Here is a 288,358-nt window from a genome sequence, read left to right on the forward strand (position 1 = left end):
GAGGAAAAGTTGACCAGTTGCCCATAGCAACCAATCAGATCGCTTCTTTCATTTTTGAAAAGGCCTCTGAAAAAAGAAAGAAGTGATCTGATTGGTTGCTGTTACGCCGAGCGCTCCGGGTCCCCGCTCCTCCCCGGAGCGCTCGCTACACTTCCCTCACTGCAGCGCCCCGGTCGGTTCCACGGACCCGGGGCGCTGCGTTACTACCTCCGGCCGGGATGCGATTCGCGATGCGGGTAGCGCCCGCTCGCGATGCGCACCCCGGCTCCCGTACCTTACTCGCTCCCCGTCAGTTCTGTCCCGGCGCGCGCGGCCCCGCTCCCTAGGGCGCGCGCGCGCCGGGTCTTTGCGATTTAAAGGGCCACTGCACCGCTGATTGGTGCAGTGGTTCCAATTAGTGTTTACACCTGTGCACTTCCCTATATTACCTCACTTCCCCTTCACTCCCTCGCCGGATCTTGTTGCCCAAGTGCCAGTGAAAGCGTTCCTTGTGTGTTCCTTGCCTGTGATTCCAGACCTTCTGCCGTTGCCCCTGACTACGATCCTTGCTGCCTGCCCCGACCTTCTGCTACGTCCGACCTTGCTTCTGTCTACTCCCTTGTACCGCGCCTATCTTCAGCAGCCAGAGAGGTTGAGCCGTTGCTAGGGGATACGACCTGGTCACTACCGCCGCAGCAAGACCATCCCGCTTTGCGGCGGGCTCTGGTGAAAACCAGTAGTGACTTAGAACCGATCCTCTAGCACGGTCCACGCCAATCCCTCTCTGGCACAGAGGATCCACTACCTGCCAGCCGGCATCGTGACAGTAGATCCGGCCATGGATCCCGCTGAAGTTCCTCTGCCAGTTGTCGCTGACCTCACCACGGTGGTCGCCCAGCAGTCACAACAGATTGCGCAACAAGGCCAACAGCTGTCTCAACTGACTGCTATGCTACAACAGTTACTACCACAGCTCCAGCAATCATCTCCTCCGCCAGCTCCTGTACCTCCTCCGCAGCGAGTGGCCGCTTCTGGAATACGACTATCCTTGCCGGATAAATTTGATGGGGACTCTAAGTTTTGCCGTGGCTTTCTTTCCCAATGTTCATTACACTTGGAGATGATGTCGGACCAGTTCCCCACTGAAAGGTCTAAGGTGGCTTTCGTAGTCAGCCTGCTGTCTGGAAAAGCCCTGGCTTGGGCCACACCGCTCTGGGACCGCAATGACCCCGTCACTGCCTCTGTACACTCCTTCTTCTCGGAAATTCGAAGTGTCTTTGAGGAACCTGCCCGAGCCTCTTCTGCTGAGACTGCCCTGTTGAACCTGGTCCAGGGTAATTCTTCCGTTGGCGAGTATGCCGTACAGTTCCGTACCCTTGCTTCAGAATTATCCTGGAATAATGAGGCACTCTGCGCGACCTTTAAAAAAGGCCTATCCAGCAACATTAAAGATGTTCTGGCCGCACGAGAAATCCCTGCTAACCTACATGAACTCATCCATCTTGCCACTCGCATTGACATGCGTTTTTCCGAACGGCGTCAGGAGCTCCGCCAGGATATGGACTCTGTTCGCACGAGGCGTTTCTTCTCCCCGGCTCCTCTCTCCTCTGGTCCCCTGCAATCTGTTCCTGTGCCTCCCGCCGTGGAGGCTATGCAGGTCGACCGGTCTCGCCTGACACCCCAAGAGAGGACACGACGCCGCATGGAGAATCTCTGCCTGTACTGTGCTAGTACCGAACACTTCCTGAAGGATTGTCCTATCCGTCCTCCCCGCCTGGAAAGACGTCCGCTGACTCCGCACAAAGGTGAGACAGTCCTTGATGTCTACTCTGCTTCTCCACGTCTTACTGTGCCTGTGCGGATGTCTGCCTCTGCCTTCTCCTTCTCTGCTGTGGCCTTCCTGGACTCTGGATCTGCAGGAAATTTCATCTTAGCCTCTCTAGTCAACAGGTTCAACATCCCGGTGACCAGTCTCGCCAGACCCCTCTACATCAATTGTGTAAACAATGAAAGATTGGACTGTACTATACGTTTCCGCACGGAGCCCCTTCTAATGTGCATCGGATCTCATCACGAGAGGATTGAACTGTTGGTCCTCCCCAATTGCACTTCTGAAATCCTTCTTGGACTTCCCTGGCTTCAACTCCATTCCCCAATCCTGGATTGGTCCACTGGGGAGATCAAGAGTTGGGGGCCCTCTTGTTCCAAGGACTGCTTAAAACCGGTTCCCAGTAAACCTTGCCGTGTCCCTGTGCTTCCTCATGTAACCGGTCTCCCTAAGGCCTATATGGACTTTGCGGACGTTTTTTGCAAAAAACAAGCTGAGACTCTACCTCCTCACAGGCCTTATGATTGTCCCATTGACCTCCTCCCGGGCACTACTCCACCCCGGGGCAGAATCTATCCTCTGTCCGTCCCAGAGACTCTTGCCATGTCTGAATACGTCCAAGAAAATTTAAAAAAGGGCTTTATCCGTAAATCCTCCTCTCCTGCCGGAGCCGGATTTTTCTTTGTGTCCAAAAAAGATGGCTCTCTACGTCCTTGCATTGACTACCGCGGTCTTAATAAAATCACGGTTAAGAACCGCTACCCCCTACCCCTCATCTCTGAACTCTTTGATCGTCTCCAAGGTGCCCATATTTTTACCAAACTGGACTTAAGAGGTGCTTATAATCTCATCCGCATCAGAGAGGGGGATGAATGGAAAACGGCATTTAACACCAGAGATGGACACTTTGAGTATCTGGTCATGCCCTTTGGTCTATGCAACGCCCCTGCCGTCTTCCAAGACTTTGTTAATGAAATTTTTCGTGATCTACTATACTCCTGTGTTGTTGTATATCTGGACGATATCCTGATTTTTTCTGCCAATCTTGAAGAACACCGCCAGCATGTCCGTATGGTTCTTCAGAGACTTCGTGATAATCAACTCTATGCCAAAATAGAGAAATGTCTGTTTGAATGCCAATCTCTTCCTTTTCTAGGATACTTGGTCTCTGGCCAGGGACTACAAATGGACCCAGATAAACTCTCTGCCGTCTTAGATTGGCCACGCCCCTCCGGACTCCGTGCCATCCAACGTTTTTTGGGGTTCGCCAATTATTACAGGCAATTTATTCCACATTTTTCTACCATTGTGGCTCCTATTGTGGCTTTAACAAAAAAAAATGCCGATCCCAAGTCTTGGCCTCCTCAAGCGGAAGACGCCTTTAAACGACTCAAGTCTGCCTTTTCTTCGGCTCCCGTGCTCTCCAGACCTGACCCATCTAAACCCTTCCTATTGGAGGTTGATGCCTCCTCAGTGGGAGCTGGAGCTGTCCTTCTACAAAAAAACTCTTCCGGGCATGCTGTTACTTGTGGTTTTTTTTCCAGGACCTTCTCTCCGGCGGAGAGGAACTACTCCATCGGGGATCGAGAGCTTCTAGCCATTAAATTAGCACTTGAGGAATGGAGGCATCTGCTGGAGGGATCAAGATTTCCAGTTATTATTTACACCGATCACAAGAACCTCTCCTACCTCCAGTCTGCCCAACGGCTGAATCCTCGTCAGGCCAGGTGGTCTCTGTTCTTTGCTCGATTTAATTTTGAAATTCACTTTCGGCCTGCTGATAAAAACATTAGGGCCGATGCTCTCTCTCGTTCCTCAGATGCCTCTGAAATTGAACTCTCTCCTCAACACATCATTCCTCCTGACTGCCTGATTTCCACTTCTCCAGCCTCCATCAGGCAAACTCCTCCAGGAAAGACCTTTGTTTCTCCACGCCAACGCCTTGGGATCCTCAAATGGGGTCACTCCTCCCATCTCGCAGGTCATGCGGGCATCAAGAAATCTGTGCAACTCATCTCTCGCTTCTATTGGTGGCCGACTCTAGAGACTGATGTGGTGGACTTTGTGCGAGCCTGCACTATCTGTGCCCGGGATAAGACTCCTCGCCAGAAGCCCGCTGGTTTTCTTCATCCTCTACCTGTCCCCGAACAACCTTGGTCTCTGATTGGTATGGATTTTATTACTGACTTACCTCCATCCCATGGCAACACTGTTATTTGGGTGGTCGTTGATCGATTCTCCAAAATGGCACATTTCATCCCTCTTCCTGGTCTTCCTTCAGCGCCTCAGTTGGCTAAACAATTTTTTGTACACATTTTTCGTCTTCACGGGTTGCCTACACAGATCGTCTCGGATAGAGGCGTCCAATTTGTGTCTAAATTCTGGAGGGCTCTCTGTAAACAACTCAAGATTAAATTAAATTTTTCTTCTGCATACCATCCTCAATCCAATGGACAAGTAGAGAGAATTAACCAGATCTTGGGTGACTATTTACGACATTTTGTTTCCTCCCGCCAGGATGACTGGGCAGATCTTCTACCTTGGGCCGAATTCTCGTATAATTTCAGAATCTCTGAATCTTCCTCCAAATCTCCGTTTTTCGTGGTGTACGGCCGTCACCCTCTTCCCCCCCTCCCTACCCCCTTGCCCTCTGGTCTGCCCGCTGTGGATGAAATTTCTCGTGATCTTTCCACCATATGGAAAGAGACCCAAAATTCTCTCTTACAGGCTTCTTCTCGCATGAAGAGATTCGCAGATAAGAAAAGAAGAGCTCCTCCCATTTTTTCCCCTGGAGACAAGGTATGGCTCTCCGCTAAATATGTCCGTTTCCGTGTCCCGAGCTATAAGTTGGGACCACGCTATCTTGGTCCTTTTAAAGTTTTGTGTCAAATTAATCCTGTCTCTTACAAACTTCTTCTTCCTCCTTCTCTTCGTATCCCTAATGCCTTTCACGTCTCTCTTCTTAAACCTCTCATCCTCAACCGTTTTTCTCCTAAATCTGTTCCTCCCACTCCTGTTTCCGGCTCCTCGGACATCTTCTCTGTCAAAGAGATTTTGGCCTCTAAAAAGGTCAGGGGAAGAACTTTTTTTTTAGTGGATTGGGAGGGTTGTGGTCCAGAAGAGAGGTCCTGGGAACCTGAGGACAATATCCTGGACAAAAGTCTGATCCTCAGGTTCTCAGGCCCCAAGAAGAGGGGGAGACCCAAGGGGGGGGGTACTGTTACGCCGAGCGCTCCGGGTCCCCGCTCCTCCCCGGAGCGCTCGCTACACTTCCCTCACTGCAGCGCCCCGGTCGGTTCCACGGACCCGGGGCGCTGCGTTACTACCTCCGGCCGGGATGCGATTCGCGATGCGGGTAGCGCCCGCTCGCGATGCGCACCCCGGCTCCCGTACCTTACTCGCTCCCCGTCAGTTCTGTCCCGGCGCGCGCGGCCCCGCTCCCTAGGGCGCGCGCGCGCCGGGTCTTTGCGATTTAAAGGGCCACTGCACCGCTGATTGGTGCAGTGGTTCCAATTAGTGTTTACACCTGTGCACTTCCCTATATTACCTCACTTCCCCTTCACTCCCTCGCCGGATCTTGTTGCCCTAGTGCCAGTGAAAGCGTTCCTTGTGTGTTCCTTGCCTGTGATTCCAGACCTTCTGCCGTTGCCCCTGACTACGATCCTTGCTGCCTGCCCCGACCTTCTGCTACGTCCGACCTTGCTTCTGTCTACTCCCTTGTACCGCGCCTATCTTCAGCAGCCAGAGAGGTTGAGCCGTTGCTAGGGGATACGACCTGGTCACTACCGCCGCAGCAAGACCATCCCGCTTTGCGGCGGGCTCTGGTGAAAACCAGTAGTGACTTAGAACCGATCCTCTAGCACGGTCCACGCCAATCCCTCTCTGGCACAGAGGATCCACTACCTGCCAGCCGGCATCGTGACAGTTGCTATGGGCAACTGGTCAACTTTTCCTGTGGACAGGTTTGGATAAATCTCCCCCAATGAGCTTGTGGCGCCCGTGCTTATGATGTGTTGAGCCGCTGTAAGCTCATTTAGAGTTCCCTATGAAATACAGGACAAAATCGTCATTTGCAATGTTGCAGATTCGCCCGAAAATAGTGGGAGCAATTATCCATTAGGGCGAAGGAATGTGACTACTTACCTATACAGTGGCCTATATCAGAGGCGTACAATGGGTTGATGGGTTCTGGTCAAGGCCTATGAAGGTGTCCCATGGTATCTGCACCAAGACATCGGCAGATCCTGTAAGGTGTGAGGTGCGGCCTCCATGGATGGGATTTGTCGCTCCAGCACGTTCCACAGATGATTGATCGGATTGAGATCTGGGAAATTTGGAGGCAGAGTCACCCACTACAGTACTGGGCACCAGTGTACAAGATATAGTGGAGCTGGAGAGGGTTCAAAGATGGGCAACCAGAGTAATACGGGGAATGGGACGACTACAGTACCCAGAAAGATTATCAGAATTAGGGTTATTTAGTTTAGAAAAAAGAAGGGTTAGGGGAGACCTAATAACTATTTATAAATATATCAGGGGACAGTACAGAGATCTCTCCCATCGTTTATTTATACCCAGGACTGTATCTATAACAAGGGGGCATCCTCTACGTCTAGAGGAAAGAAGGTTCCTACACCAGCACAGACGGGGGTTCTTTACTGTAAGAGCAGTGAGACTGTGGAATTCTCTCCCGGAGGAGGTGGTCATGGAGAACTCTGTAATATAATTCAAAAGGGATCTGGATGCATTTTTGGAGAATAATAATATCGCTGGTTATGTATATTAGATTTATAGGGACAGAACGTTGATCCAGGGATTTATTCTGATGCCATATTTGGAGTCGGGAAGGAATTTTTACCTCTAGTATGAGGGTTTTTTGCCTTCCTCTGGATCAACTCAGTAGGGACTCATTAGGGTTATAGGTTAAACTTGATGGACTTTGGTCTTTTTTCAACCTTATGAACTATGTTACTATGTTACCATCTTGATCTCTTTATCATGTTTCACGTTCTTAAAAATTGTCTGTAGTGGCCAGAGGTATTATCCTGCAGAAAGGGGCCACTGCCATTAGGGGATTCCGCTGCCATGAAGGAGAGGACTTGGTCTGTACAATGGTTAGGTAGGTGGTACATGTCACAATAACCTCCACATGAGGCCAGGACCCAAGGTTTCCAGGTAAACATTGCCCATCACACTGCCCCTGCCAGCTTGTTTTCATACCATAGTCCACCCTGGTGCCATCTCTTCTCCAGGTTAGTGACGCACTTGCACTGGGTCATCCATATGATGTAAACCATTATTCACCAGGCCGCCTTCTTCCATGGTTCACTTCTGATGCTCACGTGTCCAATGTAGGTCAATGTCAGGGGACAAGGATTCGCATAGACTCTTTGACCAGCCTTCGGCTACTCAGCCCCATACATACCAAGCTGTGATGTTCTGTGTGATCTGACTCCTTTCTATCATAGACAGCATAGACTTTGTCAGCAGTTTGCTTTACAGCAGCTTTTATGTGAGATTGGACCAGATGGACTAACCTTCCCTTCTAAGGAGCATGAATGAGTCCCCTCGACCCCCGCACAATCTCCAGAATCGTACCATAATTGTACCCTGAAACCTTGGTTTTTAGGGGAGTGGCAGGTTGGCATGAGCGCTGCTGCGCCATTTACTGTCTATGAAGCGGTGAGAAACAACCGAGCAGTGTACTTATCCTTGGAGGCTCAATAGAAAATGAATTGAGCCGGAACATGCATGTCAACCTGCTACTCCGCTCAAAACAAAGGTGTTGGGTTGCCATTCTGGATATCGCCCTGTGGTCAGAACCCCCCTGCGATCTCAGGACCTATTCACACGGCAGAATTTCCGCTTCCGAAATTCCGCCTCATATGAAAGCCCAATACACTTCTATGGGATTCCGCACTCCCATTCACACTTCTGAATTTCCGCTTGCGGAATTCCGCAAGCGGAAATTCAGAAGTGTGAATGGGAGTGCGGAATCCCATAGAAATGTGTTGGGCTTCCATATGAGGCGAAATTCCACAAGCGGAAATTCCACCACGTGAATAGGCCTTCACACTTAACTTGTATCCACAGTTAATTTAAAGGGGTACTCCAGCCGGACAGCCTTATCACCCGGACGCCGAGGGACCAGGTAGGCTCTCCACCACACAGCCTCTCTCATCTTGGCCACCTTTACTTGCTATATACATTCTGTGTGTACATAGGATCAATGAGAGACCTGTTTGCTCCCATACGAGGATCATCTCTTTTATCCAAAATTGCCCACCGGGTACACCTATGCAAAAGTATCTATAGCTACTCGACTTCATCTACGTCTGAGTGGAGATTCCTTTTTCAGCATCATACTAGGAGGAGTCACCAGGCACCCAGACCTAAGACTGATATTCATACGCAGCTGTCCAGATCAGTGTGTCACTTTCACCATATTACCACACAACTATATCTAATGTACGCTTCTTCAATCTACATGTGATGATGCATTGCTACTATATGTACAGTCTCCCATGACCATATTTCTGCAAGTTTTCTCCACTAGAATCCCTGAGGAGCTATCTGTACTCACACGGATGAGCGAAACGCGTTGGATTAATGCAATCTCTGTGTAATGCATACGTATATCTCTATCTATGCAACACATACAATTGTGGGTTTTTAAACGTGAATACTACTACATACCCCTGGCTACCTTCCTCGGGTCCTGATATTGTATTATTTTTACCACATGTATGTTATACCTCTAAACACCTTAAAACGTGATATTTAAGATCAAATACTGTATATTGGATCTGTCGGGCTAATAGCCTCGTTCAACTGTTTCTTGGCGACGCCGCAATATTGTTTCAATATCCCCTTTACAGCCTAGGGCCAATAGGAGGTTCCAGTGTAGGCCCAGGTCACTAGGACAGGGGACCTACAGTATCGCCAGGTAGGGCAATTAGATAGGGACATACCAGTCACGCCTTACTCATGCTTGATCCAATATATACTATCTAATTTTGTGTTTGTAAAACAATACTGGCCCACACCAGTTGCTACACGATTACAGTGTTGTACTTTAATTAATAAATATATTGCATATGAAATATGTTGTTCTTGATTTTTTTAAATCAACTGGTGCCAGAAAGTTAAACAGATTTGTAAATGACTTCTATTAAAAAATCTTTACCCTTCCAGTACTTTTTAGCAGCTGTATGCTACAGAGGAAATTCTATACTTTTTGCATTTCTTTTTTGTCTTGTCCACAGTGCTCTCTGCTGACACCTCTGCCCATGTCAGGAACTGTCCAGAGCAGCATAGGTTTGCAATAGGGATTTTCTCCTGCTCTGGACAGTTCCTGATACGGACAGAGGTGTCAGCAGAGAGCACTGCGGACAAGATAAAAAAGAAATTCAAAAAGTATAGAATTTCCTCTGTAGCATACAGCCGCTAATAAGTACTGGAAGGATTAGGAATTTTTCATAGAAGTCATTTACAAATCTGTTTAACTTTCTAGCACCAGTTGATTTAAAAAAAAAAAAATAGTTTTCCACCGGAGTACCCCTTTAAGTCGGAATACCCCCAATGTTATATCTGATCTGTGTGATGTATGCTGTCATGGCAAGTCAGAACTGATCCAGATTAAGGAGAAATGACAAGTTATTAATGTATAAATGGAAAGAAAACTGCTTAGGCAGGAAAGTAATATAACCAATATAACCACCAGCAGCTATAATGATCCGCCATTTAATTTTCCTTATCTTATGATTGTTTGGTCTGAGATGTGGCTTTAACTGGAATTACGTGAATTTACATTTTTGTTTTGTCAATTGTGGAAATCGTAGTCATTTTCATTTCCACGATGATTAATACCTAGGGGTCCGATGAGAGCGGAGCCAGGATTTGACACGGCATTTTTCTTAGGTGTTTACAGAAGTTTTTGATCTTTCATGAAAACAGGACGTCAGTAATCATTAACGGCGCTGCCCCTCAGAACACTCACCCCGCTAACAATACCGCTCCTGTATGACTCTCATTCCTGGACACCGCATCAATATTGGGAAGTTGCGCGTCTCTGAAAGCCGAGATAATTCTGCCTCCCTCCCGTAACTAATGGGAGAAATATATCTGTATATTCTGGGATCCAGAGCGGACCGGGGGGGGGATGGGTTGGTTCTCAGGGAAGAAAGCACCTGGTTGTACAAAGGTCTCAATTTTTCTTTTAACACCAACACAAATTCCTACCAGGAAAAGAGATATACGAATACGACGATAAGAACAGGTGTTTCGGGCTCTCGTTGGTTATTGTGGGAGAGGACCAGGTGGTTCCGTCACACACAACATAGCGGTAGTAGAAATATGTCAGAACAATTCAAGATTAGGAAACCTCTTCTGTATTACCAGAGTTCTACACATAGAGGGAGATTGATCAAAACCTGTGCAGAGGAAAGGTTGTCTAGTTGCCCATAGCAACCAATCAGATCGCTACTTTCATTTTTCACAGGCCTTACGAAAAATGAAAGAAGCCAGCTGATTGGTTGCTATGGGCAACTGGCCAAGAGTTTCCTCGGCACAGGTCTTGATAAATCTCCCACATAGTGCTTAGTGTCTAGTCTGATCCCACAGAAGAGCTACTGAAGAGCTTATTGCTAAAATAGGTCCTAATGGTTGATGGAAAGGTGTCAGATCACCCAAAAATACATTATAAGTTGTTGTGTTCTGTAGCTGTAGACTATTCATAGTCCCTTGTCCATTGCTTAATGTATACCAGCAAAGGGAGACATTGGGGGGTATGTATGAAGCTTTTTACCCTGTTTTTGTGTCTGTGATTTGCTGCAATTTTTCCTTTATGTCATTTTTTGCGACAAATGTTTGCGCCAAATGGTTTAGAACAAAATCACTGATTTCACTTTGTTAGTCGGGATTTCAGTTACAATCATTCTTTGGTCTGGAATTCATTAATTGCGACTTTTCGATTTGGCGCAAGTTTAGGCGCAAATACCTTCATTTCGGCGCAAATCTGCACCATGAATAAAGTGACAGAGAAAATAGCTACAACAATAGAATGTCCCAAAGTCAGATTTACTGCCTGGAATTCGGGGGTCTGCGCCTTTTGTAAGGCTACATTTGTGCCAAAATTACAAGCTTGCCTACGACAATTGATCATTTTGGCGCAAATATGCTCCATTTGACGCAAAAAAACATACATAAAATCACACATTGCTACACCATTATTGATACATGTCCCCCAATGGCCCTAAGAGTGTTGTGTAGTTTTCTTTGTGGGTTTTAATTCCCTACAATTTATTTTCCACGGTATTTACTAAGGTTTCCCTACATTTTCCACTTTCCCTACATTTTCCTTTTTTTACACATGTTCTGATCTGTCGGGTTTTTCTCAGCTCAAATCCACCACATTTTATGTGGAAACCTTAGTAAATATGTTGGGTTTTTGTGAAAATGTCGGGGAAACGCCCCTTTTTGGAGGCCACTCCCCCTTTACCGGTGGCCACGCCCCCTTTTCGGGTTTTCATAGCAAAATGGAGAGTTAATCTGGGTTTTTTCAATTCTGGCGCAAATTCTGGTGCAAAATCTGGCACAGACAGAATGTCTGGCGCAATGCGACAGAATCTGGCGCACAACCCGACAAAACATGTCGGGTTTGCAATAGCAAATGAGGGCCAATGTGGTCCGGCACGGCCGCCACGCAGGTGCAGACACAGGCCTCAAGGAACCAGATATGTAACTGACCTTGGTGTTCTGCTAGCATAGAAGGTACACAAAAAGAACAAGCACGTAACAACTATACACCCTGGGGGGGGGGGGGGGGGAGAAAACGTAAATAATTATTTGAAAGGTGCCCATATGATGGCTACCCATAAGGTATTCAGTAACGTGCCCAAAGACAAAAGGGCAATTCTAAATGACTGTCCCCAACTATGTGTATGGACAAAGCCTATATAAAGACTCCAGTCAATAGTGTATACCCAAAGAAAAAACGGAGCTATTTACACAAACATATATACAAAAATGGAACAATCTTTCTTGGTACATAATGTATGACATACAGTAAAAACACACTATTAAAGGGTTATTCCAGGATAAAAAATATTTTTATATATCAACTGGCTCCAGAAAGTTAAACAGATTTGTAAATTACTTCTATAAAAAAAAAAATCTTAATCCTTCTAATAATTATCAGCTGCTGAAGTTCAGTTGTTCTTTTCTGTCTGGCAGCAGTGCTCTCTGCTGACATCTCTGCTTGTCTCAGGAACTGCACAGAGTAGAAGAAGTTTGCTATGGGGATTTGCTTCTACACGAGACAGGTGTCATCAGAGAGCACTTAGACAGAAAAGAACAACTCAACTTCAGCAGCTCATAAGTACTGAAAGGATTAAGATTTTTTTTTAATAAAAATAATTTAAAAATCTGTTTAACTTTGTGGAGCCAGTTGATATATATATATATATATATATATATATATTAAAAGTTTTTTCCTGGATAACCCCTTTAAAACCAAGGAGGAATACAACAACAAAAGGCGGCAGCCGGGGACATATATAAATAATAACCACAAGTGTTTGAAATGTAATAAACAGTGTGGACAACCGGAATCTGATAGTGTGAGGCTATATCATGAAGGAATGCTCATGCAACCTGTTAACCTAGATAGTAATAAGGGTATAATGATGTAGATAGCTAAATGCTATGAACATATGCAGAGTTGCATGCTCAAATAAAAGGGCCAAAAAAGTGCAAGTGCAAGATATAATATGATAAAGACTAGCCAAGTAAGAGAAAAATACCATATAACAAATATTTATACCAACCACACTGTTGTCTAAGGGCCGTGCGTCCCAGGATGCCGCCACCCCAACACATGTTTTATTCCGAAGACCTTCGTCCGCGGGCATAGAAGGTAACCCATAAAATCCATGTAAAGAAATTAATAGAGGCACTCACCAATTACAGCAAATGTTTTTCTTTATCTGGGGATGATACTCACACATATACAGGGGGGGAGAGGCAGTACAGTGGGGTGTACCAAAGACATGACAGCCGTTTCTCACTAGTTGGTGCTTCATCGGGCCTCTATAGAGGCCCGATGAAGCACTAACTAGTGCGAAACAGCTGTCGTTTCTTTGGTATGCCTCTATAGTGGCCTGATGAAACACTAACTAGTGGGAAATGTCTGTTGACTCTTTGGTACACTGTTTGGACACTTGGGTCCTGGTTTGCTTAAATGGGCACTGTCAGATCCAAAATCTTCTTATATGTTTTTACTGCTGAAAATTAAAGAGCTTATTGTAATATGGTTGTTTAAATTTTTTTGAATATTTAAGAAAGAATAACGATCCCTGAAAGTCCCACCACTTGGAGTACCCATACCTACTGGAATGCTAACCAGCTCTGCAGCAGCAATCAGCTTGTCCATGAGTTATGGACAAGAGAGGACTCATGGACAAGGCTGCATGAGCAGACACACCAATCACCTCCCACCTCCACAAGGGAGGGGCTCGCCCCCTCCCACCACCTCAAGGGAGGGTAACGCCCCCTCCCATGACGCACCAATCACCTCCCACCACCACAAGGGTTGGACGTGCCCCCTCCCACCACACACCAATCACCTCCCACCACCACAAGGGAGGGTAACGCCCCCTCCCATCACACACTAATCACCTCCCACCACCACAAGGGAGGGACACGCCCCCTCCAACCACACACTAATCACCTCCCACCACCACCACCAATTTTTTTTGAATATTTAAGAAAGAATAACGATCCCTGAAAGTCCCACCACTTGGAGTACCCATACCTACTGGAATGCTAACCAGCTCTGCAGCAGCAATCAGCTTGTCCATGAGTCATGGACAAGAGAGGACTCATGGACAAGGCTGCATGAGCAGACACACCAATCACCTCCCACCTCCACAAGGGAGGGGCTCGCCCCCTCCCACCACCACAAGGGAGGGTAACGCCCCCTTCCATGACGCACCAATCACCTCCCACCACCACAAGGGTTGGACGTGCCCCCTCCCACCACACACCAATCACCTCCCACCACCACAAGGGAGGGTAACGTCCCCTCCCATCACACACCAATCACCTCCCACCACCACAAGGGAGGGTAACGTCCCCTCCCATCACACACCAATCACCTCCCACCACCACAAGCGTTGGACGTGCCCCCTCCCACCACACACCAATCACCTCCCACCACCACAAGGGAGGGTAACGCCCCCTCCCATCACACACTGATCACCTCCCACCACCACAAGGGAGGGACACGCCCCCTCCAACCACACACTAATCACCTCCCACCACCACAAGGGATGGTAACGCCCCCTCCCATTACACACCAATCACCTCCCACCACCACAAGGGATGGTAACGCCCCCTCCCATCACACACCAATCACCTCCCACCACCACAAGGGTTGGATGTGCCCCCTCCCACCACACACCAATCACCTCCCACCACCACAAGGGAGGGTAACGCCCCCTTCCCCTGAGAGGATTTCTAACACTGTGAGCTAATGAAAAGGGGAATTTTGTATAATAAATATAGGTGATAGAGGTATAAAAATTAGATGTACAGGGTAAAGATTAGGTACTGAGTAACATATTCATTTTTTGTGGGCTCTGGTGCGCTTTAAAGTAAAAAATAAATTATTTTGTTTCATTATATTAAATATGGATTCAGTTTCATGATGGAAAATCATTCTCTTTTCTCTTATTGCAGGTAGATGATCAGATGAAGCTTTTGCAGAATTGTTGGAGTGAATTGCTAATTCTGGATCATATATTCCGGCAAGTTCTACACGGGAAAGAAGGCTCCATACTCCTGGTTACAGGCCAACAGGTAACTTCTGCCATTTGTCATATTTCCTTACTGACTCCAAGCTAACATCTGGCCGCAGCATTTTTGGCCACATCCCGTCTTTACTATTGTTTTTTCGCAATTTTTTTTTTCGCACTTGCTTTATCATTTTAGTATTTTTGCACTCAGAAGGGGTGGGACTTAGGCCCCTTTCACACTATACATTCTTCCGTTTTCAAAGATCCATTATATGTTCCGTTACGAAAACCCTGAAAATTGGCCGTTAAACAGCCGTTACAAAATCCCATTATAGTCGATGGGATTTTAACATTATCCGTGCACTTTTTCTTCTGTTACCTACTCCCATCACAAAATAACGTCCATTATTAATAACGGGCTATGACGGGTGGAAACGGATAATGTAAAAATCCCATAGACTATAATGGGATTTTGTAACGGCTGTTTAACGGCCAATTTTCAGGGTTTTCGTAACGGAACATATAATGGATCTTTGAAAACGGAAGAATGTATAGTGTGAAAGCGGCCTTAGTTTGTACACATAAATGCACACGTTGCATTTATCATCTGCGTAAAAATAATTTTTGGGCACATAAGTTGCGGAAGTATCCTCCGAGCACAGAGGGAAGTCTGTTGCTGCATTTCATTTCCCCCATTGCGCAAAATTTTTCAGTTTATTATGTTGCATGCTCAATTTCTTAAATTCGACACAGAAACTCTTCCAGAATAACAGCGCAAATGTTGAAGGGAAAATTGTGCGAATTGTTACACAATTAATAACTCTCCCCCACCTATGGGTGAAGGAAGCACAAGAGGGAGTAGATGGCGTGCGCACTTACTGACAGACCTGGTAGCCAATATAAGTTACGAAGTGACTTACCACGTCTATTTCGGGACACGCTTACACGGCACCACGACAGGTGCACATTGTCACAGCTGTCACCGACACAATGAACTTGTCACCTGTTTTCACGCTCACACTTCACATGCAGAACTTCGAGTGACCTTATTGACTTTGGTGTGTTTTTAGGGTTAAAGGGCGGTGCGACTGAAGAGCAGTTTAATGCCAGAGACATGTACAATGAGGCAAAGGCTAAAGTCCGCATAGGTGCACGGCATACTGAAGGGGTTAAGGGTCAATCCTATATGGAAGCAAACTTTACTAATGTGTTGTTTGTGAAGAAGAAGACACAGCAGCGGCATTTGGTGCGAGCACTCGCCTTGTAGTCTATGTAAGGATCACTATAGATGTCTTCTGCTTTATCCTCCCCGTCCATTGATCAGGCTTCTATATAAGCGGCCATGCAAGGCCGGGTTCATACAATGCAAGGCCGTTTTGGTTTAAAGGAGTTATCCAAGAAAAAACTTTATATATATATATATATATATATATATATATATAAAATCAACTGGCTCCGGAAAGTTAAACAGATTTGTAAATTACTTCTATTAAAAAATCTTAATCCTTTCAGTTCATAAGCTCATGAAGTTGAGTTGTTCTTGTCTGTCTAAGTGCTCTCTGATGACACCTGTCTCGGGAACTGTCCAGAGTAGAAGCAAATCCCCCATAGCAAACCTCTTCTACTCTGTGCAGTTCCCGAGACAAGCAGAGATGTCAGCAGCGAGCACTGCTGCCAGAAAGAAAATAACAACTCAACTTCAGCAGCTCATAATTAATGGAAGGATTAAGATTTTTTTTTTTTATAGAAGTAATTTACAAATCTGTTTAACTTTCTGGAGCCAGTTGATGTATTAAAAAAAAGTTTTTTCCTGGAATACCCCTTTAACATAAAATACTGTGGTTTGTGCTCATTTGCTTTACCTGTACCTGCAGATTTCAGCTGCCCCCCTGAATATGTAGACCCAGCTTAGGCTGTGTTCACACGGCCGTCCAGACCCGTTCCGTTCTCCTCCCGTCAAGAATAAAAATGGACTTTAATTTAAAAAAAAATGGACAATAACGGAAGCAAACAGATGTTATATGTTTGAATCCGTTTAGATCCGTTTAGATCCGTTATTGTTCAGTTAATTAACAAAAAAAAATTATTTCTGTTCTGAGCATGCTCAGAAGTAAAAAAACGGATAAAAAAAACTGATTGAAAAAACGGATGCAAACGGATGACGTTAAAGGCTCATCCGTTTTTCATAGACTTCAATGTTAAATTGACTGTATCCGTTTTTTCTGCCGTCAAAAAAAAAAAAAACACAAATGAGCGCAGACGGGTGCAAACGGATGTAAACGGATTGTAAAAAAAAATTCCATTGACATTCAATAGGATTTTTTTAAAACCGTTTTTAATCCTTTTACAGCCTGCAAGAAAGGACCCGAATCGGGGATAAAAAAAAACGGGGACAGACGGCTGTGTGAACGCACCCTTAGGCTATGTTCACACTACCGTTAGGGGTAGGGTTGCCACTTGGCCGGAATTTCTCCTGCACAGCCGGTATTTTGCCCACCCTGCTGGTATTTTTATATTAAAAATACCGCCAATGCAATGGAACTTCCGGAATGTTGCACTTATACTAACTATACCAGTGTCTCCCAACCAGAGTGCCTTCAGCTGTTGCAAAACTACAACTCCCAGCATGCCCGGACAGCCAACGGCTGTCCGGGCATGCTGGGAGTTGTAGTTTTGCAACAGCTGGAGGCACCACTGGTTGGGGAACACTGACCTATACTATATACTACTATATAATCCAACATGCTGGGAGTTGTAGTTTTGCAACAGCTGGAGGCACCACTGGTTAGGGAACACTGACCTATACTATATACTACTATATAATACAACATGCTGGGAGTTGTAGTTTTGCAACAGCTGGAGGCACCACTGGTTGGGGAACACTGACCTATACTATATACTACTATATAATCCAACATGCTGGGAGTTGTAGTTTTGCAACAGCTGGAGGCACCACTGGTTGGGGAACACTGACCTATACTATATACTACTATATAATCCAACATGCTGGGAGTTGTAGTTTTGCAACAGCTGGAGGCACCACTGGTTGGGGAACACTGACCTATACTATATACTACTATATAATCCAACATGCTGGGAGTTGTAGTTTTGAAACAGCTGGAGGCACCACTGGTTGGGGAACACTGACCTATACTATATACTACTATATAATCCAACATGCTGGGAGTTGTAGTTTTGCAACAGCGGGAGGCACCACTGGTTGGGGAACACTGACCTATACTATATACTACTATATAATCCAACATGCTGGGAGTTGTAGTTTTCGTTTGGGGAAGCTGCTGAGTCACAGGCTGTATCAGGGCATGCTGGGAGTTGTAGTTAGTAACTAACTGCAACTCCGGAATTTAATTTAAAAAAAAAAAAGTGATCAAAAAGTCACATCAAAACAAAAATGGTTGTGTAAAAAACTACAGATCGGGGCGCAAAAAATGGGCCCTACATACAGGTCCCTATAAGGAGAAATAAAAAAGTTATAGGGGTCAGAATAGGACAAAATTTCCCCCGCATATGTCTATCCTGTGATGTTACGCATGTATAATTAGTTATGCAAATTAGCATGGCCGATATTTTTTTAGGAGCCGCCCCGTTGTAGACTTTTTTTTTTTTTTATGCAATAACGGATGATGCAAATACGGATTACAAAAATGTTCATTACGGATCACAACGGATGACAGATGTCCGTTATTTCAGCGGATACTCTGCGAACATGACGGAAATGTTGCCTCTGTAACTGTCAGTTATTTAATTAGTTAATAACCGTTATTGTCCCTTAAATTTAACCCCTTTTTAACCCTCTCATGGGATTTCCTGGTTGTGAGACTTTACTGAGCATGCTCAGTAGCAATAACGGATCATAACGGAATATAAAAAAAATAACGGATCATAACGGGTGATGTTTGCGGTCGTCCGTTACCCATTGGCTACAATTAGAGATGAGCGAACTTACAGTAAATTCGATTCATCAAGAACTTCTCGGCTCGGCAGTTGATGACTTATCCTGCATAAATTAGTTCAGCTTTCAGGTGCTCCCGTGGGCTGGAAAAGGTGGATACAGTCCGAGGAGACTCTTTCCTAGGACTGTATCCACCTTTTCCAGCCGACCGGAGCATCGGAAAGCTGAACTAATTTATGCAGGAAAAGTCAGCAACCGCCGAGCCGAGAAGTTCGTGCATCTCTAGCTACAATGTTAAAAATGATAACGGACGTTATTCGTCGGTTATTTTTGACTGGGGGAAAAAATGGTGCAGGCACCGTCATTTCTCCCGTCACAATAACAGACTAAACCAATAACTGACAGGAAGTTGTGTAGTTCTTTCCAGCCTGACCACAGTGCTCTCTGCTGACACCTCTGTCTGTGTCAGGAACTGTCCAGAGCAGGAGAGGATTGCTATGGGGATTTGCTCCTAGTCTGGACAGTTCCTGATATGGAAAGAGGTGTCAGCAGAGAGCACTGTGGTCAGACTGGAAAGAACTACACAACTTCCTCTGTAGTATACAGCAGCTGATAAGTACTGGAAGGATTAAGATTTTTATATAGAAGTAATTTACAAATCTTTTTACATTTCTAGCACCAGTTGATTTGAATTTTTTTTTTTTACCCCTTTAAGGGTATGTTCACACATGCATATTTTTCTGCGTATTTTGTTGCAGATTTTCTGCTGTGGATTTTTCTACCCATGGGTAGTTGGGGGGGGGGAACACCAATACTGGGGAGATCTATCAAACCTTGTGCAGATCAACAGTGGAGCTGTTTCCCATAGCAACCAATCAGATTCCAGCTTTCATTTTCCAGAGGCCTTATCAAAGAATGAAAGCAGTGATCTGATTGGTTGCTATGGGCAACTGCTCCACTGTCCATCTGTAAATGGGTATTTATACACAAATCACATATGGCATTATTCTATGTGAGAAAAAAATGACAAAAATGGAGATACTGCCCCTGAACCTAAAGATGCCACTAAAGGGTATGAAAAACAAATAAACAAAAAAGTTGGCATGGCATTTGGCTGCATCGCTTTTGGCGCAAAACGCTAATAACTATACATACGATTACGTGGCGCTCTTTTAGCCTTTTTTTAACAAAATTGGTAAGGATTTTGCGGCAGAAAAATGACGCCTGTGCCTGAACTCTTAATGGAAAAATAAGATCCAGAGAAAGTTATGACCCCAGGGTCAGTGTTTTCCCCAAACAGGGTGCCTCCAGCTGTTGCAAAACTACAACTCCCAGCATGTTGGACTATATAGTAGTATATAGTATAGGTCAGTGTTCCCCAACCAGTGTGCCTCCAGCTGTTGCAAAACTACATCTCCCAGCATGTTGGACTATAAAGTAGTATATAGATAGTATAGGTCAGTGTTCCCCAACCAGGGGTGCCTCCAGCTGTTGCAAAACTACAACTCCCAGCTACAACTACAACTCCCAGTATGTTGGACTATATAGTAGTATATAGTATAGGTCAGTGTTCCCCAACCAGTGTGCCTCCAGCTGTTGCAAAACTACATCTCCCAGCATGTTGGACTATATAGTAGTATATAGTATAGGTCAGTGTTCCCCAACCAGTGTGCCTCCAGCTGTTGCAAAACTACAACTCCCAGCATGTTGGATTATATTGTAGTATATAGTATAGGTCAGTGTTCCCCAAGCAGGGGTGCCTCCAGCTGTTGCAAAACTACATCTCCCAGCATGTTGGACTATATAGTAGTATATAGTATAGGTCAGTGTTCCCCAAGCAGGGGTGCCTCCAGCTGTTGCAAAACTACAACTCCCAGCATGTTGGACTATATAGTAGTATATAGTGTAGGTCACTGTTCCCCAACCAGGGGTGCCTCCAGCTGTTGCAAAACTACATCTCCCAGCATGTTGGACTATATAGTAGTATATAGTGTAGGTCACTGTTCCCCAACCAGGGGTGCCTCCAGCTGTTGCAAAACTACATCTCCCAGCATGTTGGACTATATAGTAGTATATAGTATAGGTCAGTGTTCCCCAAGCAGGGGTGCCTCCAGCTGTTGCAAAACTACATCTCCTAGCATGTTGGACTATATAGTAGTATATAGTATAGGTCAGTGTTCCCCAACCAGGGGTGTCTCCAGCTGTTGCAAAACTACAACTCCGGGCATGCTGGGAGTTGTAGTTTTGAAACAGCTGGAGGCACCCTGGTTGGAAAACACTGCCTGCTAGGCGCTCTGATCTCAATAGTTTAACCCTTTGCATGCTGTGATCAAAACAGATCATGGCGTACATGAGGAAAGCGAAGGAGGGACCCCCCCCCTTTGATCATGTTAGGGGGATATCCTGGGTTGTGATTTTCATCCATACACAGATCATCCAGGGGCCATTGAAGGTTCCCAGGGCTGCTTACTTAGGGATACCCAAATAACTGTGTACTACTACAGGCTAATGTACATGCATATATGTATAACTGCTTGTACATTATTGGGAAAAATCATCAATAATTCAGATATTTCCCATTATGGGATTAAAAATGCAAATAAAAATTAATTATATATATATATATATATATATATATATATATATGTATATGAAAAAAAGTAAAAGAAAAACATGCATACACTATATTTTTACATGTAACATGTTTGATTTATGTACGAGGCAGAAAATTATATTCCTTTTTTTTCTATATATACGGCCATAACTGTAACAGTCTGGTCTATAAATCTGTGATATCGTAGAAGTTTATTGCCAGATGGTGTATTAAATTATAAAATAAAAAATAAAAACATTTCATCAATTTCCTTTTAAAATTCAAAAAAAAAAAGCACACACAAAAAATGTATAAATAAATAGAAGAAAAAAAAAAAAAATAAAAAAAAAAAAAAATATATATATATATATATATATATATATATATATATATATATATAAAATCATCAAAATGCTAATGAGTCCATCCCACCATGCTATCCACCCAGCCACTGAAAAGACTTGCACTATGGCAATTCGGTGCGGGTCCTGTGCATGAAAATGGGGCAAAGCGACGCACGGAAGTAATAGAAGCAAATTACACAGTATTATAACCCGGCATCCTGGGCTCAAAGGGTGAAGTCGAAAAAATTCTGGGATACTTCCTTAATGTCTAAGGGAGTTACGCCAGTGGGTTTTTGCCCCAAAACTGGCCAGGTCTTCAGTGTTCTCCAAAGTACGTATCTCCAGCTGTTGCAAAACTACAACTTCCTGCATGCCCTGACAGCCGCAGGCTGTCAGGGCATGCTGGGAGTTGTAGTTTTGCAACAGCTGGAGCACCACAGGTTCGAGATCACTACTTAAGGGAGATTTTGAGAAACATTTAGTGTCGTGTTCATAGGTTAGAGCGCGCCTTTCTTCTCTTATCATTTGGTCTTTTTAGTAAATGACATTATTGTCACATTGTGCCATGCATACGATTAAGTCCAGACCATGAACATAGAAAAAACATGACAGGCGTATAATAGCCGAGCGCGGCCCTCCCTACGTTTTTACGCTTTCTCTGCTCTCTTTTGCTTTGGCAAATTCAGCTCCGCTACATTCAAAATATGGGTCTATGATTAAGGTCGTAAAACCGAAACCCGTCAGGCTTGATACCCTGTGTGTCTGTATATGTGTGTTTCCATATATGTATGTATATATATATATATTTTTTTTTTTTTATCTTTATATTTTTTTTACTTTATTATTATTATTATTTATATGGACTAACTCGGACTGTTTCTCCATATCTACGCATTCTGGGAAAAGATGGGTGATCGACTCGGTTCAATCTGGGCCGGCCGGGAAAGTTTCTCCAGCTCCAAAGCTCATATTTTCCATCATCTAAAAATAAATCTATTAATAAAATCAGTCCCTATTTTTAATTGCAAATCCTTGCAAGAGAATCTCTAGACGACCCCACCGGTGCGGAGGAGGGGGGCGGGGGGGATGGGAAATGGCGCACATAATTATGGAAATTAGCCATCAATACATATAAAAAATTCATCTAACTTGGTTGGGCTGACTGACAGGTGAGAGAGGGAAGGGAGAGACGAAAAGGATATTGCTGCGGCTGCAGATCTGCCGCACACTCGCCGTTTGTGGGTATTTGCCGCGGTTGCGCAGCCTCTCCTGAGTATATTAGGGTTAGAGAAATTAATGAGTAAAGAGGTTGTGGTGTAAGCGATACAGATATTAGAACAATGGAGAAGTCATATGCACAGTCTGCCTTCTGGATTAGTCTAGGTTTACTCAGTGTATTTTTGGGCATATTTAAATTTAAAAAAAAAAAATGCAAAAATGCGTCTGTAAAATTGCAGAAAATCTGCATCCGTTTTTCTTTGTTTACGTAATCAATTTAAATAACAAATTGTCCCGTCAACGGGTTTTAAAGGGGTTATCCAGGAAAAAAACTTTTTTTTTATATATATCAACTGGCTCCAGAGAGTTAAACAGATATGTAAATTACTTCTATAAAGAAAAATCTTAATCCTTTCAGTACTTATGAGCTTCTGAAGTTAAGGTTGTTCTTTTCTGTCTAAGTGCTCTATGATGACAAGTGTCTCGGCAACCGCCCAGTTTAGAAGCAAATCCCCATAGCAAACCTCTTCTAAACTGGGCGGTTCACGAGACTGTCCAGAGCAGCATATGTTTGCTATGGGAATTTTCTCCTGCTCTGGACAGTTGCTAAAATGGACAGCAGAGGTCAGCAGAGAGCACTGTGGTCATGACATCAGAGGAAATGCATTTCTTTTTTGGATTTCTCTTTAGTATACAGCCCCTAAAAAGTACAGGAAGGATTAAGATTTTTTAATAGAAGTGATTTACAAATCTGTTTAACTTTCTGGCACCAGTTGATTTAAAAAAATAAGTTTTCCACGGGAGTACCCCTTTAAAGGGATACTGTGGGAAACTGAAACTTATCCCCTATTCCTAGGATAAGGGATTAGTGTCTGATTGTGGGGGGATCCCCTGAGATCTCCTGTACGTGGCCCTGCTACTTACCCATTATCAGCGCACTTCAGCCCTCACCCTTTGAGACAAGTGTAAGTGACGGCGTGCTTAGCCAATCAGCGGCCGCAGCGATGTCCCGCCTCATTCGAGGATCGGCTGAGATGGCCGTCACTTGCTCTGGTCACAGTAGGTGGGGGCCTGAGTGTGCTGAGGACTGGTATGTAGCGGGACCTCATACAGGAGATCACAGGGGTTTTAGCAATCGGACCCCCGCAATCAGACACTTATCTCCTATCCTGTGGATAGGAGATAACTTTCAGTTTCCCAGAGTACCCCTTTAGGTAATTTCAGAAAATATTTTATTAAAAGAGTATGAGATGCTTGGATAGATGCTCAGGGCTTCCGTAATCTCTGTACGAGGCGGGGCTGTCTCATAGAACCTTAAAGGGGTTATCCAGGAATCGAAAAACAGAGATAATTTCTTTTTAAGACCACTCCTTGTCTGTCTCCAGGTTGGGTGTGGTTCTGCAGCTCTGTTCCATTGAAGTGAATGGAGCCAAGTTGCAATACCACACCCAACCTGGAGACAGACAGGGAGCGGTCTTTGAAAAAAATTAGGCCTGTTTTTTTTATTCCTGGATAACCCCTTTAAGGCCCCTTTCACACTACAGGTATCATCCTGTAAAAAAAAACCCTCCATTATTACTCCCGGCAAAAAGCCCTGGAAACGGCCATCAAAAAATCCCATTCATGTCAATGGTATTTTTTGACCGTCCCTTTGCATCAGGTATGTCCGTTTTTACTAATATCAGTTATTTTTGGCGGCACAAAAGAAGGTGCATGCACTAATTTTTGGTCCACCCAAAAAAATGGTGAAAACCCGGACGTTAAAATTTAGCATTGAAATCTATGGGAACTGGATGTTAAAAAAAACATCCATTATCATCAGTTATTGTCAGGTTTTTTAACATCCGTTTTTTTGTACTGAGCATGCTCAGTACAGTTTTACAAAAGAAGGGTTACAAACCTGATTAAAAAAATCGGATGTTACTGGTAATTACGGATGATAACGGATGATGATGGATGAACAACATCAGGTTTTTTAAAGGGGTATTCCAGGAAAAAACTTTTTTTTTTTTAGATCAACTGACTCCAGAAAGTTAAAAAGATTTGTAAATGACTTCTATTAAAAAAATCTTAATCCTTTCAATAATTATCAGCTGCTGAAGTTGAGTTGTTCTTATCTGTCTGGAAACAGTGCTCTCTGCTGACATCTCTGCTTGTCTCGGGAACTGCACAGAGCACAATCGGTTTGCTACGGGAACTTGCTTCTACTCTGGACAGCTCCCGAGACACGCGTCATCAGAGAGCACTTAGACAGAAAAGAACAACTCAACTTCAGCAGCTCATAAGTACTGAAAGGATTAAGATTTTTTAATAGAAGTAATTTACAAATCTGTTTAAGTTTCTGGAGCCAGTTGATATATATATATATATATATATATATATATATATATATATATATATATAAAGTTTTTTTTACTGGATAACCCCTTTAAGAAAAAAAAACATTAAAAATAACAGACGATGGTCATCAGTTTTCATCCGTTATTACCAGTTTTTGCATCAGTTTTTTTTCATCCATTATTGTAAAATAACGGCAGTAAAAAAGCAGGATGATACCTGTAGTGTGAAAGGGTCCTAAGTGAATGTAAACCTGCCTAAAAAAGGAAACAATATCAGGACTAGTGTTGAGCACGAATATTTATCGCAAATTTTTATCGCGAATATCGGCACATTGCAATTTTGCGAATATTTAGAATATAGTGCTATATATTCGTAATGACGAATATTCTATTTTTTTTTGTGTTTTTTTCAAATGCTTATTTTTATGTGAATTTTTATACGAAAAAAAGTGAACGAACATAACGAATATGCGAATTTCGCGAACGTAGGACGAATATTCGTCATTATATTCCTGAAATATCGCGTATTCGAATATGGCCCCTGCCGCTCATCGCTAACACGTGATATTTTTAATTCTCTTTCAGGTGGATTTCTCTGTTATCGTCACGCAGGCCGGCAGCACGTTAAACAATCTTATGAGCCACGCGCAAGATCTGGTGGCCAAACTTCGGTCGCTGCAGTTTGACCTGAGGGAATTCGTGTGTCTGAAATTCCTGGTGCTCTTCAGCCTCGGTGAGTACGTGGGCGTTCAGCTTTACTTTTCATACACCCGGCCTATGCAGCACTTATGGTCAGAAGACAGACGCCGACTTATGATGGATGTGACCGGGGATGGACCCTATTGACTCAGAATGGGGATTGTCTTACTTGGCAGAATAATGGAGTAGATCAGCATGCTGGGAATTGTAGTTTTGCAACATCTGGAGGGCCACAGTTTGAAGACCACTGGAGTAGATCATGATCTTCTGCCCATCAAGAGAACCCATAATACAACGTAATATTACTTTAGATCCTAGGTGTCCAACCTGCAGCCCTCTAGCAGTCACAAAACTACAACTCCCAGCATGCCCGGACAGCCGTTGGCTGTCCGGGCATGCTGGGAGTTGTAGTTTTGCAACAGCTGGAGGCACACTGGTTGGAAAACACTGCCCTTATAGGGTTATTCCGGTGGAAAACTTTTTTTTTTTTTTTTTGTAATTAACTGGTGACAGAAAGTTAAACAGATTTGTAAATTACTTCTATTAAAAAATCTTAATCCTTCCAGTACATATTAGCTTCTGAATACTACATAGGAAATTCTATTATTTTTGGAACACAGAGCTCTCTGCTGACATCACGACCACAGTGCTCTCAGCTGACATCTCTGTCCAGTTTAAGAACTGTCCAGAGTAGGAGAAAATCCTCATAGAAAACATTATGCTGCTCTGGACAGTTCCTAAAATGGACAGAGATGTCAGCAGAGAGCTCGGTGTTCCAAAAAGTTAAGAATTTCCTCTGTAGTATTCAGCAGCTAATAAGTACTGGAAGATTTTTTTTTATAGAAGTAAGTTACAAATCTGTTTAACTTTCTGGCACTAGTTGATTTAAAAAAAAAAAAAGTTTTCCACCGGAGTACCCCTTTAAGGTTTCCTTCACAGTTTTTTTTTTTCCCTTTTCCTTTTCTGTGTGCTGGATGATGACTCTTTGTGAGTTAAAGGGGTAGCCCAGTGGTGAAAAACTTATCCCCTATCCTAAGGATAGGGGATAAGTTTGAGATCGCGGGGGGTCCGACCGCTGGGGCCCCCTGCGATCTCTCTGTACGGGGCCCAGGCTCTCCGGCCAGATAGCGGGTGTCGACCCCCACATGAGGCGGCGGCCGACACGCCCCCTCAATACATCGCAATGGCAGAGCTGGAGATTGCCGAAGGCAGCGCTTCGGCTCTGCCATAGAGTTGTATTGAGGGGGCGTGTCGGCCGCCGCTTCGTGCGGAGGTCGACACGCCCCCTTCCCGCGGGCTGTCGGGGCTCCGTACAGGAGATCGCGGGGGGCCCCAGGGGTCGGACCCCCCGCGATCTGCAACTTATCCCCTATCCTTAAGATAGGGGATAAGTTGTAAACCACTGAGTCACCACTGGACTACTCCTTTAAGGATTTGCCTTCGGCTGTCCGGGCATGCTGGGAATTGTAGTTTTGCAACAGGTGGAGGCACCCTGGTTGGGAAACACTGCCCTTAAAGGGGTACTCTGGTGGAAAACTTTTTTTTTTTTAATCAACTGGTGCCAGAAAGTTAAACACATTTGTAAATTACTTCTATTCAAAAATATTAATCCTTCCAGTACTTATTAGTTGCTGAATACTACAGAGGAAATTCTTTTCTTTTTGGAACACAGTGCTCTCTGCTGACATCATGACCACAGTGCTCTCTGCTGACATCTCTGTCCAGAGTAGGAGAAAATCCCCATAGCAAACATATGCTGCTCTTGACAGTTCCTAAAACGGACAGAGGTGTCAGCAGAGAGCACTGTGGTCATGATGTCAGCAGAGAGCTCTGTGTTCCAAAAAGAAAATAATTCCTCTGTAGTATTCAGCAGCTAATAAGTACTGGAAGGATTAAGATTTTTCAATGGAAGTAATTTACAAATCTGTTTAACTTTCTGGCACCAGTTGATTAAAAAAAAAAAAAAAAAAAAAGTTTTCCACCGGAGTACCCCTTTAAGGTTTAATTCACAGTTTTTTCCCCCCTTTTTCCTCTCCTGTGTGCTGGAGGATGACTCTTTGTGAGTTAAGGATTTTCCTTTGGCTGTCCAGGCATGCTGGGAGTTGTAGTTTTGCAACAGCTGGAGGCACCCTGGTTTGAAAACACTTCCTTAGAAGGTCGTAGGTGGATGTGCGTTCGGTCTATGGAAAGTTGTCTTCTTGCTGTTTTTACAGTGATCATGATGGTTACGAAACTGAAAATCAGTCCTGTTAATGTGAATGCGGTTGTATCGGTGGCAAGCACATAGGATTCTGCAGGTTCCATTATGATCTGCTGCATGTAAATCCACTCTTCCCCGCTTAGATTATTGTCTAATTTTTTAATTTAGGCCATTGCCAGAACATAGCGCAGGTTCGTACCATAGGGGTTACTAGAAATAGAAAAACAGAGCTATTTTTTTTTCAAAAACAGCGCCACCCCTGTCCACAGGGTGTGTGTAGTATTACTAATTACTAACTATTACTATGTATTATTAATGTGGCTTCATTTACTTTAATGATACAGAGCTGCAATATCACACGCAACCAGGTGTGGTGCTGTTTTTTGAGAAAATCTGTATTTATATTTTATTTATTTATTTATTTTTGAGGAAATCAGCTCTAATCGCAGATAACTGTCACGCCCCCTCCCATAGGCTTACATTGAGGGGGCGGAGCGTGACGTCACACAGGGGCGGAGCCGTGACGTCACAACGTTCCGTCCCCGTGATCGACAGTAATCAGACCCGGAGTGAACACGCTCCGGGGACTGATTCTAATGGGGTGCTGCGTGCAAGATCACAGGGGTCCCCAGCGGCGGGACCCCCGCGATCAGGCATCTTATCCCCTATCCTTTGGATAGGGGATAAGATGTCTTAGCGCCGGAGTACCCCTTTAAAAATCTTAATCCTTCCAGTACTTATCATCTGCTGTATGCTCCAAAGGAAGTTGTGCTCTCTGCTGACACCTCTGTCCATGTCAGGAACTGTCCAGAGCAGGAGAGGTTTGCTATGGGGATTTGCTCCTGCTCTGGACAATTCCTGACATGGACAGAGGTGTCAGCAGAGAGCACTGTGGTCAGACTGGAAAGAATTGCACAACTTCCTTTGGAGCATACAGCAGCTGATAAGTACTGGAAGGATTACGATTTTTTAATAGAAGTAATTTACATATCTGTATAACTTTCTGGCAGTAGTTAATTTAAAATAATAAAATAAATGTTTGCCAGTGGAGAACCCCTTTAAGGCCATGTTCACAAGGCCAAAAATGTGCTGAATGTCACAGTACGCTAGGCAGGCACTAGGACCGCTTGGAAAGGTGTCGTCTCACAGACGGCAATGCATTTCCGAGGGGAATATGCAGAAAGATTAGATATGTCTTTTCTTTCTGAGGACGCCCGAGCGGGATGCCGCGGAAATTTCCACCGTGTGCACAGTGCAGCAGAATCCCATTGAAATCAATGGGACTCTGCTGCAGTGGTAAGTCAGTGCAAAATTTTTTTGCAGATTTTTTGTTTCCGTCAAGCGTTGTTTTTTTTTTTATTTTAATTTTTTTCTGCCAATTTTTTTGCTGAATTTTTTTCTGCCTAAGAGTTGTCAAAGCGTCCGCAGCTCCATAACCCCACAGACCGCCGATATCTACTCCGCTATTTATTAGAAAGAAGAATCTCTCCCGGTATCATATATCACCCTCCTGTATGCATATTAAAGCAAATTAAATCACGGCGGAATCTTCCCTAGCAGTTAATTGAATCGGATTGGATTTTCATTATGTTCTTGTCGGATGTGACAAAAGGGCTAATAAGACCGTACAGCGTCTTGTTATAGAGGCCTTAAGTGTCTGGGCTAATGGATCGGCAAGAGAAGGAACCTGGGAACTTCCTTGTAGGAGAAGAAAGGTTTGTTGTCTAATATGATACGGCAGCCGGAGATGTCCGGGGGAAGGATGTTGCAGCATTCATTACATCAGTGTTTCCCAACCAGGGTGCCTCCAGCTGTTGCAAAACTACAACTCCCAGCATGCCCGGACAGCCGAAGGCTGTCCGGGCATGCTGGGAGTTGTAGTTTTGTGACAGCTGGAGGCACACTGGTTGGGAAGTTCCCAGATTCAAGGAAGTTCCCAGATTCATGCTGGGAGTTGTAGTTTTGCAACAGCTGGAGGCACCCTGGTCAGGAAACACCACATTACATAGATAGGCTGTCTGGGCATGCTGGGAGGTGTAGTTTTGCAACAGCTGGAGGCACCCTGGTTGGGAAGTTCCCAGATTCAAGGAAGTTCCCAGATTCATGCTGGGAGTTGTAGTTTTGCAACAGCTGCAGGCACCCTGGTTGGGAAGTTCCCAGATTCAAGGAAGTTCCCAGATTCATGCTGGGAGTTGTAGTTTTGCAACAGCTGGAGGCACCCCGGCCCTTTTTCCCTGGTTGGGAAACACCACATAACATAGATAGGCTGTCCGGGCATGCTAGGAGTTGTAGTTTTGCAACAGCTGGAGGCATACTGGTTGGGGAGTTTCCAGATTCAAGGAAGTTTCCAGATTCATGATGGGAATTGTAGTTTTGCAACAGCTGGAGGCACCCTGGTTGGGAAACACTGCATTACATAGATAGTCTGTCCGGGCATGCTGGGAGGTGTAGTTTTGCAACAGCTGGAGGCACACTGGTTGGGAAGTTCCCAGATTCAAGGAAGTTCCCAGATTCCTGCTGGGAGTTGTAGTTTTGTAACAGCTGGAGGCACCCTGGTTGGGAAACACCACATTACATAGATAGGCTGTCTGGGCATGCTGGGAGTTGTAGTTTTGCAACAGCTGGAGGCACTCTGGTTGGGAAGTTTCCAGATTCAAGGAAGTTTCCAGATTCATGCTGGGAATTGTAGTTTTGCAACAGCTGGAGGCACCCTGGTTGGGAAACACCACATTACATAGATAGGCTGTCTGGGCATGCTGGGAGTTGTAGTTTTGCAACAGCTGGAGTTACACTGGTTGGGAAGTTCCCAGATTCAAGGAAGTTCCCAGATTCATGCTTTTGCAACAGCTGGAGGCACCCTGGTTGGGAAACACTGCATTACATAGATGAGATGGTAAACGTAGATTGATCACCCAGCCAGTGAATACAAGGGGTTAAACCTCTCCTGCCCAGGCTGCATCTTTAATAAACTCAATGTTATAATTATTTTTTATTTTCATTTTGCGACTAAAGCAAATCATTGATCATGAGCGGCAGCGAGATTTTATGTCCGATCAATAGTTATTTGTTCTGCAAGATGGGAAAATAATGTAAAATATATACGGCGAGCGCCGAGTATTTCTAAATGGCTAAATAACAATGTTTAGATTGCGTCTCATTTGTTTACTCACCGCGGGGGATGGGCGGCGGGTTAGAGGAGACGGGAGAGCGTCTGGCGTACGGCCGGATACACACCGGCGCAGGGCAGTGCGACCGTAATATGGATCCGAAATAAGGAGGACGCCATTGGGATTGCTTCAGTATTGCATCTCTATTCTGTACAGTAAATACTGATGGGAGGAAGTTAAAGGGGTACTCGGGGGGTGAAAAATTTTCTTTTTTTTGTTTTAAAATCAACCGGTGCCAGAAAGTTAAACAGATTTGTAAATTACTTCTATTAAAAAAAATCGTAATCCTTCCAGTACTTATTCGTGGCTGTATACTACAGAGGAATTTTTTTTTTTTTTTTTTTGGGGGGGGGGGGGGGGGGATTTCTGTCTCGACCACAGTGCTCTCTGCAGACATCTCTGTCCATGTCAGGAACTGTCCAGAGCAGGAGAGGTTTGCTATGGGGATTTTCTCCTACTCTCGACAGTTCCTGACATGGACAGAGATGTCAGCAGAGAGCACTGTAATCATGACAGAAAAGAAATCCAAAAAGAAAAGAATTTCCCCTGTAGTATACAGCAGCTAATAAGTACTGAAAGGATTACGATTTTCGAATAGACTCCGGTCGGCTCATTTTTTTCCCATAGTATATCACGATTTTCAGTCCGGCCACAAAACTGGACACGGGGGAGAAATGAGACTCTCTGACTCCAGTCGGCGTTTTGCAACATCTAGAGGGCAACAGTTTGGTGACAACTAAGCTTAGAAAAATTGATATAACCAAGAACCATACAAGACTGGTCTTAGCCCTTATCCTTGACTATAAGCAGATCACAAAATATCCCGTAGCTAAAACCCCCAGTGATCAGCTCAATCTAGAAGAGACCCTTACAGTAATTGTTCAGTTTTACCACAGCACCACCACAGGTGAGACTAAGTATTGCACCATGCTCATTCAAATCAGTGGGTTGTCTGTGTGAGGGTGCATTCACACCATGTTTGTCAGATCGGGCGCTACCGTATCCCAGCTGGATCTGACAAACGTGGTGTGAACGCACCCTCACACAGACAACCCACTGATTTGAATGAGCATGGTGCAATACTTAGTCTCACCTGTGGTGGCGCTGTGGTAAAACTGAACAATTATTGTAAGGGTCTCTTCTAGATTGTGGAAAACTTTTTTTTTTTTCTTTTTAAATCAACTGGTGCCAGAAAGTTAAACAGATTTGTAAATTACTTCTATTAAAAAATCTTATTCCTTCCAGTACTTATTAGCTGCTGAATGCTACAGAGGAAATTATTTTCTTTTTGGAACACAGAGCTCTCTGCTGACATCATGACCACAGTGCTCTCTGCTGACATCTCTGTCCATTTTAGAAACTGTCCAGAACAGGAGAAAATCCCCATAGAAAACATATCCTGTTCTGGACAGTTCCTAAAATGGACAGAGGTGTCAGCAGAGAGCACTGTGGCCATGATGTCAGCAGAGAGCACTGTGTTCCAAAAAGAAAAGAATTTCCTCTGTAGCAATCAGCAGCTAATAAGTACTGGAAGGATTAAGATTTTTTTAATGAAAGTCATTTACAAATCTGTTTAACTTTCTGGAACCAGTTGATTAAAAATAATAATAATAATAATAATTTTTTCCACCGGAGTACCCCTTTAAGACCAGTTTTGTATGGTTCTTGATTATATACATTTTTCTAGCTTAGTGAGTCACCAATCTGTTGCCCTCCAGATGTTGCAAAACTACAACTCCCAGCATGCCCGGACAGCCAATGGCTGTCCGGGCATGCTGGGAGTTGTAGTTTTGCAACATCTGGAGGGTCACAATTTGGAGACCACTATAGATGCACCATAGAGCTCCCGACCATAAAGCTGATATCCCACATATATTCTTTGTACTTTTCCTCCTCCTCGGTATCTCCCCCCCCCTCTCTTCCCGCCATAGTCGCCGTACCCGTCGTCCATCACTGTACCGTAACTTACTGTCGGAAGCGCCAAATAATGCGGCGTCTCTCTCTCCTCCTCGGCGTGAAACATTTTTGCTTTCTTTTTCTATTGATGTAACACTTACAGGCAGCCATGGAAAAATCAATAGAGACTTTTCATTTAGTGTCCACATGCGGCCCGGCCAGGACTCGCGACGGCCACACGATTAATCGCTGTTATTTTACTTTCGCTAAAAAAAATAAAAAAAACACGCCTGCGTGTGTCCCCTTCTTATTTAGACGTAACAGAGGGATATGTCATGTTTATCCAGGGAAAGTTCAGTGTGCACCCATATAATCTTCCCCTTTATTTACAGGGTCATTGACTTTGAGGAGTTGTGGCGAGTCAGGACAGTAAAGTAACACATAGAACAAAAGATATAAATACAACATAAAGATCTTTATCCAGAATAGACTTTCAGTTTCCTTCTGTTCTGTGTCCGTCTCTAGATCATTATAAATGCAGTGACGGGGGATGTCTGTAGGATTCACACCGGAGCCCAGGACATCTGAATTACATGTATAGAGGTGTAATGGAGGCAACAGATAGATATTAGGAAAGATATGAGATGGATCAATAAATAGTGTGAAAGAGAGATAGATAGATATGAGATAGATAGATAGATATGAGATAGATAGATAGAAATGAGATAGATATGACACAGACAGATAGATATGAGATAGATAGATAGATAGATATGAGATAGATAGATAGAAATGAGATAGATATGAGACAGACAGATAGATATGAGATAGATAGATAGATAGATATGAGATAAATAGATAGAAATGAGATAGATAGATAGAAATGAGATAGATAGATAGATAGATATGAGACAGACAGATAGATATGAGATAGATAGATAGATAGATATGAGATAAATAGATAGAAATGAGATAGATAGATATGAGACAGACAGATAGATATGAGATAGATAGATATGAGATAGATAGATAGATGGATAAATATTAGATAGATAGATAGATACCGTAGATAGGAGATAGATATGAGACAGACAGATAGATATGAGATATAGATATAAGATAGGAATGAGATAGATAGAAATGAGATAGATAGATATGAGATAGATAGATAGATAGATAGATCGATAGATATGAGATAGATAGATAGATCGATAGATAGATACATATGAGATAGATAGATGGATAAATATGAGATAGATATGAGTTAGATAGATATGAGATAAATAGATAGATAGATAGATAGATAGATGTGAGATAAATAGATAGATGGATAAATGAGATAGATAGGAGATAGATATAAATGAGATAGATAGATCGATAGATAGATAGATATAAGATGAATAGATATGAGATAGATAGATAGATAGATATGAGATAGATAGATAGATAGATATGAGATAGATAGATAGATAGATAGATAGATATGAGATAGATAGAAATTAGATAGATAGATATGAGATAGATAGATAGATATGAGATAGATGGATAAATATGAGATAGATAGATAGATATGAGATAGATATGAGATAGATAGATATATATATATATATATATATATATATACGAGATAGATATATAGATATGAGATACGGTAGATAGATATGAGATAGATAGATATGAAATAGATAGATATGAGATAGATAGATAGATATGAGATAGATATGAGATAGATAGATATGAGATAGATATGAGATAGCTAGATAGATATACGATAGATAGATAGATAGATAGATAGATAGATAGATATGAGATAGATAGATAGATATGAGATAGATAGATAGATATTAGATAGATGGATAGATAGTTACATATGAGATAGATAGATATGAGATATGAGATAGATATGAGATAGATAGATATGAGATAGATAGATAGATAGATAGATAGATATGAGATAGATAGATAGATAGATATTAAATAGATGGATAGATAGTTACATATGAGATAGATAGATATGAGATAGATATGAGATATGAGATAGATAGATGATAGATAAATAGATATGAGATAAATAGATAGATAGATAGATAGATAGATAGATAGATATGAGATAGATAGATAGATAGATAGATAGATGATAAATAGATATGAGATAAATAGATAGATAGATAGATATGAGATAGATAGATATGAGATAGATAGATATGAGATAGATAGATATGAGATAGATAGATAGATGATAAATAGATGTGAGATAAATAGATAGATAGATATGAGATAGATAGATAGATAATAAATAGATATGAGATAAATAGATAGATAGATATGAGATAGATAGATATGAGATAGATAGATAGATGATAAATAGATGTGAGATAAATAGATAGATAGATATGAGATTCTTTATATACAGGGAGTGATGTGTATTGTGTGATTACTTTCTAGCATTTATCATTGTGAGTGAAATGTAAAATCTAATATTAAGAAGTCGTAATGTTCCGCTCCGTGTGTAGTTCTACCCCAGTAGATATCATTCTAGATATTTCCCTGACATACAGAAACCATTCACTGCTGACAATCACACTTCTGGCATTGAGTATGTGTGACGCCCTTACAGGCCTATTACCATGTGACACTATACCCCCCCCCCCCCATCCTTTACATATGCAGATAGATCCTATACATTGCCGCCATACTATAAAGCTGAGCTCCCGATGCCGCTGAGCTTTATGTCGTTGCCTTGGGACACAGCCATCAAAGTGAGTTAAAAGCAGAGCAGAAAGTCCTCAGTCAGCACTGTGTCTCCGAGCCTCCGCCACGCCAGGCCTCCCCGGCTGCACTATGGATTTGCTGTCTATCAAAGGCAAGAATACAGTACTCCGGTTAATGGATGGATTATTCCGTGTAATGATATTAGGCCATTATTGATACAGACGGCACGGAGGTGACCTTGTTAGACCAAGACAACTATATTAATTGATCATTTGGTTTCTACAAGTTTAATCCCCTGATACCTTTTAACCCTTTATAGGTATTTCCTTTTTTTTTTTGTTTTCCTTCCCAAACACTGTAGGATAGCTGTGAACTGGCTTATACATGAAAGAAAGGTAATTGAGACAAAAGGCTGGATAATCCACATACCTTAGAACAGTGTTTTACAACCAGGGTGCCTCCAGCTGTTGCAAAACTACAACTCCCAGCATGCCCGGACAGCCGTTGGCTGTCCGGGCATGCTGGGAGTTGTAGTTTTGCAACAGCCGGAGGCACCCTGGTTGGAAAACACTCAACTTCAGCAGCTCATAAGTACTGAACGAATTAAGTTTTTTTTTTTTAAATAAAAGTAATTTACAAATCTGTTTAACTTTCTGGAGACCGGGGACTAAGGGTTTTATTATGTAACATCTCCATAAACCAGCAACAGCTGGAGGGGAGGCAGTTTGGTTGGGAAACACTGGACTTTGGTGTTAAAGGGGTACTCCGGTGGAAAACATTATTTTTTTTTTTTAAATCAACTGGTTCCATAAAGTTGAACATATTTGTAAATTACTTCTTAATCCCTCCAGTACTTATTAGCTGCTGAATCCTACAGAGGAAATCGTTTTCTTTTTGGAACACAGAGCTCTCTGCTGACATCACGAGCACAGTGCTCTCTGCTGACATCTCTGTCCATTTTAGGAACTGTCCAGAGCAGCATATGTTTGCTATGGGGATTTTCTCCTACTCTGGACAGTTCTTAAAATGGACAGAGATGTCAGCAGAGAGCACTGTGCTCGTGATGTCAGCAGAGAGCTCTGTGTTCCAAAAAGAAAAAAAACAATTCCCCTGTATTATTAAGCTGCTAATAAGTACTGAAAGGATTAAGATTTTTTAATAGAAGTAATTTACAAATCTGTTTAACTTTCTGGAGACCGGGGACTAAGGTTTTTGTTACGTAACCTCTCCATAAACCTATTATTTGTACCGTCCACTTTAATGTTTTAAACATTAGAATACCCCACATTATGGGGAGGAGGGGAGGATGAGTTATGTGAAACAATTGTGTAGATCAATGCTGTTATATAGAGCAAGAAGAGCGATCTCCGCAAACTGTAGATATCAGTAGTAGGGCAAGAAGCCCTGTAAATGCAGCGGTATTAAAGGGGAACTCCGGCCCTAAGACATCTTATCCCCTATCTAAAGGATAGGGGATAAGATGTCTGACCGCGGGGGTCCGCTGCTGGGAACCCCCGCAATCTTGCATTCGGCACCCACCTCTTTGAGCTGCATGCCGCACTGCCAGCTCACAAACTGCCGGGTGCCGACCACAGGGCCGGAGTATCGTGACGTCACGCCCCCTCCCATAGACATGCATAGCGGGGGCAGGGGTGACATCACACGGGGGAGGAGTCGTGACATCACGATACTCCAGCCCCGTGGTCGGCACCCGGCAGTTTGTGAGCTGGCAGCGCGGCATGCAGCTCAAAGAGGTGGGTGCCGAATGCAAGATTGCGGGGGTCCCCAGCGGTGGGACCCCCACGGTCAGACATCTTATCCCCTATCCTTTGGATAGGGGATAAGATGTCTTAGGGCCGGAGAACCCCTTTAAAGTTTACAAGGAAAGCTTAGATTAGGAGCAGAGAAAAGTGCGACCATACGCCCGGGTGATATCTGCGTAAGTGTATTCATGTTTAGACCAGCTTACATATTATAAACTGAGGGGGTCATAGATTGTAAGCCCTCGTGGGCAGGGCCCCTCTATAAATATATATATATATATATAAATATATATATATATATATATATATTCTGCAATCTAGTCTGTCACGTCCGTTGTACCTGTGTCTGTATTATGTATTTTAATCTTTATTAAATATAAATTGCCCTGGAACCAATTGCACTAAATAATAATAATAATAATTCCACCTTAAAGGGGTACTCCTGTGCTCCAGCCTTTTGAGCATCTGGTTCAGAAGGCTTGGATCAGCGGCCGTGGTCACGACGTCATGGCCACGCCCCCTTGTGATGTAACGTCACGCCCCCTCCATTGATGTCTAGTAGCGACTGCTGCTCCAAGCCTTCTGAACCGGATGTTTAGAAGGCTGGGGCACGGGAGTACCCCTTTATTTGGTCACTCTCATTAAAACAAATTTCTGCTATTGCACTCCTTATGGTAAATAAAAAATATTTCTAATATACTTTGTTTAAAAAAAAAAATGAAGTTTTCTATGTTTTATTTGTGCTTAAAAAAAGCTCAAGAGCACATTTTCCCCCATCTTATACACAAACTTAGGACCGAAGCCCAAACACAGGAAGTGCAGCCTGGAGTGCTGATGGGGGGGGGGGGGGGGGGGGGGGGGGGTGTCCATCCAACAGCATATGGCAGTTAAGTGTGAGAAGAGCTATGATTGGATGAGGCTGGACACCCCCCCCCCCTCAGCACTCCAGGCTGCACTTCCTGTGTTTGGGCTTTGGTCCAAAGTCTGTGTATGAGTTGGGGGAAAATGTGCTCTTGAGCTTTTTTAAGCACAAATAAAACATAGAAAACTTCATTTTTTAAACAAAGTATATTAGAAATATTTTTTATTTACCATAAGGAGTGCAATAGCAAATTTTTTTTTAATGAGAGTGACCCTTTAATTTAAGAGTTCCCACTGAGATCATCTGTGTATGAAGACTGACACGTAATGCACTGTGGGGAAAAAAAGTATGCAAATTAGCACTTGTACAGATGGAAGAAAACCGTCTCTCTAGTGCCACCTATAGGTGTCTGTAAGTTAATGTTCGAACTGTATAAGATACTTGACTAGTGATAGAAATATTGGCCAAACTAAAGTCCCTATCACAAGGAAGAGGCAGCGACTATAGATGGGTGGCTCCCCTTTTTGGAGGAGACTCAGGCTCAGATTACATGTGCAGTTTTAGAGGCATTTTTTGAATGCTGCAAAATTGTGAAGTTCTGCGGAATCTGTTGGTGCTATATAAATTATGGTATCGGGTAAGACAAGTGGCCGGCATTGAAAGGGTATTCCAGGAATTCTTTTTAATTTGACTATGGTACAGGGGCTGTAAAGTTAGGGTAGTTCATAATAAAGTGTCTGTACCTGTGTGTGACGGTTTTCTCGCAATTCTTCTGTGATTTTTGCCCCAATATTTATTTTTAACAGCATACAAAATGACTCAGGTTTGCACTGCGTGGAGACATGACATCACTAGTCAGGTGTTCAAAGGGAGCCTGTCCTGCTTCAATGGGTGGAGCGACCGCTGGGTGGGAGAGAGATCATTTTGCAACAGCTGTAGGCACCCTGGTTAGAAAACACTGGTCTTTTGAATGGAATGCAGCTCATTTGTGTTTCAATGGGCCCCCCCGGCTGATGTGTGGGAGGGAGGAAAGTGACTTACAAACAAGGAACTATGGGATGTGTAGTTTGAGAGAACGAACTTCAACAGGAAATAGCCAGTTCACAAAAAGCTAGCCACAGGGTTAGGGTAATCTCACAACATAGCCATTTAGCCCCAAGACAAGCGCAGATCCTTCCTAAGCATGTCCATTACTGTCTGGCAAGTAAGTGCTAAAATCAACTTATGGTGGCTAACCCCTTTAAGTGATAATATAAAGGCTGTCTGTGCATACTGAGAGTTGTAGTTTCACAACAGCTGGAGGCACCCAGGTTAGGAAACACTGCCCTAAGGGTTTCCTCCACAGGGTATTTTCCTCTTACACAGTCTAAAGGTGGCCATTTAATTTTAAAAGCTGTCAGCTGAGTATTAATTTGGCCCAACAGCTATGTATCCCAATCTCCCTCTACAGATGACCGTTCACTGCAGCCAATCATTTATGTGTTTTACACCTATACCTAAAATTCCGGACAAAGCTTTGACTAAAATAACATAAGGTTTATTCAGTTGCACAGTGCGTTTCGGGGGCGCTGCCCTCTTCATCAGGTCCGTAATAACATAACAGTAACAGGACAGTTTGAAACATTTTGCAACTTGATAGAAAAGTTTTAATAGTAAACAGTAAGCAGTAAATCCTTGTATTCACCTTCTTCCCCCAGTTTTCCACAATACTCCGACTATAGGCTCCTCGGTACGGCTATCTGTGCACGCGATGAAGCCATCTTTATTTACACCGTGCCATCTCTATTAGCCACTAATTGTAAAAGGGGTTAATGATGTATTTGATTAGCGGCCATCAATCCGGCAGCCTTCACGGCTAAATAACACTGTTTGGTTTTACTCCATTAAGAAAGCTAAGCGGCGCCCGGTGCTGATATTCTGTTTAATTAGCAGAGTGAATGTGATTACAGTATAATGTATGCAGGATAGCCCGGGTGTGTGCGCCGAGCAATACGCTGCCGCCTGCCTCCTCTGTAATGTATTCAAAAGGACCTTAGGGTCTACTGTTCAATAAAGATGGAGAAACATACACGGCCCCTCCACGCGCTGATTCGGAGGTTGCTTTATGAAATAAAAAAAATAAAATAAAAAGTAATTAGTCCCCGAGTGAATAAACCGGATTAGATTAGATGGGGCTTGTTCGGGGAGACTGAAAGGATGTTCTGCTTAAGATGTTACTATGTAAACTTTGCATTTACAAGCAAACATTTTAGTGTGGAGGCTTGTTTGACATGGAAGCGCAACATCCGACGTCCTTGTGATCCTTTGCTTTTTGCTCGAAATAACCAGTGCTTAGTCCTCTCTGTGGTAAAACTATAGGGACGGAAAAAATAATATAATAAAAAAAAAAATCACTGGCGCATTACGGATTGTCTTAAAGTCCAAAAATGAAGTCTATGCCAGCAATGAGGAAGCAAAGATTAGGGGAAAGGCATTAAAAAAAAAAAATAAAAATGTGGCATAGAGATTGGTAGCAACATACAGAGCCACATGTAAAAAATGGGTATTCTGGGATTCCAAAAATTGTTTATATGTTGCTTAGGGGTAAAAGTAAAAAATATATGACTCTTACCTGCCCTGGTCCCCTGCAGCTTCTGCTCCATCTCTGGTCTCTGCTTGTTCCTGAGAAATCTCAGCAGGACCTGTGAGCTCAGCCAATCACTGGCCGCATGAGTGTCCTGTCACAGTCATTGGTTGGTGGAGTGTGCGGGTCCTGCTGAGACGTCTCGTCTCGGTAGCAGGAATGAGACCAACAAGGCCCCGGAAGGCATTGGACCAGGAGCTGTGGAGGACTAGGACAGGTAAGTATCAATCATACCCACATTTACCAGCCAACCCTTTCCACCCAGCAACATGTGAAAAATTTTGGATCCTGTAATACCCCTAAGTGGTTTTACCAGGTTTTGAAGTGAAGTGTGCTAAAATTTTTTGCAAATAATACTATGTGCCAAAATTGTGCAGAAGTTTTTTAACCTTTACTTTAGAAAGTGACTGAAAAATTTAAGTGTTTTAAAAAAGTGGGTATAGCTTTCATGTTAGAAAGACATTTACAAAAGATAAAAGCCAAGAAAAATTGTGCTCATGGTAGGCGTACATTTAAAGGAGTTCTCCAGCATAATGTGATTTTAGTACGTACCTGGCAGACAGTAATGGACATGCTTAGTAAGGATCTGCGCTTGTCTTGGGGCTAAATAGCTATGTTGTGAGATTACCATAACACTGTGGCTAGCTTTTTGTGAACTGGTATTTCCTGTTTGAGTTTTCTTTTTTTGACTACAAATCCCATAATTCCATTTTCCTCCCTTCCACACATCAGCCACCCCACCCATTGAAACATAAATGAGCTGCATCCATTCAATCAGGGTGCCTACATCTGTTGCATTAGTTGCAGATTGATCTCTCTCCCACCAAGTGATCGCTCCACCCATTGAAGCAGACAGGCTCCCTGTAATCAGCTGACTAGTGATGTCAGGTCTCGGCCGCATTTCAAGCTGGGAAAACTCTGAGACGACAGTCAGTTTGTATGCTGATAAAAATAAATATTGGGGTGAAAATCACAGAAGAATTGTGAGAAAACCGTCACACACAGGTACAGACGCTATATTATGAACTACACTAACTTTACAGCCCCTGTATTATAGTCAAATAAAAAAAAAATCCTGGAATGTCCCTTTAATTTTCTGACTATAAGGCAGTCCAAAGTGTGTCAGATTTATAAAGAGGCACCTGGTTCTCACCGCTTCTTCCTGATGATGTGTTGTTTTGGCAGGAACTTCCCTGCTCAGTCAATCACTGGCTTCACTTGAGTCCCCCTTTAGCCAGTGATTGACCACTTTTTGCTAAGACAGCACGTCATCAGGAAGAAGCAGTGAGGACCAGGCACTGGAAGCGTAGGGGGCACGGCAGTTTCAGGGGACCAGGAGAGATGAGTATAGGTTGTTTTTTTCTTTTAAACCCTCCTCCAGCCATATATAATTTTTTTTACATTCTCAGAGAGGGATGTGCACAGACATTTGGGGGGTAGGGGCTGAATAAAAAAAAAAAAGGGGGGGGGGGGCATTTCTTATAATTATTTATATAAATGCCCACTCTTCAATCTGCACCGCAGGTCAATTTCCATCTAAAATCTGTATGGAATCTTTCTGTAACGTTTTGATGAACTTTTTAAAACCCTATCTGCTTTGCCGCTGCAGAAATCTTGCCGAAAATCTGCACCATATCCACCAATGTGGACATACCCGAAAAGGATTTCACCTTTGCCTCAAGAAAATGCATTTGTCTATTATACACATCTTGTTAAAGTGGTACTCCGGTGGAAAACTTTCTTTTTTTTTTTTTAAATGAACTGGTGCCAGAAAGTGAAACAGATTTGTAAATGATTTCTAATTAAAAAATCTTTACCCTTCCTGTACTTTTTAGTAGCTGTATGCTACCGAGGAAATTCTGTTCTTTTTGAATTTCTTTTTTGTCTTTTCCACAGTGCTCTCTGCTGACACCTCTGTCCATGTCAGGAACTGTCCAGAGCAGCATAGGTTTGCTATGGGGATTTTCTCCTGCTCTGGACAGTTCCTGATACGGGCATCAGGTGTCAGCAGAGAGCACTGTGGACAAGACAAAAAAAAAAGAAATTCAAAAAGAAAAAGAATTTCTTCTGTAGAATACAGCTGCTAAAAAGTACTGGAAGGGTAAAGATTTTTTTTTAATAGAAGTCATTTACAAATCTGTTTAACTTTCTAGCACCAGTTCATTAAAGACATTTTTTTCCACCGGAGTAAACCAGCCTCACATTAACTTCCTTAAAAAGGTTGGCTATCCAGTATTGTAAAAAAAATTCTGGAGCTGAGAATAAAGAGAGAGAAAAAAAACTATACTTACCTAGCCCTGACCCCCTGCAGCTCCCATTAAAGGGGGTTTAATGGGAGCTGCAGGGGGTCAGGGCTAGGTAAGTATAGTTTTTTTTTCTCTTTATTCTCAGCTCCAGATTATTTTTTACAATACTGGATAGCCAACCCCTTTAAGGAAGTTAATGTGAGGCTGGTTTAATGCACTGTTTTTTTTGGAAGGAAGCAAAGAATAAAATAAATAAATAAATAAATAAAAAATAATAATAATAATAAATAAAAAAAAGACAGGCAGTTTTTTATGCAGTTTTTCCAGCCAAAGCCAGAAGTAAATTCAAAAGAATTGGTAAATAAAATGAAAAAAAACTTCTATTTCTAATTTCTGCTGGAACCACTTCTGACTTTGCCTCAAAAAAAGTGCATAAAAGAAACACAGTGGTGTGAAATTACCTTTAATAGGGTTATCCCAAGATCCAAAGTTATCCCCTATCCACAGTATAGAACAGTGTTTGCCAACCAGGGTGCCTCCAGCTATTGCAAAACTACAACTCCCTGCAGGCCCGGACAGCCGAAGGCAGGGAGTTGTAGTTTTGCAACAGCTGGAGGCACCCTGGTTGGGAAACTCTCTCTCTGTAATAACAGATTACGCCGAAAAAATATTATCCCAGACTGGGAAAAGAAAAAAAATCACTTAAAGCCTGGTAAGATCTGGTAAGTGCCGTGACTATCCAAACGTGTTTACACATGCAAATGTCTTGTTTCGGATCCGGCCGCGCTCGGGCTGTATTTAACCAATGAAACCTGACATTGTCCTTGATTCACGATCGTCCTGTAAGAGGTGACACTTTAACCTTCCGCTCGGCTCACCTCGGATGAGGATATATTGTCTATTCGATAGAAAAATAAAAATTCATGAGAATCTTCCGCAAGGTTAAAGGCCAGCGGTCCATCTATTTTCCACCGATGATCAGTCACTGAGATATATATTTTAGGAGGTGGCGCCTGGCGCAGATCATTCTGCTCTCCAGCTGAGTGTAGCAGATGGTTCATTAGCATAGTCCCGGCCTGTCCCAGGATTTCGCTATCATTTAGAAAAATGTCTCACGGAAACAAGACTTCTTGTCTTATTTTATTAGAATTAACGGCGCGGCGGGTCGGTTTCTAAATTCACCTTGGGTCAGAAAAATTAATCCGGAATGATATGAATTGTGCCGTACTCTGGTTTAAGGATAGGAAGGACTCTGGAGACTCATTAGGAGGGTCGTATATTATATTCTGCCTCGGGAAAATCCACAACCTTTGTGTCACTAAAGGGTTTGACCTTGTTCTATTTAAGTTATCCTTGATTCTGCCTTGATTGAAGTTATATAAAGAGTTTTCTAATGAAAACATACCGAAGCTATTTTAATGTTTCATTACGACCCTCTCCGCATCCCGTAAGACGAGCAATGTCAACAACTAATACGCTGCGCTCCATGAATGTCCATTACCCGGAACGGGAAATTCGCGTTAGTTAAGGTTTTTTTTTTTTTTTTTATTGGTATAGGAGTATTCTCAGGTAGCAGTTGTGGTTATACAAAAAAAAATAAAAAAAGAAAAGAAAAGAAAAAAAGAAAAAGTGTTAGGCTCAGAATGTGTGTTAGGGTCCCATCCGAAATGAGGCCACCTCCGCGTGGTGGATGGGGGGACACGTTTTGATCAAAAAGTGTACCAAGAGTGCTACTGCAACCTTCTTTTTTTGTATACTCAGCAGTTGTTGTTATACCTGCTTTCATCAAATTTATATTTATTTATTGTAAAATAGTAATATGGCTATAGGATCAATTATCTGTGCCGAATTGTTATGTCCTGCGATTGACTATTATAATCATTATAATCTTATGTGAGAATACTGTATATACTATAGGTCTTTTCTAAGCACTTATAGGGATACTCCAGGCAACTTAACTTATCAGAAACGTATCCTTATCTACAGGATTGATGGGTGTCTGATCGCAGGGGTCCGACCACTAGAGCTCCCTATGATCTCCTGTACGGGGCCCATGGCTACTTACCAGTCACTTGCCCTCGTCTTCGAGGCTGGAGCACGCCGAGGCAGAGGCGTAGATTGTAGCTTCTGGACCCCAATGCACCTGAACCAGGGCTCCATATGCCAATTATAATACTAGTCTCTTATGGGGCAGATGTGCTTTGGGGCCCCTTTAGGTGCCAGGGCCCTGGTGCGACTGCATCCTCTATAGCTACGCCTGAGGATAGATAGGTAGCAGGGGCCCTGTACAGGAGACTGCAGAGACGGACCTCCTGTGATCAGACACTTATACCATATCTTGTGCATAGGGAATAAGTGTCTATTAAAGGAGATATCCAATGCTGAAAAAGTTGGCCCCTATGCTAAGAATAGGGGATAAGTTTCAGATCACGGGGGGTCCGACCGCTGGGGCCCTCCGCGATCTCCTGTATGGGGTCCCGGCAACCCGCGGGAAGGGGCGTGTTGACCACCGCACGAATCGGGGGCTGACACGCCCCCTCAGTACAACTCTATGGCAGAGCCGGAGCACTGCCTTCGGCAATCTCCGGCTCTGCCATAGAGATGTATTGAGGGGGCGTGTCAGCCACCGCTTTGTGCGGTGGTCGACACCCGCTATCTGGCCAGTGAGCTGGGGCCCCATACAGGAGATCGCGGGGGACCCCAGCGGTCGGACCCCCCGCAATCTGAAACTTATCCCCTATGCTTAGGATAGGGGATAAGTTTTTCAGCACTGGACTGCCCCTTTAAGTTCAGTTCCCCGGAGTACCTCTTCAAAGAAGACTCACTTCTCGACTTACTTCTGTATGGACTATTGAAGGAGTTATTCGGTTTAGAAAATTTATTAACATAGAGTTAATAAAGGGGGGGGGGGGGAGTCCTCAATTCAGGATTCCTCACCTCTTGGCTAGAACGGAGAGCTGTTACAAAGGGCGTCACATTTCTTTCCCACTGATTTGAATGGCCATGTAATGCTTAGTTTTACCTGTGGTGGTGCTGTGGGGAAACTGAATACTTTCTGTAAGGTTCTCTCCTGGTTTATGCTGATCACTGGGGGTTTCAGCGGAAGGGAGGATATTTTTTTAAAATCTGCTTATAGTAAAGGAATCTTACTAATGTTAAGTCATATTAGACAAAAAATCCTAAAAAGTTGAGCGCAAATTGAAAACTGAATTGAAAGATGGTGGACATCAAAGTATACTATGGGTGAATGAGAATACGTAGTGTGTTGTGTGATTCTTTATGGTGCAGTCTACAGTAGTTTATATCTAGGGAAATAGTAAATATGTAAGGGAACAGGTAGCTCAACAAAATTTCAATTTCGAAATTTCAAAATTAATGTTTGACCCAACAAGTCTTGGTAGTAAGTAAGGTCGTGTACCTCATACAACATGAGGAGACATAATAACAAACTAAAATTTCTACCATCTTTAAATTGGGTTAATTTTGTAAATTGTATGTATAAATGTATACAGGTCATATTAAAAAAAAAAAAAGCATAAAATGAATATATAAAAAAAATAAAAAATAGTTTATAATAATAATTGTTTTATATACTGTACAATATACCTCACTTTATCTTTTTTTTTTACAGTTTTTTAATTATTTTATTTATAAATTTTTATCCAAATGTACAATAAATGTTTTTTTTATATCCTATATACATACTATATACTACATTATACTATATCATATTCATACTAAATGCAATATTTACATATTTATCCATACCATTTACAAATTAACCCAACTTGAGGACAATAGTTATTTTTCTTAGTTTACATCTTGTACTATAATAATAAGGAAATGTGCTAATTTGTGTCTTTCCTATTTGCTCTAGACGTGAAGAACTTGGAGAACTTCCAGTTGGTGGAGGGAGTTCAGGAACAAGTCAATGCTGCTCTTCTGGACTATACCCTGTGCAACTACCCCCAGCAAACAGACAAATTCGGGCAGCTTTTGCTACGGCTACCGGAAATCCGCTCCATCAGTTTGCAGGCGGAAGAATATCTCTATTACAAACATCTCAACGGCGACGTACCGTGCAACAACCTTCTCATCGAAATGCTTCACGCGAAGAGGGCCTGACCCCCTCCCGCCTCCCCGCGGAATCTGAGCACAAACCTTCACAAAGACTATTTAACTTTAAACAAAACAAAAAAAAAGACTTAAAAAGTCCGAAAAAAGGTATAATAATCACATTTCTTAATAGTTAATACGTGATGCATCAGGGTATTTGTATTTCAAACTGTGAATGACATTACATATCCCCCCCCTTCCCAAAAAAAAAAAAAAAAAGGATTCTGCACGGGACACTGCCTGAACTCAACCTAGCCAAAAGGGAGGAATCCAAAAATGGTCGGACCATTGCTCCTGAAACGGGATCAAGGAAAAAATGAGAACAAAACAATGCATAAATAAAAAAAAAAAAGCTACTTTAATCCCTTATTTAGTTACACCGAGTATGTCTATGCATTTCCATTTCAGAGTGTTTTTTCTGGTTGGCCAAGGACTGAATTCAAACCAAAAAAAATGTTCATATATGTCTATATGAATATATATCTGCATGTAAGAGACTCTATATACGTTTATACGGTGGCCTTGTTGGAGACGGGGGGCAAAATGCACAGAGATGCTCAGTATAACTAGTCTAGAAAAAATGGGCTTGTTGTCCGTATCGGCCGCCCGAGGTCGACCTCCGAATCCCAAGACTTAAACGAGACGTCGCACGTTCGGCAGGAGAGATGCTACTGGGTTGCTCATATGTACTTTGCACTGTGTTCGTGGTATTTCTTATTGTTACAGGAGATGGCAACGCTCTCTATCTTTCTCTCGTTCCTTTGCCATCAGCCATTGGAAATCAAATCTTTGTAAAGCAGAGAACAACGTTGTGCGTATATCATGTTGTGCGGACGTCCACTTACCTGTATCGAGCATATTCACTGCTTTATGGTGACAAGACTTTACCCCTATGTTGTGGTCACTTTAGTGACGGCAATATTCACCTTCTTTTATAGAGCTGTTAGCAAGTTTACTTTATTCACAATGGTACTAGCGGAACAGACCAGCGCTATCCGTGTATTCTGGTTCAATCGCTGCTTCTGGTTCAATTCACCTTTAATTTGCCTACATAGGGGAAGATTTATCAAAACCTGTCCAGAGGAAAAGTTGTTGAGTTGCCCATAACAACCAATCAGAGAACTGCTTTCACTTTTGAAAAGGCCTCTGAAAAATGAAAGAAGCGATCTGATTGGTTGCTATGAGCAACTCAGCAACTTTCCCTCTAGACAGGTTTTGATAAATCTCCCCCATCATGTCCACATTTTGTTTATCTGTTTTTTTTTTGTCTATCCAAATTTCTTAAATTTCCATTCAAAACGTAGTCATGCGCAGAAAGAACAAGGTTTATTCTAAGATCCAAAGTTATACCCTATCCACAGGATAGGGCAGTTTTTCGCAACAAGTGTGCCTCCAGCTGTTGCAAAACTACAACTCCCACCATCCCTGACAGCCAATGACAAATCCTCAACTCATAAATGGAGTAAGAAACCACAACACGGGGTGCGCCCGTTATGAAGGTAAAATAGCGTAAGAAACTGTAGGGTCCTTACCCGTAGGTGTTGCGCTCATGGCACAACACCTACAGTAGCGTCTGGAGAGAACGATGCGTGAAGGCTGCCTCGAGGAACGTCAGTCAATCCGGTAGGGAAATGATACGAGCATGTAGAAAGTGGTTCCTCTGAATGAAGGCGCCTCTCCTAGTAGATGTATGGTTTAATATTTTATTGCAACGCGTTTCAATCACGAACTGGGATCTTCATCAGGCATACAGTGCATGAGACATGAACAAGTTATATATACATGACATGATGACCACTTCCGGATCGCCGGAAAGAAGCCGTATGCAAAATGCAGGTAAACGTGCATGTAGCAAAAAAAAAATGGAATTATAAAATCAAAAGAAGAATAAGAAAAAGAAGAGCAAAATATGTTTTTTTTTATTGTTCTTTTGCTTTTATTATTCCATTGCAATCGGCATTTTTTGCTACCTGCACGTTTACCTGCATTTTGCATACGGCTTCTTTCCGGCAATCCGGAAGTGGTCATCATGTCATGTATATAACTTGTTCATGTCTCATGCACTGTATTCCTGATGAAGATCCCAGTTCGGGATTGAAACGCGTTGCAATAAAATATTAAACCATACATCCACTGGGAGAGGCTTCTTGATTCAGAGGAACCACTTTCTACATGCTCGTATCAAATCCTCAACTCAGACAGAGTCATCTTCCAGCACCCAGGAAACCTGTAGGAAATCCCAGCAGTTGGACATCCATTACTCCATTATTTATTCTTCTATACCAGTGTTTCCCAACCAGGGTGCCTCCAGCTGTTGCCAAACTATAACTCCCAGCATGCCCGGACAGCCGAAGGCTGTCCGGGCATGCAGGGAGTTGTAGTTTGGCAACAGCTGGAGGCACCCTGGTTGGCAAACAATGTTGTATACTGTGGATTGGGGATAATTTTGGATCTTGCGATAACACACCACTGTGTTTTTTTTTTTATGCACCTTTTTGACTCAAAGTTAGAAGTGGGTCCAGCAGAAATTAGAAGTAGAAGTCCTTCCATTTTATTTCCCAATTCTTTTGAATTTACTTCTGGCTTTGGCCTGAAAAACTGCATAAAAAACTGCAGTTTTTTATTTTTTTTTATATTTTTGTTTACTTCCAAAAAACACTGCATGAAACCAGCCTCACATTAAACTTCCTTAAAGGGGTTGTCCAGCGTTGTGCAAAAATTCTGGAGCTGAGAATAAAGAGAAAAATAATCTATACTTACCTAGTCCTGGCCCCCTGCAGTTCCCATTACGCTTTGTCCGGTCCCCAACCTTCTGTCTTCTTCATTCTTTTTGTTGCAGGACCTGCCGGCTCAGCCAATCACTGTTCAAGATGGGACACTGTTGTGTCCTGTGATTGGCTGAGCGGACAGGTCCTGCTCCAAGCACTTGTCTCGGAATCAGGAAGGAGACAAAAGACCAGGGGACTAGGCCGAAGGGAATGAGGGTAGTGGGGGCACAGGTCCTGCAACAAAAAGAATGAAGAAGACAGAAGGTTGAGGAGTCGGACAAAGCTTAATGGGAACTGCAGGGGGCCAGGACTAGGTAAGTATAGATTTTTTTCCTCTTTATTCTCAGCTCCAGAATTTTTGCACAACGCTGGATAGCTCCTTTAAGGAAGTTAATGTGAGGCTGGTTTCATGCAGTGTTTTTTGGAAGGAAGCAAAAAATAAATAAATAAATGAAAAAATAAATAAAAAACTGTGTTTTTTTTAATACAGTTTTTCAGGCCAAAGCCAGAAGTAAATTCAAAAGAATTGGGAAATATAATGGAAGGACCTCTACTTCTAATTAATATTTACACAATATCTGATAACCCCTTTAAAGGGGTTATCCAGGAATAGAAAAACAGAGCAAATTTCTTTAAAAAACTGCTCCCCATCTGTCTCCAGGTTGGGTGGGGTTCTGCAGCTCAATTCCATTGAAATGAATGGAGCCAAGTTGTAATAAAACACACAACCTGGGGACAGACGTGGAGATGTTTTTGAAAGAAATTTGCTCTTGTTTTCTATTCCTGGATAACTCCTTTAAGCATCACAAATGAGCAGCTTTACTGCAAACTATAGATAGAAAAAGATATGTAACCATATCAAATGGTTATTATCTGCCTATCTATTTTTCTATGTATCATAGATGGAATGACAAGCTCAATGCTGCAGTACGATGCTCCGGTATCCCTACAACAACACTTCCTGTGCACAACAGTATATATATATATATATATATATATATATATATATATATATATATATATATATATATAACGCTGCAGTTTTTATTGTCTTTTTATTTTTTTTATTTTTTTTTTTAAACAAAGCCATAAGTGGATTTTAAAAGAAAGAAATGTAAAATACAAACATTAAAACTTTGATTTTGGATCCACTTCTGGCTTTTCCCCCCCCCCCCCACAAACCATGTATGTGGCGCCATCCTAACAAAAATGCTTCACATTGGACTAAATCTTTGTTTGCTTTTTTTGGAAATAGGGGTGACCTTGAATTAGTTTAAGCAGAACTCTATTGCATGGAATATACAGAGTCCAAACAAGACATTCTCCGGTGGAAAACTTTTTTATTTTTTATTTTTTTAAATCAACTGGTGCCAGAAAGTTAAACAGATTTGTAAATTACTTCTATAAAAAAAATCTTAATCCTTCCAGTACTTATTAGCTGGCTGCTGAATACTACATTGTATTTTGGAACACAGAGCTCTCCTTACATCACAAGCACAGTGCTCTCTGCTGACATCTCTGTCCATTTTAAGAACTGTCCAGGGTAGGAGAAAATCCCCATAGAAAACATTATGCTGCTCGGGACAGTTCCTAAAATGGACGGAGATGTCAGCAGAGAGCACTGTGCTCGTGATGTCAGCAGAGAGCTCTGTGTTCCAAAAAGAAAATAATTTCTTCTGTAGTATTCAGCAGGTAATAAGTACTGGAAGGATTAAGATTTTTTTAATAGAAGTAATTTACAAATCTGTTTAACTTTCTGATGCCTGTTGATTTAAAATAAAAAAAAATGTTTTCCACCGGAGTACCCCTTTAACACCAAAGTCCAGTGTTTCCCAACCAAACTGCCTCCCCTCCAGCTGTTGCAAAGCTACAACTCCCAGCATGCCCGGACAGCCAAAGGCTGTCCGGGCATGCTGGGAGTTGTAGTTTTGCAACAGCTGGAGGCACCCTGACGAGGAAACACAGCCCTTGAGGTTTCCTCCACACGTTTTTTTTCCTCTTCTGTGGGCTGGAGGATGACTCTTTGTTGAGGATTTCTTGTTGGCTGTCCAGGCATGTTGAGAGTTGTAGTTTGGCAACAGCAGGAGGCGCCCCGGTCTAAAGAAAGGGCCAGTCCCAAAATGCATTACCTGGCAATAAGATTTTTTATTTTAACTCCTTGATGCCACCTACACGCGGTAAATAGTATCTTAGTTTTTTTTTCCTTCTTTAAACAGACACAATGTAACATTCCTATTTTTGCACTATGAGAGTTTTTCGGAGGTTTTGTAACTTATGGAAAAAGATCTTGGAGTCGAATCGAATAAAAATGAACGGGAAAAAAAAAAACGATTTCAGTATTAAAATGATAGGCGGGAGCCCATCTGTTTATTGAACGTAAAGCATTAATCCATAGCATTTGGGTGAATATCTGAATGTATAAAATGTGGCAATATGAAATAAGCCTATGGTCAGTGTTTATATCAATGATGAACCTACAGCGACACCAGGGGCAGACATGCAAAACAACGGGACCCCTGTGCAAGAACAGTATATGGGGCCCTTGTTTCCAAATTGTTCATTTGTTGATAGATGGTTGGACATTCCCTCCAATCCACTTGAAGTTATGAGACTTAAAGGGGTACTCCGGTGGAACACAATTGATTTAAAATCAACTGGTGCCAGAAAGTTAAACAGATTTGTAAATGACTTCTATTTAAAAATCTTAATCCTTCCAGTACTTATCAGCTGCTGTATGCCCCAGGGGAAGTTTTTTTTTCTTTTTGAATTTCTTTTCAGTCTGACCACAGTGACACCTGATGTCCATGTCAGGAACTGTCCAGAGTAGGAGCAAATCCCCATAGAAAACCTCTCCTGCTCTGGACAGTTCCTGACATGGACATCAGGTGTCACTGTGGTCAGACTGAAAAGAAATTCAAAAAGAAAATAACTTCCTGTGGAGCATACAGCAGCTGATAAGTACTGGAAGGATTAAGATTTTTAAATAGAAGTATTTTACAAATCTGTTTAACTTTCTGGCACCAGTTGATTTAAAAAATGTTTTTAAATAAAATCTTTAATAAAGGCCCCCATACACATTAAGAAAAAGTAACCCAAGCCCACCAGTTTCAGTAGGATTGGCCGACTCTCCAATGAATGGGGGCTTCCCAACTCGAAAGAGGGTTCGGGAATGTTAAAGTACAACTTTTTATTCTCCAAAAAGAGAAAGCGCCATTAAACGTGTCTAGTAGAGATGAGCGAACTTACAGTAAATTCGATTCGTCACGAACTTCTCGGCTCGGCAGTTGATGACTTATCCTGCATAAATTAGTTCAGCTTTCAGGTGCTCCGGTGGGCTGGAAAAGGTGGATACAGTCCTAGGAGACTCTTTCCTAGAAATGTATCCACCTTTTCCAGCCCACGGGAGCACCTGAAAGCTGAACTAATTTACGCAGGAAAAGTCATCAACTGCCGAGCCGAGAAGTTCGTGACGAATCGAATTTAATGTAAGTTCGCTCATCTCTAGTGTCTAGCTTCAGCTTCCTGTCCTCTAGCTATTAAAAACCTATGTACTCTCAGCCACACTGAGAAGGAATAGCTGTTGGCTGAACTGGCATTCAGTTGGCAGCTTGATGGAGTAACGTTAAGATGGCCAAACACTAAACTTATTTTTCCCAACCTTCTATACACACGAATGTTTGACCCGGACACCTAGGGATAATGTTTTCCCTATGAGGAGGGGTAAGCCACAGCCAGATAACAACTCTGGTGTTGGCCTCATCTCTCCCAGAACCAAAGGGACAAGCGATAAAAATCCAATATACCCGATTCTCCTTTGGTTGTGGGGAGTCGGGAGGCCGCCATACACTCTGGACAGTCTGTCTAACTCCCCAAAGTCATCCGTTTCGGACGACTTAAGTCTAAGGTGTATGGGCACCTTTACAGGCGATCTAGTAGACTAGTGTTCCCCAACCAGTGTGCCTCCAGCTGTTCCAAAACTACAACTCCCAGCATGTTGAGCCAAACAAATATTCAGCCAACAGCTTTCGAAAATGTATTGCCACCTTTAGACTTCGTAGAGCAGTCCTTCCCAACCTGGGTGCCCCCAGCTGTTGCAAAACTACAACTCCCAGCATGCCCGGACAGCCGAAGGCTGTCCGGGCATGCTGGGAGTTGTAGTTTTGCAACAGCTGGAGGCTGCAAGGTTGGGAAACACTGCCCTGGAGGTTTCATCCATAGGGGTTTTTTCCTCTTCTGTGTGCTAGTGGAAGACTCTTTGTGAGTTTAGGTTTTCTCTATGGTATCCGGGCATGCTGGGAGTTGTAGTTTTGCAACAGCTGGAGGCACCCTGGTTGGGAAACACTATAGTAGACAGTGAAGAGCACTATTATTTCTTTTAGGGTGGCAGGGCCCCGATTGTACATAGGGTATATCAGCCCCCATATATATATAGGGGGGCGATTTATCAAAACCTGTCCAGAAGAAAAGTTGTCCAGTTGCCCATAGCAACCAATCAGATCGCTTCTTTCATTTTTGAAAAGCCCTGTGAAAAATGAAAGTAGCGATCTGATTGGTTGCCATGGGCAACTCAGCAACTCTTCCTCTGGGCAGGTTTTGATAGATCTTCCCCATAGTATCTAGCTGAGATAAATCATTGACTAGCGTATGGTAAATTGCATTTGTCTACAGAACAATATGTGCCGGGGTCAGGCATCACCCGGACGGCCCCCGGTGGTCCATCTCTTGTTTTGCATAAGGCTACGATAGCTTGAAGGGTTTTTTCTTCTAATCTGCCCCTGTTTCCGCCGCTATATATGAACGAGCAGTGTTTAATTGATGTCATGAGACATTAAAATTCCACCATCTTGTCCTTTTATTTGCCTTTATTTTTATTTTTTATTCATCTCTCTACTGCGGGTTACATCCCGAGCAAACCCCCCCAAGTCCCCCCCCCCCCGCAGAGCACTTTGTACGTACGGCTCAGCCCAAATGACCGTCATTGGAAAAAAAAAAAAAAAAGGATTTTTAGCACAGTGCTGCCCGAACGCTTCATGGACGTGCAGAGCGTTATGTGTGTGTTGGGGGACAAGGTTCCTTAAGTATTAAACGTGTATCTGAACTATTTTGTACTTGAAGAGGTGCAGATGAGTAACCGGACCTGCAGATGGCAGCACTCTGGACCTCTCGTACGCAGAGCGCCGAGTCTGGAGCGGGCACCCCCCCCCCCCCCCTTACCGTGTACAGTCATACCAGCCATGGCCTCCTCCGACCAGCTGTACAATCATTCGGACAGAACTGTCAGTCTCTGTGTTACTCGCTTTATAAATAGTTTTATTTTTATGGAACAGCCGTTCCCTCTGTAGACAATTCCGATTCTAATTTATTGTCGTCATGGTTTCATCTTTCTGTAAAATATATCCATAATAAAGGAGCCAAATATGTCATTTAAAAAAAAAAAAAAAAAAACTGGTGTTGTTGGTTATTTGGGCTTACGATGGGCATTGGTTGGCGTCGAACATACACTGACAAAGGGCAACACAAAAGGTTAGTGCGGCCCATAATAAGACTAAGGGCAGTGAAGGAAAAAAATATTCGCCCACTGACAACAAAATGATCAGTCTATCGTATTATAGGGGTATTACAGGAATAATTTTTATTTGACTATGCTCAGGGGGCTGTAAAATTAGTGTGGTTCATAATATAGTGTCTGTACCTGTGTTTGACGATGGTCCTGAAATTCTTCTGTGATTTTTGCCCCGATGTTTATTTTTAATTGTTTACAAAATGACTAAGGTCTCAGGTTGTTCCAGGTTGCAGTGCAGCCGAGACCTGACATCACTAGTGAGGTGTTCAGAGATAGCCTGTCCTGCTTTTATGGGGGGGAGTGACCGCTGGGTGGGAGGGAGGTCATTCTGCACCTAATTGTATTTTTGCAACAGTTAGAGGCACCCTGGTTAGAGAACACTGGTCTACTGCATGGAATGCAGCTCATTTGAGTTTCAATGGGTGGGGTGGCTGATGTGTGGGAGGGAGCAAAGTGACCTCACATTTACAAGCAAGGAACTATGGGATATGTAGTTTTAGAGAACGAACTCCAACAGGAAATAGCCAGTTCACAAAAAGATAGCCTCAGTGTTATGGTAATCTCACAACATGCACAGATCCTTCCTAAGCATGTCCATTACTGTCTGGCAGGTAAGTGCTAAAATCACCTTATGGTGGTAACCCCTTTAATGGTCAGTTTATTTGAACAGTGAGAGACAGAATAACAACAAAAAAAATATTATCCAACATAAGATGAATTTAGTCAATTTAGTGTAATACAGTAATGGACACCTGCCCACAGAAGCAACCATATTTTAAGCTCTCCACCATGGCCAAGACCAAAGAGCTGTCTAAGGATGTCAGCGACAAGATTGTAGACCTACTTACCAAGGATCTGTGCTTGTGTTGGTGGTAAAATGGCCGTGTCCTGTGTCCTCATCACGCTGCTGACGTGATTTTGGGAACCTGTCTCTGTGGCCTCCCTCAGACTAAAATCCCCAGGATCCTTTGATTCAAGGTGGACAGTGACTTAGTTTTCTCCCACACATCGGTTGCCCCACCCATTGCAGCACAGCACAACCTGACACACAAGCTGTGCATCTGTGTGATGATGAATGCATGAACATGTGCAAGGGTAAAGTCATCAGGGGGATGGCTTCCCACACAACAGACATAGCAGCCAAGCCCCCTTTTTAGCACCTGACTTGTGATGTATTGTCTCGGGTCACACAGGAAGCCGGGAAAGGTCCAAGACAATACTCATTCTGTAGGCTGCAGAAAATGATCTTCTAGGGCAGTGGTATTCAACCTGCGGACCTCCAGATGTTGCATAACTACAACCCCCAGCATGCCCGGACAGCCGTTGGCTGTCCGGGCATCCTGGGAGTTGTAGTTTTGCAACATCTGGAGGTCCGCAGGTTGGAGACCACTGTTCTAGGGGAAAGGAAGAAAAGGAAATTCAATACCAGACACTAGAGATGAGCGAACTTACAGTAAATTCGATTCATCACAAACTTCTCGGCTCGGCAGTTGATGGCATATCCTGCGTAAATTAGTTCAGCTTTCATGTGCTCCGGTGGGCTGGAAAAGGTGGATACATTCCTAGGAAAGAGTCTCCTAGGACTGTATCCACCTTTTCCAGCCCTCCGGAGCACCTGAAAGCTGAACTAATTTATGCAGGATAAGTCATCAACTGCCGAGCTGAGAAGTTCGTGATGAATCGAATTTACTTATCATTGTCTTTAAACCACTTTAATGTTCTAAGTGTCCCTGCAAATTTTGCGCAATTGTAATTTTTGCGCAATTTTTTTTGCACAATTTTTGGTAGAACTTCTCTCAAAGTTGTCTACTGTTTGCAGGGGAGCTGTATTTATTATTTGCGCAAAATAAATTTAGAAGTGTTTTTTTTTTTAAGCAGGCTAAAAAAAGCTGATTATTAAACTACGGCTGGGGTGGGGCTAGCTTGGCGGGGTTTTGCTTGATGGGCAAGTGCTCCGGATAGGCGGGTGCTTTGGATGCTGGCTAACTTTATTGCAGCAGGCAGAGCAGCGCCCCCATCAAAAGGGCACTCTAGGTGGCTGCCTATTTTGCCTATAGGTAGAACCAGCCCTGGGTTTGCTATGGGGATATGCTCTTACTCTGGACAGTTCTGGACATGGACAGAGGTGTCAGCAGAGAGCACTGTGGTCAGACTGAAAAGAACAACTCAACTTCCTGTGGAACATACAGCAGCTGATAAGTACTGGAAGGATTAAGATTTTTATATAGAAGTGATTTACAAATCTGTAAAACTTTCTGACACCAGTTGATTTGAAAAAGGTTGTTTTCCACCGGAGTACCCCTTTAATATTATAGACTGATCATTTCTTTGTCAGTAGGAAAACGTACAAAATCAGCAGGTGATCAAATACCTTTTCCCTTAACTGTAAAAGGCCCTTTTGGATTGGCCAATACACCAGTAATTTACAGGGACAATTATATGAGCTGTGATGTGTGCCTATGTATAAAATATTAGAAGCATAGAAAAACTCGTTAAGAATGTCTTACCTAGCATTTCCATGCTCCTGAATGGCATATCTGCTTATAGCTGTATCACTTTATGCACAGATACATTTCATATAATAGTTCCTGTACCAGTGCCAGGGCTAAAAATATTGCCCAACTGGCCCCATGGTTGCTGTACTGAGATGTGCCATTCAGGGGCCTGGAAAAGCTGAGTGTGACAGTCAGACCCCGAAATGACTCATGGCCCCAATGACACACAGCTCTAAGTAGAACCTTCATCCAACATACTCAGAAAAGAGAGAAGCGGCACTCCAATTTAAAGTTGAAAAATGGTGTCTTTTATTCACCCATCAAGTCAAGTGCGACGTTTCAACCTCACCATGAGGTCTTCCTCAAGCAAAGTTTTGCTTGAGAAAGACCCCATGGTGAGGTTGAAACGTCGCACAGGGACCCCGCGTGCTCGCGGGGACACAGTAAATGGATTAGCCGCGCTGGGCTCTACAATTCATCCGGAGGGTGGGGGAGGGGCCCGACCGGTATAGCGGTATGGGCAAAAATCCATACCGTGGGAGAAAAAAAAACAGTATCCGATTCATACCGGTATACCGCCCAGCACTACTTTATACCACCCGCAAGTATTTCCCAGGTAGATCCCAATCCCAATGCACTGTACTTTAGTGTATGCACATAAAAAGCAATAGACATTCTAGATTAGACACACTGTAACAAATTTACTGCCACACTACAACCAGTTAGGGTTGCCACCCTACCGGTATTTTACCGGCACAGCCGGTATTTTCGTTCACTGTCATCACACACTAACCTAAAAAAAGCGGCGCCACTGAGCGGGGGTGCGGGCTGCACGTCCGCACCATGCCGCTCAGCACAGAGCACCCTGTCTGACTCTGAGGCTGTCCCAGTCTAAAACCTTACCTGGCACTGTGTTATGCTGTGCGGCCGGATCTGCGGAGGGACGTCGCGGAGGTGACGTCACGCCGCAGACCCGCGCAGGACGTCACGTCACTCGCCGGCCCGAGACTGAGAGGAGACTGGAGAGGTGCTGCGGTAGTAGGTAAGTGTGTCTGTGTGTGTCCGTTACTATGTGTGTGTCAGTGTTTGTGTGTCTGTCTGTCAGTCAGTGTTTGTGTGTCTGTCTGTCAGTCAGTGTTTGTGTGTCTGTCTGTCAGTCAGTGTTTGTGTGTCTGTCGGCCAGTGTGTGTGTCTCTGAATTACACCCCACCAACCCCAATTCCCCTTTGGCAATCCCCCCCCCACCCCAATTCCAAGGGGAAGAGGGGGGGGTAACTGCCTATACCTATGGGGAAGAGAGAGGGGGTGGGGGTAACTGCCTATACCTATGGGGAAGAGAGAGAGGGGGGGGTAACTGCCTATACCTATGGGGAAGAGAGAGGGGGTGGGGGTAACTGCCTATACCTATGGGGAAGAGAGAGGGGGGGGTAACTGCCTATACCTATGGGGAAGAGAGAGGGGGGGTAACTGCCTATACCTATGGGGAATAGAGAGGGGGAGGGTAACTGCCTATACCTATGGGGAAGAGAGAGGGGGGGGGGGGTAACTGCCTATACCTATGGGGAAGAGAGAGGGGGGGGGGTAACTGCCTATACCTATGGGGAAGAGAGAGGGGGGGGGGGGTAACTGCCTATACCTATGGGGAACAGAGAGGGGGGGGGGTAACTGCCTATACCTATGGGGAAGAGAGAGGGGGGGGTAACTGCCTATACCTATGGGGAAGAGGGGGGGGGGTAACTGCCTATACCTATGGGGAAGAGAGGGGGGGGTAACTGCCTATACCTATGGGGAAGAGAGGGGGGGGGGTAACTGCCTATACCTATGGGGAAGAGAGGGGGGGTAACTGCCTATACCTATGGGGAAAAGAGAGGGGGGCAACTGCCTATACCTATGGGGAAGAGAGAGGGGGGGGGGGTAACTGCCTATACCTATGGGGAAGAGAGAGGGGGGGGGGTAACTGCCTATACCTATGGGGAAGAGGGGGGGAGGTAACTGCCTATACCTACGGGGAAGAGAGGGGGTGACTCTGCCTATACCTATGGGGAAGAGAGGGGGGGACTCTGCCTATAACTATGGGGAAGAGAGGGGGTGACTCTGCCTATACCTATGGGGAAGAGAGCGGGTGACTCTGCCTATACCTATGGGGAAGAGAGCGGGTGACTCTGCCTATACCTATGGGGAAGAGAGCGGGTGACTTTGCCTATAGGGAACGGGGGAGGGGGTGTAACTGCCTATACTTATTGGGGGGGCTACCTAACTTATACCTGGATGCCTAACTACTTACCTACATACCAGGCTATCTAACTATGTACCTGGCCTTCATACATGGCTGCCTAACTACCTAGCTAGCCCCCTACCTACCTGGCTTGTCACCTACCTACATATCCGGCTTCCTGATCTACCTACCTGGTTACCTATTTACCTGGCTGCCTACCTACCTTCCCAAGGAGGGCATTATTACAGTTTGTGGGCCTATAGATGGGAAGATTGTGTAGAGGAGGGCACTGAATATATGCAGAGTCTGACATGTTTTTCCTGCAGATATTAAGAGATCCACATGGCGGTCTTATCCGGACGGAGAAGAAAAGGAAAGAGGGCGCCGCTGATCAGAAAAGACGTCATTGTGAGTCCCAAAATGTAACTGTAATCGCTTATATGGTATACGCATCCTGTGTACAGCTGTTATCTACTGCCATATGGTCCTGTATTATAGTCACTTATATGGTATACAGATCCTGTGTACAGCTGATATCTACCGCCATATGGTCCTGTGTATAATCACTTATATTGTATACACATCCTTTATAGTATACTGGTCTGTGTATAGTGGTTTTATTCAGTACAACATTTTTCGTTTTCCACCTACAGAGCTATATGAGGGCTTTATCGGTATCAATTTGGTTTTGATGATTTTTTCATCCTATTTTTTGTTGTTGGTAGTGTGTATACAGAGGAGCTGTTACAATGTTTGCATTTGCACTATTTGGTGAGGTTGTCAAATGTATTTATATTATATTTGTATTTGCTGGGTATCCCCTTAAATTCATTGCCTGTTAAATAAATGTTATTTACAATTGTAAGTTTTATTCTCTAAATGTTATTTTTTTTGTGCGATATAGGAAAGTTCCCCCCGCATATATATTGTATCCATCCCATCCCCCATGCCATTTCTTTACCCCCCTCCCATCCCCCATCCCCTGATCCCTCGTCCTCTGTGCAATCGGGCCCCTCCCTTTTTTTAGCTCCACCCCCACATAGCCACACCCACGACCGGTATTTTTCTGAGGGAAAGGTGGCAACCCTACAACCAGTTTATTTCAGAAGTGGCAGGACGGCTACCAGTATATTGCAATTTTATTTGGCAAGTACTTTAGGATCTCAGCCAAGCTAAATAATTAAGATTTTCACGCCTACAGCCATTGAACAATACAGTCTCCCTGCAGCCTGTCTGTAACATCTGTAATGTCCCAGTACAGGACATGGTCCTGTACTACCCTTAGGCCCTGTCAGGTTGAGACCCTCAGTGACCTGGGGGCTCCCCTGCATGGTCTCCCCCTGTTGTTTCCAGAATGTTGTGTATATCACTTTAATGCCTAGACAGTATCTTTATAGGTAGTACAAAAGACCTGTGGGAGGTCTCAAGGACCTGTAAGTCTGTCACATGTTATGTTATGCAGTCACATGATTTGTTGTCACCAGGGCCAGATTAAGGCTGCCTGAAAGATGGAGCACTTCATTATGATGGCCCCCCCCCCCCCCCCCGACAGTCCCCCTTCCCTTCCACTAAGTGGAACAGGAGTCAGGCCCCCGTTAAAATAAAATGGTTGCATGGTCTAAAATCACTTCAGTTCAGGTCACTCTTTCCAGCTGTTGCAACGCTACAACCCCCATTATGTCTGGAGAGCTTCAGGCATTATAGGAGTTGTAGTTTTGTAACAGCTGGAGCCTCAAATTGGGGTACAGTGTCATCCATTATTACTGCAAAACTTAGAAGTGACGAGAGATCTAATGGGACAGTCAGGAGAAAACACAAACATAAAATGACTCACAGGAGACGTCTTCTCTATTGTCTTTCCTTTTCTTCTTCATCTGGTCCAGACGCCAGGTCTTCTTCCAGCTCCATCTTCCCCTGTAAAGTTTGACACCTGGACATCATTGGTTCCTCACTCTGCCAGCCGCTCCTCATCCTCTGTATAAAGACAACAATCATTATAACCCTTTAAGAGACTGTGCTTCCGAAATATAACACTGCCAAACCCTGTGTACCCTGTATATTATACTGCCAAACCCTGTGTACCCTGTATATTATACTGCCAAACCCTGTGTACCCTGTATATTATACTGCCAAACCCTGTGTACCCTGTATATTATACTGCCAAACCCTGTGTACCCTGTATATTATACTGCCAAACCCTGTGTACCCTGTATATTATACTGCCAAACCCTGTGTACCCTGTATATTATACTGCCAAACCCTGTGTACCCTGTATATTATACTGCCAAACCCTGTGTACCCTGTATATTATACTGCCAAACCCTGTGTACCCTGTATATTATACTGCCAAACCCTGTGTACCCTGTATATTATACTGCCAAACCCTGTGTACCCTGTATATTATACTGCCAAACCCTGTGTACCCTGTATATTATACTGCCAAACCCTGTGTACCCTGTATATTAAACTGCCAAACCTTGTGTACCCTGTATATTATACTGCCAAACCCTGTGTACCCTGTATATTATACTGCCAAACCCTGTGTACCCTGTATATTATACTGCCAAACCTTGTGTACCCTGTATATAACACTGCCAAACCCTGTGTACCCTGTATATTATACTGCTAAACCCTGTGTACCCTGTATATAATACTGCCAACCCCTGTGTACCCTGTATATTATACTGCCAAACCCTGTGTACCCTGTATATTATACTGCCAAACCATGTGTACCCTGTATATTATACTGCCAAACCCTGTGTACCCTGTATATTATACTGCCAAACCTTGTGTACCCTGTATATTATACTGCCAAACCCTGTGTACCCTGTATATTATACTGCCAAACCCTGTGTACCCTGTATATTATACTGCCAAACCCTGTGTACCCTGTATATTATTCTGCCAAACCTTGTGTACCCTGTATATTATACTGCCAAACCCTGTGTACCCTGTATATTATACTGCCAAACCCTGTGTACCCTGTATATTATACTGCCAAACCCTGTGTACCCTGTATATTATACTGCCAAACCCTGTGTACCCTGTATATTATACTGCCAAACCCTGTGTACCCTGTATATTATTCTGCCAAACCTTGTGTACCCTGTATATTATTCTGCCAAACCTTGTGTACCCTGTATATAACACTTCCAAACCCTGTGTACCCTGTATATTATACTGCTAAACCCTGTGTACCCTGTATATAATACTGCCAACCCCTGTGTACCCTGTATATTATACTGCCAAACCCTGTGTACCCTGTATATTATACTGCCAAACCTTGTGTACCCTGTATATTATACTGCCAAACCCTGTGTACCCTGTATATTATACTGCCAAACCTTGTGTACCCTGTATATTATACTGCCAAACCCTGTGTACCCTGTATATTATACTGCCAAACCCTGTGTACCCTGTATATTATACTGCCAAACCCTGTGTACTCTGTATATTATACTGCCAAACATCATGCCCTCTAAAAATAATACTACCACACACTGTGTCTTCCGTAGTGTGCACAGAGCAGCAGCATCCCATTGAAAACAAGCAAAATTCTGCTGGCAGAAGTTCGTAGTGTGGACGAGCGCTAATTCCCCCAGACCCCTCTGCCCCCCAGACCCCTAAGTTCTCCTCCAGACTCCTGATCCCAGAGACCCCTAAGGCTAGGTTTCCCCCTTTTTTTAACTGCAAAAACACAGAAAAACTGCTACTGCTTTTCCTGTGTTATGGTAATTTTTTGGCATATTTTTCTTGTGCTTTTGCCTTCTCTGGAAACTTAGCCTTAGTCCTCCCCTGGTCCTTAAAGGGGTACTCCACCCATAGATATCTTATCCCCTATCCCCTGTGGACCCCCGCAATATAGCGTGCAGCACCCACCTGTATCTGCTTCCGGCAGCGCTGAAGGTTCTGGCTCCCAACCATGGGAACCGAAGATCGTGAAGTCACGACTCCGCCCTCTCAATGCTAGTCTATGGGAGTGGGCGTGACAGTTCCCCCACAGTAGGTTGCAGTTCCCCCGCTTTAGGTTGTAGTCCCCCCACATTACATTGGCAGTGTTCCCCACAGACATACATCCTCCAGCCATATACAGTGTATGGCTGGAGACTGTATATCTGTGTACTGCCCCACTTCAGTACTCCGACCACCGCTCCTCTGGTCCGGGTCATAATCTACTGCTATGGCCTAGGGGCCATAGCAGTAGGTCCCGGAACCGGAGGAGCGGTGGTTGGAGCAGTGAAGATGATGTGTAGGTAACTTAGCATGCGTGCATCCTCGCTGCTCCGCTCCTACGGGCGCACGCACGGGACGTCAGTGATGTCCCTGCGTGCGCTACCTCCTGGCGCCCCCTGCGTTTTTAAAGTTAACACAGGGCCGCATAAAGGTAACCGGGACATCCTTGTGTCCCGAAATGATCTCTATCTGCGTATAACACGCACTGGCATATAACACGTACTCTCATTTTCACAGGAAAATTTGAGTGGAAAAAAATAAATGTAAAATAAATGACTTGGAAGCTCTGAACTGTATGCCTCATCCTTATGCTTTTTCTATTTTTCATATTTCCTTACCTGGCCTCGCTCGGCTGGCTCAGGTAGCGTCGGGTCTTGTGGGCTGTGACGAGTGACGTCTTCTGCCGCTCCTCTGCGCGGCATCAGGGACGTCACTCCTCATTTCCTGCAGCGCTGGTGTCAGGATCCGGACTGGTATGCAGCGGGGACACTGGAGGTGGATCCTCTGTGTCAGTGAGGAGATGGCGTGGGCCGTACCAGCGGAACGGAATCTAAGGGGTTACTGGTTTTCACCAGAGCCCGCCGAAAAGCGGGATGGACTTGCAGCGGCAGGTAACCCCCAGGTCGTTCCACCCGATAGTGACTCAACCTCACTGACAGCTGAGACAGGCACGGTACACAAGGGCAAGGCAAGAGCAAGGTCGGACGTAGCAGAAGGTCTGGGCAGGCAGCAATGGTTCGTAGTCAGGGGCAACAGCAAGGGTCTGGATACACAGGCTATGGAACACACAGAAACACTTTCTCAGGGCACAAGGCAACAAGATCTGGCAAGGACAGGAAGGGGAAGTGGGTTTAAATAGTAAAGGGAGTGCTTGGGACTAATTGGGCCAGGCACCAATTAATGGTGCACTGGCCCTTTAAACCTTAGAGACCTGTCGCGCGCGCGCCCTAGAGAGCGGGACCGCACGCGCCGGGACAGAACAGAAGGACGGGGCAGGTGAGAGAGACGGGGCGCGATCCGAGAGCGGGCACGTCCGGTACCTCGGATCGCGTCCCCGCCGGAGACATGGAAGCAGCGCTCGCGGTCAGTGTTGCCGACTGGAGCGCTGCATACACGGCACGCTGCAAGCGCTCCGGGGAAGCGGCAGGACCCTGAGCGCTCGCCGTGACAGCTGGGGTGTAATGAAGAAAACTGTGCCCTGTAGCGTCCACGGCTACAGGAAATGATGAGTGATGTCCCTGACGCCGTGCAGAGGAGCCGCAGGAGACGTCACTCGTCACAGCCCACAAGACCAGGCCATTTTACACCTTAGAACCAAAGCGTTTTTTGCACATCTGAGCACTGTCACTTTAAACATTAATAACTCTGGAATGCTTTTAGTTATCATTCTGATTCCGAGACTGTTTTTTCGTGACATATTCTACTTTAACATAGGGGTAAAATTTTGTGGTAACTTGCATCCTTTCTTGGTGAAAAATCCCAAAATTTGATGAAAAATGTGAAAATTATGCATTTTTCTAACTTTGAAGCTCTCTGCTTGTAAGGAAAATGGATATTCCAAATCATTTTTTTTAAATTCACATTTACAATATGTCTACTTTATGTTTGAATCATAAAATTGATGTGTTTTTACTTTTGGAAGACACCAGAGGGCTTCAAAGTTCAGCAGCAATTTTCCAATTTTTCACAAAATTTTCTAACTCAGGGACTATTTTTCAGGGACCAGCTCAGGTTTGAAGTGAATTTGAAGGGTCTTCATATTAGAAATACCCCACAAATGACCCCATTATAAAAACTGCACCCCCCAAAGTATTCAAAATGACATTTAGTAAGTGTTTTAACCCTTTAGGTGTTTCACAAGAATAGCAGCAAAGTGAAGGAGAAAATTCACAATCTTCATTTTTTACACTCGCATGTTCTTGTAGACCCAATTTTTGAATTTTTACAAGGGGTGAAAGGAGAAAATGTATACTTATATTTGTAGCCCAATTTCTCTCAAGTAAGGACATACCTCATATGTCTATGCAAAGTGTTCGGCGGGCGCAGTAGAGGGCTCAGAAGCGAAGGAGCAACAAGGGGATTTTGGAAAGTACGTTTTTCAGAAATGGTTTTTGGGGGGCATGTTGCATTTAGGAAGCCCCTATGGTGCCAGAACAGCAAAAAAAAAAAAAAAAAAAAAACCATACCATTTTGGAAACTAGACCCCTTGAGGAACGTAACAAGGAATAAAGTGAGCCTTAATACCCCACAGGGGTTTCACGACTTTTGCATATGTAATAAAAATATATATTTTTTTCACTAAAATGTGTGTTTTCCCCCAAATTTCACATTTTTGCAAGGGTTAATAGCAGAAAATACCCCCCAAAATTTGTAACCCCATCTCTTCTGAGTATGGAGGTACCCCATAAGTTGACCTGAAGTGCACTACGGGCGAACTACAATGCTCAGAAGAGGAGGAGCACCATTGAGCTTTTGGAAAGAGAATTCGTTTGGAATGGTAGTCAGGGGCCATGTGCATTTACAAAGCCCCCCGTGGTGCCAGAACAGTGAACCCCCCCCCCCACATGTGACCCTATTTTGGAAACTACACCCCTCACAGAATTTATTAAGTGGTGCAGTGAGTATTTACACCCCACTGGCGTTTGACAGATCTTTAATACAGTGGGCTGTGCAAATGGAAAATTTAATTTTTCATTTTCACGGATCACTGTTCCAAAAATCTGTCAGACACCTGTGGGGCGTAAATGCTCACTGTACCCCTTATTACATTACATGAGGGGTGTAGTTTCCAAAATGGGGTCACATGTGGGGGGGGGGGGTCCATTGTTCTGGTACTATGGGGGCTTTGTAAACACAAGTGGCCTTCAATTCCGGACAAATTTTCTCCTCAAAATCCCAATGGCTCTCCTTCTCTTCTGAGCATTGTAGTGCACCCATAGAACACTTCACATCCACATATGGGGTATGTTCTCACTCAGAAGAAATGGGGTTACAAATTTTGGGGGCCTTTTTTGCCATTTTCCCTTGTGAAAATGAAAAATTTAGGGTGACACCAGCATTTTAGTGAAATTTTTTTTTTTTTTCATTTTCCCATCCAACTTTAATGAAATTTAGGGTGACACCAGCATTTTAGTGAAAAAAAAATTATTTTTTCATTTTCCCATCCAACTTTAATGAAAATTTGTCAAACACCTGTGGGGTGTTCAGGCTCACTATACCCCTTGTTACGTTCCGTGAGGGGTGTCGTTTCCAAAATGGGGTCACATGTGGGTATTTATTTTTTTGGGTTTATGTCAGAACCGCTGTAAAATCAGCCACCCCTGTGCAAATCACCAATTTAGGCCTCAAATGTACATGGTGCGCTCTCACTCCTGAGCCTTGTTGTGCGTCTGCAGAACATTTTACGCCCACATATGGGGTATTTCCGTACTCAGGAGAAATTGCGTTACAAATTTTGGGGGTCTTTTTTTCCTTTTACCTCTCGTGAAAATAAAAAGTAAAGGACAACACCAGCATGTTAGTGTAAAAAAATTTTTTTTTTTTACACTAACTGGCTGGTGTAGACCCCAACTTTTCTTTTTCATAAGGGGTAAAAGGAAAAAAAGCCCCCAAAATTAGTAGTGCAATTTCTCCCGAGTACGGAGATACCCCATATGTGGCACTAAACTGTTTCCTTGAAATACGACAGGGCTCTGAAGTGAGAGAGCGCCATGCGCATTTGAGGACTAAATTAGGGATTGCACAGGGGTGGACATAGGGGTATTCTACGCCAGTGATTCCAAACAGGGTGCCTCCAGCTGTTGCTAAACTCCCAGCATGCCTGTTGTTGTTTTGCAACAGCTGGAGGCTTTGTTTTGGAAACACTGCCGTACAATGTGTTTTTTTATTTTTATTGGGGGGACAGTGTAAGGGGGTGTAAATGAAGTGTTTTACCCTTTATTATGTGTTAGTGTAGTGTAGTGTTTTTAGGGTACGTTCACACTGGCAGAGGTTTACAGTGAATTTACCGCTAGGAGTTTGCGCTGCGGCAAAAAATTTGCCGCAGCTCATACTTGAAGTAGTAAATTTACTGTAAACCCGCCAGTGTGAATGTACCCTGTACGTTCCCTTGGGGGGGGGCAAACCTCTAGCTGTTTCAAAACTACAACTCCCAGCATGTACTGACAGACCGTGCATGCTGAGAGTTGTACTTTTGCAACAGCTGGAGGCACACTGGTTGGAAAACCTTCAGTTAGGTTCTGTTACCTTACTCAGTATTTTCCAACCAGTGTGCCTCCAGCTGTTGCAAAACTTCAACTCCCAGCATGTACTGATCGCCAAAAGGCATGCTGGGAGATGTAGTTATGCAACAGCTGGAGGTACACAACTACAACTCCCAGCATGCAGAGACAGCTGTTTGCTGTTTAGGCATGCTGGGAGTTGCAGTTTTGCAACATCTGGAGAACTAAGAGCTATAGTTTAGAGACCACTGCCTAAACAGCTCTCTGGGCATGCTGGGAGTTGTAGTTTTGCAACATCTGGAGGGTTACAGTTTAGAGACCACTATAGTGGTCTCAGACTGTAGCCCTCCAGATGTTGCTAAGTAACTCACCGGCTTCCGACGGATCCAGGGAGCTGCGTCGCCGTCCTCTTCTTCCACCGATCGTCGCCCGCTGCCACCGCCGATGGGTAAGTGGATCTTCAGCGCCGGTCCCTGTCAGTTTCCCCGTCCTGCCCCCCCTATTGTGGGTGGGCAGAACGGGGAAACCGAAAGTAAACCCCTCTGCCCCCGATCTGCTATTGGTGGTCGCGTCTAGACCACCAATAGCAGAGATAGGAGGGGTGGCACCCCTGCCACCTCACTCCTATTGCTTCAAGGGGATCGTGGGTGTCAAGAACATCCGTGATCCCCTTTATTTTCCGGGTCACCGGGTCACTATAGACCCGTATGACCAGGAATAGCCGCAAATCGCAAGTGTGAATTCTGATGACCCCCCTGGGCATTTGCGCGGGGTGCCTGCTGATAGATACAGGTACGCCCTTGGTCCTTAAGTACCAGGGAGCAAAGGCGTACCTGTATGCCCTTGGTCCTTAAGGGGTTAAAACAGCCCCCCCCCCTGTCATAGTTGTGTACCTCCAGCTGTTGCATAACTACAACTCCCAGCATGCCTTTCGGCGATCAGTACATGCTGGGAGTTGAAGTTTTGCAACAGCTGGAGGCACACTGGTTGGAAAATACTGAGTTAGGTAACAGAACCTAACTGAAGGTTTTCCAACCAGTGTGCCTCCAGCTGTTGCAAAAGTACAACTCCCAGCATGCACGGTCTGTCAGTACATGCTGGGAGTTGTAGTTTTGAATGAGCAAAGGTAGGTTTGGAGAAGAAGGGCAACAGAATTTAATGAAAAGAACCACTGTCCAACTGTTAAGCATGGGGGTGATCAATCATGCTTTGGGGTTGTATTGCAGCCAGTGGCACAGGGAACATCTCACGAGTAGAAGGAAAAATTGATTCAATAAAATTTCAGCAAATTTTGGATGCTAACTTGATGCCATCTGTGAAAAAGCTGAAGTTAAAGAGAGGATGGCTTCTACAAATGGATAATGATCCTAAACACACCTCGAAATCCACGGGGGATTACATCAAGAGGCGTAAACTGGAGGTTTTGCCATGGCCTTCACAATCTCCTGACCTCAACATAATTGAAAATCTATGGATAGACCTTAAAAGAGCAGTGCGTGACAGACAGCCCAGAAATCTCAAAGAACTGGAAGACTTTTGTAAGGAAGAATGGGCAAAGATACCTCAAAGAAGAATTGAAAGAATTGAAATAAGCGTTTACAAGCTGTGATACTTGCCAAAGGGGGCAGTACAAGATATTAACTCTGCAGGGTGCCCAAACTTTTGCAGATGCCGTTTTTTTGTTTTCTGTTATTTTGAAAGTGTAAATGATGGAAGTAAAATCTATTTTTTGTTGACATATTATAAGAATGTCTAATCTGTAAGATGTAATTCCATCTTTCCTTGGCTTCTTTATGCACATTAATACACATTTTTACCTGGGGTGCCCAAACTTTTGATCCCTACGGTAGGTTTCAATACCAAGTACTGTGCCTACCCAATACCCATACCAAGTACAGCCACTACCAGGGGCGGACTGACACCACCCAGGGCCCCTGGACCAAATAAAGCAAGGGCCCCCAGCAAGACTCCACCCCTGGCCCCACCTCTGCCCCGCCCCTATTCCCGCCCAGTATGCATATGAATATTTTCCATAGAAAGGAATAGGGGGTGCAGTGCGCTTGAGGCTATGGGTTACTTTGAGGGATGGCAATGCCAATCACCTTAACTACACCGAGGGGGAGATTTATCAAAACTTGTGCAGAGCAAAAGTTGTCCAGTTGCCCATAGCAACCAGTTAAATTGCTTCTCTCATTTTTCGGAGGCCTTTTCAAAAATGAAAGCAATGATCTGATTGGTTGCTATGGGCAACTCAACAACTTTTCTTCTGAACAGGTTTTGATGAATCTCCCCCCAAGTGCCTTAAAACACTGAACTCCTCCTTTTTGTGCCAACTTGGGATCTCTGTCTGTGATACCCAGTCCAACTTGGCTCCAGCCTCCACTCACCTTTAAAGGGGTACTCCGGTGGAAAACTTTTTTTTAAATCAACTGGTGCCAGAAAGTTAAACAGATTTGTAAATTACTGCTATTAAAAATTCTTAATCCTTCCAGTACTTATTAGCTGCTGTATACTACAGAGGAAATTCTCTTCTATTTGGGATTTCTTTTCTGTCACGACCACAGTGCTCTCTGCTGACATCTCTGTCCATTTTGGGAAATGTCCAGAGCAGCATATGTTTGCTATGGGGATTTTCTTCTGCTCTGGACAGTTCCTAAAATGGACAGAGGTGTCAGTAGAGAGCACTGTGGTCGTGAAAGAAAAGAAATCCCTTAAATAGAAAATAAATTGTTCTGTAGTAGTAGTATACAGCTGCTAATAAGTACTGAAAGGATTATAACATTTTAATAGAAATAATTTAAATATCTGTTTAACTTTCTGGTACCAGTTGATTTAAAAAAAAATAAAAAATACGTTTTTCACAGGAGTACCTGCCTTTCACCGCTCACTACATGATGGCACAGTCAGATATATAACTCATCTCTGACATCATATAGTGAGCGGTGAATGGCAGGTAGAAAATAGCAACTAGTCCATTCATAAGCCACACACTTTACCTTTTTTGCCCCCTGCTTGGCTGAGGCCTCTTAGATTTATTACAGAAATAGCACAGCAGCACAGAGTATTTCTGGAGGGAACTGTAGTGAGGCAGACTGAAATACTCTGTGCTGCTGGGAAGCCTACTCCATCTTCTATCTGCCTTTTACTGCCCCCTACATGACGGCACAGTCAGAGATATAAGTTATATTTCACATATAACTAAGTCAGACTGTTCCATCATGTAGGGGGCGGTGAAAGGCAGGTAGAAGATACATACAACTATACAATTCATAAGCCACCCACCTGGCCAGGCTACCCTGTTTATGTGTCCATGCAGATGCCGACTGAGAAAGCTGGCAGAGAGATCAGGGCACTTCTTCGGCAGGGCTCTGTACACTGAAGACAAGCGGGGCTATGTACACCGAGGACAAGCGGGGATCTGTACACCGAGGACAAGCAGGGCTCTGTACACTGAGGACAGGCGGGGCTCTGTACACTGAGGACAGGCGGGGCTCTGTACACTGAGGACAAGCAGGGCTCTGTACACCGAGGACAGGCGGGGATCAGTACACCGAGGACAGGCGGGGATCTGTACACCGAGGACAAGCAGGGCTCTGTACACTGAGGACAAGCAGGGCTCTGTACACCGAGGACAAGCAGGGCTCTGTACACCGAGGACAAGCAGGGCTCTGTACACCGAGGACAAGCAGGGCTTTGTACACCGAGGACAAGCAGGGCTCTGTACACCGAGGACAAGCAGGGCTCTGTACACCGAGGACAAGCAGGGCTCTGTACACCGAGAACAAGCAGGGCTCTGTACACCGAGGACAAGCGGGGCTCTGTACACTGAGGACAGGCGGGGCTCTGTACACCGAGGACAAGCAGGGCTCTGTACACCGAGGACAGGCGGGGATCTGTACACCGAGGACAGGCGGGGATCTGTACACCGAGGACAAGCAGGGCTCTGTACACTGAGGACAAGCAGGGCTCTGTACACTGAGGACAAGCAGGGCTCTGTACACCGAGGACAAGCAGGGCTCTGTACACCAAGGACAAGCAGGGCTCTGTACACCGAGGACAAGCAGGGCTCTGTACACCGAGGACAAGCAGGGCTCTGTACACCGAGGACAAGCAGGGCTCTGTACACCGAGGACAAGCAGGGCTCTGTACACCGAGGACAAGCAGGGCTCTGTACACCGAGGACAAGCAGGGCTCTGTACACCGAGGACAAGCAGGGTTCTGTACACCGAGGACAAGCGGGGCCCTGTACACCGAGGACACGCGGGGCCCTGTACACCGAGGACAAGCGGGGCCCTGTACACTGAGGACAGGCGGGGCTCTGTGCACTGAGGACAGGCGGGGCTCTGTGCACTGAGGACAAGCGGGGCCCTGTACACCGAGGATAAGAGGGGCTCTGTACACCGAGGACAAGCAGGGCTCTGTACACCGAGGACAAGCAGGGCTTTGTACACCGAGGACAAGCAGGGCTCTGTACACCGAGGACAAGCAGGGCTCTGTGCACCGAGGACAAGCAGGGCTCTGTACACCGAGAACAAGCAGGGCTCTGTACACCGAGGACAAGCAGGGCTCTGTACACTGAGGACAGGCGGGGCTCTGTACACTGAGAACAGGCGGGGCTCTGTACACTGAGGACAGGCGGGGATCTGTACACTGAGGACAGGCGGGGATCTGTACACCGAGGACAGGCGGGGATCTGTACACCGAGGACAAGCAGGGCTCTGTACACCGAGGACAAGCAGGGCTCTGTACACCGAGGACAAGCAGGGCTCTGTACACCGAGGACAAGCAGGGCTCTGTACACCGAGGACAAGCAGGGCTCTGTACACCGAGGACAAGCAGGGCTCTGTACACCGAGGACAAGCAGGGCTCTGTACACCGAGGACAAGCAGGGCTCTGTACACCGAGGACAAGCAGGGCTCTGTACACCGAGGACAAGCAGGGCTCTGTACACCGAGGACAAGCAGGGCTCTGTACACCGAGGACAAGCGGGGCCTTGTACACTGAGGACAAGCGGGGCCCTGTACACTGAGGACAAGCGGGGCCCTGTACACTGAGGACAGGCGGGGCTCTGTGCACTGAGGACAGGTGGGGCTCTGTGCACTGAGGACAAGCGGGGCCCTGTACACCGAGGACAAGTGGGGCTCTGTACACCGAGGACAAGCGGGGCTCTGTACACCGAGGACAGGCGGGGCTCTGTACACTGAGGACAGGCGGGGATCTGTACACCGAGGACAGGCGGGGATCTGTACACCGAGGACAAGCAGGGCTCTGTACACCGAGGACAAGCAGGGCTCTGTACACCGAGGACAAGCAGGGCTCTGTACACTGAGGACAAGCAGGGCTCTGTACACCGAGGACAAGCAGGGCTCTGTACACCGAGGACAAGCAGGGCTCTGTACACCAAGGACAAGCAGGGCTCTGTACACCGAGGACAAGCAGGGCTCTGTACACCGAGGACAAGCAGGGCTCTGTACACCGAGGACAAGCAAGGCTCTGTACACCGAGGACAAGCAGGGCTCTGTACACCGAGGACAAGCAGGGTTCTGTACACCGAGGACAAGCGGGGCCCTGTACACCGAGGACAAGCGGGGCCCTGTACACTGAGGACAGGCGGGGCTCTGTGCATTGAGGACAGGTGGGGCTCTGTGCACTGAGGACAAGCGGGGCCCTGTACACCGAGGACAAGTGGGGCCCTTTATACTGAGGATAAGTGGGGCCCTGTACACTGAGGACAAGCGGGCCCTGTACACTGAGGACAAGCAGGGCCCTGTACACTGAGGAAAAGCGGGGCCCTGTACACTGAGGACAAGCGGGGCCCTGTGCAATGAGGACAAGCGGGGCCCTTTACACTGAGGACAAGCGGGGCCCTGTACACTGAGGACAGGCGGGGCCCAGTACACTGAGGACAAGCAGGGCTCTGTACCTGAGGAAAAGCGGGGTTCTGTACCTGAGGACAAGTGGGCCCTGTACAAGAGACAGTGAGCTCCGACTGCCGGAGTTCAAAGCGCATCTCCCAGGCAGCCACTGCGGTTCTCTTACAGGGCTGCCGTGGCTGTTTGGGAGATGCCAAACAGCAGCCAGCAGCACCGTTCTCCGGGTCCGGGTGTGTGCCGGGCCCGGGTCTGGGTTTGTGCCGGGCAATTAGATAACATTTTTATTTTATTTAATGTGGCAGACGGCGGACAGTGGGCCCTTTCCCCCGTCCAGGCCTTTGGACGAGGGCCGAATGGACCGGCCTGTCAGTCCACCCCTGGCCACTACCCAATACCCATACCAAGTACAGCCACTACCCAATACCAAGTACAGCCACTACTCAATACCCATACCAAGTACAGCCACTACTCAATTCCCATACCAAGTACAGCCACACTACCCAATACCCATACCAAGTACAGCCACTACCCAATACCCATACCAAGTACAGCCACTACCCAATACCCATACCAAGTACAGCCACTACCCAATACCCATACCAAGTACAGCCACTACCCAATACCCATACCAAGTACAGCCACTACCCAATACCCATACCAAGTACAGCCACTACCCAATACCCATACCAAGTACAGCCACTACCCAATACCCATACCAAGTACAGCCACTACCCAATACCCATACCAAGTACAGCCACTTCCCAATACCAAGTACAGCACCTACCCAATACCCAAACTACAGTTCCTACTCAATACCCATACCAAGTACAGCCACTACCCAATATTTCTACTGCGGTGGCCCAGTACGGGAGGTGTTACCCCGTGCTCCTGCTGTCCTGTCAGGCAGCATCCTTCAGTGTCCCCTAGGACCCCTGCACTTGTTTCCTCATTGTAAATGTTTTACCATGTAAAGTGTAATAAAATGTAATGTTGCTTTAAGAGTTATACCATGTGATATGTCATGTGATTGTTACCCTGGAGGTATCAGTGACCAGGTGATCCCAAGAGTGACCTATGGGCACCCTGCTAGTCTCCCCCATATAAGCCCTGGCTGCAGCTTCTCTCTTCTTTCCTTACAAGTCTTTGCTGAGGTCCAGTGCAGTCTTGTCTAGTGTGAGTGTCCAGAGTGTTGGAGACCTCAAAGTCCAGTCCTGCAGCCACCATCAAGTCATGTAAGATAAAGTCACAGCTTTATGAGTCAAGTCAGTCCCTGTCATCTGTCAAGTCAGCGTGGTCTGCATTCAATTGTCCAGTCCTACTACAAGTCCCAGCAAGCCCTTAGGGTCTCTGCATCACTGGTCATCTCCTTAGGCCCTGGCTGAATAGTATAGACTTTACCAACTGTCTACCCTCAGTAAAGCTACCGTTCTCTGTAACTTGGCGTTGGAGTCTTTATTGCCGCCGTGCCTAGTCCAGGATCCAGCGGTACACCTTCGGTGGTTATAGGCTAAACCACGCCCTGGCATCACGAATACAAGGGGTTGATGCCTTCTCCCCCTAGGGTAACAACATCTGCCCTCCACCACATACCCCTGAAAATATGTTAGGCGTATCACTCCTAAATACTGTGATGTCACAATGTAGAAAACAAGCTAAAAGCTGGAGGTCCTAGAAACGAAGAATCGCAAGTGGGAATAGAAGATAAACAACCTCCTAACCAGGCGCTGCTTGCTTTCAAAGGTGGAAATCAAACCAGAGTGGATGTAGATAAATCCATAGATGTTTCTTAATAGATTTTAAATGGGGTAGAAGATGACGTATTTCTGGGGTGCACTCCCCCTTCCTCAGTGTCACTGATATAAGGAAGGGGGAGTGTGTCCAAGAAACACGTTATCTTCTACCCTATACATGTTTATTAATAGTTAAAACAAAAACAATGTGGTAGCTGATGACGCGTTATGGGGGTACAATCCCCCATTCTCAGTGTCACTGATCTGAGGAAGGGGTAGTCCAACCCTAAAGCGCATCATCTGCTATCCTATTTTTTGTGTAATCTATTAATAAACATCTATGGGGTAGCAGATGACGAGTTTCTAGGATGATACACTCCCCCTTCCTTAGATCCATGACACTGATCTGAGAAAGGGGAACTGTACCCCCGAAATGCTTCATCTGCTACCCCATATCTAGAGCGGTTGCCCCCATCCCAGTCCTCAGGCCCACCAACATTACAGTTTATTCAGTTTCTCCATTGGAATAGAACAGGGAAAAATTCCAAACCTGGACTGTTGGTGGTGGACCTTGAGGACTGGGTTGGGTCTCTCTGCTAAACCACAACGCTGGAGGAGGCAACACGAGCTGCCCTGAAGTTCCGTACAGCATCCCTACGCATCTGTTTCTCAGTAGCCATTTACTGTGCTCAATTTATATATAACATATAATGAGAGTAGACCTACATTATCATGTAAAAAATGTGCAGTGTGAATAAGGGCCGATGGTGTTTATCTCAACGCATGCTACAGGAGTTAAACCATATTGCATTCTGAATCACATTTCGGGAGAGGGCAATGTGTGAGGCTAACAGCTTGGCGTAAGGAGTAGAGGTCTTGGTGTGTGTCCCTCATAGAGCACTTAATCACAGCCTGATATATTTATGGGGCGATCTCTCCATGAAGATTCTCCGGTTCAAGGCTATCGTCCTTTACAAGTGATATAAATTTCGGATCCTTAAAGCGTGGTCTGTACTGTAGGGTTGCTGTGGACATAAGAAGGCATAAAAACACTAACATGGTCCATGCTCATTCAGCTTAAACATCTAATAAAATTAGTATTTATTAGAATTATTAATAATATTATTGATAGTAATGTTTCAGATTATGGACATATGCGGGCAGTATGGTGTCTGGTTGACCCGCCGACGGCACGACTGTCCTTCCCCAAGACTTTTCTGGAAGGGAAAGTGTTCTCTATTAGAAAACTAGAAGAGAAGACAAAAAAAATACATCATCCCATGTTGTCTTCTCATAAATGTGACCACCATTTCTTCTTTTTTCTCCCGCTCTTCGAAAAGACATCCATCACAAAACTTCATTATCCCCAAAGCCTCACCCGTCCATCTCGCCTCGAATAAAAAAGATTCATTTAATTCTCTGTCCGGAGAGGTGGAGACGTAAAATGAGCGGACATCTCAAACACTTATCAAACAATAACCAGCATAGTAATGCCGAATCGGCCGTATATTTATGCCATCTCTCCGAATCTCCAGCCATCCCTCTTCCCAATGCGACGAGCGGGTGACAGGAAGACATTGCCTGAAAGCCTTTCAGATGGGGTCTCTTGCTCGGCTAGATGACATCCTTCAGTTATATGTTTTGGCTGGATTTTTTTCCCTGTAAAATGGATGTTTGGAGTTGTTCATGCAGAGAGCAATTGCACTCTTTTATTTTTTTTCCCTACCTAGTTTAGCCGGGATTATTTAGAAGTAAATTCATTTCATTCAAGTTTCAGAAACAGTTTACATTTATATAAAATATTTTTTTTAAAAGTAAAATCGGAATCCTTTAGAGAAGCTTTCAGGTCATTTAGAATCGGAACCAACCAATAAAATCTAATAAAGAATTATAAATTGGATTTTAAGTTTAATAGCAATGGTTATAAAAGTTTAACAAATAAATGGCCTAATAGTAAATTCTGAGTTAAAGGGGTATTCCAGGAAAAAACTTTTTTTTTTTTTTTTTAGATCAACTGGCTCCAGAAAGTTAAACAGATTTGTAAATTACTTCTATTAAAAAATTTTCTTAATCCTTCCAATAGTTATAAGCTGCTGAAGTGGAGTTGTTCTTTTCTGTCTGACAACAGTGCTCTCTGCTGACATCTCTGTCTGTCTCAGGAACTGTCCGGAGCATAAGAGGTTTGCTATGGGGATTTGCTCCTACTCTGGACAGCTCAGAGAGCAATTAGACAGAAAAGAACAACTCAACTTCAGAGGCTGATAAGTTCTGGAAGGATTAAGATTTTTTAATAGAAGTAATTTACAAATCTGTTTAACTTTTTTGAATCAGTTGAGATATATATATATATATATATATATATATATATATATATATATATTTATATATATATATATATATATATATATATATATATATATACAAAAATAAAAGATTTTTCCTGGAATAATAGGGGTCCTGTTTAGGATCCTCATCTTTTTTCCAGATTGGAGAGAGGTTATACAGAGGATTTCTCCATTTGGAGACTTGACCTGTCCTCCATTCCACAGACAGTCCAATGTGCAATCCTTAATTTCCCCTGTGCTGGCACTATAGGGAAATTCAACATATACCGGCAGGTTCCCTCACAGATCGCAGCTGATCGCTAAAGGTTTGTGATCAGCTCATTGTCAAGAGCCCCCTCCAAGGCTAAGTTCACTTTATCGTTGTACTGCCCTGTTTTGGGTGCGTTAGGCTCTTTTTTGTGTGCCTGACAGACCCTGAATGGGTCGGAGCAAAACGGGCACCACCGGGTCCCGATGGATCCTAAGGACTTTGAATGGGGTCTGTCAGGTGTCCATTACATGCAGTATTTTTTTTTCCGCAGATCCCTTTAGCAGAGCAGAGCTGTGATGTGAATGAAGCCTTACTCGTTGGGATTGTCCAAATTGGGTGGGGGGGGGGGGGGGAGGCATTTATTATTGTAGGTGTAAGTGAAGCATTTTTCTACACCTTTTCTTTTTTGTGTGCTGGTAATGCGTAGGAGCACTAAATTTATTAAATGGTCGCAGAGCTTTTGATAAATTTTGTGGAGGTACACGTGCAGGAACTCTGTTCCCATGCGTTATGCAGGACACAATGCCTTATTATCCATAAAAGAGATAGGAGACAGAAAAAAAGAGGACGGCCCCTCGCGTAATACTGTGGGCTGAATACCGGGGTGCCCTTTGAAATATTACTCACAATTGGTAAGTCTTGGTATCAAGCATATCACCCCTCACATGGGGTAGGATGTGGAAGAGATGTGGTACCGCTGGCTGCAGCCCGCAGAGAGGGCCGGTCTCCCGTCGGGAATCGGCAAAAGTTGAGCAAGGTAAGTTTCAGAAAAAAGTTCTGCTGGTGGCGCTGCCTTGTGAATATCACAGTCATGGAGGAGACGGTGTAAAAAAGTACCAATGTATTTATTCAACACATTAAACCCTTTTACATGGTGTGCAAGACGCGTTTCGAAGGATAGTTCCTTTTTTATCAATTGCTACAGAAACATACAGTGATAGAAACATATATGTGTGTTTTTGGTGCCAAACAATACATCTGGGCAGAGGGCAGAGAAACATCTGGGCGGAGCCAGATAGACACACATTTAAAAAAACATTTGTGTAACATAAAAATATCAAGAATACATAGTCGGTGTTTGATAACCTTTGTTTGTGGTATATTGTACTATCCGTTTGGTGTTTCGGGCAAAAATTGATTTTGTATTTGCCGCTGTTAGATCTATGGTGAGGAGCGACCAATGGGAATAAATTGTACCTCATTGCGTCATTGGTTGTCAGGGAGAACTTATTTGGTTAGAATAGTCCGCTGTCAGTGTTGAATGGGGTGGCGACCAATGGGAAGCCAGGGAGCAGATACGTCATCTGCTACTGTATGTGGGACGTGCCAGACCGGGCTTGTCCTAGTGATGCGGGATGAACTAATCAGCTGGGGGCAGATAATTGCAAAAATATTCTTAGTCGAAAATAGCGGGAGACATGAAAAGAATAGCGAACAATAAGCTGTGAGTTCGTGATGTCTTTTAGACCAATCAGAGGAATGCTGACTGATTCTTACAAAAACGGAATTCGGGGCATGGTTAGAGTGTCCGGTAAAGCCAATAGGATTGGATTGTGTGATGGTGAGTAGACCAATCATAGTTGCGCCTACTGTTCTTATGGATATGGCGGATATTATAAGATTCTGGAGGTTATACAGTATGTTCATTGTATTAATTGAATCCCATGGGGGTCAAAGTTTTCATTTTAAGTATCCAGAAGTTTTCCCTCCTCCATAATTGGGTATATCTTCTGTTTGTGGATGCGGGAATTTCTTCTATCGGGGTGACTGTAAAGCCGGTAAAACTGCAGTTATGGTTGGAGGCTGCATGCCTCGATATGCTGTGCAGTTGGTATCCGTACTTCACATTCGAGCGATGCTTGTTCATTCGGCTGCTCAGCATTTGTGTTGTTCTTCCAATGTATTGGATGCCACAAGGGCATTCGAGGAGATAGACAACAAAAGAGGATTTGCATGACATGCGGCTCTTTATTCTGTAGGTATCCCCTGTAGTTTTGGATGTTATTTCTTTACATCGGTTTTTGATGTTGGCGCAGCATTTGTAGTTTGTGCCGCAGCATTTGTAGACTCCCACTATTTTTTCTTCACCTGTCAGAGGATGTTTTTTGTTAGTGGTTTTGAGCTTGCTGGGGGCCAGGGACATCTCCTTTCGGAACCTGGTGCAGCTACCACAGAATACACCAATGGAAACTCCAATTACCAAGAGAAACACTGCCACCCATGACATTGAATTTAAGGTAATGCGGGAACTTTTCTTTGAATTTGAAGCATTATCCAAGACTGAGATCCAACATCAATTAGACTCTTTCTTCCTGTCCCTATACCTCTCTGAGAACATTATACCGAGAGATCTTAGACTACGGGCAGCAGCCTCCTTTAAAGATGACCCAGATGTGCTGTCAAAATGGGACACTGCATAAATGAGAACATTATACCGAGAGGTCTTAGACTACGGGCAGCAGCCTCCTTTAAAGATGACCCAGATGTGCTGTCAAAATGGGACATTGCATAACTGTTCTTGCATTTTGCTTGATATATTGATTGAGAAATGTAACAACCTTGTATTTAATGTTTCTGATAAGATTGACAACTGCATGTTCAAACTGTCTGAACTTAAACATCTAAATGAGTACATGGGTTGGAACAAAAACACTACCTCCAAACTCAACAAATTTGAGAAAGAATTAGCCACTAAAAAACTCAATAAATTGAATAGAGACAGGTCCGACTATAAAAATAACAATATCAAATACTGGCTCAATGAAAAGAACATTAACACCAACCCAAAAATCAATCCCACATCAACCAAAAATAAAAACAATACTAAAAATAATAAACCAAAAGTCAAAACACCAAAACACCGCCTTCCATGCACTAAACTACCTCCCAATAACACCCCCTCTCGGAACAAGAAACCTATCCCGGCACCTAGAATATCTCTTCGGACGCTTGCCACGAGGAAAACTCAGACAAAGTCCTCAACCCATACTTCTAACAAAACGCAGAATAACAACACCTCGAAACCCATCAGAATTCAGGATGAATTACTTGAAATGTACCCCCAAAACAACAACCCCTTACCCTCAGGACGATTCTCTCATTCCAGAACCCCAACCAAATCCGATGACTCAATTTTTGAAGACTCACTCATCACTATTCACGGGAGTATCACTCCGACTCCCGACATTCATAACCCAGAATCCTCCAACCACTTCTACACACCTTGTAATAACCCTGACTATACTGCTGAAGACCAAACGCCACCTGAGAACAGGGACATCCATTCAGAATCTTTTTTAGGACTTCCTCCAACTCTGGGACAGACTCCGGATCCAACAATCTACACACTGGAGTCTGTTCACAAAGCGGCACCAATCCGCCCCCAGAGGACAAAAAGAAAAGGAAGAGAGGAAGAAGAGGAGGACGCAAAAAGGAAAAAATTATCCCACCAATAACCACTCCCTTGATGACCTCGGTACCAGGGAACTCAGAATTCACCACCGAAACCGTCAAAATCTTTAATCTTTCTAAAAGAGCTCTCAAACCAATAGAAATCAGTGTGTTATCCAAAGGCTTATCTTTTTGCCTGTCCAGCCGGTCAAACGACTTTGACCTTTTCCTAGATCTAAACGCATTTATCCATAAACTGACTCTAAAAAGGCATTTCAACCTGCCAAAAACAACACCAAATGAAGGAACCACACTAGCATCCTCAGATAACCGCAAGGATGTGTACTTAACCACACTTGAACCTCCGCCAATCAACACAGGGTTTAAACCAAAATCTACCTTTTACCCCACCCACCACCGTGGAAATTTCATTGAAACAATCATGTCTGGAGTATCCAAAGATTTCGAGGACCTAACTAAAAACACAAAAAATAGCTATGTCCAGAATCTCAATCCACAACAGAAAAAAGCCATCAAAGCGTTATCCTCAGATGAATCCATTATCATGAAATCTGCAGATAAGGGCGGCGGTATAGTCATCATGGATCCAACTGCCTCCTTTCCGACTCATCCTTCTATGAAGTTCTAGATAAAAATACAGCAATCCCATACTCAGAGGAACTGACTTCCCTGCTCGACAGAGGTTTGAAGAATGACACTTTGAACAAACAGGAATATAGCTATATCAAAATCAATGAACCTGATACACCTCTGTTCTACCATTTGCCAAAAATTCACAAACACCCCACTCAGCCCCCCGAACGTCCCATCATCTCCGGAATAAATTCTCTAACCTCAAACCTCTCACAATACATCGACTTTCATCTACAGAAATATGTGTGTAAACTTCCATCATATACCAAAGACACCAGTGATTTCATCAAATCCATCATCGATCTACAGTGGCAAGATCACTATACCTTCCTTACAATGGACATATCCTCACTATACACGATCATCCGACATGACCAAGGCATATCTGCCATATCCAATTACCTCCAAACAGATCCTCAGATGCCAGAACCTCAAAAAGAGTTCCTCCTAGACGCCATCAACTTCATACTTAAACACAATTTTTTCCAGTTTAATGGCCGCATATTCAGGCAACACTGTGGCACAGCGATGGGGACGTGATTTGCACCCAGTTTCGCAAATTTATTTATGGGTGCTTTTGAAGACCAGCTACTATATCACGATCCCCTTTACCATCATTGTATCACTTACAAAAGATACATTGACGATATTTTCATCGTTTGGGATGGTACATCAGATCTCCTCAATCAATTCATCACCTCCCTCAATAACAACACTTGGAATGTCAATTTTACATTTACCCATTTTAAAAATGACGCAGAATTCCTGGACGTGGTGGTATCATATACTAAAGGCAAAATCACCACCAAAACATTTTTTAAGAGCGTGGATGGAAACAGTTACCTTGACTACACCAGCTGTCATCTAGAGAAATCCACACAAAACATTCCATATGGGCAATATAAGAGGATCCGCCGCAACTGTACCTCCACAAAAGATTTCCAAGTCCAGAGCAAGATTTTGGACAAAAGGTTCAAAGCGAAAGGATATCCCAAATCACTCACCACATACAGTAAAAAGAAAGCCGGCACCCTCTCTCAAGACACCTGTCTACAACCAAAAACACCTGACCAGAAAGAAACTGGAGAGACAAACCGCTTCTCATACAACTTTCTCACCACTTTCTCCACTGACCATAAAAACATCAAGAAAATCCTAGAGGAACACTGGAAGATTTTGCTCATGGATCCTTTCTTGAAAGATTCAATTTCAGCTAGACCACAATTCATCTTCCAGAAAACCAGGTCATTGAAGAACATCCTGGCCCCCAGCAAGTTCAAAACCACTAACAAAAAACATCCCCTGACAGTTGAAGAAAAAATAGTGGGAGTCTACAAATGCTGCGGCACAAACTACAAATGCTGCGCCAACATCAAAAACCGATGTAAAGAAATAACAACCAAAACTACAGGGGATACCTACAGAATAAAGAGCCACATGTCATGCAAATCCTCTTTTGTTGTCTATCTCCTCGAATGCCCTTGTGGCATCCAATACATTGGAAGAACAACACAAATGCTGAGCAGCCGAATGAACAAGCATCGCTCGAATGTGAAGAACGGATACCAACTGCACAGCATATCGAGGAATGCAGCCTCCAACCATAACTGCAGTTTTACCGGCTTTACAGTCACCCCGATAGAAGAAATTCCCGCATCCACAAACAGAAGATATACCCAATTATGGAGGAGGGAAAACTTCTGGATATTTAAAATGAAAACTTTGACCCCCATGGGATTCAATGAATACATTGAACATACTGTGTAACCTCCAGAATCTTGTAATATCCGCCATCTCCATAAGAACAGTAGGCGCAACTATGATTGGTCTACTCACCATCACACAATCCAATCCTATTGGCTTTACCGGACACTCTAACCACGCCCCAAATTCCGTTTTTGTAAGAATCAGTCGGCATTCCTCTGATTGGTCTAAAAGACATCACGAACTCACAGCTTATTGTTCGCTATTCTTTTCATGTCTCCCGCTATTTTCGACTAAGATTATTTTTGTGATTATCGCCCCCCAGCTGATTAGTTCATCCCGCATCATTAGGACAAGCCCGGTCTGGCACGTCCCACATACAGTAGCAGATGACGTATCCGCTCCCTGGCTTCCCATTGATCGCCACCCCATTCAACACTGACAGCGGACTATTCTAACCAAATAAGTTCTCCCTGACAACCAATGACGCAATGAGGTACAATTTATTCCCATAGGTCGCTCCTCACCATAGACCTAACAGCAGCAAATACAAAATCAATTTTTGCCCGAAACACCAAATGGATAGCACAATACACCACAAACAAAGGTTATCAAACACCGACTATGTATTCTTGATATTTTTATGTTACACAAATGTTTTTTTAAACGTGTGTCTATCTGGCTCCGCCCAGATGTTTCTCTGACCTCTGCCCAGATGTTTTGTTTGGCGCCAAAAACACACATATATGTTTCTATCATTGTATATTTCTGTACCAATTGATAAAGAAGGAACTTTCCTTCGAAACGCGTCTTGCACACCATGTAAAAGGGTTTAATGTGTTGAATAAATACATTGGTACTTTTTTACACCGTCTCCTCCATGACTGTGATATCCACAAGGCAGCGCCACCAGCAGAAATTTTTTCTGAAACTTACATTATCCATACAAGACAGGCTTTAATAAATCTCCCCTTTATGAGGACAAATACAGTAGATGAAAAAGTAGGCGGCACTTACCTGGTTGAAGTAAAACGTACAAACTTTAATCCAACATATGCCTCTAGCATTGCAGAGAGTCCGTGGTCAGCACTAGGCTGACTGGCAGAGAATAAGTCAATATATGGGAAAAAAAAAACAGCTCACCGCCTGTAGATATCCTTAATTTGGAAGAACTTCAAGTATTCCTGGAAACACGGAACAGGTATCCCAGCCGCATACTTCGTGTGAACATGTCCTCAAATAGAAAAGTGCAAAATCCAGCTCCCAAAAAATTTGATCAAAAGTCCAAAAGTTTATTGATTATAATTAAAGATGAAATCCAAAAATGGGGTGGTTAAAAGCATAGCAGAAACGCAAGGCGTTTCTGCTATGCTTTTAACCACCCCATTTTTGGATTTCATTTTTAATTCTGATCAATACTTTTTTGGACTTTTAATCACATTTTTTGGGAACTGGATTTTGCCCTTTTCTATTTGGTGACTGGCAGAGAGGCAGGCGTCCATTTTGCTGTATGGCGAGGCTTAGTGAAAGCGAGCAAAGTGCAAAACGGATGTCAGTCTCTCTGCCAGTCAACTAGCCTAGTGCTGACCATGGACTCTCTACACAGCTACTGGGCATGTGTTGGACCCTTAGGACCCTTTCACAATACTGTTATGTTCTTGCATTCTGACCCATTATTCAGAAATAACTGGTCATGAAAAAATGGATGAAATAACTGAATGCAACGGATGATAACTGATGACCAATTTTGATGGACATTCTGTCAAAATAACGGACATGTGCCATCCGTCATGCACTGTTATAGTCCATTATTTTATGTCCGTTATTTTATTTCTGTGTGACCTCCTGGTTGTGAAGCTATACTGATCATGCTCAGTAGCAATAACGGATCATAACGGAACATAAAAATAACGGACAATAACTGATGTCATTTGTGAACATCCATCACCCATAGACTTTAATGTTAAAATTTCATTGTCCGTTATTTCACCGTTATTTTTGACTGGACAAAAATGATTGCATGCACTGTTATTTGCACCGACAGAAATAATGGATGTTAGTCACAATGGGACATGGACAACTGATGCTAAAGGTGGTTAAAAAAATCCCATTGACATGAATGGGATTTTTTGACGGCCGTTTTGCTGGAACATACAGTAAAGGTGGTGTGAAAGGGGCCTTAGGAGGGGGTCCTCGTACAGGTTTTGCATTGGAACCCAAGTGCTTCTAGTTAGGTCTCTAATGACTTTCCAGTCTTTGAGAAACAGTAGTGACCACCATACGGGTTTTTAATGTTGTTACCGATGTGACATGTTACTCATGAGAGACCAAATGTGGTGAGGGTGTGATGAGGGGAGATGGAACTACCCTAGGGGCAGATGGCATTAAGCCCTTGTGTTTGTGATGCCAGGGCGTGGTTTATCCTCTACACCACCCGAAGGTATACCGCTGGATCCTGGGCTAGGCACGGGGGCAAATAATGACTATGACGCCAAGTTAGGGAACAATGGCAGCTTTACGGAGTCAGACAGATGTAAAAATCTATACAGCTTGGCTAGGCACACAGAGGTGACCAGTGACTTCAGAGACCATGGGGCTTGCTGGGACTTATAGGGGACTTGGACAATTTGGATGCAGGCCACGCTTAAAGGGGTACTACCATGCTGACAAATTATCCCCTATCTAAAGGACAGGGGATAAGTTGCCTGATCGCGCGGCACGCAGCACCCCACTCTCATCAGGCCCCAGAGCGAACATCCGCTTCGGGTCTGATGACGGGGTCGGTGATCGTGACATCACAGCTCCGCCCCCGTGTGATGTCACGCTCCGCCCCCTCAATGCAAATCTATGGCAGGGGCGAGAAAGCTGTCTCACCCCCTGCCATAGACTTACATTGAGGGGGCGGAGCGTGATGTCACATGGGGGCAGAGCTGTGACGTCACGATACTCCGGCCCCGTGATCGGCAGTCATCAGACCCGGAGCGATGTTCGCTCCGGGGCCTGATGAGAGCGAGGTGCTCCGTGCGAGTTCACGGGGGTCCCCAGCGCGATCATGCAACTTATCCCCTATCCTTTAGATAAGTTGTCAGCACGGTATTACCCCTTTAAGACAGGATGACTTGGACTGACTTGACTATGACAGACAAGGACTGACTTCACCTCTTCTGAAGCTTACCAGGCTTTGACTTGACCTGTGGGGCAATGGACTTGGGAATCCGTGGCTGCTTGGCTGACTTTAGGCCTCCTCTGGACTCCAGACAAACTCTGACAGGACTTGACCTTACTGCAACTCGGATAAGCAGAAAGAGCATAAGCATAAGAAAGAGAACTAGCTCCACCCAGGGCTTATATGGGGGAGACTAGGAGGGGTCCCATAGGTCACCCTTAGGTCACACGGTCACTGATACCTCACTAGGTTACAATCACATTGTGGTAGCCTTTGGGGGGTGTTGGTAGTGGGGGTATTGTTTCGGTAATTGAGGGGTTAATGTTTACCCTATAGTTTGTGACGCCAGGCTGAGGGCTAGTATGCTGAGGTAATCCTCCGCCTATCGCCGCCCTTCCCAGTAGTGATAGGTGCATATATAAAAATGACTGAAGGTCCACAAGGTAGTTGAATTTGAACTTACATAAACTTTACTTAACAGCTTGCGGTACATCCACAGAGTAGTAACAGTCTCAATAAAACAGTCTTTCTATACTTCAATGACTGAAAGATGTTGCGGACCTTGACTTAAGACAATAGTCTTGGAATTCAGGGTATACTGCGAAGATCCGTCCGGATTTAGGGGATAGATAAGGTCCGGTGGTCTTGCAGAGTGTTTAGGGATTGATACACTCACAATTTGGAATAGACAGCCGTCGCCGCAAGGCTAAGGCCTAGACTCACTGATGACAGCAGCGCAGATCCTTTCTCGGCAACAGCCAGGAACCAAGAGAGCCATTAATGGCCGTTATATGGGCAGGGGCGGGGCCGTTTTGATTGGTCCAGCCATCTTTCACTCACTGTCACAAAGGAAATGAGTGCATTACGTCACAAGGACCTCGAAAGGTCCTCAAGCAGAAATACCATAGAGTTCACCTGATCACGTGACTCGAAGGTCCTGCTACGCTTCTCACAGGTAATTAACTATTTATATACATTTTACACAGTTACACTTCCGCAAATAAGGAGCATATGACTAGAGCAACGACTATAGGGGTGAGAAGTGACTAGGGGTGGACTATACAAAAGGACCCCGACGTCCAAGGGACTCTGGCTATGGGGACCTATAAACAGGTGCCGTATAGGATGCGGTACCGGGACACCACAACATGACAACAGGTCAATCACATGACAACAGGTCTTAAAGCTGTAACACATTTTATGTACATCATAAGGAGTAGGGGGGACCAGTGGTCACTGTATGGAGTCTGCCGGACAGGGCAGCTAGGGTACAGGGGTGGAACTCCTGTACTGGGCCACCACACAAACCTCAGGAAAAACTAGAGTAGACTATTAAAACTACATAGAAATTTTATATTTCCAGATCTTTTCCTGTTTCGGCAGGGGGGGAAATGCTATTTAGTGTAACATGAAAGACATCCCGTCTTCCTGGTGTACCCTGTGTGAGTGCAGGTATTACTGTAAATGAAGCCGTCAGTTCCTAAAGGAGGGATAGTTTGCACGCCCCATACTATGTCTATGTCCAGGAATGTAGACATTGGCCTGAGGGAACATTTCTGAATCACCTCAGAAATGACGGATTAATGCTGCCAGGGTGGCTCCTCTGCCTTTACCCTGCATCCACCTGGCACAAAATGGGTTACTGGGATGCGGGAAAAACCTGCAGGAAACCGAGGATATGTTAGTCAGACCCGGGAGTAAACAGGAAGCTGAAGTGAAGAGTCTCTGACGGCCTGGCACACAAAACCTCATCTCCGCCAAGAACAGAGTTCAATCTCCATGTCAGGTAATAATAAGTCAATAAACACAATATGGATTTGTTTTGTGAGCTGACAAGGATGTGGCCAAACTGCAGAGATACTTTCCAATGCAAGAACTCAACATGGGCTACCATTACTATAAATAGCTGTGCTTCCCAACCGCTGTGCCTCCAGCTGTTGAAAAACTACAACTCATAGCATGCTGGACAGCCAATGGCAAATCCTCAACAACTTAAAGGGGTACTCTGTCCAAGACATCTTATTCCCTTTCCAAAGGATAGGGGATAAGATGTCTGATCGCGGGGGTCTGCCGCTGGGGACCCTCGCAATCTCTGCAGCGACACCCAGGGCCGGACAGGCCTACCGGGATACCGGGAAAATTCCCAGTAGGCCGCTCACCCTGGGGACAGCAGTGGCCGGCCTCTGCTCAGTCACCTCACCCGTTCTTGTAGATTGGAGTGCGGCCGGGTCGCCCATGCACACTAGCATACAAGGGCCTGATACTAGTATCAGGACCTTGTATGCAGCGGCCGCAGAGTGGCAGAATTGGGAGTTATAAGCTCCCGGCCCCGCCACCCACTCCACTCACCTGCTCCGAAGAGGCCGCGCAGGACGTCTGCTGCGTCAGGGCACAGGTGGCGCAATGGTATGACGTCATCACACTGCCGGCACTAGGACGCAGATGTTACTGGGCAGGTCGGAAAGAACAGGACTTCATGGGTGTGATGATTAGGTAAGTCCTTTTTTTTTTTTTTACAAAAACTGCCACTGCACATGAGGAGGATTGGGAGGAGGGGGGAGTCTGCCTGTGGACCTATCTGCCTAATGTAAAGGGGGGGGGAGCCTGTACCTAATGTGGGGAACTATACTGCACCTAATGTGGGGAGCTATACTGCACCTAATGTGGGGAGCTATACTGCACCTAATGTGGGGAACTATACTGCACCTAATGTGGGGGAACTATACTGCCAACCTAATGTGGGGAACTGTACTGCACCTAATGTGGGGGAACTATACTGCACCTAATGTGGGGGAACTATACTGCACCTAATGTGGGGGAACTATACTGCCAACCTAATGTGTGGAACTATACTGCACCTAATGTGGGGGAACTATACTGCACCTAATGTGGGGAACTATACTGCCAACCTAATATGGGGAGCTATACTGCACCTAATGTGGGGGAACTAAACTGCCAACCTAATGTGGGGAACTGTACTGCACCTAATGTGGGGAGCTATACTGTACCTAATGTGGGGGAACTATACTGCCAACCTAAAGTGGGGAACTATACTGCACCTAATGTGGGGAACTATACTACATCTAATGTGGGGAATAATACTGCGCCTAATGTGGGGGACTATACTGCACCTAATATGGGGGAACTATACTGCACCTAATGTGGGGGAACTATACTGCATCTAATGTGGGGGACTATACTGCACCTAATGTGGGGGAACTGTACTGCACCTAATGTGAGGGAACTATACTGACAACCTAATGTGGGGGAGCTCTACTCTTTACCTAATGTGGGGGGAACTATACAAAAATATAAAATTGTACTATTCTGATTCCTATAACTCTTATTTTACTGTATATGGGGATGTATGAGGGTCATTTTTTGCGCTGTGATTTGTAGTATTTATCGGTGCCATTTTTGTTTTGATGGGACTTTTCAATTGCTTTTTAGATATTTTTTTTAATAGTATTTGAAGTGACCAAAAATGTTCAAATGTGTGGGGAACTATACTGCACCTAATGTGTGGGACTATACTGCACCTAATATGGGGGAACTATACTGCACCTAATATGGGGGAACTATACTGCACCTAATGTGGGGAACTATACTGCACCTAATGTGGGGAACTGTACTGCACCTAATGTGGGGAACTATACTGCACCTAATGTGTGGGACTATACTGCACCTAATATGGGAGAACTATACTGCACCTAATGTGGGGAACTTTACTGCACCTAATGTGGGGGAACTATACTGCATCTAATGTGGGGGACTATACTGCACCTAATGTGGGGGAACTGTACTGCACCTAATGTGGGGGAACTATACTGACAACCTAATGTGGGGGAGCTATACTCTTTACCTAATGTGGGGGGAACTATACAAAAATATAAAATTGTACTATTCTGATTCCTATAACTCTTATTTTACTGTATATGGGGATGTATGAGGGTCATTTTTTGCGCTGTGATTTGTAGTATTTATCGGTGCCATTTTTGTTTTGATGGGACTTTTCAATAGCTTTTTAGATATTTTTTTAATAGTATTTGAAGTGACCAAAAATGTTCAAATCTGGTTAGTGCACTACTACGACTTTTGGGGCCCCATTTTTGATTTTGTCTAGGGCCACGCTAAGCCTAAAACCGGCCCTGCATACACTTTACATAGCTGTTGGATAAACCCTAGTTTGTCTGATAGCTAATCCTCCAGAACCCTTGATACACATACACACTTGTCTCCTTCTCTTATCTGACAGAAGATATTGGGGGAGATTTATCAAAACCTGTGTAGAGAAGGAGTGGTGCAGTTGCCCATAGCAACCAATCAGCTTGCTTCTTTCATTTATAAAGAGGCCTGGGAAAAATGAAAGAAGCAATCTGATTGGTTGCTATGGGCAACTGCACCACTCTTCCTCTACACAGGTTTTCATAAATCTCCCCCATTGTCTCTGGCGCTGGTCTTCTGCAGTTGTTAGGACTCGGACATCTGATGTGGTAGTTTTAAAAGGTTTTATTATATAAAACACATGCAACGCGTTTCTGGCCTGAAACGGACCCTTCGTCAGGCAAGGTGCAAGCACCTTGCCTGACGAAGGGTCCGTTTCCGGCCAGAAACGCGTTGCATGTGTTTTATATAATAAAACCTTTTTAAACTACCACATCAGATGTCTGAGTCCTAACAACTGCAGCAGACCAGCGCATGAGACGGTCGTTTCTTCCTTCCTTTCTACCTATCTACACTGGGAGAACGAGTTGATCCCAGAGGACCGTGGCTGCAGGCCTGGGTATTGTATAAAGCCAGCGGAGGTGTTGTGCTCTTAGCACAACCCCACTTGGTGAGTAATGCTCTTGACCACCACCCATACTTCTTCGTGAACGTACTTCACTAGGGGCGCAATCCCTTCTCCCCCTTCTCTTTTCCTTTTCTTGTTTTCTGACAGAAGATATCGGAATACATTAGATGGTCCGCTGGTCACACCGAAATCGGTTGGTTTGGCTGATATTGATCTAACATCAATGTCCAGGAGGGACGTGCACACATTGGGGGAGATTTATCAAAACCAGTCCAAAGGAAAACTTGCCCAGTTGCCCATAGCAACCAATCCGATCGCTTCTTTCAGTTTTCAGAGGCCTTGTCAAAAATGAAAGAAGCGATCTGATTGGTTGCTATGGGCAACTGGGCAACTTTTCCTCTGGACAGGTTTTGATAAAACTCCCCCATTGTGTAGAAAGGGGGCTTGAGCCACTGTCCTTTTCATGCCCCCTCCTTCAGGCATCACCATCACATACCTGCCGGCCAGGGCCATTTTTACAAATAGTGTAAAAAGTGGCCTTAGGACACAGATAAAGTAAAACCATCGGTTCCCTGCTCCCCCTATCAGGGATCCAGGTCGCCCAACTGTCTCTGTACATTTAAGAACATCTGCTGGAATCCTGGGTCACGCTGAGCACACTGTCTGCCAGAGGGGGAGCTGTAGGAGATTTGGTGGGGAAGACACATCATCATCATCATCATCAAGCCTGCACATCACTGCCCTCTGTATGTGAGGGGAGGGAGGTTATATATGTATATTGGACCTGCATAAGCCCCTGCCCCCAAAATGTCTGTGCATGTCCCTAATGTCCAGTATTGTGCTTGTCCTATTACTAAGTTTGGTACTGTATAGTAAAACTTCCCCTAAAGACCACTTGTAGTGTCCCGGTACTGGACTCGGTCCCGTACCTTTGGTTGTAAGTCCCCATAGTCAGAGTTCCTCTTGCTTATAGGGCTCTCCTGGTGGGATAGCCCCTAGTCGACTCCTAGTGTTCTTAAAATTGTATATATTTAATATATTATAATTTAGTGTAAGTAATGTACAGGACCTTAAGTCACGTGATCAATGATATTTGTGCTGTTTACTGCCAACCTAATGTGGGGGAACGGTACTCACCTAATGTGGGGAACTATACTGCACCTAATGTGGGGAACTATACTGCACCTAATGTGGGGAACTATACTGCACCTAATGTGGGGAACTATACTGCACCTAATGCGGGGGAACTGTACTGCACCTTATGCGGGGGAACTGTACTGCACCTAATGCGGGGGAACTGTACTGCACCTAATGCGGGGGAACTGTACTGCACCTAATGTGGGGAACTATACTACACCTAATGTGGGGGAACTATACTGCACCTAATGTGGGGGAACTATACTGCACCTAATGTGGGGGAACTGTCCTGCACCTAATGCGGGGGAACTGTCCTGCACCTAATATGGGGAACTGTACTGCACGTAATGTGGGGAACTATGCTGCACCTAATGGGGGGAACAATACTGCACCTAATGGGGGGGAACCGTACTGCACCTAATGTGGGGGAACTATACTGTACCTAATGTGGGAGAACTGTACTGCACCCCTAATGTGGGGGAAATGTACTGCACCCCTATCAGAATAGGCTGACTAATCAGAATAGGCATTTCCCTGGTAAACCCCTGTATTAGGCTATGGTCACAGGGGGTAATGTCTGCACAGAAAATCTCCTTGTGGACAATCCCCTGACAGCAGAGCACCAACAAAACATGCTGGTGCTAGGACTACCCGGAAATGCGCTGTCTCATAGACGGCAATGAATTTCCATGTGGAGTCATGGAGACATGTCTAATCTTTCTGCAGACACCAGAATTGTACTTTCCGTGACCGATATTTCCGAGGTGGAAATTCTGCTATGTGAACAGCGCAGCAGAATCCCATTGAACTCAATGGGACTCTGCTGCTGCGAAATTTCCGTGCTGAATTCCGTACGGAAATTTCATTGTGTGACCATAGCCATATTGAAGTGCATGCATTGATCTGCCGTCTAGTAGCGCTCCCTACAGTATAGTGCAGTACTGTGCTGCTCTTTACATGTACCAGGACTAGCTGCTCCTTTGGACACCAGGTGAGTGGCTCCATATTGTATCTCTGGTGCACTGTATACTGTACAGGACCCTGATGAAGCTCCTTTCATCTAAGTATAAAGTGATTTATAGCCTCTAGCAGCTATTTATGAGTCATATGTGTATATATATATATATATATATATATATATATATATATATATATATACAAGAAAAAAGAAAGATAGCCAGCACAACAGCCTAATACACGGGTGCACACTGCCATGGCATCAGAGTATACAAAAAAAGAGGATTGCAGCAGCACACATTGGTCAAAAAAATTGAGGCTCAATTTTTTTGACCAATGTGTGCTGCTGCAATCCTCTTTTTTTGTATACTCTGATGCCATGGCAGTGTGCACCCGTGTATTAGGCTGTTGTGCTGGCTATCTTTCTTTTTTCTTGTATGTACAATTCAGGGGGAAATGGCACCCTCTTTAGCTGTGCACCCCTCCCCCTTTCTCACAGGTGGAGTTTTAAATGGATCCAGCATGTCACCCAGTCAGAGGCTATATGCCCAGCAGAGGTGAGTGGATAGTTGAGTGTTAGGCTCAGAATTTGTGCTAGGTTCCCATCCTAAATGAGGCCACCTCCCCGTGGTGGATGGGGGGACACGTTTTGATCAAAAAGTGCACCAAGAGCCTCAATTTTTTTGACCAATGTGTGCTGCTGCAATCCTCTTTTTTTGTATATATATATATATATATATATATATATATATATATATATATACTGAAATTAACAAAACTGCACTCACAAATTCCAGGCACGCTGCGACTCCTTGCTACTTCAAGCGAGTTTGCGGCGAGGTACCGTTGGACATCTCATGGCGCCGAGAGGTGAATGGTATACCCGGTACGAACTCTCTTTACCAGTCTTAGTTAACACCTAATTTTTTCTTCATTTTATTTTTTATTATTGTTTTAAAAATGATTAAGCTAATTACTGTGTACAGCAGCACTCCCAGGTAGTTAAAAAAATCTGGTCTTTATTCACAAATGTGCAGGCATAAATAAAGACCAGATTTTTTTCACTACCTGGGAGTGCTGCTGTCCTATGTCTGCTGTGTAAAGTTTGGGATCCCTCACCTAGATCCTTATACAGACTGCACCCCCAAATCCTATCATTTGGTGTGCTGCTTTTTTTTTGGAGTTATATATATATATATATATATATATACAGTGCAGACCAAAAGTTTGGACACCCCTTCTCATTCAGAGTTTTCTTTATTTTCATGACTTATGAAAATTGTAGATTCACACTGAAGGCATCAAAACTAACACATGTGGAATTATATACATAACAAAAAAGTGTGAAACAACTGAAAATATGTCATATTCTAGTTTCTTCAAAGTAGCCACCTTTTGCTTTGATTACTGCTTTGCACACTCTTGGCATTCTCTTGTTGAGCTTCAAGAGGTAGTCACCTGAAATGGTTTTTACTTCACAGGTGTTATGGTGTGGAGGAGGAGGTGCGATTGTGTGGAGGAGGAGGTGTGATGGTGTGGGGGAGGAGGTGTGATGGTGTGGGGGAGGAGGTGTGATGGTGTGGAGGAGGAGGTGTGATGGTGTGTGGGTACTTTGCTGGTGACACTGTTGGGGATTTATTCAAAATTGAAGGCATACTGACCCAGCATGGCTACCACAGCATCTTGCAGCGGCTGCTATTCCATCCGGTTTGCGTTTAGTTGGACCATCATTTATTTTTCAACAGGACAATGACCCCAAACACCCCCAGGCTGTGTAAGGGCTATTTGACCAAGAAGGAGAGTGATGGGTGCTGCGCCAGATGACCTGGCCTCCACAGTCACCGGACCTGAACCCAATCGAGATGGTTTGGGGTGAGCTGGACCGCAGAGTGAAGGCAAAAAGGGCCAACAAGTGCTAAGCATCTCTGGGAACTCCATCAAGACTGTTGGTAGACCATTTCAGGTGACTACCTCTTGAAGCTCATCAAGAGAATGCCAAGAGTGTGCAAAGCAGTAATCAAAGCAAAAGGTGGCTAGAACCTAGAATATGACATATTTTCACACTTTTTGTGTTATGTATATAATTCCACATGTTTAATTCATAGTTTTGATGCCTTCAGTGTGAATCTACAATTATCATAGTCATGAAAATAAAGAAAACTCTGAATGAGAAGGTGTGTCCAAACTTTTGGTCTTTACTGTATATATGTTATTTTCCACCTACAATATTTGTCCTTTAACCAATTAAAACTGTAACTTGAGATTTCACTCTTTACTTCTGAGTAGTATTTTTAATGATTATTTCTTTCTACCTAGCACATGTCCAGGCACCACAAACACCCAGCTGCAAGACATATTGGCGCTGATACCACGCGACATATTTATGAATGAACCATTCCCTTTTCCCAGCAGCCTATTGACAGCTCCAACAATTTTCTTTGACGACTCAGCTCCTCCGACGGCAACAATGATCTAGTGCATGCGAGGGACAGCGCCGGTTTCTTTGACACTAATACATCCCCCCCCCCCTCCCGCAATCACTGGTTAAAAAATAAGTTTATAATTGGAAGCCGCAGGGGTCATCTCTGTGTTAGCGTGATACATGCGACAAAGATCTCTGTAGATGTTATCATAACGTCCGAGCTATCTCATCCCGATGCCGTGATCTGCATTCCAGAGGAAACAGTTCTGGAGGAAGCGGGGAGGAAGTTGGGATCTACAGCTGTACCGACACACGGCATTATACACACACCACGCAAGGGAGCAGTAAAGCAGTGGATGTGTGCCGGCGAAAGGGTTAATCAGGATTCCCATGACATCACCGACAGATGGGGAATAAGATAGTGACACGGGGCACCACCACTTGCTGGTAGTATTTATTTTCCTGATTTGTGTCCTGGTTATCTCCTGCTGAAGAGGAAGCAAGAAAGGATACAGAGTAACAAAAACGCAATCTATGTGATCATTTACATGCCCTTCCACAGTCCATGGCAAGCAGCCTTTGGCTGCTTGCCATGGACTGTGGAAGGGTATGTAAATGATCGCATAGGTTGTGTCTTTGTTACACTGTATCCTTTCTTACTTCCTCTTCAGCAGGAGATAATTCCTCCCATCTTCAGCTTCATTATCCGTATCCCACACGTGTGACACTGTGTAAACTTTGCAGCATGACCCCAACAGGTTTTCCTTGTAGCCGGCTTCTTCAGGGGGGGGGGCGGCATCTGATGCTCAGCTGGATGTCCTATTGTGTTGCGGTGCAGACCGCCGATGTACACAATGAAAACACGCACAGATCACTATACTCTGGGGACCAGTCACAGTTTATAGGACATGTTGTATCCTCTGTGGCCCGCAGCCAAGTGCCTGTGGCACTCTGTATATTTACAGTGTTGAGAACTGAGAGAGATTTTAAATTTTTTTTTTCGCACTGTCAGTAAGGAAATCTTTGTACATTCCAGAAAGATGGGAACACATGTTCCCTACTGATAAAGTAAATACAATTTAAGAAAAAAAAAAAAAAAAAAGCTAACATGCTCTTCATTCGCACCAAAGGAATTTGTTTTTAGTGTCACTTACGTTCCAACATGGAACCCCAAAGGTATTCATTCACTTCGAACAGTTGGCGAGGCTTTTTTGGCCAACTTCACTCCCTTTTATTAAAGGAGAACTCCAGCCAAAATTAATCTGTCCCTTAACTACAGGATAGGGGATAAGTTGCTGATCGTGGGGGGTCCCAGCTCCGGAACAGAAACCAGCTCTCAGGCATCATCGGCGCTCCTATAGAAATGAATGGAGCAGGTGTCCATCTACCGGTAGACGACACCCACTCCTTACTGAGAGAGTCAAGGTCCCATTCCGGAGATTGCGGAGGGCCCCAGTAGTCAGACCCCCAGAAATAAGCTACTTATCCCCTATTTATACAATTAAAATACCAAACAAGGAGATGACGCGTTTCGGGGACAGTGCCCCCCCCCCTCCATCAGATCATGATACTGAAGATACCAATACTGATCTGAGGAAGCAGGAGACTGCCCCCAAAACACGTCGTCTACTTGTCTGAAAAGAAATTCTGTTATGTTTGGATAAATCTTCCCTATGTATTTCAAAATGTGTTGCCTTGTACCGCTGAGGTCCTAGGTTCAAATCCCACCAAGGACAAAATTTGTAAGGAGTTTGTATGTTCTCCCTGTGTTTGCGTGGGTTTCTTCCGGGTTCTCTGGCTTCCTCCCACCCTCAAAAACATACTGATGTGGTGAATTCAGATTGAGAGCCCCTAAGGGGATAGGGACACAATAAGTGATGCCAGGCTATGTATAGTGCAGTGGTCTTCAACCTGCGGACCTCCAGATGTTGCAAAACTACAACTCCCAGCATGCCCGGACAGCCGTTGGCTGTCCGGGCATGCTGGGAGTTGTAGTTTTGCAACATCTGGAGGTCCGCAGGTTGAAGACCACTGGTATAGTGCTACAGAATGTGTGGGGTAATAATATTAAAGGAATTATTATTTTTAGTATTATTATTAGTATTATCATCACAATACGTCCTGCTCCTAGCACCATTTGGTCAAGGGACATTTATTTTTAGGTCTACTTTTAAATTGAGGTTTAGGAGCCATCATAAGTATATCATTTGGGCCACAACCACTATTGCCTAAAGCCGTAAGCAGTAATGAGGTGGGTTTCTGGATCTTCACCAATTTTTTAATGTTTTTTTTTTTTTTAATTCATTTAATATTTCTTTTTTTTTTATTAATTTAAATGTATATTGAAAGTTTAAAAAAAAATGCAAACATGAAGAGAAAAAAAAGAAGAAAAAAATCAAGCAGAAATATCAGCATGAAGGTATATAGCGACAATTGGCATAGCAAAAATAGGAACTGGTCAGTAGTTAAACAACCATAACATGTGCATTACCCTACGAAAGGCTAAAAAGGAACAGCAAAAAAATACTAAAAAAAAACTATGGCCTAAATCTGCAAAATAACATAGGTCAACCAGGCAATACCATTCTTCTGATTTGGTGAAGTTGTAGAAGAAGGACAAGTTGTTCTGATAAAATGTCAATTTGCATCTGCCTGGCCTGATGATTACGGCGCATTCCTGGATGAACATGATGGTTAAAATACAAGTTATGTTTTTTAAAGCATACGGTACTGTTCTACCATTCACATTGACCCCTCCAACGGGGATACAGCAGCAGAAATGGTCAGTGTCAGAAATGCATAGTCACAATCCAGAATAAAGTCTGTATATCTAGTGTTTTTCTAGTTAAAGGGGTACTCCAGGATTGGAAAACTTATTCCCTATCCTAAGGATTGGGGGATAAGTTTCAGATCGCGGGGGGTCCGACTGCTGGGACCCCCCGTGATCTCCCGTACGGGGCCCCGGCAGTCCACGGCAAGGGGGTGTTTAGACCACCACACAAAGCGGCGGGTGACCAGCCCTCTCAATACAACTCTATGGGAGAGCTGGAGCGCTACCTTCGGCAATAACACTGTATATAGGGGGCGTGTTGGCCACTGCTTCGTGCGGGGGTAAACGCTCGCTATCTGGCCGGAGAGCCGGGGTCCCCTATAGGAGATCGTGGGGTGTCCCTGCGGTTGGACCCCCGCCATCTGAAACTTATCCCCCATCCTTAGGATAGGGGATAAGTTTTCCAATCCTGGACTACTTCTTTAATAAAAGTAATTATAAAGTATATATATATATATATATATATATATATATATATATATATATCTATATATATACCGTATTTATCGGGGTATACCACGCACCGGCCTATAACACGCACCCTCATTTTACCAAGGATATTTGGGTAAAAAAAGTTTTTTACCCAAATATCCATGGTAAAATGAGGGTGCGTGTGTGCGCGTGTATACCCCAATACACCCCCAGGAAAGGCAGGGGGAGAGAGGCCGTTGCTGCCCGCTTCTCTCCCCCTGCCTTTCCTGGGGTCTAGAGCTCTGCTGCTGGCCCTTCTCTCCTCCTGGCTATCGGCGCCGCTGCCCGTTCTGTCCCCCTGACTATCGGTGCCGGCGCCCCATTGCCGGCGCCGATAGCCAGGGGGAGAGAAGCGGCGCCGACAGCCAGGGGAGAGAAGGGGCAGCGGCACCCATTGTCGGCGCCGCTGCCCCGTTGCCTCCCCCCATCCCCGGTGGCATAATTACCTGGGTCGGGTCCGCGCTGCTGCAGGCCTCCGGCGCACGTCCCCTGCGTCGTTGCTATGCACGGCGCGGCGCACTGACGTGATGCACCGCGCCATGCAGCGCATAGCAACGACGCCGGGGACGCGCCGGAGGCCTGCAGCAGCGCGGACCTGACTCAGGTAATTATGCCACCGGGGATGGGGGGAGGCATTGGGGCAGCGGCGCCGGCAATGGGTGCCACTGCCCTTTCTCTCCCCCTGGCTGTCGGCGCCGCTTCTCTCCCCCTGGCTATCGGCGCCGGCAATGGGGCGCCGGCACCGATAGTCAGGGGGACAGAACGGGCAGCGGCGCCGATAGCCAGGGGGAGAGAAGGGCCAGCAGCAGGGCTCTAGACCCCAGGAAAGGCAGGGGGAGAGAAGCGGGCAGCGACGGCCTCTCTCCCCCTGCCTTTCCTGGTGGTGTATCGGCGTATAACACGCACATAGACTTTAGGCTAAAAAATTTAGCCTAAAAAGTGCGTGTTATACGCCGATAAATACGGTATATATATATATATATATATATATATATATATATATATATATATATAGTTCATGTCAATTTGAGCACTTAAAGGGGAATACTGATTCTCAATGGATTTGCTCCTGCTTCGAGCAGTTCCTAACACAGACAAAGGGGACAGTAGAGAGCACTGTGGTCAGACTGGAAAGAACTACACAACTTCTTCTGGAGCATACAACAGCAGATACGTACTGGAAGGATTAAGATTTTTTAATTTAAAAGTAATTTACTAATTTGTATAACTTTCTGGCACCAGTGGATTTTTTTTTTTTTTTAACAGAGTAGCTCTTTAAAGGGGTACTCCACTACTATAAAACTACCCTTTGTGAGAACAGACCCTGTCTCTTCCTGTGTGCTTTGTGCACAGTTGGCACTCCATAGACAGTCTATGGGAGTGTGGTGGCCCAGTACAGGAGTTGCACCCCTGTACCTTTTGCTGCCCTGTCATTCCGTGACCTCTGCCCCCCCCCCCTGTTCTTGTGTCTTATGTATACCCCTAAGTGCCTCTGTTATGTGCTGTAATGTACATATAATGTTATATAACCTTAAGAACTGTTGTCATGTGGTTGTAACCAGGGAAGATATCAGTTACCATGTGACCTACAGGGCGATCTATGGGACCCCTCCTGGGTCTCCCCCATACAAGCCCTGGGTGAAGCTTCCTCAGTCTCTTTTCCTGCTTAGCTGAGTTGCAGTGAGGTCAAGTCGGGAGAGATTGTCTGGTGTCCTAAAGAGGCCTAAAGTCCACCACGCAGCCACGGATCCACAAGTCCACTTCCCCCCAGGTCCAAGTCAAAGCCTGGTAAGCTACAAAGGGGGTGAAGTCTGTCATAGTCAGTCTCAGTCGAGTCCGTCCAAGTCAAGTCTATCTCAAGTCAGCATGGCCCTGCATCAAATTGTCCAAGTCCACTATAAGTCCCAGCAAGCCCTGTGGTCTCTGAAGTCACTGGTCACCTCCTTGGGCCTAGCCAAGCTGTATAGACTGTTACACCTGTCTGACTGCTGTTGTCCAATAACTTGGCGTCTGAGTCATTATTGACCTCGTGCCTAGCCCAGGATCCAGCGATATACCTTCGGGTGGTGTAGAGGATTAACCACACCCTGGCGTCACGAACACAAGGGATTAATGCCATCTGCCTCTAGGGTCATTCCATCTGCCCTCATCACACCCTCACCACAGGAGCGCTGGAGATAACTGAGTACATCGCACGTGTATCTCCGGCTCTGCCATAGAGAATAGCTGGAGCATGTGCCTGCACGCCGCTCCATAAAGAGAGAGCTGGAGCCCCGTTCTGGAGATCTCAGTGGTCGGACCCCCTGCGATCAGATATTTATCCTCTATCCTGCACATACAGGATACATTTAACCATAGCGTTGTACCTTTTTACAGGTTAAATATTTTGGCTGTCCCAGTATACTGGGAGATGTAGTTTTGTAACAGCTGGAGGCACCCTGGTTGGCAAACACTGCTGTAAGACATTGAAAATGCCATAAAAAATAAACACGAGAAAAACCACAGCAAATAAAACACTGGGAAGGAAACCTTACTACTGAGTTTCACAAACTTTTCTATGACCATTCAATATTATAAAGATATCTAAAAATCCAGCATTTGTATAGTCTGGTACATGCTGGAAAAAATACATATTCAAATGTTTATTTTTTTTATTATTTAGTAATTTTTTATTTATTTAGTGTCCTCGATGATGGCGCAGCGTAAATTCCATTAGAGTCCATTAAAAACAAAGATGGCTGGATGGGTAAAGGGATTCGAACCTGGGGTACTCCGAGTGCTCCTGTCTTTATTTCCATAGATACCATAAATCAGGTTAGTATTATATATATACTGTATACATTTCTGCACCCATGAGGGCACTGTTAGCCGTGGACTGAGGTATCACAGAATACTAGATATTGTAAGGCAATTTTTTCCCAAACAGGATGCCTCCAGCTGTTGCAAAACTACAATTCCCAGCATGCCCGGACAGCCAACGGCTGTCCGGGCATGCTGGGAGTTGTAGTTTTGCAACAGCTGGAGGCACCCTGGTTGGGAAACACTGACCTAGAGGTTTCCTCCACATGGGGTTGTCCTCTTATGTGTGCTGGAGGATGACACTTTGTGAGTGGAGAATTTGTTTCTGGTTGTCTGGGCATGCTGGGAGTTGTAGTTTTGCAACAGCTGGAGGCACCCTGGTTGGGAAACACTACCCTAGAGGTTTCCTCCACAGGGGATTGTCCTCTTATGTGTGCTGGAGGATGACACTTTGTGAGTGGAGAATTTGTTTCTGGTTGTCCGGGCATGCTGGGAGTTGTAGTTTTGCAACAGCTGGAGGCACCCTGGTTGGGAAACACTACCCTAGAGGTTTCCTCCACAGGGGGTTTTCCTCTTATGTGTGCTGGAGGATGACACTTTGTGAGTGGAGAATTTGTTTCTGGTTGTCCGGGCATGCTGGAAGTTGTAGTTTTGCAACAGCTGGAGGCACCCTGGTTGGGAAACACTGTTGTAAGGAAGGCATCAGTGCATAGTGAGCTCAATATTTCTTAGACCCAGAGGCTTCACAGCTCGCGAACTTCATGTATTGTTGTATTCTGTGAATGTCAGGTAAGAGATAAGTCAGTGAAGCTGCGTTTGACTGTAAAGACCGTAGCATTCTTTTCCCATTTTGTTATGAGGGATCTCCCTCTAGTGGCAGAAATTAGATTTTTGGATCAGTTTGTCCTTGTGAGGTTCTGTTCAGATCAGATTTAGAAACTACGTTTGGGGTATTCGGCAGGACAAGCTCCTGACATTTACACCAAACATTTCCATTGTCCTCCATTCACCCGACAAAGGCCAAGGAGTGTCGGTAGCAGAGGGCATAGTAGACTACGTTACTATGTATGTCACCCAGTCAGAGGCTGTATGCCCAGCAGAGGTGAGTGGCATGAGCGTCTTAGGGTCCCGAAGTGAGGCCACCTCCACGTGGTGGATGGGGGGACATGTTAGGAGTAATTATTTCAGAAGACTTAAAGGTAGGAAGACAATTGTTACGCCGAGCGCTCCGGGTCCCCGCTCCTCCCCAGAGCGCTCGCAACATCTTCGCTACGGCAGCGCCCCGGTCAGATCCACTGACCGGGTGCGCTGCGATACCGCCTCCAGCCGGGATGCGATTCGCGATGCGGGTGGCGCCCGCTCACGATGCGCACCCAGGCTTCCGTACCTGACTCGCTCTCCCTCGTTCCTGTCCCGGCGCGCGCGGCCCCGCTCCCTAGGGCGCGCGCGCGCCGGGTCTCTGCGATTTAAAGGGCCACTGCGCCACTGATTGGCGCAGTGGTTCCAATTAGTGTTTTCACCTGTGCACTCCCTATGTATACCTCACTTCCCCTGCACTCCCTCGCCGGATCTTGTTGCCCTTGTGCCTAGTGAAAGCGTTCCCTTGTGTGTTCCTAGCCTGTGTTCCAGACCTCCTGCCGTTGCCCCTGACTACGATCCTTGCTGCCTGCCCCGACCTTCTGCTACGTCCGACCTTGCTTCTGTCTACTCCCTTGTACCGCGCCTATCTTCAGCAGTCAGAGAGGTTGAGCCGTTGCTAGTGGATACGACCTGGTCACTACCGCCGCAGCAAGACCATCCCGCTTTGCGGCGGGCTCTGGTGAACACCAGTAGTGACTTAGAACCGGTCCACTAGCACGGTCCACGCCAATCCCTCTCTGGCACAGAGGATCCACCTCCTGCCAGCCGGCATCGTGACAGTAGATCCGGCCATGGATCCCGCTGAAGTTCCTCTGCCAGTTGTCGCTGACCTCACCACGGTGGTCGCCCAGCAGTCACAACAGATAGCGCAACAAGGCCACCAGCTGTCTCAACTGACCGTGATGCTACAGCAGCTACTACCACAGCTTCAGCAACCATCTCCTCCGCCAGCTCCTGCACCTCCTCCGCAGCGAGTGGCCGCTTCAGGCCTACGACTATCCTTGCCGGATAAATTTGATGGGGACTCTAAGTTTTGCCGTGGCTTTCTTTCACAATGTTCCCTGCACTTGGAGATGATGTCGGACCAGTTTCCTACTGAAAGGTCTAAGGTGGCTTTCGTAGTCAGCCTTCTGTCTGGAAAAGCTCTGTCATGGGCCACACCGCTCTGGGACCGCAATGACCCCGTCACTGCCTCTGTACACTCCTTCTTCTCGGAAATTCGTAGTGTCTTTGAGGAACCTGCCCGAGCCTCTTCTGCTGAGACTGCCCTGCTGAACCTGGTCCAGGGTAATTCTTCCGTTGGCGAGTACGCCATACAATTCCGTACTCTTGCTTCTGAACTATCCTGGAATAATGAGGCCCTCTGCGCGAACTTTAAAAAAGGCCTATCCAGCAACATTAAAGATGTTCTGGCCACACGAGAAATTCCTGCTAATCTACATGAACTCATTCATCTAGCCACTCGCATTGACATGCGTTTTTCCGAAAGGCGTCAGGAGCTCCGCCAGGATATGGACTTTGTTCGCACGAGGCGTTTTTTCTCTCCGGCTCCTCTCTCCTCTGGTCCTCTGCAATCCGTTCCTGTGCCTCCCGCCGTGGAGGCTATGCAAGTTGACCGGTCTCGCCTGACACCTCAAGAGAGGACACGACGCCGCATGGAGAATCTCTGCCTGTACTGTGCCGGTACCGAACACTTCCTGAAGGATTGTCCTATCCGTCCTCCCCGCCTGGAAAGATGCACACAGACTCCGCACAAAAGTGAGACAGTCCTTGATGTCAACTCTGCTTCTCCACGTCTTACTGTGCCTGTGCGGATATCTGCATCTACCTTCTCCTTCTCTACTATGGCCTTCTTGGATTCCGGATCTGCAGGAAACTTTATTTTGGCCTCTCTCATCAACAGGTTCAACATCCCGGTAACCAGTCTCGCCAGACCCCTCTACATCAATTGTGTTAACAATGAAAGATTGGACTGTACCATACGTTACCGCACGGAGCCCCTTCTAATGTGCATCGGACCTCATCAAGAAAAAATTGAGTTCTTGGTCCTCCCCAATTGCACTTCCGAAATTCTCCTTGGACTACCGTGGCTCCAACGCCATTCCCCAACCCTGGATTGGTCCACAGGGGAGATCAAGAGCTGGGGTACCTCTTGTTTCAAGGACTGCCTTAAACCGGTTCCCAGTACTCCCTGCCGTGACCCTGTGGTTCCCCCTGTAACCGGTCTCCCTAAGGCCTATATGGACTTTGCTGATGTGTTTTGCAAAAAACAAGCTGAGACTCTACCTCCTCACAGGCCTTATGACTGTCCTATTGACCTCCTCCCGGGCACTACTCCACCCCGGGGCAGAATTTATCCTCTGTCCGCCCCAGAGACTCTTGCTATGTCTGAGTACATCCAGGAAAATTTAAAAAGGGGTTTATCCGCAAATCCTCCTCTCCTGCCGGAGCTGGATTTTTCTTTGTGTCCAAAAAAGATGGCTCCCTACGTCCTTGCATTGATTACCGCGGTCTTAATAAAATCACGGTAAAGAACCGCTACCCTCTACCTCTTATCTCTGAACTCTTTGATCGCCTCCAAGGTGCCCACATCTTTACCAAACTGGACTTAAGAGGTGCTTATAATCTCATCCGCTTCAGGGAGGGGGATGAATGGAAAACGGCATTTAACACTAGAGATGGACACTTTGAGTATCTGGTCATGCCCTTTGGCCTGTGCAACGCCCCTGCCGTCTTCCAAGACTTTGTTAATGAAATTTTTCGTGATCTCTTATATTCCTGTGTTGTTGTGTATCTGGACGATATTCTGATTTTTTCTGCCAACCTAGAAGAACACCGCCAGCATGTCCGCATGGTTCTTCAGAGACTTCGTGACAATCAACTTTATGCCAAAATGGAGAAATGTCTGTTTGAATGTCAATCTCTTCCTTTCCTTGGATACTTGGTCTCTGGCCAGGGACTACAAATGGATCCAGACAAACTCTCTGCCGTCTTAGATTGGCCACGCCCCTCCGGACTCCGTGCTATCCAACGTTTTTTGGGGTTCGCCAATTATTACAGACAATTTATTCCACATTTTTCCACCATTGTGGCTCCTATCGTGGCTTTAACCAAAAAGAATGCCAATCCTAAGTCATGGCCTCCTCAAGCGGAAGACGCCTTTAAACGGCTCAAGTCTGCCTTTTCTTCTGCTCCCGTGCTCTCCAGACCTGACCCATCTAAACCCTTCCTATTGGAGGTTGATGCCTCCTCAGTAGGAGCTGGAGCGGTTCTTCTACAAAAAAATTCTTCCGGGCATGCTGTTACCTGTGGTTTTTTTTCTAGGACCTTCTCTCCGGCGGAGAGGAACTACTCCATCGGGGATCGAGAGCTACTGGCCATTAAATTAGCACTTGAGGAATGGAGGCATCTGCTGGAGGGATCAAAATTTCCAGTTATTATTTACACCGATCACAAGAATCTCTCCTATCTCCAGTCTGCCCAACGGCTGAATCCTCGCCAGGCCAGGTGGTCTCTGTTCTTTGCCCGGTTTAATTTTGAAATTCACTTTCGCCCTGCCGATAAGAACATTAGGGCCGATGCTCTCTCTCGTTCCTCGGATGCCTCGGAAGTAGAGCTCTCTCCGCAACACATCATTCCTCCTGACTGCCTGATCTCCACTTCTCCAGCCTCCATCAGGCAAACTCCTCCAGGGAAGACCTTCGTCTCTCCACGCCAACGCCTCGGAATCCTCAAATGGGGTCACTCCTCCCATCTCGCAGGCCATGCGGGCATCAAGAAATCCGTGCAACTCATCTCTCGTTTCTATTGGTGGCCGACTCTGGAGACGGATGTTGTCGATTTTGTGCGGGCCTGCACTGTCTGTGCCCGGGATAAGACTCCTCGCCAGAAGCCCGCTGATCTTCTTCATCCTCTGCCTGTCCCCGAACAGCCTTGGTCTCTGATTGGTATGGACTTTATTACAGACTTACCCCCATCCCGTGGCAACACTGTTGTTTGGGTGGTCGTTGATCGATTTTCCAAGATGGCACATTTTATTCCTCTTCCTGGTCTTCCTTCAGCGCCTCAGTTGGCAAAACAATTTTTTGTACACATTTTTCGTCTTCACGGGTTGCCCACGCAGATCGTCTCGGATAGAGGCGTCCAATTCGTGTCAAAATTCTGGAGGGCTCTCTGTAAACAACTCAAGATTAAATTAAACTTTTTTTCTGCTTGTCATCCTCAATCCAATGGGCAAGTAGAAAGAATTAACCAGGTCCTGGGTGATTATTTACGGCATTTTGTTTCCTCCCGCCAGGATGACTGGGCAGATCTTCTACCATGGGCCGAATTCTCGTATAACTTCAGAGTCTCTGAATCTTCTTCCAAATCCCCATTTTTCGTGGTGTACGGCCGTCACCCTCTTCCCCCCCTCCCTACTCCCTTGCCCTCTGGTTTGCCCGCTGTGGATGAAATAACTCGTGATCTTTCCACCATATGGAAAGAGACCCAAAATTCTCTCTTACAGGCTTCATCACGCATGAAGAAGTTTGCTGATAAGAAAAGAAGAGCTCCCCCCATTTTTTCTCCCGGAGACAAGGTATGGCTCTCCGCTAAATATGTCCGCTTCCGTGTTCCCAGCTACAAATTGGGACCACGCTATCTTGGTCCTTTCAAAATTTTATGCCAGATTAATCCTGTCTCTTACAAACTTCTTCTTCCTCCTTCTCTTCGTATTCCTAATGCCTTTCATGTCTCTCTTCTTAAACCACTCATCATCAACCGCTTCTCTCCCAAACTCATTTCTCCTACTCCTGTCTCCGGTTCTTCTGATATCTTCACCGTAAAGGAGATACTGGCCTCCAAAAAGGTCAGAGGTAAAACTTTTTTTTTAGTGGACTGGGAGGGCTGTGGTCCTGAAGAGAGATCCTGGGAACCTGAGGACAATATCCTAGATAAAAGTCTGGTCCTCAGGTTCTCAGGCTCTAAGAAGAGGGGGAGACCCAAGGGGGGGGGGTACTGTTACGCCGAGCGCTCCGGGTCCCCGCTCCTCCCCGGAGCGCTCGCAACATCTTCGCTACGGCAGCGCCCCGGTCAGATCCACTGACCGGGTGCGCTGCGATACCGCCTCCAGCCGGGATGCGATTCGCGATGCGGGTGGAGCCCGCTCGCGATGCGCACCCCGGCTTCCGTACCTGACTCGCTCTCCCTCGTTCCTGTCCCGGCGCGCGCGGCCCCGCTCCCTAGGGCGCGCGCGCGCCGGGTCTCTGCGATTTAAAGGGCCACTGCGCCACTGATTGGCGCAGTGGTTCCAATTAGTGTTTTCACCTGTGCACTCCCTATGTATACCTCACTTCCCCTGCACTCCCTCGCCGGATCTTGTTGCCCTTGTGCCTAGTGAAAGCATTCCCTTGTGTGTTCCTAGCCTGTGTTCCAGACCTCCTGCCGTTGCCCCTGACTACGATCCTTGCTGCCTGCCCCGACCTTCTGCTACGTCCAACCTTGCTTCTGTCTACTCCCTTGTACCGCGCCTATCTTCAGCAGTCAGAGAGGTTGAGCCGTTGCTAGTGGATACGACCTGGTCACTACCGCCGCAGCAAGACCATCCCGCTTTGCGGCGGGCTCTGGTGAACACCAGTAGTGACTTAGAACCAGTCCACTAGCACGGTCCACGCCAATCCCTCTCTGGCACAGAGGATCCACCTCCTGCCAGCCGGCATCGTGACAACAATGTAATAGAGCAGCAGGAAACGCTAGCAGAATGCTTGGATGTATAGGGAGAGGTATAAGTAGTAGAAAGAGAGAAGTGCTCATGGATGTAAATGGAGAGGTATAAGCAGTAGAAAGAGAGAAGTGCTCATGGATGTAAATGGAGAGGTATAAGCAGTAGAAAGAGAGAAGTGCTCATGCCGCTGTACAGAACACTGGTGAGACCTCACTTGGAGTATTGTGCGCAGTACTGGAGGCCGTATATCCAGAAGGATATAGATACTCTAGAGAGAGTTCAGAGAAGATACTAAACTAGTACATGGATTGCAGGATAAAACTTACCAGAAAAGGTTAAAGGACCTTAACATGTATAGAAGAAAGAAGAGACAGAGGGGATATGATAGAGACTTTATATACATAAAGGGAATCAACATGGTAAAGGAGGAGAGGAGATTTAAAAGAAGAAAAACGGACATCGTTTAAATTAGAGGGGCAAAGGTTTCTGCAGTAATATCAGGAAGTATTACTTTACTGAGAGAGTAGTGGATGCATGGAATAGTCTTCCTGCAGAAGTGGTCGCTGCAAATACAGTGAAGGAGTTTAAACATGCATGGGATAAGCGTAAGGCTATCCTTCATATAAGATAGGGATAGGTATAAGGCTATCCTTCATATAAGATAGGGATAGGCATAAGGCTATCCTTCATATAAGATAGGGATAAGCATAAGGCTATCCTTCATATAAGATAGGGATAGGCATAAGGCTATCCTTCATATAAAATAGGGATAGGCATAAGGCTTTTCTTCATATAAGATAGGCATAAGGCTATCCTTCATATAAGATAGGGATACGCATAAGGCTATCCTTCATATAAGATAGGGATAAGCATATGGCTATCCTCCATATAAGATAGGGATAGGTATAAGGCTATCCTTTATATAAGATAGGGATAGGTATAAGGCTATCCTTCATATAAGATAGGGATAGGTATAAGGCTATTCTTCATATAAGATAGGGATAGGTATAAGGCTATCCTTCATATAAGATAGGGATAGGTATAAGGCTATCCTCCATATAAGATAGAGATAGACATAAGGCTATCCTTCATATAAGATAGGGATAGGTATAAGGCTATCCTCCATATAAGATAGGGATAGGTATAAGGCTATCCTCCATATAAGATAGAGATAGACATAAGGCTATCCTTCATATAAGATAGGGATAGGTATAAGGCTATCCTCCATATAAGATAGAGATAGACATAAGGCTATCCTTCATATAAGATAGGGATAGGTATAAGGCTATCCTCCATATAAGATAGGGATAGGTATAAGGCTATCCTCCATATAAGATAGAGATAGACATAAGGCTATCCTTTATATAAGATAGGGATAGGTATAAGGCTATCCTCCATATAAGATAGAGATAGAAATAAGGCTATCCTTCATATAAGATAGGGATAGGTATAAGGCTATCCTCCATATAAGATATGGATAGGTATAAGGCTATCCTTCATATAAGATAGGGCCAAGGATTATTGATAGGATTATCGGGCAGACTAGATGGGCCAAATGGTTCTTATCTGCCAACACATTCTATGTTCCTATGTTTCTATGATAAAAAAAAAAAAGTGCACTAAGAGCCTCCATTTTTTTGACCAAGAGTGCTGCTGCAACCTTCTTTTTTGTATACTTTATTTTATACACCGATATATAGTAAAAAAAACAAAATAAAAACTCCCACAATGGGATTTTGAAGCAACATCAGGAGTTGAGCTCATTTCAAAGCAGGTGAGTGATGGCTGCTATCAGCAGCCAGGACTCACCGCTAATGCCAGACATCAGAGTTCACGCTGCCCAGCAATAACTTTGATATTCCCTGATCAAAAGGAGAGGTAATAAAGTGGGGACCCAAATGTTTTAAAGGGGTACTCCGGTGGAAAACAAATGTTTTTAAATTATCTGTGGCAGAAAGTTAAACAGATTTGTAAATTACTTCTATATAAAAATCTTAATCCTTCCAGTACTTATTAGATTCTATATGCTCCAGAGGAAGTTCTGTAGTTCTTTCCAGTCTGACCACAGTGCTCTCTGCTGACACATCTGTCCATGTCAGGAGCAAGCTCTGTGCAGCAGATGACAGGGGTGCTGCAGGAGAGATCGCAGGCGTTCCCAGTGGTGGGACCCCTGTGATCAGACATCTTATCCCCTATCCAAAGGATAGGGCATAAGATGTATAGGGGTGGAGTACCCCTTTAAGATTTCTGGAATAAGCTAAACATTAGGTCACGGTACCCACTGACCATAAAAACTTGACACTTCTACAATCAGCCAAACAATTAAATCCCAGGTAGGCTGGGTAGGTTTTGTTTTTCACATGGTTTCATTTTGTTATTACCTACAAACCTGGTTCCGGGAAATCTTAGAGCAGACATACGGGCTAAAAGTTTTTGTGTCATTCATACCCTGGATACCAAACCCATCCTACTTGCCGAAATACTTACTTTATTTCCATTATTTCCTCTGATCTAACCTCAGAGATTGGAGAAAATCAGAATCTCTCCCAGTCGGTAAATCATTTGTCCCATTATAGCTACATTTACAATTATTGGCTGAGGGACATGACTCGGTCTTAAGCGGGCATCCTGGAATTTCTGGCACAAAAAGGTTGGTGACCCGATACTTTTGGTGGCCCACATAGTCCCTGGATGATGCTGCATATGTCTCTGCCTGTGAGGTTAGTCTATGTTCCAAGACCCCTTGTGTACACCCTGCAGAGAAGCTTTGTCCTTAAAAATTTTAAGTCTGGTTACATGGCATTCCCGAAAATTTTATGTCAAATGTAGATCAGCTTGTTCTAAAATTTTGAAAAGCCTTTTGTACCAAGTTAGGCATTTTATTCTCTTTTTCATCTTTCTTTCACCCAGACACTAATAGGCAGACTAAAAACAATACTATAGAGAAAGTTTGATATCTAAAGTTCAATATCCATTTCCATTCTACAATTACATCTTTTTTCTGCAATTCTGGATTTTATCTTCTTGGTTGTCATTTTTCTCTTCTTCCTACAAACCAGGGGGGGGGGGGGATGTGGCTCAATATAGCTCAACTTTGAAAAGTCTGGGCTCATTAAATCCCAGGTTACTCGGGAAAAAAGGGCCACAGGGTCTGAACTTCTCGATTGGGAATAGGGTATGGATTTTTACCAAAAGCTTACGATTGAGAGTTCCTTTCTGTGAACTGGCTCCTCGGTATATAGGTCTGTGGTGTGCCACTGTGGTGAGTGCCAGGACCACGGGTGTTGCGGTGATGAGTGTTGGGATCAGACGTTATTAACCCCGGGGGTTGGATGGTATGAACGGGCTAGTAGTGGAATAAAGAGTCCACAACCAGTTGAGGGTAAACGGAGGCTTTACTGAATAGAAGACAGGTGTAATTATCTTCACAGCTATGGCCAGAATTCCCAGAGAGGCGACCAGTACCCAGAGGACCTCGCAGCTCGCTGGACCAATACTTGTAATAAACTTGACTTGTAATTTAGACTTGACTTGTACTAAGTGCAGGACTTGACTAACTTCAGTGACAGCCGACATAGACTTGTAGACTTACTGGAGAGACTTGTAGCTTTGTGGTAATCCAGATGCTGAACACTTGTCCTGTATCTCTGGTAGCTGCTTCAGCGAAGACTTTGATGTTACTCTCAGAAGAGTCTGAGGAAAGAGAGCTAATTAAAGATGGCCACCCCTTTATATAGTGAGGGGGCTTCACTAAAGCCCATTGGTCAAGCTGTGGTTGATAGGTTAAAGCTGGTGCTCTCTGGGAGTACATGTTGCAACTAGAGATGCCGCGAATTGTTTGCCGGCGAACAGTTCCCGGCGAATTTCGCATGTTCGCGTTCGCATCGCCGGGCGAACATATGTGAAGTTCGATCCGCCCCCTATACTTTAACATTGCAGTAAACTTTGACCCTGTGAATCAAAGTCAGCAGACACATTACAGCCAATCAGCATCAGTCCCTCCCTTCCAGACCCTCCTACCTCTTGCACGGACGCCATTTTACCCTCATTCAGCATGCTGCAGGCTTAGGAAGTGGAGGGTCAGAGAAGCTGCTCCTGCTGTATAGGGAAAGCGATAGCTAGGTTGCTGCTAGGTGGTGTATTCAGGGTCCAGTTTACTCCTAAAGCACTAGTGTAACAGCACCCAAAAAAGCCCTTTTTAGGGCTGAAAGATATCATTCCTGGTTGGGAGGGAACCGCTGGTTAAAAGGGGTACTCCAGAATCAAACTTAAGTTCCTTCAAGCAACTATCTAATACAGTATTCAAAGGGCTGAAATATATCAGTCCGTTAGTCATGCAACAGCTGGAGGCACCCTGGTTGGGAGGGAACCGCTGGTTAAAAGGGGTACTTCAGAATCAAACTTAAGTTCCTTCAAGCAACTAACTACTACAGTATTGAAAGGGCTGAAAGATATCAGTCCGTGTGTTTTGCAACAGCTGTAGGTACCCTGGTTGGGGACCACTGCATAAAAGGGGAACTCCGCTGGCAAGTTTTTTTGCTCATTGTCACACTAGTGCAAATCACATTAGGTGTGACAGTTGTGCAAATTAAAAAAAATACCTTTTTTAGCTGTTAAATAAAATCAGTCGTCACTGTTAGTTCACGTCACAGTTACCATTTTTCTTGCCTGCAGGGCAAATTGTGTCACCCTAGTGCAAATCACATTAGGTGTGACAGTTGTGTAAATTTAACCAAAAAAATGACAGGCAGAGGAAGGCCACCCTGCAGGGGCCATCGGGGTGCTGGGATTCCCTTTGAGGCCACGTACCCTGAACCCCCAAAGTTCTGAGGACTTAGTTGACTGGCTATCACAAGACACCCAGTCTACTACTAAAGCTTCCGCTCGGAACCTTGACGCACCGTCCTTCTCCTCCTCTAGCTTAGCTTCGGGCACCCCTCATGCTACCGCTTGCCCACCTGCCGCCATCACCAACACTAGCACCACAGCAGCTTTACTTGATCCATCAGAGGAGTTATTTACACATCAGTTTGAAGACATGAGTGATGCGCAATCATTATTGGCAGAGGATGTAGTTAACAGGGATATGTCTCAGTCAGGCAGCATTACACACATGGAAGTACGGTGTGATGATGATGTTGTACCCGCTGCTGCTTCCTTTCTTGAGGTGTCAGATAGCGGTGAAGGTGTTGATGATGACAATGTGTCCGTGGATGCCACGTGGGTGCCCGCTAGAAGAGAAGAAGAGGGGGAAAGTTCAGATGGGGAGACAGAGAGGAGGAGGAGACTAGTTGGAAGCAGGGGGAGGTCGTCGCAAGGAGCTAATGGCACAGTCAGACAGCATGCATCAGCACCCGGGGTCAACCAGACGGAACGCCAATCAACGCATGCTGTTACCACCACCAGAATGCAGTCATCGCAGAGCTCAGCAGTGTGGCATTTTTTTGTGTGTCTGCCTCTGACAACAGCGAGGCCATTTGCAACCTGTGCCAGAAGAAACTGAGTCGTGGGAAGTCCAACACCCACCTAGGCACAACTGCTTTGCGAAGGCACATGATGTCACATCACAAACGCCTATGGGATCAACACGTCAGTACAAGCAGCACACAAAGTCAAAGCCACCACCCTCCTCCTGGTCCAGCATCTTCAGCCAGGTCAACCACTGCTGCCCTCCTTGCCCCCTCTCAACCATCTGCCTCCCCGTCTCTCGCCTTGAGCAGTTCCTGCTCATCTGCCCACAGTCATGTGTCTGTCAAGGAGATGTTTGAGTGCAAGAAGACAATGTCTCAAAGTCACCCCCTAGCCCGGCGTCTGACAGCTGGCTTGTCAGAACTGCTAGCCCGCCAGTTTTTACCATACAAGCTGGTGGAGTCTGAGGCCTTTAAAAAAATTTGTAGCCATTGGGACACCGCAGTGGAAGGTACCCAGACGAAATTATTTTGCACAAAAGGCAATCCCCAACCTTTACTCCATTGTGCAAAAGGAAATTATGGCATGTCTGGCACACAGTGTAGGGGCAAGGGTCCATCTGACCACTGATACCTGGTCTGCAAAGCATGGTCAGGGCAGGTATATCACCTACACTGCTCATTGGGTAAACCTGGTGACGGCTGCAAAGCATGGAATGCGTGGCTCTGCAGAGGAGTTGGTGACACCGCCACGACTTGCAGGCAGGCCTGCTGCCACTTCCTCTTCTCCTCCTACTCCATCCTCTTCCATAACATCCTTGGCCGAGTCCTCTTCCACTGCTGCGTCTTGCTCCACATCACCGGCAACCCCCCAGCTCCCCAGGTGCTATTCCACATCCCGGATACGGCAGTGTCACGCCATCTTGGGGTTGACTTGCCTCAAAGCGGAGAGTCACACCGCACCTGTCGGCCCTGAACGCACAGGTGGACCAGTGGCTGACTCCGCACCAACTGGAGATCGGCAAGGTGGTTTGTGACAACGGAACAAATTTGTTGGCGGCATTGAGGTTGGGCAAGGTGACACATGTGCCGTGCATTGCACATGTGTGTAATCTGATTGTACAACGCTTTGTGCTCAAGTACCCAGGCTTACAGGATGTCCTGAAGCAGTCCAGGAAGGTGTGTGGCCATTTCAGGCGTTCCTAAATGGCCATGGCGCACTTGTCAGATATCCAGCGGCAAAACAACATGCCTCTGAGGCGCTTGATTTGCGACAGCCCGACACGTTGGAATTCAACACTCCTAATGTTCGACCGCCTGCTCCAACAAGAAAAAGCCGTCAATGAATATTTGTATGACCGGGGTGCTAGGACATCATCTGCAGAGTTTTTTTGCCGCGTTACTGGCTGCTCATGCGCAATGCCTGTAGGCTCATGCGTCCTTTTGAGGAGGTGACAAACCTGGTCAGTCGCACCGAAGGCACCATCAGCGACATCATACCGTTTGTTTTCTTCCTGGAGCGTGCCCTGCGAAGAGTGCTGGATCAGGCAGTAGATGAGCGTGAAGAGGAAGAGTTGTGGACACCATCACCACCAGAAACAGCCTTATCAGCATCGCTTGCTGGACCTGCGGCAACGCTGGAAGAGGATTGTGAGGAAGAGGAGTCAGAGGAGGAATGTGGCTTTGAAGAGGAGGAGGAAGACCAACCACAGCAGGCATCCCAGGGTGCTCCTTGTCACCTATCTGGTTCCCGTGGTGTTGTACGTGGCTGGGGGGAAGAAGATGATACCTTCCCTGACATCACTGAGGACGAGGAACGGGACATGAGTAACTCGGCATCCATCCTTGTGTAAATGGGGTCTTTCATGCTGTCGTGCCTGTTGAAGGACCCTTGTATAAAAAGGATGAAGGAGAACGACCTGTACTGGGTGTCCACACTACTAGACCCCCGGTATAAACATAAAGTGCCTGACATGTTACCGCATTACAGAAAGGCGGAAAGGATTCAGCAGGTCCAAAATAAATTAAGAAGTATGCTGCACACAGCGCATAAGGGTCATGTCACAGCACAACAGGGATCTAACAGGGGAAGATGTGAAAGTAATCCTCCTCCTCCTCCCACGAACACACCGGCAAGTACAGGATGCTGTACAGACATGCTGTTGATGGAGGACATCCGGAGCTTTTTAAGTCCTATGCATTGCCACAGCCCTTCGGGGTCCACCATCAGAGAATGACTTGACCGACAGGTAGCAGACTACCTGGCCTTAACCTTTATCGACACTCTGAGGAGCGATGAACCCCTTGACTACTGGGTGTGCCGGCTTGACCTGTGGCCTGAGCTATCCCAATTTGCGCTCGAACTTCTGGCCTGTCCCGCTTCAAGTGTACTGTCAGAAAGGACCTTCAGTGCAGCAGGAGGTATTGTCACTGAGAAGAGGAGTCGCCTTGTTGCAGCGGCTGCGACAATACCAAATTTTCCAGCCATGTGTACATGCCTAATTTTTCTGGCCTCTGCTGCTGCACTTGTTATGGCGCTGCAATTTTTATGGCCGCTGCTACAGAAGCGGCTGCAACAATACCAAATTTTTCAGGCATGTGTACATGCCTAATTTTTCAGGTACTCTCTGCTGACATCTCTGTCCATTTTTGCAACCGTGGATATTAGATGTATGCTAAGGGCGGCATGGTGGCTCAAAGGTTAGCACTGCTGCCTTGCAGTGCTGGGGCCTTGTGTTCAAATCCCACTATGTGCTGCCTCAAGGGGGGCTCTAACTATGTGCTGCCTAATATGGGGGAATCTTATGTGCTGCCTAACATGGGGGAATCTATGTGCTGCCTAAAGGGGGAATCTAACTATGTGCTGTCTAAAGGGCGGAATCTAACTATGTGCTGCCTAATATGGGGGAATGTTATGTGCTGCCTAAAGGGGGAATCTAACAATGTGCTGTCTAAAGGGGGGAATCTAACTATGAGATGCCTAAAGGGGGCTAAAGCACATTATTCCAAACCATTTAGGAATAATAGGTGATTTATTCCCTTTATGGATTAAAACTAGACTCTGCATCAACTATGTAATTTTCCTTGGGAGTTTTGCCATGGATCCCACTCCAGCACGCCACAGTCCAGGTGTTAGTCCCCTTGAAACAACTTTTAAATCACTATTGTGGCCAGAAAGAGTCCCTGTGGGTTTTAAAATTCGCCTGCCCATTGAAGTCAATGGCGGTTCACCGGTTCGCGAACTTTTGCGGACGTTTGCGTTAGCGAACCGAAAATTTTATGTTCGCGACATCACTAGTTGCAACAAATCATGTATCTGCATAACATAACATGTGACAGGCTTACTCACACAGATCCTTGAGACCTCCACAGGTCCTTTATACTATCTAGACATAAGGATCCTGTCTATGCTCTTAAAGGCACATACACCACATTTAATAAATTAACAGGAGAACAAGGGGAGTCCCTGCAGGGTAGCCCCCAGGTCACTACAGGTAATACAGGAACCATAAGGTGTCTTTTGTACTTACCTTCCAGAAAGTAATGGACATGCTTAGGAAGGATCCGTGCTTGTCTTTGGCCTACATGGCTGTGTTGTGAGATCACCCCCTATCCTGTACGCTACTTTACACATTACACTTTGCACAACCCCTGGGCTGATTCACATACAAAATCCAAGTAGATTTACTCAAAGGACTTATGCACCACAATATAACAAGGGTTATCTAGAATTGGAAAAATGTTACTTCTCTTTACCAAAATAGCACCACACCTGTCCACAGGTTGTGTGTAGTACTGCAGCTCAGTTCCATTCCCTTCAATGGAGGCCAGCTGCAATACCAGACACAACCTGTGCACAGGAGTGGGGCTGTTTTTGCAACAAAAAAGTATTTTTTTCTCTAATACTAGAAAGCCCCTTTAAGCTCCGAGCCACTTTGCAATCCTAATATAGAGAATCTGTGCATGAAAACCCACACGTGCTATTCCTACATGAAATGCATTTGTCTTTGGTACATCTGTAGCACAACTGTTATGAATGATGCCTTCTAATGTCTTCTGTATATGGAAGAATCCATCACAAGATGTCATTATTGGAAGGCCATTAACATAAGGAATGTTTCCTACGACCATTGGTTCATACAGAAATTGCAGAAGCCATTCAGGATGATCTAATACCCACAGACTGGACTTTACAGGGTTAGCACCAAATTCACCTCCTAAACACAAAAGATTTTGAAAAAAATCTAAATCTGTGAACGTTCCCCTTTAAATATTGTTCTACATTGTATTACAGTTTGTTCTTTCTTTAGAATATCAATATACATTTTTTTTTAACGTATTTGAAAACCCTTTGCAGAGCAACTGTAAATCTGTTAATATTCCCGGGGGATCGTAAAATCATTGTGTATGGAAGAAGATATTAAAATAAACTTCAATGTTAATTTTGCTGATAAAGATATTGCTTTGCACGCGTCTCTCCCGGACCCCTTCATTATGCAAGACAGCAAAATATGAAGCGAGCGAACGCGGACAGAGAGACGTAATGATTTCCCACACCTGCTCATCTGCGGCCAATTTAATTAACACTCTAAGGAGGTTTGTCAAGAGTAATCAAAAACAGTGTCACTTATAAAATCCTGGCAAGAAATCAATAGTTTTCATCAGAAGAAGGTATGGCCTGTCCTTACCCAACCATTTAATTACTTCATTCCAATAAACAAAAACTGCACATTTTAATGGCTTGATTCCGTCCATCGATTTGTACGTGCGGATGAAGGAGGTGGGGGGGAAGGCGGCGGGGGGTAATCTTTAACCCTCCAGAGGTCGGCGGTATCAGAGAAGCAGTTATAGGATAACTTAGGTGTGCCGTTCCAGGAGCAGTTAGATGAGGCGCCATCGGGAGCAATTATTGTAACACCAAAAACATTCCTCCAGAAGAATAAATAAGCCGTAGAGGGAGGAGGAGCGGTGCGGATTACACTTTACGCAATCACCTGACTTATCTCTATGAGGACATTGGTGGCCGGCGGTGAGCTGGGACGAAGACGCTGCCCTGACCTCAGGGGCCGAGGAGCTGAGTAACGCAACTCAACCTTAATTGGAATTTGTTTGCTTATTTCTGGATAGGATTTGCTTTACTTTGCATCCACAAAGAGACTTCCAAAAACATACAAAATAAATAAGTTACAATCATGAAGAAAAATTAGGGGAGAGTTTGTCGTGAGTGTAGATATTTTTACACTATGTTTTAACACAATGTGAAACCTTGGTTTTCCCCAAAATTATTATGTTTATTAAATTTGAGCAAAATGACAGGAAGCGCCCTGGATAGTGCAAAAAAAAGGGAAGGAAAGTTATGCACATTCCTACACCAGCTGGTCATTGGAATACATTTGCACACAGAAAAAACAAACAACAACAACAACAAAAAAAAGAAAACATTTTGCGCAAGTGATAAATTAATTAAAGTTAATGCGGTAGATTTACTGAGCCACTGCTGTCAAATTGCACCAAATAAATGTTAGATTTACTAAGATTTTGGCCTTGTTTATCAGGGAACTAGTTGAGTACCCTGTGTTGCCCGGTCTTCCTTCAGAAACCTTGTGGAGGAGGAAAAGCAACAATGATATATAAATAACACAATATTGGGGGAGTAGTGTGAGCTCTGCACTGTGTACTGCATGCCACCCAGCTTTCCCAGGCTTCTGAAGCCCCAGCAATGATAGGCTGCTCATCCTCCCTATACTTCTCACTGCAGCAGCTCTGTTATTCCCTCTCCCTGCCCCCACAATCCCTGACCATCTTTTCTACCCTCTCACTTTTCCCTCAGCCCGCAATAAGTCTTCTCTCCTCCGCCCACCATACTCCCTCTACTGCGCCCGCACTAAGAATTCTCTGCACCTGCCTGCGGACAGTTAAATCATACTTTACCATAGCTGATCAGGTGGCAGGATGTTTAAAACTCCAGGGCAATCTCTACATTCTGAGCAGGAGATGTAGCAAAAGTCGCATGGGATTTTTGGTACATCTCCCAATCACGTTTCTCTCAGGCTGCAAAGATTGTCATCATCAGGACATCCCTAAACTCTACTATATTTTTATTTGAAATAAAAGAAATGTGGTAGCCCAGTACAGGAGTTGTACCCCGTACCCCTGCTGCCCTGTCCGGCAGCCTTCCTACAGTGACCCCTTGGCCCCCTCTATACCTGTTCCCTTGTATATGTCTATTGCCTGTATTATATTGCATAATGTTTGTAAAAGGTGTTATAGCTTTAAGAATTGTTAACATGTGATTACCAGTTGTCATGTGAGTGTAACCCAGTGAGGTATCAGTGACCATGTGACCTTAGGGTGACCTATGGGACCCCTCAGAGTCTCCCCCATATAAGACCTGGGTGGAGCTTCTGCTCTCTCTCTTGCTGCTTATTCTGAGTTGCATCAAGGCCAAGTCCAAGAGTGTGTCTGGAGTCCATAGGAGGCCTCAAGTCAGTCCAGCACCCACAAGTCTTCAAAGTAAGCTACAATTGGGGTATAGTCAGTTCCATTCAAGTCAGTCAAGTCAAAGTCAATATTGTCCCAGTCCACTGCAGGTCCCAGAAAGCCCTGAGGTCTCGGAAGTCACTGGTCACCTCCGTGGGCCTGGCTAAGCTGTATAGACTGTTCCATCTGTCACTCAGTAAAGCTACCTTTGTCCGTAACTTGGCGTCTGAGTCATTATTGCCCCGTGCCTAGTCCAGGATCCAGCAGTATACCATCGGGTGGTATTGAGGATAAACTACGCCCTGGCGTCATGAATACAAGGGGTTAATGCCGTCTGCCCCTAGGGTAATACCATCTGCCCTGCATCACATCCTCTACCACAACTTTTGGCGTCACAAACAGAATATGGGTGTGCGCCTTATGCCTAAAGTACCCCCCCACAGTCTGAACTGCGTCCAGTATTGCAGAGTAAAACGCATGAGCGTGCAACAAAAATTGCGTCAGAAAGTGTACGTGACTTTGTCTGTGAAAAGTTTATGTCAAGAGGCGCTTGTGAAATAGAGAGGGGGGGGGTTGAAGAAAAGTGTATTGCCTGCCAATGGAAACAGTGCTGAAGTCATGAATACTATGTGTAAAATTCGTGCTGAAGCAATGTTACGTGCCAAGATGTCTACTGGCACACCTGAAAGGGTTAATCTGTTGGAATAGAAGCATGTGAAGGGATCCCACCAAAGCCAGCGTCCCTCCCCTGGGCGTGGAAGCCAAGTCACGGTTTCCAATCCTAAGTGGAACTTGAAAGGTCCACCCCTTGTTGCCGGAGGGGCGGAAGAAGAGGACGCACCGCTGAGTCACTTCCGATCCCAGACCCTGCTGATGACGAAGTTCCGGCCAGCGGACATTTTGCTGGAGACCAGTATAAAAAGAGAAGTGGAGCCGGACCTCTTCAGTCTTGCGTAAGTTCCTGGTGAGAGCAAGATGGCAGAGGCACAACAGAACACGAGGTCAGAGAGCCCCAAGATGGCGCAGGAGACCCGGAAAGTTGCTGCAGCCGTGGCGCTGAAGTTCCCAGAGCTGTCTCCCCACCACTGGACCTGGGTATCCTGGGCGGAGATCCCTATGGAGGAGTCAACCACTCCATCTACCCCCAGCCCAGAGCCAGTGCCCCAGGTCCAGCAGCCCCCAGCATGTCCCCGGTCACCACCGCTGTCACAGTGGCTATTTGGCGACGAGCCAGCACTTATCCAATATATGACGGACCATCTGCTCTCCCTGCCAGGGAAGTCCCATCCTCCAGTTCCAGTAGCCCAGGCCGAGAGGGCCAAACGAGAGGCCGAAGTGGCCGCCATATTTGAAGAGATGAGGGCGCAGAGGAGAAAGGAGTATGGCCCTAAAGTAATGCTGTATGAAGTGCGCCAAGCACGGCAACAGGACACTAAGGGCCTTGAGGTCTTATATACCAGAAGGCTAGAACATCCTTGGGAGGGAGAGCGACCCCAAGAGCGGCAGAGAGCCACAGTCATCAAGTTTCACAGAGTCAGGGGGTACGGCACATTGATGGACTGCCACCACGGTGACACTATTCTGGTTAACAGGAGAGCGGTGAAGAGAGACTACCTCCCTACACCTCTACACTCCCTAGAGAGCGGGGAGATTGCAGAATACACCCCTGTACAGAGCCAACGAGGGGAATGGGCTGCAGCCGTCACCATGCCCAAGAACCCTATGCAAATTCCCTTCACCTATTTCCCCTCTGAAGATTGGGAGTCAGATCCATTTGGTCTCCTGCAAACGAGCGTCTAGGGATAAGTCGTCTGAGAGGAATGGTATCTGAGTCACTTGTCATGGATCTCAAGTATCTGCGTCAACAATCGTCTGCAGATGTGCCCAGGCCTACTCCTGCTGTTGCGGAGGTTTGGCCTACCCAGCGGGCACCAACCAAAGTGCCTAGGCCTACTCCTGCTGAGGAGGAGGTTTGGCCGGCCCAACAGGCACCAACACATGATCCCCCAGTGCCGCAAGCTGCTGCTGTACAAGTGGTGGTCACAGTAAGCCCGACCATCACTTATTCCAGTTTATCGCATGTGTCATGGAATACACATGTTAGCCCCATGGAGGAGGCACAATCTCGTGGTCCTAGGTATATGTCACAACCTAGAAAGCAAGCTGACCGACGAGGTTGGGATGGAAAGTTACCAGGCTGCAGTGCTTGATTCTTGTCTTACTTCTTGAGTCAAAAAGACTAACTGTGTTTATGCGCAAGCATTATTGTTGTTTTCAGCTTTTGCAATGTTTAAGAAGAAGTGCCTGACGAACTTGTCAAGAAGTTTATTTGCAACCATATACGTCAACATGTGCCCAGCTTTTAGCTGTGATCCTTTACTGAGAACTCAAAAGGTACCAGAACGGTGGAACGGTACTTTATTGTTAGAGTAATATATTTTGTTCCATTTTTGCACAAGCGAATGCACACGTTGTTGTACTATATTGTTTATGGTGTGTTGTAATAAAGTGTATATGACATGTATTTACAAAAATGTCTAAAATGTTTCTTTGTGTCTATGGCAATTTATATAGGAGGGATCCTGACCAAGTCAAGAAAAGTGTATGCACTACCTCACTGCCAGGACAATTACCAGCTAGGTACAGAGAATAAGTCATAGTACCGTGTATAATGTTGTCAGTATAATATATAGTCCAGTTTAGTCAGCTTATATATACAGTAACTAATCCAGTAATGTACGTAGTGTATTGTGTATAAGCTAGTCAAATGCCTAAATAGGACTGTAGCTAAAATGTATATTTCCAGTCCATAGTCAGTGATGTCAAAAGTTCACCTGTCTAACCTTTTTACCTGTCCTCCTGCACAGGGTACTCTACTGGCCAGAGGGTTCCCCTGAGATATAAGTAAAGCACGTAAGGTGACTGAGATTCTATGTATGAAGGTAAAGTATTAATATTGTCAAAGTATGTATAGTGCTCTGGGGAGAAGTAGCTAGTGCCACAGGGCTCCAGCAGCTAAGGCATTGGGCAGAGAGCCTCCGGCAGCCCAATCTGGCTAAAGTGTATTAAATGTGTTAAGGATGCAGTTACAAGGGTTATAAATGCCACATGTTTATGTCCCAATATCATAAGGAGCACGTAAGGACATTTTCACCAAATGCTAAATGGACTCGTCCCCAGTTCTTTGTTATTACCTATTCAGACCTGTGAAGGACATTCATAAACCATGCCCCAGGAACTGTTGTCACCTGGCCCTTGTGGCCACTTACGGTCGTCCGCCCTCCAGGACTGGGCGCCAAGGACGCTTGTGTTTAAGAGGGGGAGTTTGTGGTGGCCCAGTAGGGGAGTTGTACCCCCCGTAACCCTGCTTCCCTGTCCGGCAGCCTCCCTACAGTGACCCCTGGGCCCCCTCTAGACCTGTCCCCTTGTATATACATCTGTTGCCGGTATTATATTGTATAATGTTTATAAAAGGTGTTATAGCTTTAAGAATTGTTAACATGTGATTAACAGTTGTCATGTGAGTGTAACCCAGTGAGGTATTAGTGACCATGTGACCTTAGGGTGACCTATGGGGCCCCTCAGAGTCTCCCCCATATAAGCCCTGGGTGGAGCCTATGCTCTCTCTCTCTCTCTTGCTGCTTATGCTGAATTGCAGCATGGTCAAGTCCAAGAGTGTATCTGGAGTCTCAAGTCAGTCAAGCAGCCACAAGTCTACAAGTAAGCTACAATTGGGGTATAGTCAGTCCCATTCAAGTCAGTCAAGTCAAAGTCCTCTGTTTTAAGTCAGCGTGGCATGCATCAATATTGTCCCAGTCCACTGCGAGTTCCACCAAGCCCTAAAGTCTCTGAAGTCACTGGTCACCTCCGTGGGCCTGGCTAAGCTGTATAGACTGTTCCATCTGTCACTCAGTAAAGCTACCATTGTCTAACTTGGCATCTGAATCATTATTGCCCCCTGTGCCTAGCCCAGGATCCAGCAGTGTACCTTCAGTGGTATTGAGGATAAACCACGCCCTGGCATCACAAATACAAAGGGTTAATGCCATCTGCCCCTAGGGTAATACCATCTGCCCTGCATCACACCCTCTACCACAGAAACATGTGTATCAAATGCGGGAAAAGCATTTCCACATGCTTTTTTGCACCACAATTTTTGTGGTCAGGGCTCCAAACGTGAACAGGCTGCCTGAGACTAATAAACAACAACAATAATACATAGTAATGCTAACAACCGTAATAGTAATGACGATAATAGTATTGACAAAATATTAATAACGAGCATGGTAATAATGATATTAATAATGACGATCATAGTAACTACAATAATAGTAGTGACAGTCATGTAACAGCGAGCAATGAAGATTATAGTAATAACGATCATAATGACTATTAAATGTAACAATAATAACAAGAACAATTATAACATACTTGCAGCGGTCAGAAGTGTGCCAAAAATCGTGATCGTGGGCTCGGCCCATAGAGGCCCAAAAAACCTGGCAGTAATCAAGAAACTAATCATCATATACCTCGTCCGAACACCAGAGCTTAGTCAAAATCGGCCAAACGATTATCAAATACCAGGAACCACTTAACGACAAAACCTCCTGCCTTGAGGTCCGGGGGCATACAAATGCTTGTGTCTCATTCACTCGACTAGTATACTACCACCTATGAGTCGTGACATTATTGCTCTGAAGATGTGTCAGTAGCAATAATTACGCAGTGCATCTCCCTGCAGACGTGGCAGGCACATCGGGAATACTGCCGCCTAAGAGTCTTGATATTATTGCTCTGAAAATGTGTCAGTAGCAAAATACGCAGTGCATCTACCTGCCGACATGGCCAGCATAACCGGTATTCTACTGCATATAGGTCGTGATATCATTGTTCTAAAAACGTGTCAGTAACAATAATTGCGCAGTGCATCCCCCTGCAGATGCGGCAGACATAACAGGTATACTACCGCATATGAGTCGTGATATTATTGCTCTGAAGAGGTGTCAGTAACAACAATTGCAGTGCATCCCCCTGCAGGCGTGGCAAGCCCAACGGGTATACTACCGCCTATGGTTCGTAATATAATGCTCTGAATATGTCATTAACAATAATTACGCAGTGCATCCCCATGAAGACGTGGCATGCACAACGGGTATACTACCGCCTATAAATCATGCTAATATTGCTCTGAAGACGTGTCAGTAAAATTAATTACGCAGTGCATGATCCTTCAGACATGGCAGGCATAACAGGAATACTACCGCCTATGAATTGTGATATTATTGCTCTGAAGATGGGTCAGAAACAATAATTACGCAGTGCCTCCCCCTGCAGGCGTAGCAGACCTGGCATGTATGCTATCGTCTATGACAAACCTCTGAGTATGGCTTAAAATTATGTAAGGCTTTGAATAACAATTATACCAACCTAAAGCAGCAACTCTCAGCTACAGTACCAAAACCAGAATAGCGGCTATAATAACCTAAACGCTGAAATCCTCTATGCCGAACAGTATAAATTTATGAACATATGCACGTTCTATGCTATAACGTAACACCGTATGATACTATAAACATGAACAAGCTATAAATGCTAATGCAGTGTATACGTACTTTAGATGTAATGAATGTATACACGCTGTGAATGCTATGAACATACGTCACTGTGATTCTATGAGCGTTTATGTCCCGTACATGTTACCAAGAACATTTCACACTACCAATACTATGAAACGTGTACACATTCTAATGGCATGGAATACTATATGCTGCTATAACCATGAACATTAGAAACGCAATGTATGTATTAAGATTTTTTTCTTTTAAAGCAATTTTTTGTAAAGCTATGAACTCATGTGCAGTACAAATGCTAACAAACATGTATAGTAAAAACGCTACGAACGTATGTACCGCATAGATGCTATGAGCGTATGAACCGTATGGACCTTACAAGCATATGTACTGTCTAAATGCTACGACCGTATGTACCATATGCTACTCGCGTAAAACCAATAAAAATTTTATGAGCGTATAAATAGAATGACTGCTATGAGCATAGGTAAAGTATGAAATCTTTGAATGTACGCCCGATATGAATGCTATGCACTTACGCACAGCACAAATGCTATGAGCGTATGTGCCTTGAAATGCTATGAGCGTAGTGCAGGATAAATGCTATAAGCGAATGTGCAGTAAAATGCTATGAATGTGTGTGCAGGATAAATGCTATAAGCAAATGTGAAGTATAATGCTATGAGCGTATGTGCAGTATGAATGCAGTATAAATGCTATAAGCAAATGTGCAGTATAAATGCTATGAGCATACGTGCAGTATAAATGCTATGAGCGTATGAGCAGTATCAATGCTATGAGCGTACGTGCAGTATAAATGCTATGAGCGTATGTGCAGTATAAATGCTATGAGCATACGTGCAGTATAAATGCTGAGAGTGTGCAAGCAGAATCAATGCTATGAGCGTATATGCAGCATAACTGCTATAAGCGTAAGTGCAACAAACATGCTATGAGCATGTACAGTATAAATGCTATGAGCAAAGTGCAGTATAAATTCTATTAGCATACATGCTGTAAAATTCTGTGAGCGTGCGATCAATATAAATGCTTTGAGCGTATTTACAGTGTAACTGCTTAAGAGCGTATATGCAGTATAAATACTATGAGCGTATGTGCAGTATAAATGCTATGAGCATATGTGCAGTATATATGCTATTAGCGTATGTGCAGTATAAATGCTATGGGTGTAAGTGCAGTATGAATGCTATGAGCAAATGTGCAGCATAAATTTAATGAGCGTGTGTGCAGTATAAATGTAATAAGCGTGCATGCAGTATAAATGTAATGGGTGTGCGTGCAGTATAAATGTAATGAGCGTGCGTGCAGTATAAATGTAGTGAGCGTGCGTGCAGTATAAATGTAGTGAGCGTGCGTGCAGTATAAATGTAATAAGCGTGCATGCAGTATAAATGCAATGGGCGTGCGTGCAGTATAAATGTAGTGAGCATGCGTGCAGTATAAATGTAATAAGCGTGCGTGCAGTATAAATGTAATGAGCGTGAGTGCAGTATAAATGTAGTGAGCGTGCGTGCAGTATAAATGTAATGGGCGTGCGTGCAGTATAAATGTAATAAGTGTGCGTGCAGTATAAATGTAATAAGCGTGCGTGCAGTAAAAATCTAATGGGCGTGCGTGCAGTATAAATGTAATGGGCATGCGTTCAGTATAAATGTAATGGGCGTGCGTGCAGTATAAATGTAATAAGCGTGCATGCAGTATAAATGTAATAAGCGTGCGTGCAGTATAAATGTAATGGGCATGCGTTGAGTATAAATGTAATGGGCGTGCGTGCAGTATAAATGTAATAAGCGTGCATGCAGTATAAATGTAATAAGCGTGCGTGCAGTATAAATGTAATGGGCTTGCGTGCAGTATAAATGTAGTGAGCGTGCGTGCAGTATAAATGTAATGAGCGTGCGTGCAGTATAAATGTAATGGGCGTGCGTGCAGTATAAATGTAATGGGCATGCGTTCAGTATAAATGTAATGGGCGTGTGTGCAGTATAAATGTAATAAGCGGGCATGCAGTATAAATGTAATAAGCGTGCGTGCAGTATAAATGTAATGGGCGTGCGTGCAGTCTAAATGTAGTGAGCGTGCGTGCAGTATAAATGTAATGAGCGTGCGTGCAGTATAAATGTAGTGAGCGTGCGTGCAGTATTAATGTAATGAGCGTGCGTGCAGTATTAATGTAATAAGCGTGCATGCAGTATAAATGAAATGGGCGTGCGTGCAGTATAAATGTAATAAGCGTGCGTGCAGTATAAATGTAATGGGCGTGCGTGCAGTATAAATGTAATGGGCGTGCGTGCAGTATAAATGTAATAAGCGTGCGTGCAGTATAAATGTAATGGGCGTGCGTGCAGTATAAATGTAATGGGCGTGCGTGCAGTATAAATGTAATGAGCGTGCGTGCAGTATAAATGTAATAAGCATGCGTGCAGTATAAATGTAATGCGCGTGCGTGCAGTATAAATGTAATAAGCGTGCGTGCAGTATAAATGTAATGGGAGTGCGTGCAGTATAAATGTAATAAGCGTGCGTGCAGTATAAATTTAATGGGCGTGCATGCAGTATAAATGTAGTGAGCGTGTGTGCAGTTTAAATGTAATGGGCGTGCGTGCAGTATAAATGTAATAAGCGTGCGTGCAGTATAAATGTAATGGGCGTGCGTGCAGTATAAATGTAATAAGTGTGCGTGCAGTATAAATGTAATGGGCGTGCGTGCAGTATAAATGTAATGGGCTTGCGTGCAGTATAAATGTAGTGAGCGTGCGTGCAGTATAAATGTAATGAGCGTGCGTGCAGTATAAATGTAATGGGCGTGCGTGCAGTATAAATGTAATGGGCATGCGTTCAGTATAAATGTAATGGGCGTGTGTGCAGTATAAATGTAATAAGCGGGCATGCAGTATAAATGTAATAAGCGTGCGTGCAGTATAAATGTAATCGGCGTGCGTGCAGTCTAAATGTAGTGAGCGTGCGTGCAGTATTAATGTAATGAGCGTGCGTGCAGTATAAATGTAATAAGCGTGCATGCAGTATAAATGAAATGGGCGTGCGTGCAGTATAAATGTAATAAGCGTGCGTGCAGTATAAATGTAATAAGCGTGCGTGCAGTATAAATGTAATAAGCGTGAGTGCAGTATAAATTTAATGGGCGTGCGTGCAGTATAAATGTAGTGAGCGTGTGTGCAGTTTAAATGTAATGGGCGTGCGTGCAGTATAAATGTAATAAGCGTGCGTGCAGTATAAATGTAATGGGCGTGCGTGCAGTATAAATGTAATAAGTGTGCGTGCAGTATAAATGTAATGGGCGTGCGTGCAGTATAAATGTAGTGAGCGTGTGTGCAGTATAAATGTAATGAGCGTGCGTGCAGTATAAATGTAGTGAGCGTGCGTGCAGTATAAATGTAGTGAGCGTGTGTGCAGTATAAATGTAATGAGCGTGCGTGCAGTATAAATGTAGTGAGCGTGCGTGCAGTATAAATGTAATGAGCGTGCGTGCAGTATAAATGTAATAAGCGTGCGTGCAGTAAAAATCTAATGGGCGTGCGTGCAGTATAAATGTAATGGGCATGCGTTCAGTATAAATGTAATGGGCGTGCGTGCAGTATAAATGTAATAAGCGTGCGTGCAGTATAAATGTAATAAGCGTGCGTGCAGTATAAATGTAATGGGCGTGCGTGCAGTATAAATGTAGTGAGCGTGCGTGCAGTATAAATGTAATGGGCGTGCGTGCAGTATAAATGTAATAAGCGTGCGTGCAGTATAAATGTAGTGAGCGTGCGTGCAGTATAAATGTAATGAGCGTGCGTGCAGTATAAATGTAATAAGCGTGCATGCAGTATAAATGTAATGGGCGTGCGTGCAGTATAAATGTAATAAGCGTGCGTGCAGTATAAATGTAATAAGCGTGCGTGCAATATAAATGTAATGGGCGTGCGTGCAGTATAAATGTAGTGAGCGTGTGTGCAGTATAAATGTAATGGGCGTGCGTGCAGTATAAATGTAATAAGCGTGCGTGCAGTATAAATGTAATGGGCGTGCGTGCAGTATAAATGTAATAAGCGTGCGTGCAGTATAAATGTAATGGGCGTGCGTGCAGTATAAATGTAGTGAGCGTGTGTGCAGTATAAATGTAAGGAGCGTGCGTGCAGTATAAATGTAGTGAGCGTGCGTGCAGTATAAATGTAATGAGCGTGCGTGCAGTATAAATGTAATGAGCGTGCGTGCAGTATAAATGTAATAAGCGTGCATGCAGTATAAATGTAATAAGCGTGCGTGCAATATAAATGTAATGCGCGTGCGTGCAGTATAAATGTAATAAGCGTGCGTGCAGTATAAATGTAATAAGCGTGCGTGCAGTATAAATGTAATGCGTGTGCGTGCAGTATAAATGTAATAAGCGTGCGTGCAGTATAAATGTAATGGGCGTGCGTGCAGTATAAATGTAATGAGCGTGCGTGCAGTATAAATGTAATAAGCATGCGTGCAGTATAAATGTAATGCGCGTGCGTGCAGTATAAATGTAATAAGCGTGCGTGCAGTATAAATGTAATAAGCGTGCGTGCAGTATAAATGTAATGCGCGTGCGTGCAGTATAAATGTAATAAGCGTGCGTGCAGTATAAATGTAATGGGCGTGCGTGCAGTATAAATGTAATGAGCGTGCGTGCAGTATAAATGTAATAAGCGTGCGTGCAGTATAAATGTAATGGGCGTGCGTGCAGTATAAATGTAATGAGCGTGCGTGCAGTATAAATGTAGTGAGCGTGCGTGCAGTATAAATGTAATAAGCGTGCGTGCAGTATAAATGTAATGCGTGTGCGTGCAGTATAAATGTAATAAGCGTGCGTGCAGTATAAATGTAATGGGCGTGCGTGCAGTATAAATGTAATGAGCGTGCGTGCAGTATAAATGTAATAAGCATGCGTGCAGTATAAATGTAATGCGCGTGCGTGCAGTATAAATGTAATAAGCGTGCGTGCAGTATAAATGTAATAAGCGTGCGTGCAGTATAAATGTAATGCGCGTGCGTGCAGTATAAATGTAATAAGCGTGCGTGCAGTATAAATGTAATGGGCGTGCGTGCAGTATAAATGTAATGAGCGTGCGTGCAGTATAAATGTAATAAGCGTGCGTGCAGTATAAATGTAATGGGCGTGCGTGCAGTATAAATGTAATGAGCGTGCGTGCAGTATAAATGTAGTGAGCGTGCGTGCAGTATAAATGTAATGGGCGTGCGTGGAGTATAAATGTAGTGAGCTTGCATGCAGTATAAATGTAATGAGCGTGCGTGCAGTATAAATGTAATGAGCGTGCGTGCAGTATAAATGTAATGAGCGTCCGTGCAGTATAAATGTAATGGGCGTGCGTGCAGTATAAATGTAGTGAGCGTGCGTGCAGTATAAATGTAATAAGCGTGCGTGCAGTATAAATGTAATAAGCGTGCGTGCAGTATAAATGTAATGGGCGTGTGTGCAGTATAAACGTACTGAGCGTGCATGCAGTATAAAACGTACTGAGCGTGCATGCAATATAAACATGTAGGATGTGAAAGGAAACAACCTCTCGGCACCAGAGCATATACATATGGGGTCACTAGGAGCAAATGCAATGTGGGCGTCCGTATGGAGCTGATACAGGGGATGTAGTCTTCAGAGAAAAAGTCCAACATGAATAGTGCAGAGAAATAATAGAAGCGCACTCGCCCTTTGATGTCAGCAAACGTGGAGGGATTTATTAGAGGACAAAAGTGCAGTACATCACACAGGGGGAACGGAAAGGCACCGCTCCTCCCGCAGCTCTCGGAGCTGTGCCTTTCCCCCTGTGTGATGTACTGCACTTTTGTCCTCTAATAAATCCCTCCACGTTTGCTGACATCAAAGGGTGAGTGCGCCTCTATTATTTCTCTGCACTATTTCAGTATAAACATGTGATGTCCCAGTACGGGATGACGTGGCCCCGTACTGCCCTCCTGCCCTGTCAGGCAGAGTCCCTGCATGTCCCCAGTGCTCCCCTGCAGCATACCCCCAGTATGTATATAGGTTTGCCTCATTTAATGTACTGTTTCTTTAATGTTTGTACCACATGATTGTTACCCAGAGGGCTCCAGTGACCAGGTAACCCCCCAAGTGACCTATGGGCTCCTTGCACAGCCCCCCTATATAACCAGGGGAGGGGCTGCAATCTCTCTTCTGCTGTATGCTGAGGTCCAGTGCAGTCATCTCAGTGTCTGTGTACAAAGCATTGGAGACCTCAAACCTAAAGTCCTGCAGCCACAGGTCAGTCATCAGTAAGTCAAGTCATCTTATTGTCAGTCACCATCTCGGTCAAGTCAAATCCATCTGTAGTCACCGTGGCCTGCACTAAAGTCAGTCTAACTACTGCAAGTCCCAGCAAACCTGCGAGGTCCCCCTATGTCACTGGTCACCTCCCTGGGATATTTGGCTGTACTGCAAAGACTATATCACCTGTCCTGCCTCAGTAAAGCTGCCACTATCCTTAATCTGGTGTTGGTGACTTCATTGCCCCAGCCTAACCCAGGATCAGTGGTATTACCTTCAGGTGGTTAAGGCTTAACCACACCCTGGCATCATGACAAGAAGGGGTTAATACTATCTGCCCCTTGGGCCATAACATCTGCCCGGCATCTACCCTGCATTGCACCCCGACTCGACCAACGTACTGAGCGTGCATGCAGTATAAACATACTGCGCGTGCGCTCTCCTGACAGCAAACTGCATATAGTTTGCAGCAAGTCCATAATGCTTCCGCTGGGGCACAAGTGACCTGACACAGAACCCAGCGAGGTTCAGAGGTCACTAACACTGCCGGACAAGGTAGGATACACCGAGGTGACCCCACAGAAAATGATTATAACAATTTTATTAATAATAATAAAATAGCGAGAGCCAGAGGCTGGATCACACAGGCTGTAGTGTCCGCAGCTCATCAGGTTATACTGTGCTGCAGTACAAATGTATTGCAGAATACTAGAACCTGTAAAAAGTGTAAAAAATAAAATAAAAAGTTCTACAATAAAAGTATGAAGTGTAAAAATAAATATAAAAAATGCCCCTTTCCCAATAAAAGCCCTGTATTATCACCAAAAAAGGTCAAAAACACAAATCATATACATAATAGGTATTGTCACGTCCATAAAGACATGTTCTATAAAACTATAATGTCAATTGTTCCGCACAGTGAACGGCGTAAAAAAATAAAATAAAAAACATAAAAAAAAGAGCACCATTTGCCAATTTTGGTACAAATAGCGGAATAAAAAAGATCAAAAGGTAGCACGTATCGCAAAAATGATACCAATAAAAAGTAGAGCTCAACCAGCAAAAATATAAGCCCTTACTCACTGGCGTCGGACGAAAAATAAAAAGGTTTCGTCTGTTGGAAAATGAATGGCAGAAAAAGAATTTTGCTCAGAAAAGGAAAAAGAACATAGAAAGCTACATAAAATGGGTATCACCATAATCGTACTGACTAGAGATGAGCGAACTTACAGTAAATTCGATTCGTCACGAACTTCTCGGCTCGGCAGTTGATTACTTTTCCTGCATAAATTAGTTCAGTTTTCAGGTGCTCCTGTGGGCTGGAAAAGGTGGATACAGTCCTAGAAGACTCTTTCCTAGGACTGTATCCACCTTTTCCAGCCCACCGGAGCACCTGAAAACTGAACTCATTTATGTAGGATAAGTCATCAACTGCCGAGCCGAGAAGTTCGTGACGAATCGAATTCACTGTAAGTTCGCTCATCTCTAGTACTGACCCACAGAATAAATATAACATATAAAATTTTCAAAAACACCAGAAATGTTTCCAGTTTTTCACAATATTTTGAAGTTTTTCACAAAAAATTCTGCATGTGTCAACAAAAATGCGCCACTTATATAAAGTACAATATGTCACGAAAATCTCCGATTCGCTCCGCTCAGAAAAAGCTTTCTAAAGTTAATACCATTTAAAAAGATACATGTCAAATTTAAAAAAAAAAAAGAGACTGGTCATTGAGGTAAAAAATGGGTCCGTCCTTAAGGGGTCAAAGGGGTACTCTGGTGGAAAACTTTTTTTTTTTTTTTATCAACTGGTGCCAGAAAGTTAAACAGATTAGTAAATGACTTCTATTAAAAAAAATCTTAATCCTTCCAGTACCTATTAGCTGCCGAATACTACAGAGGAAATTCTTTTCTTTTTGGAACACAGAGCTCTCTGCTGACATCATGACCACAGTGCTCTCTGCTGACATCACGAGCACAGTGCTCTCTGCTGATACCTCTGTCCATAGTAGGAGAAAATCCCCATAGGAAACATATGCTGCTCTGGACAGTTCCTAAAAATGGACAGAGATGTCAGCAGAGAGCACTGTGGTCATGATGTCAGCAGAGAGCACTGTGTTCCAAAAATAAAAGAATTTCCTCTGTAGTATTCAGCAGCTAATAAGTAATGGAAGGATTAATGTTTTTTTTAAAAGAAGTAATTTACAAATCTGTTTAACTTTCTGGCACCAGTTTTCCACCGGAGTACCCCTTTAACTCACAAAGAGTCATCCTCCAGCACTCAGAAGAAGAAAAAAAAAACCAGAGGAGGAAACCTCTACGGCAGTGTTTCCCAAATAGTGTGCCTCCAGCTGTTGCAAAACTACAACTCCCAGCATGCCCGGACAGCCGTTGGCTGTCCGGCCATGCTGGGAGTTGTAGTTTTGCAACAGCTGGAGGCACCCTGGTTGGGAGACACCGCACTGGTTGGTGCGCTGAATTTATTACTTGCACAAAAATATATATATATTTTTGTACAAATGAACTCCAGTAATTGTGTGTGAGCTTTTCACCCTGTTTCGCACCATCCAGGGACGTCAATTGCGACGTGCGTGACATAACACATTTTGCGTAGCAACTGGTAAAAAAAAATCACACGCTTCTGCGCAAAAAATCTGCCCCAAGAATAAATTCCCCCCTTGGTCTTTTTCCAACCTATGTAACATTGGCTGCTATGCACATATACCTAGAAGTCATTGAGTAAAACAATTGCTAATTTGTAACACGTAGAAGAATATGGTTACGATATATAGGACCGTTTTACACCAAATCTATCGAGATTAATTAGTTTAACCCCTTGACAGCCAATAAAACGATTGTCAGATGGCGCCGAAGATCCGTTCCGTAGGCCCTGCCAGTTGGCGCCGAAGAGGTTATCCATCGTCTTTAAAAGAGCTCAGAGAAAATTGTAAGTCATTTTGATTCCGAATAAGTCCCCCTTCACTGTTATTTCATGCGCCGATTCCTATGCAGGAGCGGTGATTTATGGCAAAGCACTGACCTCTGAAAAGGAGAGACTGGGATGGGTGACTGGTTTTGAATGGTGACACTGGCAGTTGACAAAATGCCCCGAGCAAAATGAATTTACTCCCAGTTTCCTCAATCATCAACAGACAACCACCCACACCACAAGTGCCCCCCCCCCCCCCCTCCTCCTCCCGGCTGACCCCCCGACTGACTTCTCCTTAACAAGATCAGCCTGCCAGCCGGTGCACAATTTACAGCCTTCTGCTGAAGTGCGTCCTACGCCATGTCCTGTCACCCTCACTCAATCAGGAGAGAGAAGGATGGGAACTGACAATGTCCACTTTGCAAGGTTCACAGCAACAACTATATCAGTCAGCCGGAAGAGTAGATCTTAGGGAGACTGGACTATCGTGGCTTTACCCGTACAGTTGGGACGTGCACAGGTTAACTAGAAAGGGGGCTTGAGCCCCTGCCCTTTTGATGTTACTCCTAAAAGTGCCCATGGCAGTCTGGCATTAGTATGTGGACACTTATATAAATAACTAGCTGAGTACCCGGCATTGCCCGGTTTTTCCCTTCTAATCCTTGTTGTGGAGGAAAATCAACAGCTTTTGACTTCATATCCCGTCCTCATATATTGTTGTCATATCACAACTCCATATCCCCTCCTCATATCCCAACCTCATATCCTAACCTCCTATCCCGACCTCCTATCTCGACCTCCTTTCCCATCCTCAAAACTCGACCCCCTATCCCAACCTCCTATCCCGTCCTCCTATCCTGTCCTCCTATCCCGACCTCCTATCCCGACTTCCTATCCCGACCTCCTATCTTGACCTCCTATCCCGACCTCCTATCCAGACCTCCTATCCCGACCTCCTATCCTGTCCTCCTATCCCGTACTTCTATCCCGACTTCCTATCTCGACCTCCTATCCCGATCTCCTATCCCGACCTCCTATCTCGTCCTCCTATCCCATCCTCCTATCTCGACCTCCTATCCTGACTTCATATCCCGTCCTCCTTTCCTGTCCTCATATCTCGACCTCCTATCCTGACCTCCCTTCCCAACCTCCTATCCCGTCCTCCTATCCCGTCCTCCTTTCTTGACCTCCTATCTCGACCTCCTATCTCGACCTCCTATCCCAACCTCCTATCCCAACCTCTTATCCCGACCTCCTTTCCCGTCCTCCTTTCCCGTCCTCATATCTCGTCCTCCTATCTCGACCTCTTATCCCGACCTCCTATCCCGTCCTCCTATCCCGACCTCCTATCCCGACCAGTAATATTTGTACCAGGTATTGAAATATCTCCAGCCGTACAGAAGTTATGTGGGAACATACATTTCCCATTGATTTGCATGGGACTTTAAACAAAAACCCCGACCCTCACAAATGGGGGTAGTTAAGGGTTAAATGAACTATCCTATATTTTAAGTGGACATATAAGTAACATGTGACCAAGTATTATCGAAATATCTCCACCCGTTTGAAAGTTATGCAGTAACATATATTTCCCATAGACTTGTATAGGACTTTAAACATAAACCCCGCCCCTGGCAAATGGGGGTGAGTAAGGGTTAAATCACCTATCCTATGTTTGTTGTTGACATATAAGTAACATGTGTGCCAAGTTTCATGTTAATATCTTTAGCTGTTTGGACGTGATGCTGGAGCCTACACACACACATACATAAATGCATACACACACATACACATACACACATACACATACATACACATACATACACACATACATACACACATACACACACATACACACATTGGGGGACATGTATCAAAGATTTTACCCCTGTTTTGTGTGTATTTTTTAGCGCAAAATTTTGCGCAAGCCCTTTTTTTGCGCACGTTTTGGTAGAGCATGTCCTCCAGATGTGGCCGAATCGGGGTACCTTGGAGTGACATCTATAGGACGCATGGATTTATTAACTGCGCACTTTTCCTTTACACCAAAAATGTTGCCACAAGAGCTGTTTCTTTTGCGCAAATATAAGCCATCTTGGACTTAACGTAACGAGATGCTCTAAACCATCGATTCTATTTTCCAAAGAGTGGATTGAGGAGATTACTATATTTATCCGCAATTTATGAAGCTCATTGCGCTTGATTGATAAATTTAGCGCTTCTGGCCATAATTTAGAATTCGGGAAAAGGGGTAAAATGCTTCTACCATACACAAATAATGATACATGTCCCCCATTGAGTTTTATATATATATATATATATATATATATATATATATATATATATATATATATATATATATATACTAGCTGAGTACCCGGCGTTGCCCGGTTTTTCCTTCCTCATCCTTGTTGGGGAGGAAAATAAACAAAGGAGGAAGCTTTTGACTTCATAGCCCATCCTCATATATTGTTGTCAAATCTCAAGCTCATATCCCATCCTCATATCCCATCTTCATAACCCATCATCGTATCTCAACCTCATATGCTGACCTCCTATCCCGTCCTCATATCTCGGCCTCCTATCCCATCCTCCTATCCTGTACTCATATCCTGACCTCCTATCTCGACCTGATATCCTGTCCTCCTATCCCATCCTCCTATCTCGACCCCATATCCTGACCTCATATCCTGTCCTCATATCCCGTCCTCATATCCCGACGTCCTGTCCCGACCTCCTATCCCATCCTCATATCCTGTCCTCATATTCTGACCTCCTATCTCAACCTCATTTCCCGTCCTCCTATCTCAACCTCATATCCCGTCCTCATATCCCGACCTCCTATCCCGACCTCCTATCCTGTCCTCCTATCCCATCCCATCCTCCTATCCCGTCCTCCTATCTCGACCTCCTATCCCGACCTCATATCCCGACCTGTAATATATGTACCAGGTATTGAAATATCTCCAGCCGTACGGAAGTTATGCAGTAATATACATTTCCCGTTGATTTGCATGCGACTTTAAACAAAAACCCCGGCCCTGGCAAATGGGGGTGAGTAAGGGTTAAATCACCTATCCTATGTTTGTTGTTGACATATAAGTAACATGTGTGCCAAGTTTCATGTTAATATCTTTAGCTGTTTGGACGTGATGCTGGAGCCTACACACACACATACATAAATGCATACACACACATACACATACACACATACACATACATACACATACATACACACATACATACACACATACACACACATACACACATTGGGGGACATGTATCAAAGATTTTACCCCTGTTTTGTGTGTATTTTTTAGCGCAAAATTTTGCGCAAGCCCTTTTTTTGCGCACGTTTTGGTAGAGCATGTCCTCCAGATGTGGCCGAATCGGGGTACCTTGGAGTGACATCTATAGGACGCATGGATTTATTAACTGCGCACTTTTCCTTTACACCAAAAATGTTGCCACAAGAGCTGTTTCTTTTGCGCAAATATAAGCCATCTTGGACTTAACGTAACGAGATGCTCTAAACCATCGATTCTATTTTCCAAAGAGTGGATTGAGGAGACGACTATATTTATCCGCAATTTATGAAGCTCATTGCGCTTGATTGATAAATTTAGCGCTTCTGGCCATAATTTAGAATTCGGGAAAAGGGGTAAAATGCTTCTACCATACACAAATAATGATACATGTCCCCCATCGAGTTTTATATATATATATATATATATATATATATATATATATATATATATATATACTAGCTGAGTACCCGGCGTTGCCCGGTTTTTCCTTCCTCATCCTTGTTGGGGAGGAAAATAAACAAAGGAGGAAGCTTTTGACTTCATAGCCCATCCTCATATATTGTTGTCAAATCTCAAGCTCATATCCCATCCTCATATCCCATCTTCATAACCCATCATCGTATCTCAACCTCATATGCTGACCTCCTATCCCGTCCTCATATCTCGGCCTCCTATCCCATCCTCCTATCCTGTACTCATATCCTGACCTCCTATCTCGACCTGATATCCTGTCCTCCTATCCCATCCTCCTATCTCGACCCCATATCCTGACCTCATATCCTGTCCTCATATCCCGTCCTCATATCCCGACGTCCTGTCCCGACCTCCTATCCCATCCTCATATCCTGTCCTCATATTCTGACCTCCTATCTCAACCTCATTTCCCGTCCTCCTATCTCAACCTCATATCCCGTCCTCATATCCCGACCTCCTATCCCGACCTCCTATCCTGTCCTCCTATCCCATCCCATCCTCCTATCCCGTCCTCCTATCTCGACCTCCTATCCCGACCTCATATCCCGACCTGTAATATATGTACCAGGTATTGAAATATCTCCAGCCGTACGGAAGTTATGCAGTAATATACATTTCCCGTTGATTTGCATGCGACTTTAAACAAAAACCCCGGCCCTGGCAAATGGGGGTGAGTAAGGGTTAAATCACCTATCCTATGTTTGTTGCTGACATATAAGTAACGTGTGCCAAGTTTCATGTTAATATCTTTAGCCGTTTGGACGTGATGCTGGAACATACACACATATATACATACATATACACACACACATACATACACACACACATATATACACACACATATATACATACACACATATATACATACACACATATATACACACACACATATATACACACACACATATATACATACACACATATATACACACACACATATATACACACACACATATATACATACACACATATATACACACACACATATATACATACACACATATATACACACACACATATATACACACACACATATATACATACACACATATATACACACACACATATATACATACACACATATATACACACACACATATATACACACACACATATATACATACACACATATATACACACACACATATATACATACACACATATATACACACACATATATACATACACACATATATACATACACACATATATACACACACACATATATACACACACACATATATACATACACACATATATACACACACACATATATACATACACACATATATACACACACACATATATACATACACACATATATACACACACATATATACACACACACATATATACATACACACATATATACACACACATATATACATACACACATATATACATACACACATATATACACACACACATATATACATACACACATATATACACACACACATACATACACACATTGGCCCTCATTTACTAAAGTCCAACCGACTCTTTTTCTCGGTTATTGCACCTAAATTTTAGTCGCAACGTCTCTGCGACTAATTATGCGACAAAAATGTAGTCGCACAACCGACATTTTAGAAAACACTCGGAGTGTTTTTTCTCACTCTGAAATGGGCGTGTTTTATGCAAAAATGGGCGTTTTACCGACAAAAACCAAAAATTACTCGAAATACTTCCAAAATCCCTCGAGAAAAAGCGTGAGTTTGCCTCCCACAATAACCGACAGGCAAGAGGGAGTGATTTCTAACCAGGGACTGTTTACCATTGTGTTTTTTGTAAGTACGGTAACTTGTTTTATAATCGGAAAACATTTTGTACAGTTCAACACTTTTATGAACAAAATATTGAATGCTTTTGTGACAGTTAATGTTTATATATTTTTTTTCTTTTCAACACATTTGCAATATTAGGTTTAAATCAATTTAACACCCAAGATGATAAACAAGGAGAATTGTAATGTTTGAAAAATGATAACACATGAAGACTTTTGATTCATGAAAACATTTTTAAACAAACAAGTCTAAACCATTTTGACTCACACAACTAATTTCATTAGCTCGGAGTTTGTGCGACACAATTGACTAGTGCGACAGAATAGTAAATAAGCCTGAAAAAAAAGACGAGTGATATTGAAAACACTTCAAAATAAACACTCCCCTCTTAGTAAATCAGGGCCATTGAGTTTTATATATATAGATAATTATGGGAAGTGCCCTTTTTTTTTTTTTCAGTTCTGCCCCTGCCCCCCCAAAATGTCTGTGCACGTCCCTGCTCTCCAGTCAATGTACAGTTCAGCAGTCCAGATCCTTCGGTATACTACTGTACACACAAATGGTTGTTTTTTGCATCTTTGCTTTTGTTAACCCCTTAAGGACTCAGGGTTTTTCCGTTTTTGCACTTTCGTTTTTTCCTCCTTACATTTTAAAAATCATAACCCTTTCAATTTTCCACCTAAAAATCCATGTTATGGCTTATTTTTTGCGTCGCCAATTCTACTTTGCAGTGACATTAGTCATTTTACCCAAAAATGCACGGCGAAACGGAAAAAAAAATCCTTGTGCGACAAAATTGAAAAAAAACCGCCATTTTGTAAATTTTGGGGGCTTCCGTTTCTACGCAGTGCTTATTTCGGTAAAAATTACACCTTATCATTATTCTGTAGGTCCATACGGTTAAAATGATCCCCTACTTATATAGGTTTGATTTTGTCGCACTTCTGGAAAAAATCATAACTACATGCAAGAAAATTTATACGTTTAAAAATGTCATCTTCTGACCCCTATAACTTTTTTAATTTTCCATGTACAGGGCGGTATGAGGACTCATTTTTTGCGCCGTGATCTTTATCGGTATGATTTTTGTTTTGATCGGACTTTTTGATCACTTTTTAATGGTATAAAAAGTGACCAAAATACGCTTTTTTGGACTTTGGAATTTTTTTGCGCGTACGCCATTGACCGTGCGGTTTAATTAATGATATATTTTTATAGTTCGGACATTTACGCACGCGGCGATACCACATGTGTTTATATATATTTTTTTTTACACTGTTTTATTTTTTTTATGGGAAAAGGGGGGTGATTCAAACTTTTATTAGGGAAGGGGTTAAATGGTGGGGCAAGCTGTGCATAACTAGCTTGCCCCCTGACTGGTGAGCAGTAAGGGGTTAAGAAATATACAGGCAATGTTTTAGCCCCCTCCCCCACCTGTAAAACTTGCCAGTGGCTATAGTGGTATGTCCCATGGGTGGGGGGAAGGAGTGCACCAATCAGGGGTCTAATAGTTTCCCGGGCTTTCAGGAGCCCTCCCCTGGGTATTTATAGCTGTGGTGCCTCCCTTCCCCCCTCAATCTGCCCAGGACCCGGAGTTTTGTCTGCTGGTTGGTATGTTACTGCCCCTTGTTCATGGCCCGGATGGAGCAGGAGGGTGAGGGCTGGCATGCTCGCTTGTGGCTGAGCTGGCCTCCCCTCCTGTTGCGCCGGTGTTGGGTTCGGGAGGCTGGCGGACCTCTCCTCAGTCCCGCTCTCCTTTCCCCTGTAGTCCCTGTGCGGCCTGTCCCACCCGCTCCTTTTGCCCTCTTCCCTGCCCCGAGCCCTCTCCCCTGCCTGTACCTTGATCCCTCTCCCCAAGGCATGCTCCTTATAAGCATGCTCTGGTTTCTTTCTTGTCCCCCCCCCTGTTGTCCCCTCCGTCTCTGTAGGTGGCGGCCCCTGGGTGGCTGCTGCTGGCTTAAAATCCCTTTTTTCCTGCGCAAATGGACGTTTATTAACGTCCATTTGCGCGTCCCCAGCTGTAATGCGCGCTCCTAAGGCGAGCGCGCATCATAGCCGTAAGTCCCGGTTGCTATTAGCAACCAGGACTCATGCTATGCCAGACATCGCCGGTCGGGCAGATGTCCGGCATTGCGTCTTTAGACGTGGCGATCAAGGTTGATCGCCGCGTCTGAAAGTGACATTGCAAGCATCCCGGCTGCTCAGTCGGGCTGATCGGGACCATCGCGATAAAATCGCGATGTCCCGATCAGCTGGGACGCCGCAGGAGGGTCACTCACCTGCCTCCTGCGCGTCCGCTCGTGATTGATTGCTACAAGCCTGAAATTCAGGCTTGAGCAATCGATCGTTGTTAGCACTGATCGTTGCCATGTTCATACATGGCAAGTGATCAGTGTCAGGTTCAGTCAGTGCAGTGTTATGGCTCCCTGTGAATAAATAAATAAATAAAAGTTTAAAAAAAAAAAAAATTTATACATAAACAAAAAAATTAAAAATTAAAAAAAAAATATGTTAAAAAAAAAGAATTATTAAATAAATACAATACATAAATAGCTACAAATATTAATAATTGAATAAATATATTTCACAGTCCTAATTAGTGTGTTTTTGATCGCTTTTTGTACTGTAAATATGTATAAACAGTGATCTCATCATCTGATCAAAATGACGCTGGTACCACGGACGACTTCAGATCACGGCGCAAACTGTATGAGCCCTCATATCGTCCCCACTCATTTACCCAGCTCCTTACCCCCACCACACTAGCGCCCCCCCCCCCCTTATCTCCCCCTGCTTTTCCAGTGCTCCCCATATCCTTGCAGCCACGGCCCCCCCCCCCCCCGCCTCCCCATCACCTCCCCGTCCCAGGTTCCCAACCCCCCCCTTCCCCCCCCCCCCCTGCTGCCGCTGCTGTCCTTCTTCCTCCTGCCTCTCCAGTGCCCCCCGTGGAGGGGTAGGGAGTGCTCCCCTGATTTCATGTTGCTCTTCTCCCTCTGGGGCCGGATGGGAGCATAGACTTATTCGTCGCCGCTCTCGCTCTGGCCCTGGGAGGCGGCGTTTTTATTTATTTATTTTATTTTTTTTGGACCTTCTGCTCACCTGCAGGGAGTAGGTGTTTCGGTTCTTCCCGCAGTGGTTCTCCCTCATCCTCCTCTGCCTCATACAGTGCCTCGGAGTCCTCTACTGTTGGTTTCCCGGCATGGTTTTCAGCACCGTTTCGGGCGGCGGCCGAGTGCCTGCTACCCGGCGGTCTCCAGCGTGCCTTGTCCCATGTCTGCGGCAGTGGTGTAGTGGTCCCTCCAGCTGTTGTGCTTCTCCATCTTCTGGAATTGGTGAGTGTTCTGCTGTGGGGCTTGGCCCCTTCCCCGGTTTGTGTGCTTATGGCTACGTTCTGTTTAGTGTTCGTCCTTTTGTTCCCGTGTGTTTGTTATGTTTGGGTCTCGGATATGGATGTATGTCTGTTTTGATCTCTGGTGGTGAGTTGGGTAAGTCTCTTCTTGACGGCGTGCTTTGGTAGGGTTTCATCTTGCGCGGTGTGCACTTGGGTGAGTGGTCTTTTGGCCTTAAACTCTGGGTGGCCGGGGTTTGGCGGACTTCGCTCCCGAGGCTTGTTCCTTATCCTGGATCAATGGTTGCCACGAGTTACGGTTTTGTTTCTTTTGGTTTTCTCCCCCTTTGTTTGGTTTATCTCTCCATCTTGGTTGTAGTCTCTCTCCGCTGCGACTCCTGTATGTTGTGCTGGGTGCTTTAGCTGATGTGGCGGTGGGTAGATTTTGCTTGAGTCTTCAGTGGGTAGGTTTAGCTTGAGAAGCCGTTTGTCCACCCTTGTGAGTTCTTTTCGTGGTGGTATTCCGGAGGGTGATTCTCCAGTGCTCTACGCTTGTTGGGGTGTGGTTTATTGCTGCAAGGCTGACATGCAACTTTGTGAAGTGTTCCATATTTTGTGCTCGCTTCGGCAGCACGTATGTTATAATTGGAATGATACAGTAAAGATTAGCATGGCTTCCGCATGCCGCATTGGTGTTGGTCTGCTGCTTTCCTGTGGTTAGGGAGTGATTGCATTCAAAAGTTAAAAAATAAAATAAAATTCTCTGTTTTTGGTTTCCTCTGGGCTTGTAGGTTCCCTGGTTCCGGTCCTTGCTAATTTACTGAATGTTACACGGGGACTATGGTTCTGGGCGGAGTTTTTTCCTGCAGGTTGTCTCTGGCTGCCGAGGGTGTGTGGTGTCTGTGCCCCTGCATATGTGCCCCGGGTGCGCTAAGGGCTGACGTTTCAGTTGCTTGGGGTTTTTCATGAGTTGTACAGGCCTGCTTTCAGTCCCCGGTTGCGGCTCACGGGGAGCTTGCTCTGTTCTCAGATGTGGCTGGTTTGGTTGGTTGTTGGTGTGGTGTTTGGTTTTCCCAGTGGTGCTGCGGGGTGGTTTACCCCTGGGTCTTAGTAGTCGGGGGGATTCTGCCATGCTTGGGTTTTTGTATGCGCTTTTCCCTTGGTATTGGTTGTGGGACTTTGGGTGCTTGCTTCGGCAGCTCATGTTCTAGAATTGTAACGGTACTGTGTGGGTTGGCGTGGCCCCTAAAACATGGCCGAGCGGTCTAAGGCGCCAGACTCAAGAGGACACTTTTGCGCTTGGTTGCGCTCTAATTTGGTGATACTTTTCTTCTTTTCTAGGGTGTGATTTGAGTGATCGTGGTGTGTTGTCGGTCTGACATTCGGGGCGTTGTCTCTGCTATTATCTCTTTTTCGGCTTTCTTCCTGTGCTCGGTTTGTTGCACCCAGTTCTTCGCTGTTTGGAGTTACGAGTTATTTTGGGGCTATGCTCCTTGGGGTCGGTACTGGGTGTTGATGCTTTGTCCCGTTTTCTCTGGCAGTGGTTCCGGAGGTTGCTCCCTTGGGTGGAGTTGGAGGGTTTGCTTGTGTGGCTGGCCCATGTGTCATTGTGCAGAGTGGTGTATTTCTTGGTCCGCTTTGGTGGGTCCTGCGACTCACGGTAAGGCGCTTGCGGGTGGTTGGTGTTGGTGTGGAGGCCGGGATGTCTACAGCCGAGGAGGGTCCCGGAGGTTCCAAATGGTCTCTGGATAGGGGATTTGTTTTTCATACCTGGAATGCCCCTTGTGGTAACCTTACGAGGCTCTGATGTTTGATTTCCTATTTCGTTTTAATAGGTTGTGTTAATGGACGTTAACTGCTGTGTCACCTCTCTAAGGAGGTTCGAGATTTGGACTGTGTTCTCCGTGAATCCAAATAACATTCTTAGTATGTGACGCTGGGTATCTTCACCTGTTCATGTGAATCACCTGCTAATTAAAAAAAAAAAAAAATAAATTGGGTGGCTTTCCCGCTGTGCTGCGATCCAGTGGGGTGCGGTTGCCGCATGGCACATGGCGGGGGTGTTTTCTTTTCTGCTTTGCGGTTGGTGTATACCTAGGGGCTGGGCCCGTGAGTGGGTGGCCTTGCTGTCGGCGACCGGTTTTTCCTATCAGTTTTTGGGTCGCTTGGCGGCGGCTGCGGGTCGGGTTTTTTGGTTGTCGCTTTTGCGTCGTTTTCTCTGATCCGAGGTTTTGCGCTAGCTTTTTTCGGGGCTATGTGGATGGGGTACTTCCTTTCTCCTCGTCCCCTTCCATGGGACTTGGGTGTCTGTGTTTTTGGGTACCTATCTTGTGGTTTCACGGAAAAAGTAAAAAAAAAAAAATAAATAAATAAATAAATAGAAAAAAAAAAAAAAAGGCCCGTCGGTCCGAGACTGCTTAGGCGATCGGGGTCACGCAGCTTGTGCTGCATGAGGGTCCGCGGATGACTGTTTTTTCCATTGTCCTCCTATTGTTGCCTGGGCGGTGGTGGGGCCCCTCCCCTTTTTTCTTTTGCTCCCCGCCCCCGATTATTCAGTTCCAGGTTTTTGTCTGTTTTGGGTTTTGGCTTTTCTTTGATAGGATGGGGTTTTTGTGAGTTCGGGATTTGCTCTCTTTTTGTATCGGGGCCGGCGGAGGTGGCTGGGTTTCCGGAGAGGGTAGCGCTGTGCATGGGGCACGGGCGATCTGCATGTTGTGTTGCTATTTTTGCCCAGTTTGATGTTTCCCATATGTGTTTTTGTTTTGAGAGCGGCTTTCCACAAGGTGGTACGAGTGCTGCTGCACTCTTCGCTGTATGGGCGAGTCTGAGAGTGGAGTTCACACGAGTTATTTAATTTAAAAATAAAAAATAAAAAAAAATAAAAATGGTCCTGGCGGCAGGTACCTCTGATTTCCTGGAGAGGAAAAGTGTTGGGTGTATTTCCTGGAGAGGAAATGTGTTGAGCGGATTTCCTGGAGAGGAAATGTGTTGTGTGTGTCCGGGGGGCTGAGGTGGCCCCAGGTGTTGGCTATCCAGTATCTCTTGGGTGGGGGTCGGAGCCCAGTGTAGGGCTAACTGGTCTCCTCCGTGGCGGTAAGAAGACGGTGAAAGCGGGGTCAACCCGGGGTAGACCTCCACACAGGACGGTGTGGCAGCACCTCTCGGGTTGGTAAGAAGCCAATCGGTGTCTTTGTTACAGTTAAATTGTTATTTATATAAGTAATTTTATAAATAAAGCTGTGGCCGATCTCCACCCACGGAAAAGTTAAATTGTTGTTGTGTCAGTTATTATTTAATTAATTATTGTAGTAAGGGGGAGGGGTAGTTATAGCCTGCTAGGAGCTAATTGGGTCTCAACAGTCTGGTGGGGCAAGCTGTGCATAACTAGCTTGCCCCCTGACTGGTGAGCAGTAAGGGGTTAAGAAATATACAGGCAATGTTTTAGCCCCCTCCCCCACCTGTAAAACTTGCCAGTGGCTATAGTGGTATGTCCCATGGGTGGGGGGAAGGAGTGCACCAATCAGGGGTCTAATAGTTTCCCGGGCTTTCAGGAGCCCTCCCCTGGGTATTTATAGCTGTGGTGCCTCCCTTCCCCCCTCAATCTGCCCAGGACCCGGAGTTTTTCCCTCCCTCCCTCCCTTTTTGTATCTCTGTTTATTGTAAGTCACAGCTTGGCGGTAAGAAGACGGTGAAAGCGGGGTCAACCCGGGGTAGACCTCCACACAGGACGGTGTGGCAGCACCTCTTGGGTTGGTAAGAAGCCAATCGGTGTCTTTGTTACAGTTAAATTGTTATTTATATAAGTAATTTTATAAATAAAGCTGTGGCCGATCTCCACCCACGGAAAAGTTAAATTGTTGTTGTGTCAGTTATTATTTAATTAATTATTGTAGTAAGGGGGAGGGGTAGTTATAGCCTGCTAGGAGCTAATTGGGTCTCAACAGTCTGACCTTTATTAACACTTTTTTTTTCAAATTTTTTTTGCAGTGTTATAGGTCCATTAGGGACCTATAACACTGCACACACTGATCTCCTATGCTGATCACTGGAGTGTATTAACACGCCTGTGATCAGCGTTATCGGCGCTTGACTGCTCCTGCCTGGATCTCAGGCACGGAGCAGTCATTCGTCGACCGGACACCGAGGAGGCAGGTAAGGGCCCTCCCGGTGTCCGGTCAGCTGTTCGGGACGCCACGATTTCACCGCGGCGGTCCCGAACAGCCCGACTGAGCAGCCGGGTCACTTTCACTTTCACTTTAGAAGCGGCGGTCAGCTTTGACAGCCGCTTCTAAAGGGTTAATACCGCACATCGCCGCTATCGGCGATGTGTGGTATTAGCCGCGGGTCCCGGCCGTTGATGAGCGCCGGGACCGACGTGATGCGGGATCGTTAAGGGGTTAAAGGGGTATTCCAGGATTTTTTTTATTTCAGTTGATTGTGCTACAGGGGCTGTGAAGTTAGTGTAGTTCATAATATAGTGTCTGCACCTGTGTTTTGTTGCTGGTCTCACATGGCTGGTATTTGCCCCGAGGGTCATTTTAAGCAGCATACAAAATGAGCGTTGTCTCAGGTTTTCCCAGGTTGCAGTGTGGCTTGAGACATAACATCACTAGTCAGGTGTTTACAGGAAGCCTGTCTGCTTCAATAGGTGGAGCAACAGCTGGATGGGAGGGAGATAATTCTCCACAGGGCTGCAGGGAATTGTAGTTTTAAGCGTAGCAAAGCATGGAAGGGAGCCTAACTATGCTGCAATGGGTGGGGTGTGGGAGTTAGAAAAGTGACATTACTGTTACAAATATGGGATCCTGGGACTTGTAGTTGGAGGGAGGGAACTCCAACAGGAAATAGCCATTTCGCAAAAAAATTAAGTTGCAGCATGATGGTGGACTCAGAACACGATCATTTAGCCCCAACACAAGCCCGAATCCTTCTTAAGCATGTTTATTACTGTTTGGCAGGTAAATACTATAGTCACGATATGTTGGATAACCCCTATACATAATTCATGATGTGACCTGAGTACTCTCTTAGGGAAGGCCTTTTTATTCTCTATGTTAACTACTACTCAAATATTCACTGGGCCCTAACTACACTTTATCCCAGGTTTACATTGTGAACAGAGCAGCACTACATGTGCCGTTATCTCAGTACACCATTGGTAATGTTATAAAAGTGAATCTGACAGGCTGTTCACCTGCACTAAACCCAATATACTTGGTTATAGTGCAGTTGAACAGCATTAAAATGAGTGGTCACATACATGAATTGTTTTATGTCTTCATTCTTCTAGTTCCATTGCGTAGCTCTGCACAATGTAGACTGGGTGCCAGCTGGCCTCACTCCCCTGCCTCCTTCATATACCCCGCTCTGGCCACCCCTCTTATAAATATGCAAAAGTATTCATTCTTATGTCGCTATGACGTGAGAGCCTGCGCCTGCGCTCTGCTCTGAGCGCAGGACTGCGCAATATAACTAGAAGAATGAAGACGCATAACGCATGTTGCTCCCCAACACTATAACCCAGTATATTGGGTTTAGTGTGGGTAAACAGCCTGTCAGTTTCCCTTTAAAAGAGCAGATGTATGCTCAACTTTTTTTTGGAAACAAACACACAATAGGCATTGAACAAGCAGCTGATGGGATCCTATGAGTAACCTAGCTCTGTGGATACCTGCCTTGCTGGATATCCTTTTTCTTGTTCTCCTAACAGTTGATGGGGTGCCACCTGCAAAGTCCTGATTGGTTCCTCTTGTTGAAAATCCAGTTTGACAGGAACCAATGAGAATATTGATGCTTCATCGACACAATTACCTGCTGTCAAATGCGTATCCATGCATATTAAAGGACATCTGCAGCGTTACAAACACTTATCCCCTATCCTCAAGATGGGGGATAAGTGTTTGATCGCGGGGGGTCCGAACGCTGGGGCCCCCGGCGATCTCCTGTACGGGGCCGCGGCTCTCCTGTGCATGGGGCGTGCCAGCCGCAGCATGACGTTGCGGCCGCCACGCCTCCTCCATACATCTCTATGGGAGAGGCAGGGAGGCAGCATTCGTGCCTCCCCACATCCCCCATAGAACTGTATGGGGACAGGAAGGAGACAGGGCGTCACCGTCGACCTCTAGGTCGACGCTACGAGCCTTAACGCTCACCATGAGCGCTTATGGTGGCACCCCGTTTGGGAGATCGGGGGGGGTCCCAGCGGTCGGACCCCCCGCGATCAAACACTTATCCCCTATCCTGTGGATAGGGGATAAGTGTAATGCCGCTGCAGTTTTCCTTTAATTCTAGCTGGAAAATTGTAAAGGGGTACTCCGCCCCTAGACATCTTATCCCCTATCCAAGCGGCGGGACCACCGCGATCTCCATATTGCACCCGGCATTCGTTTAGAGCACCGGGTGCAGCCCCGGAGGCTCATGATGTCACGGCCACGCCCACTCATGATGTCACGGCCACGCCCCCTTAATGCAAGTTTATGGGAGGGGTGTGTGACATCTGTCACACCCACTCCCATAGACTTGGAATGAGGGGGCATTGCAGTGATGTCACAAGCGGGGCGGGACCATGACATTACGAGCCTCCGCCCCGTGTCACCAGTCATCTTGCACGGGAGCGAAGTTCGTTCTGTGCACCGGATGTCTGGGGTGCCGCAGCCGAGATCTTTGGACATTTGCATCCTTTGGATAGGCGATAAGATGTCAGGGGCGGAGTACCCCTTTATTGTATTGTAAAAAGTAGTTGGCTTTTATTTTACATGAAAAATGGACAATGCGCTTTAAAGAAGGAATTTACCCTTCCTCAGGTCCATAAGCATTAAATACATCGTAGACCTGAGAAAGGGGGAAATCCTCCTGCGAAACACGTCAACTGTATTTTATGAAAAATATAAGCCATCTTCCTTTTTCCAGCCCTGTTACGTTTTGGCGGGATGCTTATTTTACTGCAGTGGTAGATTATCTGTATGAAATAGATTTTTGTAATATCCTGTTCACTTGCTGCTGTATTGAATTTATAAACTTAAAGCACATGGGTAAGGCCTCATTTACACAGCCAAAATTCCAACTGGAATCTGGTGGAAACATTTTGCTCAGAAATTCCACTGTTTTCAATGGGACTCTGCTGCACGGCGCACATGGTGGAATTTCCTTGGCAGACACTTCCACCGCAGAGGTTCAAAATTCGGCTTCTGCAAAATGAAACATGTTCATTTCCACTGTGGAATTCGCTTGAAAATGCATTGTCATCTATGGACACGGTCCATTTCTGAGCGGTCCTAGCTCTGGGGTAACATGCTATTTGGATTGTCCGCCCGTATTTTGTGGGTGGACAATCTGCAAATTTTCTGCTGTGATACAGTAACCATAGAAGCACATAGGGCTATACCATACCCCTGTAGGTCTCTATAACTTTATCCAAAAGCATACAAAGAACTTTTTGTAGGGATTTATGCAGAATTAGTGCCAGAAGCCCGATTATAGCATTCATAATGTGGTGCAGCGGATCACTGAGTGATTAGCGCTCTATATTAAAGAGCCAGAGTTTATTTCCAGCATTTTCCATGTCTTTAGTGATGTTTCCCAACCAGTGTGCCTTCAGCAGTTGTAAAACTACAACTCCCAGCATGCCTGAAAAGCCTCTCTACATATGGCTCTATCATGTAAAGCTCTCAGTGTACTGTGTACTCTTTGCTTTTTTTCGATAAAATCCAGACAAAGTCATCAATATAAGTGACTTAAAGGGGTACTCCGCCCCTAGACATCTTATCGCCTATCCGAAAGATAGGCGATAAGATGTCAGATAGCGGGGGTCCCGCCACTCAGGATCCCCACGATCTTGGCTGCGGCACCCCAGACATCCGGTGCACAGAGCAAACTTCGTTCTGTGCCCAATGACTGGCGATGCGGGTGGAGGTTCGTGACGTCACGGTCACGCCCGCTGGTGACATCACGCCCATGCCCCCTCCCATTGACTCACATTGAGGGGGCGCTCCGGCACCCCCAGACATCCGGTGCACAGAGCGAACTTCGCTCCGTGCTGAATGACTGGCGATGCGGGACGGAGGCTCGTGATGTCACGGTCATGCCCCCTCAATGTGATTTGAGGGGGCGTGACTGTTACATCACAAGCAGGCGTGGTCGGGACGTCACGAGCCTCCTGCGCTGCACCCGTCGCTCTAAATGAATGCTGGGTGTAGCAGGGAGATCGTGGAACCCCCATGATCAAACCTCTTATCCCTTATCCTTTGGATAGGGGATAAGATGTCTAGCGGTGGAGTACCCCTTTAAGAGGTTTAAATAGTTTTTAAAAAAGGGGTTTAAAATGGTCATCCTATCTACATACACCCTGTTCCAGATTTCTAAGTGAAGAGGGGATATCCTTTGAGGGAGGGGATATCCTTTGTTTGTGAACCTTATCTCTTGGTTCAGAGCAGATACAAAGAGAACCTCGCTCTGGAGGACTTATCCTGTCCTACATTACACAGACTGCCCCTACTGATTCGAATGAGCACTGTGTAATACTTAATTTAACCTCTGGAGGCACTGCAGAGAAACTAACACTTCTATATTTTAGATCTACAATTGATCCAAGTAGGAGAACGCTTTGTGATCTGCTTATTGTCTTAGGGCAGTGGTGGGCAATCTCGCCAAAACCACGATTAAAATTTATTTTGAGAGCCACATTTTTAAAACCGAAAATATATAGGATGGTACACTGTTTTTAATAAGTTTTTATTGAGGGGCACATGACGGGGCATTATAAGTGAGGGGCACATGTCAGGGGGGGCATTATATATAAGGGGCACATGACAGGGGGGCATTATATGGGCACATGACAGGGGGGGGTCCTGTCATTTGCCCCCACATATAATGCCCCCCTGCCATGTGCCCCTCATATATAATGCCCCCCTGACATGTGCCCCTTATATATAATACCCCATGTCCTGTGCCCCTCACAATATAATGCGCCCCTGACATGTGCCCCTCACTTATAATGCCCCCTGTCATGTGCCCTGACATGTGCCCCCCACATATACCTTATATGCCGGCGTATAAGACAACTGGACGTTCAAGACGACCCCCAACTTTCACAGTTAAAATATAGAGTTTGGGATATACTCGCAGTATAAGACTACCCCTCCTACCGTGATGTACGGTACCTTGTAGTCCCCCCCCCCCATTAGGTAGGCAGTATAGTTCCCCACACATTAGGTAGGCAGCATGTTCCCCCACAATAGTAGGCAGCTCCCCCACATTAGGTCAGCAGCTCCCCCACATTAGGTCAGCAGCTCCCCCATATTAGGTCAGTAGCTCCCCCACATTAGGTCAGCAATTCCCCCACAATAGTAGACAGCTCCCCACATTAGGTCAGCAGTTCCTCCACATTAGGTCAGTAGCTCCCCCACAATAGTAGGCAGCTCCCCCACCATAGTAGGCAGCTCCCCCACAATAGTTGTCAGCTTCCCCTCCCCCACAATATTAGGAAGTTCCCCCACAATAGTAGGCAGCTCCCCCCACAATAGTAGGCAGCTCCCCCCCCCACAATAGTTGGCAGTATAGTTCCCCCACAATTGTAGGCAGCTCCCCCCCCCCACAATAGTTGGCAGTATAGTTCCCCCACAATGGTAGGCAGCTCCCCCACACAATAGTTGGCAGTATAGTTCCCCCACAATAGTTGGCAGTATAGTTCCCCCACAATGGTAGGCAGCTCCCCCCCCCACAATAGTTGTCAGTATAGTTCCCCCACAATAGTTGGCAGTATAGTTCCCCCACAATAGTTGGCAGTATAGTTCCCCCACAATGGTAGGCAGCTCCCCCCCCCCACAATAGTTGGCAGTATAGTTCCCCCACAATAGTTGGAAGTATAGTTCCCCCACAATAGTTGGCAGAATAGTCCCCCCACAATGGTAGGCAGCTCCCCCCCATAATAGTTGGCAGTATAGTTCCCCCACAATGGTAGGCAGCTCCCCCCCCACAATAGTTGGCAGTATAGTTCCCCCACAATAGTTGGCAGTATAGTTCCCCCACAATAGTTGGCAGTATAGTTCCTCCACAATGGTAGACAGCTCCCCCCCCCCCCCACACAATAGTTGGCAGTATAGTTCCCCCACAATGGTAGGCAGCTCCCCCCCACAGACATACAGCTTCCAGCCATATACAGTGTATGGCTGGAGGCTGTATGTCTGTATACTGCCCCCCACAGTGTTCCGGTCACCGCTCCTCCGGCCCGGGTCACCATCTACTGCTATGGCCTATGGACCATAGCAGTAGGTGCCGGGACCGGAGGAGCGGTGACCGGAACACTGAAGATGACGTGCCGCCGGTCACTTACCAGGCTCCGGCCGGCGCGCGTCTTCCTCTGGTCCTCCTGGTACTCCTGCGCCGGGGAATGGTAAGTGACCCACGGACATCCTTATGTCCCGAAAAGATTTTTCGGGACACAGGGATGTCCGGCATAGGAATACCTATGATTATCTGCCCGGGCCGGCTCCCGTGTGCGGCTGCAGGCAGGGGCCGGCCAGAGCAGGTAAAAACTAATACTGTATACTAAAAACCAGGGGGCCTCCAGCTGTTGTGAAACTACAACTACCAGCATGCCCAGACAGCCTTTGCCGGTCCGGGCATGCTGGGAGTTGTAGTTTCACAACAGCTGGAGGCACCCTGGTTTTAAGTATACAGCAGTGGACGGCACTATGCGGCCGCTGCTGCTCTGCATACAAGGGCCTGATACTAGTATCAGGCCCTTGTATGTTACCAGTGTGCATGGGCGGCCGCCGCAGCCGACCGCACTGCAAGAGCCGCATTAAAGTGCATGAAGAGCCGCATGTGGCTCGCGAGCCGCAGCTTGCCGACCACTGTCTTAGGGCCTGGCTAACAAGTAGGGCTTGTCCCAAAATGAGAATTCCTGTAAAGAACCTTTAGAGCTCTTTCTTTAAAAAGCCAGCAGTTTACTGGTATATTTTTCTGGTGCAAAAGTAGTGGAGCTCTGGACCACTACATTACCAAAATATGTGAGCAGAGCCTTAGACGGGTTCAGACTCATGATGTATGATTCACTCTGAAACACAGCGGCATTATAGAGGAATCATAGACTGAAACCAGGGCTCCGAGTCATTGGGACAGTCTACGGCGATTTCTTTGTATCCCACCGGCCTTGTTTTATGAGATCTTTTCCTATTTCTATCCTATTTCCTATCAGAGATCTATAAATCAAGGCCGGTGGAATGGGAAGAAGCCCTAATGACTTGAAGCCCCATTTCCAACCATTATTGGCTGGGGTTCAGGCAGCATGAAACTGATGACAGGTTCCCTTTAAGAAGTGGATTCTGCAGGAAAGAGATGTGTGGTGTCTAAAGTCCACTCAGTTAGAGTCCCTCCATTCCACTTGGCTCTCCTGCAGGGCTTGCCCCTTGGTCACCTCATATAAATGTATTTTTGTATAGTGTACAAATGTATGGGACCTACCTAGGTCACGTGATATATTATAATGGTTGTACCGATATTTAGGACCTTCCTGGGTAATGTGATGTACCCAGAGTTCAGGACTTACAGGCTTTGCAGCCAATGGGATTAGTCCAGCCCCCTATGTATATAAGGGGCTGTAGTCACTAATTTCACTCTCTTGGTTCCTGCTCTTAGTTCTGAACTATCAAGCAAGCACAATCAGCAATACCAATTCATTTCAACTAGGCCAAAGCCTAAAGATCCAGCAGCCACTAAAACCGTGAGTTATAAGCTCTATCTACAAATTCTGTGTGACTACTATTCAACTCAAATCCTACAATTAGTAGAACAGTGGCCTGCTTAAAGCTCGAGACTATTAGTCCCAGAAAGCCTGTGAGGAACCTGCAACCCGGTTACCTCAAGAGAGAATGTTAAAACAACCGCACCCTGGCGTCACGACAAACCACCAGACCCTGTAGCATCATTGCAACACCCCTATATCACTACCCTTCTGGCTTACCACAAGTCTTTTGGCATCCTACGAACAGGATACGGGTGTGTGCCTTAAATAACTTTGCTACCCTGACCGCCCGCAACGAAAAACGGATGTATGCCATTATTGCAAGAGCCATAGTCCTACCCCTATGCAGGAATGTGTTTTATGAACTGTCCAGAAGTATCACAAGTAGTGATTCAAATTGTGCCCAAAAGTGTACGGGACTTTATTGCTGAAATTGTGCTTAGCCGGGGTGCAGGAAAAAGTAAGGGGGGAGGTGAAGAATACTGTATTGTGGCCATGTGTAAAATCAGGAACGAAGCCATGCTACGTGTTCCGCTGCAGACCGTACCTGAAAGAGTTAAGGCAGAACCTGAAAGTGCGCCAAAATGTCCCACGTGTCTGCGTCCCGCCCCTGGGCGTTGACATTGTGTAGCTGTTCCTATGCCAAAGTGGAATTGTTATCTTTTGCTTGTGTTTGCCGGGGGACAGGAAGTCAGAGCTGCACCGATGACGTCCTTCCAGCTGGCGGCCATCTTGTGGGAGCCTCATATAAAAGAAGCCACGCGGCCAGACCTCTACAGTCCGGAGATGGCAGCGAGGTGTACGGAGATGGTGGAGCCCACCTCAACATGTGAGGAGAGCAGCAATATGGCGCTGGAGCAGCGGAAAGTTGCCGCAGCGCAACTCTTCCAAGAACTTGCTGACCACTTGCAGCAGTTGTCCCTTGGGGCAGAGGAGGCCTGCAACCTGCCTCCGCTACCAGAGGATGACGAGTGGCCAGCTACCCCAAAAGGGGCATCACCAGGGACATCAGCGACGGCATCACAGGTGAGACTGGCCCCTCACCACAGGACATGGGGATCCTGGGCTGAGATTCCTACAGAAGAATCCGATGTAAGTACACCGGCCAAAGCCGCTTTTTCTTCTTCATCAAGCCCAGAGAGAGCAATCCCTTTGTCACAAGTAGCTCCAGCCAGCGCACGCCCACGGTCACTCCCATAATGGGTGTTCCGCGATGAACCTGTGCTTATACAGTATATGCGGGACCACATCCTTCCCCAGCCCGGGAAGTCCCATCCACCAGTCCCTACCGCCGAGGCTGAAAGGGCCCGCTGGGAGGCCGAAATCACCGGCATCATTGAAAGGTTAAAGGCCCAGCAGAGAGAGAGATACGGGCCAAAACTCCTCCCTTATGAAGTTCAGGGGGAGCAGCAGAGGGACACTAAAAAGCTGGAAGCCATGTACATCAGGATGCTAAACTATCCTCAAGAGGGTGAGCCACCCTTGGAGCGCCGACGCGCCACAGTGGTCAAGTTCGACAGAGCCAGAGGCTTTGGTTCCCTTCAGGACTGCCGGCATGGAGGGACCATATTGGTTAACAGAAGGGCTGTTCAGTGGGACTACCTGTCTAAAAGATACCACTCCCTGGAGGGAGGGGAGATTGTGGAGTATACCCCAGTCAAGAGTCTGCGAGGTGAATGGGCTGCAGCCGTAACCAGGCCCAAAGATCCAACGCAAATTGCTTTCACCTATTTTCCGTCTGATGATTGGAATGCAGATCCCCACAGGATTCGGCCGGCAAGGTCTACAGATGCCACTACTGAGGAGGAGCAGTACCTGTCCGAGGCGCCCGTGATGGCTCCAAAATATATGAAGAAGTTAAGTTCCATTTCATCTTTAATGGAGAATGTGCCTAGGTCTACTCCCCCAGAGGAGGTGAGACCTACTCAGTGGGCACAAACCTATGTGCCTAGGCCTACTCCCCCTGAGGAGGTGTGGCCTCATCTTCAGGCACCAACTGATGTGCCGCGGCCTACTCCACCCATGGAGGTGTGGCCGAACCCACCGTCACCTACACTTGCTCCTGTGGCCTCAGCTGCCGAGGTCAATGTGGTGGTGAATGTAAACCCCACTATAGCCCAGTCAAGGCTAACCAATGTGACATGGGATAATTATGTCACTCCTATGCGAGAACCCCAACCCCGTGCTCCAAGATATATGTCCCAGGGACAGAAGCACGCTGACCGTCGGGGTTGGGAAGCAAGAACATCTTTTAATCTCATGTTGCTGCTTGCCATTAACTGTGTGGTACACCAGTACCTTTATTTTGTTGCAGATTTTCCAGTTTTGTAACCCTGTTTAAGATGAAGTGCCTGGCAGGACTATGCCAAGAAGTTCACCTGTTAAGCAACGTGACTACCATAAGTTTGTGCCCGCCCACTGGCCGAGAGACTCCTTGTCTAAGGAGATGCTAGTAAGTTAGTACCCGGCATCCAGCTTAGCCGTGTTTTTCTGCAGAACTCTATAATGTAGGTGTACTGTGGAGCCTTACATGACCAGTTATGTAAATTATATAGATGTAATATATTTTTGTACTCATCACTCATAACCTATACTTACAAGAGAAAAAAATAGGTCCATAAACTATATCTCACAAATAAATACAAAACTAAGTCTTAGGGACTGTAACAATGTTCTATATCAGTCCATACCACTGTTATGCACAAATGTCATGCACTAATATGTTCTTTTGTCTCTACGTGTTCAGGATGCACTTCCTGGCCAGAAGGTATTCCAGTAGCTAACTAAAACTACACGTATCCAGTAAGGTAACAGTATGCTTAATTGTTATCTAGGTTAAAGAGTTTTAGGGGTAAGTCTGTAGTACCGATAGACCCTAGTAGCTAAGGCATTGGGCAGAAAGCCTCAGGCAACCCAATCCGCAGCCAGTGTATAACAAATGGAAATAATGTGTGGTATTATATCAAATGTATGTCAAAAAAAGGTAACAGTGAGATTAATTTCAGTATGTAGAAGCATTACAATCATTATACTGTACATACTCCCAGTCTATATGTCAGTCAAAGGTCAGACACCAATCAAATATCTTATTTCAATAAAGTTTTCAGCTATAGACAGATGTTATAGCTAGGACAATTAAATTTCATGCATAGTCAGTAAATGCATAATCTCATAAATACCAGAGGTATAAAATTATACTCATGCTACCCAGTATATCCTGTTTATGAATAAGGGACCAAGATGATCCTGTTCGTGAGTAAGTACTGGTAGCATTCTGTTCTTAAATTATATTATATCCTGTTCAGGTGTTATTCTGTACGTGAATCAACTTGCGTGTCAAGCGTGTCAATTTTAGAGCATGTATGGACATTGCCCAAAGGATAGGGGATAAGATGTCTGATCGTGGGGGTCCCACCGCTGGGAACCCACCTGATCTCTCCTGCAGCATCCCCTGTAATCTGGTGCATGGAGCGAGCTTCGCCCCGTGCCTGATGACTGGCGATCCAGGGGCCAGAGAATCGTGATGTCACGGCCCTGCCCCCTCATGAAATCACGCCTCCTCTCATAGACTTGCATTGAGGGGGCGGGGTGTGATACCACAAGGGGGCGGGGCCGTGATGTCACGATCCTCAGGCCCCTGCATCGCCAGTCATCAGACACGGGGCATCAGATAGGAGATAAGATGTATAGTAGTGTTGGGCGCGAATATTCGCATTTCAAATTTTTTTCACGAATATCGCAAATTCACGAATATTGCGAATACATTTGCTATATATTCAAAATTACGAATATTCACTTTTTTCCGCATATGCGCATATTCCTTCTTTTCACTTGTGGGCCAATTAGAATGATGCAAATACACTTGTCAGAGGTTATCAACAACATCCCGAGCAACCAATAGTAAAGTTGCCCACCCCCTCACTGTTTTCTTCCTCGAATATGCGAATATAAAGAATACGTGAAATTCGCGAAAATAGGACGAATATTCGTCTAAAAATTCACAAAATATCGCGAATTCGAATATGGGCAATGCGGCTCATCACTAATGTTTAGGGGTGGAGTACACCTTTAAAGAAGCACTCAAGGTTTTTTCCCATACATAATGTACACTCACCATCACTAGTCATACAGAGCCTTTGTTATATTCCAGCACAGCTGCATCTATTTGTTTCATTACTGTAACTTGGTCATGTGATCACTAGTTTGACGACTTTGGCCCATGTCTAGTACACAATGTTAATAAAGAATAATTCTTTGTTTATATAGCGCACGCAGATTCTCCAGCGCTGTACACTAATATTTTCATATATAAGTAGTAAATAGTGAAATGCGTTCCGCTATAGTACATAAGGGCCATTGTGCTTCATCTCTTTGCATTTTGTTCTCCCTTTTCTCTCCCTGCATTAAATGTAACAATTGAATCATGTGGCTAATATTTTATCAGTTGTATTATATATGACACATTAGAATAGACGTGCAGTATCATTTACCTGGAAATTTGGGACGTTATTAGTCACATTTAACCAGTTACATTTTACACCATCGTTTCGTTTGGTAAGCAGAAGGTTAACACTAGTTTTCGAGATCCCCCTTATTCTTTTAATATTCAGTCCCTCTGGTCTACCTGCTTCACCGCTCCTGGCTTCTGTCTTTTACAATCTGTCCCAAGAGGTTAAGGAATTATTATCCTTGTCTGCAGAAGAAAAAGGGATGTTATAGGCTGTCATAGCTGGAGCTGGATCCCACCGCTGATCTATGGCCTTGGAGGACAAGGTACACCTGACACTGTTAGCATTTGGGAGGCAGAATTATATGAAGGACAGGTTAGGAAGCTATTGAGTCAAAACCGATGCCGCTAGATGCTTAAAGAGTACCTGTCATAGAGCAAAGAAAATAATATATTACTCAGTACCTAATCAGGGCCGCCATCAGGGGGGTACAGGCAGTACCCCAGTACAGGGCCCGGTGCCCAGGGGGGCCCAGGCTCCATGACCGACCACGCTCACTGCGCGCAGGGAGTAGACCCCGCCTGGCCGGGTTAAGGGCCCGCCGCCGCTACTGAGGATCCGTGACACTCGTCCCAGATCCCCAGCAGACAGCGCTGCCTTCTCCTGTATGCGCGATACACGCACATACAGGAGAAGGCATCCCCTCTGTCTGAGCCGCATCTGCAGCTTACACAGAGGAGACGTGACCTCCGCCACCACGCAGCACGCAGTACAGGCGTCAATGACGTCAATGACGTCACTCATCTGGCGTCTGTACTGTGGAGGGGAGAAAACGCAGGCCCTGCTGCTGAGGAGATTGCTGTGTGGGACCTCAGGTGAGCATCATTTTTTTAAACTATAAATATACCTATGGGGAGGAGGGGAGTAACTCTGCCTATAGGGAAAGGGGGGTAACTCTGCCTATACCTATAGGGGAAGGGGGTAACTCTGCCTATATGGAAAGGGGGGGGGGTAACTCGGCCTATACCTATAGGGAAAGGGGGTAACTCTGCCTATAGGGAAAGGGGGGGGGGGGTAACTCTGCCTATACCTATGGGGAAGGGGGGGGGTAACTCTGCCTATACCTATAGGGAAAGGGGGGGTAACTCTGCCTATAGGAAAAGGGGGGGGATAACTCTGCCTATATCTATGGGGAAATGGGGGTAACTCTGCCTATAGGGAAAGGGGGGGGGGTAACTCTATTATCCAGTTATTGTGTGGTGGTATATATTTAATCCTTGTATACCAGTATTATTGGTGATGGAAATTTACCTACGTAAAAGTGTTTCTTACATATATAAATTTTAGTTTATTGTGTGTGGGATTTGGGTGGAATTGGGGCGTGGCAGAAGATTGGCAAGCTGCAGAGCGTAGCAGGGGCTCTTGCATTTTTTTTGGTCCGGGGGCCCCGAGTGTTGTCGGTCCGCCCCTGGCTATGACCCATAGGCCATGTCAGTTGATCCTGACCCCAGACTAGAGAAGGAGTGATTGGATCACGGAAACTGGCCGATACACAGACATACTGCCTGCAGCCGCATCCTATATATGGCTGGAGGCAGTATGTCTGTGGAGGGCCTACAGCAGTGTATGGGAGTACAGAGGGGAAGGGGGGGGGGGTCATTAAATATATATGGGGGCACAAAGAGGGGGTCAATAAATATATATATATGGGGGCACCAAGAGGGGTGGTCAGTAAATATATAGGGGGCACAGAGGGGTGTATAGATATATACAGGGGCACAGAGAGGCACAAAGTGGGCACTATTAATGTGTGCAGCCATACACATGAGGAGTCTGTAAAGAAGTGGGCATTGTGCTGAAGAAAGGCGCCTAAAATGTTTGTCTGGCAGGTTCTTTGGAGACGAGTCTTCATGATGGCCTCTAATTCCAGAAGACGTAGTTTGTGAGTCAGTAAATGTAACTGTAATCCCTTATAATGGTTGCCGAGCCCTGGCTAGTATCTACCTCTGTATGATCAGTATGTGGCATTATTGTTGAATTTTTAGGGAAGTTTCACAGTAACTACTGTAGATTAGGGTGTATTAGAATATAGCAGGGTGCAGTGCAGTAAAATACTGTGCAGAACAATGTCTTACTGCACTGCACTCTGCAATAATCTAATTAGAAATATATATTTAGAAAATAAAATAAAATTAGGGACAGGCCCTGGGGGTGGATTCGGGGGGGGGGGGGGGCGGGCCACGTGGTAAAAGGGGGGGGGGGCAGGCCTTGAGCTGTGTAAGGGGCCCCGAAATTTCTGATGTAAGCCCTGTACCTAATCCTGACCATATACATCAAATTTTTGTGTCTTGCACCTCACTTTGCAGGTCTCCGCCCCCTCCCTCAGTATACTGTCTGCTCACATCTCCCCTAGCATAAGCAAAACTACAACTCCCAGTACGTCCTCACTGTTAGGGCATGCTGGGAGTTGTAGTTTTACAACAGAAGCAGAGACAGACTTTGGAGACCACTGCCATGACTATACTCACCAGACCAGTCAAAAGCCCTGCAGCAATATATGGCCAGAGACTACAAGTCCCAGCATCCCATTCCATGGGACTGGGATGTTCTGCTTACTCTGCTGATGCAGATCACAGCCGCACTGACTGTTTGTGTGCAGGCTTGCTGCTCTCGCACAGGGAGTATGTGCCTACACAGCACCCAGTTTAGCATCTGTCTCCTATACTGGATACCGGTGTGCTTTACGGCAAGTATCCAGTATGTTGCAAAATCCAGACTTGTCTGTCTGTATAAAGACAGACGACCTCTATTGGCGGCTATTTTTAGTTTAAATTTTGGGGGAAAATTGAATTTTTTTTAATACATATATATTGAAAAAAGGCATTTTAGGATTAGTTCTGTAAAATATCAAAAGTTTTTCACAATGACAGCGCCTCTTTAAAGAGGCATTCCCACTTCATACATCTTACCCCCTATCCAAAGGCTAAGGGATAAGATGTATGATCACAGGGGTCCCGCCGCTGGGGACCCCGCAATCTCGGTGCAGCCCTCGGCATCCTGTGCCAGTAATGTCATGCCATGCCCCTCCATTCATGTCTATGGGAGGGGGCGTGACGGCCGTCACACCCCCTCCCATAGACATGAATGGAGGGGGTGTGCTGTGATGTCATTAGGGGGCCGGGGGCTGCACCGAGATCGCTGGGGTCTCCAGCGGCGGGACCCCTGTGATCATAGATCTTGTCCCCTATCCTTTGAATAGGGGATAACATGTATAAAGTCAAAATATCCCTTTAATTCCCTTTCAACCGATGTGTGAATATAAACCACAAACCTACTGTACTTCAGACAATCAAAATATTCTAATATATACAGTTCAGGGTATGTTCACACGTACAGGATCCACTGCAGATTTGAAGCTGTGTTCAACCTTATATGCGTTGATTTAAATGGCCACTGTCAGGATCAATACTTCATAAAAAATGTTATTTCCTTTTTCATAGAAATCATGGCTTATAAAAAAAAGACCACTTGGGGTCCCCATACCATCCAGAACATAATGTTCTCTGGCTGCAGCATCATCTGAAGCACAGGCTGGGACAAAGTCCAGGAAGTGAGGGCGGGACTAGCACTCCTCTGTGCTCACTCCTGTCATATCAGACTACAGTAAACAAAAACAGAGAGGAGGGGGATACAGAGCAGCCTGCAGTGATTGGATGAAGCAACACAGCACAGCAGACTCAGGGAGGAAGTGAATGCATGGTGAGTTAGGGCGGGTGCTTTCCTGGGACACACCTCTTTCTGAGCAGTGGATGTCAGAATGAGATAGCAGCAGAACAGAGCCAAATTAACCTCTTAAGGACTTAGGGCGTACCTGTATGCCCTGAGCCTGGTGTGAAAAACAGGGTCACGCCGTGACCCTACATCACACCGGGTTGGTCCCGGCTGCTGACGATAGCCGGGACCCTGGGCTAACAGCGTGCGGCACTGATCGTTGTGCCGCGTGCTGTTAACCCTTCAGACGCGGCAATCAAAGTTGACCGCTGCATCTGAAAACTAAAGTAAATGGTTCCCGGCAGCTCAGTCGGGCTGATCAGGACATTGCGATAAAATCGCGATGTTCCGATCAGCTGGGACGCAGGCGGAGGTCTCCTTACCTCTCTCCACTGCGTCCGATTGTCGATTGATTGCTCCAAGCCTGAGCTACAGGCTTGAGCAATCGAGACCCTATCTGACTGATCCATGCAAAGCTATGGCTCTGCAGTGATCAGCATAGGAGATCAGTGTGTGCAGTGTTATAGGTCCCTATGGGAGCTATAACACTGCAAAAAAAAAGTGGAAAAAAAAAGTTAATAAAGGTATTTTAACCCCTTCCCTATTAAACGTTGGAATCACCCCCCTTTTCCCATAAAAAAAAAAACTGTGTAAATAACTGTGTAACATATGTGGTATCGCCGGGTGCGAAAATGTCCGAACTATAAAAATATATCGTTAATTAAATCTCATGGTCATTGGCGTGCGCGCAAAAAAATTCCAAAGTCCAAAATAGTGTATTTTTGGTCACTTTTTATATCATGAAGAAATGAATAAAAAGCGATCAAAAAGTCCGATCAATACAAAAATGGTACCGATAAAAACTTCAGAAGACGGCGCAAAAAATGAGTCCACATACCGGCCCGGAAAACTAAAAAAGTTATAGGGGTTAGACGATGAGAATTTTTAACATATACATTTTCCTGCATGTAGTTATGATTTTTTTTCCAAAGTACAACAATATCCAACCTATATACGGTAAGTAGGGTATCATTTTAACCGTATGGACCTACAGGATAAAGATAAGGTGTAATTTTTACCAAAAAATGCACTGCGTAGAAACGGAAGCCCCCAAAAGTTACAAAATTTTTGGGTAAAATGACTGATGTCACTGCAAAGTAGAATTGGTGGCGCAAAAAATAAGCCATCATATGGATTTTTAGGTGCAAAATTGAAAGCGTTATGATTTTTAGAAGGTGATGAAGAAAAAATGAAAATGCAAAAACGGAAAAGCGCTGAGTCCTTAAGGGGTTAAGAAGCTAGACACATAATATATATATATATATATATATCAAAGCATTGTTTTTTCTGTGATTATACAGGTACACTTTAAAGGAACACATCAGGTAAATATTTTCAACCGTGTTATGCTGAGTGCACAGTCAAGGGGGCATTGCCTAATGTAAATATTTAAAGGGATACTCCCCTGGCCAGCGTTTGGAACATTTAGTTCCGAACGCTGTATGCGCACTGCGGGGGTCGTCCACGCCCCCTCAATGCCACGCCCCTAACCCCCTCCCATAGACTTGCATTGAGGGGCGTGACCGACCCCCGCAGTGCGCACACAGCGTTTGGAACTAAATGTTCCAAATGCTGGCCAGTGGAGTACCCCTTTAAAGAACACCCTGAAATTTCCCAGGTCTTTACTACGATAGAGTTGTCCGGCTATTGTCCCTCATATATTTTCTATAAACAGCACTTTGCTTTTTCTTCAATTTTTTAGATGTTATTAATAGTTGCGAGATATGAACTATCTGAATGTAAGTGATGTAATTCATCGCCCAGGACAGAGGTTTAGGAAAGGTTCTGCCCCTCTCAGCAAGTTGAGAAATATCTGCACCACCAGCACCATCACGTAACCTCTGTGGCCCAGTTATAAAAGATAAATGTCAGCACCTCGGGGATTCTTGGAGATGGCTGTTTTCCCTTTTCCTTTTTTCTTGTTAAGTAAGTGATTCTTCAACAGTCTTCTATTAATTACCATGGATCATTAACTCTTCTTATGCTGGGTGGTTGTAGTGTGACGACCTATAAAATGTGTGTACTGTATGTAAGCTTCTGTGGGTTTTATGAGTGTTGACCCAATGTTAATCAATACGACATCAATACTACATCCTATCTGTAATCTTCAAACTCCTCCACATATCACAAACAGCGCCTGACCACACTTCGGTTTTCTATTAGTGTTATTATTCTTTTCTTTTATACTTAAAAAAAAGATTGAAATCTAAATTTAAATTCCACCCTAAACCTACTCCCACCTAAAAAAGGGGAGGAAAAAAAAAAAAAGTTCCAATTTTTTTTCACCATATGCCCCAATATCACAGGGATTGTTCTAGAAGAGCCTTTTTTGGTCTAAGTTTGGATTTACCATAAACAGGCTTGGACTGGCCCATGAGGGGGCAGGTGAATATACCGGTGAGCACCTAACCTTAAAGGGGTATTCAGGGCAAAAATATTTTATCTTCTATCCAAAAGAAAGGGGATAAGGTGTCAGACCTCCGGGGGCCCGCTGCTGAGACCCCCGCGATCTCCCTGCAGCACCCGCATTCTATGCGGGGACTGCATCTCTGGTTTCGTAAACCTCTGGGTTTCCGGGTCTTGGGATGTGATGTCATGCCATGCCCCCTCCATTCATGTCTATGGGAGGGGGCGTGACGACCGTCACGCCCCCTCCCATAGACATGAATGGGGGGGGCGTGGTGTGATGTCACATCCCCAGTCCTGGAAACCCAGAGGTTTACGAAACTAGAGATGCAGTCCCCGCATAGAATGCGGGTGCTGCAGGGAGAGATCGCGGGGGTCTCAGCAGCGGGGCCCCCTGCGATCAGACATCTTGTCCCCTATCCTTTGGATAGGGGATAAAATGTTTTTGCCCGGAATACCCCTTTAAGTGGACCCTTTTGGTGTCTAGTTTTAATAGAGACACGATCGCTTACTGGGTCTCTGTGGCTTGGCAAGATGTCAGGTCATCTTATTGTGGTAATTGCCTTGGGGTGTAGTGTAGTTGGGGTGTTGCTTTGGTATATGAGGGGTTAATTTAACCCCTGTCACTCGTGACGCCAGGGTGAGGGTTAATACGCTGAGGTAAATCTTCGGCCTATCGCCACCCTTCCCAGAAACGATAGGTGCATGCTTAAATGAATGAAGGTCCACAATAGGGATGAACTTGAACTTGCATAAACTTTACTGAGGTACTTGCGGTACATCCAATTAACAGCAACAGTCTTAGCAATACAGTCTTTATACAGCACGACAGTGATTGACAGATGCTGAGGACCATTGACTTATCCAAAGAATTATTAGAATTAGGATTGGTGCAGAGATCCGTCCGGATTTAGGGGTCTATTTAGGTCCGGTGATCTTGCAGAGTTAAGAGGGATTGAGATAACTCACAGTTTTGTAAAGATGGCCGTTGCCGCAAGGCTTGGGCCTAGTCACTGCTGATGACAGCTGCGCAAATCCTCCTTCATCAGCAGCCCATGAGGAAAGAGCAAGAGTAATGGCCGCCGCTCCCTTATATGGGCAGGGGAAGGGCCGTTTTGGATTGGTCCGTGTCAGCTGTCACTCACCGTTACAATGCACGGTGGGCGATCACCTGACTTCCTCCAAAGGTCCTTGAACCAGAAAATCATAGAGTTTTGGAACACATCACGTGACCCGCAGGTCCTGCGACACTACAGCAAGGTAAGCATACATTATATACATATTTACACATTGAATTTAAATAATTTTAACTATTAAAGGGGTGACAAGGGGCTAACTATTGATGAGGACCCCACCGGTACTTAGGGACTCTGACTTTGGGGACCTCACCACAAGGTAACGGATGCAATCTGATACCGGACACCACATTATCACTTAGTGCAGTGGTGGCCCATCTCCTCCATCCTGATCTCAGTGATGACAGACACGTTCTCGTTACTCCTTATCAGCATACAGAAATACATCGGTTACCCAATACGTTATATGGTAAAATAAAAAAAAGTCATGTAAAAGTGAAACTGACCCCGCAAAAAACAAGCCCCCCATATGGTTCTGTCATTTTTTTCTTGGGGACGGGCTTATTCACTTTTATTACATTTCTTGTTCCTTTTTTTCTACATCTTTTAAAGGAGAAATGCAGCGGAAAACTTTTACCTTCCCCTGCGTCCGGGCTGCAAAAACAAAAAAAACTAACTTTAGCTCACCTTCGTTCATTCACCCATTGCGCCAGTATCGGGGTCCCGTTCCTCCGGGGCTGCTAGGGTCCCTGCTTCTTATGCTTGAAAAATCACATTGCGATCAGCCTATCACTGGCCGAGGTGGGACATCGCTGTGGCCGGCGATACGCTGACTGCAGTGTGACTTTCCGAGGATAAGAAGCAGGGACCCGAGCAGCGCCAGAGGAACGGGACGCAGATACCACTGCAACGGGAGAACGTAGGAAGGTGAGATAAAGTTTTGTTTTTGCAGTTGCAGCCCGGGCACAGGGGCAGGTAAAAATTTTCTGCCGCATTTCTCCTTTAAAGGGGTTATCCAGGGGTTATTCCAAAAACGCTCCCTGTCTGTCTCCAGGTTGGGTGTGGTTTTACAACTTGGCTCCATTCACTTCAATGAATCTGAGCTGCAGAACCACACCCAACCTGGAGACAGACAGGGAACTGTTTTTGAAAGAAATTAGCTCTGTTTTTAGATTCCTGGATAACCTCTTTAAGTCTCCTCAGAGGACTATTTATTGCAGTCTATTGATTTCTAATACTGTTCAGTGCTATGCATAGGCATAGCATTGATCAGTGTAATCGGTGTTCTACTTCTATGGTGAGCTTTCTGGCAGACCACAAAAGACAAGTACCTTGAAGCAGGTGAGGGGAACTCTGGCTGCTGTCTTGACTCATCAGACCCCCGAAATTGCACCACGGGTGGCCTGATGAGTCTTTGTACGCCCCTAATACTTCAGATGCTGTAATAAGTATTGATCATGTTATGTGAAGGGTTAATAGCTGGCATCAGCGCAAACGCTGATGTCCACCATTACCAGTGGGTCCCCGTCTGCTGATAATCGTTGAACCCGTTATCATTAAAGCAAGAGACTTTGGACGTTCAACCACCCGCATGTCCCCTATATTGAAATTCTCATATTTTTTCAGAGAATCCCAATAGGTCTGCTATGCAAATTTCAGTACATTGGAATCCATGATCACCCAATAATTTCCATGGGCACAGAGCGGGCCCACTAGGGTTCACATAGCTGCTTTGTGACTCTGGTGCCCATTAAAGGGGTACTCCGGTGGAAAACATTTTTTTTTTTTTAAATCAACTGGTGCCAGAAAGTTAAACAGATTTGTAAATTACTTCTATTAAAAATATTAATCCTTTCAGTAGTTATTAGCTGCTGAATACTACAGAGGAAATTCTTTTCTTTTTGGAACACAGAGCTCTCTGCTGAATCACGAGCACAGTGCTCTCTGCTGACATCTCTGTCCATTTTAAGAACTGTCCAGAGTAGGAGAAAATCCCCATAGCAAACATATGCTGTTCTGGACAGTTCCTAAAATGGACAGAGATGTCAGCAGAGAGCACTGTGCTAGTGTTGTCAGCAGAGAGCACAGTGTTCCTAAAAGAAAAGAATTTCCTCTGTTGTATTCAGCAGCTAATAAGTACTGGAAGGATTAAGATTTTTTTCATAGACATCATTTACAAATCTGTTTAACTTTCTGGTACCAGTTGATAAAAAAAAAAAAAATGTTTCTACCGGAGTACCCCTTTAAATGCTATCATTCCATTGCCTTTGATGTACATGAGTGGTTTTCCAAGAGAGAACCATAGTTAACTAAGATTATATAAAAAAAGGTTCATCTAAAACAGCGTTTCCCAACCAGGGGGCCTCCAGCTGTTGCAAAACTAGATCTTCCAGCATGTCCAGACAGCCAATGGAAAATCCTTCAGTACATAGAAGAGGAAAAAACCCCAGTGGAGGAAACCTCTAGGGTGGTATTCCCCAACCAGTGTGCCTCCAGCTGTTGCAAAACTACAACTCCCAGCATACCCGGACAGCCGTTGGCTGTCCGGGCATGCTGGGAGTTGTAGTTTTGCAACAGCTGGAGACACCCTGGTTTGGAAACACTGATCTAAAACATAAAAGTATCAGTAAACGAGAACTTCTTTCTTGTTTCCTCCCTGTACATCTTACTAGAGCTTCCCCCGAAATCGCTCGGATCAGAAAGCTAATTTGTATTTATCGGAGAAGCAAATGTGTTAAAATTCCGGCGTCTAACCTGTATTATAGGAATAATAATATGAACTAGGTCCTAGAGGATAAACCTTCAGGGACTAATCTCTGGAAGATACGGAAAAACCCAATTCAAAAGACATGAAAAAAAAGAAAAAAAAAATGCGCTCTCTTTATAACGTCTTGATAAATCAGCGCCAGAATTAATGCAGAAGTCTCGGGAATTTGAAAAATTTTCATCGGGCCTATTAAATATTCATCGGATCCGCCATAGATCGAAATCTTTTCCCCACTGTTGCATAACGTTTCCAAAGCAACTCGGGTTTCGAGAAACCCCCCCCCCCCCTCCCCCAGATTATACAGTCACTGTTTTTTCGGAGTGCTTCTTATGCTGTTAGTCTCATTTACAGTGTCTACTTAATAAACAGTTAGTCGGAACACGGCAAATAGCTGCCGGGCCTATTTAATGGATGCTTAGCTACGGGTGTCCCCGAGGTCCAAAACACTGCCAATTAAATTGTTTAAATGCATATTAATTCTTGGTTAAAACATTAAATAAAGGGAAGAACATAGGCGCGATAGGTTTTGCAGTGGTGCGAGTGAATCTTTAGGTGACGCTGCTTATGTTTATATCAAAATTTGTGGAGAGGAAACGTTGACCAGTTGCCCATAGTGTGGTGTCGGGGTGCGATGTGAGGTGTAGGGGCAGATGGTATTAATCCCTTCATTTTCGTGACGCCAGGGCATGGTTTGCCTATGTAACTACCCGAAGGTAATCCTGTTAGTCCTAGGTTAGACAGGGTTAAATAATAGTCCAAGGCCAAGTTAAGGCTAACGGTAGCTTTACTGAAGTTGAACAGGTATAACAGTCTTTACAGGGCAGTAAGGTTCCCAGAGAGGTGACCAGTTACACGGGGGACCTCGCAGCTTGCTGGGAGTTGCAGTGACTTGACAGACTCTAGCACAGCCACGCTGACTATAACTGACTTGACTGAAGATAGTGACAGATGACTTGACTTGCTGACTTGTGGCTAGAGATGAGCGGACTTACAGTAAATCCGATTCGTCACGAACTTCTCAGCTCGGCAGTTGATGACTTTTCCTGCATAAATTAGTTCAGCTTTCCGGTGCTCCGGTGGGCTGGAAAAGATGGATACGGGCCTAGGAAAGAGTCTCCTAGGACTGTATCCACCTTTTCCAGCCCACGGGAGCACCTGAAAGCTGAACTCATTTATGCAGGAAAAGTCAGCAACCGCCGAGCCGAGAAGTTCGTGACGGATCGAATTTACTGTAAGTTCGCTCATCTCTACTTGTGGCTGTAATTTAGGCTTGAGGCCTCCAGATGTGCTGGACACTCGCTCTGAGATGTCTGGACTGGACTTGACCTAAGCAGAAAGTGAAACACAAGATAAAGATGGTAGCACCTCCCCCACTTATAAAGGGGTGCTGAGCAAGGAGCCCATAAGCTAGCTGCGGGTCACCTGGTCACCTGGTGCTCTATGGGTAACAAAACATATGACTTAAACATGTGACAACCCTTATCATGTGACTAACAATCATGTGACCATATCAAAAGCCCTTTACCCTTAGTATATAACTTATACACATTATGGGGGGACACTGCAGGTGAGCCCTGAGGACGTACAGGGACTCAACCTGACAGGACTGTAGGAGCATATCCCGTACTGGGACATCACAATAGCAACCAATCTTTCAGTTTTAAAAAGGCCTCTGAAAAATGTGTGCGAAGGAAAAGTTGACCAGTTGCCCATAGCAACATATCAGATTGATTGTCTCTTTCCTTTTTTGAAAAGGCCTCTGAAAAATGAAAGAAGCGATCTGATTGGTTGCTATAGGCAATGGTTCCATTTTTCCTCTGCACAGGTTTTAATAAATCTCCCCCATATTCAGGGAGATATTTCAAAACCTGTGTAGGGGAACAGTGGTGCAGTTGCCCATAGCAACCAATCAGATGCTATGGGCAACTGGTCAACTTCTCCTCTGCACAAGTTTTGATAAATCTCCCCCATATATAGGCGGAGATTTATTTCCCCATAGCAACCAATCAGATCGCTTCTTTCATTTTGCAGAGGCCTTTTCAAAAATCTGATTGGTTGCTATGGGTTTTGGCCCTTAAAGGGGACCTAACCTCTGCAGTGGGTAGTGAATTAACCCTTGCAATACCTTGCAGTGTCAGCTAAACTGGACAAAATACACAGAATCATACAAACAAAATTAAGACATTTTTCTGATACAAAAGGCACAAACATTCATACACCACCCAGGACTTTAACCCATTGTGGGACATTACAAACCCATGTGTGCCATTGGTGTGCGCCGCATAGCGTCCATTTTCTCCAGGGTATCCTGGGATTTTTTACACTCACCATGGAGTTGATCTTGGTCTACAGTCACATGATTCCTGGCCACTTCCTGAACTCATTGAATGCCATGTATATAGAAACCTTAGAGTCATATGTGGACCTTAAGGGACTTTTTAGTCATCAGATGGTTAATAAATGGCTATAAAAGAAAAATAAAAAAAACATTCTTTACACCTACATTTTGGCCTTCTTACCACATTTTACAGGGTAAGATGAGCTAATATATAATAAAGTTCTTTGAGAAGTGATCACATTGAAAACAAAAACATTATACTCACGATGCATATATCTGTGGTGGCGGGGTGTGAGGTGCAGGGCAGATGTTGTTACCCTAGGGGCAGATGGCATTAACCCCTTGTATTCGTGAGGCCAAGGCGTGGTTTAGCCTATAACCACCCGAAGGTATACCGCAGGATCCTGGGCTAGGCACGGGGGCAATAAAGACTCCGACGCAAATTACGGACAACGGTAGCTTTACTGAGGGTAGACAGTTGGTAAAGTCTATACAGTACAGCCAGGGCCCAAGGAGGTGACCAGTGACTCAGAGACCTTAAGAGCTTGCTGGGACTTGTAGTAGGACTAGACAATTTGGTGCAGGCCACGTTGCTCGACAATTTGACAGAGACTGACTTGACTGATGACGGACAATGCTGCAGGTTTAGATAACTTGCACTTGACTGTGGCTGCAGGACTTGACTTGAGGCCTCCAATACTCTGGACACACACACTAGGCACGACTGACCTCAGCAAAGACTTGGTGCAAAAAAAAAGATAAAGGCTAGCTCCTCCCAGGCTTTTATGGGGGAGACTGGCAAGGAGCCCATAGGTCACTCTTGGGGTCAGCTTGTCACTGGAACCTCCTGGGTAACAATCATATGGTATAACTCTTAAGGTGATAACACATTTTATACAGTACAAAATATTTACAATGGTGAAACTAATGCAGGGGGCCCTGGGGACACTGAAGGATGCTGCCTGACAGGGCAGTGAAGGTATGGGGTAACACCTCCTGTACTGGGCCACCACCAACTCCCCCTCTTAATTGAAGTCGTCCTTGATGCCCAATCCTGGAGGGCGGAGGATTGAAGTGGCCACTGGGGCCTAGTTACAGTTCCTGGGGCATTTATTCACAATGTACTTTTCAGGTCTGGATTACAAAACAAGGTAATGATGAGTCCATGTGGCATGGTGAATGTCCATTCATGCTCTTGTATTTTAGAATAGTAACATGTGGGGTGGACAAACCTTGTAACTGCATTAGCAACACACTCTTAAGACAATATTTTATACAAATTGCGGATTGGGTTGCCTGAAGCTATCTGCCCAATGCCTTGGCTGCTGGGGCCCCTCGGTATTAAAACTCTTCTCCCCAGAACTCTACACATTTTTACACTATACAACAGTGTTACCTTTACTTTTAGCAATCTTGTCACTCTACGTGCATTATCTAGACTTCAGGTGAACCCTCTGGCCAGTAGAGTACCCTGTGCACTCGTACAGAAAAAAGGTTAGATGGCTATATACTCTAGACATGGGTGGACTGGAAAATATACAAGGCTACAGTCCTAATCTAGACATTGACATTTGACTAGACTAAATTAGTAATAAGTATACTGACTCTACTGGACTATAGGTGACATAACTTTTATACATAGTACTACAGCTTAATCTCTGTAAGTCGCTGGAAGTTGTCATGGCGGTGAGGCAATGGCTACGCTTTTCCTGACTGGGTCAGAATACCTTCCATATAGATTGCCATGAATAAAACACTGTACACTTTAGCCATTTCTGTACAAATACATCATACACATTTTATTACAGCACACCAACATAAGTATTTACAAAAAATTGACCAAAAATAGGGAACCTTAAAATTATCTTTATTATAACAGGTAAAGTTAAATACTAAAAGGGCTGTAACCAACTACACCATAAGAAAAAATAGTAGAAAAAAGTGCATATATATATATATATATATATATATATATATATATATACAGGGGCGGACATACCATATGTGCAGCCTGTTCAGCTGCACAGGGGCCCAGGAGCCCAGGGGGGCCCAGCCGGAACTGAAACTGTTAGCGAGTCAGTGAGTGACAGTCACTCACTGACCGCTGGGGCCAGGCCCGTCTTTAACGTGGGGCAAAAGGGGCGGCTGCCTCGGGCCCTCTCATTCCTGGGGGCCCAAAAGCAGCTAGCCCCTTTTCCCCCACGCGGGGCCCTGGTCATGACATCCCAGGCTGGGAAACAGGCGGGCCAGGCGTCAAAATTTTAGACTGAGGGAGGGAGGGGGTCCACAACCGCCGCCGCCCGCTACCTTTTTTGGGAGGGGGCCTTTTTCTAATTCATTGCCACCGCCTCCGCCGTCAATCTTCCACAGGCAGCCACTATCCCAGGACCGCTGTGGCTGCCTGGGAAATAGTCACGCCCGCTGACGTGACGTGCGACGTCACGGCGGGCCGCGGGCATCATAGAGATGAGAGGAGCGGAACAGAGAGGAGTCCTCCGCTCCTCTCTATCAGTGATTTACAGCCCCCACATGGCCTCCAGGCTGCAGCGTCACTCACCGCCAGATGGAGCGGTATATCATCCGGATTACAAGTGAGTTGAGGGGTAGGGGTTGTTTGGCAGGGGGGTGGGGTGAGGATTGGAGGGGGGGGGGTGCAGGGTTGCGATTGTGTGTGTGTGTGGGGGGGGGGGGAGAAATTATGCATGTGATTGCAGGATAATAATGATTATTATAACCCTCCCCTCACGTGTATGTATCATCTCCCCCTGTATAGTCTAATAACCCCCTCACATATAATCTTATTAGGAGATTATACTTGTGAGGGGACTATAAATGTGAGGAGGGGATTATCAGACTATACATGTAAGGGGGAGATAATACATATATGTGAGGGGAGGATTATAATAATCCCCTCCTCACCTGTATAATCCCCTCACATATACTCTGATTATGATATTACATATGTGAGGGGATTATCAATGTGATGAGGGGATTATCAGATTATACATGTGCGGGAGATATGATAAATATATGTGAGGGGAGGATTATAATAATCCTCTAATGTGTATAATCCCCTCCTGACATGTATAATCCCCTCCTGACATGTATAATCCCCTCCTCACATGTATAATCCCCTCCTCACATGTATAATCCCCTCCTCACATGTATAATCCCACCCTCACATGTATAATCCCCTCCTCACATGTATAATCTGATTTTGCGATTATAAATGTGAGGAGGAGATTATTAGATTACACATGTGATGGAGAGATGTTACATATATGTGAGTGGAGGATTATAATAATCCTCTAATGTGTATAATCCCCTCCTGACATGTATAATCCCCTCCTCACATGTATAATCCCACCCTCACATGTATAATCCCCTCCTCACATGTATAATCCCCTCCTCACATGTATAATCCCCTCCTCACATGTATAATCCCCTCCTCACATGTATAATCCCACCCTCACATGTATAATCCCCTCCTCACATGTATAATCCCCTCCTCACATGTATAATCCCCTCCTCACATGTATAATCCCACCCTCACATGTATAATCCCCTCCTCACATGTATAATCTGATTTTGCGATTATAAATGTGAGGAGGAGATTATTAGATTACACATGTGATGGAGAGATGTTACATATATGTGAGTGGAGGATTATAATAATCCCCTTCTCACATGTGTAATCCCCTTCTCACATGTATAAGGCTTGGTTCACATTGATGAATCTCCAGAAGCGATCCCTTTGGGCGGCGCTAGGACCGTGCAGATCTTTTTGCAGATCCGCTCAGAAATGCATTGCTGTCTGAAGATTTTTCAGTGTGAACCTAGTAATTATAATAGTTATATATCCTGTATTATATTCCAGAGCTGTACTCACTATTCTGCTGGTGAGGTCACTGTGTACTTACATTACATTACTTATCCTATACTGATCCTGAGCTCCTGTATTATACTCCAGAGCTGTACTCACTATTCTGCTGGTGAGGTCACTGTGTACATACATTACATTACTTATCCTGTACTGATCCTAAGTTATATCCTGTATTATACTTCAGAGCTGTACTCACTATTCTGCTGGTGAGGTCACTGTGTACATACATTACATTACTTATCCTGTACTGATCCTAAGTTATATCCTGTATTATACTTCAGAGCTGTACTCACTATTCTGCTGGTGGTGTCACTGTGTATATACATTACATTACTTATCCTGTACTGATCCTGAGTTATATCCTGTATTATACTCCAGAGCTGTACTCACTATTCTGCTGGTGAGATCACTGTGTACATACATTACTTATCCTGTACTGATCCTGAGTTATATCCTGTATTATACTCCAGAGCTGTACTCACTATTCTGCTGGTGAGGTCACTGTGTACATACATTACATTACTTATCCTGTACTGATCCTGAGTTATATCCTGTATTATACTCCAGAGCTGTACTCACTATTCTGCTGGTGAGGTCACTGTGTACATACATTACATTGCTTATCCTGTACTGATCCTGAGTTATATCCTGTATTATACTCCAGAGCTGTACTCACTATTCTGCTGGTGAGGTCACTGTGTACATACATTACATTACTTATCCTGTACTGATCCTGAGTTATATCCTGTATTATACTCCAGAGCTGTACTCACTATTCTGCTGGTGAGGTCACTGTGTACATACATTACATTACTTATCCTGTACTGATCCTGAGTTATATCCTGTATTATACTCCAGAGCTGTACTCACTATTCTGCTGGTGAGGTCACTGTGTACATACAGTACATTACTTTTCATGTACTGATCCTGAGTTATATCCTGTATTATACTCCAGAGCTGTACTCACTATTCTGCTGGTGAGGTCACTGTGTACATACAGTACATTACTTTTCCTGTACTGATCCTGAGTTATATCCTGTATTATACTCCAGAGCTGTACTCACTATTCTGCTGGTGAGGTCACTGTGTACATACATTACATTACTTATCCTGTACTGATCCTAAGTTATATCCTGTATTATACTTCAGAGCTGTACTCACTATTCTGCTGGTGAGGTCACTGTGTACATACATTACATTACTTATCCTGTACTGATCCTAAGTTATATCCTGTATTATACTTCAGAGCTGTACTCACTATTCTGCTGGTGGTGTCACTGTGTATATACATTACATTACTTATCCTGTACTGATCCTGAGTTATATCCTGTATTATACTCCAGAGCTGTACTCACTATTCTGCTGGTGAGGTCACTGTGTACATACATTACATTACTTATCCTGTACTGATCCTGAGTTATATCCTGTATTATACTCCAGAGCTGTACTCACTATTCTGCTGGTGAGATCACTGTGTACATACATTACTTATCCTGTACTGATCCTGAGTTATATCCTGTATTATACTCCAGAGCTGTACTCACTATTCTGCTGGTGAGGTCACTGTGTACATACATTACATTACTTATCCTGTACTGATCCTGAGTTATATCCTGTATTATACTCCAGAGCTGTACTCACTATTCTGCTGGTGAGGTCACTGTGTACATACATTACATTGCTTATCCTGTACTGATCCTGAGTTATATCCTGTATTATACTCCAGAGCTGTACTCACTATTCTGCTGGTGAGGTCACTGTGTACATACATTACATTACTTATCCTGTACTGATCCTGAGTTATATCCTGTATTATACTCCAGAGCTGTACTCACTATTCTGCTGGTGAGGTCACTGTGTACATACATTACATTACTTATCCTGTACTGATCCTGAGTTATATCCTGTATTATACTCCAGAGCTGTACTCACTATTCTGCTGGTGAGGTCACTGTGTACATACAGTACATTACTTTTCATGTACTGATCCTGAGTTATATCCTGTATTATACTCCAGAGCTGTACTCACTATTCTGCTGGTGAGGTCACTGTGTACATACAGTACATTACTTTTCCTGTACTGATCCTGAGTTATATCCTGTATTATACTCCAGAGCCGCCATTCATATAACAGAACCTGAGGAGCCTCACAACAGTCAAATCTAAAAGTTTCCTTAGGAGACGAGGTGAGTGACCTGCTGCTTCCACCATAAGTAATGTAACGTGACCCTTCATTTATCGCAATAGTTAGATTTTGCACAATGGGTGCCACCCGTTGTATAAGATGTCACGTTGTATAGGGTCACTTTACATTACTTATGTACTGAGTTATATCCTGTATTATACTCCAGAGCTGTACTCACTATTCACTAGACTGTCCGGGAATGCTGGGAGTTGTAGTTTTGGACCACCTGGAGAGACACTGTTTTGAAAACACCTCCTTAGTCAGTATTTTCCAACCTGGGCTCCTCCAGCTGTTGCAAAACTACAACTCCTAGCATTCCCCCAGACAGTCTTTAGCTGTCCAGGCATGCTGGGAGTTTTAGTTCTCCATCCCCCATGCATGATAACTCCTCACCGCTATCTAAGACTACTGCATAAATGTATCTATATGTAATAAACACAAATGGTAAATTACAATATGCAGGTAGACATACACAAAAAGAGTATATTAAAGTGGCAGCTACCGCATACGATCAAAAATAGTGCACTTATTGCATGCCTGCATACAGCTTTGTTCACATAGTGCGGTTCACTTGCATCATCAGACTTGGACTATATACAGCCAAACTAGCTGACGATTGCATGAACTACAAACTATGAGCTTACTAGCCACACGCACAGCTAATGCATATTAACTGCACCACTCTGATACAAATTCATTTGGTAGGTACTAATATACACTTATTTGGACTCTATGTATCTTGCTAGCATAAAGACAGTCCCTGAACATTATTTCGCTCAAGGATAGTGGGCCCATATCTGTTCCACTAGCGTATTCAGAAACATCTCAAAACATCAAAACACTTGTGACATCAAAAAGTCTCTACGTAGCAATTCACATTAGGATGCGATACATCACAGTCTATAAGCAAAATATGTAGCGTAAGATGATTTTCAAAGTGTATCCATATTGATCACAATATGGATAGCTGACTCCATACACACAGCTCCAATATGTTAATATTCCTTTAATTGCAGTTACCTATAGCAGCCGTATTTAACAGGCGATGTTAAACTGCAGTTCAATTCCACATGCTGCATATACTGCCCAGAGCACATATATCATGGCACTTGATACTCAGCTCCATATGCAGTTTAGACTGCAAAATTACCCAGGATTAGCCAGGTGGCTGCACTATTTTGACCTGGTTGCAGATTAAAGAAGACGTGCAGCAGTTGTATGCACTCACTTTAGATAACAAAATTACTTCACTCTATATTCTGCACATCGCATTGTTTATATGGCACTTCATTGCAGTCTTTCAGAGCATATATCATAGTCTCTATTCACACCAGATGTATTCAACTCTCAGCAATGCAATCGCCATAGGTAACGAAGTAGCTGCACTCAAAGCACTGCCCATAGCGTTATTTTCTCATACATGTATGAACCTTCATTGCAGTATCGCAGGCAAATATCTCAGTCTCTATTCACACCAGGTATATTCAGCATCTATTATCAATACGTACATTCAGGACTTTGATAGTGTAATTCTCTGCCCGTAAGGCTGATAAGATGTATTCCCAAAGTGTGAAAAGTGCCTTATTTTAGTACTGACTTAACACTGCATATGCACAAGTCCACATCTGATGTCAGTATTAGAGGGTATAGAGTACTTAGCTGGTGTTTTCTGAAGCTGTGGTAGGGTTTCGCTGGGTCCGAGTTGCAACGGCCCTCCTAGTGCTTGAAGGTTGGAATGATATCCTCAGATGTCAGCCTTGTCATAACGTTTCAATAGCCAATATCATCAGGGACCTTTTAATAAGGCTCGGTCTCCTTTCTGTCATTCTTATGCATACAGCATCTTAGGTGCGGCTCTGATGGCGGCCGTTTTTGGTCAATTTTTTAAAATTAATTTGGGAGAACTAACATACATATATTTTTGCTATCAGAACATAAGTATTTACTCGTGCAAAAATTATGGGCAAAAATATATTACTCTGATGATATATTCAGATTTTCATTGTACCGCTCTACAGTTCAGGTAAGTTTTGAGTCCTCAGTAAAGGGTCGCAGCTAAAAGCCGGACAGGAACACTTATGCATGTGGTTACAAATAAACTTCTTGACAAGTTTGTCAGGCACTTCTTTTTGAATGTTGCAGGAACCTATAAACAACAACAATGCTTTCTCATGAAACACAGTTAGTCTCACAACTCAATAGTAGTAAACATCTTGCAATCTTCAAATATTGTGGCCTGGCAACTTTCCATCCCAACCTCGAAGGTCACCTTGCTTTCTAGGCTGTGACATGTACCCAGGACCACGAGGCTGTGCCCCATCCATGGGGCTGACATGAGTATCCCACGACACAAGGACAAACTGGAATCACTGATGGTCGGGCTTACTGTGACCACCATTTGTACAGCAGCAGCTTGCACCACTGGGGGGGGGGTCAAGTGTAATTGCCTGTTGGGCCGGCCAAACCTCCTCCTCAGCAGGAGTAGGCCGAGGCACTTAGGTTGGTGCCCGTTGGTTAGGCAAAACCTCCTTGACCACAGGAGTAGGCCTGGGCACATCTGTCGACAACCCTCAACACAGATACTTGGGGTCCATGAAAGGTGACTCAGGATACCATTCTTCTTGGACGACTTTCCCCTTGACACTTGGTGGCAGGAGACCAAATGGATCTGAATCCCAATCTTCAGAGGGAAAGTAGGCGAAGGGAATTTGTGTTGGATTCTTGGGCCTAGTGACAGCTGCTGCCCATTTCCCTCACAGGCTCTGTACCGGGGTATACTCTGGCTCTGTACAAGGTGATTGTTACGCCGAGCGCTCCGGGTCCCCGCTCCTCCCCGGAGCGCTCGCTACACTCCTCTCACTGCAGCGCTCCGGGCCCGGGGCGCTGCGATACCGCCTCTGGCCGGGATGCGATTCGCGATGCGGGTAGCGCCCGCTCGCGATGCGCACCCCGGCTCCCGTACCTGACTCGCTCTCCGTCAGTTCTGTCCCGGCGCGCGCGGCCCCGCTCCCTAGGGCGCGCGCGCGCCGGGTCTCTGCGATTTAAAGGGCCACTGCGCCGCTGATTGGCGCAGTGGTTCCAATTAGTGTTTACACCTGTGCACTTCCCTATATCACCTCACTTCCCCTTCACTCCCTCGCCGGATCTTGTTGCCTTAGTGCCAGTGAAAGCGTTTCCTTGTGTGTTCCTAGCCTGTGTTCCAGACCTCCTGCCGTTGCCCCTGACTACGATCCTTGCTGCCTGCCCCGACCTTCTGCTACGTCCGACCTTGCTTCTGTCTACTCCCTTGTACCGCGCCTATCTTCAGCAGCCAGAGAGGTTGAGCCGTTGCTAGGGGATACGACCTGGTCACTACCGCCGCAGCAAGACCATCCCGCTTTGCGGCGGGCTCTGGTGAAAACCAGTAGTGACTTAGAACCGATCCTCTAGCACGGTCCACGCCAATCCCTCTCTGGCACAGAGGATCCACTACCTGCCAGCCGGCATCGTGACAGTAGATCCGGCCATGGATCCCGCTGAAGTTCCTCTGCCAGTTGTCGCTGACCTCACCACGGTGGTCGCCCAGCAGTCACAACAGATTGCGCAACAAGGCCAACAGCTGTCTCAACTGACTGTTATGCTACAACAGTTACTACCACAGCTCCAGCAACCATCTCCTCCGCCAGCTCCTGTACCTCCTCCGCAGCGAGTGGCCGCTTCTGGACTACGACTATCCTTGCCGGATAAATTTGATGGGGACTCTAAGCTTTGCCGTGGCTTCCTTTCCCAATGTTCATTACACTTGGAGATGATGTCGGACCAGTTCCCCACTGAAAGGTCTAAGGTGGCTTTCGTAGTCAGCCTGCTGTCTGGAAAAGCCCTGGCTTGGGCCACACCGCTCTGGGACCGCAATGACCCCGTCACTGCCTCTGTACACTCCTTCTTCTCGGAAATTCGAAGTGTCTTTGAGGAACCTGCCCGAGCCTCTTCTGCTGAGACTGCCCTGTTGAACCTGGTCCAGGGTAATTCTTCCGTTGGCGAGTATGCCGTACGATTCCGTACTCTTGCTTCTGAATTATCCTGGAACAATGAGGCCCTCTGCGCGACCTTTAAAAAAGGCCTATCCAGCAACATTAAAGATGTTCTGGCCGCACGAGAAATGCCTGCTAATCTTCATGAACTTATTCACCTAGCCACTCGCATTGACATGCGTTTTTCCGAAAGGCGTCAGGAGCTCCGCCAAGATATGGACTCTGTTCGCACGAGGCGTTTCTTCTCCTCGGCTCCTCTCTCCTCTGGTTCCCTGCAATCTGTTCCTGTGCCTCCCGCCGTGGAGGCTATGCAGGTCGACCGGTCTCGCCTGACATCTCAAGAGAGGACACGACGCCGCATGGAGAACCTCTGCCTGTACTGTGCTAGTACCGAACACTTCCTGAGGGATTGTCCTATCCGCCCTCCCCGCCTGGAAAGACGTACCCTGACTCCGCACAAAGGTGAGACAATCCTTGATGTCCACTCTGCTTCTCCACGTCTTACTGTGCCTGTGCGGATGTCTGCCTCTGCCTTCTCCTTCTCTTCTGTGGCCTTCTTAGACTCTGGATCTGCAGGAAATTTTATTTTGGCCTCTCTCGTCAACAGGTTCAACATCCCAGTGACCAGTCTCACCAGACCCCTTTACATCAATTGTATAAACAATGAAAGATTGGACTGTTCCATACGTTTCCGCACGGAGCCCCTTCTAATGAGCATCGGATCTCATCACGAGAGGATTGAACTTTTGGTCCTCCCCAATTGCACCTCGGAAATTCTCCTTGGACTTCCCTGGCTTCAACTTCATTCCCCAACCCTGGATTGGTCCACTGGGGAGATCAAGAGTTGGGGGCCCTCTTGTTCCAAGGACTGTCTAAAACCGGTTCCCAGTAACCCTTGCCGTAACTCTGTGCTTCCTCCAGTAACCGGTCTCCCTAAGGCCTATATGGACTTCGCGGATGTTTTCTGCAAAAAACAAGCGGAGACTCTACCTCCTCACAGGCCTTATGATTGTCCTATCGACCTCCTCCCGGGTACTACTCCACCCCGGGGCAGAATTTATCCTCTCTCTGCCCCAGAGACTCTTGCCATGTCTGAATACGTCCAGGAGAATCTAAAAAAGGGCTTCATCCGTAAATCCTCCTCTCCTGCCGGAGCCGGATTTTTCTTTGTGTCCAAGAAGGATGGCTCTCTACGTCCTTGCATTGACTACCGCGGACTTAATAAAATCACGGTTAAGAACCGCTACCCCTTACCCCTCATCTCTGAACTCTTTGATCGCCTCCAAGGTGCCCACATCTTTACTAAATTGGACTTAAGAGGCGCCTATAACCTCATCCGCATCAGAGAGGGGGATGAGTGGAAAACAGCATTTAACACCAGAGATGGACACTTTGAGTATCTGGTCATGCCCTTTGGCCTATGCAACGCCCCTGCTGTCTTCCAAGACTTTGTTAATGAAATTTTTCGTGATCTGTTATACTCCTGTGTTGTTGTATATCTTGATGATATCCTAATTTTTTCGGCCAATCTAGAAGAACACCGCCAGCATGTCCGTATGGTTCTTCAGAGACTTCGTGACAATCAACTCTATGCTAAAATTGAGAAATGTCTGTTTGAATGCCAATCTCTTCCTTTTCTAGGATACTTGGTCTCTGGCCAGGGACTACAAATGGATCCAGATAAACTCTCTGCCGTCTTAGATTGGCCACGCCCCTCCGGACTCCGTGCCATCCAACGCTTTTTGGGGTTCGCCAATTATTACAGGCAATTTATTCCACATTTTTCTACCATTGTGGCTCCTATTGTGGCTTTAACCAAAAAAAATGCCGATCCCAAGTCTTGGCCTCCTCAAGCGGAAGACGCCTTTAAACGACTCAAGTCTGCCTTCTCTTCGGCTCCCGTGCTCTCCAGACCTGACCCATCTAAACCCTTCCTATTGGAGGTTGATGCCTCCTCAGTGGGAGCTGGAGCTGTCCTTCTACAAAAAAACTCTTCCGGGCATACTGTTACTTGTGGGTTTTTTTCTAGGACCTTCTCTCCGGCGGAGAGGAACTACTCCATCGGGGATCGAGAGCTTCTAGCCATTAAATTAGCACTTGAGGAATGGAGGCATCTGCTGGAGGGATCAAGATTTCCAGTTATTATTTACACCGATCACAAGAACCTCTCATACCTCGAGTCTGCCCAGCGGTTGAATCCTCGTCAGGCCAGGTGGTCTCTGTTCTTTGCCCGATTTAATTTTGAAATTCACTTTCGGCCTGCTGATAAGAACATTAGGGCCGATGCTCTCTCTCGTTCCTCAGATGCTTCTGAAATTGAACTCTCTCCTCAACACATCATTCCTCCTGACTGCCTGATTTCCACTTCTCCAGCCTCCATCAGGCAAACTCCTCCAGGAAAGACCTTTGTTTCTCCACGCCAACGCCTCGGAATCCTCAAATGGGGTCACTCCTCCCATCTCGCAGGTCATGCGGGCATCAAGAAATCTGTGCAACTCATCTCTCGCTTCTATTGGTGGCCGACTCTAGAGACTGATGTGGTGGACTTTGTGCGAGCCTGCACTATCTGTGCCCGGGATAAGACTCCTCGCCAGAAGCCCGCTGGTTTTCTTCTTCCTCTGCCTGTTCCCGAACAACCTTGGTCTCTGATTGGTATGGATTTTATTACTGACTTACCCCCATCCCATGGCAACACTGTTATTTGGGTGGTCGTTGATCGATTCTCCAAAATGGCACATTTCATCCCTCTTCCTGGTCTTCCTTCAGCGCCTCAGTTGGCTAAACAATTTTTTGTACACATTTTTCGTCTTCACGGGTTGCCTACGCAGATCGTCTCGGATAGAGGCGTCCAATTTGTGTCTAAATTCTGGAGGGCTCTCTGTAAACAACTCAAGATTAAATTAAATTTTTCTTCTGCATACCATCCTCAATCCAATGGACAAGTAGAAAGAATTAACCAGATCTTGGGTGACTATTTACGACATTTTGTTTCCTCCCGCCAGGATGACTGGGCAGATCTTCTACCTTGGGCCGAATTCTCGTATAATTTCAGAATCTCTGAATCTTCCTCCAAATCCCCGTTTTTCGTGGTGTACGGCCGTCACCCTCTTCCCCCCCTCCCTACCCCCTTGCCCTCTGGTCTGCCCGCTGTGGATGAAATTTCTCGTGATCTCTCCATCATATGGAGAGAGACCCAAAATTCTCTCTTACAGGCTTCTTCACGCATGAAGAGATTCGCGGATAAGAAAAGAAGAGCTCCTCCCATTTTTTCCCCTGGAGACAAGGTATGGCTCTCCGCCAAATATGTCCGCTTCCGTGTCCCTAGCTATAAGTTGGGACCACGCTATCTTGGTCCTTTCAAGATTTTGCGCCAGATTAATCCTGTCTCTTACAAACTTCTTCTTCCTCCTTCTCTTCGTATTCCTAATGCCTTTCATGTTTCTCTTCTTAAACCACTTATCATTAACCGTTTCTCTCCCAAATCTGTTCCCCCCACTCCTGTCTCCGGCTCCTCGGACATCTTCTCCGTCAAGGAAATTTTGGCATCTAAAAAGGTCAGAGGGAAAACCTTCTTTTTAGTGGATTGGGAGGGTTGTGGTCCTGAAGAGAGGTCCTGGGAACCTGAGGACAATATCCTGGACAAAAGTCTGGTCCTCAGGTTCTCAGGCTCCAAGAAGAGGGGGAGACCCAAGGGGGGGGGTACTGTTACGCCGAGCGCTCCGGGTCCCCGCTCCTCCCCGGAGCGCTCGCTACACTCCTCTCACTGCAGCGCTCCGGGCCCGGGGCGCTGCGATACCGCCTCTGGCCGGGATGCGATTCGCGATGCGGGTAGCGCCCGCTCGCGATGCGCACCCCGGCTCCCGTACCTGACTCGCTCTCCGTCAGTTCTGTCCCGGCGCGCGCGGCCCCGCTCCCTAGGGCGCGCGCGCGCCGGGTCTCTGCGATTTAAAGGGCCACTGCGCCGCTGATTGGCGCAGTGGTTCCAATTAGTGTTTACACCTGTGCACTTCCCTATATCACCTCACTTCCCCTTCACTCCCTCGCCGGATCTTGTTGCCTTAGTGCCAGTGAAAGCGTTTCCTTGTGTGTTCCTAGCCTGTGTTCCAGACCTCCTGCCGTTGCCCCTGACTACGATCCTTGCTGCCTGCCCCGACCTTCTGCTACGTCCGACCTTGCTTCTGTCTACTCCCTTGTACCGCGCCTATCTTCAGCAGCCAGAGAGGTTGAGCCGTTGCTAGGGGATACGACCTGGTCACTACCGCCGCAGCAAGACCATCCCGCTTTGCGGCGGGCTCTGGTGAAAACCAGTAGTGACTTAGAACCGATCCTCTAGCACGGTCCACGCCAATCCCTCTCTGGCACAGAGGATCCACTACCTGCCAGCCGGCATCGTGACAGTGATCTCTCTTCACCGCTCTCCTGTTGACCAGAATAGTACCACCGTGGTGACAGTCCATTAGTGTGCCATACCCCCTCACTCTGTCGAACTTGACGACTTTGGCCCTCCGCCGTTCTAGGGGTGATTTTCCCTCTCGGGGTTGTTCCAGCCTTCTTATGTACAAGGCTTCAAGACTCTTAGTGTCCTGCTGCTGGACTTGACGGACTTCATAAGGCATGACTTTAGGGCCATACTCCCTTCTCTTCTGCTCCCTTAACTCCTCCATTATGTCAGCCACTTTGGCTTCCCGTTTAGCCTTCTCAGCCTGCCGGCTCGTCGCCAAATAGCCACTAGGGTAGCGGTGGTGACCGGGGACGTGCTGGGGGCTGCTGGACCTTTGGCACTGGCTCTGGCCTTGGGGTAGATGGAGGGGTAGAAAACGCGGCCTCAGCTGGGGTACTCACTTACGACTCCTCAGTGTAGATCTCTGCCGAGGATCCCCAGGTCTGGTGGTGAGGTGACAGCCTCACAGGCGACGGCTTTCGTGAAGACTTCAGCGTACCTCCCGCCGAGGGTTGCAGGACAGTCTCTGTCATCCTCGGGCAGCGGGACTTGATAACAGGCCTCCTCAGACCCCAATGGAGATCTTCTGGAGGCGGTCCGCTAACTCCTGGAGCATGTGCGATGCAACATCTTGGCACGTTACATTGCTTCAGTACGGATTTTGCACATAGTGTTCACGACTTTAGGATTATTCTCAATAGCAAATAACAGTCTTTTCTTCACCTCCCCCTCTATTTCACAAGCGCCTCAGGTAAAACACTTTCTGCTGACAAAGTCCCGTACACTTTCTGGCGCAAACTTTATTTGCATCGGCATGCGATTTTCTGACAATAGTGGGCACAGTTCCGACTGAGGGAAGACTTGTGGCATAAGGCACACACCCGTATCCTGTTCATGACGCCAAAAGATTTGGTGGCGGGTTGTGAGGTGCAGGGCAGATGTTGTTACCCTAGGGGCAGATGGCATTAACCTGTTGTATTCGTGACGCCAGGGCGTGGTTTAGCCTATAATCACCCGAAGGTAAACCGCTGGATACTGGGCTAGGCACGAGGGCAATAAAGACTCCGACGCAAGTTAGGGACAACAGTAGCTTTAGTGAGGGTAGACAGTTGGTAAAGTCTATACAGTTCAGCCAGGGCCCAAGAAGGTGACCTTGACTCAGAGGCCTTAAGGGCTTGCTGGGACTTGAAGTAGGACTAGAAAACTTGGTGCAGGCCATGTTGCTTGACAATTTGACAGAGACTGACTTGACTGATGACGGACAATGCTGCAGGTTTAGCTTACTTGCACTTGACTGTGGCTGCAGGACTTGACTTGAGGTCTCCAATACTCTGGACACACACATTAGGCACGACTGACCTCAGCAAAAACTTGGTGCAAAAAAGAAAAAGGCTAGCTCCTCCCAGGCTTTTATGGAGGAGACTAGCAGGGAGCCCATAGGTGACTGTTGGGGGTCAGCTGGTCACTGGTACCTTCTGGGTAACAATCATATGGTATAACTCTTAAGGTGATAACAAATTTTATACAGTACAACATATTTACAATGGGGAAACTAATGCAGGGGCCCTGGGGATACTGAAGGATGCTGCCTGACAGGGCAGTGCAGATACGGGGTATCACCTCCCATACTGGGCCACCACATATCAGTTCCTGCCTCACCAGAAAGATGGGTGCATTCAACATAAAGGATAGTTAACCATATCTAAATCACCAGGATAAATGACAATGTAAATTACAATACACATAATATAATCATGAACCACCATAATCATAATCATCTGACGTCTAGATTAAAAAAAATTTGATCTCCATAGACCAAAAAAATCAATAAGTTTACTGGAGATTAGAAATAATTTGATCTTTATTTTCATTATCTTGCAAACATGATAATTCTACATTGACAGAAAAATGTAATTAATGAAGCACTCCAGGTTTTCTCCCCCTATATCATGCACACTCACCATTACTGCACGTACAGCACCATCTGTTTTATTCCAGCACAGCTGCAGCCATGAGTTCTATAACTGGGTCATGTAATCACCAGTTTGACCCCAGAAAAGCACAGTTCTAAAAGTAAGGAAGTGGTCAGACCTGGGGCAGCTGACTTCCTGTAAACTACATCCGATCACTTCAGCTAGCTCCCAGACCCCTCCCCTTTCAGCTCTATCTGTATACTGCTGCTGCTTTCTCTGTGGCATTAGGAAATAAAGTTGTTCTATACCTCCTCCCAAGCTCTACCTGTGTACTGCTGCTATCTCTATGGAATCAGGATATTTAGTAGTTAAACACCTCTTCTCCAGCCCTATCTGTATACTGCTGCTGCTATCTCTATGGGATCAGAATATATAGTAGTTATACACCTCCCCTCCAGCTCTATCTATATACTGCTGCTGCTATCTCTATGGGATGAGGATATATAGTAGTTATACACCAACTATCCAGCTCTATCTGTATACTGCTGCTGCTATCTCTATTGGATCAGAAAAATAACAGAAAATGGAACAAAAAACACTCAAAAAATCACAAAAAGAAGGCCATACTTACTGGTTACTAGTACAAGGGCAGGTTAGGGGCCTATTCCCACTTTGATGCAGATCAGCCACAATGCTATATGAAAGTGGTTGATCAGTATTTTGCGCCTGTGTGATCTCCCTCATACAGCATTGTGGCTGATCTGCATCATAGTAGGAATAGGTGCCTACCCTGCCCTTGTACCAGTAACCAGTAAGTATGGCCTCTTTTCTGTGATTTTTTGAGTGATTTTGGTCCAATTTTCTGTGATTTTTTTCTGTAATGTTAGTGTAGGGACTCGAAAGAGGCCGAGGACCCTTGACATGGGTTGCGAGCTTGAATAATTTGGCCAAAATATCAACTAATACTTCATGTTTGTCAAATGGAGTATAATTTTTTATGATGTGTCCTGGCCTTGTGATGCTTGGGGACCCCAGGGTGCCAGTGTTTTGTAGGGGGCACATAAGATACTGGGCATCCCGCTTGATCGAAAAGTATGGGCATCACTAATAGGTTGTAAGCCAGCATGGTGCAATACATGCAATTAGGTAAGCACAAGGCATACACGAGAACCTCTATATTGTTCAATAATAATAGCCATTAGGCTGTGTTTGGCCCATTTACCAAGTGTACCCTTTTTTACATGGCTTTTAACATAGTTATATAGTTAGTGTGGTTGAAAAAAAGACAAGTTCAACCAAGGGCGTGAAGGGAAGGAGAGGAGATGTGATTCCATCCTCTCTAAATCTATGCAACCTCAATGTTGTAGTTGCACTTTAAAGGGGTACTCCGCTGGAAAACATTTTTTTTTTTAAATCAACTGGTACCAGAAAGTTAAACAGATTTGTAAATTACTTCTATTTCAAAATCTAAAGCCTTCCAGTACTTATCAGCTGCTGTATGATCCACAGGAAGTTCTTTTCTTTTTGAATTTCCTTTCTGTCAGATCACAGTGCTCTCTGCTGACACCTCTTTCCATTTTAGGACCTGTCCAGAGCAGGAGCAAATCCCCATAGAAAACCTCTCCTGCTCTGGACAGTTCCTGACATGGACAGAGGTGTCAGCAGAGAGCACTGTGGTCAGACAGAAAAGAAATCCAAAAGGAAAAGAACTTCCAGTGAAGCATACAGCAGCTGATAAGAACTGGAAGGTTTTTCAATAGAAGTAATTTACAAATCTGTTTGACTTTCTGGCACCAGTTGATTTATAAAAACAATGTTTTCCAGTGGAGTACCCCTATAAAGGGGTACTCCCCTGCCCCAGCGTTCGGAAAACCTGAATGCTTAGTGCGGGCTGCAGGGGTTGTGACGTCATGGACACGCCCTTTGTGATGTCACACCACGCCCCCACAATGCAAGTCTATGGGGGGGGGGCGTGGCAGCAGCCATGCCCCCTCCCATAGACTTGCATTGAGGGGGCGTGGCGTGACGTCACAACCCCCGCAGCCCTAACCCAGTATTCGGAACAAAATCTTGCGAACGTTGGGGCAGTGGAGTACCCCTTTAAGGCTGGGTTCACACCACGTTTTGTAACTATGGTTCCCGTATACGGCTGGGAGGAGGGTGGGCGGGGCTTAATCGCGGCACCCGCACTCAGCCGTATTCGGAAACCTTATTTAATGCATGTCTATCAGCCGATCGGAGTGAACCGCAGCCTCTGGTCGGCTTCGTTTTCAGCCGTATGCGGTTTCCCGACCGTAGGCAAAAACGTGGTCAACCCCGTTTTTGCCTGCGGTCGGGAAACCGCAAACGCCCAAAAACGAAGCCGACCGGAGGCTGCGGTTCACTCCGGTCAGCTCATAGACATGCATTAAATAAGGTTTCCGAATACGGCTGAGTGCGGGCGCCGCGATTAAGCCCCGCCCACCCTCCTCCCAGCCATATACGGGAACCGTAGTTACAAAACGTGGTGTGAACCCAGCCTAATATATGCATGTCGGAATGTTTTTACATAAGCCGTCTGTGCTGTATTGCTACTTTAAGATGACATTAAAATCAGAAAAGTGAACAAATAATTTTATGAAGATTTGTTTATGTTGCAGAAGCAAAAAAATCTATAAAAACGTCCATGTTTCTTCCATATAAGCAAACACAAACTGACTGGTTAAGAATGTCATGTGAAAAATGTCTTAAAGATAGAGTAATTCTTCCCTCTCACTGCCAGGCTGATAGTGAGAAGTACGCTGTGTCACGAAAAGCCATAAAATGGATGAATTGAGGAGTTTGGTTAAAACTTAAAAGGACATTTTGAGGGACTGTGTCGCCCGGAGGAATCTTTTATTCCACAAAAATAGCAATCTATGGAGGGAATGGGGGAGTTTGGGGAAGGATAAGTAATATTGATGTAGGCAATAACGTTTACACGATAACGGTAAGGAGAAGGAATCCAAAGCAAGGAAAGCTGTTTTATACATTAAAGGAGTACTCCAGCGCAAAATAACTTATCCCCTATCCAAAGGATAGGGAATAAGTTATAGATCGCGGGGGGTCCGAGCACGGGGGCAACCCCGGAATCTCCTGGACGGGGCCGCGGCAGTCAGCAGGAAGTGAAGTTTCGTCCCCAGCAGAGAGCCGCGGCAGACACGCCCCCTCCATGTATCTCTATGGGGTACATGGAGGGGGCATGTCGGCCGACGCGTCACGCGGGGACAGAACACCCCCTTTCCATCATACTGCCGTGGCCCCGTCCAGGAGATCGTGGGGGGCCCCAGCGCTCGAACCCCCCGCGATCCATAACTTAAGTTATATTGCACTACAGATCTCCTTTAAGTCTATATTTATAAATTTACACATATAGGAAAATAATATGGAAATTTCTCCATTATTACATATTTGTAGAAGTTGTTATCCTTACAGAATGAGTAAATGCTATTTTTTTATTCCAAACGTGTTTCCGCAAATAGATGTCCCATCCCGCCTGCAACAGCACATGGTACGCCAAGTGAATGGCAAAACCACGGGGGGCTGTACCTGCATCATTAAAGGGGGTACTCCACTGGAAAACATTTTTTTTTTATCAACCGGTGCCAGAAAGTTAAACAGATTGGCAAGTTACTTCTATTTAAAAATCTTAATCCTTCCAATACTTATCAGCTGCTGTATGCTACAGAGGAAGTTCTTTTCTTTTAAAATTTCTTTTCTGTCTGACCACAGTGCTCTCTGCTGACACCTCTGTCCATGTCAGGAACTGTCCAGAGCAGGAGAGGTTTGCTATGGGGATTTGCTCCTACTCTGGACAGTTCCTGACATGGACAGAGGTGTCAGCAGAGAGCAAAGTGGTCAGACAGAAAGGAAATTCAAAAAGAAAATAACTTCCTGTGGAGCATATAGCAGCTGATAAGTACTGGATGGATTAAGATTTTTTTAATAGAAGTAATTTACAAATCTGTTTAACTTTCTAGCACCAGTTGATTTAAAAAAATTTTTTTTCCAGGGGAGTACCCCTTTAATATCACATGCCGGCTATCATATAAACCTTCACCTAATGCAGTGTTCAAGATCAGAGTTTTTTCCAATCACATCCATTTGACCCTTTAGATGCCATGGTCAAGAGTTATGTGACATTTAGGGCCCCAGCCTTCTCCTGTCCCGTGAGCTCCTTGGTCTTCCATCAGTATAAGTCTTTTGAATCATACCTGTAATCTAACAGATAGAGGAAGGAGCCCTGTCATGGACCACGTTTTTGAAAAGGAACACTAGCGACAGGATAAAGCAAAATCACATGCATGAGCGTTTTATACTTCCCGGTATCGGGAGATGTGAGTGCCCATGCTCCAGCTGATTGGACGGTGCCCCCAACTCCTTATAGGATGGCCCGGAAGCATTATAGAATTATGAATAGCCCTGCAACATTCAGGGCCATAGTCAGGGAAACCAGGCACGCCGCCGATAAGCGGATCTGGCACTGGAGCTGGGCAAGGTAACTGGCCAAGTTGGATAAAAGTTCTTAACTTATTCATTCCATTAAAGAAGAAATATCAGGGGGAAAAAGTAGCCCCTATCCAAAGGATAGGGGACAAGTTTTAGATTGCGGTGGGTCTGAGCGCTGGGGCCCCCCGCGATCTCCTGTTTGGAGCCCCAGCTCTCCTTCACAGTAGTGCACCACAACCCCCACCCGAAGCGGGGACCCCCCCCCCCCCTCTATAAAACTCTATGGGTAGGCCAAAGATTGTACTTTTTATTGATACCACAATTGCGTATATAAAACTTTTAATACGTTTTAGATTATATATATTTTTTTGGAATATGATGTGACAAAAAAGCAGCAATTTAAAAAAAATTATTATAATTTTTTTTTATGTTTATGCCGTTCACCGTATGGGATCATTAACATTATATTTTGATAGTTCGGACATTTTATGCATGCACAATACCAAATATGTTTATCAATTATTATATATTTTTTTTACACTTTTGGGGGGGAAAATGGGACAATTTTTATTTTTATTGGGGGGAGGGGATTTTTCAATTTTTTTTTTTACTTTTCATTTTACACTTTTTATGTCCCCATAGGGGACTATTTATAGCAATCACTTGATTGCTGATACTGTTCAATGCTATGCATAGGGCATAGCACTGATCAGTATTATCGGCGATCTTCTGCTCTGGTCTGCTCGATCTCAGACCAGAGCAGAAGACCCCTGGAGACGGATGGAGGTAGGTGAGGGGACCTCCGTCCGCCATTATGGATGATCAGATCCCCGCGGCAGCGCTACGGGCGATCCGATCATCCATTTTTCTCACCGCACTGCTGCAGATCTGTATTGATCACGGCATCTGAGCGGTTAATGGCAGTCATAAGCGCGATCGCTCATGTCCGCCATTACCGGCAGGTCCCTGGCTGCTGATAGCAGCCGGGACCTGCCATGCATGACGCAAGCACCGCCCCAGTGCTCGCAGTCATGTACAGGATGTAACTGTATTTCCTATGCATTAAGTACCACCCCACCAGGATGTACATTTACGTCCTGTGTCGTTAAGGGGTTAAATATACAAACCGGCAAAAGGAACATATAACAGCTTGACATGTTCCGTGGTTGCCCACTTAATCATAAGTCACTTAATGATTATGAATAAATTGGCAACCACAAAACGTGTCAAGCTGTTATATGTTCCTTCTGCTTGAGACTGTGTGTATATTTTAAATGAACTAAATAAAAATAAAAAATGTTATTCAACTTTGGGAAAGCTGGACTACTTTTCTCTATTTGCCTGTCAGTTGTTTTACTATTACTTGGTGTATTTTATTTTACAAAGTGTCATATCTCTATATGTTATACACCCTTTTCCAAATTATTATACAAATGACATTTTTCTCATTTACCTAAATAATTGATGTAAATAACAGCATAATTCTCATGTTATCAACTATTAAGAGTACAATTCTAATGTTATCCTAATGATAACAGTATTTTAAACATAAAAAACTTATAATGCACTGTTCCAAATTATTACCCACAGTAAGTTTCAAAACACTTTATAGGTTGGAACTGAAAATTGTAATTTGTTGTGTTTGCAGCATATTTACTGAAATCAAAAGCTATTTCAATCAAACTTTTAACAACATTTTAACTTTTTAAACATTTTAACATAGGACCCCTTATTTGATAGCAGCTTCACAAATCTTGCATCCATTGAACTTGTGGGTTTTTGGACAGTTTCTGCTTGAATTTGTTTGCAAGATGTCAGAATAGCCTCCCAGAGCTGCTGTTTGGATGTAAACTGCTTCCCACCCTCATACATCTTTTGCTGGAGGATGCTCCAAAGGTTCTCAATAGGATTGAGGTCAGGGGAGGATGGATGCCTCAACATGACTTTCTCTCCTTTTATCCCCATAGCAGCCATTGATGCAGAGATTCTTTGCAGCATGAGATGGTGCATTGTCATGCATGAAGATGATTTTATTACGGAAAGCATAGTTCTTCCTTCTGTACCAGGGAAGAAAGTGGTCAGTCAGAAACTCCACATACTTTGCAGAGGTCATCTTTACACCTTCAGGGACCCTAAAGGGGCCTACCAGCTCTATTCCCATGATTCCGTCCCAAAACATTACTCCACCACCGCCTTGCTGACTTCGCAGCCTTGTTGGAACAGGGTGTCAGTCAACCAACCATCCACTACTCCATTCATCTGGACCATCCAGGGTTGCACGGCACTCATCAGTAAACAGGACTGTTTGAAAATTAGTCTTCATGTATTTTTCTGCCCAATGCAGCCATTTCTGCTTGTGAGCATTGGTTAGTGGTGGCCATATAGAAGGTTTATGCACAGTTGCAAGACTCTGGTGGACTCTACACCTTGATGTCCGTGGGACACCAGAGGCACCAGCAGCTTCAAATATCTGTTTGCTCCTATATAATGGTATTTTAGCAGCTGCTCTCTTCATCCGATGCATGGATCTGGCAGAAATCTTTCTCAATGTGCCTTAATCTGCACAAACCCGTCTGTGCTCTGAATCATCCACAAATCTCTTAATAGTGCGATGATCACACTTAAGTTTTCATGAAATATCTCATGTTTTCATACTTCGTCCAAGGCATTGAACTATTTCACTCTTTTCGGCAGTAGAGAGATCCCTTTTCTTCCTCATATTGCTTGAAAATCATGCTCTGCTTAACCCCTTAAGGACATAGCATTTTTCAGTTTTTTGCACTTTTTTCCTCCTTACCTTTCAAAAATCATAACCCTTTCAATCTTGCACCTTAAAATCCATATGATGGCTTATTATTTGCAACACCAATTCTACTTTGTAATGACATCAGTCATTTTGGCCAAAAATCTACAGCGAAACGGAAAAAAATCCTTGTGCGACAAAATTTACAAAATGCCATTTTGTAAATTTTGGGGGCTTCTGTTTCTACGCAGTACATTTTTCATTAAAAATGACACCATATATTCATTCTGTAGGTCCATACGATTAAAATGATACCCTACTTATATAGGTTTGACTTTTTATTACTTCGGAAAAAAAATCATAACTACATGCAGGAAAATTTATACGTTTAAAATTGTCATCTTCTGACCCCTATAACATTTTTATTGTTCCACATATGGGGCGGTATGAGGGCTAATTTTTTGCACCGTGTTCTGAAGCTTTTATCGGTACTATTTTTGTTTTGATCAGACTTTTTGATCGCTTTGTATTCTTTTTTTATGTTATAAAAAGTGACCAAAAATACGCTATTTTGGACTTTAGAACTTTTTGCGCATACGCCATTGACCGTGCTTTTTAATTAATTATATATTTTTATAGTTTGGACATTTACGCATGCGCGATACCACATATGTTTATGTTTATTTTTATTTACACAGTTTTTTTATGGGAAAAGGGGGGTGATTCAAACTTTTATTAGGGAAGGGGTTAAATGATCTTAAATAACTTTTTTATTGTTCCCCAAAGGTGGCGATATGAGGGCAAATTTTTTGCGCCGTGATCTGAAGTTTTTATCAGTACTATTTTTGTTTTGATTGGACTTTTTGATTGCTTTTTATTCATTTTTTTATGTTATGAAAAGGGACCAAAAATACACTATTTTTGACTTTGGAATTTTTTTGTGCATACGCCATTGACTGTGCAGTTTAATTAATGATATATTTTTATAGTTTGGACATTTACGCACGCGGCGATACCACATATGTTTATGTTTATTTTTATTTACACAGTTTTTTTTTTATGGGAAAAGGGGGGTGATTCAAACTTTTATTAGGGAAGGGATTAAATGATCTTTATGAACTTTTTTTTCACTTTTTTTTGCAGTGTTATAGCTCCCATAGGGGGCTATAACACTGCACATACTGATCTTTTACACTGTTAACTGCAAAGCCATAACTTTGCATTGATCAGTGTTATCGGCGGTTGATTGCTCAAGCCTGGATTTCAGGCTTGAAGCAATCAATCACCGTTCGGACACGCAGGAGGCAGTTAAGCCACCCTTATGCTGCGTACCAGCTTATCTGAACAGCGCGATTTTATCGTGATGTCCCGATCAGCACGACTGAGCTGCTGAGATGCTTTTACTTTCACTTTTCAGTTGATCACCGCGTCTAAAGAGTTAATGCTGGACATCTGCCGAAACGTCGATGGCTGCTGGCTGCTGGCTGCTGGCTGCTGATAGCAGCTGGGATCATGTGGGTATGATGCGAGCTTAGCTCCTGAGCTCGCTTCAAATCCCTCCCGTGCTGCAGCGTCGTATAAACCCGGCGTTTTTTGCGGCAAGGGGTTAATAATGTGGAACACCCACCTTTAGTAGTTTTTACTTAAATTGGGCTCACCTGGCAATCTAATTATCACAGGTGTCCGAGATTGTTTTAAGTTATCAAAAGAGCCATGAGACACAGGCTCCAAGTTGCCAAATGTGAAATTATGTTTTGAGCTGATTACGACATATCAATTACATGTGCCATAAAAGTTATCAACAGGGATCAAACAAGCAGAATAATCAATTATCTGTAAAGTAAAATGATCAATGTGCCTTCAACTTCTTTTTGATGAGGTTGGGTCTGAGAAGAACATGGGTAATTTTTAAGGGGGAGTCCTGTTTCATGCTATGCTTGATTTAGGCAACCTGAACCCCCGGACAAGTTCACTTTAAACTGGCCATTCCCAGTCTGCACAATGAGGATTTTGTAGAGCTAGGTCATAGATATCATGCATATCATTAATACAATGGGGTATGGACTTATTCCTACCGTTTGAAGAGTAGTGTATTCAATGATTAAAAAAATGATTTAAAAAAATGATTTGAAAAACATTGGAGAATTTCATCATAGTTTACCCTTTGATTTTTAATGAACAAATAGTTTTAAGGTTTATTTTATTCACCTGGATGCAAAACATTTTTCAATGTAGTAGTGTTTATGTCACAGTAGGCATCAGTGCATACCTGAATTTAGCCCCATCCTCTATCTCTACCAACTTGGATGATACAACCTAAATGACAGCCCCCAACTGGGTGAGAGTCCCTACACTGAACTGAGTGCATGGATGTCAAGCACCAAACAGTCCAGGTCAATAACATACAGCAAAAACAGTACAAAATTAAGAGACTAAGAGATACAGGAGCAAGACAGAGGGTCAGAACCAAGAGGGCAACGTAGTACAAAATCAGAGACAAGGAAGAGTAAGAACTGGCAATGGTCAAACGTAGAGAGTGCAAAGTACAAAGTCAGCAGGCAGGAGCAAAGTCAAGGATCAGGCAAAAGTTCAGGTCGCAGAAGGTCAAACATTAGAACACACGGAACAGGAAGGCTAGCAACAAGACAAAGCACAATCATGGACAGGAACTGAACAGATGAGCAGCTTAAAGTTCCCACTGCCAGGAGGCATGAGCTCTGGTGTCACAGGTGATTGGACGGGGCTCCCAACTCATAGGCTTATAAGCTGGGCCAGAAGCATGATAAAATGTTGAATAACTCTGTGACCATGCAGGACCATCATCAGGACATACAGGAATGCCACCAAGAGCTAGAAAGAGAAGCAGCTGTGTGCTGGATCCAGGCAAGGTAAGTTCATTTTAGTTTATTTACATATTAAATAGTATTCACAGCTGCATTCAGGATGCATTGTGGATCCTACCTGGAGCTTTTCTCAATTGACAGCTGTCAATTTTCTCAATGTGTCTTGAACGCAGTTGTAAATACTATTTGATGTGTGAATAAACACATACTGCATTAAACAATAATCCAAGTTCGTTCTAATACGTAAACATACTGCAAACCCAACAAAATCAAAACCCTTAGCAGGCTGCAATTCACATCATAACAACTGTATGGCCAAGTAGAATCACACATAGCAAAAACATGTCCTGCTCTCCCAGAGAGCACTGGCTTAACCTATGACCCGCAGCTTGATCAATGGGCCTTAGTCCAGCCCCCCTCCCCCCCCCCCCACTGTATAAAGGGGCGGAAATTACAATTTCCTCAGACTCTTCCTTTACTGAGAACCAGCCAGTACATAGGTCTTAGTGCAATTGATCAGCATCTGGAAGACCCCAAAAGCTACAGTCATTCCAGTAAGTCTCAAGTCTATGTCTGCTGTCACTGAAACTAGTCAAGTACTGCATATAGTCAAGTCAAGTCCAATCTCAAGTCAAGTTAATTACAAGTATATTGGTCCAGCCAGCTGCAAGGTCCATCTGGGTCCTGGCCACCTCTCTGGGAAATCTGGCCTTAGCTGTGAAGATGATTCCATCTGTCTTATACTCAGTAAAGCCTCCGTTTGATCATAACTGGTTGTGGTCTCTCATTTCACTACTAGCAACTGGGATGGCGTATAAACCGGGCACGTGGTGTTTCCGGAACACTAAAACCACACTGGCGTCACGAACACTAGGGGTTAACAACATCTTGCCCCCGGGGTTAATACCATCTGATCCCACCACTCACACCGCTACATCCGTGGTCCCGCCATACATGGGTGGTCCACCACATCAAGCCAAGAGGCACAGTGAAAAAGAACACTCCGAAAATGAAGCCATATAGTCGATTAGAGAAATGGATACCGCAGGGTAACATGAAAAGCTTTAATATCTCTTGTTCACTACAATAACCACCAAGATTCAACACACACCATGACCGGCGGCCAGTGCTTCTCTATACAAAAAGTTGACTTTACCGGTCACGTCCATCGACCAGTTCTTTCTGGTTAAATTGGTAAAGGTCCCTCTATAACATGTCTACAAACCGGTGTTAAAATAGTTCTCATTTCAGAACATTCACATCTCATCCATCCCGAAGTTGTCCCATCAGTTTAACAAACGCCATATTTAATACGTTCCTTTACCTACCTGCACAGAATATTTGACCTTTTGCGACCCATCTCCTGCCAGACAAAGTTTAAGATTGCTTTGTGAAATAAAGCTGTCGCCAAGATCAGCCTCATAAAAAATGGATTGTGCTTGAAAACCTGTAGTACGAACACTGACAGCTCTGAAATATGGAATTAAATTGAAACTAGATTAGTTTGGGAGAAGATATAAGGAGTGAAAAACATATCTTTGAACTTTGGAGTTTTAAAGTTTTTTTAATGAAAATATTTATCATTTTCAAGCTTTTTTTTTTTTTTTTTATCTTCGTTATCTTTTGCTCTGTAACCTTAAAGCCAAGTCTTTGACAGTTTAAGTTGTAAATAAAGTACTATCTTTTATATTAAACTCCATAAGCGGCATGAACATGTCCTGCTGGTAACTGCAATATAAAAATTGTCACCTTTTATAGTGTAAAGTTAGGAGATCCAGTGTATTAAGCTTAAGCATGACAAATGGCTGCAAGAGAGTTAAAAAAAAGTGCGTTGTGTTTGGATGAATCTGGATATTTAGCTCTGAGTATATCAACCGTAGTTAAAAGGATCCTAGGGAGGATGTTTGATGCACAAAATAATATTGCGGACACATTTTATGGGTCGGATAAACCTTTTAAGATTCACACTAAAAATAATGCTCTATCCACCAACAGTTCCGAAAAAAAAAGACATTTAACATGTTTACTAACTCGGGAAAATGCTCCCTATTCTATTGTGTAATAGAAGACTTCTTAGGTCTTCGATCATTGATACAAATTACAATAATAATGTTCCGTCAAACTATAAATTGGATTTAGACCAGTGTTCACCCGTATTTAAAACCAACATTAAAGGGTTACTCTGCCGAAAAACATCTTATCCCCTATCCAAAGGTTAGGGGATAAGATGTCTGATCACGGGGGTCCCCAGGGTTCTCCGGGCCGGCAGCAGCGGCATCCGGTACACTGAAGCTTGGAGCTCCGTGTTCGTGACATGATTCCACAGCCCCTCCATTCATGTCTATGGGAGGGGGCGTGACGGCTACGTAGTAGCCGTCACGCCTCCTCCCATAGACATGAATGGAGGTGGCGTGGCGGCTGTAGGCTGAGTTCGTTCCGTGCACTGATGACTAGGGTTCCACGCCAGAGATCGCGGCAACGAGACCCCGCGATCAGACATCTAATCCCCTATCCAAAGGATAGGGATAAGATGTTTTTCGGCAGAGTACCCCTTTAATATTCCAAGTTCCACTAAACATATCTGCATTGCTGTGTACTTGATGCCTACACCCATGTGAACTCAGGAGACTTGGGTCTAGTTACTATCTCTTTTCTCCTTGTTCTCTACCTACCTACAGATTACATAATAATAGTGGTAAAATTGTGATTGGCCATGCTGGATTTTTTAGGACCGCAGCTGAAAAAATCAGTGGGTCGAATTTGGCAGATCATTTGTCACTGTTCAAACTCATATTGGGTTTCTTTAATAAATAATAAATAAAATAAATAAATAAAAAGTCCCATAAGACTTTATAGATGAATTATGGCCAAACAAAGTCCTATGTGTATGGACAGCTTTATGTTATCCCTGATCTTACTTGTTAATATCCAGGTTGAGTGAGTCTAGTTTTTGAATCTAGAAAAGTGGTCTTCTGGATTAAAAGAACTAGACTCCCTCCTGAAAGTAGAGAATAATATGATTCTGGAGTATTCAAAGGGGTACTCCGCCCCTAGACATCTTATCCTCTATCCACAAGGATAGGGGATAAGATGTCTGATCATGGGGGTCCTGCCGCTGGGGACCCCCATGATCTCCCTGCTGCACCCGGTGTTCGTTTAGAGCGTCGTGTGCAGCGCCAGAGGCTCGTGACATCACGGCCATGCCCCGCTCGTGATGTCACGGCCACGCCCCCTCAATGCAAGTCTATGGGAGGGGGCGTGGCAGCTGTCACGCCCCCTCCCATAGACTTGCACTTAGGGGGCATGGCCGTGACATCACAAACGGGGCGTGACCGTGACATCACGGGCCTCCACCAGTCAGCGAAGTTTGCTCTGTGCACTGGATGTCTGGGGTGCTAACCAAGATCGCGGGGGTCCCGCCGTGATAAGACATCTTATTCCCTGTCCTTTGGATAGGGGATAAAATGTCTAGGGGCGGAGTACCCCTTTAATGTCTATGAAGCAAGTGCAGGACCTTAACTCACTTCATAGAACCCGAGTAGAATGTGAGTGACGCTATGAACACCGATGTCCATTAACCTATTAGATGTCGTGAGCAATACCAATCACAGAATCTGTAGGGAAAATGACAGTTGTCGGTGGGTTTGTGGGGGTCATCGGACGCTTGGGGGGACCGATGTGTTAAAATGGTGCCCAGAAGTCTCTCACCTACCAGGCACCTCCGTGCCACATGATCATCGGCAGGCTGTACAATGGAGGGGGGGCAATTACACTGATCAGTATTATGCTATTACGTAGTACTGAACAGTAAATGTAATCGAATTATTGCATATTATAGTCTCTAATAAAACTTTAAATCAAAAGAAATAAAAATGATCTACCATTGCCTATAAATAGTCAGATTTACTATTTAGTTGTGGATAAGCTAGGCGCCAGTCATTGCAGGAGTTGAAGTGCTAGCCATATCACCAGTAACCCAGCTTTCTTAGGAACAGATATAAAAAAAGAATAGACTTTTTGATTTGAGGCGCTTCTCTATAAAATATCATAGTGAAAAGATAAATTAAAATTGCAAGCTGCATTTTTTTTGTTCTTAATTTCCATAGCCAGATATAACATAACTGCTCAGGTTACATCTCACTCATCCGCGCTGAATTTATCCGGACCCAGAGGAATTATTCTGACTTGTAAATTGCCGTCAGTATTTCCCTGCACACAAATGTTTCATGGTCCAGGTTATCTCTCATTAGGATATTTCATTGATTTCTCTGTAATAAATAGGTCTCTCTGGATATGTACGCAGAATGTTTCTATGTAGATGGTCTCCAGCATACAGAGTAGATTTGTATAAAACACTAGACATAGTGGCCAGGCGTGTGCATGTCATTAATATGACCGCCGTATACTGTGCTATGTGGGTTATACAGCTATTAACTGTGCGCAGTGAGCACCATAACATCTACAAGGAACTGTACTTGGCAGCACTTCTTGCTGTCCCTTTTGCAAAAAAAAAATACCTATGTAATCTAAGAATCCTTTAAGCCTTTGATTCCTGATGAATGAGATAGTATACAGTGGGGCAAAAAAGTATTTAGTCAGCCACCAATTGTGCAAGTTCTCCCACTTAAAAAGATGGGAGAGGCTGTAATTTCATTATATGTATACCTCAACTATGAGAGACATACAGTAATCCCTCAACATAGGATGGTAATTCGTTCCAAATGAACCATCGTTAGTTGAAACCATCGTATATTGAGGGAGCCGTGCAATGTTAAGTATAGAAAGTTATACTCACCTGTCCCCGCCGCTCCGGACTGTCACCGCTGCCCTGGATGTCGCCCTCCATAGTTGTCGCCGCGTCCTCGGGGTGTCCCCGCCGCTCCGGACCGTCTCTGCTGCCTGGGATCGTCGCTCTTCATCGCCGTCATCACATCGCTCCTATTGGATGACGGGACGGCGTGCGTGGCGACGTGATGACGACGAAGGAGAGCGACAGGGATGCAGGGTATCCTGAAGAGAATGGTCTGGAGCGCCGAGGACAGGTTAGTGATCATCACCGGAGCACACGGTGCACCTTAAACGGCTTTCCGGTGGAAGCTGAAGCAGTCTGCGCTACCGGATAGCTGTTTATGCGATGGCCCCGACATACAAAAGCATCGTATGTTGATGTTGCCTTCAACATGCAATGGCATCTGAGAGGACATCGTATGTTGAAATGATCATATATCGGGGCCATCGTAGGTCGGGGGGGTCACTGTAATAAGAAAAAAAAATCCATAAAATCACATTGTCTGATCGTTATTTGCAAATTATGGTGGAATATAAGTATTTGGTCACCTACGAACAAGCAAAATTTCTGGCTCTCACAGACCTGTAACTTCATCTTTAAGAGTCTCCTCTGTCCTCCACTCGTTACCTGTATTAATGGCGCCTGTTTGAACTTGTTATCAGTATAAAAGACACCTGTCCACAACCTCAAACAGTCACACTCCAAACTCCACTATGACCAAGACCAAAGAGCTGTCGAAGGACACCAGAAACAAATTTGTAGACCTGCAGCAGGCTGGGGAGATCGGCAATAGGCAAGCAGCGGTGTGAAATCAACTGTGGGAGCCTTTATTATAAAATGGAAAACATACAAGACCACTGATAATCTCCCTCGATCTGGGGCTCCATGCAAGATCACACCCCGTGGTGTCAAAATGATCACAAGAACGGTGAGAAAAAATCCTAGAACCACGCGGGGGGACCTAGTGAATGACCTGCAGAAAGTAACAAAGTCTACCATTAGTAACACACTAAGCCGCCAGGGACTCAAATCATGCAGTTCCAGACGTGTCCCCCATGCATAAGCCAGTACATGTCCGGGCCCGTCTGAAGTTTGCTAGAGAGCATTTGGATGAACCAGAAGAGGATTGGGAGAATGTCTTATGGTCAGATGACGGCCATCACGCCCCCTCCCATAGACTTGCATAGCGGGGGCGGGTGGTGACGTCACATGGGGGCGGAGTGATGACATCACGAAACTCCAGCACCCTGGTCGCCACCCGGCTGTTTGTGAGCTGGCACCGCGGCGTGCAGCTCAAACAGGGGGTTGGTGAATATAAGATTGCGGGGGTCCCCAGCTGCGGGACCCCCGGGGGGAGACATGTTATCCCCAATCCTTTGGATAGGGGATAAGATATCTCAGGGCGGGAGTACCCCTTTAACATGTATGGTCAAATGCACTTTTATGCTTTATTTTGCTCTTAAGGGTTAACTTAGTGTGCAGGAGGATGCTTATGGGATCACATGACTGCTTCAGCCTATCAGGGCTGCTGCCCTGCCCCCCCCCCCAAATCTGGCTAGACAGGTAGGAGTTACTTAGTTCTGAGGAGAGGAGAGTGGAGGTCACCTTCAGACCTGTGGACCTGTTCCTCACCCCATGGGGACAGGCCTAGGAGATCCAGTTGCTGCACCAATCTGTTTCCTGAGCGACAACACCCTTCACTGCATCCCACCAACCAGACCTTGCATCATCCAAGTCAAGTTGAGGCAAGGCCTCAGACAGCTCTAAATAGGTCCACGCTGGTGGTAAGTCCGAACTTAGGATTCACAAGTGATAATGTTTGAGAGTCAGAGCAGAATCAGTGTTTGTCAGCTCAAAAGTATTATGCAAGTTCCAAGTCCAGATCAGTCTACGGGTGCGTTCACACTACGTTTGCACTGTACGGCTGTCAGATCCAGTTGGAGGGAGTGAAAAACCGGGTGCTCCCGTATCCCAGCAGGACCCGGCCCATACTTAATGCATTTCAATGAGCTGACCGGAGTCACATTTTTGCCCCATACCCGGTTTTCTGACCGGACCTAAAACCGTGGCATACCACTTTTTAGGTCTGTCGGAACTGTCCAGAGTAGGAGAAAATCCCCATAGCAAATCTCTCCTGCTCCGGACAGTTCCTGAAATGGACAGAGGTGTCAGCAGAGAGCACTGTGGTCAGACAGAAATTAAATTAAAAAGAAAAGAACTTCCTCTGGAGCATACAGCAGCTGTACTGGAAGGATTAAGATTTTTTAATATAAGTAATTTACAAATCTGTTTAACTTTCTGACACCAGTTGAGTTAAAAGAAAATGTCCGGTGGAGTACCCCTTTAAGGTCAAAATGGGCTTGGTCCTTAACCCCTTAACGACGCAGGACGTATATTTACGACCTGCGCCGGCTCCCGCGATATGGAGCGGGATCGCGCCGCGATCCTGCATCATATCTCGTCGGTCCCGACTCTCATCAATGGCCGGGACCCACGGCTAATACCACACATCGCCGATCGCGGCGATGTGCGGTATTAACCCTTTAGAAGCGGCGGTCAAAGCTGACCGCCGCTTCTAAAGTGATACTGAAAGTGACCCGGCTGCTCAGTCGGGCTGTTCGGGACCGCCGCGGTGAAATCGCGGCATCCCGAACAGCTGACCGAACACCGGGAGGGCCCTTACCTGCCTCCTCGGTGTTCGATCGACGAATGACTGCTCCGTGCCTGAGATCCAGGCAGGAGCAGTCAAGCGCCGATAATGCTGATCACAGGCGTGTTAATACACGCCTGTGATCTGTGTAGGAGATCAGTGTGTGCAGTGTTATAGGTCCCTATGGGACCTATAACACTGCAAAAAAAATGTAAAAAAAAAAGTGTTAATAAAGGTAATTTAACCCCTTCCCTAATAAAAGTTTGAATCACCCCCCTTTTCCCATAAAAAAATAAAACAGTGTAAAAAAAATAAATAAACATATGTGGTATCGCCGCGTGCGTAAATGTCCGAACTATAAAAATATATCATTAATTAAACAGCACGGTCAATAGCGTACGCGCAAAAAAATTCCAAAATCAAAAAAAGCGTATTTTGGTCACTTTTTATACCATTAAAAAAATGAATAAAAAGTGATCAAAAAGTCCGATCAAAACAAAAATCATACCGATAAAAACTTCAGATCACGGCGCAAAAAATGAGCCCACATACCGCCCTGTACATGGAAAAATAAAAAAGTTATAGGGGTCAGAAGATGACATTTTTAAACGTATAAATTTTCCTGCATGTAGTTATGATTTTTTCCAGAAGTGCGACAAAATCAAACCTATATAAGTAGGGTATCATTTTAGCCGTATGGACATACAGAATAATGATAAGGTGTAATTTTTACCGAAATATGAACTGCGTAGAAACGGAAGCCCCCAAAAGTTACAAAATGGCATTTTTTTTTCCGTTTCGCCGTGCATTTTTGGGTAAAATGACTAATGTCACTGCAAAGTAGAATTGGCGACGCAAAAAATAAGCCATAATATGGATTTTTAGGTGGAAAATTGAAAGGGTTATGATTTTTAAAAGGTAAGGAGGAAAAAACGAAAGTGCAAAAACGGAAAAACCCTGAGTCCTTAAGGGGTTAAGGGGTTAACTTGCAAGTTCCTGAGTAAAATAAAAGCAGTTTCCGTAACGCTGAATCTGTGGTTGTTATTGCCCTAACGCTTGGCCCAGGAAGCAGCTTCCTTTGAAGTCTGGAGGTTAACACTATCCTAGCATCATGAACTGTGTCTATTTGTTACCCTTAAACAACTGCTAGCACACTTCACACCAGTGGTCACAATCAAATTTGATTGAGGTAAGGGTTAATGCCAGGCATTGGCACGATCGCCGCTGCCTGGCGTTAGCAATGAGTCCTGGCTGCTGATAGCAGCCACTTATCACTGTTTATAAAGCAAGTTCAGCTCTTGTGTTCACTTCATAGACTGTTAATATGGTAAATATTCATAATTTCCATTAACATGTTCCCACCTTTATACATCATAGAGCGGGAAAGGGTTAAAGGGATTATCCTTCTTGAGATCCTGGACGATCCCAGCTTTTAGATCAGTGTTTCCCAACCAGGGTGCCTCCAGCTGTTGCAAGACTACAACTCCCAGCATGCCCGGACAGCCAAAGGCTGTCCGGGTATGCTGGTAGTTATAGTTTTGCAACAGCTGGAGGCACCCTGGTTTGGAAACACTGTTTTAGATTTACCCCAACAATTTTACACCTATTCACAGGATAATAATGCATCTTACTAATATAGCGTTATTGTCCAAAGTAAATAGATAATTTATTTCAGCTTTGGGTTTCTTTCGGTACGCTGTGACATCACATTTCAGAGAACAGTGATCTGTCCTTCCTCCCCCCTCCATGCCTGTCAGCACAGAGGTGATCAGTGATGTGAAGGGGGGAGCTCAAATTACTGCTTAATAGATTTATGACTATTAGATATGGCAGCAATGGGACTGAAATGGCTTTTTATTGTTGTATCCAATGAATCATAAATCTAATGAGCAGTAATACTAGCTCCCTCTTTCACATCACTGGTCTTGTCCTGTGCTGACAGGAGGGGAGATGGAGGAGGAATGTTGATCTCTTTCTGTAATGGGATGTCACAGCTTACAGGAATAAACCCCAATAAGTTAGTTTTTTATACATTTTGACACCATACACAGGTTGTTTATTTCGATAGACAACCCCTGAAATGATGGGACAATGCTTTAATAAAGTTTTGACATGGCTGGTGGCCAATGTTTTTCCTTTAAAGATATAAACTCATTGACAAAATAATAAATAACGCACCAAGAAAGAATTGTTAAAATCGAATTAAACCATGTAAGTGTTGTAAAATATCAAAGCAAAATGATACATTTATTGGGGAAAACTGCACAATTTAAAGGACCCTTTTGGGTTCTTCTAGCCTGGATACAAGATGAGATGCAGTTGGGCATTACAGGTTCCATATGGCAATCTGCAACGCATTTGCCCACAGATGTTTCATCTGGGCCTATAGATCCTGCACACTGGTAGATGGCTAAAGCTGATTAAATGGTGATAAATGTAGTTTCTGGGCAGCTAAGGAAGTGTTAAAATCTGACATTACTGGGAAACCCTTTCTTTGTGTGGGCGACCAATATCCTACTGTATATACCAGCTGGAAGCCATTAGGGCCAACAAGTGATCGCAGGATGTCCTGCACATAATGCTAACCTGGTATTGTCCCCCGTATCTCTACTATGAGTAACTGACTATCATATGCAACGGCTGCCCAGATCATCATACCAGCAGGGGGCGTGTGTCCCTCCACACAATGACAGGATTGAAGAGTTTACCACAGGGCCTCCATACTCCACTCTGACCTTTTTCAGATCACACACAGAACCTATATGGTATCAGTCTGAGCAGTTTAGGTTTCTCATTCACATCACGTCAGGAGAGGCCATTTGTCCCATTAAGACCAGTTTGAAAAACTGTAATGGCCAATATGAACACTAGTACATGAGGCTGAAATGGTTGTTAAACTATCAACCTACTTCTATTTAATGTGTATGGCCACTTCTATACTCCATATCTTTCCCTTTATAAAACTAAAGCTTGCCATACACCTCCAATAGTAGTTCGTTCAGCTGTCATTCCCGTTCGCCCCATGCTCATTAACACTTGGCTCGGCCAAGCGTGTGTTGATGTAGGTGGTAAGACGCTGCCAGATACCTCTGGCAGAAGCTTATCTTCCCCAGAACAAAAGGGATCTGGCAGTTGAAACCCAAAATGCCCTCTTCTTCTCTCCCCCAACATCATCTGTCAGGATGCAAGACGATAGACCCACACACATTAGAAAGTCAACCATAATCCTACGTATAAGACCCTTCTTTTTGTGTCTTCCCTCTGACAACACTTTTCTGTTACTTTAGTACACACGTCCATCACGAGACCATAGTGACCGTCCTGTTCCAGACCTTAAACGGCAGTAGGGTATTCATGAACCATCGAAACAGCATCTGTGTCACCATTATGAGCCAAGAAACCATCTAGAGGAGGAACTATTCCAGACATCAGAAATACAAAGAGACTTCAAATAGAGTTGGGTGCAGACAATGGAACTTGATCTGGAAATATGGCAGCTATGAATCATTCATACAACAAAGAGACAGTTGTGTATCCCAGAGATTATAAATAATTTCTGAACATAACAGAACATCTACAGGATGGGAACCGTAATGGCAGGTGGTAAGGGTCTCAGCTTGGAAGAATAGATAAATGTGTTATATATAGAGAAATTAGTCTCCATTAATAGTGGGCATCTATTTTTACACTCTAAGTTTACTCTGGTTCCCCTTACCTTATGGAGTGACACAGGAGATACAGAATGCACCAGGTTTGTTTTCCACAAAAGTAGAGACAGAATATGGTCAGGATGCTACCCCTATGTTCTTTACATTGATGTGGTACCACGTTTGGTGTAAGGAAATACCTTATCACTTTGTGACGCCAGGGCACTGTTATCCTATACAAGGTCCGAGGTTGGAGACAGCTTCTCCTGGGACAGACACGGGGATTAATGGAACAAACTGACATCAGGTTACGGATAACTGTCTTTACTGAGCTGGTGCAGATGGTATTACACAGACAGTCTGGTGCAGAGTGAGAGGATGCACCGTAATCCCTTGGGAGCCCTGTTGCCTTGCTGGGACTTGTGGTGCTTTCACCCAATAAATTTATACTGACTTGAGAGAATTGAAGATCAATCCTGGTAGCTAGGGTTCTGTCAAGGTCCTGTAGCTTTCGTCGCCAGGCGATGAACTTCCACCGAACGGGTGATCCTTGCAGAATGACTGAATGAGATAGATTTGATCCGGGCCTTCCCAAAGAGCTTCTCCACACACAACGCACCTTTACCACACATGTGCTCTGCTCACAGTTCTAGGCTTAACTGGGGCCACTCCTCCCCCCACTACACTATATGGCCAAGAATTTAGAAGTTCCCATTGGCAGGTAGGGTCACATGGGTTGCACTGCTCCTCTCTTAAAGGTACAATCACATAAATAAGTAACATAGATAGAAATAACATAACATGATAATTAGGAAAAAGTCATGGCCATAAATGTTGGCACCCGTGAAATTATTCTCACAGAAAAGGATTGCAGTAACACATGTTTTCCTATACACAGGTTTATTCCCTTTGTGTGTATTGGAACTAAACCAAAAAAAGGGAGGAAAAAAAGCAAATTGGACATAATGGGGGAGATTTATCAAAACCTTTCTAGAGGAAAAGTTGCTGAGTTGCCCATAGCAACCAATCAGATCGCTTCTTTAATTTGTCACAGGCCTTTTTCAACATGAAAGAAGCGATCTTATTGGTTGCTATGGGCAACTCAGCAACTTTTCCTCTGGACAGGTTTTGATAAATCTCCCCCAATGTCACCAAACTGCAAAAATGGGCTGGACAAAATTATTGGCACCCTTTCAAAATTGTGGAAAAATAAGATTGTTTCAAGCATGTGATGCTCCTTTAAACTCACCTGGGGCAAGTAACAGGTGTGGGCAATATAAAAATCACACCTGAAAGCAGATAAAAAGGAGAGAAGTTCACTTAATCTTTGCATTGGGTGTCTGTGTGTGCCACACTAAGCATGGACAACAGAAAGAGGAGAAGAGAACTGTCTGAGGACTTGAGAACAAAAATTGTGGAAAAATATCAACAATCTCAAGGTTATAAGTCCATCTCCAGAGATCTAGATTTGCCTTTGTCCTCAGTGCGCAACATTATCAAGAAGTTTTCAACCCATGGCACTGTAGCTAATCTCCCTTGGTGTGGACAGAAGAGAAAAATGATGAAAGGTGTCAACGCAGGATAATCCGGATGATGTATAAGCAGCCCCAAACAAGTTCCAAAGAAATTCAAGTTGTCCTGCAGGCTCAGGGAGCATCAGTATCAGTGCAAACTATCCGTCGACATTTAAATTAAATGAAACGCTATGGAGGAGACCCTGGAGGACCCCACTGCTGACACAGAGACATAAAAAAGCAAGACTATATTTTGCCAAAATGAACTTGAGTAAGCCAAAATCCTTCTGGGAAAATGTCTTGAGGACAGATGAGACCAAAATAGATCTTCTTGGTAAAGCACATCATTCTACTGTTTACCGAAAACGTAATGAGGCCTACAAAGAAAAGAACACAGTACCTACAGTGAAATATGGTGGAGGTCAATGATGTTTTGGGGTTGTTTTGCTGCCTCTGGCACTGGGGGCCTTGAATGTGTACAAGGCATCATGAAATCTGAGGATTACCAACGGATTTTGGGTCGCACTGTACAGCCCAGTGTCAGAAAGCTGGGTTTGTGTCCGAGATCTTGGGTCTTCCAGCAGGACAATGACCCCAAACATACGTCAAAAAAGCACCAAGAAATGGATGGCAACAAAGTGCTGGAGAGTTCTGAAGTGGCAGCAATGAGTCCAGATCTAAATTCCATTGATCACCTGTGGAGAGATCTTAAAATTACTGTTGGGAAAAGGCGCCTTCCAATAAGAGACCTGGAGCAGTTTGCAAAGGAAGAGTGACCCAACATTCCGGCTGAGAGGTGTAAGAAGCTTATTGATGGTTATAGGAACCCACTGATTCCAGTTATTTTTTCCAAAGGGTGTGCAACCAAATATTAAGTTAAGTGTGCCAATAATTTTATCCAGACCATTTTTGGAATTTGGTGACATTATGTCCAATTAGCTTTATTCCTCCCTTTTTTGGTTTAGTTCCAATACACACAAAGGGAATAAACATGTGTATAGCAAAACGTGTTACTGCAATCCTTTTCTGTGAGAAATACTTCATTTTCTAGAAAAATTGAAGGGGTGCCAACATTTACGGCCAGGACTGTATTAACTTTTGACAAAGTGATGGGACATAATAGACACAATTATAAGTCCCTCAGTGGGCCCAACACCTGTGCCACAGGTCTGCCTGAGGAAGTCCAAAGCCACAGGACAGCCTTTGGTGCTGGGACACCACAAAGTCACTATTGGCATTGCTTATGCTCTGCAGATAGATATCTAACGTACAGTGTATATGCTTTTTTTTTTTCACCACGTGTGTTCATGGGTAGTGTCAGTCCCATTCACCTGATCTTTGCTTTCTTCATGAGACAATCCCTTTGCATATACAATGAAGAAAAAATCTTGTTCCTTTTGGTTTTGTATGTTTTCCCACTAGTCTATAATATAAATGGTTGGTTTATTTGAACAGCAAGAGACAGAATAACAACAAAAAAGTCCAGAAAAACACATTTCAGATAAGTTATACATTGATTAGCATTTTACTAAGTATTTGACCTTTGCAAAACATGATTTAGTACTTGCTGGGAAAATCCTTGTTGGCAGCCACGGAGGTCAGATTCTTCTTGTAGTTGGCCACCAGGTTTGCAGACATCTCAGGGGGGATTTTGTTCCGCTCCTCTCTGCAGATGCTCTTCAAACCATTAAGGTTTCAAGGCAACTCAAACCTTCAGCTCCCTCCACAGATTTGCAATGGAATTAAAGGGGTATTGCAGGAAAAAACTTTTATTTTTTTTTATTTTTTTTATATCTGGCTCCAGAAAGTTAAAATATTTGTAAATTACTTCTATTAAAAAATCTTAATCCTTCTAATACTTATCAGCTGCTGAAGTTGAGCTGTTGTTTTCTGTCTGGCAACAGTGCTCTCTGCTGACATCTCTGCTTGTCTCGGGAACTGCACAGAGTAGAAGAGGTTTGCTCTGGGGATTCGCTTCTAAACTGGGCGGTTCCCCATACATCAGAGAGCACTTAGACAGAAAAGACAACTCAACTTCATCAGCTCATAAGTACTGAAAGGATTAAGATTTTTAATAGAAGTCATTTACAAATCTGTTTAACTTTCTGGAGGCAGTTGACATATAAAAAAAAAGTTTTTTTCTGGAGAACCACTTTAAGGTCTGTAGACTTGCAAGGCCACTCCAGGACCTTAAAGGGGTACTCCGGTGAAAACCTTTTTTCTTTTAAATCAACTGGTGGCAGAAAGTTAAACCTATTTGTAAATTACTTCTATTAAAAAATCTTAATCCTTCCAGTACTTATTAGCTTCTGAATGCTACAGAGGAAATTCCTTTCTTTTTGGAACACTGATGACATCACGAGCACAGTGCTCTCTGCTGACATCTCTGTCCATTTTAGCAACCGTGCATAGCAGATGTATGCTAAGGGCAGCATGATGGCTCAGTGGTTAGCACTGCTACCTTGCAGTGCTGGGGACTTGGGTTCAAATCCCACTAAGGACAACAATAAATAAAGCGTTATTATTATTATAATAACCTCAGCAGAGAGAACTGTGCTTGTGATATCATCAGAGAGCATTCCAAAAAGAAAAGAAGGAAGGATTAAGATTTTCTAATAGAAGTAATTTACAAATATGTTTAACTTTCTGCCACCAGTTGATTTAAAAGAAAAAAGTTTTTTTACCGGAGTACCCCTTTAATGTGCTTCTTCTTGAGCCACTCCTGTGTTGCCATGACCATGTGTTATGGTTAATTGTCATGCTGCAATACCCATCCATGACCGATTTTCAATGCCCTGGCACTGTTTGTATTATGCGGAACATGGCCACGTTCATCGTCCCAAGGTGTAGTTATCCTGTAAATGTTTATACCTCTATGCTTGACCATGCGGATGGTGTTCAATGTGGATGGGACCATAGGCCGCATTCTCCTACTTCAAACACAGCAACTTAAATAGATGCCAAAGAGCTTGATTTTGGTCTCATCTGACCATAACACTTTCATCTGTTTCTCCTCTGAATCATTAGAGGTTAATTGGCATAGGTTCATACAGGCCTGTACATGTGCTTTCTTGAGCAGGGGAACCTTGCGGGCGCTGCAGGATTTCACCTACGGCCTGGTGTGTTACCAATTGTTTTCTTGGTGACTATGGACCCAGCTGACTTAAAGGGGGACTCCACTGGCCAGCCTTCCAGCTGCATTTGGAACATTTAGTTCCAAAAGCTGTTCGCGCCCTGCGGGGATCGGCCATGCCCCTTCAAGTCGTCAGGCCATGCCCTTTCAATACAAGTCTATGGGAGAGGGCATGACTGCCGCCACGCCCCCTTCCATAGACTTGAATTGAGGGGGCGTGGTCTGATGTCATGAGGGGCAGGGCCGACAGAAGGCTAGCCAGTAGAGGACCTCTTTAAGATCATTGACAAAATCCACCCGTGTAGATCCGGGTTGATTTCTCACTGTTTATGATCATTGAAACTCCACAAGGTGAGATCTTACATGGAGCCCCCGACTGAGGGAGATTGACAATTATTTTGTGTTTCTCGCATTTATGAATAATCGTATCAACTGTTGTAAACTTCTCACCAAGCTGCTTGGCGATGGTTTTGTAGCCCATTCCAGCCTTGTGTAGGTCTACGATCTTGTCCCTGACATCCTTGGACAGCTCTTTGGTTTTGGATATGGTGGAGAGTTTGGAATCTGATTGATGGCTTCTGTGGACATGTGTCTTATATACAGGTAACAAGTTGAGATAAGGGGCACTCCCTTTAAGAGACACCCTGTATAAAACACACCTGGGAGTCAGAAATCTTGCAGATTTATAGTGGAGGAATTATTTAAATGCAAATCAATTTATACCTTATTTGCAAAGCATTTTCTGTTTTTTTGTTTTTATTCTATCTCTCACTGATCAAATAAACCTACTGTAATGACTTGACTTGGTTCTGGCCGAAGAGATACGTTTTCTGGTGTTTGGCTGAAGCATCATGCGTAGCTGGGGCAATGCCCGGTCCTACAAAGAACTTGAACTTACAGCCTATGACATCTGCTCTCTGTGTTTACACTTCTCTCATGTGGATATAAATTCCCAGCCAGCCTGTCATTCATTGCTTGTGTTCGTTTGTATCTGCACTAGCTCTTGTTATATTCCTGGTTGATATTCTCAGTGTATTTCTGACCCTGACCATCTCCTGTCTTTCGTATTAGTACTGTGAGCTAGCCTGGTTTGACATGGTTAGCCTGTCTGACATTGCTGTGCTGCTCTATCCGTTTGTTTGTCCATTTGCTGTATTGTTCTTCCCTGGCTTTTGTTAACCCTTTATGCCATGACCTGTTTTTCTGACGTCCATACTGAGAATAGGAACCACTGTGCAGTTGAGGCTCCGTTGTTTAGAATAAATTTGGCGTATCGATGACTGTTTATGCGCTATATTCTGCAACAAACACTGTAGAAGATATTTGCTCTAATTCACATAGCCTAAGCCTAAGTTCCCTGGTGTATGCATCAAACACACAGAGAAAAAATGTTGTGGACACAGCCTTCCCTGTACAAACTATATATGCAGAATAGTATTCATGCAGTCATTTATACCTCTGGTAGCTATAAAACTTGGAATTCATATGGCAAACTTGGAAATAAATGATTGTACTCTTTAGGACAATGACCTTCAAATATCAATGCAAATACAAGACGTTTATGGAAATGATTTTCCGACCTGTTTGTGACAAATGTTACAAATTCACCCAATTTTTTCTATGCAGACAGTAAGCCTATGTTCTGCATAAAATTGTTCTTTTTGGAAAAATTGCATAACATCAGCAATACCCACTATTGGACAATACTGAATCTCTGTATAATCTTCTCAAACAATTGGGGGCTTGTACTAGATCATTGTTTTACAACCTTATTCCGCTCAGAGCTCTTCTCGGAATTTTTTTTTACCTTGAGGCACACCGATCCAACAGCTTATCCCCCCCCATATGAAATTTGCCTCCTCTAGGTAGTTTGCCCCCCCCCCCCATATGTAGAACCCCCCTGTGGGTAGTCTGACTCCTGTACCCTAATTGCAGGACCCCCTGTAGGAAGCTTGTCCCCTGTATATAGGGCCCCCCTTGTTGTTAATATGCTCCTGTAGGTAGCTTCTCTCTGTATATAGGGCTCCCTGTAGTTATGTTTTACCCTGTATATAGGGACACCCCTCTCCTTACCTTACCCCTTTGTAGATAGGCCCCCATAGTTAGCTTTCCCCGAGTAGTAAGTTAGCGAACCAAAACACTGTAGATAGTAAACCTTCCTCAAAGAGTCATCATTTTTCCAGAACAGCGACAGGTAAGTCCAAGAAAAAGTTAAAGGGATATTCTGGGCAAAAACATTTTATCCCCTATTCAAAGGATAGGGGATAAGATGTCTGATCGCGGGGGTCCCGCTGCTGAGTCCACCCCCCCCCCCCACCCCCCGATCTCCCTGCAGCACCCGCATTCGGGGTGCTGAATCTCAAGTTTCGGAAACCTCTGGGTTTCCGGGACTGGGGACGTCACGCCACACCATGCCCCCTCCATTCAGGTCTATCACTGGAGATCACGGGGGGTCTCAGCAGCAGGCCCCCCGCGATCAGACATCTTATCCCCTATCCTTTGGATAGGGGATAAAATGTTTTTGCCCGGAATACCCCTTTAAAATCTCACGAGGCAATCTGGGGACGTTGGCACTAGATTATATATTTTTTTTTCACCTCCACACCGGGGAAGGGAAAGGTCGGGAAGAGGGAAAGGGGTGGGATGGGACTAGAGTTAGAAGAAAATATATTTTTTGTATGTATTGTACTATAACCTACCAGTTGTAAAATGTCAATGTCGCTTGATAAAGATGAATAAAAAAAAAAGATGATGTCATCATTTTGTGCATAGAAATAATAACAGTACTGATGAGTACTCATGAGGGGGCGGGGCAAAGATGTCACAAGCTCCTGGTGCCGGCTCCAGCGTTCGGAACAGTTTTCTCCAAACGCTGAGCAGCAGAGTACACCTTTAAGGCCCAAGGGGGCCATAGTTTGGAGTCCATAAATTCATTTACACTCTCTTTGGAGCAACAGGGTATCGAAATCACCTCCACGTGGTAAGGGTTTCAATTGGTCAATACCTAAGAATTTGATCTGTTGGCAGTGACTCTGGTGATACATATTCATCTGCAGTGCCACCGGGGTATCTCTCCCATTGCGTACATCTCCCAGATGTTGAAGTGCTCTTTTGTGAAACTCACGGATAGTCTTCCGAACATAATATTTGGAGCATGTACAAATAGCAATGTAGATAATACCTCGGGAACTGAAATTAATAAAGTTTTTGATTGTGATGCATCTACCAGTTTGAGGATCCGCAAATGTTTCCCTACAGTGTCGAGTTCAGCCATGTACTTGAGGGTCTGATTGGCAAATAACTATGTACAAGTTTGTCTCTCAAACTCTGGCCTTATCTATAGGTAATAGCTGGAGAAGGTCAGAGTTTGAGAGACATCTGCAATATGCTGTCTGGTTAGTAAGGACCCTCATTCAGTAAACACATGTAGCTGTGCAGGTTCCAGCCCTGGCCCGCTGGCCATGAGGTAATTTGCATATTTCAGCCTGAGGTTAAAGCGCACCCATCAGATCCAACAAAAAAACTTTTTTTTAAATATATCACTCAGTGCCTAATCCTGACCATGTACATCTAATTTTTGTGTCTAGCACCTTTATTTATTTTTTTATTACACTTTTAATTTAGCCCACTAGTATGAATTCCTCTCAAAGGGAGGGGGCGTGGCCTCACTGTGCAGGTCTCCGCCCCCTCATCAGTATGCCATCTGCTTACATCTCCCCTAGTATTAGCAAAACTACAACTCCCAGCTTGTCCTCACTGACAGTAGCGGTACACAAGCTGACAGTGGGAGGATTTTTGTGAGCCCTGCTCTCACAACTGTCAATCAAGGAAGTGTGTCCATGAGATAGGTGATGATGCATGGACACAGCAGGACTAGTATGTGTCCAAGCAGGCAGGGGGGGGCAGTTGTTTGACTGGCTTTTTCAGTATGAAATACAGAAAATTTTCTATTGAAAGCAATTGCAAAACCTATTGGTTATACATGCTTTACAACATATCAAAAGTTTTTGTATCTGACAGTGCCCATTTAACTCTTTCCTTGCATCAATCTCTTAGTCTGCAGAGATCACTTGTAGTAGGTCTCTGTAAAGTCAGGAGGTCACAGCTGCAGCTCTTACTATATACCATGTAAGTTTCTGTCCGTATACTGTTATACGTCACCACGGTTGTGTCACTTATCATAGATACATCAAATGTCTCTACTATACTGTTTTATGTCAGCATTCATTTATAGTGTTGCTCGCAAATATTCGCAATGCGAATTTTATTCGCGAATATCGCATATTCGCAAATTTGCAAATATTCGCGAATATAGCACTATATATTCGTAATTACGAATATTGTTTTTTTTTTCATCACAGTACACATCACAGTGATCATCCCTCTCCGCTTCCAGCTTGTGTGGTCTAAAGAAGGCTCTAATACTACTGTGTGAGACTGGCGTATGAATTTTCGCATATAGGGAAATTTGCATATGCTAATTTCCGCATATGCAAATTTTCACTTATGCAAATTTTCGCATATGCAAATTTTCGTTTATGCTAATTTTTGCATATGCAAATTTTCGTACATGCGGATTTTCGCATATGCGAAAATATAACGCGAATATTATGAATATGCAAATTTAGCGAATATATGACGAATATTCATCCATATATTCGCAAAATATCGCGAATTCGAATATGGCCTATGCTGCTCAACACTATTCATTTAACTTGTATACTTTATTATTACAAGTTATGTCCCCATAGAATATACTGTTACTGTTACGCCGAGCGCTCCGGGTCCCCGCTCCTCCCCGGAGCGCTCGCTACACTTCCCTCACTGCAGCGCCCCGGTCGGTTCCACGGACCCGGGGCGCTGCGTTACCACCTCCGGCCGGGATGCGATTCGCGATGCGGGTAGCGCCCGCTCGCGATGCGCACCCCGGCTCCCGTACCTTACTCGCTCCCCGTCAGTTCTGTCCCGGCGCGCGCGGCCCCGCTCCCTAGGGCGCGCGCGCGCCGGGTCTTTGCGATTTAAAGGGCCACTGCACCGCTGATTGGTGCAGTGGTTCCAATTAGTGTTTACACCTGTGCACTTCCCTATATCACCTCACTTCCCCTTCACTCCCTCGCCGGATCTTGTTGCCCTAGTGCCAGTGAAAGCGTTCCTTGTGTGTTCCTTGCCTGTGATTCCAGACCTTCTGCCGTTGCCCCTGACTACGATCCTTGCTGCCTGCCCCGACCTTCTGCTACGTCCGACCTTGCTTCTGTCTACTCCCTTGTACCGCGCCTATCTTCAGCAGCCAGAGAGGTTGAGCCGTTGCTAGGGGATACGACCTGGTCACTACCGCCGCAGCAAGACCATCCCGCTTTGCGGCGGGCTCTGGTGAAAACCAGTAGTGACTTAGAACCGATCCTCTAGCACGGTCCACGCCAATCCCTCTCTGGCACAGAGGATCCACTACCTGCCAGCCGGCATCGTGACAGTAGATCCGGCCATGGATCCCGCTGAAGTTCCTCTGCCAGTTGTCGCTGACCTCACCACGGTGGTCGCCCAGCAGTCACAACAGATTGCGCAACAAGGCCAACAGCTGTCTCAACTGACTGTTATGCTACAACAGTTACTACCACAGCTCCAGCAATCATCTCCTCCGCCAGCTCCTGTACCTCCTCCGCAGCGAGTGGCCGCTTCTGGAATACGACTATCCTTGCCGGATAAATTTGATGGGGACTCTAAGTTTTGCCGTGGCTTTCTTTCCCAATGTTCATTACACTTGGAGATGATGTCGGACCAGTTCCCCACTGAAAGGTCTAAGGTGGCTTTCGTAGTCAGCCTGCTGTCTGGAAAAGCCCTGGCTTGGGCCACACCGCTCTGGGACCGCAATGACCCCGTCACTGCCTCTGTACACTCCTTCTTCTCGGAAATTCGAAGTGTCTTTGAGGAACCTGCCCGAGCCTCTTCTGCTGAGACTGCCCTGTTGAACCTGGTCCAGGGTAATTCTTCCGTTGGCGAGTATGCCGTACAGTTCCGTACCCTTGCTTCAGAATTATCCTGGAATAATGAGGCACTCTGCGCGACCTTTAAAAAAGGCCTATCCAGCAACATTAAAGATGTTCTGGCCGCACGAGAAATCCCTGCTAACCTACATGAACTCATCCATCTTGCCACTCGCATTGACATGCGTTTTTCCGAACGGCGTCAGGAGCTCCGCCAGGATATGGACTCTGTTCGCACGAGGCGTTTCTTCTCCCCGGCTCCTCTCTCCTCTGGTCCCCTGCAATCTGTTCCTGTGCCTCCCGCCGTGGAGGCTATGCAGGTCGACCGGTCTCGCCTGACACCCCAAGAGAGGACACGACGCCGCATGGAGAATCTCTGCCTGTACTGTGCTAGTACCGAACACTTCCTGAAGGATTGTCCTATCCGTCCTCCCCGCCTGGAAAGACGTCCGCTGACTCCGCACAAAAGTGAGACAGTCCTTGATGTCTACTCTGCTTCTCCACGTCTTACTGTGCCTGTGCGGATGTCTGCCTCTGCCTTCTCCTTCTCTGCTGTGGCCTTCTTGGACTCTGGATCTGCAGGAAATTTCATCTTAGCCTCTCTCGTCAACAGGTTCAACATCCCGGTGACCAGTCTCGCCAGACCCCTCTACATCAATTGTGTAAACAATGAAAGATTGGACTGTACTATACGTTTCCGCACGGAGCCCCTTCTAATGTGCATCGGATCTCATCACGAGAGGATTGAACTGTTGGTCCTCCCCAATTGCACTTCTGAAATCCTTCTTGGACTTCCCTGGCTTCAACTCCATTCCCCAATCCTGGATTGGTCCACTGGGGAGATCAAGAGTTGGGGGCCCTCTTGTTCCAAGGACTGCTTAAAACCGGTTCCCAGTAAACCTTGCCGTGTCCCTGTGCTTCCTCATGTAACCGGTCTCCCTAAGGCCTATATGGACTTTGCGGACGTTTTTTGCAAAAAACAAGCTGAGACTCTACCTCCTCACAGGCCTTATGATTGTCCCATTGACCTCCTCCCGGGCACTACTCCACCCCGGGGCAGAATCTATCCTCTGTCCGTCCCAGAGACTCTTGCCATGTCTGAATACGTCCAAGAAAATTTAAAAAAGGGCTTTATCCGTAAATCCTCCTCTCCTGCCGGAGCCGGATTTTTCTTTGTGTCCAAAAAAGATGGCTCTCTACGTCCTTGCATTGACTACCGCGGTCTTAATAAAATCACGGTTAAGAACCGCTACCCCCTACCCCTCATCTCTGAACTCTTTGATCGTCTCCAAGGTGCCCATATTTTTACCAAACTGGACTTAAGAGGTGCTTATAATCTCATCCGCATCAGAGAGGGGGATGAATGGAAAACGGCATTTAACACCAGAGATGGACACTTTGAGTATCTGGTCATGCCCTTTGGTCTATGCAACGCCCCTGCCGTCTTCCAAGACTTTGTTAATGAAATTTTTCGTGATCTACTATACTCCTGTGTTGTTGTATATCTGGACGATATCCTGATTTTTTCTGCCAATCTTGAAGAACACCGCCAGCATGTCCGTATGGTTCTTCAGAGACTTCGTGATAATCAACTCTATGCCAAAATAGAGAAATGTCTGTTTGAATGCCAATCTCTTCCTTTTCTAGGATACTTGGTCTCTGGCCAGGGACTACAAATGGACCCAGATAAACTCTCTGCCGTCTTAGATTGGCCACGCCCCTCCGGACTCCGTGCCATCCAACGTTTTTTGGGGTTCGCCAATTATTACAGGCAATTTATTCCACATTTTTCTACCATTGTGGCTCCTATTGTGGCTTTAACAAAAAAAAATGCCGATCCCAAGTCTTGGCCTCCTCAAGCGGAAGACGCCTTTAAACGACTCAAGTCTGCCTTTTCTTCGGCTCCCGTGCTCTCCAGACCTGACCCATCTAAACCCTTCCTATTGGAGGTTGATGCCTCCTCAGTGGGAGCTGGAGCTGTCCTTCTACAAAAAAACTCTTCCGGGCATGCTGTTACTTGTGGTTTTTTTTCCAGGACCTTCTCTCCGGCGGAGAGGAACTACTCCATCGGGGATCGAGAGCTTCTAGCCATTAAATTAGCACTTGAGGAATGGAGGCATCTGCTGGAGGGATCAAGATTTCCAGTTATTATTTACACCGATCACAAGAACCTCTCCTACCTCCAGTCTGCCCAACGGCTGAATCCTCGTCAGGCCAGGTGGTCTCTGTTCTTTGCCCGATTTAATTTTGAAATTCACTTTCGGCCTGCTGATAAAAACATTAGGGCCGATGCTCTCTCTCGTTCCTCAGATGCCTCTGAAATTGAACTCTCTCCTCAACACATCATTCCTCCTGACTGCCTGATTTCCACTTCTCCAGCCTCCATCAGGCAAACTCCTCCAGGAAAGACCTTTGTTTCTCCACGCCAACGCCTTGGGATCCTCAAATGGGGTCACTCCTCCCATCTCGCAGGTCATGCGGGCATCAAGAAATCTGTGCAACTCATCTCTCGCTTCTATTGGTGGCCGACTCTAGAGACTGATGTGGTGGACTTTGTGCGAGCCTGCACTATCTGTGCCCGGGATAAGACTCCTCGCCAGAAGCCCGCTGGTTTTCTTCATCCTCTACCTGTCCCCGAACAACCTTGGTCTCTGATTGGTATGGATTTTATTACTGACTTACCCCCATCCCATGGCAACACTGTTGTTTGGGTGGTCGTTGATCGATTCTCCAAAATGGCACATTTCATCCCTCTTCCTGGTCTTCCTTCAGCGCCTCAGTTGGCTAAACAATTTTTTGTACACATTTTTCGTCTTCACGGGTTGCCTACACAGATCGTCTCGGATAGAGGCGTCCAATTTGTGTCTAAATTCTGGAGGGCTCTCTGTAAACAACTCAAGATTAAATTAAATTTTTCTTCTGCATACCATCCTCAATCCAATGGACAAGTAGAGAGAATTAACCAGATCTTGGGTGACTATTTACGACATTTTGTTTCCTCCCGCCAGGATGACTGGGCAGATCTTCTACCTTGGGCCGAATTCTCGTATAATTTCAGAATCTCTGAATCTTCCTCCAAATCTCCGTTTTTCGTGGTGTACGGCCGTCACCCTCTTCCCCCCCTCCCTACCCCCTTGCCCTCTGGTCTGCCCGCTGTGGATGAAATTTCTCGTGATCTTTCCACCATATGGAAAGAGACCCAAAATTCTCTCTTACAGGCTTCTTCTCGCATGAAGAGATTCGCAGATAAGAAAAGAAGAGCTCCTCCCATTTTTTCCCCTGGAGACAAGGTATGGCTCTCCGCTAAATATGTCCGTTTCCGTGTCCCGAGCTATAAGTTGGGACCACGCTATCTTGGTCCTTTTAAAGTTTTGTGTCAAATTAATCCTGTCTCTTACAAACTTCTTCTTCCTCCTTCTCTTCGTATCCCTAATGCCTTTCACGTCTCTCTTCTTAAACCTCTCATCCTCAACCGTTTTTCTCCTAAATCTGTTCCTCCCACTCCTGTTTCCGGCTCCTCGGACATCTTCTCTGTCAAAGAGATTTTGGCCTCTAAAAAGGTCAGGGGAAGAACTTTTTTTTTAGTGGATTGGGAGGGTTGTGGTCCAGAAGAGAGGTCCTGGGAACCTGAGGACAATATCCTGGACAAAAGTCTGATCCTCAGGTTCTCAGGCCCCAAGAAGAGGGGGAGACCCAAGGGGGGGGGTACTGTTACGCCGAGCGCTCCGGGTCCCCGCTCCTCCCCGGAGCGCTCGCTACACTTCCCTCACTGCAGCGCCCCGGTCGGTTCCACGGACCCGGGGCGCTGCGTTACCACCTCCGGCCGGGATGCGATTCGCGATGCGGGTAGCGCCCGCTCGCGATGCGCACCCCGGCTCCCGTACCTTACTCGCTCCCCGTCAGTTCTGTCCCGGCGCGCGCGGCCCCGCTCCCTAGGGCGCGCGCGCGCCGGGTCTTTGCGATTTAAAGGGCCACTGCACCGCTGATTGGTGCAGTGGTTCCAATTAGTGTTTACACCTGTGCACTTCCCTATATCACCTCACTTCCCCTTCACTCCCTCGCCGGATCTTGTTGCCCTAGTGCCAGTGAAAGCGTTCCTTGTGTGTTCCTTGCCTGTGATTCCAGACCTTCTGCCGTTGCCCCTGACTACGATCCTTGCTGCCTGCCCCGACCTTCTGCTACGTCCGACCTTGCTTCTGTCTACTCCCTTGTACCGCGCCTATCTTCAGCAGCCAGAGAGGTTGAGCCGTTGCTAGGGGATACGACCTGGTCACTACCGCCGCAGCAAGACCATCCCGCTTTGCGGCGGGCTCTGGTGAAAACCAGTAGTGACTTAGAACCGATCCTCTAGCACGGTCCACGCCAATCCCTCTCTGGCACAGAGGATCCACTACCTGCCAGCCGGCATCGTGACAGTTACCAAGTCAGTGGATGTTTCATAGCTTATTTTAGCTCTGTCACATTAGGCTTTCATTAATGTATACAGGTCAGTTATTACAAGCTGTTGTCATAGCATTACTCTCATGGTTCTCAGGTGGAGAATGCAGTGTAAGGGGGGCTCTGCCTGTCCTCAGTGTAAGGGGGGCTCTGCCTGTCCTCAGTGAAACGGGGTCCCTGCCTGTCCTCAGTGTAAGGGGGTCCCTGCCTGTCCTCAGTGTAAAGGGGGCCCTGCCTGTCCTCAGTGTAAGGGGGGCCCTGCCTGTCCTCAGTGTAAGGGGGGCCCTGCCTGTCCTCAGTGTAAAGGGGGCCCTGCCTATCCTCAGTGTAAGGGGGTCCTGCCTGTTCTCAGTGTAAGGGGGCCCTGACTGTCCTCAGTGTAAGGGGGGCCCTGCCTGCCCTCAGTGTAAGGGGGCCCTGCCTGTCCTCAGTGTAAGGGGGGCCCGCTTGTCCTCAGTGTACAGATCCCTGCTTGTCCTCAGTGTACAGATCCCCGCTTGTCCTCAGTGTACAGAGCCCCGCTTGTCCTCAGTGCACAGAGCCCCGCTTGTCCTCAGTGCACAGAGCCCCGCTTGTCCTCAGTGTACAGAGCCCCGCTTGTCCTCAGTGTACAGAGTCCCGCTTGTCCTCAGTGTACAGAGCCCCGCTTGTCCTCAGTGTACAGAGCCCTGCTTGTCTTCAGTGTACAGATCCCTGCTTGTCCTCAGTGCACAGAGCCCTGCTTGTCCTCAGTGCACAGAGCCATGCTTGTCCTCAGTGTACAGATCCCTGCTTGTCCTCAGTGTACAGATCCCCGCTTGTCCTCAGTGTACAGAGCCCCGCTTGTCCTCAGTGTACAGAGCCCCGCTTGTCCTCAGTGTACAGAGCCCTGCTTGTCCTCACTGCACAGAGCCCTGCTTGTCCTCAGTGCACAGATCCCCGCTTGTCCTCAGTGTACAGATCCCTGCTTGTCTTCAGTGTACAGAGCCCTGCTTATCCTCAGTGCACAGGGCCCTGCTTGTCCTCAGTGCACAGGGCCCCGCTTGTCCTCAGTGTACAGAGCCCTGCTTATCCTCAGTGCACAGGGCCCTGCTTTTCCTCAGTGTACAGAGCCCTCCAGAAGAAGTGCCCTGATCTCTCTGCCGGCCTGCTCTGTCGAAATCTGCATGGACCCAGAACAGGGTAGCCTGGCCAGGTGGGTGGATTATGAATTGTATAGTTGTATGTATCTTCTACCTGCCTTTCACCATTCCCTACATGATGGCACGGTCTGACTTATAAGTTTTATGTGAAATATAACTTATATCTCTGACTGTACCATCATGTAGGGGGCAGTGAAAGGCAGGTAGAAGATGGAGTAGGCTTCCCAGCAGCACAGAGTATTTCTGGCAGGGACTGTGGTTAGGCAGACAGTCTGCCTCACTACAGTTCCCTCCAGAAATACTCTGTGCTGCTGTGCTAATTCAGTAATAAATCTCAGAGGCCTCAGCCTCACCCAAGAAGGGGGCAAAAAAGGTAAAGTGTGTGACTTATGAATGGACTAGTTGCTACTTTTTACTTGCCTTTCACCTCTCTCTATATGATGGCACAGTCAGAGATACGAGATATATATTTGACTGTGCCATTATGTAGTGAGAGATAAAAGGTGCAGGTACTCTGGTGAAAAACTTTTTTTTTTTTTTTTTTTTTTTTTATAATCAACTGATGCTAGAAAGTTAAACAGATTTATAAATTACTTCTATTAAAAAAATCTTAATCCTTCCAGTATTTATTCGCGGCTGTATACTACAGAGGAAATTCTTTTCTTTTTGGATTTCTCTTCTGTCAGGACTACGGTGCTCTCTGCTGACACCTCTGTCCATTTTAGGAACTGTCCAGAGCAGGAAAAATTTCCTAAAATGAACAGAGATGTCAGCAGAGAGCACTGTGGTCCTGACAGAAAAGAAATCCAAAAAGAAAAGAATTTCCTCTGTAGTATACAGCCGCTAATAAGTACTGGAAGGATTAAGATTTTTTTTTTTAATAGAAGTAATTTACAAATCTGTTTAACTTTCTGGCACCAGTTGATTTAAAAAAAAAAAAAAAGGGGAAGTCCCGCCAAACCAGGACGTACATTTACGTCCGTGGTCGTTAAGGGGTTAAAGGGATACTACCGTGCTGACAACTTATCCCCTATCTAAAGGATCTCGCACGCAGCACCCCGCTCTCATCAGGCCCCGGAGCGAACATCGCTCCGGGTGTGATGACTGCCGATCACGGGGCCGGAGTATCGTGACGTCACATGGGGGCGGAGCTGTGACGTCACAATCACCGGCCCCGTCATCAGACCCGGAGCGGATGTTCGCTCTGGGGCCTGATGAGAGCAGGGTGCTGCGTGCGCAATCGCGGCGGTCCCCAGCGGCGGGACCCCGCGCGATCAGGCAACTTAGATAGGGGATAAGTTGTCAGCACGGTAGTACCCCTTTAAGGTGAGTGAAAGTTGGAGCCAAGTTGGACTGGGTATCACAGACAGAGGACAGAGATCCCAATTTGGCATAAAAAGGAGGAGGATAGTTCAGTGTTTTTTAAGCGCTTGGTGTAGTTTAGGTGATTGGCATTGCCATCCCTCAAAGTACACCATTGCCTCAAGCGCACTGCACCCCCTATTCTATGACAAATATTCATATACATACTGGGCGGGAATAGGGGCAGGCAGAGATGGGGCCAGGGGTGGAGTCTTGCTGGGGGCCCTTGCTTTATTTGGTCCAGGGGCCCTGAGTGGTGTCAGTCCGCCCCTGTATGTTATGCTGTTATCATAGCATTACTCTCATGGTTCTCAGGTGGAGTATGTTAGGCTGTTATCATGGCATTACTCTCATGGTTCTCAGGTGGAGTATGTTAGGCTGTTATCATGGCATTACTCTCATGGTTCTCAGGTGGAGTATGTTAGGCTGTTATCATGGCATTACTCTCATGGTTCTCAGGTGGAGTATGTTAGGCTGTTATCATGGCATTACTCTCATGGTTCTCAGGTGGAGTATGTTAGGCTGTTATCATGGCATTACTCTCATGGTTCTCAGGTGGAGTATGTTAGGTTGTTATCATGGCATTACTCTCATGGTTCTCAGGTGGAGTATGTTAGGCTGTTATCGTGGCATTACTCTCATGGTTCTCAGGTGGAGTATGTTAGGCTGTTATCATAGAATTACTCTCATGGTTCTCAGGTGGAGTATGTTAGGCTGTTATCATGGCATTACTCTCATGGTTCTCAGGTGGAGTATGTTAGGCTGTTGTCATAGAATTACTCTCATGGTTCTCAGGTGGAGTATGTTAGGTTGTTATCATGGCATTACTCTCATGGTTCTCAGGTGGAGTATGTTAGGCTGTTATCATGGCATTACTCTCATGGTTCTCAGGTGGAGTATGTTAGGCTGTTATCATGGCATTACTCTCATGGTTCTCAGGTGGAGTATGTTAGGCTGTTATCATGGCATTACTCTCATGGTTCTCAGGTGGAGTATGTTAGGCTGTTATCATGGCATTACTCTCATGGTTCTCAGGTGGAGTATGTTAGGTTGTTATCATGGCATTACTCTCATGGTTCTCAGGTGGAGTATGTTAGGCTGTTATCATGGCATTACTCTCATGGTTCTCAGGTGGAGTATGTTAGGTTGTTATCATGGCATTACTCTCATGGTTCTCAGGTGGAGTATGTTAGGCTGTTGTCATAGCATTACTCTCATGGTTCTCAGGTGGAGTATGTTAGGCTGTTATCATGGCATTACTCTCATGGTTCTCAGGTGGAGTATGTTAGGTTGTTATCATGGCATTACTCTCATGGTTCTCAGGTGGAGTATGTTAGGCTGTTATCATGGCATTACTCTCATGGTTCTCAAGTGGAGTATGTTAGGCTGTTATCATGGCATTACTCTCATGGTTCTCAGGTGGAGTATGTTAGGCTGTTATCATGGCATTACTCTCATGGTTCTCAGGTGAAGTATGTTAGGCTGTTATCATGGCATTACTCTCATGGTTCTCAGGTGGAGTATGTTAGGCGGTTATCATAGAATTACTCTCATGGTTCTCAGGTGGAGTATGTTAGGCTGTTATCATGGCATTACTCTCATGGTTCTCAGGTGGAGTATGTTAGGCTGTTTTCATGGCATTACTCTCATGGTTCTCAGGTGGAGTATGTTAGGCTGTTTTCATGGCATTACTCTCATGGTTCTCAGGTGGAGTATGTTAGGCTGTTATCGTGGCATTACTCTCATGGTTCTCAGGTGGAGTATGTTAGGCTGTTATCATGGCATTGCTCTCATGGTTCTCAGGTGGAGTATGTTAGGCTGTTATCATGGCATTACTCTCATGGTTCTCAGGGGGAGTATGTTAGGCTGTTATCATGGCATTACTCTCATGGTTCTCAGGTGGAGTATGTTAGGCTGTTATCATGGCATTACTCTCATGGTTCTCAGGTGGAGTATGTTAGGCTGTTATCATGGCATTACTCTCATGGTTCTCAGGTGGAGTATGTTAGGCTGTTATCGTGGCATTACTCTCATGGTTCTCAGGTGAAGTATGTTAGGCTGTTATCATGGCATTACTCTCATGGTTCTCAGGTGGAGTATGTTAGGCTGTTATCATGGCATTACTCTCATGGTTCTCAGGTGAAGTATGTTAGGCTGTTATCATAACATTACTCTCATGGTTCTCAGGTGGAGTATGTTAGGCTGTTGTCATGGCATTACTCTCATGGTTCTCAGGTGGAGTATGTTAGGCTGTTATCGTGGCATTGCTCTCATTGTTCTCAGGTGGAGTATGTTAGGCTGTTATCGTGGCATTACTCTCATGGTTCTCAGGTGGAGTATGTTAGGCTGTTATCATGGCTTCCCTTACGTCCTAACCAGTAGCACAGATGGGGTATTCCACCCCCCGCGAACTGGTAGGACAGATGGAAGTTTTATTGAACCTAATTAAACAATCAGTAAGACACACCCACAACCCCCTGTATAAGTAAGAGGGTCATCCTCTGCCTCATTGTGTTTTTTTCTGTCCTCCCGGACAGTGGGACAGATGGTGACCCCCTTACTCCTGTTAGAGGGGTTTTTTTTTTTCTTACTTGCAGTTCTGGGCTTAGTTTGCGCCCATCTGCTTCTATCCTCGGAGCCGCGACTCCAATCGCGGCCCCGGCCGGAAGTGCGCCAGCGGCGTCTGACGTCACTTCCTGTTTCTCTCTTTCGCTCCCGGCTCGGTTTTTTGCGCCGTTTTTGCCAATAATGTGGTGAAACCGAGCGAGGAGCCTCTTCTATAACCCTCTAACAGATAGGGTTCCTTTTCCTCCTGTTTTTTGTAAGACAGGATTTCTTTTTTCTGCAACTCCGCCTTGTGGGCGGAGTCTTGTTTTGGCGCCAGTCAGGAGGATATTTAATCTCCCCCTAGGCTGCCATTCAGCCTCCTAGAGCGCAGAGCTGTTGGTACTTCCACAGTCCTGTCTTTTTGAGTCTAGTAGTGCATCCTTGCGGATACTACTGTTTCCTTATCTCTCTATCTTACCTGGTCTCTTGCTGAGAACTTTCGGTATTTTTATTATATTTTAGCTAGCCGCAATTTTTTCTTGCCGCTACATTATCTAATCCTCCTCTCATATTTACCTAGATATGTCGACCGAGGGCTCAGGGGATCGTGAAGGCTTGGCAAAAAGATCCGCCAAGCGCAAGCACCTCTCTTGCCATGACTGCAATACTCCCCTGGAGGATAATTATGAATTTTCCAGGTGCCCTCCTTGTAGGGCTAAGTCTCTACCTTCCCATCAGACTGAACCTACAGTCCAGGATATGTATGTGTGGGTCTCCTCTAACATGTCGGCTATGCAAGCCTCTATTGAGGAGCTGAAACACGTTGTCTCTCAGAAACGCGCCAGACCTTCTTCACCTCCCAGAATGGAGATGTCTGTGGATCAGGAGAGAGAAGATTCCAAGTCCTCCTCTTCGGATGAGGAGGTCACTGCATCTTATTTTTTTCCGCTGGAAAAGACCCAGCGTCTTCTGAGATCCATCCGGTCGGGGGACCAGGATGTTGATCCCGGGGAAGCCTCTACCTCCGCCTCTAAGGGACCTAGGGTCTTTAAAGCGGATGATACCCTTCTGTCCGTGCTTAGAACGGAATGGAAAAAAACAGAAAAGGGTCCGGTCTTAACTAAAAGATTTAAGACCATGTTTCCTATACAGGAATCTCAGCTTTCTTCCTGGGGCCCTGTCCCTAAGGTTGACATGGCAGTTGCAAAACTGTCCAAGAGGACAGTGGTCCCTGCCGAGGATGGGTCTTCCTTGCAGGATCCAATGGATCGGAAGGCTGACTGTGCCATGAGGCGCTCCTACTCCACTGCTTCTGCGTCTGCATCAGTGGCGATAGCTTGCTCTGAGGTAGCAAACTTTTTGAAGACCCGTCTTTCTAACATCCAGTCGGATTTGGACCAGGGGGTTCCTAGAGATGAAATTCTTTCATCCTTCAAGACGTCCAATCTGGCCGTTGATTTTTTGTGCGATGCTTCCACCCAGCATCTTAAATTGGCCTCCAAGTCTATGGCCCTGGCTTCCGCTGGACGACGTCCTCTATGGTTAAAACCTTGGAAGGTTGACAACTCTTCCAAGAACACCTTATGTGCTATGCCTTACGAACCCGGCATTCTTTTCGGAGCTGAGCTGGACTGCATTATGGAGGGACTTTCTGACAAGAAAGGCAAGTCCCTTCCTTATTCCTCCTTTCGTGGTCGAGGCCGGCGTTCTGGGGGCGGATCAGCCCCCCAGCCTAAGCCTCAGAGAGAATGGGGTAATCAACGCCGGGGCGGAAAACGCTCCCGTGGCTCCAAAGACAACAGAAAGCTCTGACTGCGGGCTTCTACGAAGCTCTGGGTTCCTTGTCGAGGTGACCTTTCCAGTTTCCCATCCTGCCCCCCAGATTCCAGTTGGTGGTCGTCTTCACCACTTTTCAAGCGCCTGGTCCCTCCACACTCAGGATCCTTGGGTCCTGAGATTAATCTCGGATGGTTATTCGATAGACCTCGAATCAATTCCCCCATCCAATTATGTGGAGACAAGAGTTTTTTCACCAATCAAACAGGGGGCGCTAGAAACCTACATTCTGGAATACATCCAGAAGAATGCCTTAGAGGAAGTTCCTCTTTCAGAGCGGGGGTTAGGAATTTATTCTCCAGTCTTCCTAGTTCCCAAGGTAACAGGAGACTGGCGGATGATTATAGATCTGAGATATCTCAATCAGTATGTGAAGCACAAACGCTTTCGTATGGAAACTATTCAATCTGTGGTCAACCTCATCTCGCCAGGGGATTACCTGGCTACTCTGGATCTAAAGGATGCTTACCTTCATATTCCTATTCATCCGGTATCCAGAAAGTATCTAAGGATCGCAGTTCAGGTAGGGGGAGTTCTAAAACACCTCCAGTTTGTAGCCCTCCCGTTTGGAATTTCTTCGGCCCCACACACATTTACCAAAGTGGTGGTAGCGGTAGTCGCTGCTCTAAGGCTCCAGGGGCTCAGCATCGTTCCCTACCTAGACGATTGGCTCCTCAGAGCTCCTTCTTCTGCGATCCTGTCCCAACATCTGCAACTAGCAGTATCCTTCCTTCACCAGTTAGGGTGGATAGTCAATTGGGCCAAATCCAATTTCCTCCCAACTACCTCAGTGAGGTTTCTCGGCTTCATAGTCGACTCAATCTCCATGACACTCTACCTCTCTCCCGAGAGGAAATCTCGGGTGCAGGAATCGGCCCTTTTTCTCTCTGTACCCCGGAGAGTTTCCATTCGCACTCTCATGCGGATGTTGGGACTTATGTCCGCTACCATGGATGCGGTTCCTTGGGCTCTTTGGCATCTACGCCCTCTTCAATCAGAGGTGCTCGCCACTTGGAATCTCAGGCCCTCGGGCCTAAACAAGTGCCACTCCCTGTCTTATCCAGTCAGGTCCTCTCTCAGATGGTGGTCTCACCTCGAGGACGGCAAGTCAATGATCCAACCCCCTTGGATCATACTTACTACCGACGCGTCCCTTGTAGGTTGGGGAGCGCATCTCTTGGATCTGTTAGTGCGGGGATCTTGGTCTCCTCAGGAGAGAGGGTTAACCTCCAATCTCCTCGAGATTCGAGCCATCAGATTAGCACTCCTCCACTTTGCTTCTCTTCTTCAAGGGAAAGCAGTAAAGATCCAATCCGACAGCATGACGGCTGTATTGTACATAAACAAGCAGGGAGGCACTCGATCACAAAGCCTCCTCAGAGAGGTGGGTCTGATCTTGGATTGGGCAGAGAGGAACCTAACCCACCTGTCGGCAGTTCACATTCGGGGATCTCTCAATGTGATCGCCGACCGCCTGAGCAGAGGACTTTCAACTGGAGAATGGTCTCTCCATCCAGAGATGTTCAAACAAATAATACTCAGGTGGGGCATGCCAGAAATAGATCTTATGGCAACAAGGTTCAACACCAAAGTGGTGAGATTTTGTTCCCTGTACAGGGAAGACAACCCAGTAGCAATCGATGCTCTCTCAATCCCATGGAGGTTCAGGCTGGCCTACATCTTCCCTCCAATTTCCTTGATCCCAAGGGTATTGATAAAAATCAGGCAGGACCAAGCCTCTGTCATAGCCATAATTCCATTTTGGCCCAAGAGAGCTTGGTTTACCCAACTCTTGCAAATGAGTCGGGGACAATTCTGGAGGCTTCCCCCAGAGCAAGCACTAGTGTCGGGGGACACTCACAGCTGCTCAAATCTTCAAATGTTCAACCTGACAGCCTGGAGGTTGACCAGTCCCTTCCACATCTAGAAGGGCTTTCTAGTGCGGTCTTGAATACCCTCTCGCATTCCAGAGCGGAGTCCACTAACAGAGCCTATAAAAGAATTTGGACAACATTTCAGTCTTGGTGCTCCAAGAAACAACTACCTGGACAGAATCCAGCTGTTGCCACAATCCTCAACTTTCTCCAGGAGGGATTAGACAAGAATCTATCTCCTTCCACACTCAGAGTGCAGGTATCGGCCATCTCTGCCTTTCTCAATAAACCATTGTCTCAAGACCCACTAGTCAAAATATTCTTGAGGGGATCCTCAAGGTTAAAACCTACAATTATACAACCTGTCCCAGCATGGGACTTATCGATGGTGCTCAAGGGGTTAGCATCTCCCCCCTTTGAGCCCTTGGAGGAGGTGGACATGAAGTTTGTTACCATTAAAATAACTTTTTTACTGGCAATCACTTCAGCCAAAAGGATTGGGGAACTTCAAGCGCTCTCGGCACTTGAACCATATACTAAATTTTTGCCGGATCGAGTGTTACTCAGATTCATGCCATCCTTTATACCTAAGGTTCCATCATTCCAAAATATAAATCAAGTTATATCCCTGCCAGTATTTTCTCCTCCTCCATCCTCCAATGAAGATAGTTCTCTTCATTGCCTAGATATCTCGAGATGTCTCCAGATCTATATAAGAAGATCTTTGGAGTTTCGGAAGGATGAAAATCTGCTAATTCTCTTTTCAGGACCCAAAAGAGGTCTTAAAGCTTCAAAGCCCTCCATCAGTAGATGGGTAAAAGATGCCATTCGTATTGCCATGGTATCCCAAGGTAAGGAGCCTCCTGAGTTTGTAAAAGCTCATTCCACCAGGTCTGTATCTACCTCCTTTGCGGAAAGGAGTCTTGTTCCCTTGGAACATATATGCAAAGCTGCTTCCTGGAGTTCACTCTCCACATTTATCACCCACTACAGACTTGACAGTAGATTGGCCGATTTTTCCTCATTTGGACGGACAGTATTATCTGCCGTCAGGCATGAGAGCCCTCCCTCATAGGGTTTCTGCTTGCCATTTCCCCATCTGTGCTACTGGTTAGGACGTAAGGGAATCGTTAATTTCTAACGATAATTTGTTTTCCCTTAGTCCTAACAGTAGCACAACTTCCCCTCCCTAGTTAAGTTATTTTCTTCTATTATTTACCTTTAGTTCTTCTTGTTACTACACAATGAGGCAGAGGATGACCCTCTTACTTATACAGGGGGTTGTGGGTGTGTCTTACTGATTGTTTAATTAGGTTCAATAAAACTTCCATCTGTCCTACCAGTTCGCGGGGGGTGGAATACCCCATCTGTGCTACTGTTAGGACTAAGGGAAAACAAATTATCGTTAGAAATTAACGAATTACTCTCATGGTTCTCAGGTGGAGTATGTTAGGCTGTTATCATGGCATTACTCTCATGGTTTTCAGGTGGAGTATGTTAGGCTGTTATCATGGCATTACTCTCATGGTTCTCAGGTGGAGTATGTTAGGCGGTTATCATAGAATTACTCTCATGGTTCTCAGGTGGAGTATGTTAGGCTGTTATCATGGCATTACTCTCATGGCTCTCAGGTGGAGTATGTTAGGCTGTTATCATGGCATTACTCTCATGGCTCTCAGGTGGAGTATGTTAGGCTGTTGTCATAGCATTACTCTCATGGTTCTCAGGTGGAGTATGTTAGGCTGTTATCATGGCATTACTCTCATGGTTCTCAGGTGGAGTATGTTAGGCTGTTATCATAGCTTTACTCTCATGGTTCTCAGGTGGAGTATGTTAGGCTGTTATCATGGCATTACTCTCATGGTTCTCAGGTGGAGTATGTTAGGCTGTTATCATAGCATTACTCTCATGGTTCTCAGGTGGAGTATGTTAGGTTGTTATCATGGCATTACTCTCATGGTTCTCAGGTGGAGTATGTTAGGCTGTTATCATGGCATTACTCTCATGGTTCTCAGGTGGAGTATGTTAGGCGGTTATCATAGAATTACTCTCATGGTTCTCAGGTGGAGTATGTTAGGCTGTTATCATGGCATTACTCTCATGGCTCTCAGGTGGAGTATGTTAGGCTGTTATCATGGCATTACTCTCATGGTTCTCAGGTGGAGTATGTTAGGCTGTTATCATGGCATTACTCTCATGGTTCTCAGGTGGAGTATGTTAGGCTGTTGTCATAGCATTACTCTCATGGTTCTCAGGTGGAGTATGTTATGCTGTTATAATGGCATTACTCTCATGGTTCTCAGGTGGAGTATGTTAGGCTGTTATCATGGCATTACTCTCATGGTTCTCAGGTGGAGAATGTTAGGCTGTTATCGTGGCATTACTGTCATGGTTCTCAGGTGGAGTATGTTAGACTTATCATGGCATTACTCTCATGGTTCTCAGGTGGAGTATGTTAGGCTGTTATCATGGCATTACTCTCATGGTTCTCAGGTGGAGTATGTTAGGCTGTTATCATGGCATTACTCTCATGGTTCTCAGGTGGAGTATGTTAGGTTGTTATCATGGCATTACTCTCATGGTTCTCAGGTGGAGTATGTTAGGCTGTTGTCATAGCATTACTCTCATGGTTCTCAGGTGGAGTATGTTATGCTGTTATCATGGCATTACTCTCATGGTTCTCAGGTGGAGTATGTTAGGCTGTTATCATGGCATTACTCTCATGGTTCTCAGGTGGAGTATTTTAGGCTGTTTTCATGGCATTACTCTCATGGTTCTCAGGGGGAGTATGTTAGGCTGTTATCATGGCATTACTCTCATGGTTCTCAGGTGGAGTATGTTAGGCTGTTATCGTGGCATTACTCTCATGGTTCTCAGGTGGAGTATGTTAGGCTGTTATCATGGCATTACTCTCATGGCTCTCAGGTGGAGTATGTTAGGCGGTTATCATAGAATTACTCTCATGGTTCTCAGGTGGAGTATGTTAGGCTGTTATCATGGCATTACTCTCATGGTTCTCAGGTGGAGTATGTTAGGCTGTTATCATGGCATTACTCTCATGGTTCTCAGGTGGAGTATGTTAGGCTGTTATCATGGCATTACTCTCATGGTTCTCAGGTGGAGTATGTTAGGCTGTTATCATAGCATTACTCTCATGGTTCTCAGGTGGAGTATGTTAGGCTGTTATCATGGCATTGCTCTCATTGTTCTCAGGTGGAGTATGTTAGGCTGTTATCATAGAATTACTCTCATGGTTCTCAGGTGGAGTATGTTAGGCTGTTATCATGGCATTACTCTCATGGTTCTCAGGTGGAGTATGTTAGGCTGTTATCATGGCATTACTCTCATGGTTCTCAGGTGGAGTATGTTAGGCTGTTATCATGGCATTACTCTCATGGTTCTCAGGTGGAGTATGTTAGGCTGTTATCATGGCATTACTCTCATGGTTCTCAGGTGGAGTATGTTAGGCTGTTATCATGGCATTGCTCTCATTGTTCTCAGGTGGAGTATGTTAGGCTGTTATCATAGAATTACTCTCATGGTTCTCAGGTGGAGTATGTTAGGCTGTTATCATGGCATTACTCTCATGGTTCTCAGGTGGAGTATGTTAGGCTGTTATCATGGCATTACTCTCATGGTTCTCAGGTGGAGTATGTTAGGCTGTTATCATGGCATTACTCTCATGGTTCTCAGGTGGAGTATGTTAGGCTGTTATCATGGCATTACTCTCATGGTTCTCAGGTGGAGTATGTTAGGCTGTTATCATGGCATTACTCTCATGGTTCTCAGGTGGAGTATGTTAGGCTGTTATCATGGCATTACTCTCATGGTTCTCAGGTGGAGTATGTTAGGCTGTTATCATGGCATTACTCTCATGGTTCTCAGGTGGAGTATGTTAGGCTGTTATCATGGCATTACTCTCATGGTTCTCAGGTGGAGTATGTTAGGCTGTTATGTTATGTTCACGTTATGCTTACATTATGTACGCTAGTCAAAGATTTTAGGCTGTGGTCATAGTATTACACTCACGTTTTCATGTGCTTAGGTCGGGTATATTAGGCTGTTATCATAGCGTCGCTTATGCTGTTCTTGTAGGCAGGTCAGGTATGATAAGCTGTCATTATAGTTGGGTTCACCAGGTTAGGCTGTCTGTATAAGGTTCGCATTACGTTTTTCGTGAATGCAGGTCTGGTATGTGTTGATTGTCATTGTAGCGTTAATCTTGCAGTTCTATACCTGTTACCCCACTTTTGTCCCTATACCTTTACTATAAGTTTTGCTATAGGTTACTTCATATATTACTTAGTATTGTCACTATGCATTAGTTAACAGAGCATTGCCCTTTTATTAGATGTTATAGGTATTGTTACTACGCTTATATTACATTAGTATGGTTCTGGGCATGTGTTAAGTCCCGTATGTCGTTTCCATTAGTTTCTAGAGCAGATAACTGTTGTATTGGTGCCACGTGTACGTTCTCTATAGCATAGCAGCACTTGGCATTATTCCTAGGATACCCAAGCACGTATTATTCTATGACCAGGTTGGTTTACCTCTTAGCTCTATACGTTCGGTTTGGTTGGAGGCTGATTGCTGTCGTCAATCCATAAAGCCTCATCTTTATAGTTTTCTTTCTGGTCAATACACACGCCTTGTTACAGCCAGTTGATCTCGCCATTCCAGGTAAGCTTTTAGTCGTCATTTTACATGCCTTTCGTACATCACACACTCCCGTGAGAGATAGGCTGCCCGACAATCCTTGAGCCTCATATTGTTGTTGTTATTTTTTTTTTGTATGTTACAAACATTCCTGTTTGGGGCAGATTGTATCATCAATCCACAAGCCTCTTGTCGTCATTTGTTTTGTACATTACATACACCTCTGTTAGAGGCAGATTTCTTGACAATCCACGAGCCTCAGGTTGTTTCCGTTCTGTGTTACATATGATTCTGTCCGAGGCCTCATGTTGTTGTCATCTCTATCTTCCTCTTACGTTTGTTACTATGCGTGTGATTGTGGTCTTAGTTGTACACGTCTTAGTGTTAAGTTCTTTGGTGTGGGTACAGATTCTGGGCCTCTTTTTGTATGTTCTTGTCACGCCTGTACCTGTTGCTGGGAAATTTGACCTTTTTTCTTTGTAACTTGCTGGTCATGTTGTTTTCTTTTGTGATAAGTTTCAGGGCACAACAGTAATCATTATCTTTACACCTGCAAGTATGAGGATACTGCCTTACTGGTACACAAAACCTCAGGTTAACTATGTTATGTCCTTTGATGTATTGCCTATGCGGGTCTTTCCGTTGTTGTCACTTTATGTATAGCATGGTGCAATAGGATGTGTAGCACGGGACACTTTGCAAATTTTCAACATCTATCTAAATACCTACTGACCTCTGTGTTTTGGCCACTTCTCAATCTAACCAACTCATTGTACCTTTTGTCTGTCTAGCACTTCTCCAACATTTCCTATCTCGATCACTTGGGTTACCTTTATCCATGTACACCCTGGTAGTACCATTCTGGTAGGCGCTATGAGTTCAGTAGTGCCAAGTGGTACATCCAGAGTCCCATCTTGGCTTCGGCTCCCTAACGGCTTAGTCAGTTTCTGGTTAGTGGCTTCTCTTTGTCAATTTTCACTTGTATGTTAAGTAAGTTAGGGCACTGTTATCGCTCTGTTCCATGTACACATTCCAACCTCCGGCTGTTAAATGGAGCATTTTGTCTCTTATCTTGGGTTCCTATGACGTATGTTATGCTTAACCATTAATTCATGCATTACCTAACTGATGTATTTTACCCCCCTTTCTTTAGGATACCTTTCATGGCCAGACAGGCACACCCCAGGCCTAGTTATTCATGCAAATGGTGCACTCTACTCACAGTACATGTAACTTGATCACAAGTACCAATTATGCTATATATTTGGGAGTCATCCTTCTTAGGTTTAGGTATTAACAGTTGTGATCGCTCCTGACTAAGTGCAAATTGATAAGCAGTTTTTAGAATGTAGTTGGGGTAACCATGCTGGTGAAATCTTATCCGTAGATCTGTAGCCTGTTTTATGAACTCTTTGGTGTCAGAGCAGTTCCTCCTGAGACAGAGATATTGCCCCCTCCGGATGCCCCTTTTAAGGGGCCACGGGTGGCAGCTCTCCAATCCCAGGAGACTATTTGTAGATGTACTTTTCCTGAACACCATCGTACTGATACCTCCCTGTCCATCCTTTGTAATAAGCACATCAAGAAAGGCGAGGCTATTTGGATGAGTCTCAAATGTGAACGAAAGCCCTACATCATTTTGGTTTAGAGACTGTAAAAATTGTACAAATGTGGGTACCGATCCGGCCCACTAAATAAAAATGTTGTCTATGTAACGTGACCAACAGATCGTGTTACTAGACAGGGCCTCCCATTCTTCTGCAGTGGTGGTGGTTGCCACCCACCAGCCCAGGGCGAGGTTTCCATATGATGGGGCACATGGACTACCCATCGCAATTCCCCTGAGCTGGTGGAAGTACCGCCCACAGAAGATGAAGAAATTATGTGTTAAAACATAGTTCAAAAGATCAAGTACCAGCTGATTATGGGCATGATGTTGTGTCCCCATTGATGACAAAAAATATGACACTGTCTGTAATCCCACTGCATGGGGTATCGAGGAGTACAAAGCCTTTACATCTATTGAGGCCATTAAAGTGTCCTCCTCTACAGTTAGTCCCTCCAATTTACCTAAAAGGTCAAGAGTGTCACGTGTATAAGACGGGAAGGATACTACAAAGCCCCTAAGTATCTTGTCCAGATAAATGCCTAGGCCCCCGATGCCCACCACGATCGGTCGTCCCTTAAGGAGTGAATACCCCTTATAAACCTTAGGTAAGGCATAAAACATGGGGGCAACGGGGGTCTTTGGCAGCATAAATTCAAATTCCTCTTGACTAATCAATTCATTCTGTTTAGCTGTCAACAAAATATCTCTCAGTTCTGCATGGTAGCAAGGTGTGGGATTATTCGGTAGAACCTCATATGTCAAGCGGTCCTCCAGAAGATAGTAACACATCTCAACATATTTTTCACAGTCCATGAGGACCACATTTCCCCCTTTATCTGAAGGCTTGATGACGAGCCCCTCGTCCATCTCCAGCTCTTTCATAGCTGCTCTATCTCTATGGGACAGATTGCAGTGTGTCCTCTGCATAGAGGTGGAGATAGATCTGAGGTCTCTAGTCACCAAGTCAACGAACACGTCCACACATGATATGTCTCCTACCGGAGGCATGGTTCTACTTTTAGGTTTACAATCGGTGTAGGGTCCCATGCCTGGTCTGGATTCATTGTCCTCTAGCAAGGACACTAAATCTCTTAGAGCCGACAGCTCCATACCTGAGACCCCTCTCTCTCTAACCCCCCTCCTGTCATTCATTTTAAATATGTTATGCCAGCATAATTTCCGTGCAAAGAGATGGGTGTCCTTTGTCCACAGAAAAGGATCAAATCTCGTTGTTGGAACAAACGGAAGACCTTTGGAAAGGACACCCATCTGTCAGCACCCATTTGGAGAGATGTATCCCTTGTTTCACACTGTGATTACCTACGCTGGGTATCTCCTCCATTCTGAGCTGTACAAAATAATAAGAAAATTTTTTTTTTAAATATAATAAAGCCCCTCCCCTAATTTTTAAAATAAAAATAAATAAATACAAAATTAAAATAGACATATTTGGCATCACAGAGGAACCAGGTAAACTCAAAACAATCCAAAAGTACAAAGTTGCTGATTTTGGGTCACATCACAACCCTGACAAAATGTAATGTAAAGTGATCAAAAAGTTATATTTGCATTAAAAAAAAACTACAGATCACAGCGCAAAAAAATTAGCACCATACAGCCCCATATATGAAAAGATTAAAAAAAAGTTATGGGGGTCAGAATAGGGTGATTTTAACCCCTTCCCGACCTATGACATACCTGTACGTCATGGGTGGCAAGGTGTTCCCGACCCATGACATACAGGTACGTCATGAACATTTTTGCCGCTACTCGCGCCATCCCGCAGCGCCCGGAAAGATGGTGGCTATCACTGATATCCAGCCATCTTACCGTGCGACCACGGGGGTTTCATCCCCCCCCCCCCCCCCCCCCCCCCCAGCGATCGCTGCTATCAGCTGGTCAAATCTGACTAGCTGATAGCAGCGTTTCGCTATGAAAATACTTAGCAGCGCGGTGTGTGAGTTCCGATCACGGGGATCGGGACACACACCGCTCTGCTAAGTGTCCCTGACCCGTCCCCCGGCGTCACTTACCCGACCATGCGGTGTCCCGAGCGGTCCCGGCGCGAGCGGATTCCTCCATGCGTTCCCGGCGGCGCTGCGTCCCGGAGGTGAGTTTCCGGCAGCAGTGCGGCATCTTCATTGGCAGCAGTGAGATCGCCGTAAAGCGATCTCACTGCTGCCTCTGAGAGTTTCAAAACTGCAACTCCCAGCTTGCCCAGACAGCATTTGGCTTTCTGGGCATGCTGGGAGTTGTAGTTTTGCAACATCTGGAGGCCCACAGTTTGGAGACCACTGTATAATGGTCTCCAATCTGTGCTCTTTCAGATGTTGCAAAACTACAAATCTCAGCATGCTCAGTCTGTCCAGGCATGCTGGGAGTTGTAGTTCTCTAACATCTGGAAGAGCACAGATTGGAGACCATTATACAGTGGTCTCCAAACTGTGGACCTCCAGATGTTGCAAAACTACCACTCCCAGCATGCCCAGACTGCCCAAGCATGCTGGAAGTTGTAGTTCGGCAACATCTGATCCTTCAGATATTGCCGAACTACAACTTCCAGCATGCCTGGGCATGCTGGGAGCTGTAGTTTTGCAATAACTGGAGGCACACTAGTTGGGAAACATTGTCCGTTTCCTACCTCAGTGCCTCCAGCTGTTGCAATTGTTGCAAAACTATAACTCCCAGCATTCACTGACAGACCATGCATGCTGGGAGTTGTAGTTTTGCAACAGCTGGAGGCACACTAGTTTGGAAACACTAAGTTTGGTTGCAAAACACTTGAAAGTTTATTACTTAACTTAGTGTTTCCAAACCAGTGTTCCTCCAGCTGTTGCAAAACTACAACTCCCAGCATGCACGGACAGCCAAAGGGCATACTCGGAGTTTGCAACTGCTGGATGTTTGCCCCCTCCCCCCAATGTGAATGTACAGGGTACACTCACATGGGCGGAGGTTTACAGTGAGCGCTGCAAGTTTGAGATGGCGCAAATTTTGCGCTGCAGCTCAAACTTCCAGCGGCAAACTTGCTGTGAACCTCTGCCCATGTGACTGTACCCTAAAATCACTACACTGACACTAACCTAAAATAAAAAGTAAAAAACACTACATATACACATACCCCTACACAGCCCCCCTCCCCCCAAAAAATGAAAAACGTCTGGTACGCTACTGTTTCCAAAACGGAGCCTCCAGCTGTTGCAAAATAATAACTCCCAGTATTGCCGGACAGCCATTGACTGTCCAGGCATGCTGGGAGTTTTGCAACAGCTGGAGGCACCCTGTTTGGGAATCATTGGCATAGAATACCCCTATGTCCACCCCTATGCAAATCCCTAATTCAGGCCTCAAATGCGCATGGCGCTCTCTCACTTTGGAGCCCTGTCGTACTTCAGGGCAACAGTTTTGGGACACATATGGGGTATCGCCGTACTCGGGAGAAATTGCCTTACAAATTTTGGGGGGCTTTTTCTTCTTTAACCCCTTATGAAAAGGTGAAGTTGGGGTAAAAGGGAAAAAAGACCCTCTAAATTTGTGACACAATTTCTCCTGAGTACGGAGATACCCCATATGTGGGCGCAAAGTGCTCTGAGGGCGCACAACAAGGCCCAGAAGGGAGAGTGCGCCATGTACATTTGAGGCGATTTGCACAGGGGTGGCTGATTGTTACAGCAGTTCTGACAAACGCAAAACAATAAATATCCATATGTGACCCCATTTTGGAAACTACACCCCTCACAAAATGTAATAAGGGGTGAAGTGAGCATTTACACCCCACTGGTGTGTGACAGATTTTTGGAACAGTGGTCTGTGAAAATGAAAAATAAAATTTTTGATTTGCACAGTCCACTGTTTCAAATATCTGTCAAACGCCAGTGGGGTGTAAATGCTCACTGCACCCCTTATTAAATTCCATGAGGGGTATAGTTTCCAAAATGGGGTCACATGTGGGGGGGGTCCACTGTTCTGGCACCATAGGGGCTTCCTAAATGGGACATGCCCCCCAAAAACCCTTTCAGAAAAACTCACTCTCCAAAATCCCATTGTCGCTCCTTCCCTTCTGAGCCCTCTACTGCGCCCGCCGAACACTTTACATACGCATATGAGGTATTTCTTTACTCGAGAGAAATTGGGTTACAAATTTTAGGGTGATTTCTCTCCTTTTATCCCTTGTAAAAATTCAAAAATTGGGTCTACAAGAAAATGCGAGTGTAAAAAATGAAGATTTAGAATTTTCTCCTTCACTTTGCTGCTATTCCTGTGAAACACCTAAAGGGTTAAAACACTTACTGAATGTCATTTTGAATACTTTGGGGGTGCAGTTTTTATAATGGGGTCATTTATGGGGTATTTCTAATATGAAGACCCTTAAAATCCACTTCCAACCTGAACTGGGCCCTGAAAAATGACGATTTTGAAAATCTTGAGAAAAATTGGAAAATTGCTGCAGAACTTTGAAGCCCTCTGGTGTCTTCCAAAAGTAAAAACTTGTCAATTTTGTTATGCAAACACAAAGTAGACATATTGTATATGTGAATCAATATGTAATTTATTTGGAATATCCATTTTCCTTTCAAGCAGAGACTTTCAAAGTTAGAAAAATGCTAAATTTTCATGACATTTTTAGATTTTTTACCAAGAAAGGATACAAATATCAGTGAAATTTTACCAATAACATAAAGTAGAATATGTCACGAAAAAACAATCTCGGAATCAGAATGATAAGTAAAAGCATTCCAAAGTTATTAATGTTTAAAGTGACAGATGTCAGATTTTCAAAAAATGCCCAGGTCATGAAGGTGAAAATGGGCTGGGTCATGAAGGGGTTAGGCATACTAATGTTGTTAAAAAAGTTTGCCTTTTGAACAATTAAAGGGGTACTCCGGCCCTAAGACATCTTAGGATAGGGGATTGGATAGGTGGTGACCCCTGCAATCTCTCATGCAGCAACCACCTGTCTTAGCTGCACGGAGAGACGATAGCTCAGTGTCTGAAGACTCACGACCACGGGGCCGGAGTATCTTGATGTCACGATTCCGTCCACTTGGGCCGGAGTACCCCTTAAAGTTTAGTATTACAAAAACTATATAAATATGGTACCTTTGTAATTGCATTGACCCACAGAATAAAGATTACATAAAAACAAAAACTCCCAAAAGTTGCAAAATTTTGTTCTTTTTCTTTTTCAATAATAATATAATATTTTTGATTAATAGTAAAGTGAAAAGTGTCAATACAAAGTAAAATTGTGCGAAAAACAAGCCCTCATATAGCTCTGTGGATGGAAAAATAAGAATTATGTCTCTTAAAAGAAGAGGAGGAAAAAAGCAACTGTCTCTGTCCACAAGACCAACGATGTCTCCTTTAAGGGTTAAAATGTGTCCGTATTACTGCGGTGTGACAGGTATATGGCCAATCCTATAAGCTCTGCCTATCATCTTGTACTGTTTACGACTTTACTATACTTTTCCGCACCAGATTTTTTTTTACCTTTTGATACAGCACAGACAGTATGGCATTGAAAGGGTTATGCAATGCAGTCAGCAATCTGTCAAATTTTTAGGTGGGGGGGGCGAGAACACAATGTTGCCGCCTATAAAACTTTGCAAGATAAATTGCAACCACATTATTGCTTAAGTAGCGTTTTCAGTCTATGAAATACATTTTGTGTCGAGCATTTAACGCGGATTCCCTTGACCCGGGGGCTCGGCAATTTTGAACACCGAAACATCTTGTGCTTTGTCTACTGGTATTTTATACAAACAGAATAAATAGTCACGCGAGGGGCGGCTGGATGGTGACCCTGTATTGTAGAAGATGCAGCCTCATCTGATCAAGATTTATCTTCAATATATGAATGTACAAACAAATGCGAATATAAAAAAAAAGTCAGTCTATTTCCTAAAGCTTATGGGCAAAGTTGTGGGTTCTGATTTTGTATATGAGGAGCCATCCCTACATTGTTAAAGGGGTACTCCAGGGAAGTGTGTGTGTATATATACATATATATATATATATATATATATATATATATATATATATAAACACAGAGGGAGCCAGCACTGGATGACCACTGGGGATGTGCCCGTAATCCACCCGAACGCCAAGAGCGGGTACACTTCACACTCTCTCCAAAGGAAACAGCAACAATCGCCAGGTCCAGTATAGTAGCAAACTGGCTGTTATTGATGCAATATATATCAGTTTGCTACTATACTGGACCTGGCGATTATTGCTGTTTCCTTTGGAGAGAGTATATATATATATATATAATCTCTCCAAAGGAAACAGCAACAATCGCCAGGTCCAGTATAGTAGCAAACTGATGTTTATTGCATCAATAACAGCAACGTTTCGGCTAAAAGTGAGCCTTTCTCAAGCATAGTGCAAATAACAATGGATCAAACTTATATATGTAGTGAAGGAACATGATTGGTGACAGTACAGGTGCATTATATCAATCATTAGACATTGTGTCCACCCTCCACCCATGATTGGGTAGATGGGCGGTCATGTGATAACAAATCTGTCAAAATGTCAAATAACAGACTTAAGCTCTATAAATATAAACATTATTACTTCCCCACATGGAGCGACGGAGTCCGCAGGGATCAGCAATTCGTTTCCGATACTCCGATTGTTGATAGTTGTAACCATTCATATACATCTGAGTTGCCGTCTGTTCGTTCCTCCGTTTGTAAACAAAGGAGCTGCGGCTGCGCGGATCACACATGGGTCTCCGCCCAGCCTTCATTCCGTAGTGCCGTCAGAAAACAATCTGTGCATGCGCGGGCACTCCGTGCATCGATTCTGGCCGTCCTGCAGTGAGTGCACAGAGACCGCTGTCAATAAATGCAGCAGCTCTGTGAACTATATTCACCCGGATCATGGCCAATAGGAATACTTATAAGACAGACTGAAAATTGACGACAGTGTATAGTGAAAAAAGAAGGGGTTGTGTATATTCCTCGGTAGAATTGCGTAAAGTTCCGTGCGTCTTCTCGCTCCATGTGGGTTAAGTGTGAACAAAGTGTCTAAAAATGATACAAAAATACAAAAAATTACACAAAGTTAAAAATGTAATAAAACCAACGCCTCCCATCGTTTATCATTATAAAGAATGGAGCGAGAAGACGCACGGAACTTTACGCAATTCTACCGAGGAATATACACAACCCCTTCTTTTTTCACTATACACTGTCGTCAATTTTCAGTCTGTCTTATAAGTATTCCTATTGGCCATGATCCGGGTGAATATAGTTCACAGAGCTGCTGCATTTATTGACAGCGGTCTCTGTGCACTCACTGCAGGACGGCCAGAATCGATGCACGGAGTGCCCGCGCATGCACAGATTGTTTTCTGACGGCACTACGGAATGAAGGCTGGGCGGAGACCCATGTGTGATCCGCGCAGCCGCAGCTCCTTTGTTTACAAACGGAGGAACGAACAGACGGCAACTCAGATGTATATGAATGGTTACAACTATCAACAATCGGAGTATCGGAAACGAATTGCTGATCCCTGCGGACTCCGTCGCTCCATGTGGGGAAGTAATAATGTTTATATTTATAGAGCTTAAGTCTGTTATTTGACATTTTGACAGATTTGTTATCACATGACCGCCCATCTACCCAATCATGGGTGGAGGGTGGACACAATGTCTAATGATTGATATAATGCACCTGTACTGTCACCAATCATGTTCCTTCACTACATATATAAGTTTGATCCATTGTTATTTGCACTATGCTTGAGAAAGGCTCACTTTTAGCCGAAACGTTGCTGTTATTGATGCAATAAACATCAGTTTGCTACTATACTGGACCTGGCGATTGTTGCTGTTTCCTTTGGAGAGATTGTGAAGTGTACCCGTCTTTGGCATTCGGGTGGATTACGGGCACATCCCCAGTGGTCATCCAGTGCTGGCTCCCCTTGTGTATTTTCTTGGATTGCCTTGAACCTTGCACAGGATTGGACTCTCCAGTAAGCAACTGAGATATAATGACAACCCCACCAGGAGGTGGGAGTGCACCGCAAGGTGCAGGCATCATGAATACCTTCACGTATTCCGAACAAGAAGCCACAAGAATCCTAAGTACCATACAAAGGGAAGCTACATTTCTGAGTGTCCCGTCGATTGATGTACTAAGGAGAAAGTGGGATGCTAAATCTAAACGCCTCATCACATTGGAGCTACATCTAGTGACCCTAAGTGAATATTACCGTGAACAAAGAATACCACGGGGTATGAGGTCACATATGAGCCCTAACCTGTTTCCGAACAATGACCTTTTCCATCAGAAGTTCATCCAAATTTCTAATAAGTACGCATGTGACGTGATGCTTCTAAATATGGAATTTTTACAGATGGACATTGATAAAACTAAAATGAAATGCTTGGAAATAGAGGAACATTTAAAGTCTCTTCTTACAGCCCAGGACTACCAAGAGTCCAAAGAAAAATTGGCCACCAGACTCTTGAAACATCAGCAAGAGCTGGAAGAAGCCAAAAGAATTAAATGGCATCGCGATATTGAAGACTATGCCAATGGTAAAATTTATACATGGCAGACACAGTTCCAGCAGGAGAACAAAAGACGGAGACGTCGCCCACGAAACATGAACCCAAGGACAACGGCCCCAAAAACAGACGGGTTTCTTTCCACTGCTTTGGATAGCGACTCATCGGATGTCTCACTCCAACACCCTTTTCTAGTCAAAGGCCCCCACGGAGGACGAGACGAGGGGGGCGAAAACATCACAAGAGGGGTTCAAACTCGACAGAAGGTGAACAACAAACCTCCAAGAGGCCGGACGAACAAGAAAGGACATTAAAGACACTAGTGGTAAATATCAGTTCTGTTGATCTCACTGACATTGAAGTTAATGTGTTGGAGAGGGGACTTTCCTACTGTCCCAACACAGAGGTGGACTGGCTCTCTTTACAAGTTGATTTAGAAACCTTCTTTCGAAGGTTACGGTTGAAAAGTTTCTTTTCACAGATTGGGGAAATTGAGCATATGACTCCTATTGTTGGACAGGCCGACCTCACACTAAAGGGGGCCGGTCTGCACAACAAGAGCAGTTTCCAACCCCCGAGAGATCATAATGGGGTTGAAGCCTTTGTACAAACGGTTATGTCACAAATAGAGTCCTTAAAAACATCCTCTAGAGTAGAACCAAATTGGCATAATGTATCCAGGGCAGAAATGTCAGCTATTAAAGGTTTACAACAAAACACTGCAATTACCATCAAACCTGCGGATAAGGGGGGTGCCATCGTTGTGATGGACACCCCCCAATACCTCGCGGAGATTGATCGTCAATTGAGTGACAATACGGTATATACTAAAATTTTGATTGACCCTTTGAAAAGTATACAAGATGAGATCTATGGTGTCCTATCCCAAGCACTTGAAGATGGCATTATAGATGAAGATCTGCATCGATTTCTGCTTAAAGATTATCCATGTACACCAGTGTTCTATACACTGCCAAAGATCCATAAGAACCTGCGAAGTCCCCCCGGTAGACCTATAGTCTCCGGGCGGGACTCCGTATTCTCCCCTATTGCAGTGTATTTAGATAGGGTACTACATAATTTTGCCACCAGTGCTATATCGTATGTACAGGACACCACTGATTTCCTCAATAAAATTCATGATTTACAATGTCCCCCACACACCGTGTTGGTATCATTTGACATCGTCAATTTATATACATCCATTGACCACAACCGTGGCATTGAAGCTGTATCCAAATGCCTGAATGGATCAGAGATGACAGAGGGTGCCTGTTCCCTTGTTCTGGACCTATTGGGGATCATCCTCAGACGGAACTATTTCCTGTTTGGGGATGATCTCTATGTCCAGAACAGGGGAACAGCCATGGGCTCTAACGCGGCGCCATGCTATGCGAACATTTACATGGCGGACATTGAAACTACTTACATATACCAATCGGCCCTGTTCAGACACATACAGACGTGGCTTCGTTACATTGACGACACGTTTGTCGTCTGGACAGGGTCAATTGTGGAATTGGATCAATTTTTTGTTGAAATTAATAACATTTTCCCAGAATTGGAGTTCACAATGGTGAAATCCACCGAATCACTTCAATTTCTCGACACAACTGTATATCTATGTGACCAGAGATTGACCACAGATTTATTTACAAAGGAGACAGATAGGAACAATTTGTTATTTTTTGACAGTTTTCACCCCAGATCCATGGTCAAATCCTTACCATGGAGCCAGATGTTGAGGGTGAAGCGAATCGTTTCACCCTCTAAACATCTGGAAGATAGATTGGACGAAATGTGTTCTAAATTCAAGAAAAGAGGTTATCCCCAGAATCTCCTATCTAAACATAGATCAAGATTATCTGAGATCACTAGAAGTGAGTTATTACAACCCAAGATAAAGAACACCACTGATAGAATACCTTTTGTATCTACGTTCACCACGCTGAGTAACAAAATTGCTGCCATAATAAGGAATAATTGGAGTATTATACAACGCACAACTAACCTTGCTAACCCCCCTGTAATGGCGTACCGCAGAGGGCGCAATTTCAGGGATATGTTAGTAAAATCTGACATTGGTAGTGACAAACAGAGAAAAAAACAAGAGACACAGTGGCTGGGCAGAAAGAAGGGAAATTTCCCTTGTTTTGGCTGCAGCCATTGCAACAATATTATCAAAGGGGACAGTTTCTCTCATCCACAAACAGGAGAAAGATTTACCATTGAGGACCGTTTCACATGCAGGTCATCATTTGTGGTGTACCTGCTACAATGCCCTTGTGGGCTATATTATGTGGGGGAAACCACAAACGAATGCCGCATTCGGCTCAATGGTCATAAGTCTTCCATTAGGACAGGCAAAGTGGACCTCCCCATCCCCCGACATTTTCTAGAGAAGGGCCATAATATTAGCCAGTTACGTTTCCGGATCATCGACCATGTCCCCCCGCTTAGACGCGGTGGGGACAGGGAGAGGATCCTGAAACAAAAAGAACTTAAATGGATTCATAGATTAAACACTTTGCATCCACAGGGACTTAATGTAGATTTTAATTTGAAACCTTTTATGTGAAATGGATTCATGTGTGACTTCTAACTGTTTTCTTTATTCATTTATTCACAATTTTGTTTCATTTGTATGTTCATTTTTCATTATTTATTTTTATTTTTTACTATTTATTTTTCATTTTTATTTTTCAATTATTTACTTTTTCTCATTTTTCTATTTACTTATTTTTTATTTTTTATATTTTATTTTTTATTATTTATTTTTTATTATTTACTATTTATTATTTATTATTTATTTATTTTTTATTTATTATTTATTTTTTATTTTTTATTTTTTATTATTTATTTTTTATTTTTTATTTTTCATTTTTTTATTTTTTATTTTTTATTTTTTATTATTTTTTATTTTTTAATTTTTATTTTTTATTTATTTTTTGTTTTTTATTTTTTATATTTTATTTATTATTTATTATTTATTTTTTATTTATTATTTATTATTTTTTATTTTTCATCTTTATTTAATTTATAGTTTACTATTTTTTATTATTTTTGTTTATTTATTTATTTTTTATTATTTTTTATTATTATTCTTTATTTTTTACCATTAATTATTATTTTTTATTTTTTATTTATTTATCATTTTTTATTTTTTATTCATAATTTTTTTATTAATTTTTTTCATTAATTATTATTAATTATTGTTTATTTTTTATTTTTCCACTTTTTATTCATTTTTTATTTTTATTTATTTTTTATATATATGTATTTATATATATTTTTTATATTTTTATTTTTTTATTTCTATCTTTTTATTTATTTTTTATTTTTTATTTATATTTTTCACTTTTCCTCTTTTTCTTTTGTTCTTTTTTTACTTTTCTCTATATAGGAATACGTGAATACTTTCTTTATAATGATAAACGATGGGAGGCGTTGGTTTTATTACATTTTTAACTTTGTGTAATTTTTTGTATTTTTGTATCATTTTTAGACACTTTGTTCACACTTAACCCACATGGAGCGAGAAGACGCACGGAACTTTACGCAATTCTACCGAGGAATATACACAACCCCTTCTTTTTTCACTATACACTGTCGTCAATTTTCAGTCTGTCTTATAAGTATTCCTATTGGCCATGATCCGGGTGAATATAGTTCACAGAGCTGCTGCATTTATTGACAGCGGTCTCTGTGCACTCACTGCAGGACGGCCAGAATCGATGCACGGAGTGCCCGCGCATGCACAGATTGTTTTCTGACGGCACTACGGAATGAAGGCTGGGCGGAGACCCATGTGTGATCCGCGCAGCCGCAGCTCCTTTGTTTACAAACGGAGGAACGAACAGACGGCAACTCAGATGTATATGAATGGTTACAACTATCAACAATCGGAGTATCGGAAACGAATTGCTGATCCCTGCGGACTCCGTCGCTCCATGTGGGGAAGTAATAATGTTTATATTTATAGAGCTTAAGTCTGTTATTTGACATTTTGACAGATTTGTTATCACATGACCGCCCATCTACCCAATCATGGGTGGAGGGTGGACACAATGTCTAATGATTGATATAATGCACCTGTACTGTCACCAATCATGTTCCTTCACTACATATATAAGTTTGATCCATTGTTATTTGCACTATGCTTGAGAAAGGCTCACTTTTAGCCGAAACGTTGCTGTTATTGATGCAATAAACATCAGTTTGCTACTATACTGGACCTGGCGATTGTTGCTGTTTCCTTTGGAGAGATTGTGAAGTGTACCCGTCTTTGGCATTCGGGTGGATTACGGGCACATCCCCAGTGGTCATCCAGTGCTGGCTCCCCTTGTGTATTTTCTTATATATATATATATATATATATATATTGTAAGGATTTCTCACTTAGGATAGCGCTCTGGGATCATCCTTGACACCGCCACAAGACATGTTTCTACTTCAATCAGCAGGCAAACAACTATAGTTTATGCAAGTCCAGACCCTCGCCAGCTCTATTAGACAGGTTGCAGGATGAATAAAAACATAAGACAGGAACAAACAAAACCTTAGACCGTCTAGTCACTAACTAAACAATCCAGCGTGCCCTGACTATCCACTGGTGGGCTTTTCCCGGCCAGTTAAACTTATGCCTCTTGCAACCTTCTACTCACGGTTCACACACAGCATTTGCACCCTCTTGTTGTGAGTCACATCCACGCTTGGGGCCACTCACAGCTTGGGCTTTGTGTTCCTCACCAGGACCCCTGCCTCCCCCTACAGCCACCTTGCTGTCTTCTGGGGAGAGCACCAACTATTCTGTCTGACGTCCTTTTAAAAACACTTCCCCTTTCTACTTGCTCATTAATTAGGCCACAGATGGAGGTTTCTCCAGGGTTAGCTAGGGAAATACACCCTTCCCTTGCCACAGTGTCACAATATACATATACATATATATATATATATATATATATATATATATATATATGTATATATATATATTTATAAACCATCCTGCCTGATATGCATGGCTCCTGTGGCCCCTGTTGCCTCTCAGCAGAGAGAAAGGCAGTGTGTGATTGGCTGAGGCAGCACACACCTCCCATTTCTCAGCACTAAAGAGAGCATGACTCATGAGTGCAGGGCAGAAACCACATGATCTGTGTCTTGCACATGTCGTCCCCAGATTCCTTGTTTCCATGGTCGTCCAGCCGCAGGTGACATGTTTTACACATGGTGGATATGCCCAACAGTAATGCCTTTCTGGTTGTCTACATCTTAAGTCATTTTCATGCAAAAACTTTTGAGCGCACTGGCTGTTCAGCCCCTAAACAATCAGTAGAACAAGCCCGGAGAAGAGCACACTAAGCGCATTTCCTCCCAGCTCTGTTTTGGCAGATGGATTTCTATAGTAAAAATATCCGCTGTGCATGTGTGCGCCACTCGCAGCTCCCTCTGTGTCTGCTCGTAGTGGCGGATTGCTTCTGCAAGCAGGACACGTGGGCAAAGCTGGAGGCACACTCTAGGGACGGGTAGTAGCGAATCCGCTACTTTTCACTAAGTAGAGAAACAAACCGTCATTTAAACAATTAAATCAACTATATTCTGTTTTATTGCAGGACAAGCCCGACTCCCTTGGACTGTGCCTTTATTTTCTTCCGAAAAGCTGCATCCAAGGGGCAGGTACGCTAAATCATGTGAAAAACTTTGCCCCACATAGCAGCAACATACAAGGTCTTTTTCAAGTATATATTTTAGGGTAAGGACACATGTAGCACATCTGCAGTGTATTTGACGCTGCGGATATGCTACTGCCCGTCCCTAGAGTGAGCCTCCAGCTGTGCCCATGTGTCCTGCAACAGCAATCCACCGATACGAGCAGACACAGAGGGAGCTGCGAGTTGCGCATATGCACATTGTTCTCTAGACCTCGCGGCTGCTCAAGGCCTAGTTCAGGGAGTAGGGGGAGCATCCGTGTTGTCCGGAGAGCTACTCATACGTGCGCAACTTGCAGCCTCCTCTGTGTCTCTTCTTCTCTCTCGGTCTCGTATCTTAAAGGCTATTCCCATCCATGACATTTATCAAGATCAAGGGAGCCCTGCTTCGGTTAGAAAGCCGAAAACAGCCTAGTGGACCATTATAACATTTTGCGTACCTTCCATCGACTTTTTGGAAGTTACCTAAACAGTGTAGCTGGTGATGAGTAAGGCTGTTTAATATTACAAAAATTCTAAATAAGTAGGATAGTGCATTAAAAAATTGTGGTGTTCCGGTGAGGAACATACCTGTCTTCCTGACCTGTCAGGTGGATGTCACCTAACGCATCTGCTTTGGAACACAGAAGCTTGGCTTTTCTGCATTCATGATGTCACGTCATGCCCCCTCTATTCATGTCTATGGGAGGGGGCGCGACGGCTAGTACATAGCGTCACGCCTCCTCCCATAGACATGAATGGAGGGGGCGTGGCAGCTGTAGTCTCCAGTCATCCGGCATGGAGCAGAGTTCACTCTGTGCACAAAGAGCGGCGGGACCCCCACGATCAGACATCTTATCCTTTGGATAGGGGATAAGTTGTTTTTCGGTGGCGTACCCCTTCAAAAACCTCCTGTGTGTTTCCATAAATGCTGATAGATGCAGGTTCCACCCCTGAAGAATGATGGCCTCCCTGTCCGGCCTGCTTGCGGCAGCTGGAGGTAGGTAGGAAGCTACAAACAGCCAAATGGACTGTTTACACAGTTTACTTAAATCCCATAGTGCTTAATGGAGGTTGCAAAAATAGTGTTTCACCGCGAGCTGTGTTGTTTCTGCAGTAATTGTTGGAGTATTAGTTAGACATGTCCTTCTCTGATGGCATTTTCTACACATCTTTTTTTACACATCTTCCTCTCTTTTTTTTTTATTTAGCTGTGAGACACACAATAATTTCTTGAGCCTCTCGTGATGTGTTTGTTTTTGTTTTTTTTTTGTTAAAAACTAAATATAAATGAAGAAAAAAAATCTGACAGTGTCAAATATTAGCTGTACAACAGGGCCACAGAGTGTCAATAACAATTTGCCACTTGATTTTGACTTGACCACTTTATTCTCACATTGACTTCTACTCATCTGGCCTCATACATCTCTATTTGCCATCAATTCGAGAATATCTTGTTTGGTGCTTTTTCAGATGACCTCCCCGGCCCATTCAATCAAATACTGTCAATCTATTCTCCTCCCTGTTTCTCTGTGATTAATCTTCCTTGTTCATCTCTGGTGGACCCAGTCATTGCTCTTAGCTGAAGGATTTTACTGCGATAAACCAATTGTTAGTCTTTATACAAACAGTGAGACAGTAGATACAAAACTTTGGAGTAAAACTTTGAAATGGTATCTGAAGAACTTGTTGTACATCAAAAGAGCTGCAGGCAAACTTATTGAAAACGTGAAATCTGGAAAAAAAATTGAATAAATCAACAAACTCACAAGGGTCTTAAAGGCTATAGACACTCTTTTTATTGCATTATTTGTATTAAACAATTAAAAAGTAAAAAAAACATTGCACCTGGTCTTTATTGATCAGTACATTTTGTTTGAGTTGTTCATTGCAAGCTGCTTAGTTCCATTCAGCCAATCAGTTTTGTTAGATGGGATCCGTGATAGTCAGTCTTCAGACCACCACCAAAACACTTTCGCCGTGGAAATTACGCTATCTGCAAAAAAATAAGACCAGTCCGACGTGGAATCCCATTAACATCAATCGGGCTTTAATTTGAGAAATTCTGCAATTCCGTTAAGTTAAATTTGCTGAACGGAATCTGTGCAGAACATAGCCAAAATGTTCATCTAAGCTGAATTCTACTGAACAGCACTGAGCAGATTGCAATGTATTGAAATATATGCATGCTGCAGGTGTCCATGGAATTTAAAGGAGCTGTATGGGGTTAGAAAACAGACTTCTTCCTGGAGACAGCATCACTTTTATCCATGGACTTAAAGTAAATGGGGATTTTTTTGTAATACCAGGTTTCAGGATAAGAATTGAGCTTTTCTTAAAAAAAATGGCATCCTCTTTTTGCCAACTCAATGATTCTAGTATTCTCTTAGGCCCTGGATGATAAGAGTCTCTGGCATCCACAGAATAAAGAGGGAACTATAGCAAAAACAGTATGAACCCCCCAATTATGGTGCCAGGTATTTGTTTCCTCTTCCACATCTTTTGTATTTCCATTGAGCCAATTCCCTAATTTATATCTGGATCTTCTTTTCCTTGGATTCTGGATTTGGTGTGTTCAGACTTCCCTGCTCTGTGGCAGGAGCGGTAGGCTGAAGTAACTTTTGTTGTGGTGTTTTTTTAAAACTATGTTCAGAATTGTGAAGAATTTCAGAGAAACTCATAGTAATAAAGAAGCCTGTCTGTGTATTCTTCTGTCCGTGCTTAGGGCAGCATGGATCTGCTGACAGGTTCCCTATAACTTTTTTTTATAGTGGAGTAGGAACCTGGGTTGCCTTTATGAGACACCTAAAGGGGTACTCCCCCCCCCCCCCCCCTAAACATCTTATACCCTATCCAAAGGATAGGGGATAAGATGTCTGATCGAGGGGGTCCCGCCGCCGGGGACCCCCGCGACCTCGGTGCTGCACCCATCTATTGTTTAGAGCATCAGGTTAAGCGCCAGAAGCTCATGACGTCACGGCAGCACCTCGCTCATGACATCATGTCCACGCCCCCTCAATGCATGTCTATGGCAGGTGGCATGACGGCCGTCATGCCCCCTCCCAAAGACTTACATTGAGGGGGCATGGCCGTGATGTCACAAGCGGGGTGCGACTGTGACATCAAGAGCCTTCGCCCCTCCAAAGCCTCCGAAATTCCCTCCGTGCACTGGATGTCTGGTGTGCCGCAGCCAACATTAAGGGGGTTTCCAGCGGTAGGACCCCGGCGATCAGACCTCTTATCCCCTATCCTTTCGGTAGGGGCGGAGTACCCCTTTAAGTCAACTTTTGACCATGTTTGCTTTATTTGTTTTGGTAGCCTCTCAATAAAACAATTAAAGGTGACTTTAGTACGTACCTGTCACACAGTAATGGACATGCTTAGGAAGGATCCATGCTTGTCTTGGAGCTAACTGGCTGTGTTGTGAGTCCACCATAATGCTGTTGCTTTCTTTTTGTGAAATGAAAATTCCTGTTGCAGTTCCTTCTCTGTATCTACAAGTCCCAGGATCCCTTATTTGTAAGTGTGAGGTCACTTTTCTCCCTCCTACACATCAATCACCTCACCCATTGCAGCACAGCTATGCTTGAAACTACAATTCCCTGCAGCTCTGGGGAGAATGATCTCCCTTCCATTCAGCAGTAGCTCCACCCTTTGAAGCACAGACAGACTCCCTTTCAACTCCTGACTAGTGATGTCTCGAGCGACACTGCAACCTGGGAAAGGCTTGAGACAAAATTAATTGTGTATGCTACTAAAAATGAACATCAGGGCAAAGATCACATAGGAATTGCGAGACCAGCCATCAAACACAGGTACAGACACTATATTATGAACTGTAGCATAGTCAAAAAAAACAGAATAACCATTCAAATACCTGACCTAGGGAGGGTTCCACATCTTGGATGTCTATGTTCTGAAGTGATAGCTTTCCCGATGTTCAGAATTAAGTCTGCTAGTAGAGAGGGAAGCCAACAATGGCCTTTATAATTTATTTTAATTGTGCCACAAACAAAAATCTACAGACAAGACAGACGTCTATTGCTTTTGGCCAGGAAGTTTGGAAAGTTGCAGTCACTTGAGCTCAGGTTAGGTGTTCATTCTCCACTGGGGGAATTCTGAAACTTTAAAATGGCTATAAAATATTAGCTGGCACGTATGAGGAATGAGGCTGTTCCTCTTAACTCGGAAAGACTGTGTTTAATGGTGAGCTGAAATGCATATAAGCCAACCCAGGCGTGAAGGGCAGCGTAACGGTCATATGGAAAAGCCAACCGCTGTCCCTTAGTTATCAAGATAAGGGACCTGCCAACTCCTTCATTCACTCTGTCAACCTTGAGAGACTTGAAGCAGACTCTACCTTATACGCTGAACATCTCATATATCAGCAAGATAGAAAGACACTGTAAAATAAAGAGCAGCGGGAAAGCTGTTAACGCTAATCATTTCACCGCTCGCACCTGAAATAAACTTACTCGAGAACAGCCAAGGAAGGAAAAAAAACACTTTATCAAGGTCAATTTATTCCTCTATTTTTCAAGATTACTTGCCGAGCTGGAGACAGGTGTATGATAATGGATAGATGGGTGCAGGTAGAGGGATTCAGGTACCGTTACAGATATGGAACTCTGCACACATACGAAAGAAACAATTCATGGCAGCAATTAAATTATTTCCAAAACATTCCCCCCATGCATACTAATGGAGTACATGTGTAAGCTAATGGCTGCCAGTCATGAATAACATGGATTGATATTGGAATTATATATACAGTGGTCCCTCAACATATGATATTAATTGGTTCCAGGAGAACCATCATATGTTGAAACCATCATATGTCGAGTACATATGTCTATGTAAAAATGGTAATTGGTTCTGGGGCCTCGGAACCATTGTATGTTGAATACATATCTCTATGGGAAACTGCTAATTGGTTCTGGGATGACCATTGTATGTGGAGTGTATGGGGAGTGTTTAACAAACCAGGGTGCCTCCAGCTGTTGCACAGCTACAACTCCCAGAATGCATGTACAGCCATTGACTGTCTGGGCATGCTGGGAGTTATAGTTTTGCAACAGCTGGAGGCACACTGATAGGGAAACATTGATGTATGGGGTGTATAGTGTGTATATGTATTGTATGTGATGTGGGACATAGCATACAGTACTGTACAGTTCTTTAAATACCTTCAGGGGGGACAGAATGTCCTCCATTACGATCCTGCCAACTACAGCACTATAGGAAAGGAAGGGGAGGGCAGCCAGCAGCTCATTGGATGCCGGCAGCAAGATGCTGCAGGCTATTGGCTATGGCTGCACTGGGGGGCGGGGCTTACACGGAGCTCACAGTGGAAGCCTGCGTGAGTTAGAAGGACAGCATGTGAGGAACAGGAGGCAGAACGGGGCACACGGGGCACATTAAACAACTATCTGTCAGTTGCTGAAGTTGTCAGCGCTGTCAGATAGCTGTTTGTACGATGGCCCCGACACACAGCAGCATCATATGTTGATGCTGCCTTCAACATACGATGGGCTCTGAGAGGCCATCATATGTTGAAATGATCATATGTCGGGGCCATCATAAGTCGGGGGGTCACTGTAAAGGGAAAGATGCTAAAACTAGGACTATATTTACATACAGGCTTATAATAAATTCTTTATTAATACAGCTCAAATATATTCCACAGGGCCCCTCATAAGTCACATCTCTCCCCTTGGGGGATTACAGTAACCTAAGCTTTAAATTAACTTTATCAGAATGTTTTCAGCATGCAGAATGAAACCCATGCAAACACTGGGAGAATGTGTAAAATCCATGCAAATGTTGCCCATGGTCAGGTTTGAACCCAACAACAGTGCAAACTACCGCGCTGCAGGGACTAATAATAATCCCAAATAAATACATGTATATGGAGAAAAACAGGCTCTCTGCCCCCATTACATTTCTTAAAGGGGTACTCCGGTGCTCCAGTGCTCTGAGCCTGGAGGCCATGATTGTGATGTCACACCACGCCCCTCGTGCTGTCACGCCACGGCCCTCCATTCAGGTCTATGGGAGGGGGCATGTTGGCAGACATGAATGGAGGGGGTGTGGTGTGAGGTAATGATGGGGCATAGCCGTGATGTCACGACCAATGCCGCAGGAACCCGGCATTTGTTTAGAACGCAGAGTGCTGCGAGAGATAGCGGGGGGGGGGGGGCTATTGAGGTTATTGAGGCTAGTCTGGGATTTCACTGCCAATGTTGAAGAGTATACTGAGAATGGCGTAATTAAAGGGGTAGTCCAGTGGTAGTCCTGCCGCGTGGATCGCATCCCCGCCGGGGGAAACAGAGCAGCGCTCCCGGTCAGCGAGTCTGACCGGGCGCTGCAAACAGGAGGTGAACGACGTGAGCGCTCCGGGGGAGGAGAGGGACCCGGAGCGCTCAGCGTGACACCTTGTACAATCTCTTTCTGGTTTAATAAAGAAAGTATCAACTCAGCTGACAGGTGTCTGAGTGGTCTTTCTTACCGCGTGCACCGCTTCTAATGAAACTAATCAGGAAGGGGGCAAATCTTCACTGGGTACAACCAGGATCTATTTCAACAGTAGGAAGGGTAACTATAAAGGCCCTGACCAAATCACACATGATTAAAACTAATCTACTGTCAGCAGAATAGATGATACTGTAAGTATTTGATCGTGGTCTGGTCTGATCACTGGGACCCCTCATTGATTCTGAAAACGGAGATCCCTTGCCCCCCAAAAATGGAGAATGGAAAATTGTTACATTGACAAGTTCAGTGTTCATCGTTCTCATGGTTGATGGGAGTATATACATACAGAACCCAGATCAGACCAAAAGACTTCTTCTCTTGCACATACTGCCCACTATGGCTTTCTCCCTCACATATATTGAGCCCTATAGCCCTCTCTCACACATACTACTCCCTATTGCCCTACTCACATATACTACTCCCTTTTAAAGTGATTTTTTATAGTTTTTAATACAGAACTTCAAAATAGAATAGAGTTTTCTTAAGATACATCATATAATAACAGTATGTAAGCAGTTATCAGCTTTGTAATCAGAGTGTTCGTTAAACATAACTGGAACTCTTCTTCAAGTGGTTAAAGGGGTACTCCGGCCCTGAGACATCTTATCCCCTATCCAAAGGATAGAGGATAAGATGTCTCACCGCGGGGGTCCCGGCGCTGGGGACCCCCACAATCTTGCATTCGCCACCCACCTGTTTGAGCTGCACACCACGGCCGTCACGCCCCCTCCCATAGACTTGCATAGCGGGGGCAGGGGGGTGACATCACACAGGGCGGTGTTGTGACGTCACGATACTCCGGCCCCGTGGTCGCCACCCGGCTGTTTGTGAGCTGGCACCGCGGGGTGCAGCTCAAACAGGTGGGTGGCGAATACAAGATTGTGGGGTTCCCCAGCGGCGGGACCCCCGCGGTGAGACATCTTATCCCCTATTGGATAGGGGATAAGATGTCTCAGGGCCGGAGTACCCCTTTAAGATGAATTCATACATAAAGTAATAATAGTGTTGGGGCTCACCCCAGCCTTAGTTTCAGGGCGCTGTATAATAAGGAATACATGTAACACAAATGCAAGTCCAATGAACACGAAACAGTAAATGACTGATACCGAAGGGGTTTTAATAAATGTGAATAAGCCCCTCTAACAATAAAAACCTTAAATCACCCTCTTTTCCTAATTTACTAATAAAAAATGTAAAATAATAAAATAAACAATAAAAACATACTTGGTATCATCACACACAGAGATGTCCGAACTAATAAAATATAGTGTTTATGATCTCATATGGTGAACGGCATAAACATTAAAAAAAATACCATAAAGTCTGATATTGTTGATTTTTGGTCACATCACATTCCAGAAAATATGTAATAAGAAGTCTTAAAAGTCACATATATGCAAAAGTGGATAAAATTGCAGATCACGGCCCATAAATAAGTCCTCAAACACCACTGCATACGGAAACATAAAGGAGTTATAAGGGGTCTGAATAGAACAATTTAAAGGGGTATTCCAGGCCAAAACTTTTTTATATATATCATCTGGCTCCAGAAAGTTAAACAGATTTGTAAATTACTTCTATTAAAAAATCTTAATCCTTTCAATAGTTATTAGCTTCTGAAGTTGAGTTGTTGTTTTCTGTCTAACTGCTTTCTGATGACTCACGTCCCGGGACCTGTGCAGTTCCTATGGGGATATTTTCCCATCATGCACAGCTCCCGGGACGTGACATCATCATTGAGCAGTTAGAAAACTTCAGAAGCTAATAACTATTGGAAGGATTAAGATTTTTTAATATAAGTAATTTACAAATCTGTTTAACTTTCTGGAGCCAGTTGATATATATAAAAAAAGCTTTTGCCTAGAATACCCCTTTAAGCAAACAGATTTTTTTACAAAAAGTTTTACTCTTCTTTTAAAGCAGTACAGTAACAAATAAATCATGTAGAGATTACATGTGCACAGATTAAACAGTTGCAAAATTGTGTTTTTTTTCTCATTCAATTTTATAGAGGTCAGAACAATGTTAACCCCTTAAGGATGCCACCTGTTTTTACCTTATTGACCAAGCCCAATTTTTCAAATCTGTCCTGTGTCTTTTTAAGTGGTAATGCCTCTGATATGCTTTTACTTAGTGGACGAGATTCTGAGTTTTTTCATGACATATTGTACTTTATATATTATATATATATATATATATATATATATATATATATATATATTGTACCTTTTGATCTTTGTTATTCCACTTTTGGACCAAAATGTGCATTATTTGCATTTTTTTTTTACATTTTTCTTTTCATAGCGTTCACGGTAAGGGATAGATACAATTATCAATTTATTGTACAAGTCATTATGGACGTGGCAATAGCTATCATGTATAGGATTGGGCATTTTTGTTTTTGAGGGGGGGGGGACAATATATGTATTACTGGGAAAGTTAATTGTATAATTGTCACTGTACACTGACATTCAGCCTATGGCTGGACCTTACAGGCTGCCGTACTAGGCAGGCAGGAGGCCATCAGCTGGCCTCCTGCTGCCATGGCAAACAATGGGATCGCAATCTCATTGCGGGATCGCCATTGATGGATAGGAGGAGCCCCTTCCCCTGTCAACCCCATAGATTCTGTGATGTCCCAGTACAGGGACACGGTCCTGTACTACCTGTAGGCTCTGTAAGGTTGAGTCCCTCAGTGACCTGGGGGCTCCCCTGCAGGGTTTCTCCCGTTGTCTCCACCTGTTGTCTCCCTGTTGGTCATAAAGGTGTGTGTATCACTTTAAATGCTTAGACAGGATCCCTATGTATAGATAGTATAGAGGACCTGTGGGAAGTCTCAAGGACCTCTGTGTAAGTTGTCACATGCTATGTTTTGAAGTCACATGATTTGTTGTCACATGTACTCCCAGAGAGCACCAGCTTAACCTATGACCCACAGCTTGACCAATGGGCTTTAGTCCAGCCCCCCACTATATGGCCATTTGCAATTCTCTCTCTTAGACCCTACCATCTGCTCTGAGAACTAGTCTTTGCTGAGACAGCAACAACCAGAGATCTCAGGACATTGGATCAGCATCTGGAAGGCCACAACGCTTCAGTCCCTCCAGTAAGTCTCAAGTCTATGTCTGCTGTCACAACAAGTAGTCAAGTCCTGCACATAGTCAAGTCAAGTCCTCCAGTCAAGTCAAGTTTATTACAAGTATATTGGTCCAGCAAGCTGCAAGGTCTTCTGGGTCCTGGCCACCTCTCTGGAAAATCTGGCCTTAGCTGTGAAGATAATTACACTTGTCTTCTACTCAGTTAAGAGCCTCAGTTTGAACATAACTGGTTGTGGACTCTCATTCACTACTAGCAATTGGGATAGCGGAGAATCCAGGCATATGGTGTTCCGGAGCCCGGAATAATACCATCCAACCCCCGGGGTTAATAACATCAGATCCCACCATTCACACCGCCACACCCGTGGTCACGCCATAAGGTTAATGCTGCCGAGACCGGTGCAATCTCGCTCTCGGCAGCTTCGGCGGGACCCCAGCTGTGATTGACAGCCCGGCCCTGACAGCGATCTCCTGCAGCGCATTGCGCAGAGCAGGAGATCACTAGGACGTATGCATACGTCCAGTTGCGCTAACAAGCTAGCAACTTGGACGTATGCATATTGTACATCCTGATGTGGGAAGGGGTTAAGCCTACTGATTTTCTTTAAAAAGTTTTAGTTTTTTTTTTCACTAGTGTTGCGGCCACTGGGTGTTAGTAGATGTACCTTGTTCACTTCATGATGCCAGGGCATCGTTTTTCCAAACCACTGTCCAAAATTTTTAGGTAGGAATGAGCGAATCCGGCGAATCTGAATTTGTTATGAATTTCAGGAAAAATTTGATTCACAACAAATGCAAATATCGCCACGATTCTATCATTAAACTCCATTTAGTGCGGTCCAGGCTCCAAGGCATTTAAAATGGCTGATCCAAATGTGAGAACATGGGGCAAGGAATCCTGGGAAGGTGGGAACAAGGGTAGGCTGGATGACTCTGAATCACATGCAGGATGCCGCCTATCAGCAGCCAGTCACCCCTTTGGTGTCACAGCCCTATATATTCAGCAGCCATATTGGGCCCAGTCAATTCAGCCTTTCACTGCAGAGAGATAGATAGGGACAGACAGCGCTGTGTGTTGCACCGAAAAGGTTTTTCCAGGGGCTATTCACCTCCTAATCAAGTCAGCATTCTGTTGCACAGAGAGAGGGACAGAGAGCAGTGTGTGTTTCACAGAAAAACATTCTTACTGCAGCGATTTTCCTCCCAGTCACTGTCTACAGCGTTCTATTACAGAGAGCAGCGATTCAGCTCAAGCACAAAGCCTGCCTAGAAGCACTGATAGGGAGGGGAGTGAGATTGAGAGAGAAAGTGCAATTTTGAGTGTAGTACACAGCGACTGTGTGCTGCAGCACTGGTGTGTACTGCTGGTGTTGTGCACAAATACCTTTTTTAGCGCACTGTAGTGCATTTTTCTGCCCTCATAAGTGCATACCACATACATACATCTAAGTGGTGTACTATCTTGTACCTGTTAAAGTCTCAAGGGCCTAGATACTGTGAAAGGCAAGTCAAAAGTACTCACAGGCTGGTGTCGTACACAAATACTTTTTTAAGCGTACTGTAGCGCATTTTTCTGCCCCCATAAGAGCATAGCACATACGAACAACTAAGTGTTGTACTATTTTGTTCAAGGGCCTAGTTACTGTAAAAGGCCAACCAAAAGTACACACCTGCTGCTGTTCTAGACAAGTACTATTTTAAGCGTAGTGAAGTATATTGTCCTCCCCTCATATACACACTAAGTATGTCAGACAGAGAAGTGCCAGGATGTGCACAGAGGAGTGGCCGAGGCCTAAATTCATCAGGCGCAGGCAGAGGTCGCAGTAGACTATGGGAGAGTGGCAACAGGAGTTGCATCGAGAGGCCTGATTTCCCGGTATCAGCTAGTGGTCGTGTCTCGACCAGCAATCAATCTGCTGTCATCGATTGGTTAACATGGTCATCCACTTCATCACATTTGACATTTGATACCCCCAGTCAACAATCAGTGGGTTCCTCAGACACAACCCTCAGTTGGCATGGCCCGAGAGCAGTCCCTGTCCTCCCATTGCCTCTGTCCAATGCTGTTCCCTCCCCTACAGAAGTATCTTATGCTGTGGGTTCAGCTCCACTATTCAGTGAGGACGATCTAACAGAGGACAGTCAGAAGCTACTGCCCAGCCAACAAGTGGAGGAGACATCCGCTGTATCCTCCACTAGGCGGGCAATTAGTGAGGAGGAGAGTGACGTAAGAGGTGGTGTTACCAGCGTTCAAGGTCCTGAAGTAGACACTGTTGAGGAACCTGAGGAGGACATCAGTGACGTGCAGACACTTGTTGACGATGATGATGAAGAGATTCGCAATTAAGAGCCGGGTGCAGAAGGGGCTTCATCATCATCAGTAGAAGATGGTTGCAGGTTGCCCGTAAGGCAACATCTGAGCCAGCAAGGTGGTAGCATGGATGGCAGTCAGCAAGGTGGCAGAAGTGGAAATTCTGGAGCCAAACGTGCCCGGGGCAGACCACCTGCTTCGCAGCATCCTACTTTCCCGGGAGGTAGAGGAACAGAGGTTCCTGGAGTCGGCGTCAGTAGCAGTCAATCAGTGCGGACTGTTGATGGGAAAATCAGCTACTTAGTGGTATGGCAGTTTTTCATCAAGCATCCGGAGGAGGTTAACATAGCCACATGCAAGATGTGTCGACAGAAGGTGAAGCGTGGCCAGGGTCCCAATGTTGGCACCACTGCCCTCTGTCAACATATGCTGCGCCACCATAAAGCAGCCTGGGAGAACCGTGGCTCCGATGTGGTGGTCCAGCCTGCTGCATCACCCAGTGGCACCCAGCTCCCTCTTTAAGCCAGCCATGGCTCCACCACCTCAGCCGAAGGGAACTGTGTGTCATACCCTCCTTCTGTCGCTCCAGATGCTCCTGCTCCTCCTACTTTAAGTCAGTCATTCTGCCAGCAATGAAGCCATGTCCAAGAGACAACAGTATGGGCCCACTCATCCAATGGCACAGAAGCTGAATGTGCTCCTGTCTAAGTTGCTGGTGCTGCAGTCCCTCCCTTTTCAAGTGGTGGACTCTGCACTTTTCAGAGAACTGATGGCTTGTGCCGAGCCGAGGTGGAGAGTCCCAAGCTTTAATTTTTTTGTGAAGAAGGCAGTACCAGCCCTGAACAATTTTGTGGAAGAGAAGATGGTCCAGTCCTTGAGCCTGTCGGTGTGTACCAAAGTGCATGGCAGCGCCGATATCTGGAGCTGTAACTATGGTCAGGGACAATACATGTCCTTTACGGCCCACTGTGTGAATGTGGTTCCTGCTCAGCCACAACAGCAACTTGGAAAGGGCACGCCGCTTCCTCCTCCACGTTCTCAGGCCGTTGGTCCTGTGACAGTGTGCGACTATCTCCTCATCGTGTCCTCAGCCTCCACTGCACGGACAATTCTCAGTGCCCCTTCAGCATACCATGTGTGTAGTAACGCTGTTCTTCACATGGTTTGCCTTGGCAAACGGAGTCACACAGGGGAGGAATTGCTAAAAGTTATTCATAAAGAAATCAGAGCATGGCTTACTCCACGAAAACTGGAAATGAGAACCATGGTGACTGACAATGGGAAGAACATCTTGTCTGTGCTGTGACAAGGAAGCCTAAGCCATGTGCCCTGCATGGTACACGTGTTTAATCTGGTTGTCAAGTGGTTCCTGAAGTGTTTCCCCCATGTGCAAGACATCCTAACAATGGGATGGAAACTTTGCATGTACTTCAGCCACTTGTACACTGCAAAGCACACCCTCCTTGAGCTGCAGCGTCAGAACAGTATCCCCTAACAAAGTCTGATTTGCGACGTTGCCACACGTTGGAATTCCATCCTCCATATGTTGGACCGACTATACAAACAGAGAAAAGCCATCACTGATTTCTTGATGATCCAAGCGGATAGGAGTACTCCCCTGTGTAATTTCAATGTCAACCAGTGGCAGCTCATATGTGACACCTGCCGTTTGCTCAGGCCCTTTGAGGAAGCCACATTATTAGTCAGTCGCCAGGATTTCGGGTTGAATGGCGTAATTCCACTGCTTCATTTCCTACAACACGTGTTGGAAACGATAGCTGGTCAGGGCAATGGAGACGTGGCACCTACAATCTCACGGCCACATCAGCCCTGTGGGAGCTGAACTGGAGTAGGGGAAGCGGCACAGTGGAGCACAGTTTAGGTTTCGCGAAATGGGCGTTTTTTCTAGTCATCTGACAGGAACAGCCAGAGGAGCTAGAGGGTTAAGAGGAAGGCGAGACAGAGGACCCAGACACACCGTGGCAGTATGCAGTGGAGATGGAGGCAGGGAGTCCCTCCGAGTCACTTGCACAAAAGGCACGATTCATGCTCCCTTGCTTGCATAGTGACTGCCGAATTGTCACCATTCGGCAGCGGGATGACTTCTGGCTCTCCACCTTATTGGACCCTCACTTCTGGCACAAAATGGGGGGCCATTTTTACACCCACTGAGAGGGAGGACAAACTGACCTACTACAGAGACATCCTACGTAGTCAGTTGGCCTATCGGCACCATCGTCCATCCTCTTGCAGGTCTGTCTCGGTGGGCCCTCTGCACTCACCTTCCACTGCCATGGCTGCTGGGGAGAGGTGGGGGTGGCAGGATCAGTACCAGCTCAATCAGCAGCAGCCTGAGTCTACAGTCGCTGAAGAGTAGCTTTCTTCACCAGCATATTGAAGCAACTCATCAGCAGCAGGTAGACCTGGAGTAGGACCTGGACCAGCATGTGGTGGCATACCTTGACATGCCCATGCCAACACACCTTAAAGATCCACCGGACTTCTGGGCAGCCAAACTTGACTTGTGGCCGAAGCTGTCCTGCCCGGCCAGTAATGTGCCATCAGAGCAGGTGTTTAGTGCGGCGGGGGCCATAGTCACCCCAAGGAGAACTTGTCTGTCCATGAAAAAAGTGGAGAGAGTGACCTTTTGTGAAGATGAATCAGGCATGGCTTAGCCAGGATTTCCATGCACCACGCATCAGACCTTTTCTCACCCACCTTTGAGATATTGCCACCCACCGCACCACTCTATCACCGGGTCACTTTCAGGACTCCAGATGCTGCTGCTGCCACCTCCAGGCTGTCTCATTCTGCCACCATATGTTCTCCTCATGCTGCCGCCACCTCCAGGCTGTGTCATTCAGCCAGTATGTGGTCCCCTCTTGCTGCCGTCAACTCCAGGCTTTGCCATTCAGCCACTATATGGTCTACTCATGCTTCCGCCACTATATGGTCTCCTTTTGCTGCTGCCAACTTCAGGCTGTGTCATTCAGCCAATATGTGGTCTCCTCTTGCTGCCGTCAACTCCAGGCTTTGCCATTCAGCAACTGTATAGTCTACTCATGCTTCCGCCACCTCCAAGCTGTGTCATTCAGCCACTATGTGGTCTCCTTTCGCTGACGCCAACTCCAGGCTTTGCAATTCAGCCACTATATGGTCTACTTATGCTTCCGCCACCTCCAGGCTTTGTCATTCAGCCACTATGTGGTCTCCTCATGCTGCCGCCAACTCCAGGCTGTGTCATTCAGCCTCTATATGGTCTCCTCATGCTGCTGGGACATTACCTATACATTTTTATGGTAGCACTAGCTACAATAAATCTTCCATTTAAATTAGAAAATTCATCTATTAATGTTTGGGATTGTGAAGCCCTATGGTCTCCTCATGCTGCAGTTAACTCCAGGCTGTGTCATTCAGCCACTATGGGGTTTCCACATGCTGCTGGGACATTACGTATCATTTTTATGGTAGCACTAGCTACCATAAATCTTCAATTTAAATTTGAAAATTTTAATCTTAGGCATTGTGAGTCCCTATGGTCTCCTCAGGCTGTGTCATTCAGCCACTATATGGTCTCCTTTTGCTGCCGCCAACTCCAGTGCCGTTCAGCCACTATATGGACTACTCATGCTTCCACCACCTCTAGGCTGTGTCATGCAGCCACTATGTGGTCTCCTTTTTCTGTCGCAAACTCCAGGCTGTGTCATTCAGCCACTATATGTTCTCCTTATGCTACAGCCACCCCCATGCTGTGTCATTCAGCCACTATATGTTCTCCTTATGCTACAGCCACCTCCACGCTTTGTCATTCAGTCACTATATGGTCTCCTAATGCTGCCGCCAACTCCAGGCTGTGTCATTCAGCCACTATATGTTCTCCTCATGCTGCCCCCAACTCCAGGCTGTGCCACTATATGGTCTACTCATGCTTCCGCCAACTCCAGGCTGTGCCATTCAGCCACTATATGTTCTCCTGATGCTGCCGCCACCTCCACACTGTGTCATTCAGCCACTACATTGTCAGGATTCGGACTGGTATGCGGGGAGGACACTGGTAGTGGATCCTCTGTGCCAGAGAGGCGATGGCGTGGGCCGTACCAGGGGAACGGAATCTAAGGGGTTACTGGTTTTCTGGTTTTCACCAGAGCCCGCCGCAAAGCGGGATGGACTTGCTGCGGCAGGTAACCCCCAGGTCGTTCCACCCGGTAGCGACTCAACCCCTCTGGCGGCTGAGACCGGCGCGGGACACAAGGACAAGGCTAAAGGCAAGGTCAGACGTAACAGAAGGTCAGGGCAGGTTGCAACGGTTCGTAGTCAGGGTCTGGATACACAGGCAAAGGGCTCACAAAAACGCTTTCACTGGCACAAAGGCAACAAGATCCGGCAAGGACAGGAAGGGGAAGTGGGTTTTTATGGAAAAGGAAGTGATTACACTTGATTGGGCCAGGCACCAATTAGTGGTGCACTGGCCCTTTAAATTTCAGAGAGCCGGTGCACGCGCGCCCTAGAGAGCTGGGCCACGTTCCGGGACGGAACAGAAGGAGGACGTGGCAGGTGAGAGGATTGAAATGCCACACACGGGCGGGCGTGTCCCGCCACGCGGATCGCATCCCCGCCGGGGATACTAGAGCGGCGCTCCCGGTCAGCGGGTCTGATCGGGGCGCTGCACACAGAAGAACGCCGCGAGCGCTCCGGGGAGGAACAGGGACCTGGAGCGCTCGGCGTAACATACATGTTTTCCTTATGCTACAGCCACCTCCACGCTGTGTCATTCAGCCACTATATGGTCTCCTCATGCTGCTGCCAACTCCAGGCTGTGTCATTCAGCCAATATATGGTCTCCTCATGCTGCCAACACCTCCACGCTTTGTCATTCAGCCACTATATCGTATCCTCATGCTGCCAACACCTCTACACTTTGTCATTCAGCCACTATATGGTCTCCTCATGCTGCCAACACCTCCACTCTGTGTCATTCAGCCACTATATGGTCTCCTCATGTTGCCAACTCCTCCACTTTGTGTCAATCAGCCACTATATGGTCTCCTCATGCTGCTTGTACCTTACTTTAAAAATTTTAAGGTAGCATTAGCTACCCTAAAACTTCAATTGAAAATTGAAAATTAATCTTATAATCTTAGGGTTTGTGAGGCCCTATGATCTCCTCATGCTGCCGCCAACTCCAGACTGTGTCATTCAGCCACTATAAGTTCTCCTCATGCTGCTGGGAAATTATCTGAACATTTTTAAGGTAGCACTAACTACCATAAATCTTTCATTTAAATTTGAAAATGCATCTTTTAATCTTAGGGTTTGTGTGGCCCTATGGTCTCCTCATGCTGCTGGGACATTACCTACATTTTTTTATGGTAGCACTAGCTACCATAAATCTTCAGTTTAAATTTGAAAATGTATCTTTTTATCTTAGGGATTGTGAGGCCCTATGGTCTCCTAATGCTGCCTCCAACTCCTGGCTGTGTCATTCAGCCACTATATGGTCTCCTCTTGCTGCAGTCAATTCCAGGCTGTGTCATTCTGCCAGATTGTGGTCTCCTCATGCTGCTGCCACCTCTAGGCTCTGTCTTTGTGCCGCCATGTGACATGTGACTCCTTGTTGGATTTGGTCTTTTGTAACCACACATTTTATTATAAAATCTTAAATTTCAATTTCAAAAAATCGATGGAGCGATATCTATGAACCATAACTGATTAAGTGAAACATTCATACTTTCACAGTCAAGGGGGCGCTGAGATACAGGAGCTGGAACAGGTGGTATCTCGCCTTGCGGAGGACCGCCAGCTCGATTTTAAGATAAAAGTACGAGCTTTTTCACTGCAGCCACTTCTAGCTTTATGCTCCCACTTATCCAATGGCACAGAAGCTGAATGTGCTCCAAGTTGCTGGTACTGCAGTCTCTCCCTTTTCAAGTGGACACTCAGAGTATGGGGGTGCGATGAGAGGCAGGGGCTGGAACAGGTGGTAGCTGGCCTCGCGGCGGACCGCCAGCTCGATGCTCACCAGAATGGGTAATCAAAAAAATTAAATAAATTAAAATTAAATAAAAAATTACATAAAAAATCTGCCACATCCAGACGCTCTATGGCAGTGATTCTAATAGCGATGCCTGTAATCTGAATGTCACTGAATAACAGTATTATTTCACTAACACAGCACACTCCCTATGCGTGTTAGAACAAAGCAAAGTGTTCTACACCCCTATTGAGCCACTCTGTAGGTCAGAAATAGCCATTTTTAATAGCAATTCACAATTTTTTAGGAAAATTTGGCTAATCGGCTGAATTACATTTTTCAAAAATTCGCTAATCTCTAGTTGTAGGCAGCTTCTCCTGGGTCATACACGATGAGCTAATAAACAGACGTTATAGCAGATGTAATTACACAGACAGCTGGCCTTTGTGTGAGAGTGCAGTGTACCCCTTGCAAGCCTTGTTGCCGTTCTGAGACTTGTGGTGCTTTTCACCGGACGGAATTGTAGGCTGTAGATTCAGGTTGCTAGGGTCCTTCCAAGGCACTTTAGATTATTCTGCAGGGGCATGTATTTCTCCTGCGAGTGAACCTTGTAGGATGACCAGTAGAAATATTAAAGCTGAAGTAGGCCTCAACTCAGAGCACACAACACACAGCACACCTGAGCTTAGCTGTTGCTCAGGAGCCACTCTAGGGTGAACTAGGACTAGCAGTGGACTGACTAACTTCTCCCCTGTACCTCACTATGTAGGGGGGAACTTTTGAGGTCTCATTGGCTCACATGGTAACATGGGGTTCACTGATCACATTTTAAACGCACAGTAACATGTTACACATACATACATGGAACCATAAAATTAATTTAGGAAAAATATATTATTCTTATATTACAATATACACATAACTAATATGACACTAGAACTAGTGGGCCAAACACCTAGTGCTACCAGGCTGCCTGAAACAGTCCAAAACCACGGGACAGCCACCGGTGCTGGGACACCACACTAGCAATACAAAACCTATATAAACTGGATATTGTTGTAATCGTATGGACCTACAGAATAAACATAATGGCCCAGATTTATGAAACTGTGTGAGAGAAAAAGTTGAGAGATTTTCCCACAGCAACCAATCACAGCTCAGCTTTCACTTTACCAGAGCTTGTTAGCTAGTGATTGGCTGCTGTTGGAAAATCACTCCACTTTTTCTGTCACACTGTTTGATAAATCTGGGCCAATTTGTCATTTTTACCCAAAAGGGCACTGCACAGAAGCGCAACCCCCTAACATTTGCATAATGGCATTTTGTATTTGTTTTTATTTTTTCCCCACATAATTTTTTTTTTGGCTTCGCCATTGTGTGGTAATATGAGTGATGTCATGACAAAGTACAATAGCCTCCTACTGTAGCAACGAGAAATGTAGAAGCCAGCGGTAAAAGTAACTTCGACATGGATCTGTCTCAGAAACAATAGTAGTAGGATAAAACTCAGGAAATGCTGTTTGAGGTCATGACGTGTTTCAGGTCATGTGACCTTTCATCAGAGGCATGATAGGTAGTGGAGAGGTAGAGGATTGTATAGAGCTAAATAGAACAGGTGTGCGGACATGAGAAAAAGTTCCATGGACCAAACATTACAAAATCAGGAATGGAAAAAATATATTGTACAAATGCAAAAAATAATATACAAAAAATTATATACAAAAACCGAATACATCTAATAATGTAAAATAACATCAGATCTTAAATTGAGACCATACGGCTGGAATGTGTGCAAGAAATAAATCCCCAAAAACTCCCTGTTATGCAAAATTTTTATACGGTCACCACCCCTTTCTGGTAGTTGAACAACTTCAACACCATAAAACTGAAAATCGGACACATCACCTGAGTGCACAGTTCTAAAATGTTTTGAGATGTTTGAGGCGCTTGTGTATGCTTTGCCATTCACTAATCATAAATGTTCCTGGATCCTTTTCTTCAAAGGTCTTTTTGTGCTTTGATATAGGAAATGTTGCAACTTCTGCAAAACACCCTATATACAACGTATGAAGACTGGCAGTTAATAAATTGCTGGATAGCAAAAGGTTTGGATTCAGTCATATCTATAGCATGTTCACACAACCTTGCCTGTCCGCATTTAAAAAATCCTTTCAAATTCAGCCAAGAAGGGTGAGTGTTGGAGTTATGTAAGGATGGAAGGGCAATAGGAGATAACAAATTTGCTAAATTCGGGGCCTGTCTGCTAGAAAAATTAACACCACACTTTAAGTATTTATTTAATACCGGATCCTGCTGTAAAACCGGTAGAAACTTAGATATGTTCTTAATGTTGTTAAATTTTAAGCTATATGTGGTAACAAAAGTAGACTTCAAAGAAGAGGGCAACAAGGAAGTTTGTTTGGTTTTGACTATGAGGAGAGAGATCCTTTCTAGATTTTAGCTGAACCCTGTGTTTAGCTCTGTTCAGGGACCGGGGCTGGTAGCCCCTATCCCACAAATGGTGGCAAACCACATTCGATTCAGTTTGATAAGCCTCCTCGGATGAGCAGTACCTCCGACCTTGAGTCAGTTCACCAACAGGGATGGCCAAAACTGTATGTTTAGGGTGGCAGGATTCTGCCTGGAGGATAGTGTTGCCCGAGGCAGGCTTCCTATACGTCTTAGTATGAACACGTCCATCACTGGCTTGCAATAAAATATCCAAAAATGGAGTAGTAAATGTTACACCTTGCGCACCGGCCGCAAGCTCCGGCCGTGAGCGCAGTGTCCCTGTGTCCCCGTCTGCCGGCGGGGCTGGGATTCGCATCACGGGACGCGCCCACATGCAAATCCCAGCCTGTCACTCACCACACTCCGCTGCCTCTGTGTCTCATCTCTGGCACGCGCGTCCTCGTCTCCTAGGGAGCGCGTGCCGGAGCTCTGAAATTTCAAGGGCCAGTGCGCCCATAATTAGTGTTTGCACCTGACACCACATTATAAGTCTCTGCACCTCCCACACTTCCGTGCCAGATCTTCAGTGCCATTTGCCTGAGATTAAGCGTTCCATACTTTCTGTTTTCCTTGGCCGTGTTCTGACCCTTCTGCTACGTTTTTTGACTACGCACCGTTGCCGCCTGCCTTGACCTTCTGCTAAGTCCGTCTACGCTTCTGCCTCATCCTACTGTACTTCGCCTCGCCCAGCTACCTGTGTGGTCAAGTCGCATTGGGGGTAGCGACCTGGGTGTCGCCTGCCGCAGCAAATCCATCCTGCCTTGTGGCGGGCTCTGGTGAAGACCAGCGGCACCTTAGACTCCGCTCCCGATACAGCCCATGTCATCAGCCACTCAGGTCAGTGGATCCACATCCTGCATCGTTACAGTAAACTTATGCCAAGAATGTGTGAAAAATAAATTGTGTGGATTATTATTGACATCATTAATTAAATAAAATGCTTCATGTTCAGAGGAAGACCAAATGACAATGACGTCATTCACATAGCTCTGATATCAAACGATACGGGAGAAAAAGGGATTGATGTCACAGAAAATATATTGCATTTCTCACCAGTGGACAAAAATATTAGCCACTGATGTGGAGGACTTGGCCCCCATTGAAGCACCCTTACTATGAACATAAAATTGCTCCTGGAAACTGAAAAAATGATGAGAGAGAATGTAAGATAATGCATCAAGAATGAATTGACATAAATCAGGACTATAAGTTGAAAAATTATGCATGATATCAGAAACTGCTCTCAAGGATAAAGAATGAGGAAGGGAAGAATAAAAAGACTCTATGTCCATGGTAAGCCAAGAGTATGACGAGCACCACAATGGACAATAAGTGCTGGGAGTCCTTAATATGGCTGGGACATGTGGTGACGAGAGGTTGAAGAAGGGAATCAACCCCTTCACAGAGGGGTTCGTTTAAGGAACTGATTCCCACCACTATGGGTCGCATAGGGAATCGGTCCTTATGTATTTTTGGCAATGAGTGAAAAATTGGAGTTATGGTTTGTTTTACCAGCATGTAATCATACTCTTTCTGAGAAATGACACCGAGGGACAAACCTTCCCTCTGGAGCAGTTCCAGTTTTTTGCTAAGCAAAACTGTGGGATTATAAGCAATGGGTGTATAAGTTTTACTGTCACTTAAAATGACTTTATTGAGTGTACAATATAGTTGTTAGGATTCGGCAGGCTGAGGTGGATCCTCTGTGTCAGAGAGGGATTGGCGTGGACCGTACCGGTGGACCGGTTCTAAGTTGCTACTGGTATTCACCAGAGCCCGCCGCAAAGCGGGATGATCTTGCTGCGGCGGTAGCAACCAGGTCGTGTCCACCAGTAACAGCTCAACCTCACTGACTGCTGAGAGTGGCATGGGACAGGAGGACTAGACAGAGGCGAGGTCAGATGTAGCAGAAGGTCAGGGCAGGCGGCAAGGTACGTAGTCAAGGGTAACGGCCGAAGGTCTGGTGGCACTGGTAAGGCAAACACAGAAAATGCTTTCACTGGCACTGAGGCAACAAGATCCGGCAATGCTGGGAAGGGGAAGTGAGGTAATATAGGCATGGAGCAGATGGGAGCAATTACACTGATTGGGCCAGGCACCAATTAGTGGTGCACTGGCCCTTTAAATCTTAGAGAGCCCTAAGAGAGCGCCCTAGAGAGCGGAGCCGCGCGCGCCAGGACGTGACAGCCGGGGAACGGGACAGGTAAGTAGATTGGGATGCAACCCGCGAGCGGGCGCGTCCCGCTATGCGAATCGCATCCCCGCCGGCAGTGACAGTGCAGCGCTCCCAGTCAGCGGGTCTGACCAGGGCGCTGCAGAGAGGAGAACGCCGCGAGCGCTCCGGGGAGGAGCAGGGACCCGGAGCGCTCGGCGTAACAATAGTGTCCATGCAAATTACTGCCCCTCCCTGAGAGCACATAAAGCATTTTGTTTCTGAAAGGAAAGAAAAGTTGTTAATGGCAAACTAGGAACCACATTTGTATCACGTTGTAAAGTCCAATCCAAAGAGTTAATGTCTACTGAGTCAAAATGTTTCTTTAAAGTTACAGATCTAATAAATTTGTTGACATCCAGGATGGTATTGTAAACATTAAAATGAGGGTGAAAAACCAAGTACCTTAGCTAATACTGCAATATGGAAAGAATTTAAAGTAAGTGGTGACAAAATGATGACGTCCGAAGTGGCGCTTACTTGTAACGTCTTTTGTTCTCTCTCATGAATCTTTCGGGATTTATGTTTGCGGCCCCCTCTCAGCGTTTTTTGCCTGTCTTTGATCAGCAGGAGGATTAACTGGTCCAGTTGTAACAGTGCAGTTATCCGGAGTCTTGGAGAAGTCCAAAGCATAGGATTGAGTATCGGACGTTTCCGATTCAGCTAAACTAAAGGTGACGTGTTGATTCCTATGTTTAGGATAATGTATTTTTCGTAAACTGAAGGAGTTATCTCCTTTCTTAAGAATGGATCTAGATGGAAACAATTTGTCCCATGCTCCCCATGCGTATACTTTGTTGGACTGATGCAGATCCCGTTGGAATTAGCGTTTTTTAGTATCCTTAATTATCTGCTCCAATGTTGCCATGTTTTGCTTACGTCTTGCATCATGTTCACACATCCAAGCTGTTCTCGCATGTGGAGACAATAGATTGTGTTTTTTTTAAATCCAATTTGACTTCTAATAGGGAATCCTTTTCAGATATAAGCAAGATATTGATATGTTTAGCGGAACACTCACTCAAAGCATCATTCCATAATATTTGTTGTTCTTCACTCATATTTATGGTGGGAATTTTGGAATAAGTCCTTTAGACAAATAGATTTCCATAGTAGTGACTTCCCACCACAATTTTGTTTCTTTCACAAGTAGCTTTTCCAAAGAGTTAAGGTGCATTTTAATTTGAATGTCATGAGAGGCCTGATCCACATTGAAGATTTAAAGGGGTATTCCAGGAAAAAACTTTTTTATATATATCAACTGGCTCCAGAAAATTAAACAGATTTGTAAATTACTTCTATTAAAAAATCTTCATCCTTTCAGTACTTATGAGCTTCTGAAGTTAATGTTGTTCTTTTCTGTCTAAGTCCTCTTTGATGACACCTGTCTCGGGAAACGCCCAGTTTAGAAGCAAATCCCCATAGCAAACCTCTTCTAAACTGGGCGTTTCTCGAGACAGGTGTCATCAGAGAGGATTTAGACAGAAAAGAACAACCTTAACTTCAGAAGCTCATAAGTACTGAAAGGATTAAGATTTTTTAATAGAAGTAATTTACAAATCTGTTTAACTTTCTGGAACCAGTTGATATATATAAAAAAGTTTTTGCCTGGCATACCCCTTTAAAGAGCTGCATTGCATCGTTCAATCCGATTTTCTATTTTTTTTTTTAGGAGAAGCAAACCCTCATCTTGTATGGGAGATATTGTGTCAGTCTCTAGAGGTGAAGACATAATGGACTGGGAGCACGTACGGTATAGGAATAGTCAGCTCACCTGGTCCTCCGCAATGCAAATATCCTCCAACTGTAGCAACAAGAACTGTAGAAGCCAGCGGTAAAAGTAACTTCACCTTTCTTCTGTCCAAGTTAAAACATTGACATGGATCAGTCTCAGAAACAATAGTAGTAGGATACCACACATAGCTTAGAATTTAACAAAATTAAGAAGTTTCTACCGGTTTTACAGCAGGATCCGGTATAAAAAACATGTTACGCCGAGCGCTCTGGGTCCCCGCTCCTCCAAGGAGCGCTCGCAGCGTTTTCCTGTTTACAGCGCCCCGGTCAGACCCGCTGACCGGGAGCGCTGCGATAATGTCCCTAGCCGGGATGCGATCCGCGATGCGGGACGCGCCCGCTCGCGGTTCGTATCCCAGCCCGCTTACCAGACTCGTTCCCCGTCTGTACTGTCCCGGCGCACGCGGCCCCGCTCCCTAGGGCGCGCGCGCGCCGGCTCTCTGCGATTTAACCCCTTAACGACGCAGGACGTATATTTACGTCCTGCGCCGGCTCCCGCGATATGAAGCGGGATCGCGCCGCGATCCCGCATCATATCGCATCGGTCCCGGCGCTAATCAACGGCCGGGACCCGCGGCTAATACCACACATCGCCGATCGCGGCGATGTGCGGTATTAACCCTTTAGAAGCGGCGGTCAAAGCTGACCGCCGCTTCTAAAGTGAAAGTGAAAGTGACCCGGCTGCTCAGTCGGGCTGTTCGGGACCGCCGAGGTGAAATCGCGGCGTCCCGAACAGCTGATCGGACACCGGGAGGGCTCTTACCTGCCTCCCCGGTGTCCGATCGACGAATGACTGCTCCGTGCCTGAGATCCAGGCAGGAGCAGTCAAGCGCCGATAATGCTGATCACAGGCGTGTTAATGCACGCCAGTGATCAGCATTAGAGATCAGTGTGTGCAGTGTTATAGGTCCCTATGGGACCTATAACACTGCAAAAAAAATGTTAAAAAAAAGTGTTAATAAAGGTCATTTAACCCCTTCCCTAATAAAAGTTTGAATCACCCCCCTTTTCCCATAAAAAAAATAAAACAGTGTAAAAAAAAATAAAAAATAAACATATGTGGTATCGCCGCGTGCGTAAATGTCCGAACTATAAAAATATATCATTAATTAAGCCGTACGGTCAATGGCGTACGCGCAAAAAAATTCCAAAGTCCAAAAAAGCGTATTTTGGTCACTTTTTATATCATTAAAAAATGAATAAAAAGTGATCAAAAAGTCCGATCAAAACAAAAATCATACCGATAAAAACTTCAGATCACGGCGCAAAAAATGAGTCCTCATACCACCCCATACGTGGAAAAATAAAAAAGTTATAGGGGTCAGAAGATGACATTTTTAAACGTATAAATTTTCCTGCATGTAGTTATGATTTTTTCCAGAAGTGCGACAAAATCAAACCTATATAAGTAGGGTATCATTTTAACCGTATGGACCTACAGAATAATGATAAGGTGTAATTTTTACCGAAATATGCACTGCGTAGAAACGAAAGCCCCCAAAAGTTACAAAATGGCGTTTTTTTTTCGATTTTGTCGCACAATGATTTTTTTTTCCGTTTCGCCGTGCATTTTTGGGTAAAATGACTAATGTCACTGCAAAGTAGAATTGGCGACGCAAAAAATAAGCCATAATATGGATTTTTAGGTGGAAAATTGAAAGGGTTATGATTTTTAAAAGGTAAGGAGGAAAAAACGAAAGTGCAAAAACGGAAAAACCCTGAGTCCTTAAGGGGTTAAAGGGCCAGTGCGCCGCTGATTGGCGCCTGGTTCTAATTAGTGTATTCACCTGTGCACTTCCCTATATAACCTCACTTCCCCTTCCCTTCCTTGCCGGATCTTGTTGCCATTGTGCCAGTGAAAGCGTTCCCTTGTGTGTTCCTAGCCTGTGTTCCAGACCTTCTGCTGTTGCCCCTGACTACGATCCTTGCTGCCTGCCCTGACCTTCTGCTACGTCCGACCTTGCTCTTGCCTAATCCCTTGTACCGCACCTATCTCAGCAGTCAGAGAGGTTGAGCCGTTACCGGTGGATACGACCTGGTTGCTACCGCCGCTGCAAGACCATCCCGCTTTGCGGCGGGCTCTGGTGAATACCAGTAGCAACTTAGAACCGGTCCGCCGGCACGGTCCACGTCAATCCCTTGCTGACACAGAGGATCCACCTCCAGCCTGACGAATCCTGACAATAAATACTTAAAGTGTGGTGTTAATTTGCAGACGGGCCCCGAATTTAGCAAATTTGTTATCTCCTAGTGCCTTTCCATCCTTACATAACTCCAACACTCACCCTTCTTGGCTGAATTTGAAAAGATTTTTTAAATGCGTACAGGCAAGGTTGTGTGAACATGCTATAGATATGACTGAACCCAAACCTTTTGCTATCCAGCAATTTATTAACTGCCAGTCTTCATACGTTGTATATAGGGTGTGTTGGAGAAGTTGCAACATTTCCTATATCACAGCACAAAAAGACCTTTGAAGAAAAGGATCCAGGAACATTTATGATTAGTGAATGGCAAAGCATACACAAGCGCCTCAAACATCTCAAAACATTTTAGAACTGTGCACTCAGGTGATGTGTCCGATTTTCAGTTTTATGGTGTTGAAGTTGTTCAACTACCAGAAAGGGGTGGTGACCGTATTAAAATTTTGCATAACAGAGAAGTTTTTTGGATTTGTTCGTTGCACACATTCCAACCGTATGGTCTCAATTTAAGATCTGATGTTATTTTACATTATTAGATGTATTAGTGTTTTGTATATCAATTTTTGTATAATATTTTTTGCATATGTACATTATGTTTCTTTCTATTATTGGTTTTGTAATGTTTGGTTCCATTATGGAACTCTTTCTCATGTTCCTAATCATGATTTTCAGTGGAGAGGTGACTAGGCTATGGAGAGGTGACTAGGCTACGATCTCTCTGCACGGAGCCCCGGCTCTCGGCCCAGATAGCGGGTGTCGACCCCCGCACGAAGCGGCGGCCGACACGCCCCCTCAATACATCTCAATGGCAGAGCCGGAGATTGCCGAAGGCAGTGCTTCGGCTCTGCCATAGACTTGTATTGAGGGGGCGTGTCGGCCGCCGCCTCGTGCGGAGGTCGACACACCCCCTTCCCGCGGGCTGTTGGGGCTCCGTACAGGAGATCACAGGGGGCCCCAGCGGTCGGACCCCCCGCGATCTGCAACTTATCCCCTATCCTTAGGAATGTCAAGCCTCGCAGTAAGCACTAAAGTCCTGGGATCCAAGTCAGTCATACAAGTCACTAAAGTCAAACGTGGGTTGCCCTACAGCAAGTCAGTCATACACAGCACAATTAACTACAATTCCCAGCAAGGCAATACACTTCCAAGGTTCACCCTGCACCTCCCTTTATACCAATCTGAGCTGTAACGGATTTTACTATCTATCCTGCCTCAGTAAAGCCAGTTTTCTGTAAGCTTGTGTCAGAGTATTTATTGCCCCATGCCTGGCACACTCACAGCTGGCTCATCCTTGGACGGTGTATAGGCTAACCGTGCCCTGACGTCACGAAAAGGTTAATTTGCACATTACCCGACACCACACACGCAGTTCATGGCAGTAAACCACTTGATCTTCAATTCTGGGGAACATGTCTATTGAAACTTGGCCCAAGAAAGGGTAATATTGATAAAATGCTTTTGAGGGAAGAAGCTAAGTGGATTTATAGATTAAAGACCCTCTCACCTAGAGGATTTAACGAGGGCTTCTCGTATGCAGCATTTTTGTGTTGAAGAATATGCGACGGGTAGAAGACATTATGGGGGAGATTTATCAAAACTTGTCCAGAGGAAAAGTTGCCCAGTTGCCCATAGCAACCAATCAGATCGCTTCTTTCTTTTTGCAGAGGCCTTGTTAAAAATGAAAGAAGCGATCTGATTGGTTGCTATGGGCAACTCAGCAACTTTTCCTCTTGATAAATCTCCCCCATATAGATGTTTTAACAAGCGAGTTTATTTCATGAAACCAACAAAATCCAAGGTGATTGTCAGGGTCCGGATGGGTATACTGTGAGGATACTGGTGGTGGATCCTCTGTGTCAGTGGGGTGATGACGTGGGCCATACCAGGGGAACGGAGTCTAAGGGGTTACTGGTTTTCACCAGAGCCCGCCGCAAAGCGGGATGGACTTGCTGCGGCAGGTAACCCCCAGGTCGTTCCACCCGATAGCGACTCAACCCCAACTGACGGCTGAGACAGGCGCGGTAGAAGGGATTAGGCAAGAGCAAGGTCGGAGGTAGCAGAAGGTCAGGGCAGGCAGCAAGGATCGTAGTCAGGGGCAACGGTAGAAGGTCTGGAACACTGGCTTAGAACATACACAAGAAACGCTTTCACTGGCACTGAGGCAACAAGATCCGACAATGCTGGGAAGGGGAAGTGGGTTTTTATAATGAGGGCACAGGTGTGAGTACTGATTGGGCCAGGCGCCAATCAATGGCGCACTGGCCCTTTAAATCTCAGAGAGCCGGCGCGCCCTAGGGAGCGGGGCCGCACGCGCCGGGACTGAGCCGACGGAGAACGGGACATGTGAGGGGATTGGGATGCGAGCTGCGAGTGAGCGCGTCCCGCTACGCGGATCGCATCCCCGCCGGTGAGACTAATGCAGCGCTCCCGGTCAGCGGGTCTGACCGGGGCGCTGCATGGAGGTGAACGCCGTGAGCGCTCCGGGGAGGAGCAGGGACCCGGAGCGCTCGGCGTAACAGTGATCTTAGTTTAACCTAAAAGAAAGAGAAGATATAAAAAGAACCCACTAAGAAAAGGAGGAAAAAAAGAGGAAAAATTAGAATGCATACTTACCTGAAAAGGATACATAGTTATGCAAACCTTTGCAAATAATATATAATTTGGTAATGATGATTATTATGATCTCAACAAAATGACTGGCCTCCTCTAATGGTGCGAGAAGAGATATGGATGGGGACACTGGGGATATTATCCCCCATTTATCATTATTAGATATATGAGGACGCCCATTTTCCCTCCTGATGATGTTACGTTAAAGGGGTATTCCAGGAAAAAAATGATTTTATATATATATATATATATATATATATATCAACTGGCTCCAGAAAGTTAAACAGATTTGTAAATTACTTCTATAAAAAAATCTTAATCCTTCAAATAATTATCAGCTGCTGAAGTTGAGTTGTTCTTTTCTGTCTGGCAACAGTGCTCTCTGCTGACATCTCTGCTTGTCTCGGGAATTGCACATGGGGATTTGCTTCTACTCTGGACAGTTCCCGAGACAGGTGTCATCAGAGAGCACTTAGACAGAAAAGAACAACTCAACTTCGGCAGCTCGTAAGTACTGAAAGGATATAAGATTTTTTAATAGAAGTCATTTACAAATCTGTTTAACTTTCTGGAGCCAGTTTAAAGGGGTTATCCTGGATAACCCCTTTAAATAAAATATATTTGTATAGTCAATGCATAGCAGTGTTTTCCAAACAGTGTTGTTGCAAAACTACAACTCCCAGCATGCCCGGACAGCCAAAGGCTGTCCGGACATGCTGGGAGTTGTAGTTTTGCAGGAGACACACTTTTCGGAAAACACTGCTTTAGGGACTATAATAACATGTCCCCAAATCGAACTATAAAAGGACTTGTACTTGTTACCGCAGCCCAGATCTTATTCACTGGGAGCTTAGCTGCAGTAACCCAGCGCGGCCACTACACAATGTATGGCGCTGTCTGCTTCCTGCTCTGTTTTAGTATATGCAGACGAGGAGCCTCTGGCGAACAGCTGACTGGCGGAGTTTCGGCTATTGACCCCATTGATCTGATATCCATGACCTTTAACCGACAACATTTAATTTCCCTTTGTGAATACAGAAAAGAAATTAAAGGGGGGGGATTTATCAATGCTTAGAGCAGAAAAGTGGGAAAACTCCAAAAAATGTTTGCAAAAAATTTGAAACAAAATGAGGCTTGTGCAAAAATGTGTAACTTTTTAATACCAGAAAATTGGAATGAAAGCCTTGATAAATACCCCCCCCCCCCCCCTCCCCCAATCTAAATGTTTAAAAAGGTTAACCAGAAATAGATAAACAGAGTTAAATGGGTACTCCGGTGCTAAGACATCTTATCCCCTATCCAAAGGCTTGTCACGCCCCCTCCCATAGGCTTGCATTGAGGGGGCGGAGTGTGACGGCACAGGGGGGGCGGAGCCGTGACATCACAACACTCCGGCCCCGTGATCGCCAGTCATCAGACCCGGAGCGAACATGCTCCGGGGGCTGATGGTAACGGGGTGAAAGTTCACGGGGGTCCTCAGCGACGGGACCCCCGTGATCAGGCATCTTATCCCTTATCCTTTGGATAGGGGATAAGAAGTCTTAGCGCCGGAGTACCCCTTTAATTTCATCCAAGAACAGCACCACACTTGTCCTCAGGTTGTGTGTGTGGTATTCCAACTTGGCTTCATTCGCTTCAATGAAACTGAGCTGCAATACCACACGCGGCCTGAGTACAGGGTGGCACTGTTTTTGGAAGGAAATAGCTGTGTTTTTCTAATCCTGGGTAGCCCCTTTAATAAAATTGTCTTCTCATCACCCTTCACAATCTTTCCTCTTCTCTCTCTTATACACACCCTATCATACAGTCTCCTTCTCACCTGTCCTAAGGACCAGAACAGATGTGGTCACATGACCATATCTGTACAAGTCCTTTTTTTTAGGTCCATTTGGGGATGGGTTATTATAGTCTCTAAAGCAGCGTTTTCTGAACAGTTTGTCTCCTGCTGCTGCAAAACTACAACTCCCAGCATGTCCGGACAGCCGTTGGCTGTCCGGGCATGCTGGGGGTTGTAGTTTTGCAACAGCTGGAGGCACACTGTTTGGAAAACACTGATCTATAGTAACAGGAGAAGCACTTTCCTATATGCATTATGGTTGCGAGACGGATTTATTAGATTGTTTATGTCCTTTTGGAGGTAGAAACAAGTCCCCATGATCTCATGCGGCTCGGCCGTCCGCAGGAATCGGAATCTTCTGTCATCATTGTCTTTAACACCCTGATCACATTGCAGGACATGGCGTGACCACTTGAGAGTGGCACAGCAGTAATGTAACAACTGGACGATGACCTTTTGTAGACGCCCAAACAAAGTTCTTAAAAAAAAAAAAAAAAAAGGTAACAAACGCACAATCGGGACTGTGTGTTACCGTTGCGATACTTAAAGGGGTATTCCAGGCCAAAACTTTTTTTTATATCTCAACTGGCTCCGGAAAGTTAAACAGATTTGTAAATTACTTCTATTAAAAAATCTTAATCCTTCCAATAGTTATTAGCTTCTGAAGTTTTCTGTCTAACTGCTCAATGATGATGTCACGTCCCGGGAGCTGTGCATGATGGGAGAATATCCCCATAGGAACTGCACAGCTCCCTGGACGGGAGTCATCAGAAAGCAGTTACGTAATAATTTAAAGGGGTATTCCAGGCCCAAACTTTTTTTTTATACATCAACTGGCCCTGGAAAGTTAAACAGATTTGTAAATTACTTCTATTAAAAAATCTTAATCCTTCCAATAGTTATTAGCTTCTGAAGTTGAGTTGTTGTTTTCTGTCTAACTGCTCTCTGATGACTCACGTCCCTGTGCAGTTCCTATGGGGATATTTTCCCATCATGCACAGCTCCCGGGACGTGACATCATCATTGGGCAATTAGACAGAAAACTTCAGAAGCTAATAACTATTGGAAGGATTAAGATTTTTTAATAG

General features: G+C 45.0%; 1 protein-coding gene and 1 long non-coding RNA gene across 5 annotated transcripts in view; one reads left to right on the forward strand and one right to left on the reverse strand.

Moving 5' to 3' along the window:
- Nucleotides 1-48,390, forward strand: part of NR5A2 (nuclear receptor subfamily 5 group A member 2) — a 164,708-nt gene extending 116,318 nt beyond the window's left edge. For all 3 annotated transcript variants that reach the window (XM_056523481.1, XM_056523480.1, XM_056523482.1), the window contains exons 5-7: nucleotides 14,546-14,665; nucleotides 25,594-25,741; nucleotides 47,054-48,390. In XM_056523481.1, the coding sequence (XP_056379456.1) occupies nucleotides 14,546-14,665; nucleotides 25,594-25,741; nucleotides 47,054-47,301 (516 nt within the window). In that variant the 3' untranslated portion in view covers nucleotides 47,302-48,390. The remainder of the gene's footprint in view (nucleotides 1-14,545; nucleotides 14,666-25,593; nucleotides 25,742-47,053) is intronic.
- Nucleotides 48,391-77,220: 28,830 nt separating this feature from the next.
- Nucleotides 77,221-212,199, reverse strand: LOC130275466 (uncharacterized). 2 transcript variants are annotated; one of them, XR_008844789.1, is made up of 3 exons: nucleotides 212,110-212,199; nucleotides 202,152-202,293; nucleotides 77,221-77,414 (listed from the first exon to the last, which is right to left on the reverse strand). It is a non-coding gene; the product is annotated as an uncharacterized LOC130275466 (long non-coding RNA). The 2 variants fall into 2 exon arrangements; XR_008844790.1 differs by lacking the exon at nucleotides 77,221-77,414 and adding an exon at nucleotides 174,255-174,464.
- Nucleotides 212,200-288,358: the final 76,159 nt, after the last annotated feature.

The sequence above is a fragment of the Hyla sarda genome, chromosome 6, assembly GCF_029499605.1.
Source record: "Hyla sarda isolate aHylSar1 chromosome 6, aHylSar1.hap1, whole genome shotgun sequence".
NCBI classification, from domain to species: Eukaryota; Metazoa; Chordata; class Amphibia; order Anura; family Hylidae; genus Hyla; species Hyla sarda.